At 41.5% G+C, this 288,358-nt stretch overlaps 2 protein-coding genes across 5 annotated transcripts; one reads left to right on the plus strand and one right to left on the minus strand.

The window, feature by feature from the left end:
* Nucleotides 1-9,247: 9,247 nt before the first annotated feature.
* Nucleotides 9,248-227,595, plus strand: TBC1D1 (TBC1 domain family member 1). 4 transcript variants are annotated; one of them, XM_063108168.1, is made up of 22 exons: nt 9,248-9,910; nt 19,677-20,185; nt 101,721-102,182; nt 110,324-110,413; nt 112,241-112,345; nt 112,845-112,977; nt 120,608-120,699; nt 127,825-127,935; nt 134,290-134,418; nt 135,731-135,817; nt 139,087-139,367; nt 141,346-141,507; nt 142,117-142,236; nt 143,223-143,362; nt 178,081-178,266; nt 183,402-183,563; nt 192,191-192,349; nt 203,040-203,284; nt 206,651-206,810; nt 213,929-214,098; nt 221,787-221,960; nt 225,720-227,595. In XM_063108168.1, exons 2-22 carry the CDS (start codon nt 19,769-19,771, stop codon nt 225,918-225,920), a joined length of 3,786 nt encoding a protein of 1,261 aa, XP_062964238.1. In that variant the 5' UTR covers nt 9,248-9,910; nt 19,677-19,768; the 3' UTR covers nt 225,921-227,595. The 4 variants fall into 4 exon arrangements, with proteins under 4 accessions (XP_062964238.1, XP_062964240.1, XP_062964239.1 ...); XM_063108170.1 differs by having other exon boundaries at nt 139,087-139,328; XM_063108169.1 differs by having other exon boundaries at nt 9,248-9,541.
* On the minus strand, nt 190,639-191,001 carry LOC134386311 (large ribosomal subunit protein eL30-like). The gene is given in 1 exon segment (XM_063108457.1): nt 190,639-191,001. A coding segment is annotated over 1 exon segment (363 nt).
* Nucleotides 227,596-288,358: the final 60,763 nt, after the last annotated feature.

A 288,358-nucleotide genomic window follows, 5' to 3' on the forward strand; every position in this document is an offset into this window, starting at 1 on the left:
GAAAGCTGATAACACCCAGAGAAGAAAGAAGAAGCGAGCCATTGCACCGCTGAATGATAAAAATAGTGACAAGCATCAGTATCTGCCACATTCTGTTCCACGTATTTTACACTTACTAACTCATTAATCCTATTGACAACGTCATAAGGTAAGCACTGTTATTTTTATCCCCATCTTACAGGTGGGGACACTTAGACACAACAGAGGTCAGTTAAGTAACTTGCTCAAGTTCAGCAGCCAGAAAGTGGTCCTGGACAATCTGATGCCAGTCAGTAGGACAGATATGCTTTCTTCCTTTCAAGGAGTGTTCAAACCTAAAGGGGCTTTAGCCTCCTCTGCTTCCAAAACATTAAGGAGGAATTTAGCACAGATTGATGAAGTCTTGTTGCTGACTTCTCAGGGCTTCTTAACCTAAAATCAAAGGTTCTCCAATGGCTTTGTGCATAGAATCCAGAGAGTCAGTGAACTTGAACGGGAAGTAAAAGGACATTTTCTAAGTTACTTCTAGCAGTTCTAATCACAATTTAGATTTTCCTTCCATTGTAAATGTAGTTGCTGGCCAGTTAGCTCAGTTGGTTAAAGGATGGTGTTGATAACACCAACGTCCAGGGTTCTATCCCTGTGGCCAACCACCAAAAGCAATAAAAAATAAATAAATGTAGGTAACAAACCACAATAGTATTATCAGTCCCCATGATGTTGTCATCAATAGAAATCATAGCTTTTCATGTCACATTTCTCATGTCACAGATATCTCTCAGAATATCATATATCCTCATCACAACTTCAAAATCATGGTAGTTACTAGGTTCATAGCCAGATCTTGTTATTTAACATGTTAATAATGAAGCACATATATTATAATCTCACCCTTTAAAATATATATTTTTTATACCTGTTTAAAAAAATACAGGATACCTATATTTCCATATAATTGTTTACTTTCATAATCCTATGTATTTTAGTTTAGGCATTTAAAAAAATTATTGAGAAAGGGTCCATAGGGTCACTAGACTGGCAAAGGGGTCTGATAGTATAAAAATTAAGAACCCTTGCTCTAGAGCAGAGGTTAGCAAATTCCAGCTTATGGGCCAAGTCCGGCTGCTTGGTTTTGTATGACCTGTGAACTAAGAAAGGTTTTTATGTTTTTAAATTGTTGGGGGGAAAAAATTAAAAAGAATAATATTTCATGATGTGAAAATTTATGAAATTCAAATTTCAGTGTCTATACTCATTGATTTACATATTGTTTATGGCTGCTTTTGCACAATGACCAAGTTGCACAATGACAGAGACTGAATGGCTTGCAAAGCCTAAAATATTTCCTAAATGGCCCTTTAGCAAAAGTTTGCCGACCCTGAATTAGAAGAGTATAATGGTGCTGAAGACAGGGAAGGTGTCTCCTATTTCTTCACATCACTTCAGTGCCTAGCACAGGTCTCTGGAAGAAATAGCTCATCAACAAATTTCAGCTGGTTGAAAGACCCTCCTAAGCCCTGTGCAGTACCTACCTGCCAATTTGGGAATCCTAATCAATTCTACCTCCCTCTTAATTTTTTCCCTAAGCTTCCCATTCAAGGACCCACATTCTCTTGATTATAGGAGAACTTCAGCATACATTTTATATTTAGCAACAGGAAAATGAGAAGAGAGCTCTAGCTCAGCTTTAATGTTAAAGCAAATTACGAATGAAGAAAGCTCCCACTATAATGGTGTTGCACAATATGAATTAGCATGCAATAAAAAAAGTGATCAAAAGGAGACTACCCTGCGGCAAATTTCTTCCATATGTGCTGATCAAGGGAACCTTGTTCAGTGCATGCTTCCCTGCAGCTAAGGGTCGGAGAGGCTCAGCTGGACACAGCCCTACTAGGAACACCTGGCAACATGGAAGGTTAATCTGAAAACCAAGGAAATAGCCAGACCCTCCTTATTTCTTCTTAACAAAACAAAATAACTCTGTATAATATCGTCCTCAAAAACAGTACTTTAAAAAGGCAGTAACATGGTATAGAGAAAAAGAATTAGGCTTGTAGGCAGAATATCTAGGTTAAAATTCCAATTTTTCCCCAAGTTTTCTGCCTTAGGACAACCCACTTAAACTCTCTGAGTCTATATAATGAGGGAAAGGGAGAAATAACATTTATCTCTGAGGGCTACTGAGAGGATAAAATAAGATAAGACATATAAATTACAAAGCACTATACACTGTGCAGATAACATGCTAGGTGATGTTGAATAAGAGCATTTGGTGCAGAGGGCAGCTGGAGGTCATGCCTAGCAAGTTGGTATGTTCTTTGCTTTGTATAAGTTTGTTCATGATTCATTCATTCATGTCTGCCACATCCCAGAAATAACTGAAAATGGCTTAAATGTATTCAAGGCAACAAAAAAAATTAAAAATAAGTGAATAAGCATATAGGATGAAAGGAAAAGTTAGTAGGTGAGGTAGAATGAAGCTAGGCATAAGACAGAAACCAATACTTCTAGACTTGGATTTTCTGAACAATAAAATTTCTCCAAACACTAGGAATTAACAGAGGGGTGCTATCATGTTCTTTTGCCAAGTAAATACATTAATAAACAAAAATAAAACAAAACAAAAAGGAACCTACCATTGACTCTTACCATAATTTCATAAAAGAAATACATTCTTTGTTAATACCTATAAAACATGAAGAACATGATCTCAGAATACAGGGTAGTCCAGTTTAGTGTTATGAAATTACACATTGTCATTTATATTTTGTCTTGGATGGATGAAAACTGGCACACACTGGCATTGGCTTAGAAAAGGCATTTGTGAGTCAGGAACTTAGTAAATAAAATGACCTAGATACTTGCCAGGCAGTGGACCCCAAATCTGACTCTTGGGCTCACTGGACAGTGCAAATGTGGAGATACAACCAGTTGCTCAAGGAAAGAAAAGTTTTTCCTGATAGAGCTCTAAGAGAAACTTTTTCCTCAATTCTTCTATACAGGACATTGTATAAGGTAATAAACAATATCCTCAACAATATCCTCAGACTATATAAGGCATATTTATAAAATGTATTCCCCCAATATAGACCAATGGGATAATGTCCAAGTGCAATTCAATAAAAGAAAATTTTCTGGATACAGTCCAGGCAAACTGCTCTTCTTGGGGCTGTGGACTGAACGTTCCCCTCTAACTCACTGAAGCTTAATCTGCACAGCAACGGTTAAGAGGGTAGGAAATCTTATGGTAATTGAAAGGTGGGGCCCTGAAGAGGAGATTAGATTGAGAGGACTATACCCTTATGAATGGATTGATCCACTCATGGAATAATGGGTATGGTTGTGATGGCTTTAAAAGGAGAGCTAGTGAGAAGCTTGGCTCTCTTGCACGCAGCCATCTGCCACGTGATACGCTGCATTGCTACAGAGTCACCACCAGGAAAAGACCCTCACCAGATATGTTCCCTGGACTTTGGACTTCTCAGCCTCTGAAACTGTAAGCAATAAATATTTTCTTTACAAATTACCCAGTGTCAGGTATTTCTCTTATAAGCAGCAGAAATGGACAGTTGGGTTGATCTGATAAGGAACTGATTTTAGGAGATCCAGATTTAGGAGATCCAGATTGTAGAGGACCAATTGGACTATATATCTTTCATGTAGAATTTCCAAAATCATATTTTTCTCAACCAAACTTTTGACAAATATTGAGTGCTGGTGAGTTCTCAGTTCCATGACCTTAAGTCTTTTCATAGTACATCTGGAAATCAGATCCTATGTTGATGGTTAAACAAGAAGTCACATTCTTTCACATTCAGCTCACCTGGGGGAAGGACTGACATATCTCTCAGGACAGTTGAGAAACCTGATGAGGGCCCAAGGGGTAAACAAAGGGAAGCCTAGAAAGTTTCTAATCTGAGGGAAGTAATACTATATAAGGACGTTCAATCACTCACAAATGTTATATATTACAAATTATTTTCATTCATTCATTCACTCACTCAGAGCATGTATTTATTGAATGCTTACTGTGTGTTGGGCTGTATTCTATGCATTGCAGATGCAGCAGTGAGCAAAACAGACAAAATCCTCTGCTCCCACAGAAAGGGGGAAAGGGACAGATGACAAAGGAGATATACAAGTAACCAATACAGTACAACAGAAGGTAAGTGCTATGGAGAAATATAAAGAAGGAAAAGAAGATAAGAAGAGAGAGAGAGAGAGAGAGAGAGAGTGTGTGTGTGTGTGTGTGTGTGTGTGTGTGTGTAGGTGTAGCAGTGGTTTCCATTTTCAAAAAGGTGATCAGGAAGGTCTCATGGAGCAGGTGATATATAAACAAAGCCCTAAAGAAAGTGAAATAAGTAGGGTGTAATGTGGATCTGAGTCAAGAGCACACCAGGCAGAGGGAATAGGAGTACCAAGGCCCAGGCGGCAAGAGTGTGCCTGGAGTTTCAAGTAACAGCAAGGCCAGTGTGGCTGAACTGCACCTTCCCCAAGGTGAGCTGAACGTGAAAGCATGTGACCACTTGTTTAACCATCAACACAGGATCTGATTTCCAGATATACTATGAAAGGATTGCAAGGTCATGGAACAACTAAGAACTCACCGGCATTCAATATTTGTCAAGAGTTTGGTTGAGTGAGTCAAGGCTGGTAGCAGGTGATGAAGTACAGAAGTAGTGGTGTTGGGGTGGAGGAGGAGGGAAGATTCTATAGTGCCCTACAGGGACTTTGACTTTCACTCTGGGAAAAACCATTACAAGGACTTTGACTTTTACTCTGGGAAATCTGGGAAGCCATGGGAGGCTTCTAAGCTCAGCAGTGACATGGCGCAACTGATTGTCTTAACAGATTCACTTTGCTGCTGTGTTACAAATAGATCACAGGGGATGAAGGCAAAAGCAGAAGGACCAGGCAGCTGGCTACTGCATTCTAGGTGACATTACACATTAAGTACCAGCAATAGCATAATGGCATCTGGGGTAAAATGAAGTGGGGGTCCTACAGAGTTGAAAGCTTAGTCAGCTTACCCAGTCTGGGTAAAATCACTGAGATCCATAACTAGCTCTGACAATTCACAAAGAAATTCTCATTGACCTTAGGCAAACTTAGGTATCATAATAAAAAGTGATGAGCTGTCTAGCCCTTGCTCAACTTTGTGCTGGATGCTTATGAAACCAGCTCAGGAGGGAAGTGGGAAGCCCAGGTAAAGGCTGGATATCATCAGAGAGCCACATGGAACAGTTGCTCATGCAGAGCAGTTACAAACAGGAGAGGCTGCTGAAAAGGGAAGTGGAAACAGTGCCCAGAGTTTTATCTGCTTTGTCCATAAAAGGAGCTCAGACACTTCACAGAAGCCTACTCTGAGGCTTGAGTACACAGTCCACCCATTCTCACTCTGCATGGATTTATGTCGTCTCATCCATTATAAGCACAAGTTCTTCAAGCAGTAAAATTTTTGCTTACTTAAATTGCTCAGGGGAGTGGGGGTTAGGGAGAAATTGGTAAAGGGCCACAAAAAATGTTTACATTGTATAATGATTAAAAAAAGAAATAAATAGCTGAAATTCCACAATCTACATTGGTTATCTGCTCATCTTAGTTTTTTTCACACCATTGTATTTTATTATTCTTATGACTTTCAGAAAGTAATTTCAAAGACCTACTGTTGTAGGCAAGTCAATATAATGTAGTCTCTGATCTTGACTTTAAATCCATTTTCTTGTCATAAAGAATATTTCATATAGCTAATTAAGATACTTGGGCACAACTTAACATACTCATTAGATGCTAATAGTTATGTCCTGGATTGGCAGGGTTGGCAAATTACCCAGCATTGGTGCTGCAGTTCCACCTCCTCCCATCCTTGAGGCAGACACTGCTTTTCAATCTTGTGCCCTTTTCTACTGAGCATGGACTAGCCTCACAAACCTTCCCCTCCTAGGGAGGGCTCCAGAAAGTCACCACCAATCAACAGAGCAAATGTACCTCGTGAACCACCTTACTATCCCAAGGTTCCACCCAGTGTAATCTTAATTTTTGCTCTTATTGATGCCAATTTTGGAAATGGGCCCGCCAGTTAAGAAGTCTTATCTTATTATGTATATTGTAAAACTAAGTAGAAATGTACCATAGCAATAATTAGAGTTTGGATTCCTAACTAATAGAAACATTTAAATACCTAGGTGATAGATTTAACAATAATGAATAGTTTCATTAAGGTCTCTTTTCTCTATTAACCAAAGACTTTGGTAAAATGGCCTGCGTTTTCTTTCGGCCGCTAGGCTTTCTACTTGATTTAATAGCATCAATGGTTCACAATTTTCTAGAGCTCTGCAGCCATCTTAAAGCTGATTTTAATGTTCCTGGCCTTTGGCAATAGATAATAAATTGTGCTGCAAATGACTAAGTTACGAAAGAATCTGTAGGGGAAGCCCTAAGAGAATGACACATGGCAGGATTTTAGGAGGAGCTAGAGGTGCAGAGGCTGTCCATACAAGGAGCAAGCGGCAGCCACATTGTTGGTGCTTCCCAGCGGGGGTTCTCACTTACTGAGGCCCCTAGCCCTAAGCCTCTGCTGTGGTGGTGTACCAGCACTGCTGGGAGTCCTCATGTGTCTACACAGCAAGAGGAAGCAGCTACTTCCTCCCCAGAGCAATGACACTTGCAGGTAGCAGCTGGTGGTTAGCTCTTTCCTTTCCACTCTGCACTGGGACAATGTGGGTCTCTCCTCCCTGTTTGACAGTCTTCATCCTGCCAACCCAGTTATCACCATCAGCTCCAAAGTCCCCTTTACTATTTCTTCCAGCTACAAGCAAATAGGCTGATGGCAGGCTGTCCTCTACTTTCTAAGATAGTGCTGTATAGCAACGAAAATTCAAAAATCTTTATTGTGTACTACAGAAGCAGTTCTGTTTCCAGGAAGATAAAGGTACTATAAAATCCCTCATTATCATTCCTAGTGCATTAACCGTCCCTGGGAACTGGAAAAGTGATGCAGAAATTGCTGCCTCTCACAAGGCCATGGCCCTTCCCTAGCCCAGAGTTAGGGTCAGGGAAAGAAGTCATTTGCCACTGAGTTATAAATCTCTGAGCTGGAACTTGTGAGGGATTTCAGCATCAGGGTTGGGGGAAGAAATGTTTCCCCCCACCACTACAACATTATGAGAGCTGTGTGGCCTGGGCTGCCTCTGCCCCCCACTCCTCCACTTCCTACCCTTGTGATCTGGTTAGACACCCCACCTAGCTGCCTACCTGTACCTAAGCCTTCCTGCACTCTGGGACTAGGAGTGTGAACGAAGAGACAGTGGAGAGAGGGTGGAGGGGGTAAATGAGGAAAAGAAAAGGGAGTGGAGTGGCAGGAAGTGAGGGGGCTCTGGCCAGGAGGTTCTGTAAGCAGAGTCCAGTAAACCATCTCTGTCCCCCCTTGGCCTCACCCCTACTCCTAGGGGCAGGGTTGTTAGGTCATAGTTTCAAACATCGTCTGTGGATTATGTATGAAAAGCAAAACAGGGTGTCAGTGAAATAGATGATAGTGTACCTGCCTTGACATCCTAGCACCCTGAAGGTAAAAGTGTTCAGCAGGTCACTGTAGAAAGGGAAAGAGAACTGTATGATAGAGGTGAAGGAGAAAACATGAAATAATTATGGTATGATCCAAGAGATGACAGTATGGTTTAACTGGTTTACCTGGTCTTGTAATCTAAAGAACAATTTCCATAACTCAATAAACATTCTACTCATTAGAGTATAGATGACTGCATACATTCATCACCTTTTTAAAAAAAAGATTTCAAGGTAAGTATACAAATAACTGTGCTATAACAAAGAATGAACTAAGCACTATAAGGTAACTACACAGTGGCCAGGGACAAAGTATGTTATAAAAGGCTTTGGATCTTGGAGATTCCAGCACTTACTCATCCTGTAGCCTCCAATAGGCACTAACCTTTTAGTTTCCTCATTAGTCAAGTGGAATTAATAATCTCTGCCTTGCAGAGTTGGGGGAAGAATTAGAGACAATACATATAGAGTAGCTAGCACAATGCCCCAAATGGATTAACCCCTCAATGAAAAATAACAACCACTGTCACTGTCAGGAGAGTTTTAAATTAAACTGTGTGCACAATTTTTATGTCCCACTTAAATATACCTCCCCTGGATGTGAGTATCAAGAGAGATCAGGGAATCCCATAAGAGAGCCCTAATCAAAAAGGCTCCAAGACCCTCAGAAAGCTTCTAGAAACTCACTGTTCCTGTGTGTGTGGAGACACCTTGGCCTTCATTTTGCCTCCAAAGCCACAGTAACAATAGCTGCTGCCGCTAGTTCAGGCTGCTGTCTATGTTCCTGTGATAACCATTTACACACGCTTTATCCTCACAGACATCCTGTTTGGTCCCATTTTACAGGTAAGAGAATGGAGGCCAGAGAGGTGCAGCGGCTTGCCTAAGCCACACGGGTGGCGGAACTGCGGGTTGAGTTCGAGTCCAACGCTCCAGCTCAAACTCTCAGTGACTTCCCTGAAGCCGACCTCCGGCTACGCTAAACAAAAAATCCTTAATGATGCCACGTGGGTTTCTCGGAACTGCCTTCCTGCCAGGCCCCTCTCCCCTGCCTGCTGACCCTGTTACTTGAGCTGGTGTTATGTCCCCTACTTTTCTCGGATCCGCCTCCCTCCCCGAGAGTGAAGTTGCCCCTATTTGCCTGGTGGGATGGGGATTTGGGAGGGGTGCTGTTTCTTGCACACTGCCACCCCCTAATCCTTCGAGGCTCTCCTTCTCAGCGTTTTCACATCTCCCCTGCCTCTGTCCTTACACCCCACGTCTCTGGGAACCCCAGATCTGACCCGGCAGGCACTCCGGGGAGTGGGCTCTGCGCCGCTCCCGCAGTCGGCCAGAAACGGGCTTTACTGTGTTTAGTCCGGGGCCGGGGTGGGGGGCACTTCAGCCTTGGCCGTTTCCCCGAGTCCCCGATTTTCCTGCCTGGCGTGCCAGCGCCCCATAGGACATCTGTGCCTCAGTTCACTCCCTACCTCCTCCAACCCGGACAGGAATAAGGGGTGATGCGGGAGCGAGCCGAGTGGCGTGGTGGCCTCTCCGTGCTCTGTGCAGTTTTCACCATGTCCATTTCGGAGGGAGAAGGCGAGGTGCAGATGAGGCGACGTTCCTGCGGGAGGCGGAGAGCGGGCTGGCAGTGCCACCTGCTGAGTGTCTCTCCAGCCGAACAAGCGGCGGGCCGTGCCACCTGCTATAAATAGGCCGCGGAGGACAGAGTGTGCGACCGTACATCCCGCCACGAGGGGCTCAATCACGCGCGGGGCCCCGCGTCCCCGGCTCCCCAGAAGTGCGCTGGGCCGGGACTCCGCGCTAGGGCTGGATGGGGCGGCGCCCCGAGCACGCCCCACATTCCCGCCCCAGAGGCGGGCCGCAGCCCCCGAGCGGGCTGAGCACCGACCGCCGGCGCCAGGCGGGCCAGGAGCGGAGGGCCGCGGCAGACCTGCACTGCAGCAGCTGTTGCTCGCGGGTGACTCGTCTGTCCGCGCAGAGTCACACGGCGCAGTGGGTAAGGGGGGCTCCCCAGGGACCGAGTAGGGAGATCCTTGCTCCTGCCCGCCCCTCGCCTCCCCCACGCTCGCCCAGCCCGGGAGGAGGAAACGCGAGCCGCGCGCAGACACCTCCTCCTCCGCCGCCACCGCCGCCACCGTCCGCGCCACTGTGCCTGTTGCTGCCGCCGCCGTGGGACCGGCGGTGTCCTCGGCCGGGTGGAGAAGAGGCGGGAGCCAAGCCGAGAGGACCCCAGGACCCCGGCGACAGGACGAGCGCAGCCATCCCGGCACGATGGATGCCCAGCCCGCCGAGGCCGTCCCCGGGATGCCCCCGAGTACCTGCGCGCCCGAGCCCGGCCCGGGGCTCTGAGCGCGCCGCGGCGCAGGTAGGCGCCTTGTGGGGCTTCGCCCGCGCCACCCCGGGGACTCCTCGCGGGGGCATCCCGGCCGCCCCCCATCCCCAGCACGCCCCTGCCCTGCCTGGCCGCAGAGAAGCGGGAATCCGGCAGCCCAGGGGCGTCCCTGCTGGCCTTGCAGCGCGTGGTCGGTCTTGGCAGGAAGTTCATTACCAGCTCGTTGCCCCCACTTGGACGAAAGCGAAACCTTGACGCTCTAGAGACCCGGGAGCTCGGCCGGCTTCTACCCCACCCCATCCCCCCACCCCTGCTGCTCACTAGTCCCGGCATCTCCCCCGGCCCCCCTCCCGCCAGATATCTCAAGGGCTAGCGTGTTTGCAAGGTAGCCAGGTCAGGGGGGAGGGTGGTCAAAGTGACCCCATGCCACCCTTGAAAAGTTCAGAGTACTTTGCGGTAGTAACTTTGGCAGCCCCACCAGCGCGCAACATTTCTTTCTATGGGCACATCCTGTACCAGTCATTTTGAAAGCCTGCTTAATTGTTTCCAGCAGCTTCCTCATCTTTGTGTGATGACGAGACTCCGCAAAGTTCGCCGCACATCACTGGGTTTTTTTTGTTGTTGTTGTTTTGTTTTTATAAAAAATGGTGTCATGTTGTTTGAAATCCACCTAGAATTGGCTTTCCCTATTGTGATCTTATTTAAAATAGCTTATTCTCTGGGAGTTGCTTTAAAAAGGAAAAGAAATCGAAAGTGATGATTGTTTCTTCCACCAGTTTAATTTTCAGAGGGCCCTATGTTATTGGACAGGTGTTTTTCATAGATCTCTCACTTTTCCTTTTCCATGACCGGATGATTATTAATACAACCAGACTCTGAAAGAGCATTTTAAATCAACTGGTTTAAGTGGGACACACCCAAGAAACTCAGCTCTCTCTCCAATTTCAAACTTCTCAACTTTTTTGCACTGGACCTAAGCTGAAGGCAGAGGCCCCGACAAAATGCCCTTGTTTAGGACAGCAGAAATTCTCTTCCCCAGATGTGAGATGGGATTGGTAAAATTTGGGGAATGGCCACCTCTGGGTTTTGTTGTGTTTTGGGAGCCTGCTCTGGGTGGGAGGGGTGGAGTGGAAGAATGAAAGGGGAGGCTGAGAAGCCACCTTGCAGAACGACTTCTCCTGTTTCTGACTTTTCATGTTCTGTCACTCCCTTGGGTTAGTGATCCCTGAAGCAGGTGAGCCCTGTACCTTTTTCTAGAGCTGAGATGGCTTCTCTTGGTTGGGAGGGACGTGTGCCTCATAAGCAGCTCCTTGCTGGGAACTGTCTTATGGAATAAGGACATTGCATGAAAAAGTTTACATAAAAAAGATTTGAGTGTTTTTATAAACAGGTGCTGTACAACTGTTTGGAATTGGATGCCATCACAGTTACACAGTCTGCCTGTTTCTTGTGTGTTTTTTTCCTACCAAGTTATAGGGAAATAAGACCGTTTCTCTCCAGATTTATCTATAAGTAACCAGTGGCATAACATGAGCTACCGGAGGGTGGGCACATCTGTGAGTGAAAGGGTACCGTATGAAATGCTTAGGGAACATTTTCTGAAGTGAATACAAGTGGAGTCTCTTGACACTATTAATTGAGTGCAAGGAGACATAAACAGGACTAAGTGTGGTTCAAGGCAGGAAATAAAATCATCAGGTGGTAATTAAAATAAATGCTGTCATGTGGATTTGTCCAGCCATTTGCAAACCAGTAGAATAGGAAAAAACTTCTCTGGTGTAGTTATAAATTATTAGCATCAAAGGAAAGTTTTGCAAATAAGACTCTTATCTATAGTCTACTGTTATTTATCCCACGTGAGGGTCAGAGCTCTGGGGTTTTCCCTTTTCACGATGATACAGTTTCTGGCTGGGTGGAAGTCATATGAGTGTTGCCTTTTATCCCACAGGACAGTTTGTCATAGTGCCAGAGGGGATGAGGAAGAAATGGGCAACTCTGAAGAAACGGCGCTTGCCCCTTTTCCCTCATTATCAGCCATTGATAATCCCTGTCCCCCACTTCCCTAGAGGCCACTCTTACCAGAAAGGCTGCAGTTGTGATTACATGTAACCCTGTGCAGAGCCAGGTGTGGGTGGGCGTCTCCTTGGTGGCCTGGCTCTCCTAGGATCTTCTTGGATGTACCACAGGCAAGCAGTGCGGAGCGTTGTATCAAGCAGCACACTCTTACCTGTTCCACGTTCATTTCTAACCATTCTGCCAGCATCTCCAATCATTTTCATGCTTGGAATAGGGCTGCTGTTTTTCTGGCCACTAGCTTCTAAGTAGTGTATGTCGCAGGGAAGAGCGCTAGAAGTTTGAGAAGATTCTGTCTTTGAACATGCTTTTAATTTGATCTTAGAAACTGACAGCTCCCTCGAGCCTCTTCTAGACCCTTCACAACATTTCTCTGTGGGTCCCGAATCCACACTCTCTCAGATTCCCCAGGGAACACAAAGTGTCTGTCAGCCCATTTGGGGACTTTATGTGGGTGCCTTGGCAAGGTTTGTTTTGCTCTTTCCTGTCTACTGTCCCGCCCTTCTTAAGTTTAATGGCCTTGTTAATCCCAGTACTTAATATGTGTCCCAGCCCTTTTATTTTCTTGGTCATTAAAACTTAGAGAAATAGAATCTGTTCATTAAAATGACTGAATCCACTTAGCAGCCAAGAAGTACTGGGGTTTGTATCCCTGTAGGGATGACAGAGGATTTAGGTTTTCAGTCAGAGCTATTACCTTACAATTACCTTTGCTGACCTTTTTCTTCAATTTTTCTTTTCCAACCCCACATTCCGATAAAAATATTTTTTTAGCCAGATTCTTCACAAAAGACATGAAGGTTTCCATTTTCAAGGTTTTTGACATTTCCAAGCCAAAATTTCCATTCGATGTGTTCCTAGATTTAAAGGCAATGTATCCCTTTTCAGATTTTAAATGTTTACAAAGAGATTTGTCAGATTTGGGCCATCTGAAAAAAATCTTGACACTTAGGTTTCCATGAAGCTGGGCAGAATATAGGAAGTATGTTTTAACACTAACAAAGAGGTATGTAATTTTAAGTGTGCCTGTTTCCTATGGGACAAGCAACAGCTATTTTTCTCTTTAAAAGAAAATGCACTTATTTAACAACATATTACGTATGATCAACAAATCTAAACTTCCAAAGTAGGTAAGCACTTATGTGTTTGTTGTCAAAATTAATGAATGTACACATGTGAAGTGCTTCGAATAGTGCCTGGTACATAGTAAGCACTCATTCTGTTATTCTGTTATTCTATTTATTTGTTTACTTTATACTTTTAGAGTATAACTTTGACATTAGGTTTGGGTTACAGAGGCCAAGCAAAATTTAGATAGAACAACCCATCTAATTCATTAGAAAGATATTTGAGGATTATTCCTTTCTAAAGATATTGTCATATTGGAAAGAACAGAAGTTTGCACATAAGACAGACCTGGATTCAAATTCTGCTTTAACAAATTATTAGTGAGGAGACCCTTCTGTAAAATGAGGATGGTAAAACATACTTCTCAGAGTTGTGAGTACAGGTGATCATCCATGTAAAATGTCCAAGAAAGGGTAGTTGGTCAACAGGTATTTCTCTAGAAAAGTGGTTAAGAGCAAGGGATCTGGGTTCAAATCCTATTTCTGGCACTTTCCTACAAGTATGATCTTGGGCAGTGACCTTACTTCTCTGTGCTGCAACTTTCTTGTCCTCTGTCACCTGTAATTTAGAGATGAGAATGATAATAATAGTCCATAATAGATCTTATTCTATGATAATAATAGTCCTTATTGTCCAAAGTTGTTATGAGAGATAAATCAGTTAATAGACACATAGTGCTATTATGTGTTAATTATTATTATTATTATTATTATTATTACTACTACTGTTACTTTAAGAAGAATAATTTAAAGCAACCACGCAGGAGGGACAGTTATGCATAATCTCTAAAGGCCAGCTAGGACCCGCATGCCCCACCCTTTATACTATGCAGTAAAATAAGAGAATACAAGAAGTGACAGTGACCTCCTAAAGGACTAGCCTTGAATTGGCTCTGATTTATATAAGAAGGAAATCACTGAAAAACATCATTCCTTTATGTGTCAAATTAGAGAGGTGCTGGAGTATTCTTGATGATGAAAAGGTCAGAACCGGTGGCTTCAGGAGCTCCGTATGACGGTGAAGTAGCCCGCTGCTGCAAGGATCATTGCTACCTGTGGGCGATTCCTAGGAGAGCAGCACACTGCTCTGATGGGGGCGGGATTCTGTGGAGGAAATGGACAAATACTGTGGCCAAGCCAGTGATCCTATTGCATGAGGTTAGAGTACTTGAGGTTGCAGTATAAGTCTGTTCGAGTGCATACCCACTCTATCTGGGGTAAAGAACAGAAAAATTAAGCCATTGATTGACAAAAGGAAGTGAATGGTTACCCAGGGACTTCTTGCCCATCCTGGGGTCCCCAACAGCTAATCAGTATTGGCTAGTTCCTAACCTGGCCTGGAGCTAGAGGCTACAAACACCCCTTCCTCCATCCTTCTTCCTTCCTTCTTCCCCTCCCACCAGCATTTGAGGAGGTGAGGACTAAAACTGCAGAGGTTGTTGTATTGTTAGTTACTGGAAAGTCCCCATCCTACTTTCTGTGGTGTGCTGGGAGGGAGTGGAGGGGACTGGGAAAAGAGGGGGGAAGTTCCCAGTAGACATTTTACTAACACCAACCCTTGCTTCTCTGTCGTCCTGATCAATAAATCCCATCTTTTCCTCATGTGCCTCCCCCACATTTTTGTTCTCCAAGGGAAGATGGGAGCAGCTTTTTATCCCCACACAACGTTGGGGACATTTGGTGTTATACATTATGAAAATTAGATTCACCAGATTTTACAGATAGAAGAAAACTTGGAGATGATCTTGTTCCAGTCTCTTGTAAGAATAAACTTGAGATTTGGAGAAGTTAAGTAACTTGCTTTTTCAACTTCATACTTGAAAGTATTTTCATGAGGAAATTGAGGTTCTTTGCAGCACTTGGATGGGAGTCAGGGACTTGGATTGTCCTAATTCTGTCACTAAATTTGGACAAACCACTTAACTTCTCCAGAATTCAGTTGCCTAATTTCACATATGGGGAAAATTTCTAAATGGCTTAAAAGGACCTTGCTAGCTTTAAAAATTTTATGACTCTAAGTGCATGCTTTCAGGAATACATAGCATAGCAGGACTTAACAAGATTGTTGAAACTGGTCTAATAAAAGGGTATCTTTGTGTTCTGGGCAGCTATTATGTTTAAGGACTGAGCTAGTTAGGAGTTGTGTAGAATACAAAGGGTCTCCGTAGAGGGATAGGGCTTATACACAGATGACCCTACTAACAAGAACTTAACTAGAAGCTCATTAGAATAACAGTAAGAAACAGTGTTTCTTACTGACAGTATCAAGCATAAGAATTCTCCTTGGAATAGATGGTTCTACCTGAGACTTAAAGAATGGTCAGAGGTTGAGAGCAAATTATGCGGACTGAGATAGCTTAACAAATAATCTAATGGTGTGTTAGTATTATTTGAATAGTTCATCTGTTTTATGGAACTTTTTATTGAAAAGTAATGCACATTCTCGCCTCGTTTAAGTTACCATGAATCTTATATTTGCAGAATCTGAATTGCTTATACATGATTATGGCTGTGTGTGAGGTAGAACTTACTATTTGATAGTTTATAAACAGTGTTAGTGTCTAATCTACTTTTTTAAACAGAAACTAAGAATGTACCACAGCTGGTTGAAAGTGAAAACTTCATTCAAAAAGTTTTGTCAGTGAAATGGTAGCACTAATTTGATGACTGATTATTTACCAAGTGTCTTAAATGACTAAATTGTGTAATTGTTTTTGCACTATGTACATATATACCCTTATAAGAAAACTGAAAGTAATTCTGCTGTGCTTATTGCCATCCTATCAGCAACTGCCTCGACTAAAATAATTGATAGATCTCAGATTTATCCTTTGTAATAATTCTAGTACTTTTAAAAACATGTCTTGGGATTAGCAGCTGTCAACGGTTAGAACTTGAAACAGATTCAGTTACAGGAGTGGAAGTCGAGCCAGACATTTAATGCTGTTTTCATCTGTAGGTGAGAGAGAGAGAGGAAAGAGACAGACAGAGACCGTTATTTATGGGATTATATGAACTTCAAGTCTGTTTTTATTATCGATAAGCAGAACTTTAAAGGAAAAGAGTAAGGGACTATACTCTCATGAAATAAATTTGAGTTTTAAATAAAGTATTCATTTATTTCTGAACTATCGAACATTTAAAATAAAAACTTAGCTCTGAACTATGTTCAAATTATATTAGAAAATTCACTCAGTATATATGCATATATGTCATATAGAAAAACAGTTAAACAACTGACTTCAGTTCCATTTCAGAAAAGGTTTAAAATACTGATTTTAGAAAGGTTTGAAAACTGGTTTTAGAAACCCCAAACCTTAAGAGTTTAAGAAGCTTATAGTCTTGTTGAGGGATGTCTATTCAAACTCTTAAAATAAATATAATTAGGTACAAAGTACAGAAAGACATGCTAATGGATGCCCTAAATCTCCTTGGAAGAAAGAGGTAGTAGTTGCTTGAGTTTTACATATGAGTTGGAATTAGATATAAGTTGGAATTAGAGGACAAGAGTGGGAATTTTCAGGAGATGAGTCTCCATGGATCTCTCATATTTCCACACACCTGTGAGCAGGAGCACTGATGGCCTTTGTTCTGGACTACATTTCCAATCACGTTTCTACAGCAAACAGCAATGGAAAATAGAAATAGTGTCATCCTCTGGAGCAGACATTGGACATGTTCACTCCTCACTGCAATATTTGAACTTCCTAAGCTTGAGTTCCTCTTCTGTAACCCACTGTGTTAGAGGTGTCACTTGGTCTGTGGGGATTGGTGGTCAGGGAACCCACACAAATGCTGGCTCTCTGGCTACTGCTGTGAACTGAGTAACAAATTGTCCTTTGTGTCTGACCCAGGAGTCTCATGTCTTGTACCAGCAGCTAAGTTGTGGTAGGCTAACTTGTTAGCTTGCCAGTAAGGTAACATTTGAGACCCTTTACAGTTTGTGGCAGGTATTATGTTTCAAGGAGAAGAACAGTATGAACTGTGGTGTAGAGGCATGAGGAATCAAATCTCATATAGGAATCATAGCTAAATCTCTGTCTTCAGAGCCAAAATGTGCATGAAGGAAGGCATTTTAGGGGAGAATATAAAACTGGAGATATAGACAGGACCAGATTCCAAAGAGACTTTCTATGCCATGAAGAAGAGTTTAGATTTTATGGGGGGAGTTATTAGGGAATTTTTAGCAGAGGACTGACATTATAAATTTTGTGGGTTGGATAAATTACTCTAGGAAGTATGTGAAGGATGGATTGAAGGATGGGGTGTCTTTTCTCTAGATGAGAAAATGTAAGATATTTAGATAGTAGAGTCAGAAATAGTGATAGGATAAAGAAGAAATCTAAATAACTCCTTGGCCAATAAAGTGAATAGTGATGTTGTTCTCTGAGCTACAGGTTGTAGGAGGGAAGAGAAGTTCTGGGAAGGAGGGAGGTTAAGACTAAGTTTTTAAATAATTGGATTCATGCTGAGGTGCCTACTGGCTATCCAGATAGAAATATTTAATGGCCTGTACTGATCTGGAATTCTATGGGAGAAAAACACTTGGGAATCATCAGGGTATATGTGGTAGATGCATTCTTGTGTAGCCATCAAAAAGATAGACTTGAGAGGGCAAACTCTCCCACGTCACCTTGTGATAAGTGATTCAAGCTCTCTAAGCGTCAGTTTCCTAGTTCATAAGAGTAGTTTCTAAGTGATAAGATTATTATGAAGATTAAATGAAACAACACATGCAAAGTGCCTTGGTGCTCAGTAAAACTAAGCTGTTATGGTCATCAGCAGGATTATTAGAATGTGGTTGTTGACAGCAAAAGATTAGGTGAGATTGTCCAAAGAAAGCATGGGGAATGTGGGGAGAGGTTGGAGTCAGGCAGGGGAAGAAAGCCTTCAAAGGACGTGAAAGGAAGCAACCAGAAAGGTAAGATGAGAACCAGGAAAGTTTCAGGAAGGAAGGCGTGGTCATGCTGAGAAATTCATCAGAGAGGACAAGACAGGTAAGGACTAACAAGCCCCCTTTGGTTTTCACCACCTTGAGGATGTGGAGACCTTAATGAGAGCAATTTCAGAGCATCTGTAGTACAAACCAGGACTTACAAACCAGGAGTGGATGGGCAGTAGGAAGTGGGGACAGTGAACTGTAAACTTCATGGTGCAGAAATTTGTGTAGAGAAGGAAGAAGAGGAAGAGTTGTGGTTGAGGAACATTCTAAGTCAAGGGAAAATGTCTTTTTTTTTTTTTTCAGGATGAGAGAGACCTCCTTCACTCTTTTAAAAATCTGTTGAGCCCCTACTATGAGTCAGGCACTGTGCCAGGTTTGGGGCTACTGTAGTGAAGAAGACAGAAGCCCACGGAGGGTTTCTCCTTTGCATGTGGCTGTTTGCTCGGGGGACACACGAGAGACTGAAAACCCAGGGAGCAGATGAGTAAAGAACAGGACTTGTGGTCCTGTAGACAAGTCAACTTCAGACAAAAGGGTTTTGTCAGGAGAGACAGAGCTGAGGTTACCAGAGGCAGGGGGAGGGGGTTTAGCAAGAAACTGGTAAAGGGCCACAAAAAAGGATTACATTGTGTAATGTTTGATACACTAATTATCCTGATTAGAGCACAGGTATTGATATTCAATGTGGTGCCCCACAGATACGTACAATCAATTATGTTTCAATTTTTTAAAAAAGGAAAAAAACAATAAAAGGGTTTTGTCATCTAATGGGACAAGAAGGTGTTAGGACACATCAAATGTGGTTGTTGAAAGTAAAGAGGGAAAAGCAGCTGAAAGACTTTGGGTTTAGTAGAAGCAACATCGACATTTATTGGTGAGGGAGAAGCAAGGTGTTGGAGTAACGGTTTATAGTATGTGAATTAAATAAAACCATGATTAGGACGGTGTTTGCAACATAACAAGCACGGAGTACGTGTCATGGAATATAAGTTGTTTTTTTTTTTTTTTTTTGCGACTGGCCGGCATGGGGATCCGAACCCTTGACCGTGGTGTTACAACACCTTGTAACCACCTGAGCTAACCGGTCAGCCCAGGAATATAAATTTGTGATTCAGAATCTGTAGACTACCTCAGGGAAGAACCTTTTAAAATTTAAATATATCACAAGTGATAAGGTCAGTTGTTTAAAACTGATCTAGTTCAGTAGACTGTGATGATATATAGCTGATCGTTTTTCTTGCAAGATTTCTTTCTTGGGGAGGTCACCTGTACTGAATTTGATTCTCTTTTAAAAAAATTCCTTGAAATATATGTGAAATAATACAACAAGGCTTAATTAAAGCTGTCAGAGTAGTGCCGTATTGTTTTCTATTGTCCTTGCCTTTGTAGGCTCTACAAAGGCTTACATTTAACGGTAGTTTCCCAATGGGATCTCTGTAACCTGTAATGAGTGTGACAGTTATGCCGTTCCCTGGTTTTATATGTAATACAATTTTGAGAAACTTTTTTTTCTAGGCAGAGAAGCTTACTTGAACTAATACCCATTTCTTCTTACGTTTGGATTTCAGACTTTAAGTTATTCTGAAATAAACACTCTTCAAAAGTAGCGATTGCAATGACTTCATTAAATTCTAATGCCTCTCTTTTTCTCCCCTAGGATTCTGCATCAGAAGCGTGTAAAATAGATTGCATGGTCTAAAATAGAAAAACAGTGGAAACGTTTTGCTGAGTTTCCAGACCTTTCCCGTGATGGAACCAATAACATTCACAGCAAGGAAACATCCGTTTCCTAACGAGGTCTCAGTGGACTTCGGCCTTCAGCTGGTGGGCTCTTTGCCTGTGCATTCGCTGACCACCATGCCCATGCTACCATGGGTTGTGGCAGAGGTGCGAAGACTCAGTGGGCAGTCTTCCAAAAAGGAGCCTGTGACCAAGCAAGTCAGGCTTTGTGTTTCACCCTCTGGCCTGAGATGTGAACCGGAGCCAGGAAAAAATCAACAGTGGGACCCACTGATCTGTTCCAGCATCTTTGGGTGCAAGCCTCAGCAAGTTCACAAACTGATTCACAACAGTCATGACCCGAGTTACTTTGCTTGTCTGATTAAGGAAGATGCAGTCCATCGGCAGAGCATCTGCTATGTGTTCAAAGCCGACGATCAAACGAAAGTAAGTTAAGGCGGGGATCAAAAAGATTAAGGTGTGGCTGGATGGTTTCTATTTTGGGGATCAGAAAATTTATTTTAAGTATACTGAAATGAATATGGAGATAATGCTGCAGTTACACGTAGATTGTTTAACTGCCTTTTTGGTTTATGGAGATATTTTACAGTTTTGAAGGATATTTGATAACATTAGAAATTATAAGTTTATGAGTTCAAAAATTCCATAGGGAAACCAGTCTAAAACTATAAATAAGAGCTGAAGTGTTAGGATTCATATTATTTAAGATGGATGTTCTAAAGCAGTGCTTTTCAAACTGAAACGTGCATGTGAATCACCTGGGGATCATGTTAAAATGCCAATCCTGATTCAGTAGATCTCTGGGCAGCCCAACACTGCATTTCGAACAAGCTGCAAAGTGATGCTGGTGCTGTTTTTTTTGCAGATTTCACTTTGAGTAGCAAAGTTCTAGATTGGTGATCTCCACATTTTTAAAATCCTATTAAGAAAAATACAGTTAGTCATCAACTGTCTAAAAATACTATTAGCCAGTTTCCCAAGGCATAATGTGCACTTAGGCAAAGGTCATTGATAAGAACAGTGGATATGAATCTAGGTGTTGATACTATCAGGGGTTCTTTTGCTTTTTTTTCTTTTGCCAACTTCATGTCAGATCTGATTAGCTTTTATTGTTTTATCTCGTGATATGGCTGAGAAAAATACATGAGATACAGTAAAAAGCTCTGCTTTTTTCCCCTTCATTTGTGCTTGCATTGTTATCAGTGCTATTTGTAGTTCTGTGCAGGACTCATTTGAAGGCACTTGTCCATTTTGTGAGGATTAGTTTAGATAAAATTGAAAATGTTATCCATATAGCCACTTTTTTAGTTGGGCCCATGAAAAATGCAATTTGGTACAGTATTCAGAAAGTGATCAGGTGAGGGTCCCACAGCTAACCCCATAGGCTGAGGAATTCTCCACTGCTTGGGTGCCAAGAATTTCTGTGACTCAAAATGTCTGCCACATGCACTGAGAGAGGATGCAGTGTCAGTCTGTACCATAAATGTCAGTGAAGCCTGAGGTTTTCATATTTTCAAATTTAAAATATGAATAGAAATTCTAATGTTTTCTCTCTGCAGCCCATTAGGTTATTTTACACACTCTCTAGGGTGTAAGAATCTCATTTGGAAATTAAAGTTCTTGTCACCAAGTAGATTTGTGGAGATTCACTTTCGTTTGTTCATTCATCGGTTCTTTCATCATTGATTCAGTGATTGCTGCTGCAGGTGTTGTTTGAGAGGATATTAGCAGAGGCTATTTGGAAGGCAGAAGCATCAGTAGGGAATAGGACCATGTCATCCATGCACAGGGAATGATGGGAGGACAGAGAATGGGGTCTAACACACCTGGAGTGCAAAGAAGTTTCTTTGAAATAAAGGCTAATAAAGAGCTTAAAACCACCATTTCACCCACAGAATCAAACATCTTGTAATAAACCATTTAATGTTATTATGTTATTGTTCAAGCACCTCAAATGGGCACTACTGCTTCATGCTAGAAGGTTCAGAGGAATTAACTTCCTGGATTCCAGTCCTATGTCTGCCACCTATAAACTGGATGACCTCAGGCAACTGAGTCTGATTCCTCATATGTAAAATGGGGATAATTGTAGCATTTATCTCATAGACTTGCTGGGAGGACTAAATGAGGTAGAATAGTCCCTGAAATTTAGTAAGCATTTATGGCCATAAAATATTTTCATTCAAGAAAGTTTTACTGGAATCAGATGATATGCTAATTTCATTTCAAGTCTTAGGTCAAAAGAAAAAGGATATTGAGATGAATGTCTTCAGCTCTCAAGGATGAGACCCTGGTCATCTTTGAGCAACATTTTATAAACTAAACACAAAACAGCATAAATAAACTTAATAGTTTCTATTATTTGGGCACATTCCAGAACGAAAATGAGAGGACTGAACAGCCTGTATCCCAAGCCAGCTCCATATAAGGACTGAGTTTTTGTTGGGGAGAGTGTTTGCATGGGAGAGTTATTCAGCACTTGACACGTTTGACTCTTTCCCAAAAATCTTTATAGCCATTTGAGAACAGACTTCTGGCCAGTCATTCAAATATGACATGAAGAAGAGATTTATAACTAAATTCTGTAATTGGGTCTTCCAGTCTTGCCCAAAGTAGAGAACTGGCCTTACTCTATATTCTAAAAAGCCATAGTTGAAATATGAATTAGTCCCTAGGTTATTTTTGGCTTCCGTACAATTTTTATAAACACAAATGGTCATTTCTCAGACTATAAATTGCTGTCATCCTGCTCATTTTATAAAAGAGTAATCTGTAATATAGGTACCTCGATCAGTGATTTTGTTGTTGTTGGAAGCAGAATGGTAAGCCACACTGGCCGTGATTCTAACCGGCATGATATGTATCTTTTATGTTCTTGAGATACCACTGGTACTTGTAACAGAGGATTATCTGCTGTAGGAGCGTGTTAACCTCTTTCATTGTTTCTTTGACTATGTAACATTTGCTCAGTGAAATAATTCTCCAGATTAAGGCCTCTTATAAACAGATGAGGTCAGCATCAACTGTGTTTGCCAAAGGAGACATATGCATCTACTTACCGCCAGGGGTATAAGCACAAAACTACCATTTGAGAGGAAACCCTTTGATCAGCATCTAAATTAATTTACTGAAGAATATCTAGGGAGAAGAGGCATCTAAAGGAATCATTTTACAAGCACACCATGAGGTTGTGTTTTCCATTGCGTGTCCCATAGAATACACTCAAGCTGTTCCACAGAGAAAAGCTTCCATGTTCAAATGTGTCAGGGCAGCATCTCAAACTTTTTTGTCTGAAGAACCCTTTTCACACCTCAAAATTATTGAGGATCCCCAAAAGCATTAGTATCTGTTGGTTATATCTATCAATATTCACTGTATTAGAAATTAAACAGATATTGTAAAGATATTAATTTATTTAAAAGTAAAAGTAGTAAACCCTTTACATGTTAACATAAACAATATTTTTGTGAATAATAGCTATATTTTCCAAAAAATATTTAGCAATAAGGGTGGCATAGTTTTACCTCTTTTTCCCCAAGATCTCTTTAATGTCTGGAATAATAGAACATGACTAGATTTTCATAGCTGCTTCTCCAGTCATTGTGTTGTGATACGAGGTTTTGGTTGAGTAAGTGAAGGAAATTTGGCCTCCCACAGATGTGTAGTAGGAAAATGGAGAAATATATTAACGGTCTCTGAAAACTACATTTCTTGAAGGTGACATATATCTGAGCTCACCCATGTGGGCTCTTGTACCCCTCATTTTCAGACCCCTTACCTAGTTGTATACTTAATTTAAGAGCAATAAATGTTTCCTTTTGAAATTTCCAGTAAAGAACCAGCATATTCCTGCATGAAGCCCTGTAAGCACATCATCTTCCCCAGTAAGTGCACGGGACTTTAGTGCCACCGCAGCCAGCCGCTCTGGACGCGGTCATGTTGCATATGAAAGGAGAAAGTGGTCTAACGTTGTTTCCCTGTGATTAACAGGATTAATACTTCCATCCCCCTATATTAAAAGCCAGAGTTGTTTTGGCTGAGTTTTATTACTGAATTTAAAAATTTTTTGAATCTTATTTTTGATTGTAGCTTTGTTTCAGTTGCATTTTACCCATTACTAATTTGTCTTAATGATTCACCATCTGCTTGGAATGTTAAGCTAGTGTGTGCATCACTCACTCATTTCAGGATTTTCAGGAGCCCAGCTTCAACTGTGTCTCTTGCTTGGCTGTTATATTTGCCGGCCCATTACTTGCTTTCTTTGCTGGAGTGAAGATCGAAAATTACAACATTGAGCTGGAGCATTTTGTTCCTGAGGGTGATTATTCCAAGGAACACAGTATTATTTTTCAGATATTCTTATCTATTCTTTCTCCATTTGGTCTAATTTCAGACATCAGTCTCTTTTTTACTACTCAGGGAATGGTTCTGAGAAGGTTTTGCTAAGTATTTTTTGGAGGACTTTTTATCTATGTTAAATTCCCACTGGCCACCTTTAATCCTCTTCTGGTTTATTATGTAAAGTTTCATTTGAGGTCCCACATGGAGCCTATGACTCAGTTCACGGTTGCACAGATCAGTGTGTCCATGTCAGCTAATCAACACTTGACCGTCTGTCACGCTAGACAGAAGTTGGTTGCTGGGTGCAAGGGTTGGCAGGGATTCTTTTTCATCTATAAAAAGAATGTCCGGGACTGCCTGAACTCTGAAGTATTTGTTGGAAGGTTTGGGTTCATGACACTGGATTGATTACATAATTTATTTTTGACTTTGAAAAATGAGTCTGAGAGCTTCAGAAGCATCTGCCTTGTGATAGATGCTTAAATAATTTTTTAAATGTCTTTTTACTTTTTAATACGTGTCACTTTATATAGCTTTGCATTTTTCACCAAATGCTTTGAGTTTGATAATTGCTTTTTAAAATAAATCTATTACTTAAGAATAGATTTTATAAGTTTCTTGAAGCTAAAGTCGACTTGTATCTTAAAATGATTTATTTATAGTCTAGACCTTTACTGTCCAGTACAGTAATCAGTAGCCCTATGTGGCCATTGAGTACTTAAAATGTGGCTAGTCTGAATTTAGATGTGCTGTAAGTATAAAAACACAGTTGATTTCAAAGACTTAATTTGAAAAAAAAGAATGTGAGATATCTCAATTTTCTATAATGATTACATGTTGAAATGATAATATTTTAAATATATTGGGTTAAATGAATTATATGACTAAAATTAATTTCAGTTGAGACATAAAATTATCACACCCCCTTTGCAGCCATATTAGTTTATTTCTTTGTTTTTCCTTTTTTGCTTCATGAGGACAGATTTCTTCTGTTCAGCCAGGGTTTTTATTTTAGATGTCATGCTTCTCTTCCCATCCTTTCCAAGTTTCTTTCCCCTTAGAGTCTTTCCCCTTAGAATCATTGTCTCTCAGCTCTTTAAAGTCTGCACAGTTCTCCTCAGTTTTTATGAATACAAAATTTTCTTGGCATTTATTGGTGATAGTTGTGGAAAAGATTTCATGAATGTTGAGTAGCTCTTAGTGTCGAGAAACTCTTTTCTTGTGTGTAAGTTAAGATTTGCAGCTGCAACTGGAGCCCATTTTCTTTACATCAATCTTTTTTTACCCCAAAATAGTTTTTCTGATTATAGTAGCATTTATGTTGAATATATATATAAAAGAGTACAAAAGAGTTAAAAAAAAAAAAAAAGTCCCCCCTTACTCCCATCTCCTGGAGAGAAACCAACGTTACAAGATTGTTCTATATCCTTGTAGATTTTATTCTCTTATTATATAAACAAATGCTTGTATGTATTCTGTTCTACCATTTCTCTCTGTCTCTCTCTCTGTGTATACATATTTAGTAGACATCTCTTTATGACAGTAGAGGTGCATTCTCTTTAGCGATTGCACAGCAGTCCCTTGTATGAAGCAGGGACTGAGGTGGCATTGCTCTTTGGGTGAGGGCACCATCTTTGTTTAGCTCTGATGAGCCATTTTGGTTGTGAAAACAGAGTATGGCTGTGGTGGGCTGAAAGTGACTCAGATGTCTAATCTGCTTAGCGTGAGAAACGAACATGATTTTGGAGAAAGCCAGGCCTCAGCAGCTCGGGCAGAAGTGAAATTCCTATTTTTGATGGCAAAGTAGGGGGAATGACTGAGGTCTTTTAACAACAGGAGGTTAGGGGTTGGGTTAGCTCAGTCGTTTAGAGCACAGTTTATAGCCAAGGTCAAGGGTTCAATCCCTGTACTGGCCAGCCGCCAAAACAAACAAAGACAACAAGAGGTCTAATGTTTAGGTTTCTGTTTGCTGCTGTGTTGTTTATGTTGCAGTAGAATATCTCAGTCTCTCTCCTATGGCCTCCCCTTGCTGATATCCCCAAATACCTATTACATTCTGCTACATGTAAGAAGTTGTGTGAGAACTCTTGTGGAAATCGAAGAAAGGAGTCTATGTGGTGTGTCTGTTTGCAGTGGACAGAGAAGGAAGAGTCATAAGAGCAATGGGAGGCAGGGTAGGGAAGAGCGCCAGGATTCACTGGGAGCAGGGAACTGTAGGAACCATGGGCTCCCAAGAACCCCTAGAGAGTTTGGGATGAATGCTGGGCTTCTCTTTCCTTATGAGAAGGGATTTTGATCCAATTTTTTAAATCTCTTAAATGACAGAGTAACTCCTGCTGCTCTCTGAACTATCTATGGATGTACCATAATTTAGTTAGTCTCTATTAATGGTTATTTAGATTTGCATCTATATGCAAATCTTGCATCTGCTTTGTATCTACTCCTAAACAGATACAGTCAGTGCTTATAGAGTAGTAGAAACAATACTCTCCCCTTCAAAAAATAGACCAAAAATACTTTGAAGATAGATGGTCCCCTCAGCAACAGGCATGGCTTAGAGTCCATAGTTGCCCTCTACTACTTCCATGATGTTAAATTTCAAATCGGAGATTACATTTTAGTTATGATGACATGCCTTAATGGGATTCATAGATCAAAAAAACAACTGGAGACAAACTGCACATGCAGGTGGATAAATGTCACATCCATGTGATTTCCATTCTCAAAGCTTGATGTATAACACTTGAATTTCTTTCTTTTTTTTTCTTTTAAAAAGATGACCGGTAAGGGGATCATAACCCCTTGAGTTGGTGTTGTCAGCACCAGGCTCCCCCAAGTGAGCCAACCGGCCATCCCTATATAGGGATCCGAACCCGTGGCCTTGGTGTTATCAGCATCACACTCTCCCAAGTGAGCCATGGGCCGGCCCTAACACTTGAATTTCTAAAATCTGTTCTTGCCTCTCTCTACCATATTGTGGATGATCTTGGAGTGCTGGTGATAAATGAGATGGCTATCACTGACCTGTACAATGAAGAAAAGAAAAAGAAAGCATTTTTTTTTTATGTTGGAAAGCTGTTTATAGCATTTGTGCTTTATGAAGAAAATAAAATTATGCTAAATAAGATTTTAGGTTTTTCTGTTTTGGCTTTTATGTTTTAGATAGTGAGCAAACCAATGTCATTATGGCATGTTTCTGGCATTTTCTTTGTAAGGCTAGCCTTATAATTTCTGGTCAGTCTCCAAAACCAGATGTATAAGTGTACAGTTCATCTATTAACTAATTATACATGATGCTATTATTTTTATTATAGATATGTAATATATACTGTTTTTAAATTTCTTATTACATTTCTGGTATGTATAACTTTTAATGTTAATTAGCATAATTAAACGAAAGTGCTGAGAATGTTGAATAACTTTTCCTTCAAGGTTTTAGATGATGTTCTACAAAATAACAAAATGTTATTACAACAAAATGTCAACAACAGGGAAAAAAGCCATACAAGAAAATGATTCCTATCTGGAAGCTTGAAGACATATCTCCACTTTTTTTTTTTTTAAACTGGAAAGGTGCATCTTGGAAATGAAAGATTCAAAGGAAGAAATAACTCAAAGAATTTTAAGTTTATAGGTTTTAATTTGATCAGATAATTTCTATGCAGTTAACTACAAGGAAAAACACAGCTACTCCTATTCAAGACTCATAATGTGATTCCTGGTTAAGAAATGCATGTGCATATTTCTCAAAATAAATATTCTAAAGTAAATGCAGAATCTGCTGTATCATCTGTTCCATAGTTAAGATATATAAGCATCCCCCTCTTTTGACTCTATCGGTGCTAAGTGTTTACATTCAACAATCTATACTTACAGTTAACAGTTAACACATTATTTTCATCACAAGCAGAATGTTCTTATTTGGCTTCTTTACAGCTGGAGAGGATTGGTTTAGTAAACATTAACTGAACATCTATGTGCCAGGCAGTGTGCTAGGTATAATGGGTACAAAACCCATTAAAGACAGAGCTCATGTCTTTGAGGAACTTAGGATCCTGGGGATGTGGAGGGTGGGGTGGGAGTTTGGAGGACAGTCACAGACAGATGCTTTAATATAATCTGGTAAGAAGTAATGAGGTAGAGTTATGGGCAGGGCACAAGGTGACCTCTTTTCCATGTGGGGGTGGAGGGGAGCCATCGTGGAGAAGATGATGTGTGAGCTGAATCTTTAAGGAGGATTGAGAATCAGGCGAAGGGACAAAGCACAGTGCCAGTGTAAGGTGGCGAGTGGCAGATAAGAGGAAGAACGAATGAGTACATTTCTGGCCTTAGTGACTGCCTGAGATGGAATATAGGAAGAATAAGGAGCAGACTCGGGGGAGAAGAGCTGATGACTTCCATTTCAGACCTGTGGGTCGTGGAGTCATATGAGGAACATCCAACGGGCAGAAGCTCAGAGGAGCGTTCAGGGCTGGAGATACATAGTTGGAGCATGTACATGGTAGTCAAAACTCCGACAGTGGCCGACAACATCCAAGGAGAAAGGAACACTGGGGAACGTGAGTATTTCAGGAGGTGGGTAGGGGAAGGGGAGTCCAAAAAGGAATATATATATATATATATATATATATATGTTTGTTTATTTATTTTATTAATATTATTTTTTTACATTCTGTGATGTTGTTGCAGAGCAGTTGGGAGGGAGGGGGAGGGGGAAAGACGAAGGAAATGGGATGGAAGAAGGAGGAAGGAGGAGGGGCAGGATTGAGGCCTGTGGCTCCCCTCATTCCCACAAGGGAGATGGGGTGGGGCGGGATTCCAGTAGTGGCTTGGTCATTGCCAGGCTGGGTGCAGATGTCAGGGGAATGTGGCAAAAGCCCTTGCCTCCCACCACCCCAGCTTGGGAACCCAGGGCCCTTCTTGCTGTGGCTTGGTGGTCATTGCTGGGCTGGTTGCTTGTGTCAGGGGGGCGTGGCCAAAACCCTTGGCCCCCTACCACCCCAGTTCAAAGAGAGAGTCCAAGGCATTTCCTGTGGTGGCTGATTGTCACTGCAGTGACTGTCACTGGGCTGATTGCTCATATTGGGGGTGTGTGACCAAGGCTTACTTTTAAAATGGGGAACTTCCTGTGAGGACCAGTACTTGAGCTGTGTGGTTGAGCTAAATTGCTGCCTTGCTGCTGTTTCCCTAGGGAAGGCTTCTCGTGCAGCTCAGGTTTTAATGGTTGACTTTATAGGTGCTTCCAGTTCTAGGGAAATCTGGTGCACCTGGGCTGTGTAGAAACACTGGTCTGGGCCTGAGTCTTTTCATCAAACTGTACCCCATGCAATTCTATATTCCTGACCAGTCTCCTCTGAGTGGTCCTATGCTGACTGAGGGGCAGATCAGCTGTCCTTGCTGTGCCCCAGTGTTACCCTGGTTAGCCTGTCTCCCCCACCACCCATGCTCCAAACACTTCCCATGGGATGGGCTCTGCACTGGTCCCTTGTGATGACTCACCAGCCTCTGAGTGGCTCCTTTTTATTCAGTTGCTGTAGCTCTTTGGTCCTTTGTGGGTCCACATGAACCCTATTAGTGGTCTTGCTGGCCTGGGGGCCACCAAGGCCCTCTTCTCCCCTGCCACCTCCAAGGAACTTCATCCAAAAGGCACAGCAGTGGCTTTTTGCCAGCTCCTGCTCCATGTGCTCAGTAGCTCCAGCCTGGAAGCAGCCAGGATTCAAAACGGTCAGAGGGGTTTTTTCTTTCTCTCATCATAGGGCTTCTCCCACCTTCATGCACTCCGTAGGTCTCTCCTCCTATTCCCCTGAGCTCTAGTGGCCCCAGCTTGGCTGTCATTGCTTTTTTATAGTTGTAAATTGGTTGATTTGTGGGAGAGAGTGACGCTGGGGACTATCTGTTCTGCCATCTTGACCAGAAGTCCCCAGGAAGGAATATTAAGGGAGGAGGAGACCCATGAAGAAGCAGTATCACAGGAGCCAAGGCAGTAGGGAGTTTAAGAATGGTGACAAGGACAACAGTGTCAAGAGCAGTAATGAAGTTTGTAAAGATAATAGCTGACAAATGTCCCCTCAATTTAGTGGTGTGGATAGTCACTGATGACCTTTGCCAGTGGATTTGTAGGAGGGTGGATGCCAGGTTTCAGTGAAGAGTAGATGGGGACACAGAGATGCCATTTGTGACTTCTGACCCATCCCAGAAAAAATATTTTTATTTTGCCTGTTCTGTTTTTTTCTTCCTTTTCCTATTTTTATCCCACTCTTGAATAGAGTACCCTTCTACTTTCTGTTTTCCTCTTTTATCTCCCTTCTCTGTTGATATGAAAAACAACCACAACTAATTTGTGTGGTTCTTTGTAATTTACAAAATGCTTTCACATATACCACCATATTTTATATGCTTGCCCATCCTTTGATTTGGTAGTATAACTAATTTATAGTTGTTTAGGATGGAATCTCAGACAGATAGGCTTCTAGATGTCTTGTACTTCAACCCTTCCTTTGATACTGAGGAAACTGAGGCTCAGAGAGACTTAGTGTCATGTCACATTTCATCGCAATGGGTCCTGACACTAGAAGCCAATCCCCTTATTTTCACTTTACAACTCTAATTACAGGGTAGAGACATTGGTGAGACTCAGGCAGCCCTGTTGGAACTCAGTACAGAAGAGAAAAAAGAAGAGTTCGGTACAGAGGAACTTTGGGCCTATTAAGATCCTGTACCTTCATCCTGACTCATCCGTGTGCTAGTTGCTGAGAGGCAATAAACCAAGCCACAAACCCTCCACCCTCATCCTTGGTAATTGCCTAAGACATTGTCACTTTGTCCTCACTTACGACCTCTGCTTGTTCTCAATTCCTTTTCTGTTTCTGTCTAGCTTCCTACCCTTTGATTTTTGTTTCCTACTAGAGGAGAGTCATCCTTTTTGCCTGAGCAGCGCTCATTCCTATTTAATCTATCAGCAACACCTCCATACAGTCCACTGGGGATGACCCATGGTAATTAGCATATGCTGTGACGTTGGCCTCAATGATTGGTTTGGGGGTGGGCATGTGATCCAAGCCAGGCAAATCGGAGTCAGTCTTGGAAAGAGACTCTCTCTGCTGGGGCTGCTAGGGACCATGTGCCACTGACTGGAGAGAGCTTGTGTGAATGAAACCACTATGGAGGCAGCACAGCTAATGGATGTCTAGCAAGGTCCTCTAACATCATCTGCATGCTGGATCCAGCCTGTCTGGAGCTGGAGATTGCCCCGCACTTTTCAAGTGCATGAGCCAATAAAGTCCACCTTTATGTTTAATCCCTTTGAGGTGAACATCATTTGCAACCACAAGAGCCTTAACTATTCTCTTTCTTAGGCTCATTTTGTTCCTATGTCTTGATGTGACTCACTGGGTTTGATCCTTGCCCTTCTTAGGTTTTACTTCCCACTGATCCTCTTACTCTGGGCTTCTTCAGATACCCCACACCTTGCTGGTTCCTGCTTCAGCTCCTGGAACTCAACCCTAGGCTCTAAATGGTGTCACTGTCATACACCAGCCATCTCCTCTCCCTCACGATCCCTGCCCTCCCCCCTTTCTAAACCCTCTCATGGGATGTTTTCTCATCAGTGTGCTGTGAGTCAGTTTATAAATTTATGAGTGGCCTATGCTTTGTTTGTATGAACTGATTATTGCTTTTATTAATAATGACAAAAAATGTCTACCATTAATATTTTTTTTTATTGTGGTAAGATATACATGACATAAAATTCACCATTTTTCCATTTTTAAGTGTACAATTCAGTGGAATTAAGAACATTCACTGTGTTGTGCAATCATCACACTATTCATTTCGAGAACTTTTTCATTATCTCCAATAGAGATTCTGTGTCCATTAAAAATAACTCCCTACTCCTCCCTCCGCCCAGATTGGTAAACTCTATTCTATTTCTGTCTCTTTGAATTTGCTTATGCTAGTCACCTTGTATAAGTGGGATCATATATTTGTCCTTTTGTGTGTGGCTTATTTCACCTAGCACAATGTTTTCAAGGTTCATCCATGTTGTAGCATGTATCAGAATTTCATTCCTTTTTAAGGCTGAGTAATATTCCATTGTATGTATATCATGTGGTTGTTTCCACCTTTTGGCTATTGTGAATAATACTGCAGTGAACACGGGTGTACAAATATGTTTGAATCCTCGCTTTCAATTGTTTTGGGTATATACTGAGAAGTGGAATTGCTCGATCAACCCAAAATGTTTTATATGCCAGGGACTGTGCTATGTGTTTTATTCTTATTATTTTATTTAATATTCACAACAACTTTATGAGGTATAATTGTTCCTACTTTACAGTTGAGGAAACTGAGGCTTAGAGAAATTAACATGGCCAAGGACACACTCGATACTGTACTCTTTTATTTTTTTTTTAGCAGTTGGCCGATATGGGGATCCGAACGGTTGACCTTGATGTTATCAACACCACACTTTAACCAACTGAGCTAACTGGCCCACCCCTCATGCTATACTCTTAGTCTAGAATGCTGCTGCTGCTTGTAAAGTCATCCCTTCAAGCCCTTCAAGAAATATATCAAGCATATGCTGTGTGCCAGGCACTGGGCTCCATGCCACAGCACGTAGTCATGTGTTCATACCTAGTGGATTCTTCAGTGAACTGAGAGGAAGTATGATCACCTTGTAGCGTGCAGCATGGACTGCATGGTGCCTGCTGGATCTTTCACGCATGGTGTCTTGTCTTCTCTATTTATACTGCTGGGCTTTATTCTTGCAAAGCCAGTGACCAATTCCACCACCTTCTTTCAGAGCGTGTATGGCTCCTCTCTTACGTGAATCTGACCCTGTCTGTAGGTGGAAGGAACAAGGAAACAAGTGAAGAAAAAAACTTTATATTTATTCTGATTATAAAAATGACACATAATCATTGCAGACAATTTGGCAACAAATAAAAACACATGGCAAAGAAACAGAAACCACCCTTTAATCATACCAATTCGGAGATAATTGTTTTTCGTGAAAGTTTAAAATAAATTAATAAAATGATATATTATCCTCTATTAGAAAAGATCAAAGTCGTTTGGTATCAATTTACTCTGTAAAACAAAGGAGAGATATTGGCCCTAAGAGTCCCGCCATCTACCTTTGATATGTTTAAATTACTCAGTTCAGTTACTGCAGACTTATGTTTTTCTGTATGGAGGGCATTCATCCTACAGAATTTGACTGATGGTGCCCTGCCGTGGTTCTATGATTATCCATCATCATTAGAAGAAAATGCTCCATAATCTGTCTGCATTAGCTTTAACTATTTGGAAGGAATGTGTGTGCTTTCTTTGCTATGTGTATCTAAAGGTACCACATGACGAAAGCGTACAGGAAGACCCATGTAGAGAAGATCATGAGTTCTAGCAGTAAACATTATTATTACCCAAACTCTAATGCCAGAATCAGAGATAATATAAATGACATCGGATATACACCAGGACAAGGATGCCCTCCCTTTGTTCCTCCATCGGTTGCCTACTGTTGCTTTAGGTCAGGTTGGTGTGGCTCCCTCTTAATGCATTAGCATTGATCTCCAAGGCTGTTCAAGCCATGTGGCACCTTCGTACAAATTAGAAAAAGGCACCCCTTTCTTCGTCTGGGAGGAGGTGGCCCTGCTCTACAGCTTGGCCAGTGGAACGGTGGTGAGTTCATTCTTCACTTGCTTCCTTGGCCAGTGAACAACACATAAAATTAGGTGTAATGATCTTGGCTCTGCCTTTTTTAGGCTCTCCATCCTCTGGGGGTGTAGATACCGTAAATATTCTAGATTGAGGTGATGCAGCCCCAGTAATGCCAGGTGAGCCCTGGCAATGTGGTCTTTAATTCAACCCATATATTTACTGAGCTCTTACTGTCCAAGCCTAGTCCCCACGGAAAGCTCTCTGTATCTGGCCATCAGTTCCACCTTCTGCTTGGCCACTGCCACTGCTAACTCTGTGATACAAAGATTAGAACTTTAAACAAAGTCCTCTAAATCTCGTTGAATTTATTGGAAGTAGCTTTGTCTACAGGTGCTTGAAATATCACTATGTAATTATTGGCAGCTATTCAAATTAACACAGGCCACTAATAGAGGCAGGAAAAGATCAGACAGACCTTTCAAAGCTAAGGCCCCATTTAAAACTCTCCCTTTTTTTTTTCATTTGAAGCTAAATTTCACTCTCCTTTTACAAAAACAAATTCTGTTTATTCTTTGAGTCTTGGTTCTTACACTTACTAGGGTTACTTGGTTTCAAGTCTGTCTCTCTTTGAAGGTACTTATGAAGACTCTCTCTGTTATATCTGTTGCTATTTAACTCATATATTCTTTGGTCTGGGGAGCCCAGATCCACAATTCTAGTTGTAGGCCTCTCTGGTTTTTGCTTTTCCATGTTGATGTTTTTATAAAAGCACAAACAGCAATTGAATTGTCTTAGATGTAGTGGATGAATTTTTCATGTTGGAAACAATTATTATGCCACTATGTAAATGAAATGTAATTTTGCAGAGATATGTGATGCGGAGTAAAGCTGGGCTGCTTAAATACAAATCCTTGTGCTTTTGTCTGGTAAATGCACGTTCAGAAATATTGTTAGGTTGAAATTCAGGTTATTATTGTCCCTTCACAATAACAGTAATGATTGATATATGGCAAACGTGATCAAAAGCATGTTCTCTAGAACCACCTACTAGCTTAAGGACCTTGGTAAAGGTGCTGAGTCTCTCTGTGCCTTAGTTTCGTCCTCTGTAAAATGGGGATAATAATAGTACCACGCTCTTGGGTCATTGCAAAGATTAAATGAGTTAATATGTGTAAAGTGCTTAGAATAGGGCCTGGCATATAGTAGGAGCTACTAGTATGTGTTAGCTATCACATGAAAAATAATATGACTGTCTTCTGGAAGTCAGATAAAATTTAGGTATGCATTTTATAATGTCGTATTACTTTTTAAAATGCTTTGACCAAGCTAATTGTGATTCAGTCCAACATTGATAAATACCAAATGTTTAAATGTTTTAGAACAGTGCTTTGTTTTGTTTTGTAAACTTTTGATAATTGAATTACACTGGAAGTTTGGATAGGGTGTTTGATATCAGAGTCAAGGCAAGTGTAATAAATAGAACCTTAATTTTTCTTTTACGTCTGATTGAGTCTCTGTTGCTGTTATAGTTTCTTAATCCCCATGGCAAGGTACTCTGTTCTGTTTTGCTTCTTGCACGGCCTGTTAGGATTCTGCTTTCTCTCTTTCTCGGTGCAATAAGGCAGCCAGCCCTTGCAGTGGGTATACTTCTGAAAATTTGGATCTTGATTTTGCAGCTTATCTGTGCACAATAAATAGCCAATCTCTGCCAATTTTCTTGCCAGCTCTTTTTGGCAGAGGAATGATGACTGGCTTGCCTGGTCAGGAATACTGTGTGCTCCTCAATGGGTGGCCAGAATCCTTGCTAAAATATAAAAATATCCAACTTTAAGCTATTCCAATCTTTTCTTTTGCAGAGATGGATTGCCATTATAACCTTGAGAAATTTATGATGGCCACTTAATTTCCCTTTTTACACTCCAGTAGTTATTTTAGACAAGTGACTTCTTGTATTAAAAGTTGAGTGAGAGAAGAAAGAACACAATTATAAGGTCATAGTATTAAGTCAGCAGTGAAAGTTAAAATGCAGTACCATGTAGCATTACACCAGTGGTTTCAAAATTTAGCATGCATTGGAGTCCCTATGGGGTATTTGTTAAAAATGCAGGTTCCTTAGTTTTTCACTGGGAACCCTGTCATCTACATTGCTAACATGTGCCCCAGGTGATTCTAATGCAGTGGTTGTAGGACCACACTCTAGAAGCATTGACCTCTTGTTGCAGATGAATAAATTTGGCTCCAAATTTTCCAGCAATCAGTACGAAAAGGGAAAGCTGTCATTTCATAGTATGTAGAAGACAGCATCTTTGGCATATGGTATTAACAAAGGTTTGACTATGCTTGAGTATATCAACTTGGATTGCTGAATAGGATCTTGACTTGTATACGAATTCAGGAAGGAAACATTTTCTGTGGTTCTCTCTAGCATGAAATATGTTGATGGGTCTGTTGTAATCAATTACATGGCAGTAACTGAAGTTTGGGGGAAGCGGGAGGTGCTAAAGTCTCTTAGGAAGAAAGAAAAGGGAAAAAAAAGGGAGGAAAAATGGGAAAATACAAAAAAACCCAGAGAAGTGAGAGAATAAAAAACGAATATGGCCACCACTTTGGACAATGGTTTGCTGCTGTCTACAAAAGGTAAATACGCACATAGCCTATGACCCAGCAGTCCCATTCCTAAGAATATGCCCTATGGAATTTATACACAGTCATACCAGAAGACATGAATGGGAAGTTTATAGCAGCATGGTTTGTAATAGCCCCACACTGGAAACAACCCCAATGCCCATCAACAGTAGAATGGATAAATTGTGGAATACAGTGGAATACTAAACAGCAACTAAAATGAATGAACTGCCGTTATGTACAAAAATGTGGATAGACTTTAAAAGAGGAATGCAATCAAGGGAAGCCAGATGGAAGAAAATACATACTGTATAACTCTGTGTATATAAATTTCAAAGTGGTAAAAAGAGAACTGACATACTGTTTAAAGATACATACTTATAAGTCGGAGTCACTACCTTTCCAGGGAAGGAAGGGGTTTGGACCATAAAGGGGTACATAAAGGATCTTTGGGCAGAAGATAGTCATCCATTTCATTGGATGGTAATTATACACGTGCCTGTTTTAACATAATTCGATAAATGGTTTTATGCACTTTTCTGTGTGCTATACAAAAGTTTTTAAAATATTGAGGGAATGTCTATCAGTAGATTCATGATTTGGAGGTAAACAAATGGTGGTATATCCGTACAATGGAATATTACTTAGCAATTGAAAAGGAACAAACTATTGGTATGTGCAACAAATGGATGATCTAAAAATCATTATGCTGAGGAAACCACTCAAAAAAGAGCCTATATTGTGTGATTGTACTTATAAAATTCTAGAGTGCAGACTATTCTGTAGTGACAGAAGGTAGCTCAGAAGGTGATTGTCTGGTAACTGGGCAGGGTAAAAGTGAAAGGGAAGGTTTACAAAGGGCAGGAGGAAACTTTAAAAAGTGACAGATAAGTTCATTATCATAATTTGATTCATGGATGATTTCACAGGTGTATACAGATGTCAATATTTACCAAATTGTACATCTTAAATATATGCAGATTATTGTATTTCAATTATATCTCGATAAAGCTATTAAAATATTAAGGGGAGAAAAATAAGGCATCAGAAATGTCAAAGAATAGAACTGTTCTAACCAAGCCTTCTCATAGTTAATCATGGAAGCCCTTCATGCCAAGGGTGAATAAAAGACACAATGGACTTTGACATGCCCAGTTGGCCAGTACCCTGTTACATGCTGAGGGATAACTGTCTACTAACTCTCACTGTGCCTTTATTCTTCATTTGTAAATTGGACATAAATTTCTTTCCTCTCATGATCTTTTATTGAGAAAGGGAAAGAGAAAAGAAATCTCAAATTGGCCAATTTAAGCTGCGCACTAACAGTTTGTACAGAGTTCAGACAAGAAGGCCTTGAATTAGAATGGAGCCCTCTCTGCATTTACGTGTCTCCTGTGTTTTTCTACCAATAATGCAAATCATTTTGAGATGGCTAACTATGTTTGGTTAAGCTCTAATCCTCAGCTGTTAGACAAAAGACTGATGTTTTCATAATGTACAAGTGTTTCAAAATGTAAATTTTTCAAAGCAGTGTATTATACTTCTGTGTTAAATTTTTAGAAACTCACTCAAATAATCTATGCAGAAGGCAGATCTATGCGTGAGTATTTGTTACATCAGTGAGCACAGGTAGTCATGAATTCAACAAATTCAACTGCATTGTGTATTGGTTCCATTTTTGTGCTTAGCTTTGTCACTCAGGTAAATTAAAATCGTTTCCTGGAATCATATCTAATTCAAAATAAAGTGAAGTACTAAATGCCAAGTATTTAAACAAACTAGATAGAAATTTGGAATAATTAAATTTTTTAAAGTTAGGCTAAACTAAATAAGTTATTAAACTTTTCCTCAAAATGATGCTTTCTGTGGTACAGTTTTCTAGAAGGACAGGTAACACTTTTAAGCAAATCTGTTTTAGTTATCTGAAGAGTTTATATTGCATGAAATAAATACTAAACATATTTTTGTTTTTCTAAAGGAGTATTTCCAGATATTAAAATTATAAAAATAATTATTTAAAATTACAGATAATGAAAAGGTAAAGAATTAGGCATATTTAGAAGATAGAAACTCACTCTAACAAAGGTAGAAAAAATTTTTACTGGATTATACCTCCAGTACTTTCCCATTCACGTGGAGAAAGAATGGATTAGGAGACTTTTTGATATTGGGTTTATATAAGGATAATGATAGTTGTTACCTTTTCTTGCGTGCCTACTTTATGGCATTCACCATGATGGGTACTTTTGTATTTTATTTCCAATTGTCTCAAAAATTCCTGAGAATGGACTGTCTTCCTCTTTATCTCCTGACCTTTTTCCACTCCCCTCATTCCTTTCTATTCAAATTCATTCCCACAAGATGTTTTGTAAACTCATCCATCAATGTAAAACAGTTTTTACTCTTCCTTGTGCTTCAAACCTAATTTACTTTGCCCTGATGATAGTAGCTGAGCAGGATTGAGAAATAAATTTTATAATAATGAATTAGATCTAAAAGCCTTCTATTTTGTATCTGTTCCATTTTTTCCCCATCGCTTCAGTCGGTAGAATTTTGACTAACAAACTTGGAATCACCTGAGAAAATCTTGAACTCATCTGTCATTGTTTTTCTCCAGCGGCAGCTAAAGATTGCATTAGTGAACTTTTGCCAGAATAAGCAGTTTGAATCTTTAGTGAGACTTCTGAAACCTAACTCCGAGTCATTTCTAGAGGATGTGTCCAGACTGAACCCCTTTAGTTTGCCCTTTCCAAAAATAGCTTCTGTTTGTTCTTTATAACTGATTCCTTTCATGGTGCATTGTTTAGCCCACTAAGCTTAGAGAGAATATAGAATTTTAGTCATTTCTGAGCTTCTAATTCATGCAGAAAACTAAGAGTTATCACAGATGTTTTATAACTGTTCTGTTTTAATGCATTCATGAGACTGGAGGTCAAATGAAAGAAATTTTTTTTCTCATTGATATTTGAAGAAAATAGGTTTGCAAAGCTTTCAGGATGGAAAAAGGGACTAGAAAATCAAAAGTGTAAATTCTAATATTCCTTATAAGCAAGGATTATTCAACTTTAAATATATAGGTATATAGGTATTATTTTAAGAGGGATTTGATTTGACATTTATTTCTTCTGAATTGTGGCATTTTAGAGCAGGAATGGCCCTGATAAAGTATCAGGTCAAACTTCTCATTTCACAGATAGGAAACTTTGACCCAGAGAAGGTACATGTTGACCAGTGGCAAAGCTGGGGCTAGAACTCAGGACTTCTGGCTTCCTGCCCTCACAGAGCAATTTTTAAATGACTTCCATGTAAAATGTAATTTTAAAAGCATTTTAGGACTTCTGTTAGAATATAGTATCATACTCAGTGTGATACCAGCTGGTTAAAACAGGATGTATTATTGGGCTACATACACACACACACACACACACATACACATGTGTGTATATACACATACGTATATATACATATACATACACATATACATATATACTCATGCATACATGCACATACATATACACCTACGTATATACAGACACCTTCACATACATATTTACCTATATATATACATACACATATTCACAACTCTATATATACATACACATGAGTATACTTCAAAATGTTTATGGAAAGATTTGTATTATCTTTCAATTCTATTCTTCCACAAATTTTTGAAGTACATATGTATATAAGTATGTATATGAATATATGTGTATATATATATATGTATACACCTACACATATATGTATATACATATACCTGTGTATATACAGTATATATACATCTATACGTTTACACACATATATGTATCTACACACACACACATAGCAGAATAGTGAGAAAAAATAAGGGCTCTGGAGTCAGGCAAACCTAGAACCCTGCTGGCACTGGCTGTGTTTCCTCAGGCAATTATTGAAACTTTTAAAATCTGAGCTTCAACATTTATAAGAAAACAGCACCTACTCTTTGACTATGAGAAACAAAATAGGTCATATATATTAAGTGTTTAGCACATTGTCTGCTATCTAATAAGATTTCAATAAATGTTAGTAGTTGCCATTGTGAACAATTATGTACAAAAGGTTGAACAATGAGTAAATTTCACAGAAGGTAGGTGTGATCCGTTGTTCTGGCCTCCACACTGATCATAATTACCATGGGTCGGCTGGGACGACTGTGCCTGACTGTCCTCTGGTTTGAGGACTGGGCTGAGACCAACAGAAGTGGCATAGTCTTACCAATTTGGAAAAAAAGCACACAACAACACTCTCAGTCCTGATCTATCTCAGGACCCTGGAGGGTGGGGAAGCCTGGCAGCCTGTTGAATAGTCTTGTCCGAGGTCGAACATGAGCAGAAGCCACCTGTTGCACGTGTTCAGCAGAACTGAAGACACTGTACGTGTCAATTTTTACTGGGTGAGCACCAGCCCTCAGGATTGCTTGGGAGAAAGCTGATGGATGCGCTTTGGCCATAGCCAGCCAGTGTATTGTGGTCTGAAAGCTGAGGCTGAGGATCAGGAGTGTGGAGGGAAAAGGAACCAGACTGACTGGAATTTGCAAAGGACAACTGTCCAGACAGCTGTCTGTCTGGGGGGCATATCTAGGAGCCCAGGCCAGAAGCTCAGGATGAGTCAGAACGAGCATGGGCAGCACAGGTGCAGCGTGTCCCAGAGGCTACGCCGGGGCAAATGGATATCAGGCTACCCAGACAACCCAGGCACAGAGTGGGGTCAAGACCAAGAACAAGGTTAGCCAGCAATGAATCTAAGGAGTGGATTGAAACTGGAGGGAATGAAGGTGAGGGAAAGTTTCTGTTGTCATCTTTCCACAGCTGTGTGCCCAGGCCTGAAACTTGATGCATATGGCTTTTTCTTTTTCTTTTTTTGTTTTTTGCAGCTGGCTGGTTAGCTCAGTTAGTTAGAGCGTGGTGTGCTGATAACACTAATGTCCAGGATTGGATCCCTGTACTGGCCAGCCACCAAAAAAAAGAGAGAAGCATATGGCTTTTGACAGAAGTAAAGAGAGAAGAGTGAGCAGAAGGAGAAAAGCAGATTTGCGGGCCGGCCCGTGGCGCGCTCGGGAGAGTGCAGCGCTTGGGAGCGCAGCGGCGCTCCCGCCGCGGGTTTGGATCCTATATAGGAATGGCTGGTGCACTCACTGGCTGAGCGCGGTGCAGACGACACCAAGCCAAGGGTTGCGATCCCCTTACCGGTCACAAAAAAAGACAAAAAAAAAAAAAAAGAAAAGAAAAAAAGAAAAGCAGATTTGCTTTTGGTAGGATGGAAACCTGAGTTGGCCAGCAGAGAGGAGCCTAACAGGCTAATTTGCAGAGATTTCTGTGGGAGAGAGACCACCGTAGGAGGGGCTTTCTTTGTAGGCTCTACTTTACCTGCTGACCTGTAAATGTTGCTTTTCCTCAGAGTTTTGTCATAAACCCCCTTTTCTTCCCACCTGTATCTGTCAGATTAGGCTTGGTTTTGCTACAGTAACAAATGACCCCCAAATGTCAGTGGCTTATGACAACATTTATTTCTTGCTCTAGCTACATGTTCATTGTGAGTTGGCTACAGTTTGGTTCCTTATAATTTTTATTCTGAGACCATGCTGACTGAGCAGCCTCTATCTCTGGAATGTTGCTGCTTGTCATAGCAAAGGGAAGAGAGACCATGGAGAACCTTGAGCTGACCTTCAAGCTTTCACTCAAAAAGGAAAGGACACATGTCATTCCCACTCACGTTTCATTGGCCAAAACAAATCCTGTGGCCAAGCCTGACATCAACAGCGTGGCAAAGTCTAATCCTTCCTTGGGGAGAAGCAGTGAATATTAGTAACAATAATAAAGGCTGCCACATGATTGTACTTACTCCGGGGTTATCTCACTACTCCCGTGACCTCAGTAACTGTCCCCATGATCCTAGACCCCCCACCCCCGCCCCAGCTCAGATCTCTGTGGGGAAAGCCAGACCCATATATTCAGCTGCCAATCAGGCAGTTCCCTTGGTCACCTCAAACTGAATGTGACTGAACAAAGTCATTTCCTCCTCAGCATTTGGTTTCTTTTTGATTAATGGCCCACTGTCCACCTGGCTATCCAAACCAGACACCTGGGTGTCATCTTTGACTTCTCAGTCTCCTTCAGTACCCCATCTCCAGCCATCGATAGGAAAGTCCTTTTGATTATATTCAATAAATGTCTTTCCAATATTTCTCCTTATTTTCATCTCTCCTCCCTTACTAATCCAGGACATGGTATTTCTTACCTGGACTACTTTGACACGCTCTTAAGAAATCTCTGTGCCTCTATCTTTTCCCTCTCCAGTTCGTTGCACACCACATCCAGAGTGATCTTTCCGATTTGCGATTTGACAATACCCCTTTGTGCCTCCCCCTCCACTTAAGCTCTTGCCTGGCTTCTGATTGTTCTGAGAATCAAGCTGTGGAAAGCTAAGAAGATTCTTTTCCTACCTCTCAAGTCTCCCCTTAACCACTATCCTGCCCCTCCCAACTGCTTATATTTTATGGCTCCACCATACTGAAACTCTGTGTCTTTGCTAATGTGCTGTGCTGTTTCCTACTGCTAGAATATTACAGGTGCTATTCCTTCTGGCTGGAATCCTCTGTATCCTCCCCAGCTGGCTAACTTTAACTCATCCCTCAGATCTCAGCTTAAACACCACTTCCCCCTGGAAGCCTTCTCTGACGCCTTCCTAAAGTAGGTGAGGTGCTCCTACTATGTGCTCCTGTGGCACTGTACTTCCTCTGCTATGGCACAGATCAGTGTTTAGAGTGAACTTAAATGTCTGTTGTCTGTCTTTGCTGCTGCACAGTAATCTCTTTGAGGGCAGCAACTGGCTCAGCGTCGTATCTCCAACTCCTGGTAGAGTGCCTGGATTAGCCTAGGTGCTAGTATTTGTGGAATGATGACGAATGACCATTCATGGGGTCTAAGAGTAGAGTTTGACCTGACCTCGAGAGCAAGGCTAGAAAGTCCTTGCTTCCTTAATGTCAAGAGGAGCTGAGAGGGAGTAGCTTGGCTTAGGGATAGAGGGATAGTGTAAATAGTTAAGTAAAACAGACTTCTGGAGAAAGATAAAAGAAGGGCAGGGTCTGGAAAGAAGTGATATACACTAGAATATAATCTCCTTGAGGGAAGGGATTTTTTTCTGTTTTGTTTGCTGTAGAATCCCCGTGCCTAGAATAGTGCTCCGCACATAGTAGGCAGCTAATAAATACTTCACAGAATGAATGAGTGAATGAACAAGTTGTAGGTCAGGGTTCTTCGGCCCCCAGAACCAACCCTGGCTGACTTAAGCAGAAAGAGAATCTATCACAGAATCATTGTGAAGTCTAGAGAATCAAGTCTGACAAAGGAGTAGCCACCAAGGGGGGTCAGGCAGGTAGATCCACGGCCAAGGTGGCATCATAGGAATACCCTACTAAGGGTAGCACTGACACTGCTGCTGCCAGACTCTGCTGTCCGTGGCACTGCCACCGCTCGTCATTAGCTGCAGTGCCACTGGACTTGTAACAGCCCCTTCCTGTGAGTCAGCTCTCACTGACCCTGTGACTTGATGTTACTTCTTCGAGATTCAGAGTCCTAGACAGGAATATCTGATTGGCCGGCCCAAGGTCGACTGCTCATTAGTTGCCAGAAAACAGGAGAGTGAATATTTGTTCTCTGTCAGTAGAGGGGGCCATGCTGCCACCTGTTTTAGGATTTCTCCCTAATAAAGTCATTCAATGCTGCCTAGCCTCAAAAACTCTAAGTGGGTTAATAAATGCTTACTATAAAAATTCAATCAATTCAGAAGGGTGTAAAGTAAAAAATGTAAGTTCACTCCCTACTCTCCACTCCCTCTTCCCCCCCAAGAAATAACCATTGCTATTAGTTGGGAATATTTTCTTGAAACTTCTTGAGCGAGAATTATTTGTTAAGCTGCACAGGGCTGGACTTTGTAGCTGTTATGAGGTACTTGTAATTTACATGTATAAAGCTTGTAGTCTGATGTTTTTTACTTGGGAATAAAGTGGGTGTTTGGAGTCTGAAGACCTGGCCATGTGGGGTGTTGCTGGTAGTTTATACCTTCAGGGGGACTACCTGCCCTGTAAGTGGTAAGCAGACTTGCTCTCGGTGCTGTGTGCTTTGTGTGTGCTCTGTTCAATAATACTGGGTATTTCTTGCTTGACATTGATCAGGGATGTGTTGGCATCTATCATGTTGATGGGTAAGCAAAATGTGGGTTCTGTTGGAGGGAAGGTGTTCACTGTGCCTTTGCCCTGTGGATTTAAGTTACCGAGGGGACAGCCTCCTTGCTCAGGATGTCTCATGTAGAGAGTTCTATGCTTCTTAAAAAACAAACAAAAAAAATCTTTATTTTTCTGGGATTTTAAAGAAATCAAGTTCTAGAACTAATCCATCCTCCACTGACTGCCAGAAAAGTGAGTTCTGAGTGTGCATCTGTTCATTTTCTTTGTTATGTCAGTGGGTGAGTGACTTTAGTGCACAGAGAGCAGTGCTCAGGTGCCCCACAGTGGTGGGACAGTGCAAATATAGACACTGAGATAGGAGACAATATGAACAAAGAACAGAGAGGTGTTGCTCAAATAAGTGATTTGAATTTTAACAAAGTGGAACTGGTTGTTATAAATTTTATTTGTAAGAAATATATGAAAAAACATATGTTACAGCTATAAACACAGTAGTGTAGTTAAATGAGGTTGGGTAAATGCATTGCAGGTTGTGACATGGCTAACCTAAATCAGTCACCAAAATTGGCCCCCAAATAGGCCTCAGACTGGTAACCAATGTGACCTCTCCAGAGCCTAGAAGCAAAAGCCAGCACTTCAGTCCAGCCTGCTTTGCTCTCTGTTGCCATGTGCCCAGGTTTATATCAGTGAAACATATTGCATGTGTAATTTTTGAAGGGTGCTGTGTGCTTTTTCTTTACCAAACAAGCAGTCCACAGTATTTCTAGAGAGACGTGAGCAGATACAATTCGATGGTGATGTAACACCTAGGATTCCCGTACAATGCCTTTATGTCTGAAATCGCTGCCTTATTAGTACCTTAGCTGATAGAAGTTCTGTTTTACACTCGTGAAATAGGATAAATTTTCAGTCTTTTTGATAGAAACTAATGAACAGATATGGGTTGATAATTTTTAAATGTAAATTATTTGAGACAATTCCAGTTTGGAGTCACAGCCAACATGAAAGTCAGCTGTGTTACATTTGAGAACGTGGACATTTTGAGTGTTTATAACACAGATAGGCCTTCATTAAAAAGTATTCTTTTACAACATGTGATTATAGCAAAGCTGTAATGAATATGACAGAAAGGCATAAAATTTTATTTATTACAAAGAAACACTGGCTGTTTAAAAGAAGGCACCAGTTATGGGCTAGCTGGTTAGCTCAGTTGGTTAGAGCACAGCTTTGTAACACCAAGGTCAAGGGTTTAGATCCCTATAATGGCCAGGTGCCAAAAAAAATAAATAAATAAAAGAAGGTACCAGTTACAGTGGAAACGTGTAAAAAATAGGTGAAGGCAATATAGTCTGAAATTCTTGAAATTTAATTTTCTCTTCCTTGGTATTTTAAACGTTTTACAAACAATCCTCAGTAGACTAGAAATGTTGGAAAAACCAGTATGATATGAATCTGTTAAAATAATGCCCTTGTTTTGTCTGAGCAGGAAGTGATCGATTCTGTTGTGTTCCAAAGAGGCTAGATTATGACCGGGGCATTGAAAGGTCAGTAGTGACCCAAGGAAAAGAATTGGAGGCATCAGCTGCAGAAAGAGGAAGCTGAATTGGAGGCGGGAGGAGAAGTGGGAGCTGTGGTGGGAGCAGCAGGGACTGGGGGCGTCTAGAGAAGCATGTGGGAGCGGAAGTCATAGCAGTGCTGATGCCAGTTGTCTTTTCTGCCCACATGCCATGAGCCCTATCTTCTACTGGGCTTTGCAAAATTTCGGTACAGCTGCAGGACTCCACTCTGGTATTTACCCAAGAGAAATGAAAATACATGTACGTACAAAGTCTTGTACACTAATGCTCCTAGTAGCTATATATGTAATAGTCCAAAATGGAAAACAATCTAGAAACTAAAAACAACCTAGATGTCGGTCAACAGGTGGTAAGTGGAATGCTACTCAGCAATGAAAAGAATTGGACTATTGATGCACATATCAACTGGGGAAATCTCAAAATCATTATGCTGAATGAAACAAAGCAGATATCCCCTCTCGCTCCCATAAAAAGAGTACGTGCCATATAATTCCATTTATATAAAACTCAGAAAATGCAAACTAATCTTTAGTGGAGAAAATGCACCAGTGGTTGTCTGGAGAGAGAATGGAGGGAGAGATGGATTGCAAAGTGGCACAAGAACTTTTGGGGGTGACGGAAATGTTTGGTAAATTGTGCTGGTTTCACAGACGTGTTCATATGTCAAAACACATGAAGTTGCACCCTTTAAATATATATAGTTTATTGTAAAAAAAAGTATTAAAAACACCCCCCCCAAAAACAGTAAGTATAAAATGTCAGTTAATAACAACAATAATGGTAGTAATAGTAATAATATGTAGGCACTATTATTATCTTTATTTTGCAGATGAGGAAACTGAAGCCCGGAGAGGTTAGGTAACTTGCCCAAGGTCACAAAGCCAGCTGCTGGTGTGGCCAGGATGCACTTTGACTCTAGGACCTGAACCCCACATAGGAAAGAGTGTGGAGATAGAGCAAGAAGAACAGGCAGGCCCAGAGAGAAGACTGTAAGAGGCCACATGTCAGAGGAGCAGTGGGGGGCGGACAGAGAGCCCTGGGCATGGGGAGAAGAGCCTCCACTGAGAACATTTTGTGGGCATTCTTTATTAAGTACAGGAACTTGTCTTTTCTCATTCACTTATTAATTCACACACCATAAAATCCACCCATTTAAAACATACAATTCAGTGGCTTTTAGTATATTCACAACATTATCATCACAATTTAATTTCATAATATTTTTGGCACCCCAAAAGAAACCCTGTACTTATCAGCTGTCACTCCTCGTTGTTCCCTCCCTTCCTTTCTCCTCCAAGACCTAGTCAACCACTAATCTATTTTCTGTTGCATATAGATATGTCTCTCCTGGACATTTCACATGAATGGAATCATACAATATAAATCTTTTTTGTGCCTGGCATCTTTTACTTGTTTTCAGGATTCATCCATGTTGTAGCATGTGTCAGTACCTCATTCCCTTTTATGGCTGCATAATACTGCGTTGTATGGATATGCCACATTTTGTCTATCTGATCATCAGTTGATGGACGTGGGTTGTTTTCATTTTTTGGCTATTATGAACAATGCTGCTATTCTCAATCAGTTTGTTTAAACAACTGACAGTTCAACTGGTGAAGAAAAAGGCAGATATTGATCATAGGCACAAATACCATCCAAGCAGAAGGCTCTCTATTTATTTGCAAGCCATCTGGGTTCTTTTGTATTTAACAAAATATGTGGGGACTCTTTTGAAATATTTTCCTGTGTGCTAAAGAATTTAGACTTAGGCTGCAGGTATCAATGACAGTGGTTCCTAATTAGTATTTAGGAAAATTGTGTATTGAGCACTTCATATGTGCTAGGCACTTCTTGTGAGGTTGATATATATTTTCCAGTATAATTCTTATACTAATCTATATGCTGATATTATTATTCTTATTATAAATGAGGCTTCTAAGGCACATAGATGTTGTAGCACATGCTGTGGATGCCTGGCTCCCTTTCTATTGGCCCACCTTTGAGTTCAGCTACAGGTGCATGCTGGAAGCTTCTCATCTTCAACTCCAGTCTCTCTGCTTCTTAGCCTGAGGCTTTGTCAGGAGCCATGGGGCTTGCTTAGACTGAATGTACCCAAGACCCCCTGCAAGATTTATCTTCTGTGGTCAGCAGTGGGGGGGAGGAGCCGCATGACATTCAGCTAGGGAAGAGGGAATGTGGTGATACTCAGCAAAGATAGAGAATTGGGCCTTCTGGTTATAAATTAGCAAACTTGCAAAAGAATAGTTGAATAGGATGTTTAAAATGAACATTTGGAAGAGGTCTGTTCAGTAAAACACTTAGGATCTATAAAGTGGTTATAGTATTTGTCCAGGAGAATAAAACACTGAAGGTCTATAAGAGGTCACAGTGTTTGACCACAGGAGTATATCATTAAATTAAGATGTTCAGCTTTTAGAATATTGGCATGGAGTTCAGTTGATAACGGACATGTACTTCTACCATGTCCCCCTTTCTGACTGTACAAATCTGTACACTATTACCAAAGAGTTCTCAGGCTCTGAATAAGCCTTTCCCCGGGTTATAATTGTTCATCATCGCTTTAGGAGACTTTTAAAGGAGGTGGAGGAGAAGGTGAGGAAGAAGGTCTTACCTAGAAAGCAACAGTGAGCTACCAGTGTCAGCAACATCAAGATTGTCACAAAGCCTGTTGTCATTAGTAACCTAGAATCTTCTAGTTCATCCTAGTGGCCCTGAGATGATTTTATCCTGTGTCCGAGATTTTGTTGTGATCTTCACTGAGTCCGTTGGGGATGTCACGGGGTAGTTTTCAGATTTTTTAACTTCTGAATATGTGATTTAAAGTTCTGTTGATTTTGAGGGGGATGATAATCTTGTGCTAAATTGTTGATGGAATTTAAATGAAAACCTTCATTGCCTGAGTCTTAGTTTTTCAATTATCTCATGTGGCCTTGTCATTTGCATGGATTTTGTGACAGTCTTGAGCTAATCGGGGCTGTGAAGAAATTGTGCTTATTTCAGTGGAAGTCAAATCAAATCAAATCACACATTTGATTTATGATATGCTGATGACTGTGCAGGGTACAATGACAGCTATGGATAGTGGTTACCAAGCCACATCTTCTGCATTCCTCTCCTGCTATACATATAGACATGCTTTGCATTCAGATATAGTAATTGGTGCCTTTTCTGAGAAGTTGGGGTTGAAAGTATGAGTGCTAAATTTTCGAATACCACAGTGTGATATGAAAAGCATGTTGTTAATTAATGAAATAGAACCAGGTAGGAATTTCTTGGACAGAAAAGAGAGGAATGGTGTTTTTAATCTGGGAGTGATCATGAATAATTCTTCTGAGCTCAGTTTTAAGCTCATACATCTTAATGTCGGACTTTATAAAAATTGTTTTCAAAGTGCTATGTGCAATGAAAGCTTCACCAAGAGGTGCTTGCATGTCATTACTGGGAATAGAACACTGTTCCTGTAGTTTTAACTCCCATATTACGTATCACTGTTCCTGTAGTTTTTAATTCCCACATTACTTAACTGGAACACAACTGGTTATGTAGTATAGTATATAAAATCTACTAGGGAATTCAGAATTTTGCAATTAAGTTTGAGGTCTTTTAAAATCATTATGCCTATTAAATGTGTCACTGTTAATTGTTTAATTATGACTTCAATAAAAGATTGTAGAATACGTATTTGGGAAAGTGCAAATACAGGTTACTGAGTGAAAAAAGTGGCCAAGGCTGATGTGTAGAGTAGTGGTAAAATCATCAAAAGCTTATAGCTCCCTCAAAGGAGAGATGAGCACAAGCCTGGGAGGCTGTTTGTGTATTTAGAACAGTTTGGATGGTTAGTGTGATTAGCTTGGTGTGTGGGGAGGGACAGTGGACAGTAAGGATGAGTTCAGCTAAAAGTAATAGAATGCTTGAGTTATAGTGGTTTATGTCATTCCTCAAAATGTGGTCCTTAGCAACACCACCTGGGAGCCTGTTATTGATACAGACTCTTGGGCCCCACCTCAGGGCTACTGAATCAGAATTTAAATGAGATTTCCAAGTGATTCATAGGCACGTTAAAGTGTGGTTTAGGCAATAACAATATTTAATTATCTTCCTTAATAAGGGTCTGGAGGCAAGCAGTTCCAAAGTGGCTGGGTCTACATCATCAGTAACACTGTCTTTCATCTCGTTGCACTCTGACATCCTTAGCATGTTGACTTTGGCCTTTTAGTCTGTGGCCTTACAGTTTCACGATGGCTGCTGTAGCTCCTTGCACAAGTGAGTTCCAAGCAGGAAGGATGGGGCAGACGTCTTCTAGTATCTCATTGGCCAGGACTGGGTGACATGTTGACTTTTAGATTAATCACTTGGGAAGAGGAATAGGATTAATGTGACTACTTTATACCATTCATTCAGTAAAAAAAAATTGATTGCCTACTATGTGCCAACTTATGAACATCCTTTGGGGCTAAAGCTGAGATCAAGGATCTCTATCCATTGTCTGAACAAAGTTAGGGTTTTACTAGTAAAGAGGAAATGGGAGAATGTTGTTAGTTAGGAATCAGTATCTGCCATGGGTAGGCTGAGACCAGATTTGGAAGGGTCTGGAAGTCATGTCAAGAATGGATGTAATCTAGTTGTCACTGGGGAATCCCGGTAGTAACATCATCAGATTTGTGTTTTAAGTAAACCAGCCATGTGGAAGATGGACTGAGACCAGTAAGGAGACCTCTACAGTGATCCACGTGAGAGACAATGAGACCGACCTAGCACAGTGGCAGGTGGAATGGAGGCGGGGATACATTTGGAGGCTGCTCTGAGGCAGAAATCTCTACTTCGTGATGCTGTATGTGGGCGATAAGGAAGAAAGATGATTCACTGAGACTTTGAGGGATAACTCACTCAGCTGTCTAATACTACTTGACATTTAAAAAAATCTATGTATTTAACACAAATATAATCATGTGACACAAAGCTTTGTAATTTAGATTTTCCACTTAATGTGTTATGAACTGATTTCTGTCTGTACATATAGAACTGTCTCATCCCTCTTTAATTTAGTTTTAATTGTTATTTATTTGAAAAATATTGTAAAACATAAGCAAGTTAAAAACCATTTATAATCTGATAAGTTAAAGAAACTGTCAAAAGTAAAAAAGGACTTGCCCCTCTATCTTGCTTCTGGAGAGTGTGCCTCCCCCAATTTTTTTCCACAGGTAATATAGACATATTGAGAGATTCCTACATACATACATACCTCTGTTTCTATATACATGTATAAAAACCGCAATGTGCAGTTTCCATTGTTACTCTTTCCACAAAAATTGCTGCCCTTTATTTGTCATGAGCACCTGTGCTGCAAGAATAACCAGTGTTAACTATAAGAGCTTTACCTCAAAGTTTATCCTTTTCGCTCTATTTGTGTACATACATTATGGCTATACAGTCTGCTTTTAATGAACTTTTATGCCATTTAAAAGTTTGTTTTGTTCACTGTCTCTCTCTTCACTACGATGTGAGTTTTACGAGGGCAGGAGTTTTTGTTTTATTCACAGACAGATCCCCACAGCCTGGACAGTGCCTGGCCTTAAACGGGTGCTCAATAAATATCTGTGGATCAATGGACAAACTTCCAGAAGATTATCCTCAATGTGCTTTGCTATCACATGTTTAAAACCACCAAATGGTTTTCCCTGTATTTCCATTCTGTGTCTTTTTCCCTTGACTTCCTGTGGTGTGCTCAGGAGTGCCAACCCATCTAATATTAACTTAAGAGGAGAGGAGTACAGTAATGAATTCCTTGGCGACGTCACTTGCTGTAGGCCACAGTGAAACATAAAGGATTATTGTTATCTGGTCTTTGGGGTTATCTGCACCACTGCCTGCCTGCCTCCCCTTGCATGAAGGATCAGGCTGGCTGCATAAACATCTGGACTCCCTCCATGGGGTGGGAGAACGTAAGCAGCTGATGAGTTTGATAGTACCATGGCTGCAGCAACACAATGTGGCGGGCATAGCACTTCCTTTCCAAAATAAGGAACCATGTGATACATGATATTACACAATGCTTTTATCCTTCACAATCATTGAAGTGATAAAACCACACTTTTAGAGATGAGGAAGTTTATCTTTAGACAAGAATATATAGGAAGTGGAGAGAGTTGAGATTCCAACATAGCCTTTCTGACTCTAAACTCCTATTTATTTTTGTCCTGCACCGCTTCTTTATAAAAGTTCAGAACAGGCTGTGTGGTGTTTTTCTTCGTTATCACTTTTAAGAAGGTTAATTCTGACATTTGATTTATATTTCCTGACAAACTACGTATTATTTTCCTCCCTCTCTTCCTTCTTTTTCTTCCTTCCATTCCTCCATTTATAATATAAAAGATGATAGTTTTTCATGATATCTTGTAGATGGTATATTTTAAAATGCCGGATGAAATTATCAGCAGTCACTCATGGAAGCCTTCACTGGAAAATATGACTTCAGCTAGAGTTATATGTTTTTTAAAATGCTATTTTTGCTGATCTCTACTTAGAGCAACAGAAACACAGATGGCCACAGTTGCTGGATTTGCTGCCATTTTTTATGCCCCCTTTCTCATATACATTTACGGTGAACAAGTTTACTTTTAAAAACATATGCTAAGAATAATGACAAATTTTTCAGATTTGAAGTTGTCTAGGAAAAAAATATGCTTCATGTTAGGAAAGAGTCTGTAAGATCAACAAAGCAGATTCATCTCCTAGAACATCCATTCTCTGAGCAGTCCATTTTCATGTCAAACCAATAAACACCAGATTCCTTAGCTTGGCAGTCAAGAACCTTGGCCATATTTGGTCTCAAATGATTCTTTATACTTTTTCCTCTAGTTCCAAGATTCTGTACTCTGTTCTGTAGTAAAATGGGACTGTTTATTTTTCCCAGTAGACAAGCTTTCCTCTTTTTGCCCATTGTTGTTTCTTTTATCTGGAGAGGTTTTTTCTTCCTTTTCTTAAGAAAATCATTCCATCTCTCCCAGCTCAGATGTCATTTCTGTGGAGTATGCATAAAGCAAATGTACTTCACAGGGCCTGGTTTTTCCAAAGCCTTGCAGTTTCAATTATTGACCTTGCAAAGGACAGGAAATTTTCCCCAGGCTATAGTCTCTGTTGTAAGATAAAGACTTGTAACACAGCAAGGTTGCTGGCTCAAAGACAGACAGGTTACTGAGTGATATGTGAGGATACTGGGAAATTGCTATAAGAAAAGAATGTTTGCTAAAATCAAGCTTTTGTTGCAAACTGCATTATGGAAGGTCACCTTGCTTGTTTTACTGCATGTTACCAGCTTCTATTGTTAAACTTGTTAAACTGTACTTAGCAAAAACTCCACCTATGTTCTTTTCCTGTAACTTCCTGTTCTGGAGAATAAATGCGGGAAGAAAACCCCAATTCATGGTTAATTTCCCAAATGGAAGGAATGCCTCTCTCTTGAGGGTTCCGGGAGATTAACCCCTTTTCAGGGCTTCTCACTGCTCAGAAGAGATGAGCTTTGAGTAATCTTTGGTGGCTCCATCACCCAGGGGAAAAGGGGTGACAAATCCGTGGGCAGCAAAGCAACAACCTGCTCCAGAAAGTTTTCCTGGATTGGATGTGCTTTCACACCTCTAGACCAGTCTTTCTTTGCCCCTTCTTTACCACACATGTACTACAACTTTTATTTAACTTTTTCTGCCCAAATTCATAGAACCATAATAAGGCTATTCATAAAAAATGAATGTGTCAAAACACTTGGAAAGAAGGCAATTAATTAGCAATAGTTCCTGCTAATGGCATACTGGGGGCAGCATTGCAGACAGGTAGCTGCAAACATTTTTTAAAAATATGCCTGCTATAGTGTTTGAAGAAAAACGATTCAATCTGAATGCCCGTAGATTGGCATGCATGCTCTACCCCACCCATCTCCCCTCTCCCCTCTTCTACCAGGCATTTAACATATTTACATTGCCTGCCTGACCCTTGATGGCATTTGAGTTCACAAGCTCCATGTAATGGTTACATCAATTGATTGATACACCAGGTCCAAGTCATGGCTCTGTCACTTACTAGCTAGCTGTCACATGTTAAAGTAAGAGTTCTAATAATATCTTTGAATGGCCCTTTGTATTTGAGGTGCCCATATGCAAATAAATAAGTATATTTTTGCTTATGGGCTCAAAATGCGGGCACACATATAGCCATGTGTCAAAGATTCCAGGAATGAATTGGAGAACAAACATTTATTATTGATTTGAAAGGGATCTCTGCAAAACTGCCTTCCACTTATCTCTAGGCCTTAGAAACAGAAGCGACCCTCTGCTGCTGTGAATTAAATCTGGACCAGGTTGGAGTTGGGTTGGCAAATGTATGCCATTCCAACTCTCCAGTGTCCTGTGCCTATGGCAGACATCATTAGCAGTCATATTACCCAGATAGGGCCTCTCAGCTCTCCCTACAACTACGAGTTAGATTCCACTACTAAAAGACCAGAGCTGGCAAAAGGGGTAAGTCAGGGTGAAACATCTTGGTATCTTGCAGTTAGAGGAACTTTGAGGACACTGCTTTAGTGAAAAGTGGAAGACTTGAATTTATTAAAGGTTAGTAAGAAGTGAAATCGTGTAGGCAAAGTACATTATCAACTAGAAAGTGTTATAAAGGTGGCTGCTATGTTTTTACTGTTTGCTGTGCGCTTTATGTAAGTGGTTTTTGATCATTTCACAGTGCTGAAAAGATGGGCGTTACCTCTACTGTATGGATGTGGAAGGAGGCTTTAAGTAACTTGCCCAAGCTTCACAGCTAATGGAAAGTGGTGCTGCTGAGATTCCCATTCAGGTCTGTCTGAAATCAGGCCTGAGCCTTTTGCATGAAGTCATCTGCCTCCCAGATCATGCACTAGGCGCTAAGTTATTACACACCCAACAATTTCTACTATAATTAAAATTCTATTTAAATATAAAATTCTCCTCCAGCTGTCCCCTGCTTCCACAACCCTTCCCCACTAAGGCCCCCACTTTTTGGAATATGTGAACATAATTAACTTGCACAGAGAAACAGGAGACAGGAAATAGCAAAGGACAAAGGAAAAAAGGCCAGGGTTAGGTCAAGAGCTTCCCACGTCTTCCCTTCTCAGCCTAGCATGAGCCGAATGGAAGGAAGCCTAAGTAAGCACCTAAATGATATGCGCTAGAATAGAAACTCAAAAAATATTTGTTGAATGAATAAATGAATGAATAAATTACTTAACCTCTCAGTCTTCAGTTGTGTCACCTGTAAATAAAGAAGTTCAGCTATATGATAACTTTCCAGTTTAATATCCTGTGGATTTAGTTATGAGGATGTCAATAGTTATAATAATTTTTGGTTATATTATTACTGATTTGGAGGGGTTATTATAAGGATGATAAAAAGAAAATTCTAAACTTAAATAAGTGAAATTGACCAAAAGTTGGACCAAAAAAAAAAAAAAATGTTTCGAAAATCACCCAAAGTCCAGTGATAAGCTGGTCTTTGACTTAAAGTATGTCTGTGGTCAGCACAGGGTAATACTTTGCAGCTTTTCTGAGGGTCTTTAACCTTTCCACGATAGCCATTCATCATTTAGTTTAATTATCTCTTTGGCAATGAACATGAATTCTTCTTTACAGGCATCTCTTTGGCTATGATGCCCTAGGGCGTGGGATATGAAACCATTACAAAAATACAAACCAGGTCCATTGCTAAAGTCAATAAAAATCATTTAGTTGAAGCTGTGCATTTTATTAGATTACTCTTATTTTTTAACTGATTCACTTAGTAGTATTGTTTATAAACAATTTTTAAGTCAAAGAACAATTTAAGAATTAATCTATAGAATATATAATAAATTTCTACAAATCAATTATATATATATAAAGACAACCCACTAATGGGCCGATAATGGAAACAGGCAGTTTACAGAAGAAATGTAAATAACTACATAGCACATGAAAAGATGGTCAACTTCACTTGCAACCAGAGAAAGGTAGATTAAAGTAAGAAAACATTTCATACTCATTAGATTTGCAGAACTTCAGGATTGGGGAGGATATGAGGAAATGGAACACAGGCACTGCTGGTGGGAGTATAAATTGGTTAAGGCTATTCTGCAGATAATATGGCCAGGGACAGTAAAGGTGAAGATGGAAATACGCTTAACTCACTGGGTGTTTGTGGCCCTCCAAAATTCATATGTTGCAACCCTAACCTCCAATGGGATCGCGTTAGAAATGTCAACCTAAAGGAAGAAACTAAGTTTATTTAAAACAATGAGTTTATTTGGGCCAAATTTGTGGACAGCAGCCCAGTAGACACGGATTCAAGTTGCTCTGATTATGTGTTCTAACTGGCAGCAGTTACTTTTATTTTATTTATTTATTTATTTATTTATTTTGGTCGTTTTTTTTTTTTTTTCGTGACCGGCACTCAGCCAGTGAGTGCACCGGTCAGTCCTATATAGGATCCGAACCCGCGGCGGGAGCGTCGCCACGCTGCCAGCGCAGCACTCTACCAAGTGCGCCACGGGCTCAGCCCGCAGCAGTTACTTTTAAAAGACTTTTAAAGGGAAAAAAGAAGTTAAGGGGCAGTTCCAAAGTTGTTTGTCAATAATTTACTTTGGTTCATTAAAGTAATATAAGGTACTGATTGGCTCTACATTGCTCTTTGTCATAAATTCCAGAACATTGCAACAAAGAAAGTGAGGGTAGCATTGTACAACTTGTGATAACATTTAGATAATTTATAACCTCTGGTGATGGCAGCTAATCTGGATTCTATTGCCAAAACATGCCTTTAGCATTCTCCCCAGACATGGGCACTGGGGACATGATTAAAGCCCTATGCTCATATTTCTCTGGGCCTGTTAAGTTTTGTAGACTTCACATGGCTCAGATTGTTCTGGGTCACTTTTCTTTCTCAAGAGGTGGGGCCTTTGGGAGGTAATTAGGTCATGAGGAAGCAGCCCTCATGATGGGATTAGAGCCCTTATAAGAAGTAGCACAAGAGAGCTTGCTTCCTCTCTTTGTCTTCGCCATGTGAGGACACAGCAAGAAGGCTACTGTCTGTGAACCAGGAAGCAGGTCCTCACTGGACACTAGATCTGCTGGCATCTTGATCTTGGACTTTCAGCCTCCAGAACTGTGAGAAATAAGTGTTTGTTGTTTAAGGCACCCTGTCTATTGTAATTTATTATAACAGCTTTAACTGGGACACCCAGCAATTGGACATGTATACAAAGAGACAACTATAAGGGTGTTGTTGCTATTGCAAAAATAAAAAAATAAAACATCTATATGTCTGTTAAAAAAAGTATTATATATACACTATGTTACTATGTAGGAAAAAATTGAAAAGCACAGAATACTACTTTTATTGTTTGTGGATTGACACCTATGGGGTTAATATGTAAAAAGAGAGGGGGAAAGATACACCCAGTGCAGGATGGTGGTTACCTCTTGAAATAGAGGGAGAACTCTATAAGTAACATTTTACTTCTTAAAAAAATACATATATGTACCTATGTACAAAATATCTAAAACTATTAAAACTGGGTAGTTGCTACATGGGTATCTGTTATATTACACCATTTAAGTTTTGGAGAAATATTTTATAATTAAAAAAAAACTTGGAAAACAAGAATGCTGTAATTCAAAGTCAGATATCAGATTCTGCTCCTTTGTAGAGTAGGCATAATGTCTTTCCTCTTTTACTCTCTAGTAGCTAATTTCTACTTGGCATTTGGGTGCCTGCTGAAACCTACAGGTTGGCTTGGGGCCTTCTCTGTATGCTTTCATAACACCCTCTCTGTTCCTTCTAGCTGCACTTACCACCCAGTCATGCCATTTCCTGTTTACTTTCTGTATGGGCCCACTGGACCATACAATGTTCCTCTAGGGGCAGGTGGCTTGTTTACTGTAGCATGCCTAGGGACTGTTGTGTGGGGACGCACAGAAGATATTTAGTAAGTGACTGAATGAATTAATGGATACTTCAATGGCCTCAGTTCAGTGCTATGCACCTGGTGGGCCAGGTTTGATACATGAAATCATCACTTGATGAATCACAACTATAAAGTACTGTTTGTTGGCCCAGGGGGCTGTGTGCCCCTTTTTTGGATTCCCCCAGCCTTCAGTCCATGCACCACAGTCTCACAGTTGGAGAGGAGGAGCAGGGTGATGTGCTTCACGTAAGGTGATTCTAAATCTTGTCCTAGATCCACTGGCACATCTAACTCAAGAATCAGGTTCCCATTAGGCATTGGCAAGGGCCATACCTCATGCAACTGAATTTCCTGGGCACTGGGGGGTCAGGGTCCTCCAGTCCCCAGCCTGGCCAGCTTTTTACAGGGAGGACAACTGCTCCCGCTTTCCCATACCCAGCTAAGGCTGCAAGGCACAAACCCATCACAGGCATTTAATTTAGCACATATTTTATAACGTTCCTGAAGGAAGCTTGGAAGGGACCTTGGAGAACGTAAGTCTAACCTCCACAATTTACAAGGTGGAAACAGGTCTAGAGATGCAACATGAACTGCCTGAGGTCACACAGCTGGTTGGCCACAGGTAGAAGCTAGCAGCTTGTACCTGGACGCCTGACCTCTTGTTCACCCTGTGCTACCTCATAGAGAGAAAGGCCCCAGAAGCCCATGTTCAAATCAATTGGATCATTTAGATGACTCCTGACCCTCATCTGAAAGCTGAATTTTACTTTCACCTTGCCCAGCGCATAATCCCTGTCATGTTTGAAAAATTCCAGGTGAGAAGAGCAGTGACTCAGACCTTCCCACTTAAAAGCATTTAAGAAATTGAATGAGCTTCTATCACAAATGGAAAAGAGAAGCGATTTCCTTCTTATATCTTCTCAGCCCTCACATCTCCTGTCAAAGCCAATAGAGGTTGTTTTCAATTATGTAGCTTCTCTAGCTGCGCATAGAGACTAGGGTGCAGATGATGGTTTATTTTATAATCTATGCATTCCTTTGCTAAGCACTAGACCCAGACAGACCTTTTATCTTCATGTTTTTTAGAGGGGTGTTTACCTAGGAACATGGCACTTGGGTCTTATGTTCTGGAATGGGTGCTTACTCAGTGCACCTGAAAACTGTGCTGAATATGAACAGGCACACTCTTTGTGAAATGCAAGTGTACATGCCTTGGTGGACTTTCTGTCAGAATCTCAAGCTACCAGCAAGGAATCAGAAATATGAATTGTCTTGCGCATCTATGCAGAGGTTCGTGGCTCTCTATTAGGCACAAGTAACAAACACAGAAGGCTCACCATTCTTTCCAGGTGCTGGTTGTGCCTTGTGACCCAAAATACTGAGACACACAAATTTAGGCTTTGAAAAGAGTGAGGACATTTACAAAGAGCTTCAATTGTGTTTAAAACTTGGCAATTTTAAAGGAATTTGATTACGGTAAATAAATAGAAATTGTTATAGAAGTGAGAAATCACCTTAATCAAAGATAAGCTAAACCGCTTTATGAAAAATAGGAATTTATGATTTAATATGGAAGAAGGGGAAAAAGGAAGTATGGGTCAGATTTTTATTCACTATAGATTTGATAAGGAAATATGAATTGATATTTTTCAGTCCTATTTTTTAAGGAGAAACATAATTTTCAGTTTAGAAAAAAAGTAATTTTTTGGTGAAATTAGTGCTATGTAAAGTGATGTTTTAAATGTTTTCATTACAAATTATGATAAAATATCTGAGTTTGAAGCTGAGAGCTTATGTTTATTTAAACAAAGGGTGTGGATGTCAAAGTCTTTTGACTCTAAATTTTTACTATGTTCTCTTTTATGAGCTCATTACCACTGTGTTTTTCCATGAATTTGAAACATGTGTACAGTACTTCAGAGAGAAAATTATTTGCATAAACTTTATAGCCTGAGCTAAAAATAGAAAAACACTGTTTCTATTTTTGGAATGTCTTACAAGCTAAAAAGTGATCATGATTACTGTACATATTAAGAAAAATACTTAGAAGGGAATAGATATTTAAATAGGAAAATATAACAAAATATAATACTTTAGCTAGTTTTGAAATGTCACAGCATTTTAATGAATTGATTGTCATTTTTAATGAAGAGATAAATGTGTGTCATAAAGTAAATTTCTGTTTTAGCAAGACTGTTGCATGAGTAGAGAAATAAGGCATCCCAAAGTTGTGAACTTCATTCTGGAGGGAGTTTGTTACTGTTTGGTCCCCTCTAGAGTTACAAGTTCAATGGTTCCCCTTTATACTGCAGAGTCAGTATTTCTAGTTATGCTGCAGCCAGATTTTAATTTTGCAAGGCTTTTGGATAAATTTAGTGAAGGTGGCTGGAGCCACTAAAAATGTTCTTATTAAATCTGCTTGCTGGTATTGTAGCTTAAAAGAAATTACAATTTAACACACAAAATCAAAACATAAAATTAGAGACCTTAATTTAAATGTTGACATGCATATATCAAATGTTGACGTGGATATATCTTTAGGTAATCACCCGAATGTATTGCCTCCCCCCAAATAAGTCCTCACCAGATTTGGCCTTCCACATTCCCCCTACACTTTCTTTCCTTCAATTCATCAATTTTTTTGAGCACTGTTTGCTTTGAAGCTGGCCTAAAAATACTCAGTCTTGTCACCCGAAGACTCCCATCTGAATCTGGCATGATTTAAAACATGACTGTGGGTGTGTACTTGAGAGAAAGTGAGAGAGCAATGTAGATGGGTAAGGAGGGACAGGGGTGGGGGCAGAGTGGGGGAGGAGTAGTGGGAGTGAGTGGGATCCATCCTTGGGAGGAATTTCTGAACTGCTGAAAGTGTGGGACACTAGTAATGCTTGTGCACTCCGAGTCTCTGCCCAGCCAGAATGATAGAATTTACCAGAGACTTTTAGATGGTTCCCAGCTTGGTTCATAGAGTTAAAGTAACAAATGGAGCACAGTCTTGCTGTTAGACATAGCAACTCGTGAAAAGGGAGGGGAAAATATCGAGAGATGACCTGGAGGCCGACCCATCCTGGAATTAGTTTTGGCTAACACAGCCTCCTCTTTGATCTTAACTGTTTCTCCTGTCATATTTTGTGTGTCTGTAAACCCAGCTCTGAACTTGAGACCTCCAGCTCATCATTTCTGTTTTACTTCTACATTTGAAACGTATCATACCCACCATTGCTCCAATCTCAATCACTGTTGCTGCTACTACTTCCATTAGTGCCACCACCACTACACCTACAGCTAACATTTGCTGAGCACCTACTACATGCCAGGATTCAGGCTGAGTGTCTGATACGCACCATCTCATCTAATCCTAAAACTAGGCCTTTTAAGTGTGGGTTTCATTATTACAAAGCTCAGGGAATTAACTTGCAGGTGTTCAACCATCACCACACAGAGAGGTTTTTAAAATTAAGACATAATTCACATACCGTAATTGGATCTCAGTGTATTCGCAAAGTTGTGCAACCATCATCACTATATTAATTCCAAAACATTTTCATTATCTCAATGAGAAACCCTGTACCCATTAGCAGTTTCTCCCCATTTCTCCCTCCCTCCAACCCCAAGCAACCACTAATCTATTTTTAGTCTCTATGGATTTGCCTCTTTTGAGCATTTCTTATAAATGGGATTATACGACATATGGTCTTTTGTGACTTGCTTATTTCAATTAGCACCATGTTTTCAAGGTCCATCCACGTTGTGGCTTGTATCAGTACTTCATTTCTTTTTACAGCCAAATAATATTCCATTGTATTGATCTACCACATTTTGTTTTTTGCATACATCAGTTGAGGGACATTTGGGTTATTTCCAGTTTTTGGCTATTGTGAATCATGCTGCTGTGAATATTCATGGACAAGTTTTTGCATGGGCATATGTTTTCAATTCACAGAGGGATTTTTAGTCTTGGATTGTCTGGACTTGATATTATCCTTAGCAATTTTTTTTTTTTTTTCTTTCTGGAAACAAACTTTTATGCCTGTAAGGAATAACTGCAAACCACCAAACTACCACTTACTTAAATTCTCTGTCTACTCTGTAAGCTCTGATTTCTGTCCTATCTTCTCCTATGTAAGGCCTGATTTCTAGAGAAACACCAAGCCTCCAAGCCTTTGTCCCCCTGGTCCTCATTCCTGGAAAGCCCACTCCTTTACCAATATGTGTATGAGGTCTGAAGTCTTCCAGCCAGGAAGCTGGTTCTTCCTTCGCAGCCTGAAGTAATTTTTCCCTCCTCTGGGAACTGCAGGAAGCTGCACTGGGACCTTTCCTGAGGCATCTTCACTCTCCCCTGCCTGATCTTCTCTGCTACTCTGGATGCCCCTTGAGGGCAGGATTCAGGAGTGACTCTCCCTTGCTAATCCTTGCAAGGAGTTGCTTTACACAGTAGGTGCTGATGAATATTCATATTTGTGAACTAAATAAATTCCTGGTCAGTTGCCAGGTGGTTCTGAGTCACGGGAAAGCCAGTTGAATTTCCTGGTACTGTTACAGTGGCTCTATTTTTAACCAGGTCTATGGTGGGAAGGAACAGACTGGCAGGGTGAGGTCATGCTTTTGCGGGCTTCCCTGCCACCCTGTCCTCCACAGTTGAGTTGGTGGAGGGCAGCCCATCTAGCATCTCCTCCTGAACTCCCAGGAGCTTTTGCAGTCCTTGCTCCACCTCAATAGAAGGAACTTGAGGGCTGGCTGGTTCGCTCAGTTGGTTAGAGCACAGTGCTATAACACCTAGATCACAGGTTCAGGTCCCCCTACCAGCCAGCCACAAAAAGAATTAAAAAAATAACTTGGCAGAAAGCTGGGGCAGGAGTGTCAGGGTTTGTTTGAAGGGTACGGTGAGGCTTAGTAGGGAAGCACCTCTTCCAGTTCTTGGGTTTTTTTCTCCCTCTTTTCAAGTCTTAGGAAAACTGAGATGGTAAGATATTAAAGCATCCTTCTGTAGTTACTTAGAAAGACAGCAGTCTTGGATTTTCTGTAGGAATGCTGTCATGTTTAGATCTCTGCAGGTTTTTTTTGGATAGCCTATTACTCTCCATGGAGCAATCACATCTTTTTTTTTTTTTTAAAGGAACTAGAGCTTTCTTAATCCTGGCTGAAGATCAGAATCACCTTTTAGAATATATTTCCAAGCTTTAAGTAAACTCATAGGTCAACACTAATAATTACCTCTCTGGCTGAATTAATTCAGCTGACACATTTTGCTTGGCTGGGTGGAGTGTTTTAATAATTGAGCATGCATTCACCAACATGCCACAGTTCCTTTAGTCCTTATTGTCTCACACCTAGCCCTCTTCACACATTTATATGACCTACCTGCCCTTTGAGGTCCCTGAGAACTTGACCTCTGCCCCAAAGCAGCTAAATCATCTGTCCTCCTTTCCCTTCCACCCCCTGCACTATAGGTGACTCTGATAGGCAGTCAGGCCTGGGAACTATTGGTGTCTTTGAGCAATGACTATTCTTTCTGTAGAGGGTCTCATTTCTGGCTGCATGAGAGAATTACCTGGGAGCTGTTAAAAATTAGTGATGCCTGGTATATATACAGCCCTTTCATGTGGGAATATACAGTTTCATGGAGGAAGGACAGTCTGGTCCTCAGATAGGAGGGAGAGTGGTATTTTAAGGAATATTGTTTTAGTTGAGTGTAGGATTGGTTATATTATCTGATAGGAATTTTCTCTTTAATGAAATTCCAGATTATAACAGAGAATTTCTTTGTGTGGTGTGACTGGCAATCTACATGTTGGCAATGAATTAAAATAAAAACTTTTATGTATGTTTCTTAAAATATTTGGTGTTAGAGTTTCTACACGTTACTGTCTATCAAGCCCACCCAAGGGAAAGGTCCCTACATTCCCATGAAATGAATGATTCTGCCCACTTCTGGATTAGGCAGGGAATCCTGGACCAGAGGGAGACCTCTGCGAGTCTAAAAGATAACGTTAACTTCAGGCAAGTTCAAACCAAGATCTACATGAACTTCTACCCTGGATGCGTATGTGTGGAGAATTGGATCCCAATTTATACAATGAAGCTTTCATATCCCTGCACACTTGTCTTTTGTAACCCTTGTTACATTCTGGATTTGGTTTGACTTTATTTTTTGCAAGACATGCAATTTTTATTCTCCTAAATTTAATGTAATTTCTTTCTTTCTCTTTTTTAGCATCTTTACCTGTGTCAGAAAATTTATCTCAGTTATAGGTACTTCAGGTTTCTGTAGTCAATTCAGGGTTCTCCTCACCCTTTCCCTAGAGCTGCTTCTCAGTTCTGGACATTTTTGGAGGGCTGAGTCTGGGGGTTGGAGTGATGGACTGTGATGACGTTTGTCATGGGTACAGCATGTCCAGTCTGGTCCTCAGCAACCCATCTACCCACTTCAAAGCTATGTTGTTGACCAGGAGCTCTCCACATCTCTCTCTAGTTGAACTAGTTTACACCATCCCAAGGACACAGATAATTTAAGCTGCTTTCGCAAGGGGCTATTGGTTAGTAATATTTTCATTACTTTTTAAGACCAAGGTGAATGAATCTCATATACTAGTGCTTCTCAAACTTTAATGTGCATACTAGTCACCTGGAATCATGGTAAAAGAAGGTTCTGATTCAGTAGGTGTGGATTAGGACAGGGCCTGAGATTCGGCATTTCTAACAAACCACCAGTTGATGCAGAGGGTGCTGGTCCATGGACCACAGTCTGAGTGGTAAGATCATAGAGGCCGCAGGAGTTCTCACATTAATGGAGCTCTCAGCCTCCATCTCTTCTAGTTGCTTGGGAAATTGATGTGGCAATAGTGAAAGATTTAGTTAAATGGATGCAAATGCACTCCCCTTTTCTACCTGAAGCAGGTAATGTCACTGCTTAAAAGAATAGCACTTCCCTAAGGTGCTCCTCAGGCCCTTTTCAGCTTGAATGATATAAGTCTTGACATTCCCTGTGCCTTCATGTTTATCTCATTCCTATGCATCCTACCTGGAAGGGGGAGAAAAGATCCCCCCCCCCATGATCCTCTCCTTTTGATATTCATGCCTTTGTGTAATCTCCTCCCCTTAAGTGTGGACTAGACTTATTTCTCTGCTTCTAACAAATAGAACACAGCAAAAATGTTGGGGTGTCACTTCTGAGATTAATTTATAAAAAGACTGACTTGTTTTTGGACTTGTCCTCTCTCTCTTGGATGGTTTGTGCAGGGGGATGCAAACTGCCATTTTATGAGAGGACCAGCAAGACACTGAGGCCCTGAGTCCAACAGCCCGCAAGGAAATGCATCCTGGCAACAGCTACGCGAGTGAGCTTGGAGGGGATCCTTCAGTCCCAGCAGTCTTGTCTTGGGAGGACTGCAGTCCCAGCTAACAGCTTGACTGAAACCTAAGAGAGACTCTGAGCCAGAGGCACCCAGCTGACATCTCTGGCGGAGGGGGTTTCTGACGCAGAAGTTGTTTGTTTTAAACTTCTCGGTTTAGGGGTAATTTATGTGGCAATAGGTAACTGGTGCACCCACTAAACTCAGATGCCAGATTTTAGGGGAACATTAAAATGTCCTATTGGTCCATCATGAAGATAATGAACAACATAACAAAATGAAAAGAGAAGCAGAATTCTTGGGCTTGGGTGGCCATTTGGCTCGAGGAACTCAGTGAGTGGCCCGACCTGACACATACATCACACATCGGCTACTAGACCTTTGGACTTTTTTTTCTTTTTTCTTCAACGTGTAACTCAGGAGCGTCTGAGTTTGAAACTCAGCTTAACCTTTGTAGGCATAAACCGACCACCCTGTCTCACCATGCAGCCTTGGGGGAGAAGAAAACTGGGGAAATCAACGTTTCTCAAGTTGCTAAAACCTCCCGGCAGACAGGAGCTGAACGTTCTTTTCCTCTGCCCCATTTCTGGTCTCCATTGCTGAGTTTTCTGACTCCAAGTAAACCACCTTTGATTATATAAAGGTATTAGGGGCTGGGGAAACACAGGTCCTTTTGTCACTAGCCATCTAGGGCCTTTAGGAAGAAACGCCATGGGGGTGGAGGTAACCCCTGGAAAGTTGGGCGGGCTTTGTGCTCGCTCCAGCGCTGCGACTTTATCAAACCTCAGGGACAGGAATTCCTAGATTTCTGAAAGTTGTGCGAAACAGATCCCAGAGACCGGGAAAGCCGCGACCCTAGTCATCAGGGCTCCCCGCGCAGCCCGAGACATCCCACAGAAGGGCGATGCCAGGCGGATCCCAACTTCCCGCCGCGAGCGGAGCGCGGGGGTGGGCGGGGCCAGGGAGCTCCCTCGGCTCCCCCCCTCCTCTCCCCTCCCCCTCCCACCTCTCCCCTCCCCCTCCCTCCGCTCCCCCGCCCTTTCCCCGCTCCCCGCCCCCTCCCCGCGCTCTGCCCTCCCACTTCCCTTCCTCGGCCGGACAGCCCGGCGGGCGACACCTCTCGGGGCAGTGACGAGCGAGCGGGGAGGAGCCCGCCGCCGCCGCGGGGGGAGCGATGGTCCGGCCTCGCCGCGCCCCGAGCCCGCCCCCGGCCGCCCGCGGGCCCACGAACCAGAGGCGGGAGTGAGCGGGAGTGAGCGGGAGCCCGCGGGCGAGGAGCAGCCGCCCGGCCCGCGATGTCACCTTTGTTCAGCTGGGTGGCCAAGGTAGGCGGCGTCGGGGAGCGTCGGGCCGGCGCCCATGACCGGAGCGGACCGCCCTGCGGATCCCGCGGCCCGGCGGTCGCGGTTCTGCGAACATAAGTAACCGTCCGGCGGCGAGGGGCGGCCCGCGGCCCGGGGACGGCGGCCGGCGAGCGGCCGGGTCGTTTCCCGGGTTCTTCCCATTCATTAGTCTTTGGTGCCCGTGGGGGAAACAGGCAAGCTAGCGTAGCGCCCATTTCACAGGCCGGGAGAGTGAGGCTCGACGCCGAGCCACAGCTGCCTGGGTCTCGCGCGCTGGACTCGCCGCTTGGTGTTCCCCGGCGGTGGGACCTTATGTGTCATCGTCCTTGATACAGATTTGTGCTTGGTTGTCTGGGACAGGTCGCTGAGGATGCCAAAAGGGTGACCTTGGTGCATCCAGAGTGTGTTTCGTTTTTAAACCTCTGGTGTGAGTTTTGAATTTAATTTTTTTTCCTTCTGTTTCTCTAGAGATTTATTTTCAGAATATCAGCGTTTTCAGAATAACTGAACGTTCCAAAGCCAGGCCATTTCCACTACTGCTAAAAACGACGGGATTGTGGTAGATTCCTTGGGTTCCCACCAGCTCGAGAACACAGGGATAGAATTATTTTTATAGTCTCTTGTAGTACCAGGTGTTTGAGTGTTTTGAATGATCCTCGTATGTCCCTCGCCGTGGGCTCCGCCGCGCTGCTGGCCCCTCAGCGGGGCGGGCCTCCTGTGTACTGCAGGTTAGTAGTAACAAGCTCGTGTTGAGAACCCGTTAGCCATTCTGTGGCCCCTTACAAACAATCATTAGGTGGCTGGTATATCTTGTGATGATGTACGCTTTCACGGTGTTATTTTCTAAGTACATTTTAATGTATACCTGTTTGTGAGCAGATATGGCTTTGCCTATAATCTAAGTGATAAGAAAATGGAGACAGAAACTAGATAACGCTAGTTTTTCCAAAGGCACTATGCAATGACAGTACACCTCTGAATCCTCACCAGAATCGTTTCCTGAAACATAGCTGGTGGTAAAACGAGATGACTTTCAAAAAAGTTTTGAGTCATTGTAAAGTAGTTTTGTACAAAAGAAAGATTGAAAATGCCCACATTTCTGGTTTGAAGTGATAGCTAATCAGTTCTTAGAAATAAAATGTCAAAATTTAAAAACGATATTATGTAGTTTAAAAAGTAATTCAGAGTGTGTAATTATATTTTACTTACTCAATGTAGGTTGAGGATTTGAGTCTACTTTTATATTGTTATATTTCAGTACCATAAGGCCAAAGGAAGAAAAATTGACACTCATTAAATTGTTTTATTCCAAAATCAATAAGAAGTTAATTTTAAAAAGCTTATTGCTAGTACTGTTTTTAAGTTTTATTTACCTTTCAGAACTTATTTGTTAAGATGCTATTAACTACAGGAGTGACGTAGACTTTTGTTTACTTTGGTACAGAGGGGACAGTGGAAACACCAAATGTTTTAATGTCATAAAACATCAAGGACCTTTACAAGGATTGTCAGACGTCTCCAAGTGGCAATACTTTTGAAAAGTTCATGTAAATGAACTGTATGCTGATAACTTGATTTAGATATTGAATCATGTTTTCCAAAACTGTTATTTAGACTGCGAAACAATGACAACAGGCTGGTGTGTTAGCTCAGTTGGTTACAGTGCGGTGTTGTAACACCAAGGTCAAGGCTTTATGGATCCCAATGCTGGCCAGCCGCCAAAAACAAGACCAAAAGAAACCAAAACAATGACAGCAAAAAACGATTAAATGTTTTTGGAGCAAATTTATCTGTAGCTGTCAGCATAATTTTTAAAAATGTAGTTATTATTTTTATATTTCATTTTCTGTAGGTGGTGCAGGTATTGCTTTTGGGGTTTGGGTTTGCTTTTAAAAGCAGTGGGAAGCCATTAGAGGGTGTGAGAGGAGTGATGCAACTCATGTATATTTTGAATGGAAGCAGATGGACCACTTGGGCTGTTGTGGTTCAGGCAGGAGGTGATGGAGGTAGCTTGGACTTTAGTAAAGGAGGAGGAACACCAGTGGATCTGTCTTTGTTTATCTTCTGAATTGATGTAACCCGGTGGCTTTGCTATCTTGTTTGAGATTGGTGCAAATAACCGGGTAAATTGCTTCTTACCTGTTGAGTACAAGTGTAACTTGTCCTTTGATCAGCTGCTTCTAACCACAGCTTTCAGGCACAGTGGTGTCTTGACTCTGGGCTTATTTATTTGCCTTTGAGGTTTCCACAGACTGGACCAGCCCGCCTTGGGTGCCTCTGGACAATTGAACTTGCCCTTCTGTTTACCAGCACACAGCACAGCAGCCTTCCGTAAGGTGTGAATATGACTACAGCGAGTATTTAGGCAACAATTCTGTTGTCTTGCTTAAAGTCAGTTTTTGTGTTCGTTTGTCCTTGAGATGTGTCCTTAGGTTAATGTGATGCATTATTTTTTAAAAAATTAAAAAATTTTTCTTCTGTAGGCTCATATTATGTTTAATTAGCGGGTGCTTGAGTTTAATAAGGAGGGAAGAACTCCTTATTGTCATAGTCAAACCATTCCTTGAATTTGAAAAATTTGCTGCCTCTGCTAAGCAAAGCTGGTGTAACCCCGACCAAGATTTCTGCAGAGTTCCTGTGGGGCATTTTTGTCTCGTAGTGGAGGCAGCCTTTCCTTTGGCTTTGGGAGTTTTAGTTGCTTAGAGTGCCAATAACTCGGGCACAGGTTGGTTTTACTAAGAGAGAATGGAGGAAAGCAGGGATAGAAACCCTACCTAATCCACAATAGAACACAGCCCAGAGCAGATCTCATGAGAAAAAAGCAAATTATAGTTAGTTCCTCTTAACAAATTCCCTAAACTGATCTGAGCCTATATGTGTCTATTCCCTGGTTTTCCATTTGTGACTGTCGAAACTCTTCTCATTCTTCACCCCTTCCCTGAAGCATCTCTGATTAATCATTTATTCATTGGATGAATGTACTAAACAGGGTAGAGAATAATGAGAAGGGCAGGGTGTACCAAGCAGTTGGAGTAACATGTGCAAAAGCCTGGAGGCATGTTGGAGGAACTGCAGTCCCAGGTGGTGGGTAAGCCTGGAGGGAGACTTTGCTGTAGGGAGTAATGGAGGTGAGCAGGGACCAGTATGTACATGGCATATAGACCTCTTCAGAGGAGTTGGTGTTTTATCCTGGGGCAGTGAGGATTCATGAGGGACCAAAGCTGATCCTTCCCCAAACTCTTATAGCTGTGTAGTCTGTTCTCTATGATGCCTTGTGTTGCATTGATTTAACAACTCAGGGGTTAGGGGTGCTGACCCCCTGCGCAGTTGAAAATCTGAGTATAACTTTTGACTCTCCAAAAACTTAACTACTTAATAGCCTACTGTTGACTGGAAGCCTTACCTATGACATAAACAGTTAACTAACCCATATTTTATATGTTATATGGATTATATACTGTATTCTTAGAATAAAGTAAGTTAGAGAAAAAATGTTAAGAAAATCATAAGAAAAAAACATTTACAGTACTGTATTTATCAATACTGTAAGCTTTTTTAATTGAAAAAAAAATCCATGTGTAAGTGGACCCATAAAGTTCAAACCCATGTTGTTCAAGGGTCAACTGTTATTTTTTGTCCTCTACCGGCCTGTAAACTCTGTGAAAACAAGGGCAGTGTTGTGTTATATTCTGTACTAGGGCATACAAATCACTTGGGCATCTTGTTAAAATGTAGTTCGGGTTTAATATGTCTGACATGGAACCTAATATTTTGCATTTCCAACAAACTCCCTGGTGATGCTGATGCTGCTGATCTGGGGACCACACTTTGAGTAGCAAGGTTTTTGATGTGTGTATAGTATATTCTGTTTCTACATCACTGGACATAGGACTTCATATTTATTTATTTATTTATTTGGAACAAACACAATGATTTCAGACTAATCACTTGTATCTTTTGGGAGAATAATACTGGAATTTGTGTCTCATGAAATAAAACAAAAAATACCAACAGTAATCTTGAAATTGGGTGTCTGGGGAACAGGAGTGGAAAGAAAATTTTGACTGCATACTCTTGGACCTTTTAAAAAATTTGAACTTTTTACATATTAACTATTCAGTTTATTGAATTAAAAAAAAACTTCAATGGTCTTTCCACTTTTTCAGTGTATTTAACTTTGCCCTAAGTACCATTAGCATATTATAATAGACTAAGAATCAGATTATTGTTTGAAAAATAGACTCAAATTACCTCCTTTTCTTTCTTTTTTTAAATAGACCATTTTTAAGAGCAGTTTTAGATTCACAGCAAAATCAAGCAGAAAGTTCAGAGATTTCCCATATAGCCCCTGCCCCCACATGCATAGTCCCCACTATTATCAGTATCCTCCACTAGAGTACCACATTTATTATTATCACCCAAAGTCCATAGTTTGCATTAGAGTCCTCTCTTGGCATTGTACATTCTGTGGGTTTGGACAAATGTATAATGACATGTATCAACCATTATAGTATTATGCAGAATAATTTCATTGCCCTCCAAATCTTCTGTGCTCAATCTATTCATCCATTCATCCCTCCCTCTCTTTCCCTGAACCCTTGGCAACCACTGATCTTTTTACTGTCTATATAGTTCTGACCATAGAGAATGTCATATAGTTGGACTCATACAGTGTATAGCCTTTTCAGATTGGCTTCTTTCACTTAGTAGTATGCATTTAAGTTTCCTCCAAGCCCAGCGGCAACCACTGAGCCACCGCAGGAAGCGCCCCAGGCTCTCCCGAGCCGGGGTGGTGGGGGGCCTCAGGCCTCTGCCACACCCCCTGACACGTGCAACCAGCCCAGCAATGACCACCAAGCTGCAGCAAGAAGGGCCCCGCGTTCCTGAACTGGGATGGTGGGGGGCGAGGGCTTTTCCCACACCCCCCTGACATCTGCACCCAGCCCGGCAATGACCAAGCCACTGCTGGAAGCCCCCCAGTCTCCCCTGTGGGAATGAGGTGGGGTGCCACAGACCTCAATCCCACCCCTCCTCCTTCCTCTATCCCATTTCCTTCCCCTTCCCCTCCCCCGCAACTGCTTTGCAACATCCTAGAATGTAAAAAATAATATTAGTAAAATTGCATTTTCTTTAAAAAAAATAAAAAACTCAGAAGATTTTAGAACATGTTTTCCACATGTTTCTAATATCACAAATTCCAAATAGGAGTTAAACCTGTCATTCCCTGAACCTATGAAATAAAACTGCCTTAAGTAGGGGGAAAAAAGTTTCCTTCATGTCTTTTTATGGCTTCATAGTTCATTTCTTTTTAGTGCTGAATAGTATTCCATTATCTGGATGTACTGCAGTTTATCCATTCATCTACACAAGGACTTCCTGGTTGGTTCCAAGTTTTGGCAATTATGAATAAAGCTATTATGAATACCATGTATAGGTTTTTGGGTGCACATAAGTTTTCAACTCCTTTGGGTAGATACCAAGGAGCATGATTGCTAGGTTGTAATGTAAATGTATGTTTAGTTTTGTGAGAAATTATCAACTGTTTTCCAGAGGGTCTGTACCATTTTGCATTCCCATCAGCAATAAATGAGAGTTCCTGTCGCTCCATATCCTCACCAGCATTTGGTGTTGTAGTGTTTTGGATTTTGGTTGTTCTAATAGATGTATAGTTGTATCTCATGGTTGCTTTAATTTACATTTCCCTAATGACAATGATTTAGAGCCCCCCCCATCTTCCTTTTTATTAACTTTTAATAATATATTAGTCTTCTTGAATTCTATTTTATAATACACAGTAGTATTTAGGAATATCTGTAAAACCTGTAGAAAAATAAAACTTTATTTGGCTATGTTTGTGAATCTAAACTTAAGTATCTCTGATTTTTCTGTGTTTAAATTTCTGATTTTAGTATCGGGAGAGTGATGAACCAGCACTGTACACTGTTTTGTTAGATTTATGTGAAAGCTGTGACGGAAAAAAATTTTCTTAATTTTCATGCACTTTGGTTCTCTTTCTGCAAGTTATTTTTATCTCTGTCATGTGTTATAATGGGATTTGACGCACAGGCTCTGTTCACTTTGGTAAAACTTGCCTAAGTTAGCTTTGCTGAGCCTGTATTCTTATCCATAAGATGAACTTAATATATTCTGTATTTATCTTTTTTTTTTAATAGATCCTATTTTAAAATCGAGTAATGTCAAAATCGGCTTAGGAAATTGTGAAGACCATCTGCATAGAAACTATTTAAAACATGGTTGAATGGGCAGTTTAAGTCAATGGCTATTGTGCATGTGTGGTGTTAGGTACTGTGGATGCAGGCCCAGCCTTTGAGCAGCTTACAGTATAGTGGGGAGAGGGACACCTGTGAAGATAATTTGATTATTATTTGGTAATATAGATATGTTCAAAGGGAGTCACTCAGCCAGGGTTTTGGATTAGAAGATGAGGTTTGAGCTAAGTCTTTAAAAAAGGGTAATTGTAGGTCACTGATGTGGTAGATTATGAAAAAGAACAGGAAATACTAGTGATAATTTTCCAGCATGTTTTAGAATTATTTGGGGTTGCCTTCCAACCCTGTTTGCCTTGTTTTTGAGACCATTAGTTTCTTTAACCTTGGGGAAAGCATATCACTTTAAATAAGTTACCCAGATTCAGGGAGATTCAGAATTATCTTTTCTTTTATCCCAGCACAGCCTAGAGCCCACACACGCCTGTCAATAGTTGTGGCTAGTGTGGTGGTCATTCTGGTGTAATTTAGTAATGTAGGTCTGGTGTAACCAGAATGTAGTCTTGAATGTAATTCCATTTGCTCTTCTTTGCATGAGGAAGCTGAAACCCAGAGCAATGAAATAATAACTTTAAATTGAACAAGATCACACAGCTAGTTTATGGCAGAGCTTAAACCCAAGTTCTTGGACCCCTGGTTTTTGCATGCCTTGTTAATGTTGCTTTGCTGATTTGTTCATGAATGTTTCAAAATGTTTTACTAAAATAATGTATACATGTCTGTCAAATGATATATTTTATTTCAGAATACTTTATCTAATCGCTTGAGTGTATGGTTGTAAATTTTAGGTCAGGGCATTTGGCCAAGGAAAGGAATCCTGAGCAGTCAGTTGGGGTGGGTGGAGATCCTTTCACATGTGAAGAGTGTCATAAACATCACTGCAGCCTGGGAGGACCAACTAGTTGTGTGAACCGTGTGCAGGAAGAAAGCATAGCTTGAGTATTCAGAGAGAGTAGAAGTGGCCAACATCCGGTGTGGCGACTTAGCTCCCGGGCACTAGGCTGCAGTGACCTGTTGATTCACTTAGTGCTCTTAGTTCCAGGAAGGTGTCCTAGGGGAGATGGGGTAAGTGTGTATAATGTATTTCTTCTTCTCTAATATGGGAAATTGATGTTACTCAGAAAAACATCACCTGCAAAGGGCATTTAATAGGGAAAGTCACGTTAGCGTTGACACAGCCATGGAAAGGAAGAGATGATTATGTTTTTGAGCACTTAATATGTGCCAGCCATTGTGTTGGGATAGTCAAATTCCATAATTTATTTAATTCTAGAAATAATTGTGGTGGTACTGGTATTATTCTGTCCTTGCACTTTTTTTTGGAAAGGAATATGAGGAGACTGAAGTTCAGAGAGGTTAGATAACTTATCCTAGTATTAAGATTAAAGCTTGAATTGTCTGGCTTTAAATTTGTGTTTTGTCTATTGGGGCTCTGCTGTCTGTGTAATAAGGGGATTACAACACATGTCCAGTATGTGAAACAAGGGTGTCAGGGCTTAGAAAAATATCTTGTCCCACTGAGAAACTGAGCTTTTTTCCTCTTCCTTTAGGAGAGAGCCATAAAATGTTCAACTAATCTGCTTTTAAAGTTTTACATTTACATTTACACATTTTAGGTGTATAATGTTGAGACTATACAAGAAGTGAAACAAATATTTTTTAAATCCCTGAATTTTGTGATTTTGGTTAGGGAGTGAAGAAAACAGGAAATAAGAGAAAAGTCACATAGACAATTGAAGGTAAGTCAAGACTGGGAGAAGGTTGAGGGTAACTACATGATAGATCCACAGAGGTCAGTTTTGAGATGACCACAAGCCTAGGTTTTCATTTTCTTGTTGACATGAGTTGCCTTAGAGTATTATCACTTATTCTCTAGTATTGTTCTAGGCACCGTGGAACCATGTTTCATAGTTATTCAGCTTATCTGGAAAGTTCTCTGTATGTTAAGAGTCTATTCTGAACAGGCTCTCTAGAGAATCCTACTATGGTGGGCATTTTCTTTAGCCTATGACAGCACAATAGACAGGAGGTTCCAGGCATGGGTTGGAGGCCCAGGTTTCTTCTGTGTTTGCTATTTAGCCTGGCTAGGCGACGCGGGGATGAGGATCATTGCCTGCTGCCTGTCAGGTAGTCTGTTTAGGCGTCAGGTGAGATCATGTAAATGAACGTAAACTGTCAAGCACTCTTTAAGATGAGCTTCTCTAGGAACAGTGGTATGTAGCTATATGCTTCTGGTAAATTTCTTGACCTTGGGCAAGTTATACTTCCCTGGGCCTCAGTTCTCGATCTATAAAATGAGAACATTGTGTTGAGTGATTGCTATGATCGTTCTCAATTCAAAAGCTTTGTTTCTGTGATTGATAGTCAAGCCAAGCATCTTGGATTGTTCACCTCTGATAAGGAGGAAAGGGTTCCTAGGTCACTGGCCCAGGACAAATCTCCTCTCCACCTGTTACCAGTGGAGGTATGACCTTGGGCATAGTTACTTCTCTCTCAATGTTAATGTGTTCATCTGTAAAATGGGGATAAAAAGCTGTTTTTAAATCCAGGCTGTTGGGCTGAGCCCGTGGCGCACTCGGTAGCGTGCTGCGCTAGCAGCGCGGCGACGCTCCCGCCGCCGCGGGTTCAGATCCTATATAAGGATGATCAGTGCACTCCCTGGCTGAGCGCCGGTCACCGGAAAAAAAATAAATAAATAAATAAATCCAGGCTGTTGAGGATTTAGCCACATAACATACTTTAGAACAGTGCCTGGGCTGATCAAGCACTTAGTGGTGAGCCATCACCATCAGTGCCATCATTGTCATTGAATTTAGGGGTGGAAAAAGCCTTTGCAGTTGCCTGGTTCTGTCCCGTCTTTTTAAAGATGAAAATGTTAGCCTTCCACAGGTGAGATAGCTTTCCCAAAGTCACAGCTAAGATTAAAACAAGGTGTTCTGATCCTTGGTCCAGCTCTTTGCATCACCCAGTCAGTACTTGTAATATTTAGTCTTTCTGTTGCATGAATTGAACATAAGTCCTGGTTCAGTACTACAGAACAAGAGCAAAATGCTTTCGTCAGACCACAAGTCATTTAGATCAGATAAAGGGAAATGGGGCAGAGAGAATTACATTGGTCTCTGCCATCAGCAGCCTGTGTGACCTTGCTCAAGGTCACAACTTTGTGCCTTTATTTTCTTTTCCCTGAAACAGGTAGGATGGGCTGCTTGACAGTTTCTGGTCTTTTTCATTTCTCAAAATACTGTGAAGAATTTTTTCACTGCCAAGGCTGTTAAACTCCAGAAAATAGTTTGCCAACCAAAGATGTAGATTGACCAATTTTAGAAAACTTTAAAAATAGGAAGTTTATTTCTTTAGCAGAGTTTATAATTGTGGGCCCCAAAAGGCAGAGAATTAGTCAAATGGTACTTCCTGGAAGTTCTTTTTACAGGGTGGACCCAAAGGAAACCAGTCATTAGATGAAAATAAACTAAGATTTTTGAGACAATATTTGCGTAGAGACATTGACACAGTTCTATTGTGACATAGGTCTGTTGTGAGATTTAAATAGAGTCTATTGTATCAGGCTTTTTCAAAAACACATGTAAGTCTCCAAATTAACAATATTAGAGCTAATAAAATTTGACTTCAGAAACACACACCTTTAAAAGCCGGCTTATGAGCAATGAGTTTGTGGCCCCTCATTTACTGATATTAATAAATTAATTATAAGCATGAAATATTGCTAATACATCTGCTATGGCAAAAACCCTCTTATGGTTCCATAAATAACCATATTCCTGAGTTTCCAGGTGAATGGAAGGGATTTTCCTCCCATTTCCAAAATCAATGAATGTAATGTATAGGAATTTATATTATACTAGTGTTTCAGTAAAGGTAGTACTTCAAGTCTGTACCATCCAATTTTGGTGTAATTGAAAAACAGCATACCAAGGTTTGATTTTTGTTAATTCTCTTGTGTAAGTCAGCTGAGATTGTGATCTCTGGATTTTTTTCCACTAGGGAAAAGTGCTCGATGTACTAGACCACCAGAGCATACAATTCTGTGTTGTTTTGCAATTACCACACTATTTAGGGGAGTAGGGTGATATTTGCAGATATTCTTGGCCAAGAAATTTGGCTACTCCTTCAAGTTCAGTGGTGATCATAAAACATTTATTGTGCATCTTTGTGCCAGGCACTTGGGACACAGATGCCAGGATAAGAGAGAGACAGTTCCGGACTCCATGGAGGAAAAGGCAGGCATATGTGAAGGGCGTACGTGGTACACCTGCCATAAAATGGGCCAGGGAGCTGTAAAACCTGAGTAGCCTCTTGGTATAAACAAAAGTTTCTGAATTTTCTGAGTGTAGTAAATCCTATTTTACAATCTTGTTGATTTTAATCAGGGATAGTTTGAACCAATTATACACTAACTTAAACATTGCCCTTTTCAAAAACACTGTTTTCAGTCTGAGAGCCAGGAATGTGGTTTGAATGTGGGTGTTTAGAAAGGTACACAGTGTCCTGGAGCACCCCTCTGCTGATTTTGGGGGGCTCTTTAGACCTAACAAATTTTTGTGTTAATTCTGATCGAATAGACAGAGACAATGGAGCCCACCTGGCCTTTTTCTATGGGAGAGAGGATGTCTTTGTCCTCAAGCCCTTCATGTAGATCCTGTTGCTTAACTTGAAAGTGCAAACCCTGGAAGGTTTGTGAGTCTCAGAAATCCTTCCAAGTCACTGGAAAGGTGAGCACTGGCTGCTCTTCTATTTTTTCAATTTAGTGGGCTTAGAGGTTTTAGCCTAACAAGGAAGTTTCACACCAAAAACTATTTCATCCCAATTAAAAGCAAATCATGGGGACCTGGTGTGGTCTAGAAAAACAGCCCTGACTGAGGAGGTCCAGTTCCATCCCAGCCTGGCTCTGTGACCAGATGCCAGTCATTCCAGCCTTCTGTGGCTTCATTTTCTGATCCCTAAGATGAATAGGTTGAACAAGTGATTCAAAGGTCCCATCCAATCGATAAGAAAGAACATTCCAGAGGGAAGAAGCTGCATGAACAAAGCATGGAGATGGAAGTACAAATGAGCAGAGGCTCAGGGTATGTTTGAAACATGTTTGGGAAAAAAAGGAACTTGCAGGGAAGCGAAGTGAAATAAGGCAGGAAGAGTTGATTGGAGCCCCATCATGGAAGACCCTGAAGGTCAGTTGGGGGTGTTTGTGTTTTGGTAGAGATTGGAGAGCAGCCCTAGAAGGTTTGTGAGCAGTAGGCTGACTTCATCAGAACTGTGCTTCCAGAAGATCAGGTTGTTGGTGGAGAGTAGAATGGATGGATGGATGCACAGATGGATGAATGGTGCCTGCGGGGAGAGGTCAGTCTTGCTGTGGTCTGTCTGAATCAAGTTCAGGCCTTCACGAGAGCTTGAGGTTTTGGGCTCGTGGTGAGAGAGTATACACTCTGACAATTGATGTAAAGATGGAGTAAGGAGAAATAAGTGTAGAAGCCACTTCCCAGGTTTTGAGCCCAGTTACCTGGAAGGTGTTTGGGAATCAAGAAAGTGAGGAGAGAGACCTATTTTAGGACAAAGAGAATGAGCCCGATTTGGATGTTTTAAGATTAAGATGCCTGAATTCTGTATGAGTCTTTGAAGAGGTGATTGGAAATTTGAGTCAAGTTTAGGAAAGAATTCAGACCTAGAATTGTAGGTTAAGAAATCATCTTTTTGGGCTTTAGGGGTGTAGATGCGATAAATAGAGAGAGCAAGAGTATAGGGAAACACAGTCAATCAAAACGAAGTCTCACTTTTGAAAATGTCGTTAGGATCCAGAGACTACAATTCCCACTCCGCAGATGGAATTCTTGTTCCTTGATTGTGGTGGCCGGCTCAAAGTTCAGTTCCAGGGAGTCACTGAAGCTTCTCACACATTAGCCGTTTCTTTGGCATGGGAGAACAACAAAGCTTTGAAAATATTCCCAGCGGCAGCTCTTGGCCGGTGCAGCCTGACTTTATCTCTTGTCAGCCCTGGTTTCCGTGTTGGTTCTCTAGGAATGTTCCTGATTGTGAAATATCTGGTCTCGTGATGATGAAGTCAGCCCCGACTCTTGCCCTCAACCTCTAAGGGTCGAGAGAAAGAACTGTACTTTCAAACTCCTGCCTGGTGGGAACTGCTGCTCAGGAGGTCCTTAAAGGTGGAGGCAGGTTCTCAGTGTCTGTCTAAATAAAGCCCCTAGACTCTGGGTGCTTGAACTTTCTTAAGGGATGCTCAGATTCCTCAAGAAGTCTATACCATTCAAATGAGGTCTAATTGAAAGAAAGATTTTTATAGTTTATGCAGAAATCTTTCTCACTTTATGTTTCACTTTCTTTCCTTCCCATTTTTGAGAAGAATAGAGCTAATGCCTCCTCCCTGTGACAGATTTGCAAAGGCAGCTGCCATGTCTCACCGTCTGCCCCCTTCCCAAGCTGAAAGCCTGTAGCTCCTTCCCCCAGTCTCTGTTCATGGGTTTGCAGGCACCACAGGACCCTTGTTGCTGTTGCTTTTAAAGTTTCTTAAAACCAAAAAATGAAACTTCCTATTTGGCCTGATCAGCAAGCAGGGTGGTGAGGCGATGACCCCTCTCAATGTAAGGAAGATATTTCTCCTAATGCCATAGGCTTTTTGTTCCTTTTCATTCTTTTGGTATCCAGGCCATTCTGCATGGCTTATAGTCAATTAAAATCCTTAAATCTTTTTCACATGAACTTTTGGTAAGCTGGGTCTACGCCATTGGTACTTACCAGCTAAGGGTTTTTTATTTGTTTGCTTTTATAACTTAATACTTTACATATATCACCATGTTGTTGGTATTTTGGGGGGTTTGTTTTGTTTTTTGCTTTTCCACTGTATTAGCCAATTTATATTTACAGAATAGTAGAGTTTTGGAACTGGAAGTGATTTTTAAGAGTACAGTCTACCCTCCATATCCATGGGTTCTGCATCCACAGACTCAACCAACCGTGGATTGAAAGTATTCTGAAAAAAAGAACAAAAAAACAATGATACAACAATAAACATTAATACAAATAAAAAAACCCAGTATACTATAACAACTATTTACATAGCATTCACATTGTATTAGGTATTATAAGTAGTCTAGAGATGACTTACAGTATATGGGAGGATGTGTATAGGTTTTCTGCAAATACTACACCATTTTATATAAGGGACTTGAGCATCCTTGGATTTCGGTATCTGAGGGGGGTCCTATAACCAATTCCTCTGAAGATATAGGATGACTGTACTGCAGTTCATTTCCTTCAGTATGGCACCTGTGTAAATAAACAGCCGTGGAAAAACTGGCCTGGAGAGATGGTTGGTGCTAAGAGGAGATGAGATTTTTTTCTCATACTGTAGGAGCCTGGGTGAGTAAAGGTGAAAATAGAAACATTAGCTGAGGGTTGGGCACTGGTTATGAGTTGAGACTTGGACAACTTCATTCTCTGTGCAACTTCATACTGTTGCATTTTCATCTTGTATTTCTTTGATTTCCTTCATCTGTAAAAGCGCGAAGAAAGTATTTGCCACTCAGTTCTGCTTTTGCATCCCATGTGCTAGGATGCAATCTGAGTTTTGTACAAATATATTAACGCCATCTAACATAACTGAGAAAGCCCAGGAGCAACAAATAGTGTTGTTGTTATACTTGAAATTATGTGAAGTTTAAAACATATGAAGAATAAAATAGATTAGGCTGCTTTTAACTGACATCCTTATTGGCCAAAGTTTGATTTCTCGTTGATCAAGATTAAAGAAAAAGAATGACTACTCAGTGAGTATGGTTTGTTTCAAGAAAAGAATGGAAATGGTATGAGAGAAAGACCTGTTTTTACCACTGATTCGAATGAAATCAGTATTCTTGAACATGCGTGATAGGTTTCACTCAAGAATGTAGTTAATGCTATAAAAGCTAATGTGGTGTATTTAAAAATTGTAAATAATTGGTATTTATAGGACATACCAGAACCCATTCCTGAAGTTGAGCCTGGCACTCATGAATTAGTAGGTTTAAATTTTTGTTTGTTTGGAAGTTACCACGGATCTCACAGATGTTGGTGACAGGGCTATGACTGGGCTGCTGTGTATGTTTGTGCACAAAGGCACTTAGCCAATGGCACAAGCAGGGATTGAGATCCAGCCCACATGTGGTTTACCAAAGTCTACCAAAAATGCCTACCACCCATGAATTTTTGTCTGTGAGTTAGGTGGACAGGGTGGCCTATAATAATTTGAGTAAAGGCACCATATATTGGAGTGGTAGCCCTATGCCGTGAATTATTTTGTGTTACTAAAAAATTGATGTTGGTGCTATCAAGATGGTTCCATACTGTGTCCGTAGATATAATAATTTGAATCATTTATTTTACTGCAATTCCTAGGAAGGAGCAAGGGTATTTATCTAATTAACAGGCTAATGGTTTATCTAAACTCAAGTTTGAACTGTCAGCTTCATAAAAGTTCCTAGTATTATCAGTTCTTAGTATTATCACAGTTTTAATTAAAGCTACAAATTTTCTTCTTAAGCAATTACCTATGCAAATACAGAGATAGTTTTTTGAATATTGCTTTTAGACTGTCATCAAAGTTTTTTAATGTCTATAGATAGTAAAGTTTATTTTTTGTGTTACGTTTTAGGACTTAAACACTTATGTAGTGAAGCAATTGAGGGCACTTAGAACTGTATGCTGTTTTACTTGTTCATTGAAACAATTTATCATTATATATTTAAAATGAAGATTTTTTTTCTTCTCTCCAAATAATTTTGCCCCTAGAAGTCTTCACCTAATAACAGTAGATAGTAACCTTGAAACGGCTAATTTAAAGTTTAAGAAAAATGTACTTTTTTGAAAATTAAAAATAATCTTTTAAAGATTACAAAAGCAGGGTATGTAAATTGTAGAAAAATAACATATTAATAAGCAAAAATAACAAACTGCCATATTTCTGCTACCTGGACATTACCAAAGGTAATTCCTTCCAGATCTTTTTTTATTGATAAATGCTGCTTAAAATGATATCTCTTTTGCTGAAAATAAGTAGAAGAAATAATAAGAAATAACAAGTCTTTGAACACATTCACTTCTTCTTCTTCTTCTTTTTTTTATAAGAATTTTTGTCCAGAATGCCAAAATAGACTGGGGATAGATGGGCAAGGGGCATTACTCTCTGAGCTATAGCACACTCTGGTTTTACTATCTGCACAATTTCTACTTTTCAGGAATAAAATGTCTTTGAAAAGAGAAAACTCATGTGCGTAAATATTGACTTGTAATTCGTATTTCAATTTCTGGATTTTCTTTTGGGTCACAGTTAGTGGTTCTACCATCTAACCACTCAGGAGTCCCACCTTTTCCATCCTCACCTGTCACGTCAGTTAGTTACCAACTGTTGCCAGTTTTACCTTCTGCATGGTTCTTGACTTCATCTTCTCTCCATTGGTGTTGCCACTGCCCTAGCTGAGGTCATCATTTCTCTCTCAGTTGCTCGTTTACTTCTCCATCAGTTGTTTATTCACTCTGGATGTGAGGAACAGTGCCAGGCACTGGGGTACAAGGCCCCTGCCTCCAGTGATTGCTCGTTGGGGATGAAGGCAGGTAAGTAAGCCATTGCCGCTTCAGCATCCTCTGCCTGTCATCCTTCTTCTACTGTCTCCTCTGTCAAACCCACTCTCTCCCAACAGTGGTGGCGATTTGTGGGAAATGCAAACCTGGCCAAGTCCCCATGTCACCCACTCACCCGTCTCAGTCTCTGCTGTTTGCTGGCAGCAGGGCAGGCTGTCTTGTACCAGCCCCGAGCACCTCCCTCCCCCTCCCCGGACCGGCAGGGCTCCTTACCTGGAGGCGCTTTTCTCTGCCCGCTGTCCTCCTGTCCTCTCTTCTGTGCTCCTGGTCAGTCCCATTGCCTCTGTCACCTGATTTCTAAATCATGTTACATGTCTGTTCGCATTCCACAGCCTCAGTAACGCCGCAAGTTCCTGACCCAAGTTAGTCTGTGTTTCTATAGAATGGGAATACTGGTGTTGTCCTCAGTGGGCTGGTGTGAAGATCAAATGAGATGATCTATTACAGCATGGCATCTGACACACAGTGGTATTGACAACATGGGAGTAATGCCTAAGATACAGGATTAACCTAAAGTAAATGACTTGATTCAAGTGAGGGTGTCAGAAATTTAGCTCTTCCCCCCACAATGTGCATATGGTTATATAAAATACTGTTGGTCACACTTTCCCCACATAATATTAGGTAAAGTTAGAAAATTAAGCCTTTTTACTGTTTCTTTCATTTAACCTATACAGTTTACCTACATACAGCATTTGGTGTACTTTTAAATAAATATGTTTAAGTTGTGGAGGTGGGTTAGTGCTACATTATTCATTTTACACTTTAAGGTAGAGAAGCATAAAACTGCCATTTATTTGCCTCCCATGTTAAAATGTGTATATTTAGCAAGTGTGTGTGTTAAGCAAACACTCTGACAGGCCTGCAGGGCCTGTGGACATGAATAAGATAGTGCCCTGTCCCCAGCCCAAAGTGTGGTGTCAGAGGAAGACTTGGGCTGCAAGGAGTATTAACACTGGAGGGCCAGAGAGCAGCCCTGCAGGGAATGAAGCAGAGGAAACATTTGAACAGGGTCTGGAAGAATCAGCAGAAAGTAGTGGAGGACGGGCAGAAGAACATTGCCTGCGGTTTTCATCAGATGTGAGCTGCAACCCAATTAACAGTTTTTTGAAATGAAGTTTCAAAGGTTTTTATCTTGTCCTGCTTTTTCTGTTCTCCCATTGGCAGAGATAATATAAAGTTGATAGTTGAAAATGCTTTTTCATCTCTTTCTTTATTATCATGTTCAAGTCTAACTAGGTAATAAATTCCATCAGACTTAAATTGAGTACTTGTAACATTTGAAAAGAGTTGTAATGTGTTTGTATAGATGAAGAATTTACATAGGTAAAAATTCCATCATTCTAACTGATGGACACTTGAGTTTTACCCAGTTATAATTTGCTCTCCTTATGGATTGCTTCATGTCTTTTTAATTTCTTTTCGCAGACTTTGATGGATATAGCTTCTGGTGAGGCTTTCTTATTTTCAGTTGGATTAGCGTTTGCATTGGAACAGTGAGGATGGCATATACAATATACATACACCGTGGTCCCAAGAGAGATGACTGGTAGTGGTTGTTATCTTTGAGTGGTAGCTGGTACCACCCACCCTCCCACCCCCATCTCCTAGGCTTCTTTTAGTCCAAGGATACTTAACCTGTCTGAGGATGGAAGTCAGGAGGTCCATGAACTTGGATGGAGAAAAAAATTACATCTTTATTTTCACTAACCTCTGACTGAAATTTGGCATATCCTTCCATTATATTGCAGTCGGAAACCCAGTAGCATTAGCACTGCCTGTGATAACATCAGTAAAATCAAAGTACTATGATTTCCTTCTACTTCCAACACTTCTGGCATCAAACGTGTTGGGGTTCTCCCCCTACACCAACAACCATTCTCCACCTCCACCAATTGGGCATCCAGTGTGTTGGGAAAATAGAATAGTTTGGTCAGGGCCCTCACCTTGGGTCCATTTGGGTGTGGTTCAGCATCCTTTGTAAGCAAATTGTGTGTGTGTGTGTGTGTGTGTGTGTGTGTGTGTGTGTGTGTGTGGAGTTAGTGTGCATGCTCGCCAATGTATCTTTTGATATTCTTGTGTTCTTGAGAGAAAGAGAGAGAGAGAGAGAGAAAGAAAGAGAGAGATAGTTTTAGTGAAGCAGGTGGGCGGGCATTTGCCTCGGGCGTCTGCCCTGCATGGCCATCCTTTCCAACCTATGGCTCCAAGGACCTTTTGGCCGGTTACCTAGCTCATAAACCTGCGTGAAGGGGTCTGGTAACCCAGCCTGGTGTATGAAGGGTCTGTGTCCCAGTATGTGAATGGGCTTGGAGGGTCTGGGAGCTCCAGACCCAGCCTTAGCTCGACAATCGGCTCAGTTGGTGCAGGATTACTAGCAGGTAAAAGAGCCTGACAACTAGCGTGGTCACCTAGCTTTACAATTGGTGTCACAAACAAGATTAAAAGCTAGACAATTGGCGCTGTGAGCAGGATTCTAGACATTAGCAGTAGCACGACAGTGATTCAATTAAATTCTGACTCTAACTACTGAGAGTTAGCAGAGACCCCACAGGTTAAGGGCTCATTCCCACAAGACTGCCCCCACTTCAGATACCAATCACAAGTCCTGGGCCTCCCATCCTTCTGACCTATCGGCCATAAATCAGGGGTTCCCACAACCCCTCCTCAGGTTCAATAATTTGCTAGAATGGCCCACAGAACTTGGAACACTCTTTACTTACATGTGCTGGTTTATTATAAAGGCTACAACTCAGGAACAGCCAAATGGAAAAAAATGCATAGGGCAGGGTATGAGGGGAGAGTTTGGGAGGTGTGTGGAGCTTCCAGGCTCTCTCTGGCTCCCCACCCTCCCAGCACTTCGATATGTTTACCAACCTGGAAGCTCTCAGAACTCCATTATTTAGGGTTTTATGGAGGTTCCATTAAATGACTGGCCATTGGTAATTAACTCAGTTCTAACCCCTTGCCCCTCTCTCCTCCAGGAGATGGGGGTGGGGTCAAAAATTCCAACCCTCTAATCCCTTGATTGGTTCCTCTGGCAACCAGCCTCCATCCTAAAGCTATCTAGGGACCCAAGCAAGAGTCATCTCATTAGCATAAACTCAGGTATGGTTGATAAGGGCTTATTATGCACAACAAAAGACATTCCTATCACCCCATCACATAGGAAATTCCAAGGGTTTTAGAAACTTGGGCCAGGAACTAGAGACCAAGACCAAATATTTCTTATTATATCACAATATCACACACATTTATTTTAATATTGCATTGCAGTTGTTATACATTTCTTAAAAATACTGTGTATGCTCATTATTACTTTGAATTACGGTAATGTGATTTGCCAATTAAATATGGTAATAAGCTCATAGTACTATATCATAATTATTTGGATAATTCTCTTCCAGCGTAATTAAGTCCTTTTGTATTCTCTTGAAAATTTTATGCATTTGAAAACTTTATTCTGAAGAGTCCAGAGGCTTCTCCAGGCTGTCTGAGGGGTCTGTGGCACAAAAAGTTTAAGAATCTCTGCTTTAGCCCTTGGGGTGTGTTTGAGAGAGAGCATGCCAGCATTTACTTAGGGAAGATTGGTAGGAATGTAGGGTATGTAATTAAAAGCTGAGATACCGTCTCTCCTCTAAAGCACCTACTAATCCCATACAGTCTTTCCTGTTACCCCAACTCAGAGCAGCACACAGTTTAGCACAACCTCAGTCGCTCTTGTGGTCATTGTAATATCTGCTCACTACAAAAAAGGAGTTAAACTACACTCTCTGATGCCTTTGAAAAAACACACTAAACAGTTTCTATCTAAAAATGTTTAAAATAAAAATAGCTTAGGCATTTAAAGGGGCCAGTCTTCAGCTGTCCAGAAAAATCTTATAATACAGAAAGATTTATCCCCAGTATTTCTGGTTTGCTATTTTTACAGCACTTGTTCCTTTGTTGCATGCCTACTGTGTGTGGACATTGTGTTGGAGATGCTACAGGTTTATCACAGTTTTCTAAGCCTTATTTGAGATATTTCTCTCTCATTACTTAAAAACTTTTTAAATTTTTTAACTTTTTAATTTTTTAAAATTTTATTATGTCGATATACATTGTGGCTGATTATTGTTGCCCATCACCAAAACTTCCCTCCCTCCTCCCTCCCCCCCTCCCCCCCAACAATGTCCTTTCTGTTTGCTTGTCGTATCAACTTCAAGTAATTGTGGTTGTTATATCTTCTTCCCCCGCCCCCGGTTTTTTTTTTTGTGTGTGTGTGTGTGTGTGTGTGTGAATTATATATTAATTTTTAGCTCCCACCAATAAGTGAGAACATGTGGTATTTCTCTTTCTGTGCCTGACTTGTTTCACTTAATATAATTCTCTCAAGGTCTGTCCATGTTGTTGCAAATGGCAGTATTTCATTCGTTTTTATAGCTGAGTAGTATTCCATTGTGTAGATGTACCACATTTTCCGTATCCACTCATCCGATGATGGACATTTGGGCTGGTTCCAACTCTTGGCTATTGTAAAGAGTGGTGCGATGAACATTGGGGAACAGGTATACCTTCGACTTGATGATTTCCATTCCTCTGGGTATATTCCCAACAGTGGGATAGCTGGGTCGTATGGTAGATCTATCTGCAATTGTTTGAGGAACCTCCATACCATTTTCCATAGAGGCTGCACCATTTTGCAGTCCCACCAACAATGTATGAGAGTTCCTTTTTCTCCGCAACCTCGCCAGCATTTATCGTTCAGAGTCTTTTGGATTTTAGCCCTCCTAACTGGGGTTAGATGGTATCTCAGTGTGGTTTTGATTTGCATTTCCCGGATGCTGAGTGATGTTGAGCATTTTTTCATATGTCTGTTGGCCATTTGTATATCTTCCTTAGAGAAATGCCTACTTAGCTCTTTTGCCCATTTTTTAATTGGGTTGCTTGTTTTCTTCTTGTAAAGTTGTTTGAGTTCCTTATATATTCTGGATACTAATCCTTTGTCAGATGTATATTTTGCAAATATTTTCTCCCACTCTGTTGGTTGTCTTTTAACTCTGTTAATTGTTTCTTTTGCTGTGCAGAAGCTTTTTAGTTTGATATAATCCCATTTGTTTATTTTTCCTTTGGTTGCCCGTGCTTTTGGGGTCATATTCATGAAGTCTGTGTCCAGTCCTATTTCCTGAAGTGTTTCTCCTATGTTTTCTTTAAGAAGTTTTATTGTTTCAGGGTGTATATTTAAATCCTTAATCCATTTTGAGTTGATTTTAGTATACGGTGAGAAGTATGGATCTAGTTTCATTCTCCTGCATATGGATATCCAGTTCTCCCAGCACCATTTGCTGAAGAGGCAGTCCCTTCCCCAGTGAATAGGCTTGGTGCCTTTGTCAAAGATCAGATGGCAGTAAGTGTGTGGGTTGATTTCTGGATTCTCTATTCTATTCCATTGGTCAGTGTGTCTGTTTTTATGCCAGTACCATACTGTTTTGGTTATTATAGCTTTGTAGTATAGCTTAAAGTCAGGTAGTGTTATGCCTCCAGCTTTATTTTTTTTGCTCAGCATTGCTTTGGCTATGCGTGGTCTTTTATTATTCCATATAAATGTCTGGATAGTTTTTTCCATTTCTGAGAAAAATGTCTTTGGAATTTTGATGGGGATTGCATTGACTAACTTTGAAGTCATTAAGTTTTTAGTTTGCATTGCAATCATTCATTAATTTAGCAAGTTTATTGCATATTTGCAGTGAGCCTGGCACTGTCCTAGGCACTTTGGCTTACATTAGTAAGTGAAATAGACACTAATCCTACTCTTTTGGAGCTATATTCGAGCATTTAGGTGTTTCATGCTCTGAAGTTTGTAGGACTGCCTTGAATGTGCCACAAAAACTGCTTGCCACTCCCAGACCTTGTGTAGTAGGTAGTGGTCTTCACGCTCTGTTCACATGGATCCTTATGATATCTAGAGTTGGTGGAAGAAGAGAATGTTCTGCTTCCTCAGCCGTATTTTAATCAGAACATTACTACTCTTCTATATTTGGGATTGCTGGAAAATTGAGGGTGGGTGAGGTGGTGGAGAGTTCTGTTGCCTACAGAATTTTTGGAAATTTGGTCAAACAAACTTTTTGATGTGATTGGCATTATCTCTTGCCCACTGATGCTACAGAATAAACTTTTGTCAATTATCAGTTCTGTACTGAAAGGCAGTTGGAATAACAGCAAGCTCCTTGCCTGTAGTACTGTTACTCTAATAGAGAGTTGGCTTTTCCTTACCTTGCAGACATTAGGATAACAGCTTTCATTTACAGGAAGCCATTATATGGTAGGCTCTGGACTACACTTTCATGCTCATTATTTAATTGTGTCTCAAAATGACCCCTAAAAGGTGCTTGGTAATGTCCCATTTTGAAAGAAGAGTCAGCTGAGATTCTGAGAGCTTGGATGACTTGCCCGGGTTGCATGGGAAACAGTGCCTGGAGCTTATTTCAACATTCCAGTTACAGAAGTCCCCCTCCAATCTGTCAGTGTGATAGATTCATGGCTTCAGCTGCAGTGGGAGTAAGGGCTGACTTTCTCCTGATAGTTGTGACCAGCAGGAAGAGTTCATCTCTAGCTTTTTAAAGGTTATTTTATTTCAGTTTCTTCTCCCAGAACCCCCTCCCTCCCAAGGGAATGTTTGTGGTCTAGTAAGCAATACAATATTCATGCTTATAATTTTTCCTACTTACCTCCCTCCCCCAACATGCACACAAACACTTTCCTTATTCTGAAATGCAACTTAGGGGTACAAGCAGTTTATGCAAAAGTTGGGATGCTCATCGCACATTTACCAAAACGTCTTATTACTGACCAGAGTTCATGATGGATCCTGAATAGCCCCCCCCCAAAAAAAAGACACTTGTGTTTCCATTGTGTACAGTGTTTACAGTGAATGAAATCAAGGCTGTGGTTATCAGAGAGGAATGAGGTAGTTCTGTATGGGTTGACATGTCAATGAAATATGCCCATGATGATAAATATAAATTAGTTTCAGAACAGTATGATCCCCCCCCCCGCCTTTTATTTTTGGTAAAGGAAATTACCATTAAGTATACACAAAGAACCACATGGAAGAAAAACCAAGCTGTTAACTGTAGATGTTTCTGGGTTTGGGATTATGGATGACTTTATATGTTTCTGTATTTTTCTTTTATGTGGATGTGTATTAAACTCATTATTAGAAATTAAAGATGATTAAAAAATATATTCTGCTGCTGTATTTAAAAAGGAGGATTGATTGTTGAAGAGTGGTAGGACATTAGTATTTGTTTTTCTTGGTTCTTGAGGTTGGCCCCTTCACACTAAAGAAAGATACCTCCTCAGCAGCTCCTTGAAGCAACCCCAGCTTAGGGCCCGCACCTCACTCCCTGGAAGGGAGGGAGAGGGAGAGGGCGAGGGCATGGTGTTCCTTTTTTCTGTCCGTTCTACTCAGTAATAACCAGCCTACAATATCTTGGTCATAAAATGATTGACCTTTCCTTTGAGCCCAGAGACAGACGTCAGCCCATTTGGCCTAGAGACACCTGGTGCTGATTTGGATTGGAGATCCCAGGGACTGGTCGGGGAGAAGAGTGTACGTAAGAGGGAGGCTTTCCAGAGATAAAAATGTGTGCTTTATTTTCCTCTTAAAACAAGGAAATAGAAAGGAAGGGATGCAATAGCAAAGCTTACATTTTCCAGTAGATGCTGCAATTCTGAGAAATTGATTTCATTTGTTGTGGTTTAAATACAGAGTGAGATTATAAAGTGCTGGCTGTCTGGGACTAGTTATAAATGAATGTTGGGTATTGCACATTATGCTGAAAATTAAGGTTACAATTTGATTAAAATGACTAGTGTTGCTTTGCCCCCATGGATTTGTCACCCCACTTCCCCTGGGTGACAGAGCTGCAAAGGATTACTCAAAGACCATCTCTTCTGAGCAGTGAGAAGCCCTGAAGTGGTTAACTTCCCTGGAACCCTCAAGCGAGAGGCATTCCTTCCTTGGGAAATTAACCCTAAATTGGGGTTCTCTTCCTGCATTTATTCTCCAAACCAAGAAGTTACAGGAAGAGACATGGGGTAACATTCAGTAAAAAACAAGTCAGGTGACATTTCCTTAGACAATTAAGTGATCCACCAACAAAAGCTTGATCTAGCAAACATTCCTTCTCCCTCTAGCAGCTTCCCAGCAACTTTACATATCAATCAGTAACCAGTCTGTCTTCGAGCCAGCAACCTTGCTGTGTTACAAATCTTTATCTTACACCAGAGACTTTATAGCCTGAGGAAAATTTCTTGTCCTTTGCAAGGTCAGTATTTGAAACTGCAAGGCTTTGGAAAACCAGGCCCTGTGAAGTACATTTGCTTTATGAATCCTCTATATCTCCCCCCATTTTATTTATTTAAAAGAAAAAGCAAAAGCTATAGATCAGGTTGGTACAGTTAAGAGGAAAGCATTTAAAGCAAAGTTGGTATCATTTAGCATGGCAAGTCCTTTTAATTTACTTCAGGTGAGGACTGATGATGTCATCATCTCAGGGTGGCTTCAGTGGCATCATTCCAGGTGCTGTGAATTGGGTGTAATTACCAATTGTCGAAACTCCAGAAAGGGATTCTGCTCCATATAATAATCGATTCTGAGTCCAGAGAGTTTGTTAATATAAAACTGTCCAGGACATTACTGCTTTCAGAGTGTCTAGTCTTTTGTAAAATTTTTGATCAATTACAAGTCTTCTGTTTAAGAACCGGATGTCTCATCCAAGTTACAAACACCCTCTTTAAGGCCAGGAAAATTTAGAGAACTGCTTTTGTAGAGAAGACATTATTTCCCCCTTTATGATCAAGGCATTCCTCATGAAAGCACTGATGATCAATATCTTGATTGAAAAGGTCTTACTTTTCTTTGTATAAGTCCCATACTGCTGGGAATGCTGTTTCCCAGGTGGTGATCTATCTGTCCCACGTTGGAGGGGAAAGATGAACAGCAGGATGAAGCAGCAGTGAGGCCAAATTGAGGCAACACGAAAGAGGGATCAGCAACTTAGAAGTGAGACATGCTATCTTATATCCAGAGTTCTAAATTATATCCTGTTATAAAGAAAGAGAGAGTTAATTTTCATAGAACTTATAAAAATGTCCAGATAGCCATAATAATCATAAGGATGCTTAAAGTTATTAAATTTGGGGGGGATCAAATAGGGAGAAAACGAATGTTTTTTATCTCTGTTTTAAATGACATTTTTACCAAACTCTTGTTAGTTATAGATAGCTTAAGAGAGAGAGAGAGAGAGTGTGAGTTTTCTTACATCTGGAAAATATTAGGAGAACCAGCAGTGTTTTAAAATAAGGAAATTGTAAAAATACATAATTTTTAAAAAATTAATTTACCAATTAACTTTTGTTGTTTTGACCTTTGTGAACAATTTCACAAACCCATCAGTTTTTTCATTAAAATTTTGGAACTTTAGTTTAAAGCTGTGAACTCAAAGTTTGTTGGAAAACTGTACCTATCAGAGTTTTTTCATAAAATATTTGAAGACACAGCATTTTAAAATTATAATTAAACCAAGATTATGACCAGTAGCATTTGTATCAAGACACAAAAATTTAAGAACCTTACAAGATTTTGGAACACATACCCATAACACCTTCAGTACTGACAATGCTTTTCCATATAGTCTGATTTATTAAATAAGCCAATTAGTTTTGACACATCTTTTACATATCCTTTGAGAAACTCCAGGGCTCTTGGAATTCCTCAAAGTTAAGGTTAAAATGTTGAGCTTTCAGAATTTGGTTTGGGAAAGTTTTGTTAAATAACAAAAGTCTTAAGACATTTAGTTGAATAAGATCACAAATTATTACAAAAAATAAAACCAAAGTGACAGAGGGTTTCAAAGGCAGAAAGCGCAAGAAATTATCATGAAATAAGTTTTTTAAACCAATTATCTAAGGGACAAAGAAAACCTTTTATAGTTTTGTATTAAGAGCAGTCAAGTGAAAAGACTTCTAGTAATCCTGTTTGATTAGTAAACCCAAGCAATGATGTGTACTGATAAGAACATTTTTATACATTCAGGTTAGTAAATAGGCGTCCATTTATCAGAGCAAATTATACAAAGCTCAGTTTGAGTTTTAGCTATATTTACCAAATACATATTTATGGTTTCCCAGCCAAAAACTTGGTGTATTAGGACCCTTATCAGTAAATGCTAACTAGGGCCTATGCGATATTTGGCATAGGTTTCTTTTCACTAGCTATTTCAGGTCCCGTGTTTCCACATGGCATTTGGAGTCATGTGGAGCTTAAGACACAGGGTGGTATATACATAAAAGATATTGTTTTTCCCAGTATGCCCAGGAGGCAGAGCTGAGATAACAAGGAGACATATTGACCTAGAGACAAATTTAGGTAAAAGGTTTGAATCAAATTTTGAAAATATATTTATCAAAACTTTAGAAGATTTAAGTCACATGAACTTGAAAAGAATGCTTATTTATTTAGTGAGCATGCATTAATTATAAGCCAATTTGGTACCTTGCACATAAAATGATTACACATACAGACATGAACATATAGACATACAGGTTACACACACATATATGCAGACATAAATAACAAACAAGGATCTTATAGGTTTTGTTCAAGATGTAAAAAAAAGCTCACTAGTGAATAGGACAGTCAGGTTTAGATTGTGTTGTTTCCAAAAAGATTTATTGGTGAGGCTTCACCTTGCCTTAAAGAAAACAAGATAAGTTTACATTGCTAAGCAAAGTATGCAAGCCTTTTCAAGAAGATGCAGAGAAGACTTTCTTCCTTTAAGAAGATAGCATAGAATTCTACCATAGAATTTTGTGAAGAAGTGCAGAGATGAGACTAGGAGAGAATTTAGAAGTCTGTTTAAGATAACCAAGTGGATGCCAGAAAATTTGAGACCATCTAGTTAAAAAGGTAGATTTTTTAAGTCTGTTTTTTGTTTTTTAAATGGGTTACTGAGCTCAAGAGCTGAGCCATCAATCAGAGATAAAACCATTGGATTCTTGAGGTTTTTAGGAGAAGAGCAGTAGACCCAAAAGGGGTCTGGTTGGCACCATGGCTGCTTTTCTTCATAAAACTCCAGGGTCTTCAGAGAAAAAGAGTAGCACATGCAGTTAAGAAAAGAACCACTGCTTTTAAGAGAGGAGAGAAGCATTGTGCAGATAAGAAAGAAAAACATGCTCAAACAATACCAACACTGTAAAAAAATATTAACTTCTTTAGATTGTCCAAGTCACTGGCAAAGATTAAGTTTTATCGTTTTTTTGGTGACAAACATGTCTTAGTTTTTTGTTAAGGTCTTGGATAGGTCTCAGAGTGACTTGACATAGATTCCTAGTTGTTAGGCGGGAAGCCTTAACAAGACCCATTGCATAATTAACCAGTGACCAATTTGTTCCCAAATTTTTATGTTAAGGCTCCCTTCTTTGGGGTATCAAGGACATGGTTGTTTAATATCCACTAACAGTTTTACAAGCTGCCATTCAGTTACTTATAGCCTGCTGCTTTAAGGAAACATTGGAGTTGTATGTTCAGTCTCACCTTTTTGTTATTGAATTATCCATATTTTAAAAGTAAAGAGAAGGAAAAAATACCTCCGGGGTTGAAAAGACCTAACTTTGACCTATCGCAGGCGCACAATCGCTAATCAAAAGCCACCTGTGATTCCCTTACCAGGATGCGTCTCCCTTATAGGGACTCCCTTGCCGGGATGAGCCAGATGTCCTTCTTCTCTCCAATGCATGGCAAGTCAGTCTCTGATCCGTGGAGAACTTCCTCACACAGGGCATCAGATTAGACTGTGGCTTAGGTACTGAGTGTGTTCAGTGATGTTTTCCTTCCCTGGTATTTATGTCTGTGCGTGTGTGTTTCACCAGTCTGTGTTTGTCTCTTGGGATCTGAGACAGAAGTACAGCCTCATCGGGTACTTCTCTGTTTCTTGTTGCTGGGATCTGAGACAGAAGTGCAGCCTCCTTGGGGACTTCTCTGTTTCTTGTTGCTTGTGACCTGAGCCCTGCACAGGGAGCTTTTCTTTTCTCCTTCAGTCCCTTTGAGGGAGGCAGGCCTTATCTTTTATAGGAAATGAAGTTCTGCCCTTGAATATTTGGCTAAAACACAGAGAATTCCTTTGCTGTGTTTTTCATTGAGGTGGATTCTGCTTATAGGTAAGCAAAGGATGGCTGTGAATCCCAGAGAGAGGGCAAGGCCATGTGATCCCCCAGTGGCCACAGTCACTGAGGACTCACACCAGTCCAAATGTAGACATGGGTGCTGGTGCAAGGGGAAGAAATTTACCTTTTAAGAGAAACAAAATAATTTCTAAATGGCTCATTTAAACCCATATGTAAGGCAGTGTGTAGATACTTTGCGAATTACTTGTGTCTGGTCAGATTTCTTTGTTCATTGGTATATGTGATTACAGTCCTTTCTCATTTCACATTGCAGGGAGCAGAGAGGGCATGGAAATAATGTGCGAATAAGCCATTCAAACATGAATTCCACTTTTGGCTAATGAAAATTTTTTGATAATGATCCAAAATTTTATTAAATCCCTTTCTTTTATCAGGGAAAAATGGAGTCAATTTGGACTCCTTGGGGGCTTTGGTGACTGCTTTTAAGGACAGAGTTTGATAAATGTTCGTCGTCCTATCTGCTCTTAATGTATTTGAAATCTCTGTACCGAGATTTTGTATTTCTCTGTCTTCTCAACCTCCTTTAGCATTTCTCTTTTATCATTTGGCATTCCACCTGGTACAGTCATTTGCATACTTCTTTATTCCATCTGTCTAAATAGATTCAGTATTTTTTTGTCTTCAACAGTTTGTTCCTCTCTACCGTAAGCATGGTAGGGATTTGTGCAGTTTGGCCTCTTTAGTGCTATTCACAGTTTGCCAAGGGCCTCAGTAATCCAGTGGTTTTGGTTAGGATGGTGCTGGGGACAGTGTGATATGGAAGAGGCACTTTTATGAAGCACTGCCTTACCTTGGGGCGTGACAAGGGAAAGGTGATAAATCCAGGCTTCTGGGCCCTGGTTGCTGATGAAAACTGCCTGGGTCACTTCTGAAAACTGGGGATGCCAGGGTCCCACCTCCAAACAGGTTGCTTCATTTAGATGTGTGGAACTAGACATCAGGGCTTAAAAATATGGGCCATTCTGATGTGCAGCAACATTTGAGTTGAGAATCAATCATTAAATGAAGAAGGTTGGGCTTTGAGGACTTACATTCTCTTCCAGTTGGAACATTCATTCCATGAATTCAGTCAGTATTTATGCTGGCCAGCCAACATTATGTCTTTCAAAATTTGTTTTAGGAAATATACAAAATATTTTCATATTCTTATAATGATATCTTCTGCTCTTCCTTTCCTTTCTTACCTTCTCCCATCCTCTTTTTTTAGCTCCTGCAGCTATTAAATTACTTCTTACGTTGTATCGTTCTTTCATAGAAAAGTGTTGGTTAGTCAGAAGCCTGTAATGCCCCTTTCAAACAATTATTTTGTAGTACGACACTGGGTTTTGTGTTTGCATAGACCATCTCCATGGGGTTTAAAAGCTACTAAGAGTTTATCCAGTTTGCCATTTCAGAACTAGAGAAGCTGAATAATACTACTTCTGTTTTACACGTGATGAAAGGTAAGACCCAAGGGACAGAAAGATAAGGCGGAGGGGCTGAATGAGGGTGTGGGGCCCTGTGTCAGGGCTGGCAGTCATCAGCATTGTGTCTATGTCCAGGTGCTTCCTCAGCCAGCTAGTGAACACATGGTCTCTCTTTGGGGAAGGAGTAACATATTAATCTGACCTTTTGTCTAATTGTAAGCACAAAGCAGGAGTTGAGGAATAAGACTGACCTCTACTCGGGACCAGGCTTCTGTGGCTTGATTCAGACATGTCTCTTACTTCCTAGAGTGTGAGCTTCATGAGGTCAGGCAGAATCGTGTCTTCCTCATTGCAGGAGGTGTGTTCAGATCTTCCTGTTGAGTCTACTCTTGTGAGGCTGAACTGGAGCATAATGTGAATGTTCGCACGTGTGGCAGCTGCATAGTGTCAGATGGTTGTTTTTATTTCTTTCAATAGTTTAGATAGTGGGCACTGGTAAGATATTTTCTCAAGTGTTTTGTGTGAAATTTAAGGCATTTGTAAGATAGAGTAAGGAAATACATGGCCTAATTCAGTTTTCCCCTCACTTTTTACCTTGTGTATGACCAACAGATACAAATAACCAGTCATTATCAACAAAAACAAAACACAAATCTGTTCCTTCTGGAAAATAATTACGTTGCATAGATTATTTTCTGTTCGAAGTGTTTTAACCCATTGTAGTGAGAAAATATTTCATCCAAGGGACAAAACACAGTGTGTCCTGCCATATTTTTGCAGCTTTAGAAAGTTTTACTATCATATGACAGGACAAATTGCTAGAGTTTTACATACACATATTAGGCTTCTTTACATTCATTTAATATTTGCTACTGGTTGGCCAATAAAACCCCGAAAACTGTAAATATAAACTGAAATAACTTTTCAGTGTAAATATTGTTTCAGGAGCTGTTTTCTAAATCGTGTGAATGAAATCACACTTGCAGGGTGTTTATAATCCTTTAAAATCCATAAAGCCTTAACAAGAGTTGACCCAAATGTTTAAATAAGGACTTTATTTACAGAAGTGAATATTTCTGATTCTCTTGGAGTGTCATTTTCCAGCTACTTGTAAAACTATATTCACTTAAGCCTGCTCCAGAAACTTCATACTTTTCTCTGCATTTGTTAACATGTGAATTCTAAAGAAACTTGTCTTGGTCGTAAACAAAGTGCAGATTTACTTTCAAAGTCGAGCGTTAGTATAAACTCAAATAGGTTGACAACAGAGGAGTTTAGTAAATTTTTATATATCTAAACAAGGCCTGTTTCTTCATTACTTGTTGGTGATTGCTTTTAACCATCTAATATTTTTGATGTGGATCCCAATGTAAAAAGAATTAAATCTAAACTCCAACCCTTATCGAATTTATCCTAGTAAAATGCTTTTCAGATTCTTGTTTTTGCTATGGTTAGTTTTGATTTACTTTATTTGCTTATCTGCAAACAGAAATTACATAGGTATTATTGCTCTGACTAAATTAAAAAAAAGATTTTTATTAAAAGTACCCAGATAATATCAGTGGGAATAAACTCCTGGCCTCAGTGTATTTGCTCTAAAAGGGTCTGTGTTTTTACAGCAAATATTGTAACTTAAAGTAAATGTTCCTATAGATTAAATACAGTTTCACCTCAAAATATTTTTCAGTTATGTTGTTGTATTTTGGTGGGGTTAGTATTGGCAGCCCCTTCTTTTTGCATATCTATAGGAGCTCTAGTCCTTTGCCTGTTCTTAGCTGCCTGCTCTCCCTTTCTTGAAGATGGGGTGCCCCTTCCCTGGTGTCTCTGACCTCATCCTTGCCTTGCTTCCTTCGTACTTCTCTGCCCGCAATTCCTCAGTTTCTCTACACCTGAAATGTTGGAGTTTCCCAGGGACCCATCTTTGCTCTTTTCTCTACTTTCTCTTTTTCTGTTCCCAGGGCTTCAGCTGCTTCCCGGATATGAGCTGATGAAGTCCTGGTCTAGATTTCCTGTCCTGGACTCCCAGCCTGTTTTTTCCAGCTGCCCAGTAGATGCCTTCACTTTCACGTTCTCCTGGTCTTACTCAACATGTACAAAAGCAGAGCTCATTGTACTAGCTCCCAAACCTGTCCCTCATGTATTCCCCATTTGAACTAATGGTGCAGCCATCCAGGCAGAAGCCTAAGCCAGACCTCTAGGAACCATGTGCAGTCTTCAAGACCCTCAATTCCCCCATTCAGGTCATCACCAAGTCCTGCGGATTCTGTCTTCCAAAATCTTCTATTCACCCTTTCTCTCAGTCTTCAGTGCCTGGTTCTTAGTTCAGTTCTCAGCATACCCCATCTGATTTCTGTAAACAACTCAAACTAAATGTCTCTCAGTCCCCCACTCCCTCTCCAGTCAGGGATACACATATGTTACATCTCACACTTGTGAATCCCTAGCTCTGGCATCTAGAGATACCCAGAAAAATGTTCGGAAATATAACGAAATAACTCAATTTTCCCACGTAAAAGTAACAGTGTAGGTGAGTCCAGGACAGAGTTATAAAGAATGAGGAATTAAGGATTTTATCATAAGTGGACATCGTGCCTTTGTTTTTCCAAAAACAGTTCCCTAGGTCTATTCTGGTAAGGGGAACTGAACTTATCAATAAGGTTTTACAGACTTAGATACAGCGGAGCCCACTTTTTATTTAAATAGTTTCTTAGTACACTTAAATAATTTATAGTAGTGTTTAAACAGCATTAGATTTTTAACTATTTGTCATTTATTGTTGAAGTTATATTTGACAATATGCTATTTGCCTTCAGATATCCCCAAATCATTATGTTATTCTTATCAGGATCTCAGTGACTTTTTAGACCCCAATTATCTTCTTTGTACCCATGTTACGCACAACTTCTTGGTTCTTCTGAATGGGAGGATATACCTTATCCTGTCCTTGATAACCCTTGAGCTAAATTTTGTCTGAATAATAAGACTCATGAGAGCAAGGAGAGAGAGGCTTTGGTTTTTAACTAAAGGGTGTCTCTTTAAGATTCTCAAAGTATTGTAGAGATTGGTGCTTGGAAAAATTACCACAGCCTCAACCCTGACCAAGGTATGATGTGTTCTTCTGACCCTGTGAGCAGTACTGGGAACAATCGAGTCCTCAGTCTTGGGTCTTATTTTTGTTTGTGCCATTTGTGTCACCATAAATTCATGTGACTTCACACATTTTCTCTCCCCTTTGATATTTAATGAAAGACACCACTGCTTACTTAGATGCAGTGGAAGACATAGCATATAGGAATGTCAGTTATTTTAATAAGCCTTGAAGGACTCAATAAGCTTTGAATTTCCTGTTTAGAGGGTAGGGTTAGTCAGTGGGAAGAGTCCACATGACTCCTGATAAGATAATCTCACACATGTGGCAAGGCTCTTTACTTGCATAAGTTGGTTATTTTTGTTTGAAAAATATTGTTATTCTTTACCTTACAGAAATAACTTTTACCTGGATGATCTTATGTGCATTTTTTTCCCCAGAGAGAAACTGTGACTGTTTTTGTCAATGTCCTGTAGTGAATCATTGGCAAAGGTGTGAATGAAACCTAGACTTTCTGTTCTTTTTTCTCTCTGTCCTGTCTTCTTTTCATATTGGTTATACATCATGTGTAGGCCCCAGAATTGTTAATTATTTGGCAATATAGGAGTGAGCTATAACATGAGCACATAAAATACTCAGTGCAAATAGATGCTTGAGTTGTGTTGAAATTTTGGCTTTTTAAATATGGTTTGGGTCTTATGCTTCAGGAATCAATTTTTTTTAAAATATAAAATATCCCTAAAGATATTATGATTCTTTGATAAGATACCTTGAAAAGATATAGCACAGTCTTTAGGGCAGGAAGATCTTTATGGTGTCCTTGATATGAAATTACAAAGAGAAAAATCTTTTTGAGTTGTTGGGTCTTTGAGAATCATATCATGAACACAGAATCCAACCATACTTTAAAAATCTACTAAAACCACCTCCCTTTGTCATACATAATGTTCTTTGACCTGGATTGGAAAGAGAATTGGGTTTTTTTTCCTCTGTAATATTGTTAAAAAAAAAACAAACTTGGGCTTATAGGAATTGGGTCTTCAATTTAATTTTCCTTACATAGAAAAATGGAAATAATTTAGGTGTTATGACCTAACCTCTAAACTAGGCCCTTCCTTTATTTTTTGTTTGTTTGTTTGTTTTGGTGGCTGGCCGGTATGGGGATCTGAACCTTTGACCTTGGTGTTGCAAGGTGGCTCTTCCTTTTGAAGATTAAATTCATGCCTGCCTAGTTTTCATTGGCCACAAATATGAAACATAGTATGTGGCTGTCCATTCTCTAAACAGTTGCACAGATGTTTATTCACTGCAGTGTGGACTCATTATGTCTAATGCTCCTTTGAGAATCTTGTCAGAAGTTAATGAGGAGAGGGTGTAGCAGTAGGGACAACACCATAGCTGGTGAGACCCATTAGGACATTCTTTTAATCATGATTTTTACGTTAGAAATCAAAGCTTTATAGCCTCTGTGTGAAGAAGCCCCAGTGTGTTGCTGTGATAATGATATTGTAATGGGTTGCTTACTCCTTGATTAAAACCTCGTAGCTTTGTAGTTAAACAGGTGGAGTATCCCTATCTGAAAAGTGTTTTGGATTTCAGATTAAGGATAGTCCACCGGTACTCTTCAGCTATTAGGAAATACAGGACTGAGTAATAATAACTTGTTAATTGTCATTGAAGAAAAGAATGATGTTACGATTTGAATAAACATAAGATATTTCATAGGCTTTACTTGTGTTTTTCATCCCACCATTTATGGAGAAGACTTTCCAAAGTATAACGCCATGAAATCTAGAATAATTGAATAATGTGTTGGCAAGCCATGCTGGAGGCAGACCTCTTTTGGAGGCAACGGCTTCTCTAGAGAGGACCTTTGGCTTTGGACTGGGACCGACCTGGCTTGGAATCCAAGGCCTGTTGTGCTGAGCTGTGTTTCCTTGGGTTGGTTCCTTGACCTTGTAAGGTGTGGTGAGCACGTAAATCCCCTCGTACAGCTCCTGGCATGTAAGAGGTGCTTAATAAATGTTGTTCCCCTTCTCTTCTCCACGGAAGTGTGTTTACCCTCTCGAGAGGAAGGCATTCACAGCCCCTGACTCCCCCTGGCTGCCCCTCCAGCGCTCTGCGGGCGCACCATCCAGGAGGCCCATGAAGGCAGCACGGTGCGCCTGCGTGTGAGCACCAGCCCCTGTATGATCCATCCCAGTAATGCTCCTCCTTGTCTTGCAGGTGCCTGAGATCATTAGCTCCATCCGCCAGGCGGGGAAGATCGCCCGCCAGGAGGAGCTGCACTGCCCCGCCGAGTTCGACGACACGTTCGCCAAGAAGTTCGAGGTGCTCTTCTGCGGCCGGGTCACAGTGGCCCACAAGAAGGCCCCGCCAGCCCTGATAGACGAGTGCATCGAGAAGTTCAATCACGTCAGCGGCAGCTGGACAGCAGAACCCGGGCAGGCCCCTGTGGGCGGGCTGTCCCCGGTGGGCGCACAGGTGGCGCGCAGGCCCATGCGCAAGTCCTCGTCCCAGCCCGGCCTGCGCTCCTGCGCCTGGAGGAAGGAGTTCCAAGACACCGGCCTCCGAAGCAGCAGCTTCTTCAGCTCTTTTGAGGAAGCCGACATCGAGAGCCACCTCGTGAGCGGACACAACATTGTACAGCCAACAGATATGGAGGAAAATCGAACCATGCTCTTCACGGTAAGATAGGATGGAGCCTCGCGCTCAGCCCCGTATGAGATATGTGTTGACGATAAAATCGGCTTTACCGAGAGAAGATTATTAGTACAGTGCACTTGTATTTATGTGGGAATCCATATATTTTTATATGGATTAATTCTTTCCTCAGAATAAAATTATTACTGTAGCCATAAGCCTGTGAGATCATCAGGGAGTCACAGAAAGAGATTCCATCTTATGTACTTATGTAATTTTTATCTCCCTCCCACTCCCTAAGGTTGTGAAGACAACTTTTCAGTGTGGAAAGAACAGTTAAAATATGTAAAAGAGGCCAAAAGAGGGATTTAAAAATATATAATTAATTTCAAGTGATATATTTCAACAAAATCTTGTAGTTGGAAAATTCTCTTTTCTCCTATCTAAATTTCTCCTAAATTTATAAAATATTTACCCTTTGTTAGTCAGATTAATTGGGTTTGTGGATAACGTATTTGACACTTATACCCAGACTGAAATATTAGTTTGGCCAATTGCTTGCTTTTTTCCAGAAAAAAACTTGTTAGACTAAAGTGAGCCAAATGACAAAATAGTAATGGACTGGGGAGCTGTCCCTGGTGGCTGGGGTTCTTGGGTTTCATGCCAGTCTGGGCTCTTCTGGATGGGTTTGCCATCCCTGAGAGTCCCCTGGGTCTGAGCTGATGGGACTTGAAGCCTTCCTGGAAGTGAGCTAGTCTCTGGTTTTTCCTTGGCCCTCTCTCTGTCTCTTTGGCTTAATGTTGACTGACATTCTTTAGAGAACAAAATTACCTTAAATGTAATGTCTTGTTTTTGTGCCTGACTCAGGGCAGTGAGATGGCCAAGAGGTGAGGGAGCCGACTGCTTAGGTTAATGCTGTGTGCGTGTAACCAGGTTTTAATCAAGAGATGTTCTAGAGGGTAAATAGGACTGATTTCTTCTTCTCTTCATCATTCATCTAGGATACTGAAAAGAACGTTACGCTGGCAGCCAGACTTGTGCTTTAACCTGTAATCTACATTTAAAAAACAAAACAAAACAAAACTCTGTTGGTGTCATTGAGAAAGTTGTTCAGTGCATTTATTTACAAGTACTTATTGTGTGACTGCTGTGTGCAAGGGCCCTTGCAACAATGCTAGAAATTCAGCAGTGAGCAAGACAGGCATGGTCTCTGACCATGTGGAATTTAGATTTCAGTAAGGGAAATAGGCCACTGGTTGCGCAATTAATTATCTAATTATAGTTGTGATAAATACTGGGAAGGAGGAATAGAGGATGCTGTGGGAGCACTGGGGAATCAGGAAAGGCTTCTTTGAGAAAGTGATTTTCACCTAGCAGAGGTTTTGGTGTGGCTACCTGGAAGGGTCTTGTGGATTCAGAGTGCAGTAGGTGAGAAGGCCCCAGTGAGGGATGGAGCATGCTACCCAGGAGAATCCCTGATGCCTGTGCACTTCCTTTGCTTGGCAGGCACCCCCAGTTGACATGCGCCTTGCCACCTCACTTCCTTTAAGTCTCTTCTGAAATGTTAATGGCTCTCCCTCTGCTCTCTCTGCTTCCCCTGTCTTGCAATGTAAGACCCTTGAGTCACTGTCACCACCCCCAGATGGACTTCAGACTTCCCAGCCTCAGAAACTGTCAAAACTGCAGTTCCAAGGAAGCTTCCGGGGACCCGGGGACCCTGCACTGCGGCTTGGACGTCGGTGAGATTCTCAGCGAGAGCGAGGAGGAGGTGCTACTTGTGAGTAGTAGTCGCCATCCAGACCGATGGATTGTCCCCGGAGGAGGCATGGAGCCTGAGGAGGAGCCAAGCATGGCAGCATTCCGTGAAGTCTGTGAGGAGACCTTCACCAGCTGTGTTCCCTGGACTTCCGACTTCCCAGCGTCAGGAACTTGTGATACCTGCCATCACTGAAGTCACCACCAAAGAAAGCCTTCATCACATGTGTTCCCTGGACTTTGGACTTCCAGCCTCTGAAACTCCATTTCGCCAGCGGTAGCGGCGGCTGCGGCAGCAGCGGAGGAACCGGTGGCAGCGGCAGCAACGGAGGAGCTGGCGGCAGTGGCAGCAGCGTAAGTGGCACCGGCGGTAGTGGCGCCAGCGGCAGTGGCGGCAGCGGCAGCGGCAGCAGCAGCAGTGGCGGGAGTGGGGGAAGCGGCGGCAGCGGAGCCAGTGGCACTGATGCTGGTGGCAGCGGCGTGAGTGGGGGCAGTGGGGGAAGCAGCAATGGCAGGAGCAACACCCTGCGGTACCGCCCCATCAGCCAGCAGCCTGGCAGGGTCCAAGCTGACCAGAGAGGTGGCTCCCTGGAGAGGCCCAAGACCCAAGGCAACCACACACGCAAGGCACTAGTGGCCAACTGAGAAGTCACTGAGGTAGCCATACCAAATTGGCAACAAATGAAATTCTGGAAACTATACAAACACATGGAAATTAAACAGCATTCTACTTAATGACATATGGGTCCAAGAAGAAATCAAGCAGGAAATCAAAAAATTTATTGAAACTAATGAAAATAATGATACATCATACCAAAACCTGTGGGATACTGCAAAAGTAGTATTAAGGGGGAAATTTATTGCATTAAATGCTCACCTCAGAAGAATGGAGAGATGGCAAGTGAACAACCTAACACTTCACCTTAAAACAAGAACTAGAAAAACAAGAACAATCCAAACCTAAAGTTAGCAGATGGAAAGAAATCATTAAGATCAGAGCAGAACTTAATGAAATTGAAACCCAAACAACAATACAAAAGATCAATGAATCAAAAAGTTGGTTTTTTGAAAAGATAAATAAAATTGACAAACCATTAGCATGGCTAACAAAAAAAAGAAGAGAGAAGATTAAAATAACAAAAATTAGAAATGAAAAACGTGATATTACAACTGATTCATCTGAAATACAAGGAATCATTCGAGACCACTATAAACAACTATACGCCAACAAATTTGAAAATCTGGAGGAAATGGATAAATTTCTGGACACACACAAGCTCCCAAAACTGAACCATGAAGACGTAGAAAATTTGAACAGACCAATAACAATAAAGGAGATTGAAGCTGTTATCAGAAGGCTCCCAACAAAGAAAAGCCCAGGACCAGATGGATTCACAGCAGAATTTTACCAAACATTCAAAGAGGAATTGACACCCATTCTTTACAAACTATTCCAAAAGATTGAAATGGACACAAATCTCCCAAACTCATTCTATGAAGCAAACATCATCCTGATACCAAAACCAGGTAAAGTTATAACCAAAAAAGAAAACTACAGGCCGATATCCTTGATGAATATAGATGCAAAAATCCTCACTAAAATACTAGCAAACAGAATACAGCAACACATACGAAAAATTATTCACCACGATCAAGTGGGATTCATCCCAGGGATGCAAGGTTGGTTCAACATACGCAAATCAATAAATGTGATACACCATATTAATAAACTCAAACACGAGGACCATATGATCATCTCTATAGATGCTGAAAAAGCATTTGATAAAATTCAACACTCATTCATGACAAAGACCCTCTATAAGTTAGGTATAGATGGAAAGTATCTCAACATAATTAAAACCATATATGACAAACCCACTGCCAATATCATCCTGAATGGGGAAAAGCTGAAAGCTTTTCCTTTAAGAACAGGAACTAGACAAGTATGCCCACTCTCACCACTCCTATTCAACATAGTGTTGGAAGTACTAGCCAGAGCAATCAGAGAAGAGAAGGAAATAAAGGGCATCCAGATTGGAAAAGATGAAGTCAAACTGTCCCTGTTTGCAGATGACATGATCCTATATATCGAACAGCCTAAAACCTCTACAAAAAAACTCTTGGAATTGATAAATGATTTCAGCACAGTAGCAGGATACAAAATCAACACACAAAAATCAGTAGCATTTCTTTTCTCCGATAGTGAACATGCAGAACGAGAAATCAAGAAAGCCTGCCCATTTACAATAGCCACCAAAAAAATAAAATACTTAGGAATTGAGTTAACCAAGGATGTGAAAAATCTCTATAACAAGAACTACAAACCACTGCTGAGAGAAATTAGAGAGGATACAAGAAGATGGAAAGATATCCCATGCGCTTGGATTGGAAGAATCAACATAGTGAAAATGTCCATACTACCCAAAGTCATATACAAATTCAATGCAATCCCCATCAAAATTCCAATGACCTTTTTCTCAGAAGTGGAAAGAACTATCCAGACATTTATATGGAATAACGAAAGACCACGCATAGCCAAAGCAACGCTAAGCAAAAAAAAATAAAGCTGGAGGCATAACACTACCTGACTGTAAACTATGCTACAAAGCTATAATAACCCAAACAGTATGGTACTGGCATAAAAACAGACACACTGATCAATGGAATAGAACAGAGAATCCAGAAATCAACCCACACACCTAGAGCCATCTGATCTTTGACAAAGGCACCAAGCCTACACACTGGGGAAGAGACTGCCTCTTTAACAAATGGTGCTGGGAGAACTGGATATCAATATGCAGGAGAATGAAACTAGACCCATACTTTCACCATACACTAAAGTCAACTGAAAATGGATTAAAGAATTAAATATACACCGTGAAACAATAAAACTTCTTAAAGAAAACATAGGAGAGACACTTCAGGAAGTTGGACTGGACACAGACTTCATGAATACGACCCCAAAAGCACGGGCAACCAAAGGAAAAATAAACAAATGGGATTATATCAAACTAAAGAGCTTCTGCACAGCAAAAGAAACAATTAACAGAGTTAAAAGACAACCAACAGAGTGGGAGAAAATATTTGCAAAATATATATCTGACAAAGGTTTAATATCCAGAATATACAAGGAACTCAAACAACTTTACAAGAAAAAAACAAACAACCCAATTAAAAAATGGGCAAAACAGCTAAATAGGCATTTCTCTAAGGAAGATCTACAAATGGCCAACAGATATATGAAAAAATGCTCAACATCACTCCGCATCCGGGAAATGCAAATCAAAACCACACTGAGATACCATCTCACCCCAGTTAGGATGGCTGAAATCCAAAAGACTCTGAACGATAAATGCTGGCGAGGTTGCGGAGAAAAAGGAACTCTCATACATTGTTGGTGGGACTGCAAAGTGGTGCAGCCTCTATGGAAAATGGTATGGAGGTTCCTCAAACAATTTCAGATAGATCTGCCACATGACCCAGCTATCCCACTGCTGGGAATATACCCAGAGGAATGGAAATCATCAAGTCGAAGGTATACCTGTTCCCCAATGTTCATCGCAGCACTCTTTACAATAGCCAAGAGTTGGAACCAGCCCAAGTGTCCATCATCGGATGAGTGGATATGGAAAGTGTGGTATATCTGCACAATGGAATACTACTCAGCTATAAAAACGAATGAAATACTGCCATTTGCAACAACATGGATGAACCTTGAGAGAATTATATTAAGTGAAACAAGTCAGGCACAGAAAGAGAAATACCCCATGTTCTCACTTATTGGTGGGAGCTAAAAGTAAATAAATAAATTCACACACACACAAAAAAAACCGCGGGGCGGGGGGGGGGGGGAAGAAGACATAACAACTACATTCCTTGAAGTTGACACAACAAGCAAACAGAAAGGACATTGTTGGGTGGGAGGGGGGAGAGGGAGGAGGGAGGGGGGTTTCGGTAAAGGGCCACAATAATCAACCACATTGTATATCGACAAAATAAAATTAAGAAAAGAAAAAAAACCAAAAAATCCAAAAAACTGCAGTTCCCACCATCTCCACAGTGTTGATGGGAGTAATAAAACACCACAAGGCTGTCAACTCAGACACATCGCACAGCCCTGCCCTCCACACCTAGTAAGCAAACCATGAAGAAGGGTCAGCTTTTACGATGACCTTTTTCCCCTCTAGACTCTAAACTCCTTGAAGTCAGGAACCATCTCAGTTTTGCTTCGAACTCTACACCCACATCTTTAACACATTACCCGACAGACAGGAGGTCTCAATGAATGAAGAAAGTAATTAATGACCTGGCTGATGTTTTTAAACTATAAAGCATGGAGGCTGTGATGATTAGTAGTGTTTATTTCATTCAATAGGCATCCAGTGATTTCTAGTCAGATGCTCTGGAGACCAGTTCAAGTCAGAAAGTATTTCAGCTGTTGCATTTGTGATTGCATTGTATCATGAATAAAAATAGACATTTTTCTTTTCCAAAAAAAAAAAAAAAAATGAAATGTTAACGTGACATGGAGAAATAATCTTATCAGCGATGCCGATAGCAGCTTCCCATCCTACTTCTTTGTTTAATTTTTCTCCATAGCACTTATCACCATTGGATGTAATTACAAATATGCAAGTAAAATACTTTATGTTCCATGTGCACCCAAGAAGATAGGCTTCACGAGGGCATGAATTTTCATCTGTTCACTGCTTGTTACTAGTGCCTCCAGCATGGCCTTGCATGTGGAAGGTGCTCAGTTGACACTTGCTGAGTGAGAAGGAAGGCCAGGTGACTGTGCACTGAAAGCAAGGAGGGAGGGTGGGTAGAGATGGACAGGAGGCAGGGGCTTCATTAGGCTGACCTTATGGGTCATGTTCAGGATTTCATTTTTTTGTCCTAAAAGCAGTGGATAGTCACCAAAAGGTTTAAAACACAATATTAAATGTCTTTGGCTACAGAGCAAGGATATACTTGGGGGAGGGCAAGAGTTAAAAAACAATTGCATTAGGCCAGGTGAGAGATAGTGGAGCTGGGAGTGTGAAGGCAGTGGGGATGGAGAGACGTGGATAGATGTGACACACTCAGAAGGTCATGTGGAGGGGACATAGTTATTGAGTAGATGTGATGGGAAAGGAGAGGGATCTCAAGAGCTCCACCCAACTTTAAATTCTGATTTGCTCTTTGCATCCCAGCCACAACCAAATAATAATGCTTTGGAGCTTCTCAACTATGAGATTTGCAGCAGTTCATTTTAAAAATTAATAAGGATTATCTTCATTATGTACATAAAGACATTGATCTCTAAAGAGACTAAACATACCCGGAGCAGATACTCATTCATAGTTGGTTCCTACTCTGAAGAGAGATACACAGTCTAGTTGAAGGTAGAAAGATGTTGCATGTTAAAAATGAATTTGTTTTTGGTCATACTTGGTCTCCATGGAAGGACAAGAGTAAAAGGCTACCTGCCAATCTCTGCTGACTGGAATACAGTTCAGAAACAATAAGTGTGCAGAAACTATTCTGAGTGCAAAGTCCATCCCCAAACAGAATGCACATTTCTTGGGCCACCCAACTGAGAGTATAATTGCTCTTGACTTATACTGCAGTTTCCAACAAGCTTGTGTATCTGATTTGTATTCCACATCATAGTGTAAAGAGTTTAGAGGAGGAGGTGGGATTGTGAGTTACAATGACAGCATCAGTATGTGACCACTGACTTCTCGATCTCGAAGAGAAAGTAAAGCCATAGAAAACAATGCGCCCAGAAACCTGAGAAACTTAGCAGTCTGGAGGCACCGGCTCCGGGGAGGCAGGTTCCACAGCCAGCCAGGGGGCATGTGAACAACTAACAGCATGGGTATTGCAGCACAGACATCTCCTAGGTCTATTATGATATCCCACGTCAATAAGACAATGTTAATTTATGCTAATGCTCTAACTTTTAAAAAGTCGGGTAAGTTGTGTATGTGAATGTCTAACACATAATATGTACTCAACAAATGGTAGATTATTTTAGCAATAAGTTAAAAAGACATGTCAGTAAAAAATAATCATTACAAAGTGTTTTGGAAGTTTTAAAAGAGAAACTTCTGTTTTCTGGGAGATTAATTTATGTAGAAACCTCACTTATAAAGGGGATGTGGGATCGGAGGCTTATTGCTGACTTTTGGATATTTGGTCCCTTCATCTCACGGAAGACTGCTGTTGTATGTGGGTGAATGTGCTAACAGTTGTCTTGTGCTACCTGAAATCTGTAGGGTAAATTAGAACTCTTGAAGTGATATTTTACAGTGATGTAGTTAGGATTTTATACATGCTTGCTTCTTTTATTATTTATTTTCATAGGTCATGAAATGAGAAAGTTTGTGTAATAAATTTGAATTAAACTTTCATGAAAAGCTAGTTTCTTTTTTTGTTTGTCTTTTAAGATTGGCCAATCTGAAGTTTACCTCATCAGTCCTGACACTAAGAAGATAGCATTGGAGAAAAATTTTAAAGAGATATCCTTTTGCTCTCAGGTAAATGGAGATGGGTTATTCGTTCCATTGCAGTTCAGTTTTTTGATAAATTCCTATAATATCTGTCATACAGCAGAAGTGCTAAAGGTTATAAGGTGTGTGTTTTCTAAGTACAGTACTTGGTTTTGTGATCTTACATTTTTCTCCTTTGCTTTGGTATATTAGGACAAATTATAAATGTAATTTTGAAATCAGGAATTTTGCTCTTAGCAACAATAACCTACTGGAAAAAATAGGTCTACTTTTCTTTTTTTCAATTATTGGTAGGAATGTTTTACAGTTATGATTTCCAGGTGTATATGTTGTGTGTGCATGTTACACATACACACACAAATACATCTCTTTTAATAGATAAGTATTTCTGCTTTACCAAAATTCACAACTTTTTTTGGTATCTATCATCAGTATTTCTTCTTTCTTAAAATATAATAAATAATGCTTATCTTTGGAGATCTTTTACTAAGAAAACAGTGTTTACTTGAAAACTTTTTTCTTGATAATCTTCTGTGTGTTTCATAACGAGATTTTGAAGGAATCTATCAATTATGAGCTATGTCAGTTTTACTTAGGATTTTCCTAACAAATATGAGATCACTTTACAGTTATGTTTGGCTGTTTTTCTAAACTCTGACTTTTCATTCCCATTTAATAAGATATAATGAAAATCTCAGTGTTTGTTGATTTATAATATGATCTGCTTAAGTCTTCAAAAGGGAAAATTTTTTTCTGCGAATGTGAAAATAAAGAATGTTCTTTACAGATTGAATAGGGAACCATTTACAAAGAAAAAGTTTTTTCTAAATCGTATTTCCCTATGTAGACTCTAGCTTATGTTTAATTTGCTATTGGAGAACATTGATTGAGATGCCAGAGTATGTCAGTTATTGCTCATTTGTTGGAAAATATTTGGCTTCAAAGTGAGATTATACACGGAATTTTTATCTTTATTTGCTGCTAATTCTGTTGAAACATTAATGTTAAATGTTTATGTTTTCATGTGATAGTTTTATTATTTCCTAATGGGTGCAGTTTACAAGTTTATATGATTACCTGAACTTCAAGCTATCAGTGCTCATATCTGCATGCTGTACTTTCAGAAGACATTGATGTATTAATATTTATGGAAGATGTTTTATCTGATTAAGGTGACTTTGTTAGCTGATGATTTCAAAACAAGTTTACATATTAATATTTATTAAAAAGACCTGTTAGGAAACTATAGTAGAGCCTTGGTTTACTATCTTATGTTTAAAAGCTTCTCTACTCTATATGCATGTAATTTTCCACTCATTCTGTATACCAGAATATTCTGTATATTTTTTACTTTAGTATTTTCCTATGTGTTATTTTAGGAGTACAAATATGTTTTAAATCTTTTTTCTAAACTTTGTGTGTGTGTGTGTGTGTTTGTGTGCATACATGCACGTATGTGTGTGTGTGTATACAGTTGTATTTCTTCTTCAGTCTCTGGTCTGCCTTTGATTTTTCAAGTAGTTTTTTATTCTTTAATCCCTAAGAAAAGTTCTAATTTTTCTGTTAGTTTTTCTCTGCTTCCTTTTACTACTAAAATGAGCACTAAAATTTGAGTTTTTAGATCTCAGTTCTCTTATTGTTGTCAGGGAAAAGTAACGTTTTAGTGGTCAATGTTAATCTTCAACATATTTGACAGATTTTTAGATTTAAAAAATGTTAAAGTATGTGAGAAAATAGTGATTTTCAAATCGTGCTCTTTGAAATCGTGCTGTGTAAATATCAAGGTGCATTTCTGGCGCTGGTGCCTCTTCTGGGTACAATTCAACATTCCCTTCTCTCCCCTGCATTCAACAGGGCATTAGACATGTGGACCACTTTGGGTTTATCTGCCGGGAGTCTTCTGGAGGTGGCGGTGTTCATTTCGTCTGTTACGTGTTTCAGTGCACAAATGAAGCTCTGGTGAGAAAGGATGAGCAATTCTTAATTTGAAACCTTCTTTCCAAGGAATTTCAACCTCACTGACTTTTCTGTCCTTAGCAAAATCAGATAGTTTCATTGACATATCATTATTTGGCTTTAATTATGCATTTGTGACTATTTAGCACCCAGCTAGTATGCACCTGAGACTTACTTGGGTGAGCTTTTTAAATTTGTTATTATTTTTGAAGAACTTGCTGAGTTTCACCCTCAGTCTAGCATTTAAAAATGTCATTTTGGAAGTTTGTTCAGAGGAATTTGCTTTTCACTCAGTATTTAATTTGTATTTTTAAATTTTACCTTACCTCTTTGAAGAGCTTTGAGCATCTAGTAGCATTTCTCAGATTACAATTATTATGTCAGCCTATGAAGAATAGTCCAGAAAAATCTTAAAATACTCTTTTCCATATATTTCTAGAAATCAGCCCAGCTAATTTTAAACTGGCTTTTGCTGGCTACAACTTCTTTTCTCTTTGATTAGGTTGATGAAATTATGATGACCCTGAAACAGGCTTTCACAGTGGCTGCAGTACAGCAGACAGCTAAAGCACCAGCCCAGCTGTGTGAGGGCTGCCCCTTGCAGGGCCTGCACAAGCTCTGTGAAAAGATAGAGGGTGAGTCGGGCACTTTCAAGTGTTAACAAAGTGGGAGTTGGAGATGCACATTTGTTGAAAAATTCTGCCTAAGAGAGGCTTGTATTAGTCACAGGGGTTGTGGGTGAACTTTGACTGTGTAGTGAGTGTCTTCTGTCAGTCAGGTTTTATAATGAAAAGGTATCCCCAGCCATGCCTACCTTCTGCCATCTCCCCTCCAAGGCACTCAAGGGTGAGCAAGGGTGGTGGAGGAGTTAGGGAAACAGGTTACCAATCCAGTTGCATAGTGTTTATGTGATGGTGTGAGTGGTCAGTCATATTGACCACTACAGAGAGATCTACCAAGATAAGAGCTAAAGAATTTCCACTAGTTTCTCTATTAGAAGGTCATCAGTAACCTCTACCAGACAATTTGAATGCAGTGAAGGGACAAGACAGGTTGCAGTTGAGGAGCAAATGGGAAAGAATAAAAGAAGTGGTGACTGTCAATTTTGACCATCATTTCTAGAAACGTGGCTTAGGGAGAAACCATAAAAAAATATTGTGATTTGCAGCTAACATTTATTGAATACTTAAGATGTGCCAGAAACTGTGCCTAAGTGCTTTCTTTAACATGTATGATTATCCATTTAATCCTTACCACATTTGTGGTAGAAAAAGGGACTGCTTATTTCGCATATTTTATAGATAAGCAGATTGAGGATTAGATACAGCTGGGAATAAACTGTGTATGGTGAGCCCAGGACTCAGCCCCAGGCAGTAAAGCCCTCACTGTTACCTGCCACCAAACCAGTTTTTCCAGGAGAAGGTCCTGCTGGGGGAAGACCCAGGGAGTCCAGCTGACTTGTGTGTTCTTAGAATCAGAGGTTCCAGCAAATTCTGTGCCTGAGGGGCCAGATGGGTCAGAGCAGAATGGATGGGGTCCCTCCTGAACAAGGGTGGGGAATCAGCCTCAGGAAGGAAGAAGAAATCTCTGTCTCCGTGACTGCAGGGAGGGGCTGAGGGGAAAGGACAGAACCAGGTAAGGGTGAAAGTGGGTGATAGAGTCTGAAAGGTAAAGGGGTTTATGCCTCTCTTTTCTTGACTGCATTTTGTTCCATTTATGGGAGGATTTCTAAAACTTTGTGTGTGTGTTTGTGTGTGGTTCTGGGGGTATCACATGATTTAAACAAACTATGTTATTATAAAAAGAAAACAAAAATTTGATTTTTTTCCATGTATCTAGAATACTTATCATAAACTATAATTTTGTAAAGAAAAACTGTTGTTTATATCTGATTTCCCTTTTTTTATATAATGTAGTAAAAATTAATATAACATAAAATTTATTTTAACCTTTTTTTAAAAGTATATAGTTCATTGGTCTTAAGTCCATTCATATTGGTGTGCAACCCTCACCACCATCTGTCTCTAGAACTTTATATTCCCAAACTGAAACTCACTAAATGCTAACTCCTCTTTCCCTCTTTCCCCAAGCCTCTGGCAACCACCATTCTTTCTGTCTCTATGAATTGGATGACTCTGGGTACCTCATATATGTGAAATCATATAGTATTTATCTTCTTTCTGGTTTACTTCACTTAGCATGTCTTCTGGGTTCATTCATGTTGTGTGGCATGTGTCAGATTTCATTCTTTTTTAAGGTTGAATAATATTCTATGTGTGTAACATATTCTGTTTATCCATTTATCTGTCAATGGACATTTGGGTTGTTTCTACCTTTTGGCTGTTATAAATAATGCTGCTATGAATGTTGGTGTAATGTTGGTTAAAGTATCTGTTTAAGTTCCTGCTTTCAGTTCTTCTGTGTACATACCTAGAAGTGAAATTGCTGGGTCATATGGTAATTCTATGTTTAATTTTTTGAGGAACTTCCATACCGTTCTGTAGCTCTTACACCATTTTACTTTCCCACCGACAATGCACAAGGGTTCCAATTTCTCCACATTCTCATCAAAATGTACTGGGTTTTTTTGATGGTAGCCATCCTAGTGGATGTGAGGTGGTATCTGATTTCCCTTTTTAAATGAGATAAATTAACAATTGACGTCTTAAGTTCTGGGAAGGTTTATTTGTAGCATTACAGTGTTCTTAAAATGAATAAACATTAATATTCTTGACTGTTTTCCAAGTTGTTAAACTGTTTGCTGACATTACACAAAATATGTCTGGGAACAAGAAAAGTTTTGCTTTAAGTAGAGATCCCAGCTCAGAGGATTACTAACTCTTTCCTTAGTGGTTGTCAAGATAAGGTAAACGATGACAGAAATATCCCTTAAGAGCTTATTAAGAAGCCAGCAATGACTTTGGCCTTGAAGATAAAGCAGATCGTGATCAGTAGAAACTGTAATGCTTCCAGAGTTCCATTGGATAAATCTTTCTTTGGTCTGGCTTGGCTTTCAGAAAGTTATAGCTGAAAAGTTTCATCAAGGTAGGGATTTTGGTGCTTTGGTTTTGGAATTAATCGTTTAATCAATCTTTTACCAGATAGAATCTAACCAAGGGAGAAAGCTCTACTAATGTAAAAACATTCACTAAATAGTGCAATTAAAAGTGTGTTGAAGGTATGTTTTACCTGTATGCTGGGAAGCATTTCTATAAGTATAAATGGCACATTGTTAGAGGCATCCTTAGTAGGGGAGATGCTACTTATTTTATGAATAGTTTGAGTCCCTTGCTTTTTGTTATTGAATTCCTAATAAATAGAATAAAGTGAAGTGGCTTATTAAAATTGTATGAGGGTGTTTCAAAAAATTCATAGAAAAATAGAATTAGAAGATAATGCAATCTTTCCATGAACTTTTTGAAGTACCATACCTCCTATGTTCCTAGTATTTCTCACAGGAAGTTAGGTTCTGACCAAGAACTCCATGAACTGTGGAGAGGACCAGCGACATGGCCACAAAGAGAAAGACTTTGTTTTCTTTTTTTTTTTTTCTGACCTGTAAGGGGATGGCAATCCTCGGCACGGTGTGGTCTGCACCACACTCAGCCAGTGAGCGCACCGGCCATCCCTATATAGGATCTGAACCCGCGGCCTCGGCGCTAACAGCACTGCACTCTCCAAGTGAGCCACGGGGCCGGCCCAAGACTTTGTTTTCTTAATCAGTTGAAGTAGTCAAGTAGTCAAGATTTTTTTTTTTTTTTTTTCGTGACCGGCACTCAGCCAGTGAGTGCACCGGCCATTCCTATATAGGATCCGAACCCGCGGCCGCTGGGAGCGTTGCTGCGCTCCCAGCGTAGCACCCTCCCGAGTGCGCCACAGGCTCGGCCCAAGTAGTCAAGATTTTTAGAATCTGTAAATAAGATAGCATAAATACAGCGTACATGTTGATTACTCTGGACACTCCACTCTAACATGTGCTTACAACATGTAAGAGGTACAGCTGTATCGATTCTGTATTTGAACTATATGCAACTGCCAGTGGTATTTATATAGCATTTTGTTTATTTTAAAGTTTAGAGGTGCATTTTGGGAATTACTAGAATAAATTATACTTTCACTTAAAAAAAAAAAAAGTTGAACTGAGGTTTTCTTTTCTTTTGCTCTCAGTGCAAATTTCCCTCCAGCAAAGTCATTCATCACAGCGCCCTCTAATAAGAGCCTTTTCAGCACCAACAGTGTGAAGGCAGCCTCACAACAGGAGCTGGGAGGGATTGTAGTTTGTGAATCCATTGACTCTGGTTGACTTTTTCTGCTTTGTTCACTCTCCCCTCCGGCCAGCCTCTGTTGGCATCACATGGGGCCCTCTGAGATGCCTTCAGTGAACTTGTTGCAGAAACCTCCCACGAGTAACCAAGGGTGGTGAGGAGCACTCAACCCCGGGTGGTACCCCCTGTTTTGAGATGGGACAGGAAGGACCTAATGAATTGAATTCATAACTGCTGAAATGAAGAATATGCTTCATTTCCTGATTTCACCTGAGATTGTCAAAAGTGTATGTTAGTCTAACTCTTCTTAGACCTTACGGTTTTTTCTCCACATGTGAGTGTTTCATCAGATAACACAGTATTTCCAAAATACGATGCTTAGAATGTGTCAGAAACAGCCTTCATATGTGGGGAGGGTTTTTAGTTAATGATTACTGAGTGTTTATTTTATTCATGAATGTAAACATTGTTTTGCTTAAACATTTAAGTAGTTAATATAACAAAGCTCTGTATCTGTTCCTCTGCTTTTGTGTGACCGGACAGCTTGCATGAGGAGTACCTGAATTGTGCTCTGACAAAGCCATCTACCCCTTCTGCACTTTAACCCACCTATGAATTCACTTTTGTACTGAAGCCACCTGTGATGGAGTGACTTGACTCTCCTAGACAAGAGAGGCAGCGTCGTGCCTAAGAGTTGGTTTCTTCAGGCTAACAGACATGGTTCACATTCTCATTTCTGTCCCTTACTTAGCTGATGACATTGGACAAAAATGGGACTTTGCTGTGCCTCAGTTTCTTTATTTATACATTGGGATTCTAAAAAAAAAGGTGCCCACTTCAAGGATTATTTTGAGGATTAAATGAGATAATGCATGTAAAATGTTAAATGAAATGGCATAGCAATCACTTAAGAAATACTGGTTTGTTTGTTTTTTTTCATGGTGGCAGCTTCAGTTTTAGTGTTTTCTTCGGTTGAAAAAAAAAGGAAGAAGAACAACTTTCTGGAAGCAGAGATTGCTGCAACAGTTTGAGTAGGGACAGTAGCCTTTGCCACTGCCTGTTCAGAGGGTGTGGGCTCTGCCTTCAGCTGCAGTGGGAGGGGGAACACTGACTGTGGGGCAGTTCTGGCTTCTCTGGACCTCAGCAAACTCATCTGTAAAATGCATGGTTTCCAAGTCTTCAGACAAGCCTCTGGCTCGGCAGGTGTTCTCTCCTGGCCATCCTTAGTTAAATAGGTGCCTCCAGCTCAGAGCCCTGCCTAGGGGCTCACCCTCTCAGAAGGGGGTGGCAGGTGGATAGGGGAGGGCTGCCCTTGTAAGAAAAGTAACCAGCAGTTTTTTTTTTTTTTTTTTCCTTCATGGCGGTTGAATCAGCAAATCTTTTCATTCTAAATCTTCTCATCATGTGTGACATAGATGTCAAGACAAGGCAAAACAGGCTCTGAGCCATATTTGTGTGAGAAGGAACCTTCTTGAAATGTCCAAGTTCAGCAGGCGCTAAAGTGATGTAATGACTTTGTTTTTATAACTTTTTCTCCAAACCCCCCCTTTTTTTTTTTTTTAAATTTAAAAAAAAATTTTTTTTTGTCGATATACATTGTGGCTGATTATTGCTCCCCATCACCAAAACCTCCCTCCCTTCTCCCTCCCCCCTCCCCCCCAACAATGTCCTTTCTGTTTGCTTGTCGTATCAACTTCAAGTAATTGTGGTTGTTATATCTTCTTCCCCACCCCCCGGTTTTGTGTGTGTGTGTGTATGTGTGTGTGTGTGTGTGTGTGTGTGTGTGTGTGTGTGTGAATTTATATATTAATTTTTAGCTCCTACCAATAAGTGAGAACATGTGATATTTCTCTTTCTGTGCCTGACTTGTTTCACTTAATATAATTCTCTCAAGGTCCATCCATGTTGTTGCAAATGGCAGTACTTCATTCGTTTTTATAGCTGAGTAGTATTCCATTGTGTAGATGTACCACATTTTCCGTATCCACTCATCCGATGATGGACATTTGGGCTGGTTCCAACTCTTGGCTATTGTAAAGAGTGCTGTGATGAACATTGGGGAACAGGTATACCTTCGACTTGATGATTTCCATTCCTCTGGGTATATTCCCAACAGTGGGATAGCTGGGTCGTATGGTAGATCTATCTGCAATTGTTTGAGGAACCTCCATACCATTTTCCATAGAGGCTGCACCATTTTGCAGTCCCACCAACAATGTATGAGAGTTCCTTATTCTCCGCAACCTCGCCAGCATTTATCGTTCAGGGTCTTTTGTATTTTAGCCATCCTAACTGGGGTTAGATGGTATCTCAGTGTGGTTTTGATTTGCATTTCCCGGATGCTGAGTGATGTTGAGCATTTTTTCATATGTCTGTTGGCCATTTGTATATCTTCCTTAGAGAAATGCCTACTTAGCTCTTTTGCCCATTTTTTAATCGGGTTGCTTGTTTTTTTCTTGTAAAGTTGTTTGAGTTCCTTATATATTCTGGATATTAATCCTTTGTCAGATGTATATTTTGCAAATATTTTCTCCCACTCTGTTGGTTGTCTTTTAACTCTGTTAATTGTTTCTTTTGCTGTGCAGAAGCTTTTTAGTTTGATATAATCCCATTTGTTTATTTTTCCTTTGGTTGCCCGTGCTTTTGGGGTCGTATTCATGAAGTCTGTGCCCAGTCCTATTTCCTGAAGTGTTTCTCCTATGTTTTCTTTAAGAAGTTTTATTGTTTCAGGGTGTATATTTAAATCCTTAATCCATTTTGAGTTGATTTTGGTATACGGTGAGAGGTATGGATCTAGTTTCATTCTCCTGCATATGGATATCCAGTTATCCCAGCACCATTTGCTGAAGAGGCAGTCCCTTCCCCAGTGAATAGGCTTGGTGCCTTTGTCAAAGATCAGATGGCAGTAAGTGTGTGGGTTGATTTCTGGATTCTCTATTCTATTCCATTGGTCAGTGTGTCTGTTTTTATGCCAGTACCATACTGTTTTGGTTATTATAGCTTTGTAGTATAGCTTAAAGTCAGGTAGTGTTATGCCTCCAGCTTTATTTTTTTTGCTCAGCATTGCTTTGGCTATGTGTGGTCTTTTATTGTTCCATATAAATGACTGGATAGTTTTTTCCATTTCTGAGAAAAATGTCTTTGGAATTTTGATGGGGATTGCATTGAATTTGTATATCACTTTGGGTAGTATGGACATTTTCACTATGTTGATTCTTCCAATCCAAGAGCATGGGATATCTTTCCATCTTCTTGTGTCCTCTCTCATTTCTCTCAGCAGTGGTTTGTAGTTCTCATTATAGAGATTTTTCACCTCCTTGGTTAACTCAATTCCTAAGTATTTTATTTTTTTGGTGGCTATTGTAAATCTCCAAACCCTTTGTAATGTTAATTAAATGGTCTTAAGACTATTAACAAGGATGTGGTCATAAAAGGAAAATTGTTAGCCACATGCACTGATTTTATGTGAAGGGAACCTAAGATACAAGAGAAAAATGTAGGTAAATTTTCAAATTGTTTTTCGTTAAGAAAAAATTGTCATATTTACATACAAATACTCATGAGAAGTTATTTTCTGAGGAGAACATTCTGTGTGAGGTGTTTTAACATGGAGAAAGTAATTTGAACCACACAAACCTGAGGTAGAGTACAAGTTGATGGTCTTAGGAAATTATGTATGCTCTTTGGGCCTCAGTTTCCTTACCTGCAAAGTAGGGAATAACAGCATCCTCTTCATCAGGTTGTTTTAAGAATTAAATGAAATGATGAAGATTTAGTGCTTAATATACATGCCTAGCACATCACAGCTCGATTAAAAGATGATGACAGTGATAAACATCACCAATATTATTATTGACAGAATTTCTGTAAAACCTTGAAAGCCTAAAGTGGGTGGGTAAGAATGTAAAAAGAATGTGTATGGAAGATGTTAACTCTATCTCATAACTTTTAAATAGTTTTTTTTTTTTTTTTGTAATGTCTCTCTTTTTTCTCTTAATAGGAATGAATTCTTCTAAAACCAAACTAGAACTCCAAAAGCACCTGACAACATTAACTAATCAGGAGCAAGCTACTATCTTTGAGGAGGTTCAGGTACAGTACAAGTTTTTAATTTCTAGAAGGAAAGAAAAGGCAGGCAGCTTACCCGTGAAATGTGATGTAAAAAAAAATAGCAAACCAGTGTTGTCACAGTCCTGAGGAGGGGACCTGGAGTTCCTCTTGGTTTAAGCTTTAACAGTCCCATTGAGGGGCCAGGTCAGAATTGCAGATTCACACCAGGTCTTGGCTTTCATGGTAAAAATGCCTAGAACTGGGAGGCTGCTCCCTTAAAAAAAAAAAAGAATAAGAGAAAGGAAATTATAAAGTGGAAAGAACCTTCTGGGTGACGGGAGACCCAGACTTTAGTCCACAAGCACTCATCTGCTCCATGGGAAACCTCTGCCAGCCTCTGCCAGCTCAGGATTTCAGCCCTGAGTGTGAGAGTCGAAGGGGGTAATGTTTTGTACATGAGCTTGACTGTAATTGTTCCTTCTCCCCCTACTTTTTTTTGTTTTGAAAATAAATTTAGGTAGTGTTATCTTCTTTGAGCCATATAATATGTTGAACCTAAAAAAAAAAAGCCCTCAAAAAACAACAAACGCCAAGCTCATCAGCTTTCTGTATTAAACCTGGGACCTAGCTCTTGTCCTTCCATTTAGAGGCAGTGTATCTCGGGAAACCATGCTGTGTGTGCTGGCATGCCTGTAGTCTGTTCATTATGAATCTTTAATGAGCTCATCAGAAATTTCATGTCTGCTTTAGCTGCAGGGCATTTTCTATGGTTTCCTGACACTTTTCTAGGGAGGAGAGCACATCAGAACAAAGAATAAATATCTCTTTTTTTGCGGGGGTGGGGGAGGATGGACAGTAGGTTCTACAAATAGAGGAGTCATTAAACAAAACATGAAGGCTAGCAGCTGTGTGGGTTTTAAATTCTCTCTGCCTCCTCACTGGGGAAAGACTATATGGATAGGATCCACGATCTGTTTTCTCTTAGTGTTTTTTCTTTTAAATCACACGTTAGAATTCTCTTATTCCCTTGTTCTTCCTCTGCAGTAGAATTGGCATATGTTTGTATAAAGAAAGCATAGGAAGATTTTTTATTTTAGAAATAGCATAGAAGGTAATTTTCATAATTTTTGATTATCTTTAAATTTTCTTGTTTTCTTTTGAAATACCTTGAGACACACATCTTTGTTTTTTCATAAAGGATTTTTAGAATTCTAAGTACGTAATACTGTTAAATAAGTGATTTGTACTTGGAATTCAGACATGGGCAATTAGCTTCCAATCTTTAATGCATTTATAACTGAAACTGGGGCCTTTATCGTCTAATGCAGACCCACTTACTGTTCTAGAGCTGTCAAGTCACTTTGAGGAACATGTTTGTTGCAAGCATAGGGGATGAACCTCCCTTCCTTAAATGTCTTTTTTGTTTAGATAGTACTGTGTATCTTTCCCTAAAACAGTGTGATGAATCAGAATAAGTAATAAAATATTCTTCTGCAGCAATGAGAAGTTCCTAATGGTTATGATTCTGAGATTTTTCTTTGACCCTTGAAAACTTTTAGATACCAGTACCTTATGGCAAGGAGACTTTAGAAAAAAGCAGATGACAAAGGTTTGCTTTTCTTTTTTTTTTTTTAAAGCATTTGGTTACTATCCTGGGGGGCCCCTGTGTGTTGCTCTAGATGTCTCTAATTTTTTGGTTGCTCTGAACATTAAAGAGAAGCCCTATTGTTCGTTGGTGTTGAAAACCAGCTCATACTTTGTTTGCCCTCATTGTAAGTGTGGCTCTTCCTTGAATGATACAATTTGACATGGATTTTTTTCCTTCTGGTGGCTTATTGATGGTCTTGTTGGATTATTTTCTCAATCATTATTCTTGGTTTTCGTAAACTATTTTATAAACCTAGTCACTGGTTTCTTTTCTAATTTGTTTGAAAATCATATACTTCAAAAAGGTCATAAAGAAAAGAGCGGCTTTCTAGTTTCATGAGTCCTTTTACATATAAAATGGCAAATATTTTCCTTTTACAATAGTCCCTCGGTATCTGTGGGGGATTGTTTGTAGGACCCTCATGGATACCAAACCCTGTGGATGCTCAAGTCATTGATATAAAATGGTGTGGCATTTGCATATAACCTATGCACATCCTCCTGTATACTCTAAATCACTCTAGATTACTAATAATAATTAATACTAATACAGTGTAAATGCTATGTAAACAGTTGTTATAGTGTGTATTGTTTAGGGAATAATGACAAGAAAAAAATCTGTACATATTCAGTACAGGCACAATTTTTTTTTCAAATATTTTCAATCCACAGTTGGTTGAGTCCACAGATGCAGAGTCCATGGATTCGGAGGGCCAACTTCTATTCATAAGAGGACTCATGACACTCACTTTTTGTATTAGCTTTTTGAAAGGTATAATTTTCAAACATATCTAACTGGACATATGTGGAGATGATCCCGTGGAGGTCTTGCTCTGTCCTCTCATACCACTCTGCTGCTGGCTGAGTGTGCTAAATCCAAATTGGTTGTCTTCAGTATGAAGAATTGCTGTCAAGTCAAAGTAGGGCTAGTAAAGAAAATGTTTCAAAGTCTAATGCTCCTAAACTGAATGTGTGTATTTCACAGAATGACTTAAATAATGAGTAGATAAATCAAGTAGATTTATACTCAGTAGGCATCAATAATTTATTAAATAACACGACTTTTTACAAGGTAAAGATTTATGGTCAGAAAAGCCTTTTTTCACTTTCTGAAGAATATATATTAACTTATTGGATTTTCTATTGTTTTAAAATTATTTCTTATAAAATGTGATTATAATTTTTAAAAAAAGATGTCAGAATATAGCTTCCAAGTGAGCATTGTCTTTTTAAGCAGTTTCCTCAGAGGACCATAGATTTTCTCAGCATGCTGGTATTCATTAGTCAGTGTTGGAAATTTATTTTTGAATTGCCTTTACAACAATTTATAAGTCCCTGATAGGAACATGTAAAAAAATTGGTTTTGTTACTTTTAATAGGCAATTTTTAAAAAAATTTGAAGTATAACATACCGATAGAAAAGCACACAGGTCAATGGTGTATATAGTTCAGTGAATTTTTATGAGGTGAATGCACCTGTGCAGCCAGTGCTCTGATTAAGAAATAGAGCATTTCCACTTCCTCAGAACCTTTACCACCCCCAGATAACCATCATCCTGACTTTTGACACCATAGATTAATTTTGAACAAACAAGCTGATTTTTGACTGCAAAGTGATGTTTACCCAACTTGATTCTGCATTATTTTCCTCAGACTTATCTCTCTGACTAATGAATGTGTATAAAATTAAGTCATCTTTAAGAAATAATGATTTTCCACTATCAAGAATGGTGAAGTCACATGAGAGGTTTTAGAGAGATGACACCTCCCTAATCTTTTTGAACTCAGCAAAAGGATAGCTTCTCATTATATTTCATAATTACTTTAAGGAAAGATTTATTTCTAGGCCTTGTACGACACCAAAATGTGTATGTCTTTGCTTTAGTTACTTTTCCTCTGTGATATTTAATGATCTCAGTGATGCTGTCTCTGGTTCTTTGCTTCAGTTTTTAATGGAAGGCAACTGTGGTAGTACGTTTTGCCCAGTTGTAGTCTCACTTTCTGCCTGTTTGAAGTTTCTTTCCTGTGTATTTTGAGAGAAAAAAAATGTATTAATACTCCTCCTCTCTCGTTCCTGCATGCTTAGCCTTTTTCGATACTTTGAACTAAGAGATTATAAAGAATTTCTCCAAGCATGATACACAGTTTCTTGTGAGGGTGGCCCAAAGGTTTAATTAATGATTCAGGAAAAGAAAGAACGGGTCAACTTTCAGACACCTGCACCTGCTTAGAGCCCTCTCGTAATTCCTGTCTGCTTCCCTGGACATTTTTCTTTTATATATAGACTATTTTTTTTAAAAAGCAGTTTTAGGTTTACAGAAAAACTGGGTGGAAAGTACAGAGAGTTTCCATACAACTTTTCATGGTTTCCCACCCTACAGTTTCTCCTATTATTAACATAACATCTTGCATTATTGTGGTACATTTGTTAGAATTGATGGGCCAATATTGTTGGCACGTTATTATTAATTAAAGTCCATAGTTTACATTTGGGTTCACTCTTGGTGTTATACATTCTCTGGGTTTTGCCAAATGCGTAATGTCATGTATCCACCATTACAGCACCATTCAGAATAGTTTCACTGCCCTAAAAATCCACTGTGCTCTGCTGGTTCATCGCTCCATCCTTTCCCCTAACTCTAGCAACCACTTATCTTTTTACTGTCTCTGTAGTTTTGCCTTTTCCAGAATCGTACAGTTGGAATCACAGAGTATGTAGCCTTTTCCGATTGGCTTCTTTCACTTGGCAATATGTACTTACGTTTCCTCCATGTCTTTTTATGGCTTGATAGCTCATTTCCTTTTTAATGTTCAATTTTATGGATGTACCACAGTTTATTTACTCATTCATCCATTGAAGGACATCTTGATTGCTTCCAAGTTTTGGCAATTATGAGTAAAGCTGCTATAAACATTCATGTGCAGGTTTTTATGTGGACATAGTTTTCTACTCAATTGCGTAATACTGAGGAGTGTGATTGCTGAATCATATGGTAAGAGTATGTATGAGGGTACTTCAAAAGTTCATGGAAAAAAAGAATTAAAAGATAATACAAATCCTTCCATGAACTTTTTGAAGTACTCTTGTATAGTTTTTTAAGAAACTGCCTAAGTGTCTTCCAGAGGACCAGTTTGCATTCCCACCAGCAGTGAGTGAGAGCTCCTATTGTTTTGTGGACTTTTAGACTCAGTATATCCATAACCTTCTTGGGATCTAGCAGTGTTAAGTTGGGACCATGGCATTTGACTACCACTTTCCTTTTTGGAGGATCTAATGGAAACTTCTCTGGAAAAATTCACTTGCTGTATGTAACATGTAAAATTTTGTAATATTAGGGTTTGTGGCATGTGGAGAGTGTCTGCTGAAGCCTTTAAAATATCTAATTCTTAAATCTGAAATTTGAAAGAACAGGAAGTCCTTGATGAAAACAAACCCTTATGATCATTTACTATATTTTTCTTGAGTGATAGGAAAAACTTACCTTTTAAAATGATCTTTTTCTTTAAGAGAGGAAATGTCAGAAGATCTGGGTTAATGTTATCTTTGTTTTTTTTAAAAAAATTAATTTTTTTTTTTTTACGTTCTATGATGATGTTGAGAAGTTGGGGGAGAGGAGGAGAGGGGAAAGGAGAGTGGAATAGGGTGAGAGGAGGCGGATGGAGGGAGAGGGGGTGTGGTTGAGGCCCCTGGCACCCCTCTCATTCCAGCAGGGAAGCTCCAGGTGCTCCCAGCAGTGACTCAGTGGTTGTCACTGGGTTGGATGTGGATGTTAGGGGGAGGGGAGGACATGGCTGAGGCCCTTGGCCCTCCCCCCACCTCAGCTTGGGAGCCTGGGGGACTTCTGGTCCTTCTGGGTTTTATAGGTGTCCTTTGGTGGTGCTAGACCTTTACTGGTTAATATCAGAATTTGTCTCTGATCTGTGGGTGTTTTGTGTTTTCTTTCACTTCTGTGTTGGAATATTAGTTACCCACACCACTTAAACTCTGTACTGGGACAAATTTGTTGTCCTTTGCTTACTTCTAAATTGGGGGAACTTCCTGTGAAGAACCAGTATTTGAGTCCCGTGGTTGAGCTAAATTGCTTCCCTGGGGAAGACTTTTTATGTAGCTCAGGTTTTAATTGTTGACTTGTATGTACTTCCGGGTCTTGTGAGTTCCAGTACACCTCGGTTGTGTGGAAACTCTTGTGTGTGCCTGAGTCTTTTCAGCAAACTACACCCCCTGCAGTTCTATCTTCCTGACCAGTCTCCACTGAGTGGGCCTGCACTGATTGGAGGGCAGATCAGCTGTCCATGCTGTGCCCCAGTGTCCCCTGGTGGCTGGTCTCCCTTGCCGCCTGTACTCCAAACACTTCCCATGAGCTCTAGTGGCCCCAGTTTGGCAGTTGTTGCTTTATAATAGTTGTAAATTGGTTGATTGTGGGAGAATGATGCTGGGGACCATCTATTCCATCATCTTGATTCCGAATCTCTTACCTTTGCTTTTAATGACTGTGACATGAAGGGTAAAGTCACTCTTCCTTAGTTAACTGGGGAAGGTTGCCAGGAGTGGCATTGAACAGACTCACATGCTTGTGTAGTTGACCCATTTACTACACCCCAACTTTGTTTTAAAAGTCAGGGTAGAAATTTGGAGTAGGGAAAGAGGAGGAACAGGATAACAGACAATTGTCAATGTAAAAAAAAAAAGCTGTATTTCCAAAATTTATAGACTAGAAGCTTTGTGTATCTCCAGAGTAATTCCTTTCGTTTTCTTCATGTTTGTAGAAAATAATATGTTAAATTAGATGGCATTAAAAAAGTGGACTGTGATATTTCAAATGCAAAGAATTTGGGAGCTGGAGGAGAGACCACAGAGTTTATTTTGTGTATAATCCTCATTTTAACAGATGAGGAAACTAAGATTAAGTGATTTGGCTTTGGTTATAGTTTTAGGCAGCAATTAGAACCTACATGTCCTGATTTCTGGCACAGTGTGCTTTGCCACTGCCCTGAAACTAAATAGAATATAAAGAAAGAAGAAAGAAATTGAGTATATCATGAAATTTTGTATGGAAGTGCCTGTTTCATGGGGCTTCCACAAAGTGCTTCATGATGAACACATTTGACATGAAAAACATGACCCTGAACGCAGTTGCTCTTTTCCAGTTCCGTAAGCATTAGAGTTTATAAATGTGTGGTCATTATGGTTCTTGACCTCAGTATTTACATAAATTTTGTCTTTTCCTTTGGTTTTAAAAACTACTAAGTATTTTGACTATGCCTCTATCTGATGTTAAAAATTTATTTTGGGTATAAGACATCAGAGACCAAAAGCTAAATCTGGCCCACTAGCTCCACTGTCTGTTCCCTTTTAAAAATTATCTCCAGTTTTAGGATATTTGGTGCCCCCTAGTGCAATTTTTTGGGTGAAAGAACTAGTTAGTGGATGAACCTGTTAGCATTTTCAAAGGGATGGTTTAGCAATTTTGTTGACAATTAAAAATATATGTAATATATTCTGTTTCTGTTTTTTTAAAGAAATTGAGACCAAGAAATGAACAGCGAGAGAATGAATTGATCATTTCTTTTTTGAGATGTTTATATGAAGAGAAACAAAAAGAACACATCCATATTGGTGAGATGAAGCAGGTAAGGTGAAGCATTATCTCTTCTTACGCTTTGTACCAGGATGCTGTGGAAACAAAGTCTTGAGGATTTTCAGAAGCCCTGGAACCTTTTATTCTCCCTGTGTTTTATTTTCGTTTGTTGCTCATATAGGGAAAATTTGGGAGTGTTAGATTATGCTTTGAGAAGACAAGAGAAGCTTCTGTCTGCATGGTAATGGGGGTGGAACAGTTGCTTGGTAAGAGGACTGTCTTATAACACCAAGAATTCAGTGTGGTCACTGCCAGTTCAAGCTGTGTGACCTGCAGGGGGCCAGTCTCTATCACCGCACCTTTCTCTCTTCTCAAATGGGAGTGACATTGTATGGTTGTCTTTGGAACTATGTAAGGTACCCGAAAGTTCTTTGTGGTATAAATGTTATGTGAATGTAAGATAGTGTCACACAAAATCAGGTACAACGTTACAAAGCCTGGTTCATGTGCTGCTCTGATACAGAACTTCCATTAATTCCATTTTGAGTGATGGAGGTACACAGTCTGCCTCCCATCCTGTACTGTCTGCAAGCTTTATCTAGCTTGTCTGTTTGTGGGGTGCTGTGTCGGAATCTAGGGCTACCTGTGGATCCTTGCCTTCAGAGATCTCCAAATTTTGGAGTAGATGTACATGGTACCACAGACCATTTTCCTGTCTCTTTTGGACTCCATGTAAGTCAATTCATAATAAACCATTAATGGCTTCAAAATATATACATTTTATAATTGCTTAAATTACTCATTGGCAAGAAAATCTAGAGAAAAATCAGCGAAGAATGTTTATGTTCCTTAGTTTTCCAAAATCATGTTGCCTCTTTCTTTTCTAAATACTTACCAAATGCTTATGTCAAAGCACAGTAATACTCAGTGGTGTGTTCACTCCTCTGATCTCTTCCCCACAAACAACCTCTGCTGTCTGGTAATCTAAACTAAGTCAGTCTTAGCAACTCTCCTCATTAGATTTTTACCTTCCACTTGATTGGCAGTCATGTGTCTTTCCTGAACTCTTAGAACTCATGTACACTGTCTGACATTGTTTTTTTTTTTTTTTTTTTTAATCTCTTTGGCCAACTATAGGGTCCCTTAGCAGGAACACTAGCACCAGTATGTTGTCAATGTTTTTAGCTTTTGGCCTTAGTTTGTAGCCATTCTTCCCAACCTGTACCCTTAAGATAGCATTGGGGTCTGTACCCATCCTGTTCACTTTTGGATGGGCCACCCAGTCCAATTGTACAGTCAATTCTGTAGTTCACTTTTCAATCTATTTCTTTTTTCCACTTATTTTTTTTTTCCTCTCTCTCTCATGCCCCTAATAGCTTTTTCCCTGTTCTGAATCTGTCGGACTTGTTCCAACAGGAAATTGATCATTTTGAAATAATTTATAACTGCTAGAAAGGAAGATGAAGCATTTATGGTAGATGGAAAGTCTTCTTTCACTAAACATTTTGAGCATTTATGGTGGATGGAAAGTTTTGACCTAAGTGCAAACTCATTTTTATGGACCAGGGTGATATCTTTATGATTTGGGCATAGATCAGTCCAATGAAGGAGTATATTTAGTGGGGTTTTTTTTTTTTCCATTTTAAAAACATCAGAGAATTTAATGTAAGAGAGACTGAATCTCACGAGCAGAACTGGCATCTGCTCAACACTTTCATTAGGGTTTTCAAACCTTCTATGACCCAGAGGGCTCATGTCTGTGTCTATGAAGAAGTTGCCCTTATCCCCAGATTGGTTGGTGTCCCCAGGCTGGACACCCCCATGGGCTCTGAGGGACTGGGGTTTTTAGAGCAGCAGTTGCTTTATAGATCAATCAGATGTAGCTTTGAGATTTACTGATTGATTTCTGCTGATGTTTTTTGCTATCAGATAGTTTAATCACACGGATTTCTTTACCTTTTTGTGGCACCTAAACTTTCCTGTAGCCTTTGAAAATGTATTATGATATGACCTAGACAGAGGTAGAACCATGGCTTTGACCAAGAACTTCTCTGGCAACTGGCCTTCAAAAGGGGACAGAGAACAGTGAGCACTTGTCTCAGTGCTGTGCATCTCAGAGTCAGCAGTGACACCACACATGCTTTTCAAATAAGGGAAAAAAAAAACTGAATGAATCCTTTGACATTATGGAAAAGGATTCAGTTTGGGCAAAGACCTGTAAATTAAGTTAGAGGATGTCAGGTTTTAGTCAGTGGACATACCATTTCTACTTGTATTCACAGAGGTGGTACAGAAATTAATAATATTAAATCAACTGCCATTTGTTGAATGTTTGCCATGTGCCTGGTATTGTTTTAATTCCTTACATGAATTAGTCTATTCATTCTACAGCAGTGTTTGAGGTAGGTGGTAAAACACCCATTATAAAGATGAGAAAATGGGGAATAGAGGTCAAACAGTTTGCTAGTTGAGTGTCTGAACCAGTTTGTCTGAGGTCCAGGTACATTACCTAAATCATTACGTTTCTTTACGAGCTTAACAAAATTCAGTGTTATATAACTACTTATTGATTAGTCTGGATCCATTTTTTCAGTAGATAAATACTTCTTTTTTCCCTGACTTTATAAAAAATTTCAAACATACAAAAAAGCCAAAAGAATTCTATAGTGAGCACTCATATACCCATATGTTATAGTTTTTAACATTTTGTTATATTTGCTTTATCATATATCTATCCATCTATTGGTCCTCATTTTTTGATGCTTTTCAGAGTAAGTTTCTGATATCAGTACTCTTTATCCCTAAACACTTTAGCATGTATATCATTAACTAGAATTCAGTATTTGTTTACAATTTTGGGGGGATAAAATTTACATAATAGTAAGTGTAAATCTTAAGTGCGTTATTTGTTGAGTTTTGAAGATTGTTAAACTCAGGTAGCCCAACCCCCATCAAGATATAGAATATTTCCATCACAATAGAAAGTAACCTCGTATTCTTTTTCCAGACAGTCCTCACTGTCCCCTCCCAGGCAACTACTGTTTTGATTTTTTTTTTTTTTTAAATCCTGGATGATTAGTTTTGCTTGTTGTGGAACATCTTATAAACGGAATCATGTGGTATGTACTCTTTTAGTTCTGGCGTCTTCCAGTTAGCATAACATTTCTGAGAATCACCCATGTTGGTGCATGTATTAGTTGTTTGTTCCTTTTTATTCCATTGTGTTTATATCTTTCTTCATTTTTAAAAAAATTTTTGGCAGCTGGCCAGTAACAGGGATTGAACCCCTGGACCTTGGTATTATCAACACATATCACTCTTTCTCCATTCTCCTTTTGGTTTGACATCTGAGCTACTTTATTGTAAATAAGGCTGCTAATAGATACATTGTGCCAACTGTGGATGGCGGGTTCTGGTCTGAGAAGTTCAGTGTAGCATCAGAATTTAAAACTTGTCTCCAAACTTTCATGCTTAGAGTTGACCCCTCTGTCGAGGGATGGGCAATAAGATGACTGCGGTAGATGACTATGGACCCTCCAAATTAGAAATTATTATCTAATAACCAGCATCATCTTCAAAGGAGAAACTTCTAGATGCTTACTTTAAGATAAATAAAGAATATTTTATTTTCTAAATGCACATCATTTTCAAACCATATTTGCATTACGGTAACAGGCGTAGGAAAGAATGTTTTTAGATGGTGGAGGAGAGCAGTAGAGGCATCGAATGAAGCCTACAGAGATTCCTTAGGCCTGGTTTAAAAATACAAGTTCAGTTTTTATTCTGTCTATGTAGGATGTACTAACTAATGCTGCTTTCTTTAGTCTTTTAGTCAATATTTTCTTTATATATCAAAACAATCAGTTCAATTTGCTTCTATTTTATGAAAACTTTATTACGAATTTGAAAGTTCTACAGCTTCTTAACTTTGTGAGTAAACAGGTGTTGAGTTGAAGGCAGGCCCCTGAGGGCCCTTGTAGATATTTCTCTTTACCCCAGAGGCCACCCCCAGTCTGGACAGGCTCTCATTCTTGGCAAATGATTGCACAGGACCAATTGCAACTAGAAAGGCAGCTTCCCGTGGTGCATAACGTTTAGCCCATACTTAGTCAGTATTTGTCGATGAGTCTCCGTTACCTTGGGCCTGTGTTTCCCATGGCCTGCCTGGTGATCATTCTCATTCACTCATTCTTGAGCAAGCAAGTATTACATGTCCAGAGTATGCTCAGAACTGTGAAAACACAAAGGTAAATGAAGTGTCTCTTCTTGAAGGAATTTCTAAGCTAGTCGTTATTCTTCTAATGCATGTTCTAATATTCATAGAAGTAAAATTGTGGATAATTGGACAAAGCTGATTGTAGTTCTTACCAGAACCTTTTCTTTCTCTATTATGCCTTGAAAAATATATAATATTAATTGGTGAATTAGGATATTTCATTATTCCAAAGTCAATGACGTAGGGTCTTAGAACAGATTACTGAATAAAATAAAAATGTGTAATAGCAGTAGGTATCAGGGGAAGGCATATTAAGAGAACATTCTTTACCCATCAGATTGGCTGAAAATTTTAAAACATCTGATAGTACCCTGTAAAGGTGAACTCTCATATGCTGACACTGGGAATGTGAATTGGTATCATTTAGGGGAGAGAAGCTTGATAATATCTGTTATAGCTGAAGATGCACAGTCCCAGTGACTCTTCAAGGACATCCCTGGTATTACCTTGCAAAACCTTTCACATGTGTGCATAAGGAACTCGGTACAAGAGACATCACTGCAGCCTCCTTTATAAGAGCCAAAAAACCAGAATAAATGTTTAACAACAGGAGCATGAATAAATTGGTTTATACAGTGAAATACTGCACTCTAGTTAAAGTGAATGAATCAAAGAGCATTGATCAACATGGATAAGTCTCAAAAACGACATTGAAAGAAAACTGATTACAGAAGGATGTGTACAAAGTATGATATCCATTTAAAGTTTCAAGCACATGTAAACCAATATTTATGTTTTATAGATACATACCTACATATAAAAATACAAAATATGAATTGATGTGACAAATACCAAATTCAAGAGAGTGGTTATTTCTGCATATGGCAGGGGGATAGGGGAGTGGTGTTCAGGAGACTTCAAAGATGTCTGTAATATTTCCTATTAAAAGTAGGAAGCACACAGCATAGAAGCAGTCATGATAGCTGACATTTATTGAGAGTCTGGTATGTTCTACATGTTTTGATGTGTATTAATTCATTTAAATCTCATAATGGCTCTGTGAGGAAATTCATTAGGCATCCCTCAGTCTGCAGGGGGAGAAACAGAGAGGGAGGGCAGGTAATGAATGACCTGGTGAAGGCCACATAGCCAGGGAACATCAGAGAAGCATTATTACCTGGGCATTGAGCTCAGAGCCCCTGTTCCTCATTGTTCTCAATGCCTGGCAAACGCTAATGTGGACAAAGGAGGGAGGTGGTACCAGTGTTTGTTCTGCTGGTCTCCACGCTTTTCTGTGTGCTTGCAATACTTTAACTACAGCAAAGATATGGCAGCATTTAGAGTAATGGGGGATTTGTTTGCGTATTTTTCTAACAAAATCATTGTTTAGCAGGAAGCAATCAGGTGTGAATCCATGTAAGAAGCCATTTAATTTAGAGAGGTGTGTGTGTGTGTGTGTGTGTGTGTGTGTTCTCCCCCCCCCCCAACGTACCCCTTGTTAAGGAACATTAAACTTCATTTAGCGTTTGTCAAACAAACTCCATTATGTTTTCAGCTTCATATTACTGTCAGTTATGGGAGAGAAGCTTAGTTGCAGAAGAGAAAGAAAGAAATGGAGAGAAGAAAAAATAGGGAACTCAGAAATCTGTAGAAAGGTATGTGAAGGGATTAGTATAGGCAGAGAGAATGGATTCTTCAGTTGACGAATTTATTTTTTCATCCTCTGAAATGACCCAAACGGTAAGTTACTGCTTTATTTTGAAAAGCTAATAATAGCTACCTTTATATCAGACACTGTTCTCAATGTTTTGCATACTTTACATGTTTTAATCTCACAATGCAGTGTTATGGTTAAATCTTCAGTTTACAAAAGGGGAAATTGAGGCTCAGAGAAAGTAAGAAATTCGTACAAGGCCACAGTTAGTAAATAATGTATTTTCGATCTAGTTGCAGAGCTTGAGCTCTAAGCTGCTTTAACTGATTTTTTTTCAAAGCACATTTTCTCATTTTGTTTGGGAGGGTCATAGCAACTCTTTGAGGCAAAATTATTTTCTGGACTTTCATCCACATCTCTAAGAGGCACAGGTGAGCTGAGAATACAGACAGAATCAGAATGATGTCCTGGTGTCAGAAAAATGCATTCTAGAGATTTTTTCATTGACTTAACTTTTCATTGTTTCACTTTTTTAGACATCGCAGATTGTAGCAGAGAATATTGGAAGTGAATTACCCCCAAGTGCCACTCGATTTAGGCTAGATATGCTGAAAAACAAAGCAAAGAGATCTTTAACAGAGTCTTTAGAAAGTATTTTGTCCCGGGTAAGTAGCATAATTTCTCCTGATTTAAATTAAATCACTCTTTAAGAGAGCACAAGGTTCAGTTGTATGCTTTTATTCCATCAGTGTTCATCATAAAATATAAAACATTTTTTTATATCTTCTCAATCTTAGAATATAGTGCTATCTACATTTTAAATTGTTTTTAACTTGGTCTAGATTTAAAAAAATATTCTTTACTCTTTGTATTGTTTCCCATGGGATTTTTTGCTTCCCAAAAGAATGTTATTCATTGGCCAGTTCTTATAAAGAGCACGGATTAGATACACTGAGGTGTGGGTTCTGTTCACCCTACTGTTGTGAAGGACAACTTAAAAAACCAGTTACTGTCAGCTGCTGTGTTAGGTGCCTGGAACTCTCTATAGCAGGAGTCAGCAAACTACGGCCCATAGGCCAAATCCCACCTACCTCCTGTTTCTGCAAGTAAAGCTTTATTGAACTACAGCCACATCCATTTGTTTACCTGTTATCTAAGGCTTCTTTTGTGCAGAGTTGAGTGGTTGCTACAGATACCATATGGCCAAGAAAGTGTAATATATTTACTATCTGGCCCTTAACAGAAAAAGTTTGCCTACTACAGCTCTATAGGAAGACCAAAGTACACATGTGCACCAGTCTGGGAGTTCTTGAAGAAATGATCCATCCTCCACCCCTCCATGAGCGTAAATAGCCTTGATGGCACTTCCAAGAAATCAAAGTTTGATTTTCTGTCAAAGTTTCACACACCTTTCTGGAGCTTGCAATATCTTACTATGGTTCTTTTTGATTTTATGACATACTCCTTTTGGAACATATACTTTATTTTCTTTTAGCTGAATAAAATTAAATTTTATTGGTTTGAAGATGTTTCTCAGAATTTTGCAACATCCTCTGAGATAATTAAAACTAGTCCATTTACAAAACCAGGTTGGGAGGGACTGCCTTTGAGAGTTCCCAGTTTGAGTGGTATACAGCTGGCCATTTAGGAGGACTTGGGCCTCAGGGGAGAGAGCTGTTGAGTGGGCTTGCCTGAGCATGCGCTTTTCTTCATAGAGAAATTGTCTCTCCTTACAGCCTGTGTGATCCCTGCCAAATGGCTAATCCACAAGGTGTTTTGGAACATTTAGCTTGGTGTCTTATTTTTTAAAAAAAGACGGAAATAAATATTGATCGTCTTAGTGTACATATATGCTTAGCAGCATTTTTCGGTAGATGCATTTTTTCCTGAGTTTATTTAAATAGACCAGGCTGCTTCTAATGGATGCCTTTGCAGAAGCCTCCAGGGTCATAACTTGACTGCTTTTTCTTTGTGTAGGGTCATAAAGCCAGGGGCCTGCAGGAACATTCTGCCAGCATGGATCTGGACAGCTCCATGTCTAGTACATTAAGTAACACCAGCAAAGTAAGCATATTTCTCTTTATGTGATACCCTGAAGAAACGAGCAAATAGGTCTTGCTCATCTATCTACAGAGCCCTATCAAAAAGAACAGAAAAAGTCTTATACCTTCAATCATAAAATGTTTGGTGCTTCTGGACTTCTTGGTACAGGTGGAGGGCTGGTAATGTAGTTCTACCATAGCATAAAAGTTTTACATAAAAAGCAGATGGCCATTCCATAAACAAAGAAACAAGATCACAAATTTAAGCAACTAAGATCTAATTTGTTACAATGAAAGCAATGGATTTCTTTCCAAAGTAAATTTTCCAATAATCAAAAGAATTAAAATTGGGTTTGTGAATTCAGAGAAGTACCACTTAAATTCCTGAGACTTTTTCCGCACACTGGCTCTATGATTATAGTGATATATTACTGTTTTTTTAAGTAAGCAACTTGGCTTCACCCCTGTTTTCTGCCACCAAGCACAGCTTTGTGATAATGAATGAGCTAACAGTTCTCTTTGGTAATAAATCTGCATCTGTGCCCTTGTTTTAGTATATTGCTTCCTAGACATTGAAGCATATTTAAACCTGGTTAGTTTAGCTTTATAACTACCAAGAAGTGGGTTTGGGGTTTTGTGCTGGGGAAGCCAGCTTTCCCATCTGTTTTCAGAACATATGCTGATGCAGGAATGAGAGAGTGTTTGTGGAGGCCAGCTCCTCACCACGGGAATGGTTTAAATTCTTCTGAGATCTTTCTTGGACACGTGGATTTCAAAGTATTTAGACCATAACTAACAGGAAGAAACACATTTAACATTGTGACATAGTTGACAAACACACATACGTATATGCTCATATAAAATTAAAATAACAATTCGCAAAACTGTTTACTGTGAGCAGTATGCAACACATACTGGCATTTTCTGTTCTATTTTATTTTAAAAATGCTCATGGCAAACCACTAAATTGAAATCACTGCCTACTAATGTGTGTGTTAGTGTATGGTTTGAGAAACACTTCCTTTGATTTGATGATTGCTTCTCAGGTTTTAAGTTTCATCTGTAATGGGGTTTTGGTTGAAATGCAGATTCTGGTTCAGTAGTCCTGGAGTGAGGCCTGAAATGCTGAAGTTCCAAGGCAGTGCTAATGCTACTGGCCTGCAGACCCACTCTGGGGAGTGAGGCCCTAGAAGCCAGTCTTCTAAATGTGATTTTCTAAGTTAAAATCTGGTGGAACATAGCATCATCTACCCTTTATCTAATACACCCTGATTCTATCCCACAGTTCATTTTAAGAGTGGAGATGTTATGGTTTACTGTTGTATATGGATGAATGAGACATAGCCCCTTCCCTGTGGGCACTTACCTGGTAGAGAGAGACTCTCAACAGATGCACAAATAAATAGCCCCAGCGTCAAGTAGAGTATGGTAGGAGCCCTGAGAGTTACAGATAAGAGGTGCTGACAGCTTAGAGGTCAGGCAAGCAGTGCGAAGGGGAGTTGCTTTTGGTCAGTGGAACCAGGGAAAGCTTGGGGGTGGGCAGTGAGGCATTTGAATCAAATCATGGAAGCAAACAGGGAAGAAAGCATTCTAGGTAGATCAGTGTCAACAAAGACACCACGAAGAAATTCATGTTACTCAAGTGACTCTTCCAGTGACTCTTATTGTTTGCTTTTATTCTTCTCCAAAATGCAGATCTAGGAATATATACATAGCTTCAATTTCTAGGGCAGTTCTAAGAGAGAAACGCAGCTTTGCAGAAGCCACCTGTGTGTATTGTGTCTTTATGTGCACCTCTTTACATCTTTCTTGTAGTCATCCTGGACTGAGAAACTGCTGTAAAGATATGCCATTTTATGTACTCAGATCTCTTCTAATAAACTGATTACCTAGGAAATTGCAAAGAAGCTGAATGTCTGAGTGGCCCCTTTAGTTGTCCAATTCAGCTAAAGGTTAGTTAGCTCTTTCACACAATTCGAAGGGATGTTAATAGGAATTTAGATGAACAGGTTTGCATGATGAAGATTGTTTTCTGTGGTGTTTTGTCTTTGACAAATTTTTAAATCTTTAAATTAAAAGAATCTTTGGAACTCCAGAGTCCTGAAGAATGAAATATTTCATTTATGAAAGTTAAGTAATATTTTGTAGTATGTTGGGAATTAAACTTTTGCTATTTAATCCCTTTAAAATTAAATGTATATAACCCATCTCCTTAATAAATAAATTTCACTTTTTGAAATGAAAATCCTCAATACCTGTCATCTGAAAGGTGCTCAACTATGAATCAAATGAACAGGTAGAATATTGGTTCTCTAGTCCACCATTAGATGTATTTCCTTTTACTCTCTTCAAGCTGATTTATTTATCCCTTCCAGCAATTACAGTAGAGACAAGCTGATACGCTCCCTCTTATTTAATATTTCTTGATTTGAGAAAAATATATTGGCCACCAGCCATGTCCATGGTGCAGTGCTAAACATTGGTTTGCATGAGGGGCTTATTCCTTTGAGAGAGCATGCGTCTTGAGAGCATACAGCATTAAAATGTTGTCTCAACAAATGTTTGAGTTCCTACTCATTAAATTCACTGAGTACCAAATAAAAAAACTTACATTTATATAACATTTTACAGTATATAGAGTACTTTCAGTTGTCTTACCTTGCTTAATTCTTGAAACCCAGTGAATAAATGTTCACTATAACTTTTTAAAGATGAGGAAATTGAGGTGCAGGAAGAAGTGATTTGCCCTGAATTGCCACAAATCTAAGTGCCTAGAGAGAGATTTTTCACATTCTAAGAATAATAAAGGATATAGTTTTTAACTTCAGTATTACCAAGTTAAATCTCAGCATTACATCAAATCCAGAGAGATCCTTTAACTGTGGGTTTAACATGTATGAACACCTTTGGCAGAGAAAAAGAACTCAATTGGTTTCAACAGTGGAGACAAGTGATATAGCACTTCTTGTACTTCTTAGAAGCTGTAGTAGAGTTCTGTTTTCTAGAGGGAACTATTTACAGCTTCACTTAGAACAGTTGTATGTTGTGGCCTGTGTCCCTCACTGTGGCATTTGGGCAGTTTCCCTGTTTCTCCAGCAAACTAGCAGCTTGTCTTTGACAATCAGGCATTTAATTGACCTTTATTTCCTTATACTTTTGGTGGCCTGTAGATGGCATTATAACCAGAAAATGTACTTACATATTGAAATGTTTTCCTGCACTGGGATTAGAATATATAAATCCTACAAATTCCTCAGCGGTATGTCTAATCTGCTGTCTGCTTGCTGCCAGGAGCCATCTGTGTGTGAAAAGGAGACCTTGCCCATCTGTGAGAGCTCCTTCAAGCTCCTCGGCTCCTCAGATGACCTGTCCAGTGACTCGGAGAGCCATCTCACAGAAGAGCCCGCCCCACTGTCACCCCAGCAAGCCTTCAGAAGGCGAGCAAACACTCTGAGTCATTTCCCCATGGAGTGCCAGGAACCTGTGGAACCTGCTCAGTTATCTCCAGGGGTCTCACAAAGAAAACTTACGAGGTATCACTCAGTGAGCACAGAGACGCCTCATGAAAGAAAGTAAGATTTGTTTAAAACGTAAATTTGTTGTATAAATATCTGGGGCATATCTGTGACTAACCAGGTATGTGCATCCCAGTTATGTTTGTTGGGTAAAAGAGAAACCTAAGTGAGATTTTACTCTTGGCTTAAAAAGATAAAACTTGAAGCAGTGACATGTTCTTCCCAACTCCCATAGGAAATAGGTAGATGCAGTAGATGCTTATTACTTGTATAAGTAAAAGTACAAGTATTATCAGGAAGCAGCTGGAAGTGAACAAAAATGATACTTAACATGTATAATAATTACCCCTCAAACAATATAAGAGGTATTGTCAACTTTGCAACTTCGCTGCTGGCTTTGAGGAAGGTAGCGAGTGTGTGAGCAGGTGAGTCCCCCACCAAAGCCCTGGCACAGAGCCTCAGTGGGATGAGATGCAGTGATTGGTATGAGCAGGAGAGGCGTGCCGGACCTCACGAGTGATGCAGACGCCTGGGGTGGACCCAGGTGCCTTGGGTTCTGGTCCTAGCTCTGTCATGAACTCGTTGTGACCTGGGCAAATTTGCTGAACTTCTCTGTAAACAAAATCGGAGTAGGTGTTTTCTAAAATCTCTTTCACTGTGAGAATTCTAGATTTTTCTAACAAGATTCACTAATTTTAATAGTTGTGCTTAGTGAACAGTGGAATTTTCTGGTGATAGAGAGGAGTAAGGAATATAGTGGCAGAAGTTCTGTTTCTTTCAGGGTTCCTTAACCGTTAATTGAACCCTACGTGCCGGAACCTATAAATGGACAGAGTTATCTTTAAAAATAACTTTTAAAATGTTTTAAAATGCTCACCTTATAAATTAGGGTCACACCTACATACAGTTGCTGCCTTCCTGTGACTGGCAAGAGCAGAAGCCACAGAACATACGTGTGATGTAGTTCATACACAGATAGTGGGGAATCTGTACAGAGGTGTGAGTCTGGACAGCAGAGTTTGAAATGTTTTGGGCGAAGAAGTGAAGCGTCCACCTCTCTGGAAGGACGTAGTAGAGCTTCTCAGCTTTGTTTTCAAGCTTTGTTTTTAGTCACCATTGGAAATAGTTATTGGTTCTTCGGAATTCAACTGGATAACTGTGCTCACAAAAGCTGAACATACTTCAGAAGCTAGTATTTCATACATAATGACATTTTAGAGAGAAGCATAGTTTGGCTGTAGCTGTGTAAGTTTCTTGTCATGTTTCTTAAAACCCTCTCTCCACTCTACTTCTGCCTCACTGCTGCATGCCCACTCCTCTGTTTCTGGCATTTTCTGTGATAATGGAAATATCTTTGTCTGGAAAGTGCTAGTTCTCTTGTCAAGTCTGCCGTTTCCCACAGGCCAGCGGTGGTAGGACTTGGTGTCAGGACTCTTCCTTTCTCCTCTTAGATGCAGCTTTGTAATGGATCATGTTGGACATCGGCAGTGACAGGGAGAGAGAAATTTCTGTCTGTCTGTCTGTCTGTCTGTCTGTCTGTCTGTCTCTCTGTCTCTCTGTCTCTCTGTCTGTCTCTCCAGCATGGCCCATTTTGCTTTCTTCCCTTCTGGCAAACTCTTTTCTCATTTACCAACAGGAAACAAGACATTGGAATTCAGGGCAGGATATTGTTCATTTTAAAGGGAAATGTTTTTAAAAACTTTGAATTTTTTTCTTTTTCTTTTGTTTTAATTTTTTAATTTTTCCTGTCAGTTTCCAAAAAGAGAATAGAGAAAAAAGTCTTGTTTGGCCCATAGTGGGGAATGATCAAGAACAGCTTGGATGTACTCTGTTTAGTTTGTTTACTGAGAGTGACCTTTGCCAGTGAGAGAGCAGAGCTAAGGAAGAGGAGTGGAGAGAAGTCCTCGAACTCTGTGGCAGTTGGTATCAACATGAGACACAGCAGCCACACTCCTTTTCCTCTGTGTCTTCCATGTCCCCCTTCGTGACCCCTTCTTCTCTCTAACCTTCCGTGCTTTCTCCACTTACTGTTTAGTGTGGACCATCCACCTGTGGGCCAGTCTAAGCATTGCTCAGGTCAGTCTTCAGCTCCTGCTTCTCCACCTCATCTTACCCCCTCCGCCTCCTCGCCAAACTTTTTTAAGTACCTAAAACATAATTCCAGTGGAGAACAAAGTGGGAATGCTGTGCCAAAGAGGTGAGCACACTCGCATGGCAAACTCAGTGTCGTTTGTCCTCTGGGGGAGTTCACGCTAACAGAGGATGTTGCTGGGGGGATGTCTATGCAGGGAGCTGGAGTCACTGCTTGTGTGTTTGCATTTGTATTTGATCTTATTATTTCCAGCTGTCATTTGAACTGACTTAATTTTACTATTGATTAATTTCTTCAAAATATTATGAAAACAGGTCTTGATGGCAAGCTGTGTTTTATATACTTACATTTCCCTGCCCTAGTGTACAAAAACACAGATTAACAACTGTGTTTGATCGTATGCACTGCATTTATGACATATCAGAAACTTTCTGATTCATTTAAGAAAATTGTGTCTGGTTTGAAAGGAAAAGGTGTTTGGAAGATGGACTGATTTTTTAAAAAATAAGATTCATTGATTCCATTCATTAAAATTGAATTTTATTGACTGAAAACAAAAGTTAAATCTCATTTGTGAACTGTTTTAAATTTCTTACCTCATTTACTTTTCTTAGCATTAGAATGAAAATGTTTCTTTTATTTTGAAGTGTATATGTTATACTTTGTGTGTTTATATTTCTTTGTCCTAAACTCTTTTTTCAACCAAACTCTCAGCATCTCCTACCGTAATGCCCTGCGGAAAAAACTTCATTCTTCTTCCTCTGTGCCAAATTTTCTAAAATTTCTGGCTCCTGTAGATGAAAATAACACCTCTGACTTTATGAACCCAAAAAGGTAGGGCTTTATTTAGATATATCAAGCCTGGGTGTGATAAGTGTTGAATTATTGTTAGATATACAGGGATTTTTAAAAACTGTTCTTTTGTTATTTAAAAAACCATTTTAGCTAAATCTATTGTATCTTCTTTCTTATTTTTTCTGACTGAATGTCATTTTTTAAAATGTGCAATCAACCTGTTTTCCAATTTTGACTAGGATTAGTTTATTAATGTGTTGCTATTTTCAGAAGATTAAAGAAAATCTTAACCAGTTCTTTAAGTGAGAGCAGTGTTTCTGGATAGTGAGCATAATGGCTGTCCTAATTAAGTCAGAATGTCTCATCCGTAAGTTAAAGTGATTGCTTGGTTGTGTGTACATACTCCAGGTGTAAATTGCAAAGGCCTTCCCAAGTTATCCTGTGAATAGGAAGAAAATAATGACTAGATTCTATTTATATATATTGGTAACTATACTTTGTTTTGTAATTTTTAAAATAAAAATGTTAAAACAATCATCATTAGCAAGTGACTGCATAATTATTGCCTTGATGATTCTGTGTAATTAAACTACAACTTCTTTCATTTTTTGTGGCCATCTATGGAGACATAGGCCTGTGTTGAGAAAATATTCCCACATATAGACTAGGGTGGATTGGGGCCCTGGTGACAGCACCCACTTTAGGCAGTTTCTTTTTTCTGAAGTGGCACCAACAGAAGCCCAATAGGAACCTATGGTGTGTGGAGCGTGTTTGTTAATGTCTTTTATAATAGAAATTAAGAGTGTTTAATTTTGGTCTTTTCATGAAAAGCATCCTGTAAGAAAGCAGTCCTGTAGGAGTGTTGACCCAGTGTGAGCTCGTTTTAACTTCTGCAATTATCTACTTGTGTTTTTTTATACAAAGATAATTCATAATGTAGTAATTTGTTTTTTTTTAATGTCAAGCTAAAAAATCTCCATTAACATCTGTCCACTAGTCATAAATCAATTATCTTGTAATTTTAGGGACTTTGAATCCAAAGCAAGCCATCTTGGTGACTCTGGTGGGACCCCTGTGAAGACCCGCAGGCATTCGTGGAGGCAGCAGATATTCCTCCGAGTGGCCACACCGCAGAAAACGTGCGATTCTCCCAGCAGATATGAAGGTGAGGCCCACCCCTGAGATGAAGTCTCAAGAAGGGTACCCACACATCCACCTCACAGAGGCCCCAATGATCCCTCTCATTTTGGTAGAAAAGCAGAGGGCTGGCCTCCTCAGCATTGGCAGGTCTGAGGTAGTCACAAAGGTGAACTTAGGGAAGGAATGTAGGACTCATTTAGAGTAACCTCCTCCGAAAGCAGGAGCAGAACTCCTGGATGTTCAGGGTGGTAAAAACATGGACTTTGGAGTCTGCATTCAAATTCCAGCCTTCTCCTTTAGGAGCTGTGAACTAGAACTAGCTGTCTAAATTTCTCACCTGTAATTTAGGATAGTCATGCCTATTGCCTCACTGATTGAGATGAGGGAGCATATCATTACTCATGTGTTTTTAAAGTTTTCAAAACTCATAATATCAGAAAGAAAGTCAGCGACGTGAATGTTTCCACTATAAAGTCACCTCATGGTGTGGAGTCCCTCTGGTGCTGCTGGCCTGCTGCTTCGTTTGCTGCAGCCCTTCCACGTGGGGGTGCCATGGAGCTGCTGCTCTGCCAGCACCTTCCTGCCTGGTGTAGCCCCTGGGTGGAGCTGCTGTGCTGAGTGTCTGGGGTTTTGATTTCTCTTGCTGCCAGAATGAGCAGGATGGCCATGCTGTGCCTCACTCCACCTGGTGGAGTGGCCTGCCTGCTGTCCTGGCAGTGCCCTGTTAGGAGTTGGAGGGAGGGAGAAGGCGAAGGGACCAGAGGGAGCCGTCCCTGGAGGGGGAACGGAGCTGTGATTCATGTCTGCAACAGCAAAACAGCAAGAACACCAGAACCAGACTTCTGATGTTTAAAAACAGTGCCCCTGTATTGTGATGGTCATACCACGTAGGGAATTGTTGTGGAGACTGAAATGTAATAGTGTCTTTTAAAATGCTTGGTACAGTGGCTGGGATGTGTTAAGGGCCTTGGGTGACTGTGTAAACTGCCTGTTGCATTTTAGAACAGTTCTGAGTTTTCAAATGAGCTTTCTTAGGCTGAGCCAAATCCTGTCTGCCTGTCTTCTCATCCCTTGGTTCTGTTTTGGTTTGTGAATCCACACAGAATAAATGTGCTCATACTCCCTGATCTTCAGATGACTGAGGATCACAGAAGCTGCTGCTTTCTTTAACTCTCTTCTCCAGGTTAGTTGGCCTCATTACTGTTGGGTGCCCCTCTAGTCACAGTCCTGTCCTCTGAACATCCCCATGGAGCCCTGGACTGAACGTGGTTTTCCTGAGGCCTTGGGCCCATGCAGGCATCTCTCCTTCCATTGAGTTGCTGCTGTTCTGGTAATGCGGATTTGCCTTCATATGCTGTTTTGGCTTGAAGTAATTAACTCACATTCTCGGCTCTTATTGTATCTTGTCCTTTTAGGCGTGATGTTTTATTTAAAAATTGGGCTGATTCCTGTCTGCTGTGGAGAAACTTTTTTAAAGCTTATTTTCTCAAGCAGTTTGTGTCTATGAGGTGTTCATACGTTCTGGCCAGTCCTTTTGGGATTATTTTGAATCTTGATTTTGGTGACAAGTAAGTTGTATATAGTTGTGTGTAGAGTCGATAAATATTGCCTCTTTGTCATTGACTAATTGGTAAAAAGTACAGAAGAAAACAGGGCCCGGCATAGATGCTGCTCCTGTTCCTAGGCCATAATTATCACTGGTTCGTCAGACCCAAAGCAGTTTAGCTACTGTCGGTTTCCCTACTGTCTCCTGCAGGAAGGTGTCCTGAGAGACCCCGGTCAAGTGCTAGGTGAAGATCATGGTACCTGTCTGCTTTTCCTCTCTGACAAGGCTCCTACTTGAACGCGCTGCACCTGTGCTCCCACCTGAGGGCCTTTGCATGGGCTGTTCCCTCTACCTGGTATGCTCCCCCCACCCCCAGTCCTCATGGCTAACTCGCTCACCTCAGTCAGATCGTTGTCTAAAATGACCTTTCCTGTGAGGCCTCTTCTGGCCATTCTCTTTCACACGGCACCCTCTCCCTGCTACCAGCAGACATTTCTAATCTCCATATCCTGATTTATTCCATAGCACGCATTTGTAATGTGCTCTCACATTTACTTATTCATTTTCTTTATCATTGGTCTCCTCCAGTTCACACAGGCTTTATGACTTTTAAAGGAAGGCAAGTCAGTTGCTCAGATTCTTACAAACTTAGTATTTGTCTGTTAGTAATTTCTTAATTCCCTCCTCATGCCTTCTATTTCTCCATAGGCACAGATCCTTTTTTCTTTTCAAAATTAAGAAATGCTGTTTGAATTTCTGGATTATGTTGTAGGTATTGTGCATATGGGAGAAAGAGAGGAGAGAATAAAAGCATCTTTGACGGAGTTGGTATAGTAATAATTACTAGTAATAATATTCCTTGTTTATACTCTAAGTGCTTTACATGAATTATTTTCATTAATTCCTAGTCAGCCTTATAGAAGTTGGCTTTTTTATTATGCCCATTCTGCGGATGGAGTGGAGGCTTGGAGTGGCAAACCTCAGGGCTAGTAGGAGCCAGAGGCAGGACCAGAGCCTGTGGCTGTGTGCCCCAGGCTCATGCTCTGAGCTGCACACAGGCCTGGAATGCGGCCAGATGCCCAGCCTGAGCCCCTGGATGTGGTCCCGGATGTGCTTCCTATTATGGAGCTCCCTCCCACGGGAAGTTCCCCAGAGGCATCTGCGCTGGGCGCCTATCTCAGCATACCCACATGTCTCCCTGTTGGCCAGGCTCCAACACTGAATGGAAAACATGTTTCTGAACATTTTAATGTATGGACTTGCCTTCAGCCAGTCTCCCTCCCTCCTTCCATTTTAGTATTGCAACTGCACTGTGGAGGGGAGGGAGATTAATCTCTTAATATCTGTCCATGAATTTTCTTCTTCCAAATCAGGCGTCTTCATCTTCTGCCACTGTCTGCCTCCCATCCTTAGGGGTAGGAACACCAGAGCCTTCCAGTGTGGTCTGTGACCACTGTGCCCCACATGGGCAGCTCTGCATGTATCTCCTCCAGCTGAGAGACCTCCAGATCCAAAGACAGTTTAGGGGCCCTAAGGCTTCTTTCCCCAGAGGTCCCTGCTTTGTCCACACTGTCCCCAGCTGAGCGTGCACTGCTAGAGGCATTGCAAAGTTTCCGTTCCTGCTCTGCCTTAGTGGTAGCTGAGATGTCTGTAGCCAGTAGACTTGGTGAGCTTCCACTCTGACTTTGTCATGAAAGACATGCAAATGTGCTTCTTAAAAGTGCCTTTTAAAATCTGTTTCAGATGCTCAAAATGACTGAATATTTTGCATTTATATTCTGGCAGGGCAAAGTTCAGTTAAACAGACAGGAAATCTTATAACCTTTCTTCAAGGTGAAAAAGTAAGGCAGGGATATTTGTCCCATCTGTTTCATCCCACTTGGAAAATACTAATAAAACAAACCACCAGTAACTTAAAAACCATGATGTTTGCATAGTGATATTGGTACTAATGAAAGAGAAATAGAATTATCTGTAATTTGGTAGTTCTAATTTTCATAGACAGGTCAAAACTTGGAGAGAAGGGTGTTAGTAAGGAGTGTGGCTCCAACTAAACGTAGTGCAAAAAGAGACGAAATTACAAAATCAGGTAGTATGGATAGAGGTGGAGAAATTAGGGCAGATATTGTCTCAAACAAAATTAGCCTGCCATGTACTTAAGGGTATGTGACTGTTTCTCTATACAAAATCCCTGTGAAGTAATTAAGTTGCAAGAGTCTGAATTTTACATTTTGGAAATCTATCTGAAGTAAGTAGGAAGTTAATTTAGAAATTTGTTTAGATATGTCTAGTAGCAGCAGGGCAAATGTTCACAGATCCCAGACTTTTATTTTTTTAACTCAGCAGTCACCTACTGGTCTCTTGTAAGAATTCCAGCTTTGAATTAGCAAAGGCTAAGAGGGCTGGTTTTAATTCAGAACGTCAGAGGGATACGTCTCTGCTTCTCAAACAGTAAGTTAGGCACCCTGTCAAAGGGCAACTAAATGATAAATAGGAAATTACCAATTTTTACTTGAAGACTCAGCAAGGAAAATGTTTTTTGTAATAAACATAGATCATGACATAGAATGCTAAAAGCTGCGTGGTACTTGAAATTTAAAGCAAGAGGCTTCAGTGATGCTTTAAGTTCTGTGGTGGCCACTTAACAGCTGTTGTCTCAGAAACCCTGGGAAAGTGTGTTCTGTCTCTTTTGTGCCGTGGGTTCTTTGGGTGAAAGGTTTGTGCAACACTGACTACGTGAAAGGGCCGTCCTTGGTAAACCATAAACTCAATAGAGGGTGGTACTGGGGAAGTGCTCCTAAATCATGGCAAAGCCACTAAGGTTGGGTGTGTTTAAGGCTGCATTTGTAGGGCGTAGATGAGGGCAGACGTATTTGCTCCTTCGAGGAGAGGCTGATGATGCTTATGTCTGTGTAACGGCCTCTCTCATGACCAGAGAGCCTCACTGTTGATCCCTTCTATGGGACGTGCAGAAGGTAAGCAGGGAGGGCTGCTCTCATGCCTCAGGTGAAGATGTGAACACACCAGTCATTCAAGTGGCTCTCTCCAGATCACTGTTTAAAGCAGCATTTCACAAACTTTCATGTGCCTGGAGTCCTCTGGGGATCTTGTTAAAAGGCAGATTCTGATCCAGTAGGTCTGGGTGGGTCCTGAGGTTCTCCATTTCTGAGAAGTTCCCCAGGGATGCTGACATTGCGGGTCCACTTTGAGTAGCGAGGGCTCAGCATAAGCCACCCTGCTAAATCTAGCCCAGATCTTCTAGTCCTAGTCCAGGCCCTTCTGTAAGGCCACTCTGGGTCTTGATAGATGGACTCAAGGAGCCTCCCAAGTCTCTAAAGCCTCAAGTAAATCTGGGTCATCAGTGACATTTTTTAAAAGCCTGTGCTGCCTAGAGAAGTAGGAAGTTAGTGTGGTGGGGAAATGCAGTGATGGAAACGTGGTAGTAGGTATAAAGAAAAATTGGATGATACGCCAAATGAAACCCAACATATGGCCCATTGCCTCTTTCCTGCCAAGTTATTTTCCAGGGAGGCCTTGTCTCTTGGGTAGCACCAAGTGCACAAAAAGTGTGCAGGCATTTGGGGGGTTTTTTGTTGTTGTTTTTTTAATAGCTGTGGGCACTAAGCTAATTGTCAGATCTGCCAGAAAATGCTGAAAATTAACTTCTGTCTAGATGTCACAATTTTTTCTTCTGGGCAACTCCCAACTTTGGAATGGGGAAAAATCCTTTTATTTACCTCAGTGTGCCAGGAAACAATTTAGTCTTAGTCTAATACTTTTCATTTAAGCATTTCAGATTACATTGTGCATTTCACCAGCAATAGAAGCTTTCAGACTTTTACATGTCTTGTAAAATAAAAAAAGAAAGAAAAAAGGAAACCTATTCTATTATACGTAAGAATGATTTATTGATTTGAAACCCATTGTATAATAGTCTGGTGAAACTGAAGTTCAAAGGTTTTTCCTGTATTGTGAGTATAGCTGTGTCAATATGCCTAGTTTATAGTAACATTAAATCTAGTGGATTAGATATAAATTTAGATGTAAACAGTAATGGCAGAACTAAAGTATATAATCTGAATGTTTATGATAATTATTGTAAAAAATGTAGAAACAGTTTTATAGCTATGATTTATTTATATTTTATATAGCCAAATTTTAAGAATTTATATGCCATTATGAAATTTCAGTGGATGATATAAGCTGAATAACTATAAGTAAAACTTTACTGGAAAATAAAGCATCATAGTGATGTCTGTATCTGACACTTTTGTTTATTTTTAAATTTTTTTTGGCAGCTGGCTGGTACAGGGATCCGAACCCTTGACTTTGGTGTTATAAGGCTGTGCTCTTACCATCTGAGCTAACTGGCCAGCCCTGACCCTTTTATTTTGATCAGTGTTTTTCAACTTTCAGTGTCCATCAAAATCACTTAGGGAGATTTTTAAAAATAGGGGCTGGACCCTCCCTGCTGGCTCACTGAGTCAGTTCATGTGGGGATGGGGCTGGGCATGAATTCTTTTCTTCTTCTTAAACTCCCCTTTAGGATTCCAATTGCTGCCACATTGAGATTATTAATGGGACTTAATTCAGTAGACCTCAGAGGGTGGCTTGAGAAAGTGTCACCACTTGGTGGCAGTGTTGCTCCCTTCGTCCTGATGGCCCTGGTTTCCTTCCAGTCCCAGAAAATAGTGCTTGCTCTTTGTTTTTTCATGTTTTTGATTTTGATCTTGTTATGATATTTATATTCCTTACTCATTCGCAACTTGTTTTAATGGAGAGCTAATTTCTGAAATCGAGATGTTTCTTTTTCTACAGGGTTTTAGGGTGTGGGTACAACAAGGAAGAAAAAAATTGTCTCCAACTGACAGAGACACGTGGCTTTTTAAGATTGTTTTTAATTTACTTTCTGTATAACTTCACTTTTCTGTGGTAAATGAAGACCAGGATCAAGATAAAATACTTGTATTGCAAGCCAATAATCTGATTGTTCATGGATTTCTGTAGTTCAAGGGATTTTTTTCTCTTTTTGTGCTTCTTGGCATGTAATTTTCAGAAGTCAGGGAAGCCACAGTGAATGGCAAGATTTTACCTTGTTTTGTTATTTTTATGCCTGTTAACAATTGTAAAATAGCATTGACTGAGCTTTTCCTAGTGAATCGCTGTCATTTAAACAGCCATTCCTTAAACTTTGTTCAAGGGCTGGAGCTAGGGGTTGTTGGTGAGACAAAGACATCCTCTCAACCACTGGGGGCACTGGAGTCCCAAGATCTGGGTTTGAATCCGTGCCCTCCTGCTGTGAGATCAGGTGACTCATTACAATGTTAACAGCACCTCTGTGGTGGGAACTCTAGAGCGTGTGCCTGTGTGCCCTCAGGATAAAGTCCAAAGTAGAAGATCTTGATTTGTTACCCTTGAACTTTAATCTGTAGGCACCAGGGAGCCATTGAAGTTTTTAAAGCAAAGAAATGGCAAGTAATTAGAAAATATTTTCAAGGAGGTAAAATTTGTAGGCATATCTATCTGAACATAAAGTAGCCTCAAAATCAGGGCTGGAACTAGGGCGAGACCAGCAGGTGTCCTGGGTGCACATTTAAGGAGGCACTCTCTTTCAGGGCCCTGCAAGTGCTGACCCTGTGCTTACTGGACCCCGAGAGTGAGTGTCTCCTTAAGAATTATGCCCTGGGTGCCCGTTGCCTCATCCTGGTCCTCACCATTGCACTGTATCCCCTGCAGGCTACGTAAGCAAGCCGGACAGCCTACAGGGGAGGACTTGATTTGCTCTGAAGAGGGATTCCTTGGCAGGAAGGGCTTGTTTTGTTTTGTTTAAAAAGCAGCTTTATTGAGATATAATTTACATACTATGCAGTTCACCCACTTACAGTATACAGTTTTGTTTTTTTTTTAAGTGTATTCACAGAATTGAGCAATCATCACCATAATCTAATTTTAAAACATTTTTGTCCCCCTAGAAAGAAACTTGTAGCTGTCACTTCCCAAACCACTGCATGCCCCAACCCTAGACAACCACTAATATACTTTTTGTCTCTCACAGATTTGCCTATTCTGGACATTTCATGTAAATGCAGTCCCATAACATGTGGTTTTTGTGTCTGGCTTCTTTCACTTAGCGTAATGTTTTCAAGATTCATTATGTTGCAGTGTGTTTCAGTACTTCATTCTTACTTTTTTGATGACCAATTAATATTCTGTTATATGGATATATAACATTGTATTTATCCGTTTACCAGTTGATGGACATTTTGGTTTCCACCTTTAGGCTGTTATGAATAATGCTGCTGTGAACATCGATGTACATGTTTTTGTGTGGCTAAATATTATGAAAGGGTTTTACACGTGAGTTGGCCTGGAACCTCCTTCTCTGGGAGGCCTTATTTGCAATTCTGACCCTCTGAGATGGTTTGACCAGTGGGAGTAGGAGAGGTCTGGTCCTGCCAGCTTCCTGCTCGTGGCCTTGTTTGCCTCACTTCTGCGCCAGGCTGAAGGGAGGGTGCTCCAGATCCTGGTACTGCCCTCACCAGCGTGTGCAAAGGCTGGGGGGAGCCTTATCTCCAGGAAGCCTCCATTGGGGCTTCCACAGCTCTCCCTAGTCCCTGGGAGGCAGCCAAAGGGCCTCAGGGTTAGTGGCATTTGCACAGAGCTACATTTTTTTTCAGCTGTTCTCAAACTGAGTGTGCCCCGGAATCCCCTGGAGGACTTGTGGAAAAACAGATTGCTGTGGGCCTCGCCTCCAAAGTTTCTGATTCTGGAGATGGAATTCTCTTGGGTGGAGCCCTCAGGCTGCAGTGGCTGATAGGCAAGGGTACATCCTATCCTGATGTAAATTCTGGTCAAAAAAGTCCTGGATGGTTATTAGTAAAATAAACAACAGATTGAAAACTAGAAATGTGTCCTATGGCAGATTATGAAACAGCCAACAAATTCTGTTTTCTTTGCAATGAAACCAATTGAATATTAGTAAGAGCCACCATACTTATGCTGTATTAACCATTTACTGTTTGCACTTTTACATAGTTAAAAGATGATTCTTGCATTGTAGGTATTACTGCCCATTTTTAAGAGATGAGGCGAGAAAGAAAGAATAAAGCGCCCATGGCTCCTGCAGCTCTCGGTTCACGAAGCTAGCATTGAAACCAAGTCTGTTTAACTCAGAATTCAGTCTCTTAATGACAGTAATGAGCCATTGATAGTTTAGGAATAAATGATCAGTTTTGGCAGGTTTGCTCACTTAAATTAGTACTTGTGCAGTGGTGGGCTGTGTTGGAATGAAAGAACATGTCTAATGTTGGAAGTATTCTAGGATTATATGTTAACCTCTTGCTAATAAAGCACACATTTTGGGCATTATTGGTAATCCTAATTTTTTTTTTTTATTAGAGTTAGAAACTTCCCATTCTTCCCATCCTGGTTTGTTGTTTACATTTACTTAAATGAAAGAACGTGTGTCTCCTACAGGCGGCAAAGCCATGCCTGCCCACTGTACTTGAGCAGGCAGCTACAGGGTTACATCTGGCAGCACATTTAGGGAGCTCTTGACTTTGTAAAATCCTGAAATAAAGCCAAGGGATGCATTAAACTGCTTTGTAGATGGATTTTTTCCAAGTAAATTTGTTTTATCACTTTCATATAAATGAAAATATTTACAGTATGAGTACTAACAAGATTTTAAACATCATTTACCAAAGTAGGGATACTGTAATTATGGTCTTACATAACTCTGAAAATGACTTGTAGTACCAAAGTATGAATTTTATACTTGAGAGAATAGTAAGTTTTCCACAGGAAGTTGATGTACTGTGGTTCATCTGTTCAGGCTCTTTAGCTTGAGAACTTTTGATTAAGGACAGTTCTGGTGATAAGAAGTTATAGTCTTATCTCAACTAATCTGGTTTTGGGGATTGTACTTTGCATTAGCATCTTCCCCTGTTATTGAGGGAAGGTATTTCTTTTTCCTACTGGTACCAGCTTCTTCTCTTGTCAGGGCTTGTGTTAGATGAGTTGGGGGCGTAGTAGAAGCAGTTGGTTTCTTTAGCCCTGCAAGGCTTCAAATTCTGGGACTTAGACTGGAGGTCATAGACGGGGATACCTCGCTTGGCAAAGTGGTATTTCTTCCTATCACTGCTTACAAAAAACCGTTTGAGTTCATAATCCTCACTTGCAGAAACCAATATGTACCATGCTACAGTCTTGGTCATGCCAGTGTCCAGTAGGCTGTGTACAGTTAGACTAGGTGTTTACCAACACATAACAAAGTCACTGATTTCCATTCACTGCAGGAGGCACAGCGGTTTACTCCTCACATCCCATTGCCCGATTTTTCTCTGTCCTGTCTTTTCCACGTTTTCAGCACCTCACTTCCATGTACCAGAATTAGTCATTTAGAGATTGTCTGTACACTGACGTAACAAAAGAAGGATTAATTTTTCTCACCTAACGAGTCTGAACACAGCTGGTTCAGGGGCTCCATGGTGATCCCGTGAGCTAGGCCCCTCTCTTTTTCTCTTTCATCCTTTCACCTCCCCTCCACTTCCAAGCAGAACATGAAGGAAGCACCAAGGAGGAAAGTATGACTCCTCCATATCCAGCGAGCAAAACTGTTTCAGAAATTTTTAGTGGACTTCTGTTTGTATCTTGTTATCTGAAACCATGTCACCTGGCCACTTGGAGCCACAAGGGAGGCTGGGAGACATTGATTTTTGGCTGAGCACATTGCCACCTTGTGCAGTGCTTGGGGAGGAGAGCTGGGGGGAGGCGGCCAGAGGGACGGCAGCATGGCTCGTGCAGAATGCTTCGCTGTTCCCTGCTGTGCCAGGTTCTTCAGGCAGCCATGGTTTTGCATGGATTATTTCCCTTGCCCAGAAAGTTCCTCCTGCTCATTTTCTTCCCTCTATGCCCAACCCACAATGCTTTAACACTGACAGACTTTCCTTATCCTTCCAACACTTCAGCCTCACCATTTCTTCACCTTTTCTCTTGGGCCTAGTCAGCCTCTCCATTCCTGACCTTCTGTAAGTGTTTGTGTCCGTCCCTGTTGGAGAGCTGCTTACTTTGTCTACTTATAGGTTATTTGTCCCAAACTTCACATCTGTGCCATCCAACACAGTAGCCATCAGCCATATGTAACTATTTAAACTTAAATGTAAACTAATTACACTTAAATGTGATAAAAATTTAGTTCCTCACACTAGCCTCATTTCAAGTACTCAAGAGCCACATGTGGCTAGTGGCTACCATATCTAGAGCAGAGTTCTAGAACATTGCCTCATCCCAAAATGTTCTCTTGGACACACTGCTGGAGATGATGAACTCTGAGATTGCCCTTCCCTCTGACTCCATCACTCAGAACCGCAAGTGTAGCCCCTGCAGGGTGGTGCCTGTGTTGAGCTGTCTCCTAACCGAAGCAGGAAACTTTGGACAGAGTCGAGATTTCTACAACCCACAGAGCTCTTAGTGGTACTGGATAAGTAGAAAGTATTAATTGCACTCGTTTCAAGGAATCCTTAAAAGTAAGTGAGCACCTTGAAAGTCATCTAGTCCAAATTTCTTATTTTATAGATGAAGAAACTGAGGCTCTGGAGGGAAAGGAGCCCACTCAGGGTCAAGTCAGTGGTAGAATGGACTAGAATCTTGGTTGTCATATCTGCATTTACTTCATTTCTAAACCATACCTGATTGAATATCACTAACCTGTTTGTTTTCCCGATTATGTCCTGTTCTTGCCTATTTAGCCAGTTTCCAGTTCCTTGAGAGAGGAAGTTGTTTTCAGTTTCTTAGCTATCCCCAAATGCCCACTGCATAGAGTTGGTGCTCAGGGAATGCTTGGGAAACAGGTGAGTTTAAGCCTATCTTAGCCAATGATTATTTAGTTGCAAGAAACAGAAAATGACTCAAGCTCGCTTAATCGGGGGAGATTTTTTGAAAATCAAAATAAAGATGAGAGCTGGGACCTAGGAATTTGTCAGGAACCAAGGACTTCTCTCTGGCTCTCTCTTTTGGGGCCATGTCATTTTTTTTCTTCTGGTCCCCTCTTTATTCTCCACACCAGCCTTCCCAGATTGCTTATCTTTGTATATAGTCACGGCAGTCCCCAAATCTAGATGACCCCTTAGCTCCAGAGGCAGGCAGTGATGCTGGGGCAAAGAGGTGTTTGCAGCTTTGGCAGGGCCATGGAATGAATTTCTCAGACCACTGAGAATAAGCAGCAAAAAAAATGTTCAGCACAGAAGCTGTAAGATTGCTGTTAAAAATTAGCTACCTGACTACCTATCTGTTTTATTCCAGAGTTTTGAGAAGGAGAGCTAAATGGCCCAGCTCATGGTTGCTCACCCAGGGAAGGGTGGGAGAAGTGTGTTACCACCAATGCCGGCGAACCCACCCAGGCTGTTATTTGGGCTGTGGGAGGTGCGGGGCAGGGCCAGAGCTGGGAGGGGAGGGCACAGCCTCCAACCACCATAAATTGGCATGTTCTTGGTAATTAAATTGCCCACCACCCAAAAGCAGAGTCAGAAGAATGAAAGTAACTGGGAGTCACTAGCTTTGTACAATTAATGGTTATTCAACAGCAGGTGAAATTGTGTGTGGGTGTGTGGTGTAAATTTCTTATAACTGGAAGTATTTGGATAAAAGCTGGCTGACCTTCTGTCAAACATCCCTCTGCTAGGAACAAAGTTTGTTTAATACCCAGTAATAAGAATTTGGGATTCTTAGAGCAAAATAGTTGTCATGTGGCTCTCAGCAAAAGGTGGTCCAGGTGCCCCTGAAGGAGGAGAGGCAGAGGAGCCACTGCTGGGCTCACACCATTGGCCTAGGACACACGCTGGCCTTGGGGAGCCCTCACACACTCCTGTGTCCCCCCAAGTATGCCAACCCATTGAAAGCACTTAGGGTGCATTTCTAAAACCCAGCTTAAGCTTGGTGAGGATAGCGGCACTGTCGGACCTGCCACAGAGTTTGGTTCATAGATGGCACTTGATTTCTGTTTGATAAAGGGGTGAGTGGTTTTGGAATACTTAGCAAATATGGGTATTTTTATTTTAAAAATATTGTAACTATTCAGGTTATACTATATAAAAAATAACATATACATGAAGAAAAATATAAAGGAAACATACTGATATCTGTAGAAGTTACAAGAAGGCATGATTATAGGTGATGTTTTTCTCTTTTTTTCAATTTTATAATTAGTGACATTTTGATAGTAGGAAAAATGCTTAATAAAGAAGCATTTGAAATATATTTTGTCTTCCTATAGAAAACTTAACCTTCCTATAGAAGGTTAAGATAGAAACATATTTCTGTCACAAATCATGATGCTAGCAAGTATTCAGATTTATTGGAAGTGATCTCAATTATAAAATCACTTCTCTTTTGTGGGCTGGAACTGCAGATGGTCATTTGGGAATTTTTTCCCCCTTTCTTTTAAGCAGTTGTTAAACTGTATGACTAATAATTTGAGAATGTGGCAGCCTTAAGTTTGCAGAAATCAAGCCCAAAAGTTAGAAATACACAGTCTCCATTCAAAGGCTGTTTCTTGTTCTTGGCCCTCCCACCACTGCTGTTATCTGGGGGGGCAGCTGAAGCTGCGGGTGTCTCAGATGCTTGGATTTTCATGGGCCTCTTCCTGCCCACTCCCCAATGCCCCTGGGAAAAGAGTCCTCAAGTGCCCCAAAGTTTTCTAGTTCCAGCTGAATTAAAATTTCACTATATTATATTTATAGTTGCAGAGAATAGTTTAGGAATTGGGTTTTTTTTTAATCAGTGTGAGAGCCCATGGTTTCCATATTCTTTTCTCTATATCCAATAGCTTAAAAGACACCACATTCCATCTTCTCTGATTACTCTTCCTATACACCTAAAACCTTTTTTTTTTGAAATTGTAACAAATAGGTTAGTTCAGAACAGTACAGTAGCTGCCCCCAGTGTGTTCCAAGACCCCCCGTAGATGCCTCAACCCACAGATAGTACCAAACCTTGTACAAACGCATACTATGTTTTTTCCTATACATACATACCGAGATAAAGCTTAATTTAAATTAGGCATAGTAAGAGATTAACAGCATTAACTAATAATGAAATAGAACAGTTATGACAATATGCCAGCATCATTCCTCTTGCACTTTAGGGCCATTATTGAGTAGAATAAGGTGACTTGAACATAAGTGCTTGACTACGCGACAGTCCATCTGATAACCAAGATGGCTACTAAGTGGCCGACAGGCAGGGAGCGCGTGCAGCGTGGATGTGCTGGACAAACGGAGGATTCGTGTCCCAGCAGGATGGAGCGGGACAGAGGGAGATTTCATCACGTTACTCAGAACAGCATGCAATTTAAAACTTATGAATTATTTACTTTTCATTTAATATTTTTGGACCGTGGTTGACCTCAGTAACTGAAACTGTGGAAAACACAGCTGGATAAGGGGGCATTACTGTATGTTCTATTTCTGAATTAACGTAATTTGTTAAAGTTTAAAGTCTGTGGTTGAAGTCATTTTAAGGTTCTTGGTATTTTTAAGGTTCCTTTTATAGTTTCTGAAGAACAATATCATGTCAGTGATATGAAAAAAGCAAACATGTTATGGTGTTTGTTTTCAGTGGTATCGTGCTCTTGGTCACTGCTCCCTGGATGCCTCCCTGTGGAAGGCTTTTGGCTTTTCTTCTCTGTTCTCCCCATTTTGATATAAACTCCACAGTCTGCTCTCACAGACTCCCAGTTGTGCCTCCCTTAACCTCTCACAGCTCCTTTGGTTGTGATCTACAATTGTCTTACCTGCTGTGGGTCAGAAATGGTTTTATTTTCATTCTTTTGCTACTTTATCCTTTTGGAAATGGTGTAGTTCTGTCTCTGTCATCTTTGGCATGCAGGTCTGTATTGGTTTTTGTCTGAGACTATATAGATTCTTTGATGGCAGGGCGAAAAGTTTCTTTTGTTTGCTTAAATACTTCTGTCATAACACCCTGGGTCTGTGGAGCATAATAAATACTACTTGATATTGTTGATAGCTTACATTATTTGGAGCTTTTTTTATGTTAGAAAGAAAAGTAATTCTTAAAGCAATGCCTCATTTTACAGATGAGAAGACCGAGGCTGAAAGACCATACCCCTAAGAGTCTTCATTTGCATTGCATTGTACTGAGGAATCAGCACCCAATGTTGGCTCATTGTAGAGCAGCCTGGTTAGGAGCCCTGGGTGTGTCAGGGCTGCTGAGAGCCACTGCTGCTTCCCACCTCTGGGTCTTTGGTCCTCCTACCTTTGTAAAATGGGCCTGGCAGTAACTGTCTCGTTCTGAGAGAGGCAGTATTGCATAATAAATGAGAGCTTGGGCCTAAATAAGGCAAAAGTATAAGCCCTGAGAAAACCGCACAGACCTAGACAGAGACACACATTGGTAAGGAAGAGACAGGGCTTGGGAATGTTCTGATTTCATGTTTTGAATTGGTGTGACCTTTGGGAGGATATCCTGGAATCTCAGATCTTCATTTACATCAGGACTCTTTCCTTGTGCTCCCACCTTTTCCAAGCTGCCAGAGTTTTAAGCGTGGGTCCTGTGAACTTTTTTCCATTGTCTCATCTTAGCCTGTGGTCCTTTGTTTTCTTGGTATGTCATGAGGCAAAATAAAGTGGAACTCAGTGCTGGTTCATACCTCCCTTTGTAACGAATATTTATGCAAATGGCTTCTGGCTACTTAAGGGAAAAAGGGTCATGTATAATTTCTGAAAGGCCTGATCGGCTGGGGAGTGTAGTGTCCTGCCTTCTTAAGAGTATAGATTTAAATTTTTTTTTCATTATTTTTCATTGTGGTAAAAACGTACAACATAAAGTTACCATCTTAACTATTTTTAAGTGTACAGTTCCGTAATGTTAAGCATATTCACATTGTCGTACAGTGGATCTGCAGAACTTTTTTATCTTGTAAAACTGAAACTCTATACTCATAAAATAACTCCACATTTCCCCACCACCATTCTACTTTCTGTTTCTATGAGTTCGACTACTTTAGGTTTCTCATGTAAGTGGACTTACATGGCACTTGTCTTGTTTCTGGTTTATTTCACTTAGCTTAATGTCCTCAAGATTCATCCACATTGTAGCATATGACAGGATTTTTCTTTTTTTAAGGCTAAATTATACTCTATTGCTTGTATGACAGTACTATGAAAAATTCATGGAAAGATTTGTATTATTTTTTAATTCTACTTTTCCATGAAGTTTCTGAAGCACCGTCGTATATGTCACAGTTTGTTTATCCACCTAACCCTCGGTGGGCATTTGTGTTGCTTCCACCTCTTGGCTGTTGTGAATAGTGCTGTTGTGAACAAGGGTGCAAATATCTCTTCGAGATCCTGCTTTCTTCCTTTGGATATGTACCAGAAGCAGGATTGCTGGATCATATGGTAACTCTATTTTCAGTTTTTTAAGGAACCTCCAGAGTGTTTTCCACAGCTGCTATACCATTTTACATTCCCACCAGCATTGCCCAAGGGTTCCAATTTCTCCACATGCCCACCAGTACTTGCTGTTTTCTGGGTTTTTTTGATAATGGCCATCCTGATAAGTGTGAGGTGATATCTCATTGTGGTTTTGTGTTCCCTGATGATTAGTGATGCCATGCATCTTTTCATATCCTTGTTGGCCATTTGTATATCATCTTTGGAGAAATGTCTACTCAAGTCCTTTCCCATTTTTTAATCAGGTTTCTGTTGTTATGAATTTTTAAATCAGACTGGCCTGAACTTAAATCCTGGCTCGTCCATTTATGAGCTGTTTGACCAAGAGCAGTTGCTTGACCTATCTCTGCCACGTATCTTCAGCTGTAACCTGACATGGTGATAGCACCTACCTCATAGAGTTAGGGATGTTGGGGAAGTTGATGAGCAAGCACTCGATAAATGGGAGCTATTGTTACATGAAAAGAATGCAGGTATTCTTCCTAATAGAGTTGAAGGAGGTAAAAATAGCTGCCTTCACCTTCTTAGTGTCCTCCACAAGTGGTGGCTACTCTTTAATTCCATCCTCACCACCTTCACTTTTAATATCGCTGGACTTTTAGGACAACCAAGAGAATATTCTTGGACAACCAGAGACTGTGGCATATAGAGGACAGTCACATTGCTGAAAAGAACTCTGGGCCTCCTGGGCAGTGTTCTGGTAGTTTGCACAATTGCTTCAGCTTTTTGGCAAGGTGCATGTGATGGCCTGAAGTCACAGCCAAAGGAAGCCCAGTTCCTTGTGGGGCAGTGTGATGTCCCTACCCTACCCCAGATGCACACCTTGTTGAGTAGCCTTGTGCTCTGAACTACAGAACGCAGGGGGCGGGGGGTGGGAGAACCACCTCCAGCCAACTGTGCTGAAGACAGACAACATGGGGCTTCTTTTCAAACTCTCTTGATGTGGAGAGACAAAAGACTGGGAATCACTGTGAATAAATTAGTCATAGATGTTTCACTCTTTAAAACCGTCACAGCAAAAGGTTAAACAATGTGCAGCTTTCAGGGTGTCCCAGAGGCTGATGGGTGCAGTGAGGTGAAACCTTGCCATCTAAGCACACAATGACGGGGCCTGGAAGGATTGATTTCCTCCTGTGCTAACCCTCATCGGAATGTAAGGTACAGCTTTTAAGCTGTGTGCAGCATTCGATTTTTTGTGTTGGGCCTGGATGTTTAGAAAAGTATCCCTCCTTTGGAGTGACAGATATGTAAGTCTTTATCGAATTTATTTAATCAAAACAGCCAGTTTCTCCTACTTCCCTCTTTGTTTTGTCCTGTGCATGGGTATCTGTCTGGTCACATGTAACAACTTTCAGTTCTTAATAAGCTTCCAAATGGAAGCTAAGTGTGCTGGGATTTGCATTTTCATTTATTCTCAGTAGAGACTTTCAAAAGGCAATATTACCTCTTTAATGAGTTTTTTGGGGCAAGTAAACTGTGGTAATGTTTAAGAAATTTGCTTACTACAAAAACAGTTTGCAAAGAACATTTGAACTTGTCCACTTTAACTCATAAAACAGATTAAAGTGTTTGAAATCTATTGGGATTTTAAATGAATAACAGTATACTGACTTTTAAGGACAGAATCCATCTCAATGATCATGTAGTCTGTTTCCATTTTCTAAATGAGAATATTGAAGCCCCTAACTTATCACAGCTAAAACCCAAGTTTCCCAACCACCCAACAGTCATGTACCAAAAAGAGCTCTGCTTCCCATGTTGATTTCTTTCAGGATATGAGCCCTTATAGTAAAAGAAATGAGGCAGGGGTTTTCCAGGTGGAAAGGCCACATTTCTGCATATAACTCAGTGAACATCGTATTGAGTTGGGGGAAGAATTGGGTTCACTATTTTAAGTCGCTTGTTTTATCGTGTGGACTTCCCCATCCCCTGTCCCCAGCAAAGCACAAAAGTATTTCCTAATTTTTAAGTCATGGGCTTCCTTTCATGGATTCTGACCTTAGATCACATCCAGATAAGCATTGTGTAATGGGATGGGTGGGGTTAGATTTTTAGTCACAGATGCATGAGAGGGAGGGTGAAGGGCAGCAGAGTTTATAACTAGAGCTTTTAGCAATTAATCCCTTGTCAGTGACTAAGTCATGGGGCTCTCATTTCAGGGCCATTGTGCAAGCAAAAACCCCCTTCGAGGTTTTCTTGCTACGTTTGGCGATCACCTGTCCATGCCTCTGAGACGTTTCCTCCCTCTTTCTCCCAGATTTTTTCCCCTTGGTCACATGTTTCTTTCTTACATTTCCCACAATTACCTTATCCCCGAGCCCCTTTAAAAACATCTGCTTCCCATTCCTACTTTCTTCCCTTTTCCCAGCAGTTTCTGCCAAATTACAGGGCTGTGATGACACCCTGCTCATTTTTGATTGTTTCTAGTAGCTTCCAGTGCCATCTCCCAGGAGATGAGTCCTAAGTGTCCATGTCTTGCTCTGACCCCATTATGTGAGACTGGGGTCATGATTGCTTAGGCTCCAGACTCTGGCCCCCTCCCCCCCATTATGATGTTTGAAGTGTGGTTTTCACAATGCAATGCTAATGAAAACCCAGAATATAGAATGGAAGTTACATTTTATATGTAGAGTGAAAATCTAAAGAAAAGACTAGAGGGAAAATATATGAAAATATTAAGAGTGGGAAGTAGAATTATAGGTAACTTTTCTTTTTAAAAAAACTTTTAATATTTAGTTTTTCTGCCATCAATAAAAATATTCTTTTTCAGAGAAAAAAACAAACCAGTCACCATACCTAGAAACCCTCTTCTGTGCCAGAGAGGGAAAAATTGGGCTCCTTTTATTGAAAGTTGCTTTTTGTGCCATTGTACTTTTTACCATTTATTTAAGATTGGTGGCTCTTTGACTCTTCTTGAGTTCTTGCTCCTTCCATGGTACGCCTCATACCGACCCCTTCCTTCTTATTCCATGACTGCCACTCAGATTCAGGCTCCATCCTTCAGACCTCGATGGCTGCAATAGCTGTTCCTGCTACCTCTCATGATGATTCCTTCTGTAACACAGTCTTTATTACCACATCAAGGTTTACTAATGTAGGTTTTAATGAAAGTCCAGAATTTGCATATAAGAAACAATCCCTGTGCCTGACATGATGAAAGAGATTTATTGTGTGTTGTATAACATGCAAATATACTGAGTGCACAGTTGTTCATAAAAGCATTGGATTAGGCATTGGTTGGGTTGAAGTGGTTTTAATACTAGATAAAGGAGCAACGCAAGTGTAGTGAGGGAGACAAATAACAAATACCAAAGGAGAAGGATGGGGAGATGCTAGATACAGGTACAGTTAAGTTCAAGGTTCTGAATTGGAAAGCTGCAGCTACAGAGGAGAAGAGTTTTGAAATCCCTGGAGGGTTTTTGTTGTCTTTTATTGATGCAATGCTATTCTGTGGCATGAACCTCAATAATTTGGGGATTGCAACTTTATTAGGATAAAATGATCTTTTTTTTTTTTTACCCCAAGCTTGACAAATATTAAGTACAAATCCAATACACTAAATTTACTCATCTAAACTATAAATATTGTGTGGCAGAAACTATATCTTGACTCTTCTTTCACAAAACCTTAATGCTTTCTGCCTTGAATGTATTGTCTGATTTTATATCAAAAGCCAGTGATTGTCTCGTGTCTAAGTCTCTGGAGTCATTATCCATTTTTTCCTCTGTCTTACGGACGTTCAAGTGATTTTAATTGGGGTAAACCAGACACTGGCATTGCACTCCGTGATGACCTGGGAACTTAGAAGTGGCTGCCTCGGTTGATGCGCTGGAACAGGTTGGATTGGAAGTACATGCTGAATCTGCTTCCTGCAGAGGGGTAAGTCAGGTTGACCTGTGTTGACAAGAAAGCAGGCTGGGCGAGGAAGTGGGATTAAAGGTGGACAATATGGCAGAGACCACTTTTAAGTCCTGTCTAGGACCTGGCTTCAAGTTAAAGAATAACAAATATAAAACTGCTGCACAGCAGCACAAGGCAGTTGCCATGTTAATGACAAATTCAGCAGGTAGGTTAGCACTGAGCTGCAGTACTTGGTGCTTTTGCTGTAGCAGATCCCTCTTTCTCGCCCACAGGTCTACCCTTTCCCTGCAAAAAAGAATTCTGAGTTTTGGAAGTACATCAAGACTCAATTCAAGGTCATCCTATTTGTTTTGTCATAACAGAGCCTTGTTACCTGCACTTTTAAAACTTTTTTTTCTTCGCTGGCTCTTTTTAAAGGAAAGTTTACAGAGGCCCCATAAAACATTAAATCAAGCCTGCTATGCTGAAATGGAATGGAGGGGGAGTTTAGAACCAGATTTGTTCCTGCTGTAGATTGAATGTTTGTGTCTTCCACAAATTTATATGTTGATGCCCTAATTCCCAATGTGATGGAGACTAGGAGGTGATTAGATGAGGTCAGGTGAGTGGGGCTGTCAAAAATGGGATTAGTACTGCTATAAGAAGAGGAAGAAACCCCAGATCTTCCTCTCTCTCTGCCATGTGAGGACACAGCAAGAGGGAAGCCATCTGCAAGTCAGAAAGAGGGCCCCCACCAGAACTGGCACCCTGATCTCAGACTTCCTCTCCACCCCTGTGAGTAGTAAATGTCTTGTTTAAGCCGCCAAGTCCATAGTATTTTCTTACAGCAGCCTGAGCTCCATTCTCTACCACTTCCCTGGCTTCCAGTGTGGACTTTGCAAACAGAGTTTCACGTGGTATAGTTTGAAAGCTGTTTCTCCATAATGCAACCACTTCACTCTCTCGATGTCTAATTTTGACCCCCATAACACCATGTGCTATAGCCAGGGGAGATTTGAGGGTGAGGAGGTTGGCTTCCTCTCTGTGACTTTTTTCCCACCATGGCTTAGTAGAAACTGAGAAGCAGAAAGGCCCTTTCCTGGCGGGGTATAGGGTGGCAGGGGTATCGTGGTTTGGTGAAGCCAGGGCTGCAGAGAAATCTCATACGGTGGAGGTGCTGGAAGCCGTGCTGTAAACCAGCTGCTTTCCTGCAGATGGTTAAATAACACGGGCTGAGAAATTGTGATCTTAGCTTTCAGTAGTGTATTTTTCTGTTTGTGTTGGGTGACTCATCAGTCTGTGTCTCTGACTATTTGTGTTCAGATCTGGAAGTTTTCTGGAAGGAAATTTATTATTGCTATCATAGTGTGGGTAGTTTATCTGGGTCAGCAGGGAGGAGTCACTTTCCGAGTGTGTTTCTTAAGAAAATGGTATTAATTTTAGTTCAAACAATTGTCTTTGACAAAGATAAAGCACAATTTGGCTGGTGTTCAGAAAGCAAGATTACATTTTTAAACTTTGTTTAATGGTCAGGTCATCTATAATGGATAGTCATTGCTTAATTAACTTGAAATAATCTATTTAAAAGGTACACCTGTTCCCTAGCATCACTTAATGTGAAACCACCAATTAAGGTAAATCTATAACCTAACATAAATGGCTAAAAAAGTGCTAAATGTCAAGGCCAGGAATTCTCAAACTTTAGTGTGCATTAGAATTCCCAATTGTTCAAACCCAGGTTGTTGGGTCCACCCCCAGAGTTTGTGATCCAGTAGGTCTAGGGTGGGGCCAAGAATTTGCATTTCTGACAGGCTCCCAGGTGATGCTGATATTGCTGGTTTGGGGACCACATTTTGAGAATCACTCCCATAAACTGAGTTCATGGTCTAGGTTCTGTTGACTGTGGCCTGTGTGCTGTTGGAGGGAGCTCTCAGGAAGATGTCCTGTTGTCCTCTACACCCCCAGTGAGGTCTAAGCAGAGTAGGTTTGACCAACAGCTGTAGTCCCAGAGAGGCAACAATATAAATATGAACGTTGGATGGTCTGATACTGTCAAGCTAGGGCTGGGGCTCACAGACGCCTTAGGCCTGTTGTACAGACTGGGTCACCAGACCCCTCACATGCAGGTCCCCACCAGGTAATTGGGAAAGATCCCGGGAGCTGTTGGCAGATGACATGAGCTCAGTCCTCAGCTTCTTCAGCAGAAGCAGCAGTGGCTGCAGCCTCTCAGGGCATCCTGGGGGCACTGGCAGCAACGGCTTGCAGCAACAGCCTCCAGCAGCAGTAGTGGCCTCCCTGTAGACCCCCCGGGGGCAGGGGGCATGGATCAGAGCCACTCATCCTTTATATTTAAGTCCATAACCTAGTACACCTGGGTGCCCACATACATCTACATCAGACAATAGACAAGGAATACCTGAGCGTATGTGCATATTTGTCAAATGCTTGGCAAGATTCTGAACATCTGAGGGGCCCTGACCATTTTCCTTCACTTTCCCTACAATCCACCCCTTCAGGGTCCCTCTCTGTACAATCTAGTCATTCAGAATCTTTCGTGATGTTCCCTTAGTGAGGATAAATGACCCTTGCATTCACATATAACACATTCCATTCCCGTCCCGAAAGTCTTTAGCTTGTTCTAGCACTGACTCAAAAGTCCAAAGTCTCATCTGAGACTGAAGACAAAACTCTTTTCAGCTGTGTACTTGTAAAAAAACAAACATTTATCTATTTCCAAGATACAGTAGGACAGCCATTGGGTATACATTCCCAATCCAGAAGGGAGGAATAGACCAGGAGAGAGGAGAAACAGGCCCCAAACAAATCCGAAACCCAACAGGGCAGACATTAAGCACACTTGGGCATCTAGGTTCCCCAAGCATTGGGCAGCCTCGCTCCTACAGCTCTGCCAGGTGCAGCCCATTGAGCTGCCCTGGTGCCTGCAGCTTTTCCAGGCTGGTGCTGCATGTTGCCAGCAGCCCTACAGTTCTGTGCTCCTGGTGGCAGTCCTGCAATCCTGGCTCCACTAGACATCTCACCAGTGGGGTTCTCTGTGGGGGCTCCCACCCTACTTTTCTGCTCCATATTGCTTCAGTAGGTGACCTCTGCAGTGGCTCCACCCCTGCAGCAGGTCTCTGCCTGAGTCCCCTGGCTTTTTCTTACATTTTCTGAAATCTGGGTGGAGGCTGCCATGTCTCCACTGCTCTCAAGTTCTGCTGGCCTGCAAATTTAACACAACATGACCACCACCGTTTCAGGCTCCTACTCTCCAGAGCTGCTGCACAATCACACTTGGAGCCGCCTGAAGCAGGGCTGCTCCAGCCAGAGCAGCTGGAGTGCAGGGAGCAGTTTGCTGAAGGCAGTGATGCCCCAGGTCTGCCCTCTGAAGAAACTCAGTTCTCTTAGGCCTCCAGGCTTCTGATGGGGGGGGGGGGGGGGGGCGCTCTTCCATACTTCTGAAATGCCCTCAGGGCCTTTCTCCCATTGTCTTGGCTATTAGCATCTAGCTGCCCCCATCTGGGCTCCTGAATTACTTGAATCAGCTAGGCATGCACCCACCATTCACTCAGTTTTGGGCAGTTCTCCAGCATCCACTCACACAGTTCAAACAGCTGCATTTGCCCATTCCATCAAGGAGTAGCTGCCCCACCCCTGTGCATATCTGCAGCTATCCTGTAACCTCTGCCACAGAGACAGGCGTGTAGTAATGGAGGCTAACCACCTTTTCACCAGGTGAAAACATACTTGAAATTCTGTAGGGGCACCCGTCTCCTGGTCACCTGCCCATCTGCATGTGGCACTCTTTTCTTGGGTTTATATGGCACCTTTCAAGCCTTCTTGGGTTTAAGTGGCACCTGGCAAGCCATTTGCCTTTGGACAAACACGACATGTGTTTACTACATCATCTCCAGATCACATCACACTATCCACCTCTAGGTTCCATAGCTACAGCAGCCAGGCAGCTAGGGGCTTTCCCTGTTTCTGCTGCTTTACTTTCTCCCCAAGCCAACCAGTTCGACCTGGGTATATGGGACATAGGTAGTGAATTGGATCACCTGTGGGTTGCCTACTGGTCCACCCAGTCCCATAGGCTGCTCGTGCTTCACTTTCTGATGAGCAGGTCATTCCAGGAGATGCACAGTCTCCCCCAACTCACCATCAGCTTTGTCATCGTCCCGGTGTCAGGAGCAGGAATGACCTGTTGCTTCACTTCAGCCTCCAGGGCATGTATTTGTATTTGCAACCAATCTGCTTTCTGCTGCAAATCTTGATGGGCTTGCAGTATAGTGAGCAGTAACCAGACTCCAGTCAGGAGGAAAGTGGCCACCGGGCACCACATACTCAAGGGTAGCCACATTTTCTCTCCCTCCCAAGGGGCTTTCTGCTGCAGATCTCAAAGCCACACTGCTTCATGGAGTGTCTGGTCTGTGCTGACTCACAGTATAGTGAGCAGCAACCAGGTTCCGGTCAACAGGAAAGTGGCCACCAGGCACCACATACTCAAGATTAACCACATTTCCTTCTCCTCCCCAGGGGCTATTGGCTCCCGTACCTACTCAGAATCCTGCCAACTATGCCAACTGTCAAGCTAGGGCTAGGGCTCACAGACCCCTCAAGCCCGTTGTACAGACTGGATCACAAACCCTTCACACGCAGGTCCATGAGCTAGGTAATAGGAAAAGATCCGGGGAGCCATGGGTAAAAAAATTATTAGGCTTTATTCAGAGCTAGAAACAGCCTCCCTAGTGGCCTCCCAGAGTGTCCTGAGAAGCACCATGTATCAGAGCCATTGGTCCTTTATACTTAGTTCCATAACCCAGGACACCTGGGTGCCTATACACAGTTATATTAGGTAGTAACCAAGGAACACCTGGCCACACATGGGTTTTTATAGCAAATGCTCTGCAAGATTCTGAACACCTGAGGGGCCCTGACCGTTTTCCTATATTTTCCCTACAGATAGCTTTTAAAAGGTCCATGTGGATGAGATCAGGAGGCTAAGTGTGGTTAACAGTCAGGGTAATCCCCATGTGGTTACGGCTCACTGGCTCTGACACAGATCTTAGTGACAGGTCATTTTTTTTTCCCATCTTCTCCAGAGCTTATGTCGGGATGGTGGTCTTGTTTAGCACAGAAGTTCCTTCAGCACTTGACCGGACTCATTTCCCTTCCCTGGGCCGTGCCTGACTACTTGCGATCCTGAATTCTTCATGCTGCTTCTGTTTTAATCCCCACTTCACAATGAGTGCCCTTCCCTCTCTTTGGCAGTTGTGCAGCCTGGTCATGCTTCAGGACTTAGCACTTGGCCATTCCCTCCCCCATAGTCCCCCCCCGCCCCCCCCAAATGGCTCCATTTAGGATCATCTCCTCCAGAGGCAGGGCTTCCCTGATGGCCCTCTGCACCCACCACCCATGTGGACAGTTCTCCGGCCACTTCTCACATGGACCTGGAATGGCAGCCTACTCAGCTATCTCCTTGGGGACAGAGCTTGGTTTCATTTCATTATTGTTCTGGCGTGAATTGAATCACAGGGGCATTACCACCTTATTTGCAATATGTTTCTTATAAAGTTTTTTATATATAAAGTCACATATATAGGTGTCAGATATCTATGTATAGATAGATATAAAGCTTATATATATCAAGTTTTATATAGTTTTGCACTATTAAAGAATAAAACTGTTTAAATATGTTGCACCTAGTCACTCGGGCCAAGAGTGGAGTGCCCTACAGAGCCTTGTGCATTCTCTCCCACTTCTGCGTGTGTTTTTCCTGGACTCCTCCATTGAGACTGTCCCTCTTCGACTTCCTCCTTTCTGCTCAGTCTTCCCCAGGTGGCCCAGATCTCCGGCTTCTCTTAGTTCTTCTCGTGCTAATTATGTGTGCTCAGGGCAGCAGTGCCCTTCTCAGGACCGCTGTGAGGCCCAGCTGAGGTTTTCCTGGGTGTCGTGGGTGCACAGAGGATGCACTCGGGATCCAGCAGGGCAGGGAGCAGCAGGAGGAAGCTGTCCCAGAGGCTGCGGTGTTGGAGCTGAGCTTTGACGGGCAGGAAGGGGATTAGCCAGACAAAGGCCAGAAGGAAGGGCATTGCAGCCATTGTGGAAGTGGCCGTCCCTCTCTACCACCACTTCTACATTACCATGGGTCCTGGACACACCAAGGCAGTGACCAGGGGCCTCCTATTGTTGGAGGGAGCCCCTCTGGACAGCACTATTATTTTCTTTGTAGAACGAGTGTTTCTCCTCCCCAGCATTCTTCAGTAAACCAATTTTCTTTTTTATCCTCCACCCCTGATTGTGGAGAAGCCTAAGCAACAGAAAGATTTTGCCAATAGATTATCTATTTTCAGAACAAAATAGATAATGACGTTAATAGGAATTCAGCACTTACTCCTTGCCAACTACTGTTTTAAGTGCTCTGGGGGTTTTCATTTAATTCCCTATACAAAGCTGTGGGAAGTGGATGTTATTATTGCCTGTGATTTATGGATGAGGAAACTGAGGCACAGAGGGGGTCAAGGAACTTGCTTACTCCTGATAGTAAGTAGCAGCACTGGCATGATAAGGTGCCTTTTTTCCCCTCTTTGCTTTCATTCCCATTGCCCTGAGGCAGTGGGGTGAGCCAGCCTGCAGCCCCAGGTCCCAGCCAACCATTTCTGGTCCTGGCTCCACCAACTAGTTAGCTCTGTGTCCCAGGTCTTGCCATCAAGGGATAAAAACAGTCCCTAGTTTATGTGGTGTTTGCCAGGATGAAATCTGTGTGTACTTGTAAGGCACACTGCTTAGCACATAGTAAGTGGTCAAAAAATGTGACTTTATACCTCTTTGAGCCTCAGTTGTCACATCTGGGGAGGGAGGGGGTTGTGCTAAGTCATCTTCTAGTGTCCCTTTCAGTTCTAAATTTTTGTGTTCCTGTGAGTGCTGGCCATTCCCCTCCCCTCACCCCCACCACTGCCCCAGTCCTGAAGAAGGAAGGAAAGTGAGCGAGGTGGGGGCTGAGGCACTGTCATGCAGTGGCTGCTGGTGGGAGGTGCCCAGGCAGGCAGGACCTAGCTTCCTGCACCCCACCCCCGCCAGGTGCATGTCCTGGTGTCCTGGTGGTGCTGACCAGGGGCCTTTTGTGGGCTTTTTCACTCCAGCTGTCTCATAAAATTGCAAGGGCCACAATTTGAAATCAGTATTACGTAAGTGGTAATAGGAGAGAGGAAACAATTACAAAGATCAGCATTTTATATTCTGACTGAGGCTGGGTATTTGTTTCTCTTTGGTTTTATGATCTTTAATCAAGAAATGACAGCCGTGACTTTCAGTCTCCTCAAAAAGTACAGTATCATTACCCTGCAAATGGGAAAACATGCATTTCAAAGGATACTTTTAACCCCATGCATTAAATTTTGCCTGCAGCTTTTTCTTCATTCTTCTCAAGCTTCTCTGGACATCAACTTTTATAGCCACTACCTCCCCACATTGGGGAAAAGCAAAGCTCTTGGTGCTTTGTGCTTCTGCACTCCTGCAGTTCAGATGGGAAGGGGGAAGCCAGCGCAGCTGTTGACTGGCCGACCAGCGCTCCCAGCAGGGCCTTGTCCAACCTTTTCCTTCAGTCCTGTTCTCTGCCTCTTCCTGGCTCACTTCCCATTGCCAGGCCATCTTTACTGCTTCTCCTTTGAGCTATTGTCATAACACCTAGCCAGACTAAGGGCTTTTAGCTTCCTCATCTTGAAGTCTTCACACAGCTTTGGAAATGCACCCAAAATGGCTAATTTGGGAGAGAGTGAGGATAAAGATCTGCAGGGCTCTTGCTTCTGTTCCTAGTTTCTGCATATCGTGGCTTCTTTTTAAAATTTGTGTGCTGCCTCCCCATCCCACCCCCTCATATGCCATTGCTCCCCATCTCAGGCAGAGTGAGGCTGTCTGTTCTGTGTTCTAGACTGTTCTCCAGCACTTGTTCACACTGTCTTATAATGGCCTTTCAAATGTGTGATCCACTAGGCTGAACACTCCCTGATAGCCAGGATATCTTTCCAGTATGAAAGAACGTATATAGGAAATCAGTTTTCCTTTAAAAACCCCTAATCTTCTGGGATTCCATTTCTTGCTAAATAATGCATAGATTGAGCAGGCATTCAAGGCCTTCTATAATCTAGGCTCAGTTCTGTTTTCACTTGTGTACCATCTGGTCATTGCCAAAATGGGTCATTATCAAGGAGGGGTTGATAGTTACCTGTACACCTTGTTTGTGCTGGTGCATTTACCCAGAATGACTCCCGTCATTTCTACCTGTCTGCATTTTACCTGTTTTTCAAGAACCACCCTCCCTTTCCACAAAGCTGTTGCTGATGATGATAAAAAAAAATGGTAGTTGACATTTTATTGAATGTTTACTCGTGCCAGGCTTAGTTTTTTTTTTTTCACACATTTGCCTCGTTAATGCTCACAATCATCCAGTGAGATTGTGACTGTTACACAAATTTTGCAAATGAGGAAACTGAGATGCAAAGTGATCAGATAACCTGTTTAAGGGTGAGTAGCTAGATTCCCAGTGGAGCTAGGGTTTGATCCCAGACATCTGGTTGTAGGGCCCATGCTCGTGATCTGATGAATAGCAGAAATTCATCCTTCTTTGCTGAACTTCTAGAATACTTTGTTTTTCCTTTATTCTAGTAGTCGGAATACTTCTCTCAGTTACCCTATTGAAATGTGAGGGACCATGTCTTATTCATACTTGGATTTCTAGCAGCATGCTTTGCATGTGGCACAAATTTTAAAATATTTCTTTTTACCAAATGAATGTTTTTTATGTGTGTTTGGGTTTGTTTTGTTTTGTTTTTTAATTTTCCTATAGCTAGACCATCATATAATACAACTGTAGAAAATAGTGAGATTCGCATTGGGTTAGTTTCATAAAACATCCAAAGAAGTCATGGTGGTCTTGGGTAAGTGAATCGTTCATTTGGTGAATGTTCTTTGCACATCTGCTGTTTCCCAGGCTTGGGAACACAAATCTCTGCCCTGCTGACCTCTACTTTCTATTGTAGTAGAGGTAAAGTTGTTTATACTTTGTCAACAGTTTGACAGTATTAAATCTACATGGTCATTTTACTTTGTTTTTTTAAGAAATTTTCTTCAGCTGTTGTTAATATCAGATGCTGCAGATGTTAATCCCTGTTGCTGTTAACTTTTCTCCAGAGATTTAATGTTCAGTTTTAATTCTCATTTCCAAAATCTGTTTGTGTTGTTAAAACAGAGGTTTTAGAATAACTGAAATTTTTTAAATTTATTTTTCTTCTGGTATGGGAGTTCAGGATTCTCGGGAGGGATGGAGAGAATTGCAAAATGCTCTATTGTGGCACAGAAAAAGCCAGAAAATAGGAGGATAAGGATCCATCTTCATTTTCTTCCTGGAGCTCCTCTTTCTTATAGGGCACTTAACATGTAATTTAATGTTATGTCTATAAAAGGAGAATTGCAGTTCGAAACTTAACGTCAGTGTGTTGTGAAGATGCAAGAAAGGGGCCCTGTGTTCTGTCCTTTAGAGAGCCAGATACCAGGCAGATAGGAGGCGTGTGCATGTTACTTTTTCTCCTCCTCTATCGCAGCATTGATTCTGTTCATACCAACAATGCGATGTCATACTCTTCCCCACACAGTTGTGTGCAGAGGGAAAGAAGAATGCAGCAGCACAGACATGTTGGAGAATAATTTGGCATCTAAAATATCGCCACGCCAGCATAGATCATATTTATGACTCTACTGGGAATGTCACAGCAATGATTTAAATAGAGACAATTGTCTCTTAGGGCCCTTGAATTATGACTGGCTTTAAAATTCTTAGAACCATTGAAGGCTGTTGTTTCTGAAGGCCTACATAATTTAAGCATTCTACATCCTGTCATTATAAGAGATGTCAGAATAGTAAAGTCTAATCCCAGACTAACGTGTTATCGCAGCCCTTTTTGCTTTTGTGGGTTTGCAGACTTTATGAATATGGCTGTTGGTGCTTGTGGTCTCCACAGCTGGGCAGTCAGAGGTGAATACCATTTCTCACATTTTGCAGTGAAGGACTGGAAACCAAAAGGTGTATGTGTTAACATAGACACTGACAAAGCTGGCCCCAGGGGCAGCGTTGAGCCCCCAGCTCAGCCTCTGCTGTGCTAAGCTTCTTTCCACATTTGTCTCTGCGTAGCAGTCTCTCAGCAGGAAACAAGTCGAGGAAAGAAGAACCCCAGAATTGTTCTGAAGAATATTAGCAACGTCAAAACAGCCCTTCTTAGATCACCTAGCACATCCCATCGCTGGGTACATATAAGGGACTCAGTGAATACGGGTGTGTTTGGCTTAGGAATTATCCACGTTAAAGTAATGCCCATATTTATTATTAGAACAAGTTTCTCAGCTGACAATTGCTCATTTTAATTTTGTTTTCCTCACCTTGCCACTACACTCAAGAACCTGCATGAGTCCACATATCATAAAACCGTACCCCAAACATGCACCAAAGGGGACTGATTACAGAGCTAAAGCTTTATCCTAAACCTGATCTTTTTGCATTGGTAAGAAAACAGCCCACTTGGACTGATTTAGCCAGGCCAAATTTACAGCAAACAAATATTGTAACTATTCCCCTCTGTAAGTTAGCAAACTACTTTGTAACTGGGCTATTCTTAATATGAACAAAAGATAATATTTTCAAAAACATTTGTTGTTGGGCCGAGCCCGTGGCGCACTCGGTAGAGTGCTGCGCTGGAAGCGCAGCAACGCTCCCGCCGCGGGTTCGGATCCTATATAGGAATGACCGGTGCACTCACTGGCTGAGTGCCGGTCACGAAAAAAAAAAAAAAAAAAAAAAAAAAACCAAAAACATTTGTTGTTAATTGTAAACTGTAAGATTAGTAATTGTTACCACATAAAATACATTTGGATAAAGGGAATATTTTACCCCTTCCCAGGGTTTAGGAGAGAGAAAGTGATGCATTTTTTACTCTGAGTTAGGAATTCTCACTGGGGGTGATTTTTGTCCTTCCTTCCCCCCTGGAGGTATTTTTATTGTCATCACTGGGGTGGGCAGATGCTACTGTTATCTAGTGGGTAGTGCCCAGTCATGCTGCTAAACATTCTACCATGCACAGAGAATTATCCAGCCCACGGTGTCAGTAGTGCTGAGGTTGAGAAACCCTGCTGTAAACCATTAGGTTTATACTTACCTTTACAATGAATCCACTTTTATTTAGTTCATTCAGAAGTGAAATTAATACTAGTACTTCTTAGTGTTCTGGACTTGGTCTTGGTACCCTGACCAAGTTTGGGACAAGCTCTTGCCATATACTGAAGGCCTAAATTCAGGCAGCTAAAAGCAGCAGCCCTTGAACTGTGTTCTCAGTGATAACCATGAAGGAAATTAAGAGCCATCATGATGATAAGTGCACAGGATTGTGTGAGAGAAGAAAGAGTAAAAGTGTAGTGTGGAGCCCTGCTGTTCAAAGTGTGCTTCTAGAACTATCAGTAGTGGCATCATTTGAGAGCTGGACAGAAATGCAGACTCCCGGGCTCCCTTCAGATTTACTGAATCAAACTCTGCAATTTAGCAAGATCCCTGTGTGATGCCTGTGCATAGACGTTAGAGAAGCACAGGGTAAGCATTTTTTTACTTTGGAGGTAAATACACCTTGCTTCAAATCATGGCTCTCACTCTTACTAGCTGTGTGACCTTGGCCAAGTTACAAAACTTCACTGCACTTTAGTTATTTGGGCTGTAAAATGGGGATAATAGTATCACCTATTTCATGAAGTTATTGTGAGAATCAGACAAGCTTATTTGTGTCAAGGTCTCATTGCATGATAAAAACTCAACAAACTGTAGCTAATGATTGATAATGAGAAAAAGAAGGCAAAAGTAGAGGATATTAGGGAGGCAATTTATGTCTTAACCCTCATAGTTGTCATCACCCAACAATGCTTGTATTTTTTGCAGATCTAATTTCTACGAATACTAAAATAAAAGCTAGAGCTTCATAAGCTTCTATAGACTATGGTCCTTGTTAGCAACCAAATTGGCAGAGAGTAAATGGATCTGGGAACCAAGCAGCCTAAATTACTAGGAGTGTCCCATCGTCCTGGCTTGCGTTACACCTGCTCTGTTCATTTCGATTCAGAATTTGAAAGTAATGTAGGAATTTAAGACACTCAGGAGGAAAAAGGCTGTGCTAAACAGGAAGCATAAGATTAGAGGAAGGAGACTAGGTGAGGAGAGCCCTTGTTTTACTAGGGTGTAAGAATGGGAAAGAATTTCCAGGCGAACTCTGCCTAACACTCAGCCAGGCTTACCCTCCATTGACTGGACGGTGGAGGTCCCTGGATTCTCTTTTCATATACATGAGACATGTTATAATGCCACTCTCATAACTGCTCCAGCACCTGCCATGTCAGCCAGGATACTGGCCAAGAATTACTTTTTGGAAATGAGAATCTTTTGCAAACTAGTGGGAGTATAAATAATTCCACTATAAGATAAAGTAAAACTTTAATCATAACTGCAGTGTCCAGCAGACTTCCAACAGCCAACATGGTAAAAGAAGAAAGAAGAAAAGAAAGGAAAGAGCTCAAATGGAAAGCTTCAAGTTGCAGAATAAGATTATATAAGAATACTGACTAAAATTCCTCTTAAATAGAAGGATTAATTTAAACTATATCATCTTCAGTAATGACTAATGCTAAGTATACAGGTTTTGTTGTTTTTTGAGGGGGGTGTTTACAGGAGAACATTTTTCCATCTTCAATTTTGATCAGAATAGATTTGCATTATTTTTCTTTAATTATAAAAATATTGCCACAAATTTAGAAAATAAAGGAAATAAATGAATAACAGTATTCCCAAACCCAGCACCTATTTACCTCTTCTTTTATTCAACCATTGCTTATCAAGCCCCTGCTGGGTACTAGGAACCATGCTCGGTGGTGAGCAAACCCTTGTTGGCAAGGCAGCAAGGTTCTGGCCATCTTAGGGCTTACAGTTGAGTGGCTAAATTTTGATGGATTTCTTTCCAGTAGTTTTTCTGTGCCCTTAATGAATATATGATAGCAAATAAGAAGAGCTAATATTTATTGTTCTTACTGTGTGTTGGGCTCTGTTCTAGGTGGTTTATGTCCCGTGTATTAACTTGCCTTTTTCGTACAACGATGAGGGAGGTACTGTTATTCCCACTTGACAGAGTGGGAAGTTGAGGCATAGAGAGGCTAAGCAAGTTGCTGAAGATCACAACATCAGTAAATGGTAGAGTCTTGATTAAAACCCAGGCACCAGGCTTCAGAACCTTCCCTGTTAATCACTAAACTATACTGCCTTTCTTAATATTTGTAAAATTGAGGTGATACTCTACAGACAATTTTGATTTCTGCTTTTTTCTTGAATATTGCACATAAGCATTTGCCTATAACATGCATAAACTGTCTAGTTATTTCTTACCCCCCAAAGAAGTAGAATTTTAATTTATTCATTTGTTTAATAGGATCATAATGAAATAAGAATCTATAGAGTTCTACATTTAAATGCTTACAGAAAGTACAAAGCATTCCTACTTAATGCTTATCATATTTTTTTATCTAGTAATTTTAAAAGGAGTTAAGATGGACAAGTTACTTTAAGAAATTAAATGTTTTGTAGCTTGTGTTTGATTTTGTGGATATCATAGCAGGATAACAAATCTAACTTTTAGATAGAGATGGTGAGTAGTCAGTGCTGATGACTGTACTCGAAATTAGTGGTAACGTGGAATTGTGTTGGAGCTATCAACTGGAAGAGATTGTGTGTTGTATTATGGGTGGTTGTGAGACTCCAGTTGCCTGTGAAGGGTTTTTCACAGCATATGTGAAGACCGTGATTTTATTTACATGGGTTCAGTTTAAACAGAAGTTCCCAAGAATGCGTTGTGTCCCTTGAAATTGAGGTTCAGTTGTATAGGAACCACTGCTGCTCTTCATAGCTAGAGCCATAGTGGGGGGCGGGGATGTTCTCTGCACATGTCTGTAAGGTATTTGTGACTTATGACAACACTGTGCACCGGCAACATAGTTTCTGTAATTGAGAAAAGTACAGACTCATGAAATGTAAAGAGATTTAAACTAATAAACAGAAGTTTAAAAATTGATGACATAGGAAACATTTGAATTGTAGTGGCATCTGGTGGGAAGCAAATGGGTTTCTGAATGAAGCAGATATAGGTTGGAATTCCAGTGTACCTACTTATTCATTATATGATCTTGGGAAGATTACTTGGCCTTTCTGAGCCTTAGTTTCCTTTTCAGGGGGGATTAAACGAGTCTATTTGTATAAAATGCCTTGCACATGCCCAACGGTTGGTAGAGGATCTGTTAATGGTCACTGTTATTACTGACTATTAAATATGTTTTAGTCTTCTTTCAGAATACCTAGCCATATATCACAGTGGGTAAGAATGCATGTGGAAGCCAGACTGTTTGGGTTCCAATCCTGGCTCTACTACTTCCTAGCTGTGTGACATGGGGCAAGTTAATTATTATACAGAAAGCCCTTAGAACAGTTTGGTACATAGTTGGCACTATAAGAATGTTAGCTATTATCAATAATATAGTTATTAAATAACTTCAGAAGAAGATAAAAAATACTACACCTTTAAAACTAGGTATTTTAAAACATTTCCTCAGCTACTGCAACTTTTGCTTACTATTTGATGTATCATTTGTTTCATGTTTGTGGCTCAAACGTAGTTTATTCCATTGTATATTAAAACAAACTTTAAATTTGGTGATATTATTCTTCTATCTGAATGAGTAGAATTTGCTGATTTGGCACTATGTTTGCATATATTTTTTGTTGAAAAATGACCATTCTGGAATGTCCTTTTGCTTCTGCAGATTACTCAGAGCTGGGAGAGCTTCCCCCACGATCTCCTTTAGAACCAGTTTGTGAAGATGGACCCTTTGGCCCTGTGCCAGAGGAAAAGAAAAGGACATCTTGGGAGCTTCGAGAGCTATGGCGAAAGGCTATTTTACAACAGATACTGCTCCTCAGAATGGAGAAGGAAAATCAGAAGCTGCAAGGTTGGTTTGATACTGAACAGGACCGCTATCTTAAAAAAAAAAAAAGCACAATAGCCTAACAAATATGTCTGTCTGTAATATTTGTTTGCCTTTTTAAAGTAATGTTAATACTATTTACTTTCTGGAGGTTTAATGATAGTGTCACCAACCGTATTAATTATTCCCATATGTTCATTATTGGCATAGCATCTAGAACTTCTGAGGTACAAGCTTCAAATTTAAGCTTTAACCTTCTGAAAAGTGTTTATTTATTTTGCTTTGTTTTCCTCTCTCTTTTCCTACTCTGTACTCACCCATAGTCTGTGCCTGTGTGGTAATATGAACTGATCCTATGTAAGGCATTAAAGTTTGTAATTTCACTCTGTGTGCCTTTTTAGTGAGTTGCAGGTACCTGAAAAAACATTAGCTGAGCTTTACGTGTGCTGATATCAAGTGTCAAAATATGATATGAACTGTGAAAGTTTAGATTTTATTCATTTCCTTTTTCCATACTGACTTTGAACCAATAAATATTATTTTCAAGGTAGCGTAAGAAGCTAAGTTTGTATACCCTGTGAAGGAGCATGGGTCTTAGTGTATAGAAAGCTGCCTGGATATAAAGTAATGAAGATTTTGAGCAGAAAGCTTAATATACTCTTTGAAAGGAAAACTGTAATGGGTGGTTCAGTCATGGTGCCATTGCCCTAAATCAGTTTTGGAATTAAACTACATTAAATTGAGCATCATCTTTGATGGCAGGTTTTTGTCGTGTAATAATGACCTTGATGTTTGATAGAGCTGAAAGTCATTAAGACACCACCAAATCTGATGAATAGGCTACCAAGAATGCGTTGCGTCCATGAGGTTCAATTGTACAGGAACCGCTTCAGTTTCTCATAGCTAGTGTTGTAGTGAGTGGGTGGATGTTCTTTGTGCAGGTCTGTAAGGTATCTGAGTTAGAACAACACTGTGTACCAGTAACATAGTTTCTGCAGTTGAGAAACTTACAAATTCATGAAATGTGTAGTTATAGAGTCAAGATAAGTATATCCTTTTTGACCAAAAACAAGAAGTGAAGTATAAAGTAATAAGATATTTTGATATGAAAGTAGTCCAGTGGTTGGAATAGACTGCTTATGAATGTAGTAAGCTCCCCAGTGTGCAGTGCTGAAGCCGAGCAAGGTGGGTCGTCCCACCAGGTGCTGTGGAAGGTGATGGCACAGTGAGGGGAGTTTAGAGCAGATGAGTGCTGCTCTATTTTTCTACCATTTTCTGTGTGTGCTTTAAGGTAATTCCAAAAGTCGATGTCTAAAAGATGTTTGATAGTGATAGTATTACTAAGCATGTCATTAGCTAAGTGACATCTTTGGAGCACAGCATTCATATTCATGTGTTATGTTGGAGTTTTTGTTGAAAAGCAAAAAGACAGTTATAGTCATCATCATAAACCTTAATGCTTATGTTAGCCAATCTTCTTGCAAATGACAGCCATGCAAAATCAGGGCATAGCTGTAAAATGGGAATGACACTGGCTGGCTTCTTGGTAATGTTAGGAGGAATTGTGACTGTAATTGATGAGGTGAAATCAGTATGTCATGAAAGCAAAGTACATAGTGCTGTGCAAATGATAACTAGACAGACTAGATTGAACAGGTACGAGTTTTCTAAGGTTACCGGGAGCACCTTGCCAGCTGTTACATTAAGTTCACAGGTCCTTGCCAGTGGCTTTCTACTGCTTCCTCATTTCATCCAGCTTACTGGCAGTGTTTAGTTTTTATGGCCTTTTGTTTTTACTGTTTGAATTCATTTCCCTTCTTAGCTCTGTAAAGCTCAACATATATTTATCTATGTGGTAAAAGCACAATAAACTTGCTAAATATAATATAAAAAGCATTAGTCCATTGTATTAGTGTGTACGGTATCTATATTGCTGAGAAAAATAATCAGCAATAAGAGCCTAGTTGCTTAAAGATATTTAGTAAGATTTGTATGGGTGGGTTGGGGGTGGGGGCAGAACTTTTTCATTAAATACAGAAGCAAGATTTGACAAGAATCAACCAGGGAGTGTACTCCATCCCAGAGACAGTCATTATATTGTGTTTTGTTTTTGGTTTTTGTTTGTTTTATTTCTTAAAGGAAGGTTAATTTAGAGATGGGAGAAGCTCTTGAAATTGATCAAGGGTTCAAGCTGACTTGCACTCTCTTTGGGAAAGAAGTGAGAAGAACATGTATGAGGAGGTTCTTCCTATGGTTACACCTATTTCCTGACTTTTGCCTATATGGATCAAATATTTGTAGGGGTAAAGGGAACTTCCCCTCTGCTCTCTGAAGGTTTGTTAATCAAGTCTACTGAAATAGACTGACAGTAGGCACATTAGCAAAAGGCATACAAATTTATTAACGTGTAAGTGCACAGAGTCACATAGAGTTTGAAACTCAAGGAAGGGCAGATGGTTGAAGCTTAAATACTCTCTTCATAGGCAAGAGGAAAGTGGGGGATGTAGGTAATTTCAGAGGAAGAATATACGATTTTTAGGGGAGATGAATGGGCCCAAAGAGCTGATAATAGCCTGGGACAAAGTTCCTCTGGGCTCTGGGGTAGGTGGTGACAAGTTATGGGAAGGTAAGGGGCAGAACTGCACTGTGAACAAAGGTTGTCTTACCATTCAGGTAATGTCTCTCAGATGACAGTCCTCAAAAGAACGGATGAACCATCTGTCTGGGCAGGTGTGGGGATGACCTTTAATGTCTTCTTTGGTGATTAATCTTCTCTGGCTAATGATATTTCAGACAGGGAATTGAAGGCAGTTGTGTTTCTTTTGGAAGAACTTCCCTCAGTCAGATGAGGGAACTTCAGACAGAGAGCCCTTCCCTGCATTTGGGTGAGAAACAAGAGAAGGTCAGAGAGACGGTGATTCAGAAGCAGCTTCTGAGGCCCTTCAATTTTTTTTAGTTCAAAGTACTCAGCATGCCAAAGCACCATATGTTCAGGTATTGTTTTCTGAGCCCCAACATTTTTATTACTATTCTGGAATCATTGCATCCTGGGAAGAATCAAACCATGTCATCTAAATCTACCTCATTTCACTGTAGACACTCAGAAGCTGAAATTGTGATTCTGGGAAGTTAAATAACTAATTTTCAGTGGTGCTTGGGCTAAAATGCATTGCCTGTCTCCCAAGCCAGCAGTCCTCCACTGTACCCCTCTGCAAGGCCATTCCTTCCCAATTTTTAAAAGAAGGTATGGGCAGCCTAATGCAGGACAGCGAAGTGTGATTTAGTGTAACCATTGTTTGGGTCAGCATGTTATTGCTTGTTGAACTAATTCATATAACTCAGCATTTTATGTTTAACTAAGATTAAAATGTTACAAATATCACATCTATATACGATGATAATTTTAAATTTTGAATTGCAATTGAAGGTATATTAATTTTATAAAACTATTTCCCTAGTTACGTAATAGATTTGTTGCAAAAAAAAATAAATACTGAGTGTAGTTTTTCTAGGATCTATACAAATGTGGGGGTCAGTTCATTGCTGAGCCTCTCAGCTTTCGATTGGTAAGCTTTCAGGAGATGATGGCAGTTGGCAAGAGAGTTTGGTCTGTGAAAGCAGTTGTTAACAGAACGGAATTGGGGATAGAGCAGTGACAGCCCCCGCTACACAGTGGACATAAATCAGATCTGAATGTTGCTCACAAAGCCCAGGTTAGCTCATACATCCATGTCAAATGGTAATAAACATTTTAGACAAGTCTTTTGCAAAATTACATTTGATCTCATTCAGTCCTTCTTCCCCTAGCCCCGCAAGCTCACAAACAACAGGGGTGTATGGGCTCTTATTTGATATTTTAAAGTTCTTGTCTTGGAGCCTTAGTGTTCCTTGCAGGCTTTCTCCATCTGCCTTGGTTGATGAGGCTGATGATTTTAGGCAGCAGCATTGTCAGGATGCTGAAACAGTGGGGTGTTACTTGGGCCACCAGCAAAATACATGGATCGAGCCTTTTCAGCTGAATCTTCTGGCCAGCTCTTTCTGGCCAGGTGAAGCTCTCTTGACTTCAGAGCAAGTTCCTCATGTTGCTTGCCAGGCTTTGGTAGGGTAGCCAGCCATGCTCACAGCAGAATTCACTGCCAGAGAAACATACGTTGGCACCAGGAACCCTGTGCCATTCTCAGTTACTGTGTGGTAAGGCTAGTTCCGAAACCAGTTTGCTACAAGGGTTATCTCAACTCTAGTGACATTTGTTTTGTTTTCTTATTAGCCCCCCAAAATCTAGGGTTGATATTTTTTTAAAAGTGTGAACTCCAGAGGTGTAGGGAATTGTTTAACAGGACCTTGAAAATATATTTTTCAAAGTAAGAGGGAAAACAGTAAAGATGGTAGATGAGAAACTGTAAAGTTAGAGAGGAAGGTGCCACCAGGCCTAGAATCACTCGGCTACTTACTAACTCATAAATAACCATAGGCAAATTGCTTAATCTCTCTGCACCTCGGTTTCTGTGTCTGTGGTTGGACTGGAGAATGAATTTAAATTGTCAATTTAAAGTTTTCCTTTATTGCATTCCTCCCCCTCCCCAGTTTGGTAATTTAGGTATAATTCTTCTTAATGCAGCTTTAGGCTAAGTAAGCTTGGTGGGAAACAATAGCTATCTTCATCTGAATGTCATATGAAAGTGGTAGATTCATTCTTTTAGCTCCAGGAAGCAGAAACAGGTCCAGCAGTAGAAGCTACCTAAAGGAGGTTTGGCTCTAAATAAGAAGGTACTATCCTAGTTTAGATAAAAAAAATTTTGTTCAGCTTTAACCATGCCAGACACTGGAAATTTTAACATATAGCTCCTGCTCTTGAGATGTTTATAGTTTAATAGGGTAGCTACGAAGCTGGAAAGAATTGGACAGATGTGGGATATATCTTAGCACAGAGCCAACAGAACATGCTGGGAAGGGGTAAGAGAAATCAAGGACCTTTTAGATTTTTAGTATTTTCCGAGACAAGGGAAATGGGGTGGGCAGGAATAGTGACTTTAATTTGGACCTGTAAGCTGGCTGTAACTGTTCGACCTCTCAGTAGTGACAAGTAGGCAGCAGTGTTGTGTAATAGAAAATCTGCAGCTGTAGCATTTACTAACATGCCCTTAAATGGTCTGTTCCAGCCTCTGAAAATGATTTGCTGAACAAGCGCCTGAAGCTTGATTATGAAGAAATCACTCCTTGTCTTAAAGAAGTAACTACAGTATGGGAAAAGATGCTTAGCACCCCAGGAAGATCAAAAATTAAGTTCGACATGGAAAAAATGCACTCAGCTGTTGGGCAAGGTGAGCTTTATTGAGAGTCATCTACAGCCTCAGCCCTCATTGATAATTGGGGAGAAGTGTGGAATAAAAAAAGTTAGAGTCTAATTACAGTGGCTGTCTCCTTTTTGTCACATCTTTACCTCATCTGTTTCTAGGTATCATATTTAATTGATGTGAGTTTCATCACTTTTCTTGATTCCTTTAATTAAATTAATTAAAATACCCAGAAGATCAGGAAACAGGAAGACAGAGGAAAACCCAACAGCTTAGTTGCCTACAAACTAGATAATGATATGATGATATACTCTGAATTAAATAGTAAACTAAAAACTAATTGTGTAGCTTCTCTCTGGGTACTCTGGGGAGACAACATAGAGTGTGGACTTTAGACAGGTTGTCGCAGGTTTAGATCCCAGCTCTGCCACTCACCTTGCAGTGTGTGTGATCTTAGACAAATGACAACCTCCCTGAGCCCTGGTTTCCACATGCATAAGATGTGGGTGATGACAGTGGTTGTTGTAAGGAGTGAGTAAGCTGGTGCCCAGGAGCATGCAGCATGTGTCTGCTGTATCAGAAGGCCTTGGAGAGTGAGCAACATTAGCTTTTTTTTTTGGTGTGGTCTGCCAGTGCAAACTGTCACTGGTCCAAGAAGAGATAAGTACAAAACTTGAGACTAAGCATTGGAAATTTTCCAGCAATTTGACACAGTGATCCTAATGAAAAAGGTGGACTTATATTTTGTCAGTCTGTTTTTGTAATAACTCATTTTTACTATATTTTATAAAAATATCAGTCTGCAGTGGATTGGAAAATTTAATAAAAAGAATCAATCCTTCACGATAGTTTGAGAAGTACCGTTTTCAAGCTTAACTTCAATGATTATTAGTGTTCAAGTAAAACAAATAAACTGATTTCTTTTAAAATATGTTAGTGTCTGCTTGCAAGAGTGAAGCCTTCTGAATCTAATGTAATTTTAGTGCTCCTGAGTTCTGGTCGAGCTAGTCATGAATAACCAGATGTTTAGAATAAGGATTGCAAAAATATGTAAATCTTGTGGTTTTCTTCTGACTTTATCAGTTGTACAGTGGAAGAATGTTACATCCCTCAGAGAGTTAATGGAGCAAAGCAGTTTTCCTGCCGTAGGCTTTCAGGCATTTTTTAACCTTTTCCTGAGTTTTGACAGCATCACTTTTAGTAATAATAGGTAGTTATTGCTAGTTTTGACTTTTCCCTCACTATGGATAGTCATGGGCTTTTAGAGCACCTGGGCCACAGAGCTGGGCTCACACCTTAGTCTAACCACCAGTTGGACTGCTTCCGGTTGAACAGTGTGTTCTCAGAAACCAGCAATGTACGCAGTGGTGAAGCCTGGGGTTCTAAATTGGCAGCAGTGTCCAGTGTGACCTTTGGCAGGTGTCCTCACCTTTCTGGGCTCTTGCCTCTGCACTGGTAGAATGAGAGGCGTGGACCAAGCAGAGGAGCTTGGTGCTCTCTTCCAGTTCTAACACCCTTTGCACCTGCAGTGGTTGCTGGAGGTTTACCCTTATACCACATGGGCCCAGATTGCTGTTTTGAAAAAGAAGAAAGCAGAGAAAAGAATGAGTCTTTTCTGTCCCTTTTCATGGTTGACTAGATGATTGTCTTCAGGTGTCTTTGCTTCTACAAAAGGTAAATTGCATGGGTCTGGGACAGCTATTCCAAATATTTGAGCTTCTTAGAAGCCTGGCACCTGGATACTTGTTTTTCATTGTGCATTTTATGAGGGGGCTAATAGAAATAATCTAAGAATCTGGGCACTGTGTAGTGAAGTCAGGCATAGATGATCGAACGGTTTATATACTGTGGCGAGCTGTGGCTGACCTGGAATTTCCTCGTGTATTCCCCAACTTTGCCACATCACTTTTTACTGTAGAAACTCACAGTTTCTAACTGTTAAAGGGGCTTTGTCAATCAGCTGTTTTCAACACATTATGATTTAACAACTCCAAACATATGATGACTGTTTATCTTGTGGCTTGAAATTTAAAAACGATTTTAAATCAGAACCATACCTTTGACTTTTAAAGTAGAGGTCAAGTCACCTCAGAGACCTTGAAAGAGAGGACAGTCCTTGTATGAGTAATGAGGCCTTGCCTCTTAATGATCTAAAGTCTGTTAAATGGCATAAAGAGATTTATAAAATTTTCTAATTTGAAATTAGGTGGGAGTGGCAGGATTAGGGTATCAACTTGGAAGAAAGAAGAATAATTCTGTGGCATTTTTGATCATTCAAAGTTTAGCTTGGGTCGGGCCGGCCCCGTGGCTCACTAGGGAGAGTGCGGTGCTGGTAGTGCTGAGGCCGCAGGTTCAGATCCTATGTAGGGGTGGCCAGTGTGCTCACTGGCTGGGTGTGGTACTGTCAACACTGTGCTGAGGGTTGCAATCCCCTTACCGGTCAGAAAAACAAAACAAAACAAAAAACCCCACAAAGTTTAGTTTGGGTCAATGCAATTTCTCTAAGTATATCTAGATAGAACCTTATAGGCAGAATGTATTTTTCTAGAAATGGGATTGTAAAGTGGCCACCTGAGTAGTTGGCAATATGGACCAGATGTGAATGCTGCTTACCTTTGGCCTAGAAATGTCATTTATAGAAATTTATTTTAGAAATTAATCAGCCAAAATTGTACTTCAGTGGGAAGAATGTCTATTGTGGCATTGTGTAATAACACCAAAACAACCCACCCTTGTGATCATCTTGTCATACTTCTTGATAGTGACACAGTAGATCTATATTTACTAATGTAAAAGATGTCTAAGTTGTTAAATGAAAAACAGTACAGCATAGCATGGTCTCACATACAGTTGACTTTTCTATATGCATACACATAGAAAACATCCACAAAGTGTTAGCAGATATCTGAGTTATAAGCAGAGTGACCATAGATTCCGATTTACGACGGCATAGCCTTGGTTTACGACTCTTGTCCTGGTAAAATAATTAATAGCCTTCCTCCTCTTCAGTTTAAAAAGCTTCTGCTTTGCATTTGATAAAATTCAGCACTCATTCATGACAAAGTTAGGTGTAGAGGGAAAGTATCTCAACATAATTAAAGCCATATATGACAAACCCACTGCCAATATCATCCTGAATGGGGAAAAGCTGAAAGCTTTTCCTTTAAGAACAGGAACTAGACAAGGATGCCCACTCTCACCACTCCTATTCAACATAGTGTTGGAAGTACTAGCCAGAGCAATCAGAGAAGAGAAGGAAATAAAGGGCATCCAGATTGGAAAAGATGAGGTCAAACTGTCCCTGTTTGCAGATGACATGATCCTATATATCGAACAGCCTAAAACCTCTACAAAAAAACTCTTGGAATTGATAAATGATTTCAGCACAGGCAGGATACAAAATCAACACACAAAAATCAGTAGCATTTCTTTTCTCCAATAGTGAACATGCAGAACGAGAAATCAGGAAAGCCTGCCCATTTACAATAGCCATCAAAAAAATAAAATACTTAGGAATTGAGTTAACCAAGGAGGTGAAAAATCTCTATAATGAGAACTACAAACCACTGCTGAGAGAAATTAGAGAGGATACAAGAAGATGGAAAGATATCCCATGCTCTTGGATTGGAAGAATCAACATAGTGAAAATGTCCATACTACCCAGAGTCATATACAAATTCAATGCAATCCCCATCAAAATTCCAAAGACATTTTTCTCAGAAATGGAAAGAACTATCCAGACATTTATATGGAATAATAAAAGACCACGCATAGCCAAAGCAATGCTGAGCAAAAAAAATAAAGCTGGAGGCATAACACTACCTGAATTTAAGCTATACTACAAAGCTATAATAGCCAAAACAGTATGGTACTGGCATAAAAACAGACACACTGACCAATGGAATAGAATAGAGAATCCAGAAATCAACCCACACACTTACTGCCATCTGATTTTTGACAAATGCACCAAGCCTATTCACTGGGGAAGGGACTGCCTCTTCAGCAAATGGTGCTGGGATAACTGGATATCCATATGCAGGAGAATGAAACTAGATCCATACCTCTCACCATATACTAAAATCAACTCAAAATGGATTAAGGATTTGAACATACACCCTGAAACAATAAAACTTCTTAAAGAAAACATAGGAGAAACACTTCAGGAAATAGGACTGGGCACAGACTTCATGAATACGACCCCCAAAGCACGGGCAACCAAAGGAAAAATAAACAAATGGGATTATATCAAACTAAAAAGCTTCTGCACAGCAAAAGAAACAACAGAGTTAAAAGACAACCAACAGAGTGGGAGAAAATATTTGCAAAATATACATCTGACAAAGGATTAATATCCAGAATATATAAGGAACTCAAACAACTTTACAAGAAAAAAACAAGCAACCCAATTAACAAAAGGGCAAAAGAGCTAAGTAGGCATTTCTCTAAGGAAGATATACAAATGGCCAACAGACATATGAAAAAATGCTCAACATCACTCAGCATCCGGGAAATGCAAATCAAAACCACACTGAGATACCATCTAACCCCAGTTAGGATGGCTAAAATCCAAAAGACTCTGAACGATAAATGCTGGCGAGGTTGCGGAGAATAAGGAACTCTCATACATTGTTGGTGGGACTGCAAAATGGTGCAGCCTCTATGGAAAATGGTATGGAGATTCCTCAAACAATTGCAGATAGATCTACCATACGACCCAGCTATCCCACTGTTGGGAATATACCCAGAGGAATGGAAATCATCAAGTCGAAGGTATACCTGTTCCCCAATGTTCATCGCAGCACTCTTTACAATAGCCAAGAGTTGGAACCAGCCCAAATGTCCATCATCGGATGAGTGGATACGGAAAATGTGGTACATCTACACAATGGAATACTACTCAGCTATAAAAACGAATGAAGTACTGCCATTTGCAACAACATGGATGGACCTTGAGAGAATTATATTAAGTGAAACAAGTCAGGCACAGAAAGAGAAATACCACATGTTCTCACTTATTGGTGGGAGCTAAAAATTAATATATAAATTCACACACACACACACACACACACACACACACACACACACACACACAAAACGGGGGGGGGGAAGAAGATATAACAACCACAATTACTTGAAGTTGATACGACAAGCAAACAGAAAGGACATTGTTGGGTGGGAGGGAGGGGAGGGAGGAGGGAGGGAGGTTTTGGTGATGGGCCACAATAATCAATCACATTGTATATCGACAAAATAAAAATTAAAAAAAAAAAAAAGCTTCTTCTTTGGATGGTAAATTGTATATGCATGCTAGTTATGGGTGGTTTCTCACTTTCTTTATATGTTTTGCATTTTCAGAAGTTTTTTTTTTTTTTCTTTTAAACAGTGAGCATATATTACTTTTCAAGTCAGTAAAAACAAAAAGCTGTTTACATGGGAGATGCAAGGAATGGCCTCCTGCCCACCCAGAACCCTGCCTGCAGGCCTGGATAGGCTCCACTGTCAGGTTTTCTCTCTTGGGTTAGGAATGCAGGCAAAACTGAACATGGGGAGAAGGGTGTTTCAGGCCATTCTTAGCAAAAAACATTGGGTGCAATTTGCATGACCCTTTGCTTTAAATCATAGAATCTAAGCTTACTCTTGAATAGCAGAATATCTGGTACGGTCCAGTGACACAGCCAATATTCTTTTCCTCCAAAAAAATAAAGGTCCGATAAGATAATGGGAATGATTTAGTAATAAGAGGAAATTGGACATCTCAGAACTTGAGAAAATTTTCCAGTTTGGAAAAAAACATTTTGTCAAAAAGCCCCACTATAAATCACTTATCATGCTGACTGTTTTTCAGCCTGTATTTACTTCTAATCAGGGTTTGAAGTATTGGGGGCGTGTGTGTATGTGTATGTGCATGTAACTCAAGATATATCACTGGGAATAATAGAGAATGAGAAAGGAAATAGAATAATATAAAAAAAAATTGGAGTATATTAGTTTCCTATTGCTACCATGACAGATTACTACAAAATTGGTGGCTAAAACAACAGAATTTTTTTTCTCACACTTCTGGAGGCCAGAAGTCCAAAATCAAGGGCTGCGCTTGGCCTTTTCCAGCGTTTGCTGGCTGTTGGCATTTCTTGGCTTGTGGCCATGTCCCTCCAGTCTCTGCCTCCATGGTCTTGTCTTCTCTGTGTGTCTATGATACAGACACTTGTCATTGGATGTAGGGCCCGCCTGGAAAATCCAGGATGACTTCATCTCTAGATATCTTACTTATGTCTTTAAAGACCCTTTTTCCAAATATAGTAATAGTGGTAGGTTCCAGGGATTAGGAAATTGACATATCCTTTTTGGGGGGGCATTCATCTCACTACACAGTCATCAGATTAATGCTGAGATAAACATTTAGAGAAGGCGTAGGATGTGGTCACAGTTAAATGGGGCTGTATTTCTCCCACAGGCTTTTTAAAAAAAAAATAATACAACTGATATGTAAGGGAAAAAGCAAAGTACTTACTGTACCTTAAGTATTTCCAAGAGGTGGCTGAGTGATACTTTCCAAATAGTTCCTTGTGGATCTGTTAATAAATAAAGTTAATTACTATTTGGTTCAAATCCACAAATGGTTATTTTGTTATTAATTGCCGGGCAGGAACATAAAATATTCCTTCTGAGTAGCAGCCTTGTTTGACAGTCCCAACAAGGAGGATATCAAGAGAAAATGGCAGTCACTGTCCCCGGACTGCCACTAACCAACTGGGTGATACTGATCAAGGGACCTGTTCTTTTTGGCCTCTCTTTCCTCATCTTTACCACGAGAGCAATCTTAGTATTTCCTTTAGAAGGGTTAAGAGGACAATATGGGCTAGTACATATGCTTAGGTGGTGACATTGCCTAGTGACCTTGCAGTACATATTAGCTGCTGTGGTCTTGCCAGAGCAGAAACTTCTCTCAAAGATGGCCAGTGATGGAAACTAGAAAAACTTGTCTTCCTCGATGTGCTCTCTGAGAGGGAAGTGTACAAAGTGGTCACATTTTTTTCTGGATAGACTGAAAAGTGGGGTTTTTTTTTGTTTTTTCTTTTTGAACAAGCTCTGACTAGTTTTATTAAAGAACAGTAATGCATGATTTACTTTTACCAGTCTGTTCTGGCATGCCTCTGATGATATCAGAATCACCTGGTCAATGATAGCCCGTGTGCACACTCTAGTATTTCCAGCACTTGGTGCCTAATTCAACATTATTGCCCCTGTAGCAGTGGCTACCAGCTTTGGCCAATATGGCCAACTCTATTTCAGATTTCTTCAAAGCTGGGCAGTTGTTGGTGAGGATGACCAATTTTACTCTGCCTTGTCTGATAATCTTCAGAGTCTGCTTGTACCCCAATATGTATTTTCTAGTTTTCATAACGAGTTGGAAACTAGAGTTGATCAACTCCATCAACTTTCTCGTCTTCTTTGCGGCCACCATCTTCCTGCCTTAGGTGCAGAATGGCCTCCAACCAAGAGCAGCCGCCAAGATGGCCAGGGAATGAAAAAAAAAAAAAGGAAGAGAAAGGTTAATCCCTAATTTGGAGGTTCCTTTTCTCCCAAGAGATGGGAAAGATTTGGTGTCTTATTCCATAGGTGTCCTTCTCGCCCCATTTCTACATTTGGGCTTTGTAACAGGTGAATAATGAACCAAAGAATTTTCGTTCAAAACTGTTACATTTTCTGGTGAGGTTTGCCCTGAGTAACATCACTGATTTTTAAGAAAATTTTTTAGTTTTCAACATTTTTAATCACTTTGAGTATTCAAATTAATCGTATTTGAAACATTCGATAGAGGTGGTTGTATCATTTTCTTGTTTTTAGATCTCCATTGAATGCTCACAATGGCATGTTTTTGCAGCCGGTCCCTCGTCCAGCCTAGGGTCTCTTTTTCTAGTCCACTTTGCAAAAAGATGTCTAGTCAAAATTCCGGAATCTCAGCTTTGATTAGGCTACTCTCTCCCCAGCTTAAAAACATCTAGTGGTTCCCCAGAGTTACCAAATGAAGTGTAGGTTTCTTGCCCTCAGTGTTGCCTCTAACAAAACCCTTTCAGCTCTGTTGCCAACTACTCCCTCCACACGCTCACCCTTGTGTCTGAGATGAACCAGAATGCTCACAGTTCCCTCTCTCTGGCTGGTCTTGTCTTTTCCTTTTCCCTCATCCTCAAGGCTGGGCGCAAATGAAGGATTCTATGAAACCTTGAGTGCCCAGTTAGAAATGAGCCAGCTCTCCATCTGAGCTCTACCTCACTTTGATGAGATCACCTTTTGCACTATAGTTTTTCTGGCTTGGCCTTATTTCCCTAGAACGTTATTAATTGGTACCAAGTAGGGGCTCATGTCCTCTTCATCATTTTATGCCTTGCAGAGTCTAACACAGTCAGAACATGATGTGTATTTGAAAGGTGGAAGGAAAGAGAGAAGGGGCCAGGGCAAGTGAGGGGAGAATGGGGTGGGAAGGAAGGAAGGGGTGAAATAGGACAAATTTTTGGTTGCTTCCCTTCTATTCCTATGCTGTTAATTTATAGTGGAACAAGAATTTGGAGCAATAGAATGAAACACGACTCTTTATTTTTAAGTTGTATTTTGTGCATAAAGTCTCTCTATATTTTCTCCTCCCCCTTTTAAAGGAGTGCCACGTCATCATCGGGGTGAAATCTGGAAATTTCTAGCTGAGCAATTCCACCTTAAACACCAGTTTCCCAGTAAACAGCAACCAAAGGATGTGCCATACAAAGAGCTCTTAAAACAGCTAACCTCACAGCAGCACGCGATTCTTATTGACCTCGGTGAGTCTGTACTGTCGACTGGGGATGCAAATGGAAGTTTCACTCGAAAAATTTAAGGAGACCGTCCAAGTTGTTTAGTGGTCTGCCTTTATGTTTAGCAATCAAAATTTACTACTGAGACTTTTAATTTAAAAGCCCTACAGTAATCACAAAAATCTTATTGAAGTGTATAAAAAATCTCTGATTTCACGGGGCAGCTTATTAACTCTGCTTGGCTTGGAGGGGGTGTTCATTAAGGCTGTGGTCATAACTGTGGTTCAGTTCAGTAGTTCAAATATTGATAGGAGGTTTTTATAGTTAACTGAAGGAACATCCTGAAAACATACAGGTGTTCAGAACCGAGTGCTGGTTTAATTACAGGAGCTACTCCCTAGCCTTTACTGCTTACAGACAGAATTCATCAGAAAATGGTGGGAAGCGGGTGGGTTATGCACGCTGGGTGATTTTATTTTGGAAGCTGGGTGGTGCCTTGTCTCTTGAACAGTTTCAAAAACATGAAGATGAAAACAAGGTATTGGACCTACTTGCCGTTGCCATGGTGAAGAAGTTGTTGAATTGGGGTGTAAGTGTGATGTGTGCTCCTTCACACCCATATCTGCTTCACACCCATGGCTTCGCTGGTGCTGAGCTGGCTCCATGTGGTGGGAGCTCAGTGCTGCTGCTTTTAGGGCACAGAGCCCTGCTTCCAGGATACCTGTTCTGGGTGCTGCTGCCACAGAGCACTCCCCAGAGCCCTCATCAGTGCTTTGGGGCCCTGCAGTGGCCTGGCTCTTTGAGGGTTCACAGCCCAGCAGCCATGGTGTGGATGAGGTGGGACCTGGGTCAGGCAGTGTTGGGTCTCGTTCTCTCGAGCCACACAGCTAACCATAAGGCTTATTTCCCAACCCTTAAGGTTGCTCCTGAGGTCTAAGCTTAAATGTCATCTCTGAGAAACCATCCCTGACTGTAGCCTCGTGTCCCACCCCCAGACTGTATTAGGTGCCTCTGCTAAGCCCTTGTGTACCACCCTATACTTCCCCCCATGTAGCTTATGCCATTTATCAGTATAACTGTTGTTACTGTGAAAAGCTAATACTTTACCTTGGCCAACTGTGTAAAGTTACTTAAACTACTTTCTTTAATCCTTACAACACTATCAGGTAGAAACTGTCCTGTCCCTGTTTAGGATTGAGAAAATTGAAATTCATCAGAAAAATGGTAGGAAGCAGTGTGACTTCGGAACCTATGCTCATCACCCAGCCCCCAGCTGTTCTCCGTTATATGGCAGCGGGTTTTTATTGCCTCTCCCCCTATAGGATGCAGCCCTCTGCACCTGGACTGGGTTGTTTGACCATCACACTCTCAGCTTCTAGGACAGTGCCTATCACATAGTAGATGCTCAGTCATCTTTTTGAGATGTTGAATTTGAGGCAGCACTGGCACTGCAATCTCATGTGACTCACAACAGCCCTTAGAGATCGGCCCTGTATCCTAAGAAATGGGAAATTGAGGCACAGAAAGGTCAGGTGTTGACCACAGTAATACAGTCAACTGAGGGGAGGTGGCAGGACTTTACCCTACTGTCACTCTATACTACATTAAGGCCCCTGAGCCCAGGAGCCCACGTGTTGCCGTGGAAATGGCTGCAGGAGAAGGGTGAAGCCAACAGGCCAGGCTGTGGTTTGGTGAGGCTGGAGCCCATCTGACCCACTGACCCCAAGGAAGGCAGTTTTGTGAACTGGCAATAGCTGTGTTTACTGATGTGATGAGTAACAGAAAAATGACATCATGTTCCTGTCATGTGAAATAAGTGAAAAATAATTTTGGGGTAGGAGGTTGAAAGGGAGAGAGCAGGGACACTTTCTCTTGATTCCCCTTCACAGGATGGGGGGAGGAGGAGGGAACATGACTCCTTGACTCAAACATTTCCTTCTCTTAGTTTCCCTTCAGTATTCTCCTTGTTCTTCCACGGGCAGAATCAGCCCTCTGCCTCGTGCTGCTCAGATGTCATCACTTAATGCAGAGGGAGAAGAAAAGGCCTGATCAGCACCAGGGCCTCTCCCCAGCCCGACCTCTCCTCGGGAAGCTGTGTGGCCTGAGCCACACCATGGCAGCCTCCCCACCAAGGCTGTGACAGCCTTTACCTGTGAGCCAGGTGCACAGGCGGGTCGTCTGCACTCCTGTGCTCTCCGTCGCTGCCCGACCCCACCCTCTCCCTTCTGCACCCCAGAGACAGCTGCGGCCACCCCTCCCTGACAGAGCTGACCCTTCTCGCCACCTCGCTTCTTTCCCAATTGTGGCCTGGCTTCCATTTTGGATGCCCTCCAACTACTCTCCCAAGAACTTAAAAAACCTCTATTTGCAATGATAGATTTCCCAAGTCACCTCTGTGTGTCTCTCCAGGATTTATCCAGGGGCCGTCCCAGGGTAAGCCTTCTCTCCCCACTTGAACTGTGAAACCCGGGTGTTGGTCCAGGCCTGGCAGCGGAGTCCCAGGAGCCCTGCCTGCCAGCCTCTGGCTCTGCTGGGTCGGTTCAGGGAGGTCTCACTTAGAAATTCCTCCAGATTTGCCAGTTACTCTCCCTCTCACCTCTCACCAAGGGGCTGTGCCTTTGCCAAGTCAGTTGTTTAGTCTACACTTTCTCTTTAGTCTAGACCATGGCTAACTCAAGGCCCAATTAAAGGTGTGTAGTATGGAGCAAAATCAAATCGGTGTTTCAGTTTTTCTTAGTGACATCCGTATTGTGGCCAGCAGAACAGAATGGTTGGTTGGATATATTTTGAGTTTTCAGGGGGTTTCGTTTTTCTGCCTCTTGCTTTAGTTTCTGAAGTTGTCTTTTGAGAGATTTTTTTCCTCTGAAGAGTAAGAATAATAGACCTTGTAGTTGGGTTGTGTTTTATAATTTGTTAAATATTTTCTCAAACTTAGATTTCATCTTTACACATCCCTGTGTGAAATTGGGCACATGTCATTATTTACACTTTTGAGGTGGTGAATGAGGCCCAGAGAAGTATTGTGCTTTGCCCAAGTTACAAGTTACTAAGTGCCAGAAAAAGTTCTAGAACCTAGCTCTCCTTAATCTTCATATCCGGTCCCTTCTAGGACACCGTGTTGCTTCCGTCTTCCTTAACTGTACCTACTCCATCCCAACACAACTTTCCCTACTTCTAGCTTGGTGGAGTCATGTTCCTTCAGAGTGGGCCACACCCAGCCAGGGAAAAACAGCTATACTCTCATGGCTTAGCAGATGACGCTTAGCAAGTCATTCTTGAGGCCTTAGTTCAGGAACCTGCCCCACCCTTTATGCCTGGTTTCGTCTACATCCATTAGTTCATCTCTCAGATAATTGCACCCTTCTCCTCTCTGTTCTCTGACTCTCCATCCTAGGTGGACAACACAGACTGCCAAGCATCCCGCCTTCTGGCTGGGCTCTGCTTTAGTCCTGGCCTCACGAGGGGCTGCCAGTGATGCCGAGCAGCTGGCTGGAAACTCCTTTCAGGCTCTACTTCCTCTGTTCCCTCCCTGGTGTCCCAGCTTAGAACACCTGCCAGCTGCTTCCACCTGGCAAGGCTCTACAGCCTGTTCCATGAAAGAGGGGAGTTAGCCGAAAGAACACTTGAACAGGTTCAGAAACACAGGAGCACACTTTAAGTCAGAAAGCAGAAAAAGGAATTGCTCTAATTTCCCACAGTCAATTATTTATGGTTTTATTAATCTGTGTATAGAGTGGTGGTCAATAGAGTGGTGGCATGTTCATGTGCAAGAGTCCGATGAATCTTTTAGTGACCAGAAGTGGCATTTTTGATGGGTTTCTGGAGATCCTCCCCGAGTGAGACGCAAACAAGCTTAGGCTGCAGTGAGATGCAAAGTGTATGTCTGCAGTACACATCTGGGTCAGGGATACAGTATGGGAGCTTTCATGTTGACTTTTGCTTCCACTTAATGTATTTTAACCAAAGGTATAAAACCTGCCTGGTGTCCAGAAGAAAGTAATATAATCCAAGTGTTATGAAAGGGAGTTTTCTCCTTGCCTTTTTTAGAATCCATGAAAGATGAGGAATAGAAGAGCCTCCAAAATGAAGGGATCAGCTGAGAGTATTTAAGGTGACTAAGTGTAAAGGGGCAGAGGAATGTGTTTTTCCTTCTCTTTTCCTGGCTGGTGGTTTGCCTCGTTTTGTCTTGACACACAGCTGGGTGTGGTGCACTCTGAGTGGCAGGTGGGGCTGTTCATTACTAACGGGAGCACTGCGTTCTTTTCCATGTTTAGGGTGAAGTCCTGTGTGAGAAACTAAAAACCTTAATGGCAAAAGACAGAAAAGTACTTAGAATTTATCATGTAGAAAGCTTGTTATGTAACACACCTGTCTGTCCAGTTTCAGACTTTGCTTTATGGAGGTCAGTTGAACAGCCACAGTTCAAGAGTCTAATAAATTCTTGCGCCAACGGCTACACACATTATTCCAAATAAAAGATGTGCCATTGTTTTTGATGTTATCAAGATCACATCATGAAATCATATTTGTTTGGTCATTCTAAATATGCCCTTTAACCTCAAAGTGTTGTAACTCAATGTGGGTGATAAAAGGAAAGAGTAAAGTGGGGGCGATTTCATTTCCTTTCATAGAGGTCTGAAATCTTCTGCGTCCTTCATGTCAGTCAGTGGTGTGCTGGCAAACATTTAATGATCAGCTCTTCCCAACCCCTCAAAAGAAGCTCTGGTGTTTAGTGTTTGTAGATTTCCATGGTATAAATACTCCCAGTTATACATATTGGAAATTAAATAGCCAATTTTAAGCTACCAACTTGATGTCACTGATGGTGGATTTGGTTAGATGTACATACACAGAGCCAATAGGACCAGGCTCTGTCAGTCATGGAGCTCAGTCATATGTTTCCTAGAAATAATCTTCTTATAGAAGAGCCCTTCCTACCCTGCCATTCAATGGTGATTCCACAGATTTTTCTTGAGCACCTGGCGTATTCCGTGTACTCTAGGAAGCACACATTCTAGTGGGAAGTCAATCAACGACAACTGATGGCTAGATTATTTAAAACTGTGAGGACTGATACAAAGTGTATTTTTTTCTTAATCTCTCATTTCAAACTCTGCTCAGATATAAGTGCAGTAGTTTAAGAAGATGTTAGGATGACAGGTCCTCATCCAGGAAGGAATCTAGGAGATCACTGGTTGTAGGGTTACTCTTCCTTCTGCAATTGAAGAACACAGGTCCTAGGAGTTAGAGGGTCAGGATTGCCAGTACCACTCCCGGGAGATACAGGACTTTCTGGGCTCCTGGTAAAAGGAACAAAGAAAGAAATTTGTTAGTCAGCTGTGCAGAGCCACTACAGACTAAATAACTTTGTGGGCAGCCTCGTGTTTGCCACAAGAGACCTCTGGGCTCTTGTAGCAGTTGCAGCCTCGTAAACAAAGTTGAGACGAGCAGGGGGCTTGCCCAAGATGAAGTCAGTTGGACTCTGAAAAGACTAAAGCAGGACACTTAAGATTGGATGGTGTCTCAGCACCATGCAGGGACCACCTGCAGGATCCCTGGAGGAGTTGTAAAAAAACACATTCCTGAAGCCACCATCCCTGACCTGATTAATAATTTCTAGGTGAGATGTTGGGCTGGGATGAGCATTTTTGAGAAGCCCCCAGGCGATCCTTATGGGATTTCTGCTTGAACACTGCTGGGTCACAGCTCTTCTTCACCTTCTAAGGGATGGAGAAGGAAAAGATTCATCCTGGAAAAGCATTCTTTAGAAGAGAGGAAGTCCTTAGGAACACCTAGATTGTGGAGCACTTCATGAAAGTTAAGTTCTAGGTCATTTAGAAATGTCTGAATTATGGGTCACCTGTAGGTCTTCCCAGCACATTTCTCCATTTAGACACACAAGGTGCAAAATTGTTACATGTCTTCTTAATATGAATAAGGGGGTTTCTCTTTGCTCATGTCTCTCTCCACTTAATGAAAGTTGACTCTGCTTTAGAGAGAAATTTAAAGGACCTGCATTTCTCTACTTTGTGGTAAACTGTGAAATACAGTTTAAAGAGGCAGGTCCCATATACCGATGCATGTGTAGGAAGGATTCCATACTTTTTTACCCAGTTTTCCCTGTAGGTTGGTGAAAGTGAGGTATTGTCCCTGAGTTGGAGTCTTCCAGAGCTAGCCTGGTTCTCCTGGGGTGCACAGCCTTCTATAGCCTGCCTCGTGGGGTCAGAGACTCAATCTATAATCTTTTCACAAACGCTGAACAAACAAACAGTAAACACCATTTTGCTCATAGTTACTGTGCTTTGAGTAAGCAGTGAGAGGTGAGGGGCTAAATGTGTTCTTACGTGTGCACTGTCTCTGGCTGCAGTCCCCTGCTGCAGATGTATGTTGTGTGTCTGGTCTTCATGAAGTACATTTTTTTCCTCTCAGTGCTAGCTTAGTACCTTCTGAATTGGGGCCAGAGGCTGCAGTACCCAACACTGGATGATGTGGGTGTGGACTGCCCAGGGAACATTTTTAATCTGCCTTGTTCATCCTCCACACCCACAGCCCGCCCCCTCCCTTTACTTGGTGTGTACTCAGCAATGTGGGTGAGTTGTGGTGTTAGCCTAGAGTAGCGGTTTCCAAACTTTTGATTTTGATGTCAGGATCCCTTTCACTTACAATTATTGAGTAGCCCAAAGAGCCTTATTTACATGGATAATTTCTATTAATATTTACCCTATTAGAAATAACAACTGAGAAAGTTTAAGAATTACTTATGTATTTAAAAATGATTATAAAAAACTTATGCATAAACATATTATGAAAACTGACTGTTTTCCCAAATAAAAATATATTAGTGAAATGAATGCCACTCTTTCACATTTTTAAAGTGTTCTGGAATATTATATTTGCTTCATTCAATCTTTTGTGATTATGGTATTTGAAGTATGTCAAGAAGAAGTTGGGAGGACCTCATGGACCCCTAAAGGCTCTCAGAGATGCTCAGGGGTCTTTGGACTGACCATACGTTGAGAACCATTGACCTAGAAGAATGTAAACTAGGAAAACAGTCTCTCCCCCAAATAGCACTTAGTGTGAAACATGGACTGCCTTACAAAGTCAGATGGGCAGTCATTCTTTTTCTCCCACTTGTCAGGAGCTGAAGGCCAGAGACTCAGGCTAACCTAACCTGGTAGTGGACTTGGGGGCCTATCTTGCTGTGCTGAGTCCCAGTGCTGTGTGGGATAGGAAATTGTACTTGAGAGTCTAATGGAACATGCTGGAAAATTTGTTTTAGCTGGCCAGGTTTGTGCAGGACAGGTTTCTTGCATAAAGAAAATCAATTATAGTTTCTGAAATTCTGCAACATGGAAGGCTTGAAGGTTTGAGTAAAAACCAAAGATCTGAGATTTTTGAGGTTCACAGGTGTTTTGGTGAATCTTAGACAGTGAAGATGTTTATTATAGTTATTCTTTGGAATTCACATCAGCTTTCAGTTCTGTACATTTGTGAATTCCAAATTTTGTGAAAATCAGTTACAGTGATGAAACTTTCTTTTGTCTCTAGAAGTCTGTTATAAAGTGAGGTTCCTAGGCTCATGTGGACCATTATAATTAATAGAGCAATGGCTCTGCAAGGTTGTTCCCCTACCTTAAATATCATTTATTTTGCAAGTGTGCTACAGAATTGTCATATGTGTGCCCTTTTTTTTCCCTGTCTTGGATGGAGGCTGGGTTTTCATAATGTGTGTGGTGTATCTGAAGGCTGTTGCCCATGATTGGACACCATTCATTAGCAACCCTCTGTTATCAGGCATTGTACAAGTACTCCCACTTCTGCAAAGTATGTGTTCTGGCCATTTTAAAGAAGAGGAAGCTAAGGTTCAGAGAAGGTGGATAGTCTATTCCAAGCTGCATGTGCCAGAGGCGGTTGCTTATGTACTTCAAATGCCATTGAAATGCACATCAGATGGTTGTGCTTAGCATAAGGGGTGCTACATATAATTTTTTATTAGTGAAATGGATGAAGTTCAAGATCTGTAGTTGGTTAGGGAGGCATCTGTGCCCTGCCACCAGCGACTGTGTAGTAGAACTGAGTCCCAACACTCCATGAAGCATCAGTGTGGCCTGGCCCCTCCATCGGATTGCCACCATGCCTTCCCCCTACTGAACCTTTCCCAAGAGGGGCTTGTGGGAGGTCTGAGGACAGAGCTTGTAGGAAGCAGTGTGGTTGTTTTTTTCCTGTCAGCTTGTTAATAAAGGTCAGGTGTTTGGCACAGTTTGACCTGAGGCTTGCTTTTACATTAACATACTACTTGGTAGCACAGCTGTAAGGGAGATGGCTGCAGCTGCCTCTGGAGGCTGTTTACAGGGCAGATGGTGTGCATAATTTGCAGGGCCCATTGCAAAATGAAATGCAGAACTCCTTCAAAAATAAAGACTCGCAAGACAGTGACAGCAAAGCATTAAACCTGTGCAAGGCCCCTCTAAGCACAGAGCCCGTGTGACTGCACAGGACACGCATCCATGAAGCCAGTGTCCCCAAATCTGAAAACTGTTGAGTGGCCAGCTTAGTGTAGGTCACTCCCCAGCCTGCCAGGCCCATCATCACAGGGACATTGTGAGGGTTAAATGAGAAATGGCCGTGCCACAACAGGGCCAATCAGTATGAGCTTGGGGGGGGGGGGGGTGTATGTGTGTCACTCCCCAGCCTGCCAGGCCCATCGTCACAGGGACATTGTGAGGGTTAAATGAAAAATGGCCACTCCACAACAGGGCCAATTAGTGTGAGCTCTGGGTGGGTGTGGGGTGTGTGTGTGTGCGTGTGCGTGTGTGTGTAGGGCGGGTATCTAATAGGAGAGGGTGTCTGATTAGCAAGAAGGATAACACTGATAGATTAAATGTAAAATAACTAAACCTTTCCTGGTAGCCCCCATGCCACAGAACTTGCATGTGTTCTGCTGCCAGCACCTATTTGAGACCCAGAGGAGGAGGGACAGGGGCAGGGACATGAGCAGAAAAGCAGAGGTGGGGAAGTGCTCTGTCGTCTTGGAAGTTCATGAGGGTAATGGAGTGAAAGAGAGTCTTATTTTTGAGAATCCAAGGAAAGTGACGCACTTTGTGTTGTGCAGTCTGGAAGCCACATGTGGCTGGCTGTTGAGCACTTGAAATGTGGCTGCTCTGAATTGAGATGTGCCGGCAGTACAAAAAGAATGCAAAATGTCTCAATATTTTTTACATTGATTACATGTTGAAGTGATAATATTTTGTATGTGTTGGGTTAAACAGAATGTCTCATTTAAATTAATCTCACCTGTTATTTTTTAATGTGGCTGCTATGTTAAAATCTGTACGTGGCTGGCATTACAGTTCAGTTGCACATGCTGCTCTAGACTTGGAAAACGCACAGGCATAACCACCCCTGCTCTGCTTACATGCACACACACTCAACTTTGCACACAACCCGGGAGACCCTGCTCCTGGTGCCTGGGGTAAGCCCTGGAGCAGAGGATAAAGCTGAGAGGGTAGGTGGGGAGGTGAGTGTGCATACCTCTGGGCCAGTAGAGTGGAGAACTTGTTCTTTGAACACTAGGGAGCTATTGATTGCTTCCTAGTAGTGGGGTGACGTGCTTGGCGTATTTGGGGAAGATTTGTTAGGAGAAGAGGTAGAGCAGGTGAGAAGTGAATACAGGACACGAAATCAGGAAAGTAGATAGGAGAGTTGCCATCCTCTTAAATTAAGTTCAGATAAACTAATCTGGATTGATTAAATGCTTTCTCATAAAGCTGAGGAAGAACACGTGAATGTATCCTCCTCCCTTTGCTAAGATCTAATAGTTACGGGGAACAATCAACACGTGGCCTGGAGGCACCTTCTGACCTAGCGAGGTCCCTGATTCTCACCTGGGTTTAAGCTTGGCCCTCACTGGCCTGGCTTGGGTTCCAGATGTTTCTTCTCTTAATCAATCACTTTTTTGTTCCCAGCAAACACACTTCCCCATCAGTCACATTCCCAAGGAAGGGAAGGGGGGATTTGACAGGTATCAGCCACAAAAACTTCGTAGGCAAAAGGAGTCTTTACACCTTATTTGAATACCAGCTTTTTATGAAGATAACCAGGATGTTGAGAGCTTTTTTAAAAAAAAACCATTTTCTGGAAGGTAACTATTTTGTGTAAAAGAGAATGCCTGCTTGCTCCTTAGTCTGTTTCAGAACACCAAAACACTGCCTGTGGTTTAAATGTACAGGAATATGCATGTCATGTGAAGCATTTGCAGGCAAGATATTGCAGTCTGAGAAAAGCTGATCTGCGGAGTGTCTGTAGCAAGGTGAGGCCTTTTGGCCACATTTTGATGATGCCGGGATAGGGTGGTTGTATAGACACTACAACTATCGTGTTCCTCTTGAGAACAGAAGTTACATTGAGAGGTTATGTTCTTTTTGTTTTAGATTGAAATCCAGATATTTGCAGGACCAAATTATTTCCACTAATTTCTTTCACCGGAACCACCATCCAAAATGACTATGAATAGTTTCTGATTTTTAATTGCAAACATTATTTCAGGAAAAACTGGCTGCCTTGTTTACAGAGCAGCAGTAGTGTTAAAGGCTATGTTCTGACCCAACTTCTAAAGATTTTTTTGCTTTAACCTGAATGAAGCACATTGGATTTCTGGTTCAGTAGGCTTTTTTTTTTTTTTTTTTTAAACAACTGATATGTATTCTTTTCACAGGGCGAACCTTTCCAACACATCCATACTTTTCTGCCCAGCTGGGAGCAGGGCAGCTGTCACTTTACAACATTTTGAAGGCCTACTCACTTCTAGACCAGGAAGTAGGCTATTGCCAAGGTCTCAGCTTTGTAGCAGGCATTTTGCTCCTTCATATGAGTGAAGAAGAGGCGTTTAAAATGCTCAAGTTTCTGATGTTTGACATGGGACTGCGAAAACAGTATCGGCCTGACATGATCATTTTACAGGTATAGAGCATTCCTTATGTCTTTAATAAAAGCAAATGCTAAAAAAGTTTATTATCCCTCTGCAGGTATACTCATATCTAAGGTGCTTTTCCACCTTCAGTTAACATTGTAATAGCTTTCATTGCTGATAACTTAGTCTGTGCAAGCTATTATTCCAAGTGCTTCATATGTACTTACTTCCATGATAACCCACGGGAAGACACCATTAATTGGCTCAGTTTGTAGATGGAAAACTAAGGCTCAAAGAAGCCTTAATTGGGCCAGGTCACACAGCTAGCCAGTGTCAGAGCTGGAGTTTAAATCCAGGCCTGTCTGGCTCCAGGGCCTTCCCCCTCGGACCCTTCATTAACCATTAGGCAGTCTATTTCCTACCTCCCAGCCTTGGCATCTGCTACTTCCTCTGCCAGGGACCCCTATCCCCACCTCTGTCATCCAGGGTTCAGCTCAAATATCACACCCTGGGAGAATCTCTTCCTGACCACCCTGGTGTTGTGTCTTCCCGCTTCTACCCTGGGCACACTGTGTCACATTATCCTGTCTCATTTCTTTTGCATGACATACTCCCTGCCTGAAATTACCTTTTTAAAAAAAATTTATTAGCATTTTCATTCTTACAAATCATGATATTTCTTTATGTCCTTTGCCCAACCTATCATTTCCCAAACCTCCTCCCTCCGTGCCTCCCCACCCCAATCTCTAGCATCCATAGAATTGCTCTCTCCTTTTGAAAGTTCATCTTACTGTTGTGGTCTTTTCTTTCTTTCCTTCATTCCATCCTTCTTCCCTCCTTCTCTCCTCCCCACCTCTTACTTCTTTCCTAGCAGCCAGTTATGAGTGAGAATATGAGGTGTTTCTGTTTCTTTGTCTGGCTTATTGCACTTAATTTTCTACAGACTCATCCATGTTGCTGCAAATGGCAGAATTTCATTCTTTTTTATGGCTGCATAGTATTCCATTGTGAATATATACCACATTTTCTTTATCCAGTCATCTGTTGATGGACACTTAGGTTGGTTCCATATTTTGGCTATTATAAATAGAGCTGCTGGACCTGTACCTCTCACCGCATACCAAAAGCAACTCAAAATGGATTAAAGACTTAATTTTATGGCTTTAGGTCTTATATTTACTAAAGGAAAATATAGGGGAAACACTTCAGGTAATAGGACTGGGCAAAGACTTTATAAATAAGACCCCAAAAGCACAAGCAACAAAAGAAAAAAATAAATAAATGGGATTATATCAAACTAAAAAGCTTCTGCACAGCAAAGGAAACAATGAGCAGAGTGGAAAGACAACCTACGAGATGGGATAAAATATTTGCAAACTACACATTCGACAAAGGATTAATATCCAGAATATTCAAAGAACTCAAACAATTATACAGTAAAAAAAAATTTTTTTTCAGTAAAAATGAGCAAAGGAGATGAATAGACATTTTTCAAAGGAAAACATACAAATGGCCAACAGGTACATGAAAAAATGCTCAGCATCACTAGTCATCAGAGAAATGCAAATCAACCACAATGAGATATCATCCCATCCCAGTTAGACTGGCCATTATTAAAAAGACCAAGAAAAACAAATGCTGGCAAGGATACGGGGAAAGGAGAACTCTTCCACACTGTTGGTAGGACTATAAATTAGCACAACCATTATGGAAAACAGTATGGAGGCTCCTCAGACAACTACAGATAGAGCTACCATATGATCCAGCAATCCCACTACTGGGTATATATCCAAAGAAATGGAGATCATTAGGTTGAAGGGATACCTGTACTCGCATGTGCATTGCAGGTCTATTTACAATAGCCAAAATATGAAATTATCTTTTTACTTATTCATTTTCTTATTTATTTTCTGACTTTCCTTAGCATATAAGCTTCATGGGAGAGGAGGGATTTTTCCAGTCTTGGAGCTTTGTCCCTAGTTTCTAGAACAGTGCCTGGGATGAAGTAGGCACCCAGTTAGTGTTTGCAGAATGAACAAGTTTATCAAAAGAAAACCAAACATAGCAGTGTGCTTCAGGTGCCACGTGCTGCTTATTTCTGCCTTTCAGAGGTGGGGAGAACTCTTGATTTTCCTTTAGGAATATTCCTAAATGTTGCCTAAAATGTTGGAGCATGTGTTTATATGTTTATTTATCAGTAAGATACTGTTAATTTCAGAGCCTTAGAAAATATCCTTGGAAAGGATACACTGGAGCCAAAGACTTTGAGAGCACCATATTATGTGATTAAAAATCCTTTCACCTCAGCCTGTGAATATGAAGCACATGAGCATAATCGTATAAAAGGAAGCCGTTTCATTCACTGACAATCTGACCCATGTAGCACTGGCCACACATACAGTCAGGTTCTTCCTGCTTCCCTCCATTATCTTTAATGTATGGGCAACTGTCATCAGGGAGTAGAATTTTGGGGTTTTATATAATTTAGTGTAACACATGACTCTTTTTGGACCGGTGGCCTTGGTTGAGTAGACCCTTAGATACAGCGGAGCCACAGCTGGAACTTAAGAGGATTATGTTGTCCTAGCCTCTGAAAACAGTTTTGCACACCTCCCCACCCGTTTGCGCAGTACATATCCAACTTGTAGAATCAGTATGATTCTGATCCTCTCTAGGTTATTGTTTCTCTAGGCTCTGGCCATGGGATGCTCAAATCTGAGCTGGTTCTAGGGCCTCTGTGAGCCTTGAGACTCACTGTGGGGCTACTAGGGATTGGAGTAAGCTTCTTGCCAGAACCATATTATGCTGAAGAGGGAACCCTTGGAGTTGGAGTTCAGCTTTGGTTGGAAGGTTATTTTCTTTATCTTAAGATAAACACTTCTTATTTTAACTTGCCCAGTATTTATTTCATATGTTATTAACCTAAGGAAATTATACTTGTCCTGCCTGTTGAGTAATTATGGGGGTCTAGAAGGGGTTTTCTAAGTGAGCATGTACGATAAACTTCTATGGAATCATAATATGCCCTCAGTTCACTCTTAGCAGAGAGTCTGCCTTTTTATTTCTAATTCTCCTGGGTTTGAGTTTTGCTGAGAATGTGTACTTGTAGGAGAATTTATGAGATGTTTGCACAAGACAGATGTTTGGTTTCTCTGAGCCAAGGAACACAAGGGAACAATAAAAAGGAAGTGGTAGGAGGAGAAGACCCAACATTAGTGTTCTGGGCCTGCACCCAGCCAGTGCCTCAATGCAGCAGGCACCCAGGAAGTATTTGGATGAATGGAGCTGAGATACAAGCCAAAAAGAATGTTCAAAGTTCTAATAATTCTGCTCTCACACCCTGCAAACAGGATGAATAACTTCATGCATATAGCAGATATCTAATTCTCAACACTTGTCTGCATCTATCCCTGTAGATCCAGATGTACCAGCTCTCAAGGCTTCTCCACGATTACCACCGAGACCTCTATGATCATCTGGAGGAGCATGAAATCGGCCCCAGCCTCTATGCTGCCCCCTGGTTTCTCACTGTGTTTGCCTCACAGTTCCCACTGGGATTTGTAGCCAGAGTCTTTGGTGAGCATTTGTAAATCTGTTTGCCAGAACCAGCCTTTTCCTGTGAGACTAGAAACACTTATTGTCACTCCGTGGTGATTCTTCTTCTTTTTATTCCTGTATCTCTTACAAGAACAGGGTGTTGTTTAATATTCTAAGTTTAGTCACGGTTGGGTTTTATGGCTCTCAAGTCCTGCTAACCTCTGATAATCATGCGCTTCCTTTGATGCCTTCATCTTGTGGGATTTAGATCAGATTCACCCACCACCAGCTCTCCCTGGAGCAAATGCTTTGAAGACCTGGCCGAAGAGCCCCAGGCCTATATTCATATTTCTCATGGATCACCTTCCTCAAGTTCTCTGGCTTGTGACTCTGTTGACTGATAGCTCCTTAAAACTCTGACTGGCGGCTGCTGGGGTGCTGCTCTCTCCAGAGTCCCTTTGCATCTCCTCTTTCCCTTCCTCTTCTTCCCTTAACTTTGGCTCTTCATTTTCTCTGAAGTCACTCTCTTGAGACCAGTATCAGGACTTGGAGCGACACCTCTGTGGGAATGGCTCACTGTTGCCTCCTCAGCCTTGACACCTGCCTCCTGTTCCCAGGTGTCACACCATTCCCACTGTAACCTTTGGGTGTTCCCATATAAAACCATCCCCTATTTGATTGATGTACTTTTTGAGACCATCGTCTCTGTCAGAGTTAAGTAGGTGCTCACATGCAGAGTCTCAAAACTGCCTTGAGATGGCAGGGATAGGAGGATGGCTGTCCTCTAGGAGATCAGGAACCCAATGAAATATTGTGAGCACAGTCCCTTCTTGTACAGTTCACTCTATTTCAAAATGAAAGTAATATTTTTGACAATTCAGGTTTTTTTAATCATGAAGGAGGAGGTTACTAAAAAATTAATAGTTATCACATATCATGTGTTTTTAACTGTCATTTATGGTCAGTCACTTGATAGCTTAAAAACATGTACTCATACTTTTTAAGTGTTTTTAGAATTAGCATCTTGAAGGGAATGTTCAAAAACATTGAAAGTGTACTACTTTAGACATATTTTGGGTAGACATCGTTTATACCCAAATTCTGGAAATATAAATGAGCATTGACTCTTCTTCTCTACTCTCCTTCCCCCTAGAGTACTAGATTTTATTATTGTTCACTTCTGTCCACGAGAACCTTTAAAGAATTTCCCATTTGGCTTTATGAGAAGAATCCATATTCTTAAAATATTCACTACCTCTACCCCCTTTTGTATAACTATCTCTCAAATTTTTATTTTCTGCCCTGAAAAAAAATTATTAGAATAAAACAGATACAAAAAACTATCTTCTGGATAAATAAGTAGCTGGTGAGATTTTATGAAGTTTTAAAAAAAGATAACTAAAAGCCTCAAAATTGTATGCTTAGTTTACTAACAAAAAAGTTATAGAAACTATAAGATCTCTAGCTATAGGCTTCAGTCTTTCTTGCCAATAACTTCTGTGTTTTTTACTTTTCTTACCCTGGAAATTAAAAGAAAATTATTAGTCCACCTTATTTATGTTTTCTTCTAATTCTTTAACTATGTCTTTCATGCAGAGTCATGGAGGGAGGAGGATTGAAAGGAGGGGGAGGTAGTGCTGTCTGTTAAAGGTCTGAAAACAGCTCAGGCATCAAATTACATGGTTCCTGAAGAAAATTCTGCCAAAGGGGGCTGGGCTGACCACAGACTCACATTCTACCAAGGGGGGTGGAGGGTCCGAGTGGGTCATCACTGAGTCACCACTGCCCTGGGGCCACAGGCACCCAAACTGCTGCTGCAGAGAGTTCTGGGGCTCTAGAAGAAATTTTCCTTAGGCTGCATGAGTGGGTAAAAGGCATTAAAAAACAAACTCTGCTTTGGGAATGACAGTGCTTCTATAACAGAATTTGGAGCCCTGTAAAGCTCATTCTGTGATGACTTCACAAATAAAAGCTGAAGCCAGTAGAGGCAAGGTATTTTTCTCTCTATTATGTAGACAGTGATGGGTCTTCGAGGTTCTTATACATTAAGCATAAAGATGCCAGTGTCTACACAATTCTTGGATCCCACAGACCCCTGCTGTACTAAGTGGGTTCCTGTCCACCTGTGTAAGAGCTCCACAGATTATAGGCAGGAAGTGGGATCTCGAAGCAGCACTGTGTTGTGATATCACTTTGCAAAAACTGCTGAGGTTTTTTGTGTTGTGTTTTGTTTTGTTTGCATCTCATCTTTTAGGACTTAAAAACAAACTTCGTAGGCTCCACAGTAAAGATCGGTTTTTAAAAAACATTTCTGTGCTTAGCATTGGTGACTTACTGAACCATGTTTGTTTAGCTCCATGGTGGTAGATAGCTTAGTTTTAAATTCCAGAGCCTGCCATTCAGAGGTAGTCTTGTTTTGGCCTGGGTCCCATTGCATTATAAGCCTTTAAGCCTGGATAAATCCTAAAAACAAATGGACCTTTGCTGACTATTCACTATTTTATATGTGAGTAAAAGATTCTTAGCTTGCATCAGCATAGCTCATACATTAATTTTAATAGATTACTTCAAGTTAAGTGTATGCTACCTGGAGGGGCAGTGCCATTGACATCTGTGCCTTAACCTTTACGTGGTCACCACGCTGTACTGAAATGTCAGCCCTTCTTTCTGGTGTCACAGAATGTAGAATAGCCTCCTCCTATATTTTTCTAATTTGGGTGTAGCAGGGCCCTGGGAGAGATGCTTGCTCTGTTCATCTGTTGATCACATCTCCCTTTGGGGAAAAAATCTGCAAACAGGACCTGGCTTGCTCCTGATGGAGGAGGTGGCGGGGGGGGGGGCGGCGGCGATGCCAGGTGCTTGATGTTTTCCTGTAGGATGTGCTGCCAAGTAGATGAGTGAGGAGGTGTAAAAACTAAGGTTTTGGCAAAAAACCCCACAGAAACCACCTGTTATATAGTGAAGGCTTCAGAGAGCGTTTAAAATGAAAATAGACTGGGGAAACAAGATTGTTTATATGGCCAGGAAGCTGTCCAGCTGTTCAGGTAACATGATGCAGTGGTGAGGAAATGAGTTTTTGGTTTGTGCTGTTGGTCTGCGCAGCACCATTTCGGCCTCCACTGCCCCTTCCACCTGTTGCTGATAGGAATGAGGGAGGCCGCTACTGAAGGATTGCCTTTTCCCAGGAGAGAGTTAGGGGGAAGGATTGCCCTTGGCAAAGACTTAAAAAGGGCTGGAAAAGAGATGCAGTCTGAATTCGCATAGGAACAAAAAATAAGAAAAATTAAAAAATAAATAAATTTGCATAGGAGAATTGCACTTTCAGATCATGGGGAGTTTCAGGTAGAGTGCTAATACACGGTAACACAATAACAGGGCTCCTGAAATGTCTCAAAAGGGAAATAGTTATTTGTGGTGTTCTTAGCGAATAGTGTGCAAAGTGGTGGAATCAGCTGAATTTAAGATTCCCTCCATTTCCTGCCTGATAAAACCCTTTGCCTGTTTCTAGGTAGCTTGAACAGGAGAAGAAAGGGAAGAGGCAGAAAGTTCTATTGAGAGGAAGCAGGCTACAGAGTTGTGAGCCAGGCTGCTGCAGTGCCACTGGGGTAACTCTAGCAGTTCACTTCTTTTACAGTCGTTTCCAAATGCAGGACATTAGCTCAGTTTTCCAAGGAGAATTATTGTTTTGTTTTAATTTCAGAATGCAAAGGTGTAAGGATTGGAAGATGGGCAAAATAAAATAGTTGGGTTTATAGTTAACATTTTTCTTTACTACTATTTAAAAATTGCATTTAAGTTTTAAATTTCCAGAGGGAGAAAAAAGTACAAATTGTTTGAAGGATGTAAGTATTGCCCCTAACTGTTGTCAGACAAATTTAGGAGCCCCTATGTCCCAAGCAAAACTTTGAGGGGGGTCCTTCCTTCAACCCTTCAAGCACATTCTTTCATTGTATACCCAAATGAGCTCCTTATTCAAGACTTCCCCAAGCCAACAGAAGCTTCTGGGGCTGAGCTTTCCTGGGCCTCACTAGCGCAGATGACCCGCTGGCTTGTCCTCAGAAGGCGAGACACTTAGAATGGGAGGAGTGGTGACGGGTGGCATCCCTTGCTCTGGCAGCATGCGTTTGTGTGTCTGTGGCAGGAATCAGCATAATCTCCTCACAAGGTCGTTTTTCTGTGTCTCAACCTAACTAGCCCCTGCAGGCATCAGACCCATCACCTGGATCTCATTAACAGCATCTCCTTACCAATGCACTGACCTACTCAGAAAAAAGGAACAGAAAGTGTTCAGTGACTCCCTGCTGCACTCTGGGTCAAGTGTGAATTGCTTGGCCAGGGCAGAAGGCCCTTGGTGAGCGAGCCCCGCCTCCCCCACTGTTTGCCCCACCACCTGCCCAACATAGCCAGGGCTCTTGCCTTACCAAGCAGTTCTCAGGCTCCTGCACAGGACGTGGTTCTTTCACACCTCTCTGCATTTGCACCCTCTTTTCCTTCTGCTCATGGTTTTGTTTCCTGATTTCTCACCTAGCAAATTTCTATTGGTTCTTCAAGAACTCATGTTTCCTTGGACTTTTTCCTCCTCCTTTGTTCTCTTACCACCCTGGGCATAACTCTACCAAACCGATACTTGTTGGTGCCTCTGCGGTTTGTTCTTTGTGCTTTCTTGATGGCTTAATCCCCAGTGCCTAATACAGTGCCTGGCACTTATTAGATGCTTAGTGAATAAATGAATGCCTGTTAAGTTAGAAGAAACATCTCAGCCGATGAGAAGAGTGCTGTTAAAGTGTTGGGAATGGCATTAGGAAAGAACATTTCTTTTTCATTACATTAAATGCAGACCCAATGAAATAAACATGTCTAGGTTATCTTTTGTTTTGCTTTTTTTACATACCAATGTAGAGATTTTTTTAAAAACCACACACATCTCCAAATTGCCTTTTTTCTTCATACAATCCAGGAAAGTCTTAGTTTGGAATTATAGGAAGCACTTTGCTAAGTTGACTACCAAAATCCTAAAGGATTAAAACTCAAAAGACCCATGCTAACCTAAAAAGACCACTGATACTAATTGCATATTTGATTATGCTCATAAAAGTTTCCCAGTAATTTTTTTTAATTGGCTTAAATGTGGTACTTTAATTTTAAGCTACTTGTTCCTCAGAGGCTTAAGATACCAAGCTATAGAAAATCATTGGTCTGGTAGTGAAATCCTTTCCTCAGGATCCCTGCAAAAAAGTCTGGATTTTTATTCTGAAAGATGTCATCAATTTTTGTTCAGCTAGAAATGTTCATATATTGAAAGGAAGTCTTACTCTCTCTAAACCGCTGAAGCTTCAAATTTGCTTTATCATTTTGTTTTTGGAAGTGTCATTTCTGTTTAAAAATACATCTTCTAGTACTATTTTATATCTTTTTATTTTCTGTAGTGGTGAATTATATGGGTAGATCGTATACTTTTAAGCCAGACATTTCACAGGAATATTCTGCCATGGCACTGCCTTGAGACATGTAATACTTCTCCTGAGAAGGTCAAATTTCAAAGATACAATCAGTTCTGTAATTTATCTTCCCAGCTTCAACAGCTAAACCTATGAAGGAAGCAAGGGATCAGTCCTTTTTAGTGTCGTGGGGCCACCCTACACCATTAGCAGTTGTGATTCTTGTGGAAACAGTGTGGGCCCTGAGCTGTGTGGGAGATGCAGGCTGAGCAGGACTCAGTGCTGAGGGTTGCATCTAGCCCAGGGGCACCAGCTCAACTCACATGGAGAAGGGCTTTGTGAAGGTCATAAAGATTCTCGAGCGTTAACCTGGCCAGCAGGCACCTAGCTCTATCATTTCTCCTTTCTTTGTTGAGAAACCACCGTGACTCAGTTTCCCATTTGCATGGCAGTATCCAGCCTTTGCTTCTTTGTTAACTAGCTTTTAAATATTATCACACTAGTGCTGATAACACCAAGGTCAAGGGATTCCTATACTGGGCCAGCCGCCCCAGTGAATGAATGAATGTTACTAAACCACTAAGAGAGAGGCCATGCTGCGGATTCTTTCCCTCACCTGCTTTTGTTTTCCTTGATTTGATGAAATTTACAACTTCTTTTTCTCTTCCATTATCCTGCAGTCAAAAAAAGAGAAATATTGACAGTTGCCTCTACTTTCTTATTCCAGTTATTGGGTAACTTGCCTGAATTTAGTCACTCAGTAGTTAGTTACTGTGGTTGTGCATTAGCCTCAGGATAAGTGACTCTTTTCCAATGGCTTCAACTCTACGAAGAAGGGAGAGAAGGGCTGGGCTTGCTGCTTAGACAGTTGCCTGAGCTGCTTGCCACTATGTAAAAGCAGTGTAGGAACTGCTAACATTTGCCAGTCATCCTAAGGTAAAAATATGGCAAGAACTAGAAAGTAACCTTGAGAAAGTTTTTGAACTCCTTAGAGGGAAAGCTATTTTTTACTCCATTTTTATGTTAAAATTCAGTATACTTGTATTTAATAATGTACTTTTGCAGTTGTGCAGATGTCTTACACTTTGTAGTGATCTTTTAATTCTATCCTTTATTTCAAAACAGAAAACAGAGGCCATTTTTCACTTATTTTATCTTAATTTCTGATGCTGTATCTATAAAAATCTTAAAGTTTTACCCATAAAAACGTATGTTTTAGTAACTCCTTTAAAATCCAGAGCAATCCTGGAAAAATAGACTAATAAAAACTTTTCTTTTGGGCCGAGCCGTGGCGCACTTGGGAGAGGGCGGCGCTGGGAGCGCAGCGACGCTCCCGCCGCGGGTTCGGATCCTATATAGGACCGGCCGGTTCACTCCCTGGCTGAGTGCCGGCCACGAAAAAGGGGAAAAAAAAAAAAAACTTTTCTTTTTCTTTCTCAATTTAACTTTTAAAGTATGTTTGAATTTAATTTATTTTCAGGGTAAAAAAAAGATTTATCTGAACCTGTGACAAAGTCTGTTTATCTATTATTTTTATTATTTGCGGTATTGCCTTGACAACCTTATCTGAAATATCAGGCTCTCAAAAAAGAAATAGAGTTTGTAATTTGGGGTTATGTTTTCCACCCTCCTGCTCCATGATGTGTGGAAAAGGAAATGGAATGGTATTTCTTCAGAAACTGGTCTGTTTTAACTTTCTGCATTTCTGTGTTTTCTCAGATATGATCTTTCTTCAGGGATCTGAGGTCATATTTAAAGTGGCTTTAAGTCTGTTGGGAAGCCATAAACCCTTGATTCTGCAGCATGAAAACCTAGAAACCATAGTCGACTTTATAAAAAACACACTACCCAACTTGGGCCTGGTACAAATGGAAAAGACGATCAATCAGGTATGATGCCACCCAAACTTTACAAACACTTCAGCAATCCTGGATGTGGAGAAACCGAACTTGCTTTTGAGCAGGAGCTGTTTCCTACTACTTTGTGTTCTAAACAGCATCTTGCATGATGCCTGGCATGAAGGCGGTACATGTGTGGTGAATGATTAGATGTGTGTCTGAGTGTGTGTGTTGTGTCGTGGTGAAACGCCACAGTGGCAGTGTTTGGGTGTAACTAGCACAAGTTAACAGTAGATTCTTAATGTAAGTGGCTTCAGCTCCAGTCGTTTGTTCTTCTGAAACAGATACATGTATACAAAGTAGGCTTTGGTAAAATGAGTGCTTTGATAATTTTCTGAATAGTACTAATTGGAATTTTCTAAAAATAACTGTTTGATAACCAAGTTGTGGTAGGGAGCATATATTGTATGAATTCGTTCTGTGATGTGGTTTTTTACAGATTCAGCTCCATGTCTGTCGTCTCAGCCCCTCTCGTTTCCATGTACAGTAGAACCATTACTCTCTGAAATGTGGGAGGTTGAGAGGTGAAGTTAGCTGGGAATTAGACCAGATGGTGAATGGTCCGGGCTGGGCGTGGGAGCAGATTTTGATTCTGTGTAAGGAAGAATCTTGCGGTAATGATTGCTGGTGATGAAGGGCTGAGCTGCATAGCAGAGGGGGAGGTCGCCATCAGAAGTGCCCAGGGGCTGGGTATCTGAGAGGGCACTGCTAGAGTCAGCAGTCAGGCTCCGCAAGCCTGGAACCTGCTCCAGATATAATGAAAACACAGAGCAATTGGGTAAAAATAAATAGTGAAATAAAGCTATTTTTAAAAATCCTTATTCTGGGGATTTCTGATAGTCCAAGAGGAACCTGCTGAGTCCAGAATACAGTGCTTGAGATTGTCATTTGCTGCTACATCCGAGGTGGTAAATGCAGAAGACAACGCACGCCTGGCCTGGAAAGGGAGGGGTTTCACACCAATTATTGCTTTGGATCTCTGATTGCACACTGCATACCCCACTGCAAAAGAGGAGGTCTTTTCTGTGCTGCCCCTATCTTTGGTGAACTGATAGGCTATGCAACTCTTTGTATTTTACTTCCCTGGCACGTTGCTCTCTGTACGGTTAGCTTTGGCTTGTTGAGTCCTTACTTTTGCCAGGTTCTGTGAGAATCTATGTAGGCGTATACACATGATCTCATTCAATCATGACTCTGTTCCTGAGAGGATATCAAGTGCTGCAAAGTGGTAAGGTGGGCTTCAAACTCAGGTGTCTCTGGGGGTTAATTGTAGAGTTTTTCTGTATTTTACCTGCATCCTAATACTGAATTTTCCAACCTTTGGTTCTTTCATTTATGGTATTTATATTCATTTATTCCCTTCTTATAGCTTTTGTTGCATAGACATATGTTTTATAGCTGCTGGGGCAACCTCAGAGAGCCTTGGTTACCTAGACTGAAACCTGCATCAAGTGAATGCCCAACTCTTACCCTGCCCCTGGCTCAAAGGCAGGCTGGCCCCGATGGACATTCAGATTACCTCCTGGGTCTTGAGCCCCAGAAAAAATTCCTTTTTCTCCCCTTTTCTGTAAAGAGTAAATATTTATTGAGAGTACATAGTATGCCTGGTATGCATCAGGTGTGCTTTAAATGTTGGAAGAGTAGAAATGGATATGATGTAGAAAGAGCAGTTTTGTGTGTATGCCTGATTTGTTTCAGGCAACTGTTTTGGATTTGGCATTTATTATTCCATTGACTCTTTAACAACTCTGGGACATGGTATTTATAATCCCCATGTCTATAGATGAGGAAACAGGGCACAGAGAGAAATATGCTCAGTACCCTATATATAAGGTGGCAGGGCCTCTGGGAGCTGGGCCATGGGGTGGCTGAGTGCTACTGTGGGAGTCGAGGTCATTGAGATCAGCTGGACCTAAAAGAATGAGCTAAGACATGGGTCGGCAAATGTTTTCTGTAGAAGGCCAGATAGTAAGTATGAGCGTACTTCAAAAAGTTTGTGGAAAAATGGATTTAAAAGACAAGAAAAATCTTTCCATGAACTTTTTGAAGATCCCTTTTATTTTAGGCTTTGTGGGATATAAGATGTTTGTTCCAACTACTCAACTCTGCCCCTGCACTGCAAGAGCCACAGGCAGTATATAAAGGGACAAAGTGGCTGTGTTGCAGTACACGTTATTTATATAAACACAGTGGACAGGTTCAGTCTTCTGGCTGTTGTTTGCTGAGAGCTGAGCTAAAAGATCACAGCATATGCTAAGGCACAGGAGTGAGAGAACAGAGCAAGTCTAGGTAACTAATGTATTCAGCATTTTGGGGGGGGGGGTCCTATGGGTGTAAGGAGCACAAAATCTACATTTGGAGTCAAGGGTTTCATTCCAACAGTCTTGACAGAAAACGTACAACTCCAGGCAGCTCTCTGCCCTCTTTCCCTCCTGTGTTTCTATCTGGAACTTGACATCTGAATGCTGTCTATCCGACTTTGCTCTCTCGCTGTCTCTTCTCCCTTCCCTTCCACAGGGCACTCTACTGTTGAGTCCCACTCAGCAGGCCTCAGGTGCAGCATGCTTCCTGTGCAGCCCTAGAAGACCCCCAGGCCTGAATCTGGGAGGCCCACAGGGAGAAGCAACAGGTGCAGTCATTGCACATGAGGGAGCACACTGCCCCTGTTTGCGGAGGGGCTGGCAGTGGGGGGAGCCTGGGCAGTCCTCTGCGGTAGGCATGGCTCCGTTTCACTAAACATCCTCCCTATAGATGGTCTCAGCTTGAGTGACTGGGACACAGCCTGGATCCTAGAACAGAGAGAAAGTGGCCAAAGACAGGGCCCTGGAGCTCTGGCTCAATGTGGACAGGCTGGGAGCAGCCACGGAGGGCATTTCCAACGTTGACAGAGCCCAGGGCAGAAGGACAAAGGTCTCTGAAGCCTCTGTGCTAGTTCCTCAGTATGACTTTGTGCTAACCAAGGTAGCTGTAGGCTGAATGTAAACCATAAAAGTCTTCTGACCCAAGAAGAAGGGAAGCTCTGGGAATATTGTAATGAAGGGAAAGAGCTCAATGTTGTGCTCTTGTCACAGTGAGTGCTGTGTGACTAGGAGGCTTCAGTTCAGTGTGAGGAGGAAAGACAGACTTGAAGGGCAGCTTTGGGAGGCAGTGCAATAGCCTATTCTCAGCATCCGTTAGGCTCTATTCAAAGTGTGGCCCTGGACAGGTGTGGTCATCATATCATGTAGGAACTTGTCAGAAACGCAGAATCTGGGACCCCACCTCAGACGTGCTGAACCAGAATCTGCATTTTTTTTTTTTTTTTTTTTTTTTGACTGGTAAGGGGTTCGTAACCCTTGGCTTGGTGTTGTCTCCACCACGCTCAGACAATGAGCGCACTGGCCTTCCCTATATAGGATCCAAACCCACAGCCTTGGTGCCACCAGCACCACACACTCCCGAGTATGCCACGGGGCTGGCCCCAGAATCTGCATTTTAATAAGATCCCCAGGGGACTCACATACACACATTTGAAAAGTTCTTTGGTGGGCAACTTTATTAAAAACACTCTAGACAACTCCCTGTTCTAGTTGAGCTTGTAGGATAGAAACCAGAATCTTAACAATGTTCCTGTGTTCAGAAGATGCTCTTCAAAATCAATGGCAAGGCTGCCTCTTCTCCCCTTGATGGGGAGCCCTCACTTCTTGGTCAGTTAGCACTATTGAAAATGTGTAGTTTTGTAAAAGAACAATAAATGTCATCCCAAGAGGGTGGGGTATGGTGGGGAGAAGTATTTTACCACTGGTGTTGTTTAGAATTGCTCACATGTGGTGATAATAAAACGCAGACCAACTTTTAGTGGGTGGATTTTACTATTATTTTTTGAATCCCCACAGACAGTGCACCCTCTTGTTGCTGATACCTAGGCAGACTTCTCCCACTGTCCAGTCCCTGGTATGCCACTGAGACCAGCAGACTGAGTGGCAGACTGTAGGGGTTAGGAAGGTGGAAAGTTTGTGGTTAGTGTTACAAACCTCAGAGTTAATGGCTTTATTATACAGTGTCCACGGACTGCGAGAGGAACACTGAGTTTCCAGTTGCAAATGAGCCAGGTATGTAACCGGACGATTCACCGAAGAAGAGAGCCATCTAGTAAACAGATACCTGGCACAGTATTTACCTTCGTGTATAATTTGAATTTATGTACCATGTAATGCTTTACCTATTAGATTAACAAAATGACACTTTTTAATGCCAGTACCCGATGCAAAGGGTACACTGTACCTTTCACATTAGCGTGCTGCTGATAGCATTGTACATTGATTACTCCCACTTGGGAAGCAATTTGGTGATATATATCACAAGCCTGTAAGCTATTCATACCCTTTGGCTCAGTAATTCCACTTCTTGAAATATATCCTTAGGAAATAATCCAAAATATGCAAAAAGCCATATGTACGAGGATATTCTCTTAGAGTTGTCATTTATAATAACAAAAACTTGGAAGTAATTAGATGTTCAACGCTTGATGGATGGGTTGATATGATTATGATATGTTAAGCTGGTAGAATACCATGAAGACATTTATAATTATGGTTATGAAAAATATGTAGAAATGTGGAAAAACTCTTATGATATAATGTTAACTGGAAAAAGTGGGATAGGAAATTTTATGTTGGTTATGTTTACAACTATGAAGACGTGCTTATAGAAAAAAGATGAAAACAAGTATAACAAGATGATGGAAGTCGTACTGGTAATTTTTATTTTTCAAGCTTCCTATAATATAGCTTTATTGCTTCAATAACTTTAAAAATGGGTAGCTTATCTTTTTGGCAAAACAAAAATATGAAAATAATTCCTACTTTGCCATGCAGAAAAGATGTTCCCTTTCCTTCACTAAAATTCTGAAAATTACTTGAAAACCTTGGAGAAACTAAGAGCCAGGATGATGGGAATGCACTAGATCCCCAGTAATTACGACTATAGTGGAATCGTTCTGAACTGGACCAGGAAGATTAGAGGGGAAAGATTAGCCCCTTGCAGAGGGGCTGTGCATCTTGCAGCTTTGTGGAGAGACCAGCGCTCAGGGAATGGCTTAGGCAGGACTCGGCCAAGGCCGGGCACTCATGCCTCTCTCCGTGCACATGGAGAAAGGGAGGTTATCCAGCCTCATGAGCACAGGCAAGAAATGAAAACACCTCAAAGTGTACCTTGCTTTCCCATCAACGTGCAGTTTTTAACATTCCTCCTTTTTGCTCATTGATTGTGTTCTCTGAGGCAGCATACCATAAGGTCAGGATTTATTGTTAGGTCTTCTCTTTCTTTGGCTAAGAACTGGCACTGGCAGCGGGTCACTTATGCCTTCTGGATGTGCAGGGACAGGGCCCCTCCTCCCACCCCTCCTGTCTTCTGCCCTTCTCCAAGTAATTGGACCAAGAACTGAAAGCATTGTTCAGGGACTGGAGTGTTCCTTTTGCCACCAGCCACATACTGCCATGGTTTGGGATATATTCCAGGGCATAACTGCAAAATCAAGGGCTGTTGAGTGTTTTGGCAGTCAGGAGATAAAGATGCAATTAAGCAGAGACGTTTGTGACCCAGAATGGTTCCCAGGGATTAATGGAGGCCTGGGAGAGTTTACAGCTTTGGGCACAGCTAAGAGCCATTAACCTTAAGAGCTCATCAATGTGTATAAAAGGCGCAGAGGTTTTATCCGTAGGTTTTTCAGGTTAGGACATCATTTAAAAATACATCTTTGTGGAAGAAAGAAAGTGATTGTGTGTCTGACATTTATTCAACACCATATTTATAATTACATACTAGTGCCACAGCAATCTGTTTTAGTGTTTGTGGCTTTTACTCTGTTTGAACTATTCAGAAATCCCATGATGTGGCATCCATTGTAGTTTTGCTGAGGCATGAGGCTGAAATGTGAGGGTTTTGTGACAGGTGTGTGGAAACAGATCCCTTAGCTAAGGGCGCATGTACTCAACTTGCCGGGCGTGTGCTGGGAACTTCGTGAGTTGTCTCATTGAATTCTCAGCCATGCTGGGAGGAAGGTGGGGGTAGCCTCGTGCTGGAGGCTGGCCACTGAGGCTGGGAGAGGGTAAGTAACTTGTTCAAGGTCATTCAGAGTTGCCAGCAGAGCCCCGATTTCAGGGCTAACTCAAAGCCTCTGAGTCAGCTACCGTGACCGTAAAATGGAGACGATAATCCTGCTGACCTCACAGTCACTCTGAGGGACAAAAGAAAATCAGTTTAATACATTCATAAACTGGCCGCTCTCTCCCTCTCCCTCTCCGTCCCTCTCTCTCTCTTTCTCTTCTCTCTCTCTCTCTCTCTCTCTCTCTCTCTCTCTCTCTCTCTCTCTCACACACACACACACACACACACACACACACACACACGCAGAAATAATGCAGTTTAGTTTTTAGGCATAGAATGACTTTTATGCCTACTTAGTATTATCCACTAAATTAAATTGAAAACCAGGAAGCTTAAAAATTCATGTCAAGGAAAAGAAAATAAGATTGTTAGGAATGCTGAGAAAATAAACATGGTTTTTGAAAACTGATTTCAGAGAAGAAAGGCTAGTGTGAATACTGATAGGGTGCCATCAGGGGAAACTGGTTTTTTATTGCTTTTTAACTATGTTGGAGTTTTTTTTTTTTTTCCTTCAGGAAACACAGTAGAGAAGCAGTTTCTGCTCTTGTAATGTCTAACTTCATTCTCTGAATGTGTCTTCTGATCTAGCAGGCTTTATTTTTTAAGGTGGTCCCAGCTTGATTGCGTTTTCAGATCTACCAGATATGATTTGGGGCTTCACCCCTGTGCTGAGAGGCCCCGGCTCCTAGGGTTGTCCCGTAGAAACAGTGCGAAAGAAGGGAGGTACCCTGGGCAGCAGCTCAGTCTGCCTTCTGACACCCCCTTCACCCTGCCTTGATCAAGCCATGTGGCTTCCTTACCAAGAGAAAGTCAGACATGAAGGCTTGAGTCACTTGTGCACTTGGGGGCTGTTTTCACATGTGTGGTTTTCGTCACTGTTGTGGAAAGGAGGACAATGCAGGCATCGTTTCGTATTCACTCATCTGCGTGGGTGACTTTTGGGTTTTGGCTCATTTCTGCATATCTGTGTGCAAAGGAGGGTTTTTAGTAAGTAGTTCCATTACTTGGCTGTTTTCTAACTCTGAAAACCCAATTGAACTATAATTAAACTTTGACTTGGTGACTGTGCAAATAGGGCTATGACTCCTTTGTTTTGTTTTTTCTTCTTTTAACCCATAGTTGATGTATCTAGCCTAATAGAATTCTCAAAGAAAAAAAAAAATGAGTTAAATAAGAACCAAAAATAAATTTTTGTAAGTCTTTTGAAAAATGGGGTGGTTTGGCTTTTGGAAGATGAGTATCAGAAACCTGTACTTACTGTTACCATGGAATTATTTCTAGATGTTTCATATTTCCTTTCTTCCCAAGTAAAATGATTACCTTCTCGGTGTAGGGTTTTTCTTATTTATCACTTCTAGTGCCAGGCATAGTGCTAAGCATAGAGGAGGTGCTTGGTGGATGCCCATTGACGTGATCATGTGTGCATGCGTTTGTGTGCGTGTGCATACGTTTGTGTGCGTGTGCATGCGTTTGTGTGCGTGTGCATGATTTTTCTCATTTTCAGTGCTTGATGACTTTTCTCTATGTAACAGGTATTTGAGATGGACATCGCTAAACAATTACAAGCTTATGAAGTTGAGTACCATGTGCTTCAGGAAGAACTTATCGATTCCTCTCCTCTCAGTGACAACCAAAGAATGGATAAATTAGAGAAAACCAACAGCAGCTTACGTAAACAGAACCTTGACCTCCTTGAACAATTGCAGGTAGAGTATATTTATAAAGCAGCTTCCTGAACCACAACTATATAGTAGTTCATTAACTCACCAAAGGCAACAGCAGACTGGGTTTTCCCATGACCGGAAGACCTTTTTCACCCTGATCTGTTTATAGTTGGGATCAAAGGTATCCTAGGAGAATTGGTCCTTTTATTAAGGAGCAGACAAATTATCCTTTACTAAGGTCAGACAGTCCTGTAGCTTTCTGAGAGGCTGTTTCCGCGCTTACCCTTTTAGGAGACAGGCCCAGAGATGAACTTGGGTTCAGGATGCTGTGGCACTATAGGCTGAATGCCAGCAATTGTGCTTTGAGTAACAATGAGAGAATCAAGAGCTTTAGCTTTCATGAGTGAAAGTTGCCAGGTCCATGCAGGGGAACTGAGAGAGGAAAGTGACACAGAAATCTACCTAACAAACCAGAGCATATGGTCATTATTTGTGAGTCTTTGGTGCAGATACAAAGATTTGATTAATGAAGGTCACAGTTCTCCCTTCTAGAAACTTCCATTTTGACATAGATAAATGCAGGTGAGGGCATGCAGAGGGAAGGCCATACAGATGGTGTATGCACGAGGGTGGGGTACAGCAAGCGCCGAGGTGCAGTCCAGGGACCCGGCCTTGCCAGGTCCAGTGTTGCCCCGCCTGCTCGCTCCCCCACACTGTCCCCCAGGCAAACTGCTGACCCACCCTGTCCTGATGCCGTCATCTGTGTGAGGAAGTCCAAAAGAACACCTACCTGCATAGTGTGGCTCCTTTGTCAATCAAATGACATAAAGTAACCATACATTCTGCTTTTTTAATGTCACAGTAATGCTGACAGTGTTAAGGAATTGTTTTGAAAGTGACTTAAAAAATTGTTTTTGAGTTGCTGTGGAGAAAAATATCTTATACATTTTTCCTCCAAAATATATATTTTATGCAGCTCCTGGGCTGTCCTTAGAATAAGCTTTCCGTCCTGATCTAAGCCTCTGATTTTTCTCCATAGAGAGTTGCGGCTTTTCAGATGCAAGCTTGGCAATGATGTGAGAAAGGCCAGCATTTGACAGCACCACACTCTTCCAAGTGAGCTACAGGCTGGCCCCTAAAGGCCAGCATTTGAGAGCCTAATAAATCAACCCTTGTCTGAAATGCATTCCTCTCAGCAGGCGTTTATCCCAGTAGTTCCTGGTAGATGTTTCCTACAGAGCAACAGAGACAAAGGCTTTCCCTACCCAGTCCCAACTTCTTTTTTCCTCTAAGATTGAAATGCCCTAACTGAAAATGTGCCTGTATACAGTTTCCCCTAGAAGTCTCAGCTGTAACATGAAGTCTCAAGGGGACAAAGAGCCTTATCTGGCCTATAAAGGCACACAGTGTAGGTGGTCATTTTAAATGGCTTCCAAGCCACCAGTGGGTCCCTGAAATATAACATGACAGAAACACTTCAAACAAAGCTTACTTCTGTATTTGAAACATTTGGCTTGTTAAGATAGGCAGAACTCAGATAAAAAGTTTGTTTTACTGGGCTCATGCCCATGTGGTCTTGTGGGGGTTTTTTTTGGTGATGGAGGGTAGAAAGCAGTTTTATGCTGTTTTTGTGATAATGTACCCCTTTTGTGAAGACTGGGAATTGTGAAAAACTACTCGGATACCAACATTCCTCAAGAAAGGCATCAAATGGTAATTAGTAATAGATGTTCTCCCTGGAATGGTCTCTCTCTTGACCAAGTGGTTCTGCCCTTCTGACGGGATCATTCAGAACTACAGGTTATGTCAAGCCACCAGGATCAACTGAGTCCTTGCTGTGCTGGGTGCTGGGGGCCACCGAGATGAGTAGGACACTGCAGCTCCCAAAGAGGTGGGATAGGGATTGTGATGTGTTAGCTGGTAGGTGTTTGGATATAGTTTTCCCATTATTGTCTGTGAGAATCATGTCTCTTTTTTGTATGATTGTCAGAGGCCTTCCAAGGATAGGTGTTCAATACAATAATGAATGTACATAAACCTTTTTTTTTTTAACCTTAGTTTCAAAATTGACATATTTTCTAGCTTTGTTCTGTTCATAGAGTTGTTAGACACAACAAAGTCCCATTTATTTTCTTATTAAAACACATGAGAACATTGTCTAGAAGCTGAAGATCAAACTATTTCACCTGTTTGGTCCAGCAGTACGTGAGATGATTGCATGTGATAGCAAATAATGATGCATGCAGACTTTTCATACTAATCAGCTACGAGTCACTGAATGCCCACCCTGAGCCAGGTGCTGTGGGAAGCCAGACCATGGGGAATGTAAGATGTGCTTTCTTCCATGAAAGAGCTTCAGTCTATTGAGGAGACCTGATGCTCATGCAAAATAATTTGACCATGCAAATTAATTCACTGCTAACTAAGCAGCGTGGTACACCTTGGAATGCAGTGGGACTTCAAAATGGTGACGTAGAGGCTGACGTTGGGTAGGATTTTGAGGACCAGAGAGAACTGCTGGAGATACACACCAAGCATGACCACCCCTGCTGAGTAAGCTGACAGACTAAGGATCTCTGTCCTTTTTTCTTTTATCTTGAGTGTTCTGGTGGCACAACCAGAGCTAGGCTTTGAGTCATAAGTCATCTGTCTGACACAAGTGTTGTCTTCTTCAACAAACTGTTTTCTTTGTTTTGAAAATGAGAGAAAAATAGAAGTATCATTTCTCCCACCTAAAATAAACGGAGGCCTATAAAAGGCTGGACTGGATTAATGAGGTAGAGCAGCGCCTTACTGGCCCAGTGACCAGAGCGCTCCATCATGCAGCTATGAACTGAGAAATAGGCCAGGAAGGCCTCCAGGGTATCATCATAAATGTTGGAGTTTCTGCAGTTTTCTCAGGGAACCCTCAACTTCACTAGAGCTGACACACTGATTGCCTGGGAAGCCTGCCTTAGTGGATTAGAGAGAGAGGGGACAGTTGCTAGAGAGAAGCACCTGGAAGATCTACTTAACTGGCATTGATTGTGTGCTGGGTGCTGAGGATAGAAAGTGAGTGAGAGCCTCATTCCTCCTCTGTAGAGTGGGTGTGAGGGTACTGCTCATCTCTGTGGGTAGTGCTGACCAGGCAGCAAGACAGTGCACGTAAACCTTCAGCAGGATGCTTGGCTTTTCTAAGCACTCCACGCATGTTCTGGGGAAGTGCTTATGTTTCTTGACATGGTGATGTGTTTTTACTCAAAGGAAAATAAAAAGAATCGTATTAGAAAGCTGTTATTACTTGGGCCTTCACATAGAAAAATTTTGGCTGCTTGTCAGTCCAAAATCATCTTGTGCATATAGTTATATGTATTAGCCAAAACAGGCCAGGCTGCACTCCAGAAATAATTGAAGCCCCAAGTTTCAGTGGCTTTGCACGATAGAAGTCTGTGTTCCTGATCTCCACCTCTTTTCCCTGAAGCGTTCTTTGGCCATATCAGAGCTGTCCTCCCTGTGGTAGTGACTAGGGTTTGGAATTCCTTCCATTCTGTGATGCCACCATTTTAACATCTGGTTTGCAGAGTAGCCACAGCAGGAGAAGAAAATGCTAGAGGGTCTCAGGGTGTTTTTTTAGCCTACCTGCAAGGGAAGCTGGGGAATGTCTTCCTTTGCGGCCAGAACTGATAATAAACCAGAGATTCATTTCTGCCAAAATAGGACTCTGAAGTGCTCCCAAGTCTGGACAGCCAAGTGTGTAGTACAGAGGCTCTCTCCTATGTAATCACAGGCAGTCACATTCTCCTTTCTTCTTTCATTCTCCAGGTGGCAAATGGTAGGATCCAAAGCCTTGAAGCCACAGTCCAGAAGCTCCTGACCAGCGAAAGCAAGCTGAAGCAGGCCGCCCTCGCTTTAGAGCTGGAGCGGTCAACCCTGCTGCAGACGGTCGAGGAGCTGCGGAGGCAGACTGCAGAGCTGAGCCCATGGGAGCCTGCCTGCACACAGCCCAGGCCTACAGGCGACTGATAGCTCCAGAGGAGAGACTGCAACACATCCCCATACTGTCCAGGCCTTAACTGAGAGAGACAGAAGATCCTGGAGGGAGAGAGGGAGGCGTGAAGCGTGCTTCTCAGGGAGGAGACTGACTTGCCAGCGTGCAGATTCTTATGAACTCAGACCTGCAATTCAGGGGGCAAATATCCCAGTGTTTTTGTTGTTTTAGGTTCTAATCCATCCCTTTTTCAGTTCTGAGTACTGTACTCGGTAGCTTTAGATGGCATGGACATGAATAAATGCACCTTTGTTTCCTTGTTGTTTCCTTTTTCAATGTCACAGTATTTGTAAAGAGCATTCATAATACTGTGGAATTTCAGAAGATGGAAGGGTTTGCAATGGTTCCTCAGGCAAAGGCATGGGTCCATCATTCTTCCAAAGGATTTGTGTGACAACACTCTTACTGGCAGTGTCACTGGCAAGGTGCAGCTGGCACTTGTCCACTCTTGTTATGGTAAGATAACCACTGGGAAGGATTTAAATTGGACATATTGATCACTACCAAGTGACTTTGATCACTATCCTTGGTATTTAAGGATAGTATTTAAGGAAGTTTTTCTTTAAAAAAAACAAAAACAAAAAATTTCCATACATTTTTGCCTGTTCTCTAAGCATAACTGATTAAAGTCATGGTAGATAAATGTTTTATGTGCAAATTACCATTTTTCAGACTCTCCCAGGTGTTGCTACGATGTGACTTGCAATTGTGGGGTCTGAGATATTTCTTCGTGATAATTTCTTATTCATATTCAAGTCATGTATTTATTTTTGCCTGTTGTATGATGTAATGCAGCTGTGTGTCCCTTTGAGTATCAACCCTTTGGAAATTTGCTTTCTTGTAGAAGGAACAGGGCACATCAAGATTTTCAGGGGTGCCCAAGAATCTGGGACTTTCAAAAACAGATCAGACTGAAATTGCCATCAGATGTATGGTAGCTGACAGCAGTTTTTCAGAGGTGGGATGTGTGTTTTGAACACAACTCACAATCCAGCATCTCCCTCCCTCAGGTGATGGGGACTCTGTGCCTTCAGCAAGCAAAACGCTGCTTACAGTTGCCCGGGTTCAGCTGGTCACTGTGTAAGACCTCTCTAGTGTGCTCTTGGGACGGGTTTTGGGTTTTTTTTTTTCCTTTCTTCAAAGGATTGGTTTAGAGAAGACCTGCAGGCACAGGTCACTTCCTTGAGAGCAGAATAATTTCTGGTCTTTACTTTATAATCATAAGCACCTCTATTCCCTAGGAGTTAATTTGACTCTTGATGGTGGGGTGTCTTGGAAGCCTGGGCTGAAAGGAGGGATTTCCATAATTGGAGTTATTATCAGTCTTCCCTGGTCATTTCAAAAGGAGACCAAAGTGCCTCCCCCAGTGCCTAAACAGTTGGGTGGCATTTGGGACTCTCTCCTGTTCCCTGGGCCAGAGTGTAGCGGTTCTCGTCACAAACCAAGATAAGGTGGGTAGCCTTATCCTGAATGGCTCCACCAGATTAACTTAACGGAGTTAACATTGAAGGCTTCTTTCCCCATCATATTTTACTGTTTGAATGTTTAATAATGTTGAATTTTGGATATCTTATTACTGTGACACAAAAACATTGACTCTGCATTAAGTAAGAAACAAGAAAGCAATAAAACAATCCGTGCCCACCTTTTTATGGTGTTTGTTTTTGTTTTTTAATTTCAGGTTTTGGGTTTTCAGTCCAGGAATAGAGGGGTGCATCATGCACACCTAGGGTCTAAGTGTGAGTGTTACCTAACCTTCAGTGACATCACTCTCCAGTGATGTTGGTGTCTGTTTCCAGTCTTATTCCCCACGTTTGCTGTGCTGTACCGCCTCAACACGGTGTGAGTATTAGCTCCATCCGAGGAGGCCAGCTCCATCCATTATACCATGGACGAGTGCCATTATGAGATCGCACTGGGCACAGGACTGTGGACAGGTCCTGTGGATGTAGGATGGACACAATGACTTAGCAAGGGGAAGAAAGCTACATGGAGGCAACTTGCATTGCTGTGCGAGGGTTCTGAGGCAAATGTTTAAAGTACGTGTCGTGCCACATGTTCTCCAGCACACAGCTGTATGCGCACACACGTGCACCTAGAGGTTGTCTTTCTTTTGGTACAGTTTATGCCTCTTATGCTTAAGATGTCGTGAGCCCTCAAGAAGCACACTACTGTAGAGAACATGGATGAGACTCTCTTCATGGTGAGCACTCAGTTCGGTTCCCTCTGACGGGGTCACACGTAGATAGAACGAAAGTGTCCACTTGGGGATCTGTGTCTGCTTTGGTCGGTGAATCGGAAGCATTGCTCTGAGTGCTATGGAACACCAGCTTTTGTTACAGGAATTAGACCAGACACAGCCGTGTGAAGAGCTGGAGAAAGTGAAGGTCTGGAAGGGGTGTGTGAATCAGAAGTCACCAGTTAGTCCATCTGCAAAGCAAAGCAACGCAAAGCACAGTCCACTGCTGCAGCAGGCCTAGGCAGGTGGCATGTGGGGGCTGCCCCAGAGGGGCAGCCTTGGGTGACATTCCTGGGAAGAGGAGCTGGAGTTGAAGCAGAGGAGAATGAGGGGACAAGCTGCAACTGGCCAGGCACCTCTGTGTCCATCCATCTCCACGTTTGAGGATGATGACCAGAGAAAAATGGCCCTTGTTTCACTTTGCCTTCCAAATCTCATACCAGCTCATCTTAGAGCCAATTCTGACTCGGAACAACCAGGCGAAGGGACTCTGGAAAATGTAGTTCTGGAGTAACCAAGTTGACATAGTATAAACCACCATGGTTAATTTTGAAACCTGCCTAATTTGAGTGATGGTATGCATGTATGAGTGATTGTAGAGAGACCCTGCGTCTAAGTATATACCGTCAGTGATCTGTGGAATTCAGGTTCATAGATTGATTTTGACATTGGAGATGAAAAGCTGCAGGAGACTTCGTGCCACCCTTCATCTTGCTCGCCTCTGCCAAGTGTGACCAAACATTCTGCAAATTAAAATCCAGAAACTTTCTATGTGGTAAGATCATTTACAAGCCACGTTGTCTTAAATCTAAACTCTGCTTTAGAATTTGGCCTGGCTCGTAATAATCTTGGACTGGGAAAGCTAGAGAGAAACCTACTTCATACTAGGAAATCACCTCCCACCTCATTTTGTAGAGAAAAAATCTAAGAGGTGAAGAGAGGTTTGAAATGATTGGCTACAGGATCAGAGTAGATCCTGAGTCTCCTGGCTGCCTAATAGCGGACACCACCTGGCTTTAATTCCATGAGCTTTGGAACCATCTCTTCAATTTACAAAGCAAGGAAAGGTCTGCTTTATTTTCACAAAGGTAATCTGCATTTTAAATAGTCCAAATCAGGTTCTCTTATGAAATGCCCCCAGAAGCCTTAATCTATGATGAGTTAAAACTGGGGGGCTCTGCAGCAAGTGACCAATGTGTGGACTCAGAGGCAGAGGAATTCTGCAACAGGATCTGATTTGATTAGATACAGTGTTTGTTCTTGATAGCTGTTTCTTTTTTCTTTGGACTCTTAGAAAACCTCGTATTATAGTGTTTTTAGAAGAAAAAAATCAATACAGAATTGCCTTTGGTTTTATAGAAGGGAAACCTTCCATTACATCAAGTGTTTTGCTGCCATCTCTAAAAATGATTAGAATGATTAGGGAAATGTAAGAATTGTGGAGCAGTCACAACAGTCGTTATTTGGACAATTTAAAATTGGTGACAAAAAATGAAAAAGCATATTAGTATCTAGGCTTCATAGATACCTGCCTTTATATCTCTAACGTGAATAATTACCTGACTGTTTTGGTTATAAACTCTAATAGCAAGCTGTTTGAATTTATACCACCTTATGTATGTTTATTAATAAATTTTGTGCATGAGTAAATTGTATTATAAAATAGAAGTTTTGAATGAGGTAAAATCAATTGTTTAAAAATGTTAATAATAGGGCTGGCTGGTTAGCTCAGTTGGTTAAAGTGCAGTGTTTTAACATCAATGTCAAGGGTTCAGATCCCCGTACTGGCTGGACACCAAAAAATAATAATTCAAAATAAAAACGTTAATGATAAAATTGCTATCCAGTGTTTTTAAGGACAACGATGAACAAACACTTCATTAAATGTTTTAAGACTGATAAAATAATTCACATGTCAGTTTCTAAGTTCAGTCTAATTTGATGGTTGGTTTTAATGCACTGTCATGGCTGAAAAAAGATGGCTTCCAAAAATCTAATAACTCTAAATGGAGGAAGAATGCTACAGGTCACATTAAGTCATGATGCTTTATTCATTTTTATTTACCTAGTATGCAAAGATTTTGGTCAAAATCTGGCTAGTAAATTTCCATCCTCTCTGATGCAGGCAATGCAAACTAATCAAAACGTGTTAGAGTTTTATAATTATAACCAAAGGCTTTAAAACACTGAAAACTCTTCATTTGGAAAGTTTTGAACAAGTTATAAAAGCGTTTCCAAGTTTGAGTAACACCCTAACATGATTTTTGGCCAAAACGTGACTTAAACCATGGAAGCAAATCCAAACATCCTTTTCTGAAAAGCCCTCTTTGCAGCACTTTCTCAGTAATCTTTTCTTGGGCTCACTCTCCTTGGAGCCCTCTGTTCTGGACGACGTGGCAGGGGTGCAGGTGGGAGCATCTAGCCTGTGGATCTTCTTTCACACGTGGCCACTGACTTACCTGCATGTGTCTGCTATGGACATGTTGTCTCGCCCCCCACCCTTCCCCACAGTGCCACATGAGACTTGAGGTTCTCAGCCAGCAAATTGCTCGGCTGAGCAGAGCAGAGCAGAGAGAGCTGACAGCTCTCTGTGTGTTGAGAAGAGAGCCTATGAGTCACTCTACATGAATCACAACACTTTATTGCTACAGTGCCTTTTCCTCAGATGCACTGAAGGTAAAATAGCCTGGACAACTCCACGCAGCCAGGGGAAACAACTTCGTTACATTCTTTTTTCCAGATTTTTCTGCTTTTCCTCACTCTTCTGACTACATCTTCCTGCCCTTCTTTTTCTCTTAGTCCATATTTGTATTTATGTTGACCAATTTCAAGTGTCTCCTTCCTGCTCTTCTAGCATTTCTTTTTTCTAAACCCTGTAACTATGTTTCTAATTTCTCCTAACTATAGGAAAAGCTGACTGACTACTGTTAAACTCTGGCTTTGGATTTCAGCACCCTGCAGGGTGACATCCTGAGGTACCATCTTGGGGAACCTGTGCAGGCAGTAAAGTAGCACATTAGGGAAGTAGAGTCAAGTTTGCTTGGGGTCTATTTAATGATATAAACGTTCGGCCCATCTCAGTTCTTTCTGTACTTTCTGCCAAGGAGGACATGATCTATTTTCCTTACTTTGAAGAACATGACCAGCAACTTTATTCCTAAGTTTCATACACTCAAGTCATCTAAATGGCTTAGTTATTAGGATAAAATTAGCTTTTTCACTCAGGTCCCTCTCTCTTTGCTATAGCCCCCCCGTCTGCATGTAGTGTAGAGTAGGCCTTGCCTGCCTCTCTGGCACCACTTTGCAGGCCGGGGCTCACCTGCCTGCCTGCTCTTGCTCCTTCTAGCAGTTATAGTGCCCCTACTAGGTACCAAGCCTTGTTGTAGGTCCTGGTACTACAAGGTAAGTGTCTGCCATTGAGCTTTTTTCCTAGTGGGGCAGACAGGTAATTGACATAAGTAAACACAAATTAATCATGGGGTTGGGGCTGCCTACATAGAGTGGTCAGAGAAGTCTCAGCTGAGAAGCTGGTATTCAAGTGAGACTGGAAGGATACAAAAAGGAACCAGCTAACAGGAGTTGGGTGAGAGTGTTCTGAGTAGCTTAATATTAGAAGATGGAAGACTCCTTTGTAAATGATGTGTAATTCTAGCCTTGAGTCTTTGCCAAGTCCTTCCCCAAATTGCTATGGTCTGAATGTTGATATGCTCCCCAAATTCATATGTTGGAAAAACCTAATATCCCATGTGATAGTGTTCATAGGGGGGAGGTCTTTGGGAAGTGATTGATAATTTCCTGTTACTGTATGGTCCCATAAATATAAATGATAAATTATTGATTTGATCCATTGACTGTTTCAACTGACATAAAAGAATCTGTTCTTAGCATTAAACTGCAAGGAGGAATGAGTTGGTAACATGGACGTTTTGATGGCTGCCCGGCAGGGAGTGACCTTATTTCAATCTATGGGATTAGTGCCCTTATAAAAGAGGCTCAAAGGAGCTGCCTTGCCCTTCTACCTTGTGAGGACACAGCAAGAAGGCACCATCCATCTATCAGGAACAGGCCCTCACCAGACACCAAATCTGCTGGTGCCTTAATTTTGGACTTCCCAGCTTCTAGAACTGTGAGCAATACATTTCCATTGTTTACAAATCCCTCAGTCTAAGCAGCCCAAATGGACTGACACCCACTTAACACTATGTCTTTCTCAGATGGCAAGAAAATACCAATATTTTTGAAGATAAACTTCCTGCTACTATATAGTCCCATAAATATAAATGATACATTATTGGTTTGATCCATTGACTACTTCAACTGACATAAGGGAATCTGCTATTCTTAGCATTAAACTGCAAGGAGGAATGAGTTGGTAAAATGGCCATGGGGTCCTGGTAGGGAGTGATCTTGTTATTTCAATTTATGATGGCCTCACCGGCAGAGCCAACAGACAACCTGTGGACAAATGTAGTGGATTGAATTATGTCCCCTGAAAACTCCCTGAAGCTTGAATTGTGTCCCCCAAGTTTTATGTATTAGAAACTTAGCCCCCACTGTGACTGTCGAGAGAGTGGGAGATCCTATTATGGTAATTGAAAGGTGGAGCCTTGAAAAGGTGATTGGGTTGTAGGACCGTGCAGTAGTGAATGGATTACAAATGGTGGTCAGGGGCATGGTTCTGAGGTCTTTAAAAGAAGAGAGTCTGTCTCTCTCTACTCTCTCTGCTTCCATCATCTTGCAATGGGAGACCCCTAGGTCACTGTCCCCACCAGCAGATGGACTTTGGACTTCCCAGCCTCAGAAACTGTAAGCAATAAATTTCATTTTTTCTTTATAAATTACCTAGTCTCAGCTATTCTGTTATAGCAACAGAAATGGACTAATACACAGCCCTATCCACTCCATGCTGTGATGATCAGAAAGGGGAAAGCAGGCATTGGGAAAACATTCCTTAAAATCCAGGAAAAAGTTAGGTGTGATTTCACGGCATCAGAGTCTGAAAGAGACATTGTGAAACTTTCCAAAAGTAAATCTTGACTGTTCAAACTACATCCCTCCCAGGTTACTGAGAAAATGTCACCAAAAAATTGCTCAATTGCTGTTAGCATTCTTTTGGAATGAGTAGACAATGGTTGAACAAGGTCCTGGAAACAGGAACACAGAAATCTTTAAAGAATTATAGAACTAGACAAATCCCCAGTTTGCTTAATATGGTCGGAAGTAGATGGTGTAAATTATGGTTCTTATCTGCATGGGTCATGAGGATGTTCTTGCAGACATTCCTGTAATCCTTAGTGCCTTCTTTAGGAAGCACCCAGAATTTTTTAGGTACTTCTCCTAAGCTATGTTTGTTTTTAATCCAATGTCCACTGTGCAGTTGAACATCTGATCTTATTTTGACTTGACATTTCCAGAACATTCAAAGCCAAATTGATGGCCCTCCCATTAGCAAATGTGCAGGCATTTGGTTCTGACCCATGACTCATTTTGACCCTGTCCAGTTTTACTTTATTCCAGTTATTTCATGCTTTCTCAAATCTTTAACATCCCTGTAAGTCACCATAGGACAGTTTAGGAACAATATGGAACCTGGTAAATATAAATAGAAGCAACGTCTAGTGGTTAAAAGCATAGGCCCTGGAGACAGCTAGAATCCAACCAGCATTTCTTGTCTGTAAAATGGAAATAGTAATAGCTATTTCGTAGGTTATTGTGCAAATATTTATGAAAAGCACTGAGCACTGTGGCTGACACCAAATTAACAAGCAATAAATGTTAGTTATCATTACATTATGATGATGAAAACTAAATGGATATACTTCTGTGAGCTTGAAATCAACCCCAGGCAAAATTCCTCAACAGATTGTAAGCATTGAAAATAGGTAATCTTTAGAATTATTATGATTCCCTGAGATCATGTAATGCTAGACCAATATAATTTTATGTCTTTGAAAGTACAATGACCATATATAAGATGGGAAGCTGAAGGACCTCGATGTCAGCAAAGCTTTTGATAACATCTCTCACAATAGCTTAAACAAGTTAAGCTTACTAGAACTTAAGTTAAAGCTACGTGAGCAGAAGGACATTTCAGTTGGGCTGATTTAACAAATTAAACGAGTGAGACCTCTAAATGGTAATAACGGTTGCACGTTATTACCGCCTGGCAAGATTTTTTCAATCAGCAGTGCCTGAGGGTACTCCAGGCTAATATACCCAGACTCTCTGGGGTAGAACCTGAGCATTATTTTTCATTCTTTTTTTTAAGCTCTCTAGTGATTTTAAAGTTTAGCTAGGATTGAAAACTACTGTAATTGATAATGGTTTGAGGTGAACCTAAAAGCTAGGGGTTTGCTGACCTGGGTTTTGTCCTTAGCCAGCTGGGGTGCATATTTGCATCAGTGACCCATATAAGGATTAGAGAGCCTGCCTCTCAGATGCACGGATGCCACCAACCAAATGCAATAATGACTGACAGGACCTTGATTGATATTGACAAGCTGGGTGGATGACCTAATTCAAGCGAGATGCACTTTTAAATGTCAGCTTCTAAATTTATGTGTAAGACAGTGGGTTCCAAAGTGTAGGCCCCAGACCAACAGCATCAGCATCTTCTGAAACTTGTTAGAAAAGGATTAACTGGCTCTACCCCAACCTACTAATTCAGAAACTCTGGAGGGTGGGATCGGTAATCTTTTTTTAACCAGACCTCCAGGGGCTTCTGATGCATGCTAAAGTTTAAGAACCACTTGTGTGGAGGGGAGACGCCCACTGGGAAGTAAAGAATGGGAGACACCTGGGTTGGCAATGGCCATGAGAGGAGAGGCTCCTTATTCTCGATGGAGTGTTTTATTTTATTCTCACTTTCCCACTGCTGTGAAGACCTTCATGTTTTGCAGGTCATGCCACTTGCTTGTCTTTGTTCCACATTCATAGTATAAATCTGTTCATTGAAAATTTGCGTAATTCCAGAGTCTGTTAAATAGTGAGAAATGTTGATTGTAGAGTATAATGATACAATGTAGCTATTAAAAATAAAAAGCAGTTGCCATATGCCAGGCATTGTTATGAGCCACTTAGATGAATAGTAACTTTTAATGAGGAAAGACATGATCATGGTAATTGGTTGGGTAGCAAGGGTTGAGGCTTGGGCTCACTTAACTCCCAGTGTTTTTGATAGGTCACTAGGAGCTTTATGTGCCTGAGCATGTTTTTTATAAATAGTAAAGAAGACTAAAAATGAATGATCACCAGGATTAAAATGTTAACAACCCCCTCCCTCCCTGGCCTGCTCTCTCCCCCACAAAAAAGGGGCAAGTGAGAAAAAGAAAAATCTGCCTCAACATGGGGAGGAAATAAGAAGGCAGAGAAGTTGGGAGAGACTGCAAGGCAGACAGCTGGCCCTGGTCCAGGGCGCTTGGATGCACGTGCACCCAGCTAAGGACACCATGGAAAATGGGGTGCAGGGCGGGTACATGTCCCAGGGTGGTGCAGTATAAATACTTCCTCTCCTCCAGCTCCTGGGGAACTTGCCTGTCATTCGTTCACAAAGGGAGGTATAAACCCAAGAGACAAAGATAACTTATGGGGCTTTTCTTAAGAATCGATTGCTTTTGCGGGCCAGTCAAAAGTTATCTGAAAGAGCTGTCGTATCTTAAGGTGCCTTTCTCAGCTGAGTTTGGAAGTAGCAGTCTGAGGCCTGCAAAAATGCCTGGAACATATTCTAGTGGGGCTGAGGCCAGCACCAGCCATCTGTAACAGCTCCTGGTCTGGGAGAGCTCACTGCAGCGGTGGTGGCTGGATCAGGGCTTCCCCAGAATATTCTGATGCACGCCATCTCACAGATTTTGCTCCTCTCGGAGAATAAAAATAAGTTAGCTTATATTAAGGATGCTAAGAAGTCCTACAGTAAAGAAACCTAGTCTCTACCTAGTCTTTCTAAAACATTTTTTTCCTTGATAGATATGTTACATACATTTGGTAAAAACTCAAACACAACAGAAACAACAAAACAAAAAGTCCTCTAAAGCCCCTCAACACATACCCTACTACTTAAGAATAATCACTTATTAGATCCTTATCTCTTCTTCCAAATACTGATATACATGCTACAGGATGTGTGTGTGTATTCTTTTTTTACATAAGTGATAACATTGTTCTAAGAAACTTATGGGAGGCTATTATTTTGACTGAGCTCCTGCAGTAGGCTCAACAGACCAGACCAAACTAGAATGGAGTCCCTTGTGCTAAGTACCACATAAACTGAACTTTGAAATGGGCCAGCTTTTCAAAACACAAGAAATTCACAGCAACCAATCAGAAGGGGGTCAGTTTATCTGAACTGGCAAGATAAGAAAGTCCCCTCTGTTTTAACCCTAAAAGGAAAGTCACTTTGAAACGACCAGTCTGTTTTTTGTTCTCTGTCTCTGCTTTCTTCAGCCCTTTTCTGCCTATAAAGCCAAACTCCCCTGCTCAGCTCATTGGAACACCCATTCTATTTTAAAAAATGAGATGTTGTCCAATTCTAGAATTGCTAATAAAATCCAATTTGATCTTTAAACTAAATTTGTTGTCATTTTGTCTTTTTTGGGGGGGGGTGGGGATGGGGATGGGAGGAGGCTTTTTTTCATGCGTAATCTACAATGAGGTTAATTTTCAGAAACAATCCAAAGTAGACTATAGTTTGATTTTATATACCCACTGGGATAGGAGCATGTTGAACTAGGGGTTTTATAAAATGAAGCACCATGCTAGGGCTCTGCAGTTTAATGCAAAATAATGTATATAACAACAATGTTGTAATTATTTCCATAGGTGGTCCCCAAACAGGCTTTAATAATGTGGATCTGCACTGTTTGAGTATGCCTATAAGATACATTATCAACATATTTAACAGATCTTTTTAAAAAAATTTTATTGAAACGCATTGGTTGTACATATTTGTTGTATTTCAATACATGTATACAATGTGTGTTGATCTATTCAGGGTGATTAACCTATTCATTGTAAAACAATTGTTTGTGATGTACACGTTTGATCTACTCTTTTCTAGATGTTTGGTTACATGCAGTAAAACATTATTGATTATAGAATTCTGGGTTGACTGTACACCAGTAGGGCTTATTTTTCCTGTCTCACTGTACTTTTGTGTCCATTAATCAGCCTTTCACTATCCTTCCTCCCCACTTCCCTTTCCCACCTCTAGTAACCATAGTTCTCCCTCCTTTTAGCAGTTCAACTTATTATTTGTTTTTGTTTGTTTACTTGTTTTGTCCTCTTTTTTTTTAATCTCCCACATATGAGTGAGAACATGCAGTATTTCTCTGCCTGTGCCTGGCTTATTTCACTAAGCATTATTTTCTCTAAGTTCATCCATGTTGCTGTGAATAGCAGAATTTCATTTTTTCTTATGGCTGAGTTTTATGATTCCATTGTGTATATGTACCACATTTTCTTTATCCTAATATCTGTTGATGGACATTTAGTTTGGTTCCATATCTTGGCTATTTTGAACAGAGCTGCAATGAATCAGGGGTGCAGGTATCCCTTTGACATGATGATTTCCATTCCTTTGGATATGTACCCAGTAGTGGGATTGCTGGGTCATTCTATCTGTAGTTGTTTGAGAAACAACCATATGTTTTCCATAACAGCCACATAATTTACAATCCAACCAACAATGTATAGGGGTTTCCCTTTCTCCACATCCTTACCAGCATTTATTTTCTGTCTTTTTGGTAATAGCCAGTCTGACTGAGGTAAAATGGTATCTCAGTGTGGTTTTGATTTGCATTTCCTTGATGATTAATGACGTTGAGCATTTTTTCATATACTTGATGGCTGTTTGTACGTCTTCTTTTGAGAAATGTCTATTGAGCTCCTTTGTCCATTTTTTAATTGAGTAATTTGGTTTTTTTTTACTATTGAGTTGTATGAATTCCTTGTATATTCTGGAAATTAGTCCCTTGTCAGATAGATAAATAGTTTGCAAATATTTTCCCCCATTCTGTAGGTTGTCTTTTCACTCTGTTGATTGTTTCCTTTACTGTGCAGAAGTTTTTTAGTTTGATGTAATCCCATTTGTTTATTTTTACTTTTGTTGCTTGCACTTTTGAGGTCTTATTCATAAAATCTTTGCCTAGTGCTATCTCCCAGAGCATTTATCCTGTGTTTTCTTCTAGAAGTTTTATAGTTTCAGGTCTTACATTTAAGTCTTTAGTCCATTCTGATTGTACATGATGAGAGACAGGGGTCTAGTTTCATTCTTCTGCTCATGGATATCCAGTTTTCCCAACACCATTTACTGAAGAAGCTGTCCTTTCCCCAATGCATATTTTTAGTGACTTTATTGAAAATCAATTGGCTATAAGAATGTGTGTTTATTTCTGGGCTTTGTCTATTTTTATGCCAGTACCATGCTGTTTTTGTTACTATAACTTTGTAGTATAATTTGAAGTCAGGTAGTGTAATGCCTCCTGCTTTACTCTTTTTGCTTAGGATTGCTTTGGCTTTTAAGGTCTTTTGTTGTTTCATATGAATGTTAGAATTGTTTTTTCTATTTCTGCAAAGAATGTCATTGGTATTTTGATGGGGATTGCATTGAATCTGTAGATTCCTTTGGGTAGTATGGACATTTTCACAACATTAATTCTACCAATCCACGAGTATGGAATGTCTTTCCGTTTTTTTGTGTGTTTTTAAAATCCTTTCATCAGCGTTCTGTAGCTTTCGTTGTAGAGAACTTTCACCTCCTTGGTTAGATTTATTCCTAGATATTTTATTTTTTTGGTAGCTCTTATAAATGGGATTGCTTTCTTGATTTCTTTTTCTATTAGTTTATTGTTGGTGTATAGGCACATTAGTGACGATATTGATTTTATATCTGCAACTTTACTGAATTTGTTTATCAGCTCTAAGACTTTTTTGGTGGAGTCTTTAGGTTTTTGTATATATAAGATCATGTCATCTGCACACTTCCTGTTTTCCAATTTGGATGTACTTTATTCTTTTCTCTTGCCTACTTGCTCTGGCTAGAACCTCCAGTACTATGTTAAATAGAAGTCATAAGAGGGGGCATCCTTGTCTTGATCCCATTCTTAGAGGAAAAGCTTTCAACTTTTCCCTATTCAGGATGATGTTAGCTGTGGGTTTGTCATATATGGCTTTTATTAAGTTGAGATACTTCCCCTGTATAACTAATTCATTGAGAGTTTTTATCATAAAGCAATGTTGAATTTTATTAAATGCTTTTTCTGCATCTATTAAGAGAATCATATGGTATTTATCTTTCATTTTGTTGATGTGGCATATCACATTTATTGCTTTGCATGTATTAAACCATTGCATTACTGGGATATATCCCACTTGGTCATGGCATATAATCTTTGTGATGTGCTGTTGGATTTTGTTTGGTAGCACTTTGTTGAGAATTTTCACATTTAAGTACAAGAAACATATTGGCCTATAGTTTTCTTTTTTGTTGTGTCTTTTGTCTAGTTTTGGTATCAGGGTGATGCTGGTCTCATAGAATGAGTTTGGGAGAATACCCTCTGCTTCAAGTTTTTGGAATAGTTTGAGAAGAATCGGTATTAAATCTTCTTTAAAAGTTTGGTAGAATTTAGCATTGAAGCCACCCAGTCCTGACTTTTCTTTGTTTGGAGACTATTGATTATTACTGATTCAGTCTTGTTACTCATTACTTGTCTGTTCAGGTTTTCTATTTCTTCTTGGCTCAGTCTTCATAGGGTATATATGTCCATAAATTTGTCCATTTCCTCTAGATTTTCAAATTTGTTGGTGTGTAGTTGTTCATAGTAGCCTCTAATGATTCTTTGTATTTCTGTGGAATCAGTTGTAATGTCTCTATTTTCATGTCTGATTTTGCATATCTGGGTCTTTTCTCTACTTTTCTTGGTTAGTCTTGCTAATGGTTTGTCAATTTTGTTTATCTTCTCAAAAAATGAAGTTTTTATTATATTGATCTTTCGTATAATTTTTTGGGGGGGTCTGTTTCATTTAGTTCTGCTCTGATCTTTATTATTTCTTTCTGTCTACTAATTTCGTGGTTGGATTTTTCTTGCTTTTCTAGTTCCTTGAGGTATAACATTAAGTTGCTTATTTGAGATCTTTCAACTTTTTTGATGTAAGCACTTACTGCAGTAATCTTCCCTCTTAATACTGCTTTTGCAGTATCCCATAGGTTTTGGTAAGTTGTATTTTCATTTGTTTCAAGGAATTTTTTGATTTCCTGCTTTATTTCTTCTTTGACCCATTGGTCATTCAGGAGCATGTTGTTTAATTTCCATGTATTTGTATAGTTTCCCATATTTTGTTTGTTGTTAATTTCTAGTTTTATTCCATTGTGGTCTGAAAATATACTTGATATGGTCTCAATCTTTTTAAAATTTGTGGAGACTTCTGTGGTCTAACATGTGGTTATCCTGGAGAATGATCTGTGTGCTGATGAGAAGAAGGTATACTCTGCAGTTATTTGATGAAATGTTTTGTAAATGTTTGTCATGTCCATTAGGTCTAAGGTGCTGTTTAAGTCCAATATTTGTCTACTAATGTTTTTTTCTAGATCATCTGTCCAAGGCTGAAAGAGGCATGTTAAATTCCCCAACTATTACTGTGTTGGGGTCAGTCTTTCCCTTTAGATCTAATAATAATTACTTTAAATATGTAGTGCTCTCACATTGGGTACATATATGTTTATGTTTGTTTTATCTTCTTGCTGCATTGATCCTTTTACTATTATAGAATGTCCTTCTTTGTCTCTTTTTGTAGTTCTTGGTTTGAAGTCTATTTTATCTAAGTATGGCAACTCCTGCTCATTTTTGGTTTCCATTTGCAGGGAATATATTTTTCCATCCCTTTGCTGTTAGTCTATATGTGTCTTTATTGGTGAAGTAAGTTTCTTGCAGGAAGAATATAGTTGTATCTAGTTTTTAAATCCATTCAGCCACTCTATATCTTTTAAGTAGGAAATTTAATCAATTTACATTTGTGGTTGATATTGAAAAGTATTGCCATATTCCTTATTCCTGCCATTTTATTAATTTTTTTAATGGTTGTTTTATATTTCTTTTATTAATTTAATTTCTTTTATTAATTTTATTAACTTTTTTAATGGTTGTTTTTTATTTCTTTTTTCTCTTTTATTGTTTGTCTTTGTGGCTTTGTGAGTTTTTTTGTGTGTGTGGTGATGAGATACATTTGTTCCTCTTTCTTGTTTGCATATCTGTTCTTCTAATGGTTTTTATTCTTTCTCATATATTCATGATGATAGTTATTCTGTTTTGATTTCAGATGTAGGACACCCTGCGGATTTCTTAAAGAGCCAGTCTTTTGGTGGTAAATTCCCATAGTTTTTATTTGTCTGGGGAAGATGCTATTTTTCCTTTGCTTTGGAAGGATAGCTTTGCTGGGTATAGTATTTTTGGTTGGCAGGTTTTTTTCTTTTAGCATTTTAAATGTATCATCCAACTCTCTCCTGGCTTGTAGGGTTTCTTTTGAGAAGTCTGCTGTTAGTCTGATGGAGGTTCCCTTGAAGCTGATTTGACACTTCTCTTTTGCTGTTTTTAGAATACTTTCTTTGTCTTTGACTTTTGACAATTTGACTACAATGTATCTTTGGGAGGTCCTTTTAGGGTTGAATGTTTGGGGATCTTTGAGCTTCTTGGATCTGGGAGACTGTATCTCTCCCGATATTTGAGAAATTTTTGGCTATTGTTTCATTAAATAAGCTTTCAATGCCTTTTCCTTTCTCTTCCCCTCCCAGTACACCCATAATACAGATGTTTATATGCTTAAGGCTATCAGAAAGATCTCATAGGCTGTCTTTATTTTTAAAATTCTTTTTTTCTATTTTTTTGGTCCAGCTGAGCTAAATCAAAAAGCTTGTCTTCTTGTTCAGAGTTTTTTTCTTCTGCTTGTTCTACACTGTTGCTTAAGTTCTCAGATATATTTTTTATTTCATTGAATGAATTCTTCAACTCTAGGATTTCTGCTTGGTTCTTTTTTAAAGTTTCTATCTCTTTTTCAAATTTCTCATACATGTCCTGCATTGCTTTGTTTTTTGTTTTTGTTTATTACTTCATTGTGATTTCTGTCTATTTTTTTTCATGCATCATATTGAGTTTCCTTAAGATTGCTGTTTGGGATTCCTCTTCAGTCATTTCACCAGTTTCCTGTTGTTTGGGGTCTGGTATTGGAAAATTATTCTCTTCTTTTGGGGGTGTCATGTTTCTCTGTTTTTTTTTTTTTTTTTTTTTTTTCTTGCTTCTCATGTGTCTGTGTTGAAGTTGGGCATCTGGTTTTGTATTTGCATCTTTTAATTTTTGGAGTTGTTTTTGAGGGGAGAGACTCTTACCTGTAGAAGTGTTCTATATTGATAGCTGGATTGGGTGACATAGGTTTTGTTCTGGGTGAGCATGATAGTAAGTGATCACTCATTCCCCACACCCTCTCTGCCAGTGTGGGTGGGCTTGCTGTGCAGGTAGGCCTTTGAGCTCTTGGGGAAGGCAGGTTTGGATCCAGGTGACAAGTACAAGGGACCAGAATAATCCCTGCTCACTCTCTGTTGGGGGGTGGGGGTGTGTGTGGCTGCTGAGTTGGGCAGGGCTCTGAGCTCCTGGAGGAAGGAGGGTGTGGATCAGGTAGCTGGCACTCTTCTCCCATTCTCCACTGGTATGGGCTGGTTTGAACTATTTTGTCTTTTGATAATACTATGTACACTGTTCAGTGCCTTATGTTTTTAAAAATTAATATCTTGGGAATATTTTCATATCAGTACATGTAAATAATAACAGGAACAATAGGTAACATATGTAAAGTGCTTATTAATGAAGGAGCCAACTATTAATAAGTACTGTGTATTTTTATTTTATTTAGCCCTCAAAACAAAACTATGGGAGAGGTATTATTATTATTATCCCTGATTTATAGTTGAGAAAACCATCTAAAAAGGTAATACATGTTGCCCAAGGTCACAGCTAGGGCAAGGTCAACCCAGATGAACCAAACCCCAGAAATCAGGATCAAAAGCTTATGCTCTTGACCACTGCAGTGTACAAATCTACTTAACTCTTTTTAACATCTGCAAATAATATTTCTCTACTTGGATGCACAGCAATGTATTGAAGCATGTCCACACTGATGGACATTTAAGTCCATCTGCCTTGAGCATATCTGCACATATACCTTTGTGAATCTGTAGGAGTGTATCTGAAAGATAAATTCATTCTAAATAGTGACTTGCTGCAGCAAAGAGCACAAACTGAACTCCTGATACCCATGCCCACAAAGCAGCTCTTCCCACCCCCCCACTTCTCCAATTTAGTCAATGGCACCATCACTCACTCAGTTGCTGAGCTGACCAATTTCTTTCCCTCAGGTACTACATCCAGCCCATTGAACACACCCTTTCTGCATCTCTGTGGTCCATCTTTACACAGCTTCCAGAGTGAACCTTTAAAAACTAATAATGCCACTACCTTGCTGTAACCAAACTCCAGTGGTTTCCCATCACATGAAGAGAAAGTCCTAAGTTTTTACCAGGGCATAAAAAGCTGGCATTAGTTGACATGCTGACTGAACTTCTGCACAGGCACTCAAAATAGAGTTTCTCAAATAAAATGCCAATTTCTCTTTTACCCAACAGTCCAGAGGCAAGTGGGCAGTTCCTGGTGGGGACTGGTTCTGTTCTACATGGCCAACTAAAGACCCAGGTCCCTCCCAACTTGTTGGTCCTCCATCCTTTAGGGTAGGAGTTCTCAACTGGGGGCCATTTTGCCCACCCCCTGGGGGACATTTAGCAATGTCTGGAGACAGTTTTGGATGTAATAACTGAGTAGTGAGGAAGGGTGTGTGCCACTGTCATCTAGGGGGTGGAAGCCAGACATGGTGCTGAACGTCCTACAATACATTCAACACCCCCTGCCCCCAACCAAGAATTATGTGTCCAAAATGTCATTAGTGCTGATGTTAAGAAACCCTGCTCTAGGGTAACGGTTTTGAAACTTGAATGCATCAGAATCACATATTGCTGAGCCCCACCCCTAAAGTTTCTGATTCAGTAGGTCTGGAGTGGGGCCTGAAAGTTTGTGTTTCCATAAGTTTCCAGGTGACGCTAATGTGGCAGGTCCGGGGACCATACTTTGAGAACCTCTGTCCTGGGGCCTTTGCCTTGTCCACATGGATGAGGTGGGCTCACAGGCACCAGGTCTTTGTTCCGCCTGTGAGAAGGGATAAGAGAGGGGGACATTGCCCACTCATTTTACAAGTGCAGAATCAAGAAGAAACAGAAATCCTCTCCATTCATGGCCCACTGGCAAGAACTTACTGATGTAGCCAAGAGGCTGGGAGATATGGTCTGTATGTGAGCCCTGTAAAGACAAGGGGGATTTTGCTGCAGTCTCTGCTGAAAGGCTCTACGAGATCTGCCCCCAGTCCCTCTCACTCTCTGACCTGGCTTCCTCCTCCCCTCCCAGGTGCTAACCTCCAGCTGCACTGGCCTTGGCCCAGTAGACGGCCGACTCACTCCCTTCCAAGGGGTCTGCACTCACTGCTCCCTCTGCTTTGGAAGCTCCTGTCCCAGACGGTCACTTGATTTGTCCCCTCACTTCATTCTGGGCTCAGCTCAAATGTCACCCCTGGCCACCCTGTCTAATGGGTAGTCACCCACCCCACCTGCCCCTGCTCTCTCAATCCCTGGATGCTGCTCTTTTTCTGTCCACATTTCTTACTGCTCTCTGACAGCGTTTTCCATGATTGGCTCGTTATCTATTCGTCCCTGCCACAGGAAAGTAAGATTTGGGAGGATGCGGCCTGTCTTCCTCACTGTTATCAAATCCTGGAACAGCACCTGGGCATAAGAGGTGGTCAAATAGTCACCAAACAAGGGAGGTGCATCTTTCATTTTTGATAGACACTTCCAGATTGCCCTTCAAATAAATTTGTGCTTAGATTTTAAATCCGTGAGCCTGGTCAACACTCATCAATATGGAATATTTTCTTTGGGCTTCTTCAGCCCAGTGTGGTTGCAAATAGGCCCTGCAGCCCAGGAACATTTATTTCTTGTCCTTCTGCCAGCTGGGGTGGCCTCGTCTCCCCAGGTTCCTTACCCTTCCAAGCTGGGGTGTGAGCCAGAGGAAACAAAGGGGGGCTGGCAGCAACTCTTCCTAACGAGGGAACCCCACTTCTCAAAGGAGCGAGTGGTGGTCACAACCTCTTAATGTTATAGCCCAATCAGGGGAGAGGCCATAGATTCATCTGACTTAGGCTCCAGAAAAATCATATCCTTCTCTAAACTGTCTTGACTTACAAGATTCTTAATGGCTCGAAAGTGCCTTATCAGCTTAAGCTGATCTACGAAAATAAACATTTCATAAGTCTGATAATATAAGTGGCTCCAGACATAAGAATAGCTCAGTCCTGATGGATGGTTCTTCTCAGTAAACCGGCCATCGTGCACTGCAGAAATAACTAGAATTTCTATGACTTCACAGGGAGCCAAATGGAAATACCCTTGCCAAGTGAATGCTGAAGTCATCACAGAGTCAAAATGTGGCCAGGCACAAAGTGTGAGCCAGCAGCATTTGGCTCCAACGAGAACCATTCCTCGAGTGGAGCCAGGTTAACTTGAGCCCTCAAATTGAATTTTCATGCTTCGATTTTAGGGAAAAGGACACGCTACAACAAAATGAGCTCACATAAAGGGTGTGGTTAAAACCGAACAGAAACAAGACGCCAGCCTCCAGCGGCAGGCCTGGAATGAGGTTTGATTCAGTGGCCGACAGCCTGTGCCATCTGGATGCACGGGGCCCTGCAGCCCAGCAGGATCCCGAGTGATTAAAAACAGGCCCAGGCGCTGGTCCATGAGACTGAGATTTTCAGCATCACTGGTTAAAATAAAAACAGTTTCCTGTTAACCAGAAAAGGCCAGTTATCAGAAGAACTTCATTTCCTCAGCATTTTAATTTCTAAGATTTTATGGTGATAAGAAGAAAGCAAATTATTTTTCAAGGGAATGTGTTGTAGCAATTTCTCTGGGAAATAATATCTTCTGGGGCAAAGTGTTTATGTGATCTTTTCCTTCTTTCTTTCTTTAAAAAAATTTTTTTTGATGGACATCATAGTAGCCCAGACAAAATCAGGGAGGCCCAGCTTTGCCCACTGGCTTAATTACAGGGCAATTGGAGCATCCCTGAGGTCAGGGCTGCACTTCAGCCAGGTTGGCCAGAGGAGGTCATTTGGCTCAGGCTGTCCCAGTAAATTCTCCTAGAGAAGGGGTGGTGATTTCTCCTATCCCCCACATATCCTCTTAGTAACTAGCATGGCAGCCTGGGCATCATGGGCAGTCAAGAGAGGAGTGAACGCTTAGGAAAGGTAGGACATTTCTAGGCTCGGGAAGGCCACGAGGCTGTGCCAGAAGTGGTACCAGCCACACCAGCGGGGTGGGGACATGTAGGAAACCTTAGGCCACCTCCCTGGCTTCAGGACTGGTAAGATCCAGCCACAAAGTCATTTTTCAGGGTTTGCCAGAAGGTTCTAGCATTCTCCGCACAAGGCAGGAGTCACAGTCCTGTGGTTTAATGGGGGCGAGTATGACTGCTACAAACACCGCACTGTCAGGAAGTGCCTTCGGACTCACTGGTGGGATCAGATCTAAATGAGCTCAAATCCTGAGAACACCAAATATTTTTCATGGGATATGTCTGGAAACTTTTTCTCACGTGCAGAGGCCCACCGAGCTTCAAAGGCCACAAACATGAAATGTTGCCGACCCTTTGGAAGCCTGAGGAGCTTTATCAGTTCCCTGAAGCTGGAGGATGAGGCTGCCCATGTTCCTACAGCTGGGAGTCCCCAGAGTCTCCTTTTCGTTCTTTTTCCTTTCTGTTTCTTCCCCCATCAGATCCCTTCCCTGGGGGGCTCCCTGCAAAAGCTTCCCCTGAGCTGTGAGAGGTTGGAGGGAAGTGAAGGAATCATTTCCTCTGATAGAGGCATGTCACTGTCAGCGTCCCAGTGCCCTGCAGTCCTTCTGGAGCAAAAGCTTTCTGCTTTTACTCATAGCACCCATCATGCATCCCCACCCAAGACCAACACCCAAACCACAAGGGACCCACTAAGAGAAGACCCAGGAGAAGCACAGCGTGGTGCTTGAGTCTGATGCCACTTGTCCTGGCTCCCTCTGCAGATGCAGCACATCCTGCCAGTCTCCTCACACCCGCTGCAGATGGAACGCTGCTCCCACCACCTCTTCCATGCCCCTGCACACGTCCGAACCCCAGGGCAGCCAGCATCAAAGACTCAAGGTGCAGTCCCCCAAACAAGACAATGACAAATCAAACGAATGCTCTAGGATTGTCCTGTCCAAGACAGTAGACACTGGCCACAGGTGGCGACTGAGCACTGGCAATGTAGCCAGTCCGAATAGAGGTGCACCAGTAAGTGTAAACTACACATCAGAAGAGAATGTAAAATATATCATCAATAATGTTTATATTGATTACATTTTGGAATGATACTATTTTTGATATATTGGTTTAAAGAAAATATAGTATTAAACTTAGTTATACTTTTTTATTTTTACTTTTATTCACATGGCTACTAGAAAACTTGAAATGATGGGGACGTCACAGCACATATTTCTATAGAACAGCATCACTCTAGAAGTGCTGAAAGAATGTGGCCTGAGGGTTGGGAAAGTTCCTGGAGAAGGGAAATTGGAGCTGAGCTGAGATAGGAGGGGAGGCTTTCGTCAGGGGATGAGAGGAAGGCTGTAGGGCTTTGATTTGGGGAGAAACTTTTAACTCACGGGAGGAACCAGCCTGGTGGGGGCAGCAGGAGCAGCAGGATTCGAATCGGGTTTTATCAGGTGCCTACTTCAGGCGATTTGTTGGCTCAAGCCAGCCCGGCACATCAGGAGCAGGAAATGAAAAGCCTGTCTCCAATCTCCTTTAGCCTTCCAGGAGGCAGGAGGAGGGGACCTGTGTTTGCCTTGCAAGTCCCTGGTGCAGACAGTGGCCACCATAGAGGCATTTTTGTATCTGGGCACAAAGTCCTATAGTAACAGCTGCCATTATCTGAATCAACTACTGTCTATTCATTGTTCTTGAAAATCCCATCAAGCTGGCTTAATTGCTGCCTGCATTTCAGAAGAAGCGGAGTCTCAGAGCAGTTACTAACAGGCATAAAGCCACACTGAGTAAGAGAGGAAACCAGGATCTACCCCCGCATCCCTGCTTCTGCATCTGGACCACCATATGCCACCTTATTCCAACTTCTGCTTGGCCTCAGGGGCCCTGCCCCAGCTGCCTGGCTTGGCCAAATCCACATCTGGCTGCTGGTCCTTCTGCTCTGCCTTGTGCTGCCCGGCAAGCACTCCTGGACTCTGCTGGCTGCTCCTAACCACTGGGTATAGCCCAGTCCCTGCCCAGCACCCCGCCCTGTGCTGCGGGCTGAGGAACATATGAGAAGCATCCAACAGAGTGCCCTCTGGAGCTCTCTGCTGGCTAGGGAAGCATGCCTTGGGTGAAAGGGTAAGCAGAGGTGCCCGACTCCTCTGCAGCTCTGCACCCTCCCCCTGCAGTGCCCATGGGTCCCTTCAGGGCCTCTGCCTTTTGTCCAGCCCTTGTTTCACCCTGGCAGGTTCCATCTGGCATTTAGATATTATAAATAGCTGTAGCCAGGGTGTGACTTGGGTGGAGACCTGGAGCTTGTACTCCACCCTGAAGGGGAAAAAAAGCTTATTTAATTCATTTTTGCGCTTGGAAGCCTCTAGCTATTTAGAATGCCAATTAGGCAGCAGCTGCCAGTTTTTCGTTTTTTTCATATCCCAGGATGGCCTGTTTGATTTTCTGCGTCTGTTGACTTAAGCTCTTACAGGAGGTGGGTGCGGCAGGCTGGGCTGGCTGAGCTTTGCAGATTTCAGCAAGAGCCTGTGGGTGGGGGGTGGGCGAGGGTCCATGGGGGGCCCACCCCTTCTCCATTATTGCCAAGATGCAGGAGTTTGGGGTAAGAGTACAGACATTTCCCTGACAGAGGGGAGCTGGCCGGTGCCTGAGGAAGTCCCCAGACTGGTGCCCTTACCAGATACTGCACCAGAGCTCCCAGTTTCTGCACACGAGTTCTCACCCAACATTGCTCATGTGTTGCGTTGTAGCTTCTACCTGCTCTAGGTCGCATTTCCTCATCAGCATGGTGGGGATGACAGTGCCTGCCCAGAGTTCTGGGAGGGTTTGTGGTGCCTGCACAGGGCACACAGTAGGGCTCACAGACGATAACTCTCACCAGCTTCCGTATTAGGTTGAGACTCAAAGTCAGGTGACACTAGAGAACAGTTCCTGAGTGGCTGAACCAGTTATCAGCCAAATGTTGATATCTAAAGTGATTTTTTTAAAAATGAGAGCATTACATTAATAAAATGTAAAATGTATATTATTGCGTAGTTTAAAGGGCATTATAAAATAAAATGACAGCAAGAATAAAAGAGCAAAGCAAGTGGGTATGTCAGTCCGCAAAAATAAGAAACATCTATACACTCACCCTCCAGGGGTTGTGGCCATTATGTGACCCTTTGGCCCCTTCTCTACGCATATATGAATTTGCATTTGCACATACACGTGTGTGTGGTGGGGGTACCTGGCTGGCACGGCTGAGGCTCTGATGCTGCTAGTAAAGGAGTAACTGACACTCTTCCCCTCGGGTTCTTTCTGTATTGTTGATATGCCTGAGCTTGTGTGACAGAGGGGAGAGATGGAACTGGGGGTGCAGAGGGCCCTGTAGAGAGACAAGGGTGACAAGGAAAGTAGAGGGATGTCACGGCCTTTGTCCTCCACCCACCTTGGATTCCAGTTTGAGTTTTCAACAAGAAGATGGGTAAGGGCCACAGACTGAAGGAACTGTTTTTATGAACAACTTTGTGAGAGTCTGGACATAGCCAATCCTGCTTTGGGACCCAAATGAAAAGATGGGGCACAGAGTCAGGGAGGGGCCACAGTTGGCACTGTTGGTTGTGGTGACAGGGAGTTTCTTTGAGGGCTTGTTTAGTGGGGTCCAACAGTGACGACATATTGCAGACACAATGGAGAACGCTGTGCAGTTCCTGTGGCTGAGACTCGGACATACCTTTGGGGATGAAGATAATGGGAAGATTCTAAAGCAGGCTTCAGGTTCTGCTATTGGCAAAGGGAGCTTAGAGTCACTGGAATTTGGGCATAAATTATGAATATAATGTCCTTATTAAACAAACATTGAGTTATTTATTTCATAGACAGTCTTGTTGCTTGGTTAATTAGGACAAACACATATTATTGATTTTAAATTAAATCTACAGTCCATTTCATCATTGATTGAACAATAAATAGTAAGAAGGGAAAACTTGAAGCAATTCTCCAATATTCTTCAGATTCCATCAGATGTAGGACACTTTGGGTGTACACAGATGGCCGGCTGCCTTTCATTCCTCTGAACTCTGTCCTTCCTTAACAAAGTGGAGAAGGAAACTGAGCAGGAGGCCCACCAATGCAGCATCTTAGATCTAATGTGGGACCCAACTTAAAGAACAATTTGAACTCAATAAATCCCAAGTTGCAAGCATGCGCCAAGTCTCTTGACACTGAGGACGTACTACATCTTTGCCCTCCTTCAGGAGCTGGGAGGGTGACACTCGTGAGAATGTCAGGTGTGTGCCATGCCACTTGGAAGAGGCACATGCTCTTGTATAGTGCAAAGGCCACAGATTCTGGATGCCATTCTCATCTCTAGAGTTTAAATGCAACCAAGGAGGAAAATCTGATTACAGAAGCTGTATTAGTCCATCTCTGTTGCTTATAACAAAAATACTTGAAACTGGATAATTTGTAAGAAAACAAAATTTATTGCTTACAGTCTCAGAGGCTGGGAAGTCCAAAGACCAGGGAACACATCTGGTGAGCATATTCCTTGGTGGAGGCTTCAGCAATGCAGGGGATCACATCGCAAGATGGTGGAAGCAGAGAGAGAGAGAGCTGCTCATGCACTCTCCTTTTAAAGCCCTCAGAACCACTCCCACAACCACCATTAGTCCATCAACCTAATCACCTCTTCCAGGCCCCACCTTACAATTATCACAATAGCATTTCCCACCCTCTTAACACTGTCACAGTGGGGGTCAATTTTGGGAGGACATTCAACCCAAGGTAGACTTAAGTGCTTTGTAGGTGACAGCACTGTCTTGCAGGATTCTTTGGGAGAGCTCAACTGTATATTGTGTTCCTTCTGAACACAGTTCCTGTGAGTCATGCTCCCTGAGAATATCAGATGAGAGAAGCTTACTGGCTGGCGGATGGTGTAGGGACGCCTTTCTTCAGACAGGTCCTTGCCTTGGGTCGTCTGTGGCCTGTGAAAGTCTTCAGGGGTCCAAACTCTTGTTCTCTCTGCTATGTGCCTCCCTCTCCCCAGCTCAACAGAGTCTAACCATTTCCTCAGAACATTTCATTTCCTCTTCTTCATAGACTGGGTCTTCATCATCAGATGTAAAGATGTTTTGTACTGAGGTGTCAATGCCACTTTTCAGAGATACAGTGTTTTAAAACCTCAAGACAAGGAAAAGCATGGTATAGCTATATATACAGACAGTTGATTTCTTTAATTCATTTTTTCCCTCATTGAGTGCCTAGAGAAATACTTCTTGAATCCATCGTCTCCACTGCTACCAACTTGGTTCAAGTCACCATCCTCTCTGGGCTGGATCAGTGCAATTGTTTCTTAATTGTTTGATTTATTTCCATGCTAGCCTTTCTGCAACCGTTCTCATCCCGATGATCTAAAACACATGCGCGCGCGCACACACACGATCTTTTCTCTCTCTCCACCCTACTGAAATTCATTCACTGGCTTTCTCTTCCATCTGTTGCTCACGCGGTGAAGACTAAACTCTTCTGACTCCTGCCTGCTCCCAGCCTCAGCTCCTCCACTTTCTATTCTGCAGTGACCCTGGCTGTCCTTCAGATTCACAGATCTGTATAAACCCTGCCCTGCCACCTTTAGAACCTTTGCTTGGACTGTTTCTCCTCCCTTTTCTTCTTCACCTAAAATTAACTCCTTTACTTCACATCTCAGTTCAAACATCGCTTCCTCTAAAAGTCTTGCATAGACTCCAGGCTACAACAATTTCTTTGCAATATGTTCTCTTAGCACTTGGTAATCTCCTTTCATGTCATTTGTCAGAGTTAGGGCTTATATATTTTTCTGGATGACTATTTGATTCGTGTCTGTCTCCCCCCTAGACGGTAAGCAGCATGAGAACAGGGACTGTGCCTGTTTTGCTCACCATTTATTCTCAGTGCCTAGCGTGGAGCTTAACCACAAAGTGCTCGGTAGATATGTGTCAAATACTTGAATAGATATGTAGACTTGGCTCCCAGGAGTTTATCACCTGCTAGGAGAGAAGAAGATGGCTATCTATTCTCCAAAGCCCTCTTTGAATGTCATCCTCATTGTGAAGTTTCCCTATCCAATCCCTTGGGCAGAATAAATCTCTTCTAGCACGTGCCCCAGCATGCTCTGTGTTCCTTAGTATTCTCCCCTTGGGATTTTGGAAGAAGACTGGTCTGACCTCATCCAGATCTCTGAACTGGACAGCTCCACCTGCATGCCTGTATCAGTTTCTTTTCTCAGGGCTGCTGTAGCAAAGTACCACAGACTGGGTGGCTTAAAACAACAGAAATTTATTCTCTCACAGTTTCATATTTCTAGAAGTCTAAAATCAGGATGTCAGCAGGGCCATGCTCTCTCTGAGACATGAAAGGGAAAATCTTTTCTTGCACCTTCTAGCTTCTGCTGTTGCTGGCAATCCTTGGTGTTTCTTGGCTTATAGATGCATTATTCCAATCTTGCCTCCATTGTCACATGGCCAACTTCTTACAAGAATACCAGTCATATTAAGGCTCACCTTAATCTAGTATGACCTCATTTTAATTAATTACATCTGCAACTACCCTGTTTCCAAGTGGGGTCACATTCTGAAACGTTGGGGTTTATGACTTGAATGTATCTTTTGGGGGGACACAATACAAACCTTAACAATGCCCAATGGATAACTCAAACTCATTAGGTCCCAAATTGCCCCCTGGTGTCTTTTCCTCAAACCCACTCATCTTCCTGTATTTCTTATCCTGTCTGGTGGCACTAGACCCACCTAAAGCAAAGGTGAGCCTATTTTTTCCCCTCTTCCATCTCTAATGAAGTTCTATTGACTCTCTCATTAGCATTTCTCTTATTTATTCCCAATGATCCTATTTTAGTTCCTTCAACATCTTTAACCTAGACAACTGTGGGAATCAAACTGGTCTCTACATTTCCTGTTTCAGTCCCTTCCAATTCATCCTCTGTGCTGCTGCATGAGAGATATACTTAAAGTGGAAATATGACCATGATGCCATGCTTGAAACTTTCAAATTCTCTGCTCTGCACATAAGGTGGTCCAAACTCCTATGCACAGCACTCAGGATTTCATCAGCTTGTCCCTTCCTAGCTCATCTTTTGACACTTCCTCTCCACATTCTCTTTACCAATCATTTTGAACTATTCACAGTTCCTGAAACCCAGGAAACTGTTTCATGCCTTTGTGCTTGTGGAAGAGACATTTACTATTCATAGAATAGTCAAGTGTTCCTGTGCCTTTCACAACCCTGTGAGGCATGGATTAGTTCTGGCAAATTATGTGTATCATCTCTGAGTTGAAGCATTTAAGAGGCAGTGTGTTACCCTCCAGCTTTTTTTATTTTTATGCAATGTCAACTTGGAAGCTACATGTTCCAGGTGGTACAGCTATAAGACCCACTAGCTTGGGTCCCCAAGTGACTGTACGGAGCAGAGCTCCACCCCCTACTTCTCCTACCCAGCTAACTTTCACTAGAAGTGTGATTTGAGTGAGCAATAAACCTGTGCTCTATTAAACTACCAAGAATTTAGGGTCATTTTATTATGACAACACAACTTAGGCTATGCTGACTCCTGTGGTGCTTTTGTACAAGCTACTCCCTCTGCCCACCCTGATCCCCCTTCAGCTGCCTGGCAAAATCCTGCTGATCTTTCCAGCCCCATGGTCTTCTGTTCTGTGAAGCTGATCTCCATGTTGTTGCATGCGAGATGTATTTAAAGCACAAATGTGAACATAATACCATGTTTAAAACTTTCAAAATCTCCATTTCCAAGTAGAGTTCATTACTCCCTCGTGTGCTCCCTGTGCACCTTCGATCTAATGCTGACATTGTCCTTATCACCTGTGATCACAAGAATTTAATATCCATCGAATCATGGGATAGGAGATGGTGGGTGCATTCAGAGCAGGGACTGTGTGTCATCCAGCTATTGAGTTTGCATCTTCACACCAGAGTGATTGGCATATTGGGTACCTGAGTCAATAAATGATGAATGAATGAATGAATGAATGAAATAATGACTAATGGTCTAAATGTAACCTGTACAGACTTTCAGTGGAGGGTAATGGGAAAGGCCTCAAGGAACACGAAAACACTGTATGGGACTCTATGGCTTGGGTACATTAGGAGTAATGATTGCAATTTTGAGCCTACGTAGACTTCAAAGTAATATTGGCCTATAACGTGTCTGTGACTGGGGCTTTGGTGAGTGAAAGGATTATGGAAAATAAAACTTTCATGTGTACAATCAGGAAGAGGAAACTTTAAAGGGAGTCTAAAAATTACTTTTGACTCATGAGTGAATGCCCAAGAGTGGAATCAAAGTGGGGATCTTGTTAGTGGAAAGTGGTTATTTAGGAAAAGCACCACATGTGTGTGACAGCCAGAATGAATATCAAAGCACGTGTAACTGGCACAGTGAAAAAGCATGAAACAGGGACCGTGAAGCCCTATCTATCTATCTACCTGTCTGTCGACCTATTTGTCTATTGTCTGTCTATCTGTCATCACCTGTCTGCCTCATGAGAGCAGCAGGGCAGATCCATGTTTTGTGGGGCCTCCCACGTCTCTTTAAAGTCTATTTGGTAGGGGCAGAATTCCTCTACCCCACTGATGAGTTGGGCAGGCCAGTGAACTCACTGTCACAGCCAGGCAATAAAAAGTTGTCTGAGTTGCAAAAAGTAGTCTCAACTCAGATCTCAGCAGTCCAAGTCCCAGGGAATAGTTAAAACCCTGAAACAGATTGAGCCTCGCGTCTTCCCTCCTCCCTGGCTTGGCTGGGACCTGCCTCGTCCTGGAAGCCTGCCCTGGGAAAGGGGCCTGGTTCTTTTGCTCTCCCCTCCCCCTTGCTTGCTGCTCTTTCTCTCCAGGCCTGGAAGGAAGCCCAGAAAGAGGAGAGGTAAGGGTGTGAGATAGTTCTCACATGGCTGGGTGGCCTAAGCCCTTTGGACTGGGCAGCTGGCCTCCCTGGAGTGGCCTGGCAGATGATGAAAGCTGACCCTCTCATGGGCTCCTCAGAGGCCTGCAGCTGGGCTGCTCTCTCCTGTGGTTCCCTTGACCCAGTCCGAAGCATCTCTATCCCTCTGGGTGGTCTCATGTGACTCCTTCCCCAGCTCCTGGGATTCTGGAGGTACAAAGGCCAGCCCCTTTCTGCTAAGCCCTTCTGTCCATGCCTACAGACCCCAAGACCACCCCAGACTATACCACACCTGCTCCCTTTACCACAGGGCCCAACATCTGGTCTTAGAATGTGCCCCTTGCTCTCTCACCAAACTAGTACCCATCACTAACATTTAAATGTCACTTACAATGTCCCAGCACTGTCCTATGTCCTTTACATTTATTATCTAATTAATGCTCACCGTCACCTACGAGGTAGGTAAAGCTGGCAGCTATATCCATGGGTATTTATTTTAAAACTCCTGCCCTCAGTTCTGTCATCATGTAACACTGCATGCACATTTCATTCATCATTGATTTTGGCTGCAGAAAGAGGAATTGGGAGATTCAGCCTTTAGCTTGGCTTGACAATGAACTTACTATGAGGCTTAGGGCAGTTCAGCAGTATCTCTGGGCCTCAGTCTCCCCAACTACAAAATGGAGAAATGAATTGGACTTATCATTACTAAGGTTCCTTCTCACACTAAAATTCCATGACTTAAGAAATCATTCTAGGATAAAGAATTGCATTTAGGTGTTTGGGGATAGGAAGTGAAAAAGGCTAGTTAGGACCTACGGCAAAGAGAAGCTCAGACAGTCCAGACATAAGTAATCCTTAAACGTCTTAAGCCTCTTTAAATTTTGAAAACATTTAAAAATATTTTTAAAATACCTCAAAATCTAGGTGTATTAGTCTGTTTTGTGTTGCTTTAACAGAGTACCTGCAACTGGGTGATTTATAAAGAAAACAAAATTTATTGCTTACAGTTTCTGAGGCTGGAAAGTCCAAAGTCCATCTGATGGCGGCAACAGTGACCCAGGGGTCTCACATTGCAAGATGGTGGAAGCAGAGAGAGCAAGAGAGAGAGACAGACAGACAGACAGACTCTCTTCCCTCTTCTTTTAAAGCTCTCAGAACCATACCCCTAACCCACCATTTTTAGTCCATTCACCACTACATGGCCCTATAATCTAATCATTTCTTCAAGGCCCCACCTTACAATTACTGTAATAGGATCTCCACCCTCTTAACAGTCACAGTGGGGGCTAAGCTTCTAATACATAAAACTTGGGGGACACAATTCAAGCTTCAGTGAGTTTGGGGGGGACATAATTCAATCCATTACACTAGGTCTTTGTTAATTGCTTCTTTTACGACTCTAACAAGAAGTCTCAATAAAAAGAGCTTTCAGTACATGGGTTCAATAACCTTAAAATCATTTGATCATCTGACTTACTAACTCCACTAGCAGAAATAGGTTCTAAGGAGCAATCAGAAGCACATGCAAAGATTTATGTATAAGAGGGTGAATCACAGTAGTCTCTATAGTAGTGAAAAGTAGAAACGACTCCCTTTGTTAAAGCTCTGCTCACGGGACGGGACACCTCCTTAGAGAGGGACTTGAACACCACAAATAAAGTAGGCCCTCTCTCCTTACCCTGCCTCTATTTGTCATATCATGACAGTATCACCACCTGATGTAGTATATATTTATTTGCATATATAATGTACAAATATTATAGTATATAATATATTTATGTATATTTCTCACAACAAGCTGTCAGCCCCGTGAGAGAAGTAGGAGCAGATCCAAATTTTGTGTGGCCTAAAGCACATATAAATCAGAGGGCCTTTTTAAAAGAAAACAAGAAAAAAATTAAGAAAATGTAATGAGGCGTGACAATGAATATGGATTTAGAATGAGAAGGAAACGTCCTTGGAAGGCTCCTCATTAGTATTATGGTGAAGTTGCCTCAGAGGGGCAGGGGCTTGGTCTGTCCTGTTCACAGCCGTATCCCTAGGACCTAGAGCAGTGTCTGGCACATAGTAGGTGTTCAGGAAATACTTGTGGAATGAAAGAGTGCTCAACAATAGAGAAATATTTAAATAAACGTGCAGAGTGAGGCAGAAAGAGGCTACATAACTTTCTCCCAACACAATGAGACATTGGAAGAACTGCTCTTGAGCACAGATCTGCTCTCCCCTCCTTTCTGGGTTCATGGTTGCCCAGCTAGACTTCATCCCCAGCCTCCCTTGCAGCTGGGTGTGAGATGTGCAGGTTAAATGTGAGCAGAAATGACAGTGCCACTCCTTGGCCTGAGCCTTAAGACCATGGGTAAGCCTCCTCCATGCTGGCTAAAATCTGGATGTGGTGGTGACTTAGTTTGACAAGATACTGACGGGGATGGCAAAGCAATCGCTTGGAAAGAATCAGGGTTCCAGAATGTGCAAAACAGAACTTCCTCACTGACCCACATAGTTCACATCAGGATTGTTATGTGATAGAGAAAATCTTCCTTGTTCTTTAAGTCATGGTATTTGGGGACTGTTATAGCTTAGGCTTTAATGAATACAGTCCTGTGTCACAAACTAAAAGTTGGATTTATTTCATGATAATTTTTAAAAATTTAATTGTTTAGTGACAAATAATACCTAATACAGTTTTTCAACCCGGTCCTTTTCATTGCACTGTACCGCCTTCTAGCCACACGACTAGAAATAGGGAGGGTGATTTATTTATCTCTTGTCAGGCGTAAGAGATGCCATGTGGCTTTGTCCTGGCTGTTCCTGTTGCTTCCCTTCCCTGGCAATAGTAACAGTGCCTAACTATGTGTCAGATACTGTTCTAAGTGCTTTCCATGAAATAATTCATTCAATCCTCACCTTTTGAGTACATAGCATTAATAGCCCCACTTTACATACAAATAAACCGAGGCACAGAAAGTTTAAGCAACACTGCCAAGTGTGAGAGTGGATTGAGATGCACGCAGGCTGCTTCCACAGCTTACTTTCCCAGCCACCACGCTCTGTCCCTCTGACCCCTCCTTCAGATCCATTCGACTCCCCCTGTGATGAAAAGGCAATTGTTCTACATTTATGTCTATCAGGCATAAATTTAGCTTTTGGGAACTCTGGCATTTGGGAGATGTCACTTGGTACAGATCAGGCTACCATCTATCAGGCATACTGGGCCCAGGGAAGAGATCCCTGGTCTGGGAGCCTGAGGTTTGGTTTCCAGGCCTGGCTCTGCCACGGGTTTGTGTGCGTCCTCAACCATGGCACTCCTGTCTGGAAGTGCAGGGATGGATAATCTCTAAAGACCTCTTGACTCTGAAATCTCTGATCTGTGTTTCTTTCCTTCCTTGGCTCACTACTGTCTTCTGGTACTGCGGGCCTGCCTTTCTGCAGGAGGCCAAGGAGCAGGGGTCAGCTCATAGTTAGGATCTGAGAGGGCCATCACTCAGTTTTGTGAGATATAGGGATGCGAAAGGAGAAGTGGGGGATAAGTCAGACCCTGCTGCTCTCCTAGTCAATTCTGCTACCTACAGGCTCAAATGTCTCCCTGATAAGAGGATGCAAACGAAACAAAATTAAAGGGTAAGAGAGGGGACAGAGCAGCTTTTAGGTTAAAAGACAAACTTGAACCCAACTGACTGGCCAGTGCAGTGATCCCCAACCTGTACCCCAGTTTGCCTGCAAGTTGGTAGATTACCCTCCAAGAGACTAACAGATTAATTCAGCTGCAGTGTCCATGAACTTCTGTCAATAATGGCAAAAGAAGTAAGAGAGTGACTGGACAAGAAGAATTCAAGGATGCATGAATGAATAACTGAGGGATATGGAAATTCTTTTCCTGCGAATGCCTTGAGCAATCAGACAGAAAGGCTACTCAGTGCTCCAGGATGGCTTAGAGGGGTCTCCCCATTGCCACCCCATGTTGAATTGGTCGTGGCTGAAACATGCCAGGGTGCAGGAGGCTATGGGAAGCCTTGATTCTGGCTGTCTGCTGAAATCAAATGTTCTCCCCTTAATGATTTTACTGTAGTGCCCCTTCTAGAACTTATATGCAAATGGTTGATACAGTTATTAGTTCTGGGCTAACAAAATGGCAGCCAGAAACCATTCGGTCATATGATGAGCAGTGAAAGAAAAAAAAAAAAAAAAAAAAGGAAGAGATACAAAGCCTTAAGCTGTAAGCAGAGCAGGCTTTTGCCAAGTACTGGCTGTCTACTGCTCTTTTGCATTCTCAGCAACATTATGAGGTCAAATGCCTTGACTTACACAGCTGAGCAGATGTTCTCTCTGCTACAAATCTATTAGCTATTTGCCTCCACTGTTAAGTAGGAGGTGCAAAAATAAAGTCTGCAAGGAAGAAGCTGGTGACACCAGGAAAGGAAGTGAGGGGCCTCTGAGAGATCAGGAGCTGAGACATGACCCAGAATTCAGAGGAAAGGACAGAGGGAGCAATTCTGCACCATCCCTGTTCAGTTAACTTTCCTCCAACAAAGGAGAAAATTTGCACAGCCACAAATTATTGCAATTTAAAGAGCCAAACTGAGTTGAAAGCATATTTTATGTTGGAAGGTGTTTTAGTCTATTTGGGCTGCTATAATAATATACCACAGACTAGGTGGCTTAAACAACAGAATTTTATTTCTCACCGTTCTGGAGGATGAGAAATCCAAGATCAAGGTGCTGACAGATTCGATATCTGGTGAGGTCCTGCTTCCTGGTTTATAGACGGCTGCTTCTTATTGTGTCTTCATATGGCAGAAGGGGTGAGGGTCTCTCTGGGTCACTAATCCCATTAATGAGGGCTCTTCCCTCATGACCTAATCATTTCTCGGTGGCCTTACCTCCTAATAACCAATCACTTCCCAGTGGCCCGACCTCCTACCTCCTAACACCATCACCTTGGGGCTCAAGATTTCAATATAAATGGGGGGTGGGACCACAAACATTCAGACCATAGCAGAAGGCATTCACAGTACTGATGCCCCAAATATGTCCCACCCAAGGGAAGATGTCCAACACATTTGAGAAATTTTCAATGTCAGGGGTCCCTTGGTTCTGCCACTCTTCCCTCATTTTTCCTATTTCCCCTTTTACACTGGCTGCCTGTCTGTCACTCAGGCTGGCCGTCTGGAACCTTCCCTGCTAGATAATATCTCCACCTCAAATTAAAAAAATGGTCTCTTTCCTATTTGTTCAGAGTCATGGTGTCAGGATGGTTGAGGAAGATTGTTAAAACGGCAGTATGGTGTGGAGATTTCCTGGGGATTTCAATTACCCAGCTGCCCCTACCTTTCATGACAAAGGTTAATTATGAGGGGAATGAAAACAACACGCAGTCCTATGAGAAATGAAGGATGGGTTGGATGGAACCCACAGAGGCTGGCTGAGGTTTCAATTTCCTTACTGTAATGAAAACTGCATTTCCATTAACTGCTGCAGTAGAAATTATTTACTAATGGTCACCTGTGATATCATCCTCCCTGGGTTATGCGGAGTGGACTGATTCTGCCAGGGATGGTTGCTGAAGCATCTCTTCATTATCACACTCTGTGTAGCTCCGACAATGCTGCCTTTGAGCAAAGGCAGTGCTTTTGTGAGAGCAAAGAAGGAGGTGCCAATGCATAATATCATGGTGATTCAAAAAATGTTTCCTTCTCCTACCCTTTTTCTATGACCTTTCCTTCCTTGATTTGAATTTATGCTTTTCTGCATGTGTTTCACAGGATGCCAGATAAAGGTCAATAGTAATAAATAATAAACTGTTTTTTTCCAAGTAGCTACTCTGTGCCAGGCAGTGAGCTGTTTGATACGTTATTCCCCATAGTTTCAAGAACTCTGTGTGCCAGAGATTGTCCTCCAGTATCCACTCTTCCCTTCTTCCTTGGTAATATAATCCCATGTTTTTTAGCTAGGCACATGACTTCCTGTAATCAGACCACATAGTCCAGCCTCCCTTGCAGCTACATGTGTCTTTGTAGTCACTGGGATGTAAGGAAGAGGGTTGTGTGCAATTCTCAAGAAATGTTCTCAACAGGAGGGACGTACCTTTTTTTGTTGACTGGAATGTAGACAAGACAGCTGGACATGAGCAGCCATGTTAGATCATCAGCTGGAAGCCACTCATTGAAGAGGGTAAAGCAACAAGAAGGAGCTTTAGTACCTGATGATTTGAGGGAGAATCTTGAGCTTTTTGCAGCTAAACCTTTCCTACGAGAAACACCCTGCAAAAAAGTAGTAGAAAGAGGTGTTGGAGAGCATGGGCGTTGGGGTCATATGCACCTGGGTTAAAATCCTGCCTCTTCTATACTTATCAGCTTTGTGACCTTAGGCAAGTTACTAACCACCCTACATCCTATTCTCCATTTGTAAAATGAGAAGAAAAGAACCGCAATGGATTTTGGGACAAATTAAATTATATAATACACTTAAAATTTTCAGCATAGATCTCGGCACATGATAAGCGCATAATAAATGATAGATATTGTTATAATAATATTATAGATGAGGAAACAAGCCTCAGAGCCGTAAAGTAATTTCCCTCAGGGCCACACAGATAAATAATTCAGAAAGTAAGATCTGGAAGTCCTCAAGGCTTGTGATTTTCCATGACAGTGACCACCATGGATGCTCCGATGTCACCACGAAAAACAAGGAAAAAAGTGAACTCTAATGCTTGCCAGTGAACACACCCAGAAACACACACGCACACACCACACCATTTAGGTAGCTCAGCTCGTTCTCTGTCTCTTACAGATGAATCTGCTGAACTGGGAATGTTTATTTATTTGAACTAATGTGTGCCAATACGACTCAGTACAGAGCTTCCAACGAGCCATGCTGCTGTTTGCTACCCCTCAGGATCCCTGGCCGATGACTCCGTCCTCGGTGACACGATCACATGGTCCACTTCCTTCAGTCCATATGGAGTTCAATTTTTAATTCTCAGTTGAGTCAAACCCAGAGATGTTCGTCTGTGTCCATGGTGTCTTTCCTACCCAGGCTTGCTGTCAGAGCAGAGCTGAGGTGTGGATAGACTTGTTTTACATCAGCTGTGGGCTCATAACAAGGGTCAGGTCAGTGGCCTTTAAGTCAAGGTGGATGATCTAACAAGGCTGTGAGTGCCAGGAAGGCAGGGACTAGTCTGTTTTGTTTACCAATGTATTCCTACCTCCTCGCCCAGAGGGCTGGAGTCAACATGTATTGGATGAACTTGGAATGAATGAGCGCTCTCAAGATGACCATGAAATAAAGAGTCATGAATGAATTAGCCACTGAGTTGATGCGAACAGTATTCCGCACTGAGTTCTCGGGAGTTTGGTGGGCACGTGCTCGGCTCTGCTCTCAGCACTGATCCTACCACTCTGGTAGCAGCATGTCCTGCTCTTAGGGAGTTTCTGACTGTGGGCTGTTTTCTGGGGAAGGGGGTGGGGGGCAGAGGAGGGGAAGTGTTTGCCTCTTAGAAACCACATGGGCCAGATTCTCTCTCGGGGGACTTTGAACAACTGCTGCAAGGATGTGGGATGGTTGGAGGTCATTCGCAGGGCCAGAGTGGAGTGTGGACCGCACGTGCCTGCTCTGCGCTTGCCAGGGCTCGCCTTCACCAGCTCCTAGTCCCCGACCCCTTCCTAACCCTAGATGTCTAACCTCCCACAGATTCTGATGTTCTATAAATTCTTTGACTAATCCCTCCTCATCCCTTTGTTTCTTAAGAGAGCAGGCAAGCTAAGTTGTAAGAGAGATTTCACAGACAGTCTTTGTCTTCACTGATGGCCCTAAAATGTTTTTGGTAAATTTTCAAAGTAACTTAGGAGCAGTAGAGAGAAGTTGCACAGTCAAAGCCAATGTTTTTCGATTTGAAATATGGAGACTGAAGAAATTGGAGAAGGTGATAGTGACTGTTTTTTGAAATGATTATTAGGATCAACAGTTTGGCACTGAAAAAGTTGGAGAGAAGTGAGTTGAAGACTGAATCCATGGCTAAATATGGTGCCAACACCTGCTTTTATAACCACTGATGCATTTTTCTCATCAACAAAGAATGTATGTTGGCAGATTTCTCTCTAGCTTTTGCAGAGTGGTTATTGCTGTGCAGTCTCTTTGCATGTTGTGATGATCCTGGGTCATTTTCTCAAGTTTGAAACTGTGAATGTGGCAATGGCTATTTCTAGACAGAAAGCAGTGAAATCCTGTTGAAGAAACGACCAACTGTAATTTCCTGCTTTTGTCCAACTAAACTATAAAAGCAGATTCTTTGGATTTTGCACATCTCTGAAAGGAATTAGGGTCTCAGATTCTATACTATGATTGTTCTTTTCTGAGAAGAATGTACTTTCATCATTAAATTATATGAGAAAACATTCACACTGTGTTTTATGTCTTTATATTTCAAAAAGAATGATATCGAGAATCAAATTTTATCTGCCACTTTGGGTGGCATAAGTCCCATTGGAGTAATTAGCTCCCTTCTTCCACATTTCTTTCTGAACCTAGGGGGGAGAAAAAAAGACAAGGGAGAAAGACAGATGAAGACCAAAATATCACCTTTCCAATTGACAAAGCTGACATCAGAGAAAGTGGAATATGTCTGTGGTCAAATGGACTTCCTAGTGCTGAGCCCTGGGGTTGGCCAGACCTACCCATTTGGCCACTGGCAGCGCTGGACTATGGCTAGCCTCTGCACGGGGCAGATGTGGAGTGAAGCTATATTGCTAAGCTTGCCATGGGTTTGAGAGCCATCTAGAGCACGTTTTCTCTGCTATTTCCTAAGAGGAAAAGGAGACAGGAAGGGGCTGGGCTATGCACGCTCAGTTTGTCTTCAGAAACTCACCAATCAGATACATCCCTCCACTCTCCTGGGGTGGTGTGAGTGAGGGTGACAGAGACATCATTGTGCTCATGGAACTCACACCCCAGGCAAAGGAGCACCCTGAGTGCTGGAGAAGCATCTTTGACTTAAATGACAAAATCCATGGTAGTAGGTATTTTCTACTCATCAGCTTTGGTTTCTATCCCTCTTGCCTCCTCTCTCCCTTGAATGTTCTCCATTGAGCAAGAGAAAAGCTACATAGTAAAGAGAACACTGGACTGGGTTTCAGGAGACCTGGGTCCTAGTTGGGCTGGTGGGTAAGTCACCTCAGCGCTCCCAGTCTTGTGTTCCTCATCTGTAGTTTGAGGGTACAGGATCGGTTGCTCCTCCTTGCTAAAGCCAGCCCTGTGGTTTGGGTCCCATCCCCCTCCTCTAGGAACCTTGCTCTCTCTTCAACATTCAACTTTTTTTTTTTTTTCCAGCTGGGTTTCTTCCACAGGCTTTCAGGCTTACATAGGTCTTTTGCACTTAAAAACAATATCCTCACTGTCCCTCACCCTTTGCAACAAATTTTCCCTATCTCCGTACCTTCTTCTTTATGGAAAAACTTCTTTAAAATGTTGTCTGAATGTACTACCTCTGTTCCTTCACCCCTCACAGCAGCCCCGTCTGGCTTCTCGCCCTATGATGACTTCCTCAAATGACTCTCACTAAGGTGGCCAACGTTCTTCTTCGTGTAGTTCAACCCAATGGACACTTTTGTCCTCGTTGTACTTGATTTCTCAGCATTAATTGACACTGTTGACCACTCTTGCTTTTCAGAAATCTCATTTTCCTTTGTTTTCCTGACATGACACTTTCTTGGCTATCTGCCTTTGAAGGCTCATTTTCTTCTAGCCAGTGGCTTCTTGGAGTTCTGCAATACCTAAGTCCTGTCTTACTGTTGTTGTATCCTCTCTCAGTGAAAGAATAATTAGACAATTTCTTTATTCGCTCCATAATTTTTTATTGAGCACTTATTATATGGTAGGCATTCTCCTAGGTACTGAAAATTCAGCAGTGGGTAAAAATGACAACAAATTCCCTGCTCTGATGGAACTTTCATTCTAGTGGGAGAAGACAGGCAGTAAATAAATAAGAAAATAAGTATATAGTATATTAGGGGGTGATAATTGCTATGAAAAAAAAATAAATCAGGGAGAAAGAATAAGAGGGAGGGTGACATTACATAGAAGGGTCAGAGAGGGCAGAGTCCTAAAAGAAGTAAGATACTGATTTTGGTATCAAGGTAATGCTGGCCTCATAGAATGAATTAGGAAGTATTTTCTCCTATTCTATTTTTTTTAAAGAGTTTGATAATGATTGGTGTTAATTCTTCTTTAAACATTTAGTTGAATTTACCAGTGTACCCATCTGGCCCTGGACTTTTCTTCACTGGGAGGTTTTTGATTACTGATTGAATCTCTTTTCTTGTTACAGGTCTGTTGTGATTTTCTATTTCTTCCTGAGTCAGTTTAGGTAATTTGTGTGTTTTTAGGAACTGCTATTACGTCCAAGCTGTCTAACTTGTTGGTATACAATTTTTCACAGTAGTCTCTTATAATCCTTTTTATTTCTATAAGGTCAGTAGTAATGTCTCTGCTTTCATTTTCTAATTTTAGTTATTTGCGTCTTCTCTCTGTTTTCATTGCCGGTCTAGCTAAAAGTTTGTCAGTTTTTGAAGTGAGTGGTCACGGAGTTATCTAGCAGCAGAGCATTTGTGGCAGGAGACATAGTATATCAGCTAACATTTACTGAGGACTTCCTATACACTGGGCATTTATTCCAAGTGCTTTACCTGGATGATAAGTGTAGCAACTATTATTATTATTAGTCTCACTTTCCAGATGAGGAACCTAGGGTCCAGAGAGGTGAATGAACTTGCCCAGGATCTTATCACTATTAGGGGCAGAGCCAGCAGTCTGACTCCAGAACCCTGTCTTTACCTCTGCACTTTGACCTCTCAGAGTTGTTGAGTTCAGTGAAAGGAATTATTATCATGACTAATTTCAAAACAAAGAGAATGAAACAAAACATCATCTCGTGTACCTCAATATGGCATTTTTCTCCTTTAGAAATAACAAATGTTACAATCATTTTACAACCTAATTTTATTCCCCAGCCAGTTCCAAGATATTAATAACTAGAGCTGGGCCATTCCTGTCACATTTTGGGTTTCTTAAAAATCTCCAACTATCTTCCAATATGTGCCATTTTATAGAATATGTTTTTCTCCAGTATTTTTTTCCTTCCTGGGGACACAAAAGCATGTTTTAACAGTATACAATTCATATGCTTTTCATTCACTTGTACTCGCATTGCCAAACTGTTGCTTTATAAAGGCTATTTTATTCCTCTTCAAACTTTCTTGAATAAGAGTTTTGCAACATTTCCTTCCTCTCAAACACTGAGCAGTGTTTTGCTAAGGGAAGGAACATCCAGATATCACCATAACTAGATGGGTGTCGAACTGAAAGCTGGGGCTTCTGGAGGGGCCTTGGAAAAACATGCTCCCCTGTCCATAGCTAAATCATGCGATGATTAGAAACTTTAGGTAGCTCATGACACAGGTTAAGTACGCTGCCGGCTCCAATGACACAAAGGAGTTTTTAATCATTGGTCATTCCTACGCACCCCACAGTGGAGCTGTAAGTATTTTCCTCTTTATAGAAAAAAAAAAAAGGGTGAGTGGGAGAAGAAATTTCTCTTGTCAGCTTGAGCTTTAAACACAAAGAAGGAAGTATGGGGTGAATGGATGTTTTTAAGCTCAGGCATATGTTAGAGGGGGAGGAAATGAGACAGGAACAAAGCGCTGACGCGGAGGATCCTCCATGGCCCCAGAATGACCTGTGAATCTCACCAGTTCCTGTAACAAGCACCACAAAATATGCCTCACACACAGAGCAAGTTTTGTAAGGAAGTGTTGACATTGAGTGAAGTCAGCAGAATTAGGGCTGACAGTCAGGGCTCCTCCGTAAGGTGAGAACTCAATTTCCCAGCCATTCACCGGTGCATCCACCCTCCGTCACCCATCCACCCTCCATCACCCATCCACCCACCTCACTATCCATCCCAGAAACACTGGGGAAGTTATGCAGGAAGCATAGAAGGAAATAGAAATTAAATTCTATTGCTTACTTGCTATGCCAATGATGACAAATAGGCTTCATCTCAAGGCAATGATGGTTGATTGGTGGTAGCTGTCTTGAGTGCTGTGTTGAGAAGGATTCTGAGGTCCAGTCTGTCTCCCACAGCAAACAGTGCAATCAATCATGGATTCAGCTATGGGCATGATTGTGGTGTCAGCAGTCACACGCATCCTCAGAAACATCATGCTATGCCATGTTCTCAGACCAGGCCTGGTGAGATAGAGGGGACAAAGGAAGGTTTAGCCTGATGTCCATGCACGATGGACAGGAGCGAGAAAGTCTGGACGTGGTTAGGAGGCAACGGTAGGATTTTAGGAATGAGGGCTTGACCTGGGCCATACTTGTAGCTCTACCAGGAAAAGCACTAACAACTCTAACCTGCTAGTGAAACTCTCCCTGCTCTAGGCCTTTGTGTTACATGGTGTCCTAGCTACGGTGCTCAGTAAATGAAAGTTTTGCTGAAACAGTGGGAAATCCAAAGAGATGCAGAGCACAGCTCCACAAGTCAGACAGTCCTGCAATCCTAACTCTACCACAAAAGGGAAGGGAAAGAGACCTAAGATCTGGGGCGGTAGTGGATGAGACCCGCACAGGACAGGAAACCATGTTATCAGGGCCACGTGGTCTATCTCTGCCAGATCCCTGGAAGAGGTGGGGCTGGAACTGGGTGAACATTTGAGGATGAGCACTAAAGCCACTTCCCTTTTCCCAGCTCTACACTTGGTACATTCCTCTCTTTTCCTGCACGGGCTTTCGTGTTCCTCCGAGGAGAGACCTGTCATTCTGGAGTGGACAAGAGGTCAAATCGCCGCCCACAAAATGATGAGTCAAGGCCCTGAGTCCTTTCCAAATTTTGTTTTTCTTTGCCCCGTTGAGGAGAGCCCTGAGGAGTGGCATGAGGGGCTGCAGGTGGCTCCCGGCTTTGTGACAGCAGAACATGAGGAGGCCCCACAGGCCACCAGCAGGACACCGAAGGGAAGGAGAGCCCGTTCAGCGGGATGTGGAGAAGTCCTCTTCGTTGTCTGAGGTCTTTATCTTGTTGGTGGCAAGTCTGACGCTGCAGTAGTGCCCACAGCTGCGTTCGGGCCTAGGCTCTCCTCAGAGGCCTCCTTTTCTCTGAAGGGAACAAAGCCAGCGGGTGGCCACCCTCTCCCGAGCAACCTGTCCAGGTTCTGAAACGTGCTGGGGACAAGCTGAGCTTGGAGCTGCCGCCTGAGATTTGATCAGGTCTCGTGACTTTCATTCTGGTGAGAGGAAGCAGAGTGAAACTAGCTGTCTAGGTTCATGGCAATGCACTTTTGGGCATGGAATTCTGCCCTTTATCCTGATGTTGAAGTGAGTTGAAAGAGTCGGCTAGGTTCCCATTTTGGTCCTCACTATGGTTAATGACAAGGAATCATGAAGAAGACTGAGGTTTCCCAGGCCCTGCCAGGGAGACAGTTGGCATCTGCCAGTGGCCACCTCCTCTCCTCTGACTTCCCCTGGTCACTTGTCTCCCTACTGTGTGCTCTGAGCACGGGTGGAGGGGACCCTGAAGCAGGGATCAGCAAAATGATGGAAAAGCGAGGCAGGGTAGCAATAGCTGCAAAGCAGCTGCATCTTCTCAGAGCACAGCTGCGGGGTGGCCCTGCAGCTGGCCTGGGTGTGGCTCCTGGGGGAGGCACTGCTCGGCTCTGCCTCACGAACATGCTAGTGTCTATGGGAGCCTCACTTTCCTCATCTGGGAAATGAAGGCATTGGGGGTGGGGGTAGAATTTGTCTGCTCTGCCATCAGTCATTAGTGAGACTCACATGTTGAAAGAGCCAAGGAATACTTCAGGAAAACAAATATTGTAGGCATTTTTTCATCCATTCACAGATTTATTTATTCATTCATCAAACCTTTTTTTTCCGTTTTTTTTACACACTGACTTCGCACTGTGCTGAGGACACCATAATAAATAAGATTGAGTTTCCTGTCCTCCTGGGCTCACAATCTTATGGAGAAGATAGATATGCAAATAATTCTAGAAAACTCATCGGCTTGCTAACAGGAGTGTGGTTAAAGTGCTCAGCCCAGCCTGGAAATGTTGAGAAGGCTGACATAGGAGCCAGATCTTGCAGGATGTGTAAGGATGCCCAAGGGGTGGAAGGGTATTACAGAGGAAAATCTAGAGCTTGCAAAAAAGAACCCCGCCTGAGAACGATGAAAGGTAGAAAAAGATTTTAAAAGGGAGGGAAAGGCAAAGAAGGGAACGTTGAATATCCAGTTCTACATCCAGTTGATATTATCAAGAGAGAAACTTCTCCTTCTTTTGCATGCTGAGAAGTGCTTGGGTCTTCGCACAAGGATGGACTAACGCTCTGTATTCCACAGATCAGGCCACTGATATTTGTTTTTACCAAGCCAAGCATAGAAAGCTATTTCTTGTAGCTGTTTCTTGCATAGACCCTTGGTAAAGCCTGAAGACTTTGTAAAGATTGTTGTGATTCTTATTCTTTATAGAGTCAAAGGCTCCTTGGAGAATGAGAGGACAGTGGTAAACCATCTCCCCGGAGAATGCACATAATTTTGCATAAAATTTCTGGGGCTTCCAGAACACTCTCTACCCCCTTATCCCATTCATACATTCCAGGTAAAGAACTCCCCACCTAGCCTCAGGCTGTGAGTCAGGGGACTGGAATAACCCAGTCCAGAAACAGAGGTTTACACTGAGCTGGCCTGATGTGAGCATTAAGCTTGGAGATTCCTGAGGAAGAAATGGTACAAGGCAGACCTTCAGGTTGGGTGGCCAAGGTTAGATGGGGGCACAGTGTTGACAAGAGCCCTTTGCACTGACTTGTGGCCTGGTGGTCTGGGACCTGGCAAAAGCAGAAGCAGCTTTCTACCTTGGCAAGTTAGCTGCCTGCCAAAGGAGCAGTAATCTGCGATGACAACAGTGGTCTGCAAGCATTTTCTGCCAGATTATTCACTAGTTACATCTAGTGTATGTGCCGGTTTGTGTCCTTTCTTTTGACTTGAGTTAGTGTATTAAGTAGAGTCGGAAGGACCGTGGTGATGATAGAGGTAGACCAAGACCACTCTCAGATACGAAAGAGTGAAGACAGATGTGTGGGCAAGCAACAGGAGCTGTGCATCACTTACTTATAGCTAGAGCTTCAGCAGGAAACAGAACTCTTTCTCGAAGGGCTTTGGCAGAGCCGATCCTACGGGGAAGCAAGTGAGACATATGCTGTGGATACAAAATGTAAGGGGGGCCCCCAAACTCAGTAAATCAAGATAAATCATAGTTTAATGTGATTTTTTAAAAATAAAAATCAATGCAAAAAAAATCCACGATGAATAAAACTTCAAAATTTTAAGTAAAGAATTCTGTAATTCTGTACTTCTGTAACTCAGCTACACTCAGCCTAATCCCAGCCCTGGGCTTTGGAGCCAAGAAATGCATGCCCTCAACGTCCCAAACCTGTATTTGAGCAACACCTGTGAATTTCAGTAAAATTGGTACCTGGGCTTTGCTGAGTTAGTTCTCGTAGCTGTCCAGGAATGTTTCCAGGCAGCGTGCATACTGCTCAGCTCCATGAAGCCTGCCGGCCAGCCAGCCTGCCCTTCACCTGAGGAATATGTATTGGCAGTGACCCAAGTGGTCCACCAGGTGGCACTCTTGCTCCAACCAGGTGCCCCTGGAAAGGTGATTCGTAGCCAAATTAGAGAGATTTAAACCAGTTGCTAAATTCTTGCTGTTGTTTTTTGAAAGTCCAGATAGAATTCTGAGCCAGAATTGGGGTAAACAATGGTGTGATGTGAAATGGAATGGGGGAATATTCTGGAGATCTTGGAGGAGGTAGGGGCCTAGGTAGGTGAGAGAAATGAGAATTTTAAACCGCCTTTTGTCCTCAGATGCAAAATAAACACACATGACAAAGGAGAGAAAGGTGGGATTAACAGCTTTGTGTGAAGGATAGCCCGCTGGTAACAGCTCAGGCACTTGAGTTAGAAAGACCTGGAATGTTGGCTTTATCACTTACTAGCCGTGATCTTGGAGGAGTGACCAGGCCTTGCCAAGCCTGAAATTCTTCATCTTTAAATGGGGATTATTGTAGCTGCTTCCCTGGAAGATTGTTAGAAGATTAAATAAACGGATGCACATAAGGCTATTTGCATAGTGCCTGGCATATAGCAAGTGGTCAACAAAGGAGAGGTGTTATTACGGACTTTCAGGCAAAGGTTGTGCACCTAAATTCCCAGGCCTGCAGGCCTCCCGTGGCTGTTGCATTCATTAAGGAGATGACCTTAGAGTAACCCAGAGAAATAACTTGATAATGAACCATGTCTTCAGGAGAGTCCATCAGCAGAATTTCCCACCTGGATAGAGTTTCACAGGTGTGATTTTTGAACCAGGAAATCAGGCTGAGTTCCCGGGTTCCTGAGCAGAATCTCACCCTCAGTGACTTGGAAACATCTGACCACCAAGGTGACCGATCCCTCTTAAGCTGTGCATTGTTGCGGAAAGTATCTATTTCCATGTATGCGTATCGGAGTCTTCCCACCCATCCGGTCTGTCTCCTTACTGTTCTGAAATCCTGAACTCACAAAGATGCCTCAAATTAACCCTTCTTCAATGACAATGATATTGATCATTGTTCCTGTTTATCGAGACTTACCTCCTCAAGTCACTTTAACAAGGTCTTTACACACACCGGCTCATTTATGCTTCGAAACTGCCTGGAGAGGTAAGTGAACCCATTTTATAGGCAAGTAAACTTCGATTTAGGAAAAGTTAATACCTTATCAGGGCTCCTTCAGCCAGGAATTTGTATTAACTTAGATCTGTCTGACTTCTAGATCAATCTATCTGTCTGTCTTTCTCATCTACCACCTATAGTTTGATAGTTCAAACACAAACTATTCTGATCTAATTAAAGCAAGTTCCCTAGAGTCCTCTAGGGTCTAGGGAAATCTTTATTGGCCTCAACTGAGGCTCCTTTCTTAAAAATATAGAGAGATATTCATGTCTGTCCCTTTGCAGATATATACACACATGATACATGTATGTGACTTTCTAAGTAGCATGCTCTTCTTGCTGCTGGGCACCATGACCCAGATTATGATCCACTCTTGTGTCTGCCACGCTTCTGGGATTCCCTGGAGAGAGCGTGTCTGTGCTGTATCCGCTCACTTGGGAGGACAGTCAGACGATGCCATTCTCTGTTCTGCACCGAGCTCCCTTTGCTGGTTGGCCAGAATGGTCCTACTTTTCAATGGGATGTTGTTGGACAAGAAAGGGTGTCCAACAACGAACTGATCGGAACAACAAGATCAGTTTGACCTTGGCTGTAAGAAGGAGCAGGAGAGAAAATGAAAAACCTCAAAGGAAAAACATCGCCAGCCACCCAGGGAGGAAATCTGGTTCTCCAGCTGCTGAGTGGAGAAGACAGCTATAGGTCAGACGTTGGGAGGCGTCTTAGTGAACACAGTTCCTGGAGTCAGTCAGGGAGCTGGGTGGGCGAGGAAGAATTCCCACCTGATAGCATGGTATGTTCCCCCCCAAAGTGCAGTTTATGAACATAGTTACCTCTAAGTTCACATTGTAGCTCCACTCAGACTAGTAACATTTTCTGTATTACAGGAGGTCCATAGAGGATCTACTTTATTAGATTAAGTGGATTTTAATTAGTCAATTAGAGAATGAGTTCTTCTCCAGAACTTTAAAAGTATTCTGTCAAATTATTTCAGTGAAAAATATGGTTGGCTTCATTCAGCAACTTAAAAAAAGTTACATCCTGTTTATATTGTTACAAATTAATACGATCTTAAATGTCAATGAGGTTTATGGATTAAGAGAGAAGAAAAAATAATGTGTTTTTCTTTTGCACATAAGTCTTTTTGTTAAAATAAAAATAAGCCAAAATAACATAATAAAATATGTATTGAAAGACGTTTTCCATTCTTACATGACTGTGCATCCAGATGTGGGGAGGCTTAAATGAAGGGGCCAAGTCTTACTCATTTCTCTATCCTCAGTCTCCAGCACAGGATTGACATGGGCTCTTTGATCAACAAATGTTTGCCATTGGAATTGAAATCCCAGCACGTAGATTCGCCTTTATTTGATTCCCTGAAATGAAAAGGGCCAGTCTTCTGTCCTTTGCATTCACTGTCAGCACTAGCTCCCCTGATCAGAAAGCACAGCACAGGAGCCTGGGCTCAGATCCACCTATAAAGGAGTCCAGGTATGGGGAATAGAGTACACAGGTCCCATCTCCTCCATTTCCATCACCTCAGCAGGGCTGCGGGGAGGCCCTTTTATTGAGCATCTACTACAGGACATCGGGAGCATTGCATTCTCTCTCCCATTTGATCCTCACAAGAGGTTGTGAAGCCACTCACATCACTCATGGCATCCGCATTTATAGATGAGGAAACTAAACCTCAGAGTGTCAAATAACTTGTGCGAGGGAAGGAGCTGGGATTCGAACCTGGGACTTTAGAATGACAGCTCTTCACGTGATGCCAAACTTCCACTCAGCAGCAGAGATTCATGCAGCTGGCAGAGGAGCCAGGGCTCAACCTAGAATGGTACCAGGTGTTTGTGACTTTCTGAACAAGGGAATTTCTAGGGAACTAGAGGACAAGTGGTTGATTTGGCAGATGCCGGACCAGAGAGCTACAAAATGAAACTGACTTGGGATTGAATAATCATTTTCATGTTTGAGTGTTTTTTTTCCCTCCACATCTACTCCCTGAAAAGTCCTCAGAGTTGGAGGGGACCTGAAAAGAGCTGTCAGGATGGAAGATACTAATTTATTTCTTTTGCATTTATTTTAAAAGGGTCTTATCTAAGGCTCCCTAGATCTGCTTAAGTTTTATATAGGAAAATGGGTGAGTCTCAAGCTTTCCAATTAGCAAATCATTTCCGTAGGTCAAAAGAGCCAAAGGATTCCTGGGTTCTATTTACACCCTCAAAAAGAAAAATTCATTTCTAGGTCCAATCCCTATCCCCCTTTACTGACCCTCGTTAAATGGTACTTATCTTTTTATCTCATTTGTGTGACCCTGAAAAATGCCACAAATGTCTTCTTAAGATGCTCATTTCCTGCCCTCTCAATACATCCGGAAGAGTCCTTGAGCTCTTGGTTTAAACCTTGTGCCCACCTCCTGTACAGGAATCAGGTGTGGAAGAGCAATCTGTGGGCCCAAGAAGGGGTTAGGCAGGAGAATTCAACTAAACAGTCTTGAGACTAGGGCCCTGTGGTGACGTGTGAGGGGCGGAGTCTTCACCCTCAAGGGACTGAGTGTCTGGTGGAAGATGCACACCCCACTGCTGTCCAGGGCCCTGGGCATCCTGTGTCTTCCTCTGACTAGGAATCTGATTAGGGCCCCCAAGAAGCTTCCTTTTGCATCCAGACTCTCTCCATTGAATCCACTTCCTTGTCAACTCCTATTTCTAAGTCTTTCCTATTTGCCAGAGAGACCTCGGGTTTGTAATTGATTAAAGAGAAAGGCTGCTTTAACGCTAAAAAAGGGGAGCATTTAAATTACCGAGTGATTGAATGCAATTCTCTCTCCTTGGCCTGACAGGTTGAAATGGGCAAGGGAGTGAAAAGAAGTCTAGAAACTTACACAAATCAAGCCAGTTATTTTCTCTCTAGCCATCAGCTGATTGGGAACGTTCATGGAGGAGATTTATGATGCTTCCTGCGGCAGCGTTAAGTGCACTGAAAAAGGACAACTCAGAAAAATAGGTTCCAGCGCTTTCCAGTTCTTTTTACCCCCTGGAAGGTTTCTATGGATTTTTTAAAAAATCCATTTTGAATCTTTGTGTATTGAAGTTCCACTGGATTCTTTGGAGAAACCTCCCTGTATTAGTGTTCTAGGGCTGCTGAAATAAAATACCTCAACCTGAGTGGCCTAAACAGAAATTTATTGTCTCACAATTCCGGGGGCTGGAAGTCCGAGATCAAGATGTTGGCAGGGTTGGTTCCTTCTGACAGCAGTGAGGGAAGGATCTGTCCCAGGCCTCTCCCCTACCTTCTGGTGATTTGCTGGCATCTTTGGCGTTCCTCAGCTTGTAGACGCACCACACCGATCTCTGCCTTCACGTTCAAGTGGCATTCTCCCTGTGTGCATTTCTGTGTGTCCCTACTTCCCCTTTTATAAGAATACTACTAGTCATTTGGATCAGGAACCCCCCCTACTCCAGTGTGATCTCATCTTGAAACTAATTACATCTGCAATGACGCTATTTCCAAATATGGTCACATTCTGAGGTACTGCGGGTTAGAACGTCACCATATGAATTTTAGGGGGGTACAGTTCAACTTGTGACATTCCTTGTAGCGCTTCTCTTTTGCTGGCTGAAACCAGAGACATGAACACCCACTTGCTTGCTCCTGGTATAGGGACTGTCAGCCCTGGGTACGAAACTGGAATCACCTGGGAACTTTTGAAAAAAATACCCAGGATGCCCAACAAGATTGCCCCTAGCATGTGCAGGGCCCTGGGCAAATGGTGTTTGCTGGGCTCTTGTCTACAAAAACAAATTGATTACAAAATTCATGAGCCCATATGATGCATAGTGATGTAGTGAAGAAAACGGGAATGGGTAAATAAGAGTTTCTTATGCATTTATTTATTGTCCAGTTAGTGCACATGTAGATTCTTTGCAGGGTCCAGGCACAATCTCTTCCTGTTTTTGTGATCAAATGCACATTCCTGGTGAACTTCCTATCTCCCACTGTAGGCAGAAGGTAGCAACACTCTGGCAGTCCCATGGCTCTCCAGAACTGGTTTGTATTGAACGAATATATCTTCTTGCTTCTGCTTTCCCTTATGCCATTAATTTAAGGGTTGTTTTGTGGTTAACGGGGAGCGGCTGCATCCAGTGTGCTGCAGGTGAATACTGACTCCCAGAGACTTTCTCAAAGGTGGGTACTGGGCTTCCCTTTGATGAACACAAAATTTGAGTCTTCCCCAGCACGCAAGAAAGTGTGAAGGAAAATTCTTTTTGGGTGATGTTAAATTTATCATTTGAGGCTTTCTAGTGTAAATGTAGAATACATTCCAACCATGTTCTGAACACGTCAGGCAGTAATTACTACCTTCCTAGAATGTGATCGCTTTCAGTGGGGACTGCACTCTGCCTGCCACACACTGCCACCAGCCCGGAGGTTAGTGGCCTGCGGGCAGAGCCAGAAGGGCAGTTCTCTTCCCGCAAATGTCTACTCTCGACAGGCAGGGCCTAAGACCGACAGGGACAGCACAATGTCGCCACATCAGTAGGTGACAAGAGAGGACATTGACCAGCAGGATCCACTGGTGTTGGGGTGCAGCAGCCTAGACAGCCGCCCTGGGAAGCCCGCAGAGCCTGCAGTGCCTGCAGCAGGGATGGGGCGTGCAGGGCGAAGGTCAGCGCCCCTCCTGCTCAGTGCTGTAGACCTGAAAGGACAGTCCCAACCTGGAGTGGTGAGAGTCAGACAGGGCCCCAAACACTCCCTGTGTTCTATGCGAGTCTCTCGAGTCAGCTGTCAGTGGCCACTCTTGGCCCCACCTGCAGTACAAGAAATAGTGCTGCAGGCAACAGGAGTGACCCAGCCTGCCCTCCTGGAACCGCAGAGTCCAGGTGCAAATCATCAAGCTATGTGGGTACCTGTGTCCTGGTCCTGCTCAGAGTGTCCTAGGGGAGGACTCTGCCAGCTCCTGCAGGTTCAGGCACAGATGCAGGACCTGGAAAATTTCAAGGAAGGTGCCCCACAGCGCAGGACCAGGAGAGGCTGGCTCTCTTTCCAGGTCAAAGGGCCCTGCTAATGCCCAGACCCCACCATAGATATGAAAATCTCCCAGGCAATCCTATTGTGCAGCCAGGGCTGAGAACCACAGTGATCTAGCCCACTGACTCACAAACTTGGTGGCATTTAGAATCACCTGGGAGGTTTAATAAACTCCCAGAGTTTCTGACTTCACTGGCCTGTGGTATAACCTGGATTGGGATTAGGGAATCATTACCTTTCACCTGAGGTGGTTTTAAAAACCTCAAGGGGTGCCCTATATCTGCCTGGCTATTAGTTGCACACTCAGCTTGGAACGCCTCTAAATGCTGCTTCTGAGGGAGAGAGCCCACTTGGTTCCTGCCATTATTGTGTGATTGGCTCTCTCTGGCCCTGCTGGTTGTATCTTCCTCAAAAAAACCAACATGGTAGATGGAGAGGCCCAGAGGGACTGCAGTGAACTTTCAACCTCGAGAAGAGTGTTTGGAAACTACTGCAACTGTGGCTAAACCTGCCAATAGGCCTAGATATGAGTGTGAAAACTCACCTGTACCTTTGGAGACACGGCGTTTGTCTCCAATACTCTTAAAGGCTTCCTAGTTCTCAAGCTACAGCACAAAGTGGCTTTCTCTGACCCCAGGGTTGTGTCAGGCACCTACATGGAGTTTCTTCCTCCACGGAGCATGGATTTTAATTGACAATGTATGTTTGGAAAGTCAAATAATCTTGCTGACTAGAAATTAAAAACATTATTTTAATGTCACAACACATGAGAATAAACCATAATGCAGAATCTGCATAATTAAAACAAAATGAAAATAAGTGTCTAAGAAATTTCATGCTTGCACTGGATGTTTCAGACTAGCCATCGATTCACTTTAATCTGCTGTTACGAGTTCTTTGTTAGAAAGGTTTCATACCCACTGAAACTAGTGGATTCAACCTATTTCTCTGTGATTTCAATGACTTTGAATATGCTTTTCCTGTTCTAGGGATGTTTTTCTCCCACTAGATTACCTGATCAGCTCCTATTTATTCCTCAAAACCCACCTCTGATCTCCTACTTTCTGACAAACCTTTCTTCCCTTACCAGTCAGAGGTTATCACTGCTGAGTCTGTACTGTGCATAGTAAATAACCCTCCCTTCATGCTTAATCCTCATTGTGTGCTTTATCTGTGTCTATTTCATCTGCAAGAGTGGATACTCTTTGAGGGCAGGAATTGCATTTCATTCATTTCTCTTTGCAGTCCTTAGCACCAGTCCTGGTATAGAGCAGATCTCAATAAAAGTTTGATTAAAAGCCATGTTTTTCTTTACGTCCTAAAAAAACCCAAAAACTGAAAAATCCAAGCTGCTGCTACTTGAAATCCAAAAAGAGATGGCTGGTGCTTTTCTGAGTCAACTGTGTCACTGAAACTGCCCAGAAAACATGAGTTGCCCTGGCAGGGGGTTAGGGCAGGGTTGTTGCTGGATCTTGGTCCCTTGAGGACGGGGGAGAGAACAGCATTGAGGGAGGGACAATCCAGTCACCGGCCCAGCTGTGGGGCCTGCAGTCTCCCTCCTCCTCTGGCCCCTCCCATGCTCTTTGAACGGCTCTGTACTTACAGCCACTTGGACAAGCCCTTGTATTGTTTGCCTCCAGTGTAGGGTCAGAGGCCTTATAGGAATGGCATGATTCTACTTCCTTAAATAGTGACTTGGGAATGAAATGAGTAACCATGTCTTTAATTAGCCATGCCCCAGAGGCCTGTAGGGGGCTGGTAAATGGTGGGCTCCCAGCCAAGATCAGCATTGTGTGGCTGGTGTTCAGTCCAGGGAGGCTTAGTGGGATGTTCTATTGGCCTCTCTCCCCCAGTTGTCCTGTCAGCCCCTGCTCCATTCTGCCACCATTTCAGCATGATGGGTGGCTCAGGGTTGACGGAAGGACAGAAGGGAGGGAAGGAGGTAACCCTTCGTGAGCATATACCATGGGCCAGGCTCAGTGCCAGACACTAGGAAGAGCAAAGTCAAAGATCAGAGGGGACACAGGTACAGCCCAATGAAAGCAGACCCCAAGCAGTCCAGTCCCAGAGCAGCACTGCAGTCAAAGAAACAGGGTCCCCATGAACAAAAGCTATCTCACAGCAATGTAATTTCTTTACTTGTATTTTCAAACTCTGTAAATAGAATCTTCATAGCCTTAATACAACCTCCCTCCCTTTTCTATGCACTTCCTCACACCCCGAGCCTGCCCTGGCACACTTTCCCTAAAACCCCCCAGAAAACTTCCCAGACCTATACAATTTTTCCTTTTCTCTCTAGAGAAAATATCTTTTTAGCCCTACTCCACACGTGTTTCATCACTTCTAAACATCCTTCTTTCCTTCTGTCTCTTCAGTTTTCTCTCCCTAGACTGTGACTCCGTATTAGAGAAGAGAAAATAATGCCACAAAGAACACCTTGATCCCCAGAGAGCGGCAGAGTGGTAGAAACCAAAAGTAAGCGCCTCGTGAGCTGGGAAGCAGACAGGTGGAACACTTGCAGGGTAAGAAGTCGGTCTGTCCCTCGGACTCGCAAACAGCACAGAAGTGTGGACACGGTGGAGCAAAAGTACAGGCGAGGCAGGAGGAATCTGCCTGGGGTGCGGAGGGCCGCCTGCCAAAGACAAGATGCCCGAGTTGAGTCTTGACGGAAGTCTAGGGATTCACCAAGAGGCCAAGGAGAAAGAGACTTTCATTTAAAGGGAGCGACATGGGTGAAGCATTTGGATAAGACAAGAGTCAGATCTGTAATCTATTTTTTAGCTCCTGACCTCCAAGCTTTCTACAAACTTAAGTGATTGCAGATGAGGATTAGGACCCTTCCTTTCAGCTGTTTATATGGAAATCCTAGGGTCCAACGAGGACCCTGATGAAGAAGGTGTTAACAGGCTGGTAGGGCCCTGTCTACCAGGGAAGAGAATGCAGATACAGCCACGGTGCTGTGCCTGGGAGGGAAATCTACTCTCTCCTGAGGAAGGAGACGACACCTTGGGCAGGTCTGGGCTGGGCTGGGCAGGGCTGGCTTTGCCCAGGCCAACTTTGGTACTCTCTTAGGAATGAGGTGGAAAGCCTGACTAGGAACAAGGTTTTCTCCACAAGCCCGTTCAGTTTCCTCTGTATTGGATACACCAGGTCTCAGGAGGTTTATTCTTAAATTACTGATCAGCCTGGGCTCAACCTGTCCTAGTTTCTTCACTCCCTCTTCTGCTTATCTTACACACTTATTTGTGCTTCTGGGACTTTAAATAACACAGTGCCCTGGGATTGTGCTTGAGCGTGATTTATAGGAATGGTGTTGCTGGTGCTAATGTAGTGCCAAAAATTCCATAAAGCAATCTCTGGAGGCACATTGTGGTTCCCGGACCAGCAGCATCAATATCACCTGGGAACTTGTTAGAAATGCAAGTTTTGAGGTCTAATCCCACATTTGGAACTAGTGGGGTGGGGTCCAGCAATCTGTGTTTTAACAAGCCTTTTTGGCATGCTCACATTTTGGACAAGCTTGGTTGGGTTAGAGGGCCGCTTAATGCTGTGGGGTTCACCTGGGGGTGAACAGGACTGAACCCCCAGGCTCGTGGAGGTTCCAAGGCACAGAAAACACTGTTTACCTAAAAGCCTCTTCTCAGAAAGGACACAAAAGCACTCTCTGGCCTTTTCCCTGAACCCTGTCAGCTTGACGAAGTGCCAGATGTGTTGCATCAGAGGCAGAGTTCTGACTTCTCGGCAGGCAAAGGAACCTTTGCTCTCCAAGGGTGGGGAGTGGTGGGGGCTTTGACAAGGATGCCACTAGGGCTCCCAGTGGCTGCAGGTGACCTCCTCTGGAGGTGTTTCAGTTCCTGGTATAACCAGCGTACTGCTTCCTTCAATGCCTGCTCTGCGACAGCCCCTGCCTGCCACCCCCTCACCCCCCTACTTCTCAGAAGCTGACACACCTCATTCTTCTCCAGCTTGGAGCCGAGCAAAGGAAATGGGCTACAACAGAAGTAGGAGAAATTCACATTCTCTGTAAGGGACTTTCTGAGGGCAAAGCCTGGAACAAATTTTCAGGGCAGGTTGTGCAGTCTTCCTCGGCCTTCTCTCCTAGAGGCTGCAGAGTGTGGCAGTTACAGCTGGAGCCTGCACTGGGTTCAACCCTGGCTTTTGCATGGTTTAGCCTCTGCAATCTTAGGAAAATTACTCAGCCTCTCAGTGCCTCCATGTTCTTGACTGTAAATTGGGAACCATAATAGCAAGGCACTCATAGGTGTTTGGGAGAGTTAAATTAGATAATGCATCCTAAGTAAGCACGAGCCCAGTGCCCAGCCTATAAGTTTTCACTAAATATCAGCTGTTAGCTATCATTGGTGCTTAACGTGGTACAGGTATTCAATCCAATACATTCCTGACAAATGAATGACGGACTCACAGTCCCTGTCTGAAGTAGCTGAAGACCACCCCAAATAGATTCCATTGCTATTTCAGATCCTCTTATATTCTGAACAATTAAATGACCAGGGAGTGGTCCTGCTTCCTGAGGCTTAATGAAAGTCTAAGCAGGTATTTGTCACAACAGTTTTCTATTTCTGGAATGTATTTTTTTCTGGTCTGTCCTTATCCAATAGGCTGTTAGTGGGAAATCAGTGACTTAAATTGCTCCAGTGTACAGAGGGAGGAAAAAGAAATGGGAAATGAGGTTTTAAAGGTAGAGTTACGAGGCTTAACACCAGGGAGCATTTCCTAATAAGACTGAGCTTGGTACAGTCTCTTTGCATGTTGTAAGGAAGAGGGGTCCTCAAGTCTGCCTGCCCGCTTCCTCCCTGCATTGCTAGCAGTGAGCCCTGAGAGAGAAAGTCAAAGCTTATAGTTGGGCCTAACTTTATCTGTGCTGATGTCTGGGAGGGGCTTGTTTCCTTGGCTGAGCTATTTAGAGAGAGACTGGGTTTTATCACTCACGGGAAAAGGCACCCCCAGCAACTGCCCATCAGACCTGGGACCATATAATTACCCTGAGATCTGTATTCTGCATATGCTTTAACCCACACAATTTATGTAGTTTCTGTCGCATTGTTGGTCTCAGGCATTTTATAGTGAGGCTGTTAAGGAACTCCAGAGCAGGTGCAAGTGCTGGGGAGGAAGATTTGGAGAGTGCGTTGAGGTCCACTCTTCTGCAGAATCCTCTAGCCTTCCAGGGAAGGGAAGCAGCCAACTCCAGGTCTGTGCTTCTGATTTTGCCCACTTGGCCTGATTTCCCTGTGGATGAGTCACCCAGTTCCTGCAATAGCCCTTCTCCCACCTGCCCTCCCTCTGCAGGGAACTCTGGGTCACCTCGATGGCTGGACATTCTTCTGTGGCTGCCATTAGAACTTCTGTATATGAGGTGAGCTTTCCAGAAAACCCAATATTTAAAAACAGGAACTCACAAAACAGATTAACTGGGGAAATGGGCAATTATTTGTCTTTGCTATATATAGGGAGAGTCAGTTTATAACAGAATTATTTTTATATGCCATTTTTTTCCAGAGCTCAGAGCAGCCATCCAATCTAATTATGCCTATATGCATTGATTTGTATAGCACCTCCTCTCTCCCTCCTTGGGGTCAGACATGAGCTCTTGCAGGCTCTCTTTTCTACTTTTTTGTGGTTTTCCCTTGTGCCTGGCACCGAGCTGGCACTGTGAAGGCCCAATGAGTGATCCTGACAGCTAATGTACTGAGGCCCAAGCTAGGGGAGGCATGTGGGTGTCTTGGAGCTGCAGCTCACACCTCGTCTTCCCAGGAACATGCCGCTTAAACAATCCTTCCTCTCAAAGTGGCAGGTAACCAAAGAGCAAGGCAGGGAAATCCACCCCACCTGGGCTTCTCCTCTTTTGGCTGGAATTATCTGTGCAACGTTGGAAGAAACCTGAGTATGTTTGGTACATGTCTGCACATGTGAGCCCATTCCTGTGTGACTCGAAAACAGGCAAAACATGAAGCATGAAAATATCTGGGACGGAAGGAGAGAGCTGTGAGCATTCCTACTGCCTGGTTTCCACCTCTCAGATTAAGTCTGATTTATTTGGCTTTGATGAAGTCTTATGTCTGTATCTAAAGAGTTATTTAAAGATTACAATCTCTGAGGATTGTAAGGGTTCAGCTGTAAGCCAGGAACAGCTTGGTCAGGGGTCTGGACGCTATGGGCCTGGTGCCCCCAGCTCTCTCCAGCCTTATTACTAGGGGGTCCCCATCCCACCAAGCTTTGAACTTACTGTAGAATGAGGCCCTGTGTTCCTGCCTCTGAAGCCTCTGCTTCTACTCTCGCACTAACTAGGAAGCCCTTGCCCTCTGCCCAGGTTTCAAGACCCTGGAGAGAATGGAACATTCCTTTTCTGTACATCTCCAGTGTCTTATCCATTTTGTGCTGCTATATCAGAATACTACAGACTGAGTAATTTACAAACAATAGAAGTTTATTTGACTCCTGGTTCTGGAGGCTGGGAAGTCCAAGATTGACAGGCTGCATCTGGTGAGCACCTTTTTGCTGTGTTGTAACATGGTAGAAGGCATCACATGGGAGACAGAGAATGAGAGAGAGAGCAAGAGAGCGGAACTCACTTTTGTAACAAACCCACCCTTGCTATGCTGAACCCACTCCTGCAATAACATTAATCCATTCAAGAGGGCAGAGCCCTTATGACCTAATCACCTCTTAAAGGTCTCACCTTTCAACACTATTGCATTGGGGATTAAGTTTCTAACACATGCTTTTTGGTGGACACATTTAAACCGTAGTGTTCAGGAATAATGCTTGGCACAGACAAGATGCTCAATAAATACTTATTAACTGAATGGATGGAATGATGGATGGCTGTCTCTCACCACACCTTTCCTTTCTGCTTTGCATTTAGGGAAATTTATTGAGTGTCTACTACCTGCCAGGCTCTATTCTAGGTACTTGGGACACATCAAAGATGACAAACATCTCTTTCCTTATGGAGAGAGATTACATTCTAGAGAGGATGACAGATAAACAATAAACAAATAAATTATGTAGTATACTACATATAAGTGCCATGGGAAGAAATAGATCACTAAAAGGGGAATTGGGCTTGTGGGGGTTGGGGCAGGTTGTGGTATTAAATAGGGTGGTCAGGGCAGGCCTTGGCTGGAGTGAATGGGTCCTTTATCTGACTTCCTGTAGTGTTTTATTCAAACATTTCCTCTGGCATTATTGCCTTACTCGTCCTTATACACACACACACACACACACACACACACACACACACACACACACACACACACAAATCACCTAGTGTGTATGTATGTATGTATATATACATAAGCTCCTATGTTGGCTCTCCTACTAGGCTGTCAGCATCCACAAGTGTGTTCAATGCCTGATCGTATCTGTATCCTTCTCAGCATCTAACATGTAATAGATGTTCAATAAAAGTCGTCAAATGAATGAATGCTTAAGAATTGATTTGCTGAAGAAAATTATACTGACTCATTCATTCCTCCCTACAGACACAATAACTGTCATATTGACCTACTTTATACACATGCACACCTTGCTTTCTTTACTTTAGGTAGCAAATACCTTCGAGTACCTGATGAGCATTCACCCTTCAATTAGGCTTAGGGATTGATCTGCATCAGTGCCTTTAGGAGAAGAATATCAGTAAACACAAAGCACCTACCCAGGAAGTGCTTCCTATCTATAAAGGAGCTGCTTATCTAAGGAGCAATAATTCTTTTAGCCTGGACAGGCGTGCTTTGGTAAATGTTTTTGCTTCAGGGAACTGATTAATGCTTTGGTGTCCCAAAGTGTTTTAACTTGGTTTTACAAAAGGTGGTGATATATCAGCCCAAGAGAAAGCAATGGGATCTAGGCAGATAAGCCCCTGTTTGGGAGGAGGACTAGGTGTGGAGAGATGCAGAGAGGTGGGGTGTGGAGCAGAGGTGTGTGGTCCGAGTGCCTGGACACGGTGTGGGCCTGACTGCGGGAGAACACCCTCCTGCCTCCTCTCCCCGGTTAGGGGGACAATCAGCCTTGTCTGTTGCTGAGAAACTTAGAAGAAACTTACACTCCCCAGAGTTCCTCTGTGCTACCCTGTTTTAAACTTCCAAAGGAGAATAATAAAAAAAGATGCTATTCATAAAATAGCTTCCATCTATCAAACCCTCACTATGCGCCAGTCTCCATGCTTGGTTTATGTTCAATATCTCAATTTAATTCTCACAGCAATTCTGGGAGGTAGTGGTCACTGTCTCCTTTTTACAGACAAGAAGACTGACACTTTGAGAGGCCGGTTCTACCAAAGTCTCCCAATGGTAAATGGCAGTGTGAGAGTTTCACTCCAGGACTGTCTGACTGCAAGCCTTGGCCTCATAACCACTAAACGGGAAGAGAATGATTGTTTCTTGAAAAACATGGGATGCTCTTTCAGATAGTAATTGTGAAGACTGTAGAAACCTGGGAGTACAGGAGGAGCTGCATGTGTAGCAATGTGTGCTACCATGACAACAGAGAAGGAACAAAAGAGTATCCATGTGAGGCTTGGGACAGGTGAAACTCTTCTACATGTGAACAAGTCCTAGAAAGACGTGGCACAAATGAACAAGGTTGGCTGAGCTTGTTGAGATTATGGAGGGACTTTCTTTTTTGAGGTTTTCTTTAATATTGTTGACACATATTTCTAATTAAAACTCATCAGATACACTGAGACTGCGTCCTAAGGGGCATAGAGAATGTGTTATTTTAGCTTACGGTCTGTCCAAATTGAGTCAACAAATGGTTCGTTAACACAGTGTGCTCCGTGCTGAGTCAGGGGACTGTGGATGAGTCAGGCCACATGTGACCAAACCTCTCACTTGTCTTCAATCTCTCCAAGAGTCTCTAAAAAGCCCTTAGAAGAAGATTGAGCTGTATTTCCTCTCTTCTCTCCCAAGAGGAGGGAACCAGCCCCAGGGCGGGCAGCTCCAGGAGCTGCAGGGTTTGGGCTCCTTAGCTAGCCTTTCTGACCCTCAGAGAGCTTTGTGCTGTGACTTTGGGCTTCAGAGAGACTTTTAAAATGTGGAGTCTTGCGCAGGCCACAAAGGACTAGATGTGCTTAAATCTAAGGGACGATTTAGCAGCTTTGCGTTTGTTGCATGAGGTCCACAGATCTCACCCTGCACCACACACTTGGCTGCTTCCCCATCTACCTTCCCATGGCCGCTGTCCTCGTACCTGTGCCCTCGTTTACCTGTCTTACCAAGAATCAGGGGATTGGTTGGGAGTGGGCGTGAGAGTGCTTGTTTTCCTTTCTCCAGTCCACCAGCTTTTCCTCTGGGGCTTTTAGTTTGCACTGCCCTTGCTCTGCCCCCCACCCCCTGCCACACACACACACACACACACACACACACACACACACACACACACACACGTGCACGTGCACGTGCACGTGCACACGCATGTGCAGTATCTTCTTGCTTCCACGATCCAAGGCCAGCCATTGTAGGACCACACTGATGTCTGCCACTGCCTGCCAAACACTCTCCACCAAATCCCTTTCTCAGGCTCCTATCTACCTAAGCAAACATCTTTCCGAACAATGACTGATGAGTCTTCCCCATTCTGTTTGATCAGATCCTTTTCTTTTGTTTAATATGCCCTCTATTTCCATCTGTCAATCCCTGAACAAGCAGGCACTCTGGAAAAATTTGTTAAAAGAACAAGTTCTATCCTGCCAAATTATAGATTTACCCCCTCGTATTAAGATTTCAAATTCATTTTGTTTACCAGCCATGGTTAGTCCATTGGTGTACAAATATCCAAGAAGATAAGCCTAACCTTCCAACCTTTCCCCCGCCACTCTGCACACCCACCATGCTGTGCTCCTGCCAAACACACTTACTTCAGTGCTTCAAGCCCACTGGGTTCCTTCCCACCTCAGGGCCTTTGCCCATACTCTCCCTTGTCCTTGAAGTCGTCTTTCTTCCCTCCATCTCCATCTGGCTCTGTAGTCTTGTTTCTTCTCGTCTCTCCACTCCCAGCTTGAACATCATGCCCTCAGCGGGGCCTCTTTCACCACTTTGTCCACACTGGGTCCCCTGCTCCCCTCATTCTTTATCACTGTGTTCCTGGTTTCCTTCAGAGCCAATCACTATTTGCAATTATGTGTCTATTCGTCTGCCGCCTTGTTTAGTGTCTTTCTCCCCAGGATGCCCCTTCCATGAGGAAAGGAATGGATGCTGTTGTTTTCGCCACATAGACCCAGCACATGGCACAGAGTAGATGATAAACAAGTATTATTGAATTGAATGGATGGAGGAATGAATAAGTGAATAATTGAATGCGTACTTTCCATAATATATTTTTTCTCTTTTTTTAATCCTCAAAAATTACTGGGCACTTTCTCAGCAATAGCACTATTGCTATTCTTCTGTACATGTTATATAAGTTATTTCCCTGTGAATGAGGGTTTAAGGTTCTATCTGTGCCTTTTTCTCCTTCCAGCATCTGGTGTCAGTTTTATGCTCTAGTAAAATATACCCATTTCCTTGTCAGCTGTCATCTTGGAGCCCCAAAACCAGATTTGGTGTTTTGTGCCCTGGATTAACGTATGGAATAAAAAGTCCATATGAAACCAGGACAATCAACATGATTATAGACAGCAGCATGTAAGGGAAAAAACTGGGGGGTGAGGCCCTGAAACTAAGGCAGAATAGAAAAGAGAATAAATACTGGTGTGGGCATGTGCCCCGGACTGCCTCCTAGACAGAGGTAGCTAGTGGTAGACAGACGAAGTTGTCTTCACGCCAATTACAAATCCAGCCTCGAGGTATGCTACAGTCGTGAAGGAAGGTTGAAACTATCTATTCTAAATGTGCTCTGCACCTGACAGCTTGTTGGAAATGCAGAATTGGTCTGGCCCTGGACTCACTTAATCAGAATCAGCATTTTCGACAAGCCATTCAGGTCATTTATAAGGCTAATACATTTTGAGAATAATCAGTCTACTGCCAAGAACTGCTGGCAAGTCATGTTGCTAAAGGCAGAGGAAGCATCTGATAAATTATTGGCATGTGT

This window comes from Cynocephalus volans, chromosome 9 (genome assembly GCF_027409185.1).
Source record: "Cynocephalus volans isolate mCynVol1 chromosome 9, mCynVol1.pri, whole genome shotgun sequence".
Lineage (NCBI taxonomy): Eukaryota > Metazoa > Chordata > Mammalia > Dermoptera > Cynocephalidae > Cynocephalus > Cynocephalus volans.

What these genes read in the sequence shown, in the direction of transcription:
- TBC1D1 (XM_063108168.1), top strand. Translation starts at nt 19,769, where the DNA reads ATGGAACCAATAACATTCACAGCAAGGAAACATCCGTTTCCTAACGAG. An exon ending in AGTGCACAAATGAAGCTCTG is followed by an intron (nt 112,346 to 112,844) that starts GTGAGAAAGGAT and finishes CTCTTTGATTAG; the next exon opens with GTTGATGAAATTATGATGAC. An exon ending in ATTTGTAGCCAGAGTCTTTG is followed by an intron (nt 206,811 to 213,928) that starts GTGAGCATTTGT and finishes GTGTTTTCTCAG; the next exon opens with ATATGATCTTTCTTCAGGGA.